This window comes from Zootoca vivipara, chromosome 2 (assembly GCF_963506605.1).
Source record: "Zootoca vivipara chromosome 2, rZooViv1.1, whole genome shotgun sequence".
Lineage (NCBI taxonomy): Eukaryota > Metazoa > Chordata > Lepidosauria > Squamata > Lacertidae > Zootoca > Zootoca vivipara.
The window spans coordinates 47,900,576-48,188,933 of NC_083277.1; the positions used below are offsets into that span (position 1 = coordinate 47,900,576).

The window sequence follows — 288,358 nt, forward strand, 5'->3', positions numbered from 1 at the left end:
CAGCAACTTGGCAGGTATGGCTTTGAGAGAGAAGGAGAACAACTTTTCTCTATCCATTTCCTCCATGCCATGCAAAATTTTAAAAACCTCAGCCAGGTTGCCTCTTACCTTTTCTCTAAACGAAAAGGTCCCAAACGCTGCAGCCTTTCTTCATGCAGAAGTTACTCCACCCCCTTGATCATTTTGGCGGCCCTTTTCTGAACCTTTTCCAACCATCCTTTCCAAGGTGAGTCAACCAGAACTGTACACAGTACTCCAGATATGGTCACATCATAGATTTGTATAACGTCATTATGATATTGGCAGTTTTACTTTCAGTTCCTTTCCTATTGATCCCTAGCATGGAATTTGCCTTTTTACTGACCGCTGCCACACAGGGCCGGCTCGCCCATTGATTCTACTGGTGCGGGGAGCCAGGGCGCCGGGCGCTCAGGGGGCGCTGAGGGGTGCCCCAGCAAGAGACTCCCTTTTCCCTCCGCCAGCCAGCTTGGGAGAGCAGGGAGCAAAGCAAGCGGAGCAGGGGCACTAGGACCCTGTTCTGCTCTGCAGCGCCCACCTTCCGGCGCTTGTCGGCAAAGGAGAGCGCCAGCCATGGCATGGCCCATATGGCTTCTTGCCAGTGCTGCTGATCTCTAGGCACTGCTGCCGCTGCCGCTGCTCCGGTACCACTCCGGCTCTGGCTTTGTCTCGGGCCGGCTGGAAGCACGTGTAGAAGGCAGCCAGGCTAGCGGCCAGCTGTGCACCCGGCCCAGCTCCGGCTCTGGCTCCTGCCGCGGCGGCGGCTCAGGCTGTGCTACTGCCCCACAAGCGAGGCCACGGGCACCGGCAAGCCGTCGGGCGCCCTAGTGCCTCACCCAGCAGCTCGGTCAGCGGTGCCGCGGCGGCAGCGCAAGGCGACGAAGACATCACCGCTGAGCCCCACGCAGCTCCCGCCACCACCGCCAGTGGGGGGGTCAACTCTGGGAAACGGGGGGGGCACCGGAGGGATCTTTGCACCAGGGCGCCGGGTATGCTTAAGACGGCCCTGCTGCCACACTGGGTCAACAAATTCATTGAGCTATCTACTATGGTCCTCAAGGTCTCACCCCTTGAAGTAACCAATGCATGAACTACTGTGTCCAAGCTTTCCTGGCCCAGGAACTGTCAAAGCTGCAGCTGGTCAGGCTGTACTTACTTTCCTAGGGGAAAGCCCTATCGACATGAGGCTGACTTCTGAGTAAACGTGCATAGGATGGAACTTAAGCCAGGGCACTGGAAACCAAAGTCCAACAGGTCCTTTTTGTATACTAGCCTCAGGGAAGGGATTGGCAAACATGCAAAGCTTTCAACATCCATTACATGAACAATAATTTTCGTGCGGCGTAATTTTATTGTTTATGAAAAATAAAATTGGTGCCTCCTTAATCATATCTCTACAGAGCTGCTGCTTGTTTTGTCTGTGCAATCACACATTTTTGCAATGTTGACCCTGGCTCTTTGGAGCCTCATTTTAGACTGCACGATGTGCCAATACAGTGTGCAATGTTGGCACAATTTTGATGAAAACTCTTGGAGATACGCTGCATTTTGCAACTCTGGTGCAGATTTATTTTTCTGGTTTGTGTATCCTGAACAGAAATAGTTCTGGGCTTTTTTCTTTTTTCTTTAGATTACATTTTGCTTGGAGTATCACAATTACAAAGGAGAGAAGAGCTTTGTTAAATACAGAAATGTTTAGTAAAATCCAAATTTCTGCAAAATCTCAAACAAGGCTTTTCTTCCTGAAAATAAGGATAGAATTTGATATTCAGTCTTCCTGCCTCAGGTCAAGTCCCCATTCCTTGTAACACTTAGACTTACCAGTTTTATGAAATGGCCACATCGAGCCATTTCATCACCCGCCCTCCACTTCATTGGCTGCTGAATGTTTAGGGAGACCTACGTGTGTGCCATTGAATGGAGAAACATGCAGAAACAACACAGGTAAGACTTCCTAAACTTTTGACAAGGGAAATGTGCATAGGAACCAGCTACCCCAATGTTGATGTGCATTACCATTCAAATGGTATGCATACACTGAGTCTTGTGATCAGTTATGTGGGACAGGGCTTACCTGCCCCCCCCCAAATATTTTATTCAAGTTGGAAATGTGGCAGTTGATTCTCTTGGACTTCTTAGGGGCTCTTGATACACTTGGCCATGGTATTCTTCTGGATAGCTTTGTAGGACTGGGGTCTGGGGCATGGTTTTTCAGTTCTTCAGTCCTGTCTCTCAGGCACTTTTCAGAAAGGGGTCCTGAGTGGTCATTTAAGGGGTCTCACAGTAATCTATTCTGCCCCCCCCAGTGCTTTTCAATGCATATATGAACCCACTTGGGGTGGTTGCCCAGAGTTTTGAAATGGATTATGATCAATATTCTGGTGATAACCCATCTGAACCAAGCATTAGTTTTGATGTTTAATGGTGCTTTGACATAATGGAAGAGATTAAGGTGAATAAATTGAAGCTCAGTCTGGAAAAGCTCACGGTGGGTAATGCTACAGTTCACTGAGGGCAATTGGGACAGTCCTTCTCTTCCAACCTGATCTACCTCACATGGCTGTTGTGAAGAAAAAAAGCCAGGAAAATAACTACCCTTGAAGGAAAGGCAGGATTGTAAAGTAACTTTTATGTAAATATATGAGTTTGACCAAACTGAGGGAGGCAGTGGAAGACAGGAGTGCCTGGCGTGCTATGGTCCATGGGGTCACGAAGAGTCGGACACGACTAAACAAACAAAACAATATTCAGTGGCAGGCCTGTGCTAGGTATCATATCTAGTTCTGACCAAAATGATGGATTGCCATTTTCTTGAGAAAAATTGGAACAATACTGCTTTCTTTCTTTTGACCAATTGCAATCTTTATCTGGTCTTGGCATTAACTTTGAAAAATTGTATGTTGTTTAGCCTGCATTTTACTGTAGTAACTGTGAGAGGGACATAAATCTAGACTTTAAATAATGGGGGAGGGGAGGGAATATGTAGGTGACATGGACAGTTCAGATGAAGGGCAGGTATACCACAGATTCATAGAATGGGTTGGAGTTCCCCCTCCCATTATTATTATTGCTATATTAGCCAGAAGCAGTGGTTTCTCTGGGGAGGGGGAGGATGAGAGAACGAGTGTGGGTGGTGCCGTGGAATTCACTTTGGTTGGCTGACGGTTCAGCTCTCAGCAAAAATATGCTGACTTGCTTCTCGATTGCTGTGTTTTAAGAAAAACAGTGATTTCTTAATCCAGTAAAGTTTGCTAGTACAAACAGTGACATTGACTTATAGATGGAACCATTGCACATATTCCAACTTCTGTGGATTCCACTGTGACCAGCAGCCTAATTCTCAAAGGTGATTTGCCCCAGGATGGACCTCCCTGAAGTGAATGGGGCATTAGAGCAGACATTGGGACATTCATAATTTCATGCAGCTTGACTGTTTGGTCTTGAGGTTTGAGACATTAGATTGCAGAGCCAGGATGTTAGGTTGCTCTAACTAGTTGCTGGGGCTTCAAAATGAGAGGTGTAGACAATCCCCATTGGCATTAGTCTTGAGAAAAGCAAACTTAGATGTGGGGTGGGGGTGGGGGTGGGGGGAAGAGATTGTTGGAGATTCATTCCCCGTGTTTGCATTCATTGGAAAGTTGTCTATCACATGACAGTGTATGTTTTCATTCCACAGAGTCGGACGTGACGAAGACAGGATGTTTGTGTTACTGTGTGCCGTGAAGTGGGACTTTGTTGTCCTTTGTTCATTCTCTTTGCTGCCTGATGCTAGATAGAAAGGGAGCTGTGTTGCAGTGCTCCGTGGGTTTTTTTTATATGTAAACATAGATTAGCCAAATGCTGAGTTGCTGGGGTCTGTTACGCAATTGCGCAAACTCTGCAGATCCGTAAGTGTGCTGATGTCAGTTGGCATCAGTCGCTGTGATGTTCGGGCTGAAGAAAGCTTTTGAAGCTCCCGAATTATCTACCAGGAGAGAGGGAACATGCCAGCCAGGCATGTGTCTCTACCAGGGTCCTACTTTTGAGTAAGAGATCCTAACAGATATGCCACTGCAGGGCAGCCCAAGAAACATACTTACAGTAGCAGCCTCTGGTGACTCACACCATAGGCTTCTTCTTTGGGAAGGAGGCAGGAGATGGGAATCTGAGCCCCACCAGGGAGAAATGTCTGAAAAACACATGTTATATCTGAGGCAAAAGAGACAGAGGATCCAGGACGAATCTACACTGCAAACTCCTCAAGGCAGTTCCCTAACTACTTTGTTTCTTGTCTGCTCCTGGGGCATTTGTCTTTCTGCAATCTCCAGCCACAGGACTCTTTCTTTTTTTGAAAAAAAAAATTTTTTTATTCAATTTGAATAATGACAAACAGGTGACAGAAAAAAAGGAACGGGAAAAAAGTTTAGGGAGGAAGGAAGGAAGGAAAAGAAAGTTGCCACAATTGCCAATAAGGAAATATAGGCTACATCTATGCAATTTATTGAGTCAATAATAAAACATACTCCGAGGGAAAGGATGCATGGTCTGTAATTACAAAGGCTTCCGTGGTCTAAATCAAAACCACTACAAAAATTTATTTCAAATAATAAGATAAAAAGTAACTTTGAACTGCATGAAATCCAAGCACTTGCCCTATCCTACAGTACCTGATGCTCCTGAGCCTCTGCGTTTGTATATAAAATAAAATTAGACCTAATGGCAAAGAAGTGATTTTGAGGGCTTTGGTCCCTGGACACTTTTATTTTGTGGGAGATTTTCTCAAGAATAGCAATTTGCCAAATCTTGGAGTAACAATAGTCCAGATTATTGAGATTTAAAGTCTTCCCAAAATGGGCAGCTATGGCCCGGGCTGCTGTCAAAATATGAAAAATCCATTCCTTGTTTTTTTGGGGATCTGATCCAAAACAAATTCTTCTGAACCAGAAGAGAGGAGGGAAGAATCGTTTGTCTTGTTATCAATGAAATAGTTTGTCTTGTTATCAATGAAATCAAGGATACTTCTTTTCTCCAGAATCCTTTTACCATGGGACAGTCCCACCACATATGCTGGTAGGTCCCAGTATCCTGGCACCCACTCTTCCCACACACTTCTTCCCACACACTTCTTCAGATACCTGTTAGGCAGATTACTGACTTTACCACATTGGCGTACTTGGTATATTTCCCAGGACTTTCTACAAAAAATAAAAATAAAATGTGACTTGCCTTTAGCCTTATTGGCCAACTGCTTCGGTAAGAAATCTTCCCCATCCTTCTGGTATGTATGATGCGGATATCCGGTTTGCCTTTCTTGCAAAGCCACATAATTGATAATAGCTACCCGTACTTGTCTTGCTGGATTTTTCAGTAAACTACCTTGGAGAATGTAACCTTTACCGGCATCAGCAGGTCAAATGATGTTGACCAATAGCTGGGAAAACAGAAGTTCTGGTAAATGCCCTTGTTTTTCATGTTTCTTCTTCTATTTATATGCTGAAAGTTTCCTGCGGTGTCTCACCTGGCCAACGGCAATGATAACATCTCTAGGGTGTGAAGATGGGGAGACTTGGTAAGCAGACAGAAGGCGAGGGAAAGTCCTAGTGCAGAGGGGTGTCACTCCAGCTAACCATAGCCCTGCTGTCCAGAGATTACACCTGTACAAATGTACGCATGGATGTGCTTGTATGCTTGTAGACTTGGTCCAAGTGTCCACTTTCACACTAAACCATGGCTTAGCAGGACAAGCACAAGCTGTAATGAACTCAAGTGAGCCTTAGGTTTGTGCACTACCCTCTCATCCTCCTAGCGAGGAAGACATGAAGAACATTTTCCCCCTTCCCCTGAATCTTGTGTTTCCCAGACCAGGGGTTGTGGTTTATGACAAACTCCCCTTGGTTTAACAAGCTTCGAACCATGGTTTGAAGTTGGCCTGTTTTGAAATGGAGTGGACTTGCCTGCTCCAATTGACACAACAAACTAAGATTTAGCACACAAAAAAGTCCACCCTGCTAAAGTCCACCTTTCACCCATGTAGGTGATGCATAACAATGGCCTATAAACACCTGTAACATCTATGCATGTAGGCTCTTTGGCTGAATGCTTGGCCACCATCATGACTAGGGGTGGCAAGTGCAAGTTTTCCCCTCCCTTGAGATGTCATCCGAAGAGCATTTGGGATTTAAGTCGCATTGAAATCGCCACCAACTTTTCATTGCTCTGCTGCTTCAAATAAGGGATCACAATGATCTTTTGGTATGCTAAATCGGTAAAACGTGTGAGTAGGTTGTAACTGTGTCTTGCCTGTGACTTTTTGGAGAAATGCAGCATAACTGACTTCCACCTCGTTCCACGTTTGCTGAGTTTTTTTGTGACATAAATGAACTCCTGGGCCCCCACACGACAAGCATTGTTTGTGCATATGTGAATGTATTTGATACATCAAGTTGCTCTTCCCTGCTTTCTAGGACCCAGGAGATTAGGGTTCAAATCCCCACACCAGTAGCGGAGGAAGGGAGGCGGGGGGTCACGGGGGGGGGTCACTGGAGCTGCAGTGGGCTGTGTGTGGCACATAGCCTGCAGGGTGCCCCAACCGCTGCCTTCCTCCTGGCCGCAGCCACCCTCTAGCTGAGGGGGAGGTAGCTGGCCCCTGCCCTGGCCCACCTCGCTCAGTGGGAGGCTTGCCCCGCCCGTATGGGCAACTAGCCTCGCTCCCAGGTGCCTGAGCTGCCCCACACAGCCATGAAGCCCACAGCGGGTGGGCTTAAGAGCCAATCTACCTCACAAGGTTGTGAGAATAAAATGTAAAAGGGGGGGGGATAGATAGTGTGTATGCCACCTAGAGCTCCCTGGAGAAAAGGCAGGATATAAATGTATTACATAAATAAATAAAGTAGAAAACACTAAGGGTTCTGCTCAACTAAATGTTACTCAGGGTAGGCCCATTGAAATTACTGAACATGACTAAACTAGGCTGATTAATTTCAATCGGTCTACACTTAGTAAAACTTATCGATTAAACATAAGGAATAGCTTTCTGACAGTAAGAGCTGTTTGACCGTGGAATGGACTCCCCCCAGAAGGTGGTGGACTCTCCTTCCTTGGAGGTTTTAAAGCAGAGATTGAATGGCTATCTGTCAGGGATGCTTTCGTTGAGATTCCTGCATTGCGGGGGGTGGACTAGATGATCCTTGGGGGTACCTTCCAACTCTACAATTCTATGAATCTATGATTACCACCCTAAGTGCTGACCATGCCCAGTGATTCAGTTCCAATTGTTTTATAATATTGATAAGCTCAGTGATTTTCTTGTTCTCTGGTGTTCTTCTGTTGACAGAAGGGAGGAAGAGAGTTTTAAAAAAAACTTGCCACCCCCTCACATCATATGAGGGATACAGGATGAGATAGCATGGCCTGGCTTTATCCTTCAGGGAGTGCTGCAAATTGCATCATTCTGCACACATGCCGGTCTAGACTGGTTATGGTGGCAGTGCCATAAAATTATATTTGATTTCCTGATGGGCAAACAGGAAAAAAAAATATTACACATTGTTACAATTAGCATGCTGGAGATTTTATACGCACATTCCCAAAGAACCTTCCCATGAGGAATTTAAATGCATTCAAAAGGGGAAGAAAATCTTGGACAACTGGAGACACAGAGAAGCAAGCAATTCTCCCAATGTCTTTCCAAATATGAACCGAACAAGGTATTGCGGTCCCTTTAAAAAGCTACTGTCATTTTTTTAAAACAACAGCGCAGACACCTACAGAATTTGGACTTGAGAGGCTTCTGGAAATATTCTTAGAGAGTTATGCTCAAGACAAAAGAAAAAGAATTACACACTACCCCCTTCTTTACTTTATACCAACCAGCAGCTTATCCTGGGCTGCATTGTTTTAAAGTGCAGAAAGAGGGATTCCTTAGTCTAACCCACCCACCTATCCAAACTCCCTGCACACAGAAGACAAGCATGTCAGCTGAATCCTTCTTCATGATGGGCTCGTTTTCTCTGTGCACTGCAGGATGTTCTGAAGAAAAGTTTTGCGGCTGAATCACATTCATTGTATAAACTGGCTCAGAGTTACTGAAGTACGTGGATTTAGAATAACCACTTCTTGCACATATTACGCCTTGCTTCTCCTAAGCCTCTTCCCTACCTTTATCTTATTCTTTTCACATTATTTCCCCTCCCAGTACAAAGTATTTTATTACTCCACACTGGGGGTTTTTTTACAGCACAGATTCAGTTTTACCAGGCATTCATCTGAGCTGGGATTCCATTAGGACATTCCTCTGAAACCTGCTCTTGGTGCTAGGATTCATCCTGCAACACACAAAGTATGAACAAGGTACTGAGAGAAGACACAGGATACTTTTCACCATCAAAAAGGAATAACCAAGCTACATATATTTGGATTTGGAGCAAGTTCTCCTACTTGAGGAGTATTAAGTTATACACAGACCTGAACAAGAATATTTTCAGAGGAAAATTAAGCAAGCACACAGCGTAATACGAGGGATTTTGAGGGACATGCTATATATGTGTGTGTGTGTGTGTGTGTGTGTGTGTGTGTGTAATCTAACTATCCATCAATCAATCAATCAATCTGTCAGGTATCACTGGAATTAAATCAAATATAGGACACCTGCAGAGAGGTATATGAGAAAACCAAGTGATTAGCCATCCTTGAATCAATTTCTTATGTCACTAGTCTTGAACTGCCATACTGCCATACAGATGTTACAGAAAGTGTTAAGATGATGATGGCAGTTTCTTTTTTAAAAAATATATTAATTTTTTATGATAACAAGATATTTAAAAAAACCAACTAACATATCATATACATTCCATGACAACAAAAATAAAAACATAAAAATACACCACTCAATCTTATATTCCGTATCTTTGTCGACTTCCCCCTTTCCCTCCCTTCTACGTTTCTATATATCACTTAGCACTTTCTAAATCTTAATAACATTCTATTTCTTAATTATCAAATCTAAATATTACTCTTAATGCCTTTTCAAACAAAAATTTCCAAAACCTCTCAGTATAATTTTAGTCTTAAGAGCATAAGAACATCTAAATCTAAACACACATTACATTAAACTAGCTTACTTCTGCAACCACCTTATACTTCCAAATCCTTTATTGAATATTACCAATCTTATAATTCTTTTCTAAGTCAACTTTAAATTTCTTCCAGTCTTCTTCCACTGATTCTTCTCCCTGGTCCCGGAGTCTCCCAGTCAGTTCAGACATTTCCAGATGACGGCAGTTTCAATGCTCATACAACACATCTGGAACTCACACATATCAGTTTGTGGGATATGTGCAAGTTCCGATACAGCGCAAGGCATAATACGGTATTACTAGGAAACACGTCACTTTTGCATTTATGGGATCCTGAGTCTTTTTCCTTTGTTTCAACTGCCTGTTTATCTCAGCCCCTGAAGTTATTGCTCTGTATTTCTGAGCCCAATGCACAGCCGGAAGCCCCAATGACCAACCCACTTTTAAAAACATAAAAAGGTAAAGGTAAAAGACCCCTGACAGTTAAGTCCAGTTGCAGACGACTCTGGGGTTGCGGCGCTCATCTCGCTTTACATAAGTTTTCCCAAGGCAAAGTATCGGATTCACTGTTGACTGCCGTGGAATTGACTTCCAGGTAAATGTGCTCAGAATGTTTAAGTCCTACACGGAATCTCCTCTAACCTCAATTTAGAAAGGGCCCCTCTTTTTCTCAACTGGAAAACTAGATACTGGGTGGTATTTAAGTAAGTTTTACTCAGAGTAGACCCATTGACATTCATGAACATGATTCACAAGGCCCATTAATTTCAATGGGTCTACTCTGAGTAAGCCTTAGTTGAACACCGCCCACTGTAAATCTTTTTAAAGGGGGGAAATCTCCCCCCCCCAGCCGTAGAGCGGTATATGTACCAACATGTAATAATATTATTCAGTATTCAGAAACTTGATTCTGCCAGTAATAACTGTTTCATAGCATGTGAGAAAGAAAGAAAGAAAGAAATGTCTTTAATCATCCTTTAACCGGAAAGCAAACGGATTGAAATAGCTTCAGAAATGCTGAATCATGCTGATGCTGTCAGCCAAGAGTTTATGCAACCCGACTGCTATCTTAGAAAGGTTTGTGGCAATCACAGACACGCCTTTAACTTCTATAGTGGGTTACTGGCACCACAACCCCGTGTGCACACTTCACTGCCTTTCAGTTACAAGTGTTTAAGAAACAATCCATTTTTAAAATATAACATGCAAATAGGCTTGTGCTTTTGTCCTTCAAGGAAAAATGCAGAAGGCATTTCCCTGTAAGCCGACTTCTTCCATGTATACTTTTACTTCTTGACTGTTTCAGTTTTTCACATGTGCGTAAAAAACAACAACAACCACCCTTATATACTTACAGAAGAAGCATAAATCTTTACTCAGAGTAGACCCACTGAAATTAATTTGCGTGACTAAGAGAGGTCCGTTAATTTCAACAGGTCTACTTTGAGTAGAAATCAGGTGAGCCTTGGTAGCTCAGTCGCTAGAGCATGAGACTCTCCATCTCAGACTTGAGCCCCATGTTGGGCAAAAGATTCCTGCATTGCAGGGGGTCGGACTAGATGACCAACTCTACAATTCTGTGATTCTAATACCTCCTATTACAACAACAGCAAGCAAACAAGCATGCAAGGGGGAACCCTTTGACCTTGACTTGGAGCCAGGGTTCCCATGAGCAGAACTCCACACTGTTGCTGAAGGTGGGTGGCTTTGGAACAGTATAGTAGGTGGACCAGTATAGTAGGGCAACTCCGCCTTTTCCTCCAGTGGAAACCTCTGCAGGAATACAGGAAGCTGTTGTACCAAGTCAGGCCAATAACTCATCTACCTCAGTAATGTCTACACTGACATGCTGTGTCTCAGACAGGTCTCTTTCCCAGCACTAGCTGGAGATGTCAGGAATTGGACATGTAAAGCAGATTCAGCCCTTCCCCGACGACTCAAGATCCAGCATGCATCAAAAATATTTTGAGCCTCCTCCTTCTATAGGACTAAAGTCTTTTTTTAAAAAAAAGAGTATAAGGAAGAGAATTTTTAGTTTAGTACAGTGTAAAAGTAGATTAAGAATTTTATAACATGAATTAAATGAAGAAGTATGTTTAAGGCAGAAATATAATATGTAAGGAAAGAGGAGTATGATGTCATATAGATGATAAATATGTAATCTATAATGAAAAGGATGATTATAGAATTTTGGTGTAAAACTTAAAAGGTATAAACATGTTTAAGATAGAAAGAAATAATGTTAAGATGATGATTATGAAATTGCCAAAGAGGGTATAAGATGAACCACAGTAAGGGGGGCTGAGGAGGCCAACTTACAATGTCAGAAAAGATGGATGGTTTTTGAACTATATATGTATGTTTCTGTTGTTGTTTTTATTATTATTATTATGTTTAGATATGTTAATGTTTTTATTTGTGTTTCTTGTTTTTTATTTTAGGTATTGGGGTTGGTGTGTGGGTGATGTATGTTTTGCTGTTATATGTCAAAAAATCAATAAAAAATATTATTATTATTATTTTAAAAGTCTTGTTTTTAAGGACTTGGCTCATTGCCCACTCCTACAAGTGCTGTTTCTAGAGAATGGATGGGGCATCTAAACCACACACACACACGATTCAACATCCAGCTTGCTCCTCAACAACCTCCTTCCTTGGTAAACACAAGGTTTAGTCTGTCTGTAATGTCACAAATGCCATTTTTGATCTGAGGACTTGAATTTCAGCTTGTCAATTTCAATGGGAAAGCAAACCTTTCGTTGCCCCAACAGAAAAATGTCTGTCTGATCTTTCAGGCAGGCTCCTTTTGTGTTTTGCTTTTCATGGTTCTCTCCGTTTGTGCTGTGCACCCACCCATCACTTTTTTAATTTTCTTTTTTTGACTAAGGTGCCTCTTGCATGTACTGAATTGTAAGCTGACAATGGCAGAGGGCCAAAGAGGAGGTTTATCATTTGCATAGAAGCTGGAGGCGGCCTTCCTAACTCCTGTTCCTTGACACGCAAGGAAGAGGAAGAGAGATAGTCTTCTCTCTGAGATGTGCTTGGGTGAGTGGGTGCCCCGAGCAGAAAGGTCCCTTCATTCATTCAGATTGTTCATGCTGCTCTGGTTTACTGAAGAGAAGGCATTTGTGCACCAAGTTAGCACAAGCTTGGCTTCAGCGAGTGAGATCCAGGAAATGCCGTGTGAACCTTGAGTTAAAATAGGTCAACCAGTTACACTTTGAAAAGTCCCTGTTTCAGTATTTACATAATGATCAGTTTGGGGAAACCTAGGTGGTAAAACCTCCATGCAAGGAACCAAATGATAACTTGGCAAATAATTTGTCAGCTCAGGGGTAAGGCTGTCAACGCTCACATAAAAGTTTTGTTTTTCCCTTGTTCCTGCTCCAGTTCAGGGAAAATCCATAAGTAAAAGCACAATGCGACCAGGAATGCTGAGTAGGGCTGGGAAGGCTCCTTTTAACTCTGGCTCAGCCTTCTTCTTTTCCCACCCAGTTTCAGCATCCTGCACTTTAAATTTAAAAGTGAACAATAAATAAATCTATGATTACATTCTATACCACCATTCCTCCAAGGAGCTGAAGATGGCATACGTGGTCTTCTCCTGGAGAACAGCCTTTACCAAAGGTTTTGCTTTTCATGGTTCTCTCCGTTTGTGCTGTGCACCCACCCATCACTTTTTTATTTTTATTTATAAAAAAAGTCTTTTAAAAAGTCTCAAAAAGGCAAAATAAATAGCAAAAACAAACTTAATCCATTCCGGAAGTCTGTTGGACTTCCGAAATGTTCAAAAAACAAGGTGCAGCTTCTGATTGGTGCAGGAACAATAGCTGACAACCGCATCAGACGTTTGGCTTCCAAAAAACATTTGAAAACTGAAACACTTACTTCCGGGTTTTTGGCATTTGAGAACCAAGGCGTTTGAGAACCAAGGTATCACTATTAGGTTGTTTGTTGGTATGCTTTTATTATGTTTTTATCATTGATATTTTGCAATGTGTTTCTAATGCTGTACACTGCTCTGCGATCTTTTGATAAAAGACACTATTATTATTATATGTCTTGAGCTGGGTATTTGCAAGATTATGCAAAATGCAGTATTCCCCTCATCCTACCCCACACAGTAGTAATAACATGGACAGTGGGCTGACTGTAGCAACAATGAACTTTCTTATCTGTTTTCCTATTCTGGCATATTGTAAGAGAACAAAGTGACATGACCATGTTTATCATGGCATAATAATAGATGTAATACTTTGGTTTGGTTGCAACATGACTAGCAAAGCACTGATAGAGACAGAAGAGGGTTCTTCTTGGAGTGTAGCTTGCATCCATCAATGGGAATGTACAATGCAATGTTTGATAGTGACCACTCCCTTGACCAAAGAGGCCACTATTTCATTGGCCTAGCACCCAATACTACTGAGAGTCTCTGCCAGTCTGCAAAAAGCCATAGCCGCTTTCTCAGTCTCTTTGACAACATTCAATGCATGTTGCTTTGCCAGCCCCCAAATACTGGAACTGTAGTACGTTAAGGGTGCTGGGAATTGTAGCTCTGTGTGTGATGAAGTGCAGTTCTCAGGATTCTTTGGGGGAAGCTACATATACAGTTGTATCCAATGCTAGTCCTTATTCAGAGTAGACCCACTGAAATTCATGTATATTAATTTCAGTGGGTCTTCTCTGAGTAACACTAGCGTTGGCTACAAACCATGGTGTGGATGCATATTAGAACTGCAAAACAAGCACGAATAAATGAGATCTTGCCACATCAGAACAGAAGTTTTATAATAGCAGAGGGATGATTCACTGATGTTGAACATGAGAACCCTGCCCCATAGTGGAAAAGGGTCAGGAGCATGGAGCGTTTCAGGATGAAGCAATATGCCCCCTTTGAACCCACAGATGGCAACTGGGTAGTCTCTGGGCATGTGATAACTTTGGTATCTGTAAGGCAACGAGACACCCTCCAAACCCCAGTGTTGATGTTTGGAGCCAACGTGCGCCAGCTTGTGTGCAATGCATATTCACATGCTGCAAAAGGGTTCAGAGTTCCATCTTGGCACTCCCCCTTTGGCGTGGGAGGATTTGTCATGCAGCCATTGCATCACTCTCTTCCTTTCTTTCCATAGAAAGAAGACAAAGACTTCAGTGAAGACGACGTTCCCACCCCTAAACCCTGAGGAAGAGGTGGGAGGGAATTTAATATTAATAAAGTGTAAAATTTTGCCCCGGGTCATGAGGGTGGGACTAGAGCTAATGTAACACAGTCTGTACTGCATGCTGTTGAAATTAGAAAGGCACCAATTATGTGCGCTGCCAAAACCTGCACAATTTATTCCATTTTTCTTGGTAGCAAGAATTGATTTGCTCCTCGGGTGTTTTTTTGTTTTGTTTTGTTTTGTTATTAGTTTAATCAGTCTTTGGAAAGTGGAGAGGCCGCAGAAAGGGCCAGTGGGGAACTCTAAGCCAGGCATCCCCAAACTTCGGCCTCGGCCCTCCAGATGTTTTGGACTACAATTCCCATCTTCCCCAGCCACTGGTCCTGTTATCTAGGGATCATGGGAGTTGTAGGCCAAAACATCTGGAGGGCCGCAGTTTGGGGGTGCCTGCTCTAAGCTAATAAAGAAGACAGAACTGGATCCGTCTAATTTCCAGTGGTCTAAATATGGTTGGTGAAAAGTGTGACCTGCAGATTCATGAATTTGGCTGCTCAACAGAACAAGGAGATTGACTGTGTTTTCTTGACTCAACTTCCCTTGTTTACATGGCATGTGGACTCACGGGATCTTTCAGCCACACATGCTTATTCAGTCTTGGGTATCTCTCCGTCACTCTTAGCTTGAGGGATTCCTGAGCTCTACCTACCTTCTGCTGAGAAGGCCAAACTGTTATTTGACAGAACTTCTCATCCCTAAAGGCCAAAAGCTTCTCATTCACTGCAGTTTCTGCATTTTCATCTCACTTCATTTGCCTTGAGGCAAATTATGGAGCTGTTGCTGCTATGAACCCACTCATCCCCTTCATTTACATTTAGTCATTTGTGTTGTGTTAAGTTATGGTAACAGACAACGGGTGATTTGTCAAACAACTCTGACCTGGACCAGACTTGAAGCTTTCTTTCTTTGTAGCAGCCAAATTTCTGATGCCTATTTCCAGCAATCTACTGTTTATGGATTGAGAGAATGAGATTACCAAGCTAGTTTTCTGAGTTTCAGGCCAATATCATACAAGTAGAGGCAGTATGAATCTAAACAGAGTAGTAGATACTTCTCTTGCCCTGCTACTAATGTGCAGGGCACATGGGGCAGGCTCATAGCTCGGGGTAGAGTCTCTGCTTTATATGCAGAAGGTCCCAGGTTCAATCCTCAGCATCTCCAAGTAGGGCTGAAACTCAAGAGAGCTGCTGCCAATCAGCGCAGACAAACTTGAGCTAGATGTACCACTGGTTTGACTCAGTTTAGAGCAGCTTCTATTTTCTTATCACTACCACAGATATGTTATATGCTGAATAGGGTAGATGTTGAATGGGGTAAGTGTGCCCCTGAAGGACCCAGTTGTGCAGCTTGAGTGTCATTTTGGACTCACAGCTGTCCTTGGAGGCGCAGGTCAATTCTGTGTCCAGGGCAGCTGTCTACCAGCTCCATCTGGTACGCACTCTAAACAATCACAGGCAACACGCGGCTAATAATGTAATAACAAAATATTAGCAACAGGTATTATTTCACAATTCTTAAACAGAAAATATATGATGGAGTCACAAATAATACAATTCAATCAATATTGCATGAACCAAATTAGAACAAGTAGTCAAACAATATCACAGAGCCAAACAAGCCTTTCAGCAGCCACAATCCTGTAACCGTGCAATAATAGAAGCTCCAAACTTAGAAATTCTTAGACAGAAAGTTCAGTGGCACCTTGGTTTACAACCATAATCCGTTCTGGAGGTCTGGTTGTAAACCAAAACAGGTTGTAACCCAAGGCACGCTTTTGCCAATGGGGCCTTCAAAAAAATGGGTTGTAATCCCCCCCCAAAAGGGTTGTAATTTTTAAAAAATGGGACACGCACTTCCAGGTTTGATGTGGTTGTAATCCAAAACGGTTGTAATCCAAAACGGTTGCAAACCAAGGTACCACTGTATGTAATAGAATCACAGAAAATGAGTCTATCACTGTTGCATGAGCAAAATTAGACAATATAGTCCATCAATATCAAAGAGGCAAACAAGCCTTTCAACAGTCACAATCCTGTAACCATGCGATAATGGATGCTCCAGAACGTAGTACAGTTTTTCAGGATGACAAACTGTTTCGATAGGAACTCTTCATCAGCAGATAAAGGGTCCTAACAGGTACATCAAGAAGCATAGTATCAGCACTCACTGAGAAGTGTAGAAAGCTGAGAGTTGTTAGAAGATCCCTTAATCCCATGATACATTGGGGAAAACCAGGGTTGTTAAAATATTATAAAAATGCTTCAGGTGTGGGGTGTGGATTTGAGTTTGGAGAAGCAAGGTGGGATTAGCATGTTCTGGGAGAAGCCAGATCAAATGACATTTGTGCTTGCTTTTCAGTTACTGTAAGAGAAGGCGGATTAAGCCTCAGTCTTAGAACTGGTTATAGGTTACAGATGGTTTATTTTGGCCAACACCCCCACCCCAAATAAAATGATTTAAATCTTGCAGAAGTACAATATATTCTTGAATTAATCTTTCTAAAAATGCAAATAGCAGCAGTGGAGGAGCTGATCATGGCCAGGAGTGTAGCAACTGCCCTGATCCAGAAGAAAAAAATTTCCCTCCCCCACCGTGTTGCTATTTCTGTTAGGAAGGAAACTCTCATTAGGGTTTGGCTTTAAAAAGAGGTTTTAGGGCAGGATACAAACCTAGAATACACCAAATTTGGGACTGGGTTGGATGTTGGATAACCAGCCTCATATAATGAACATGTTTAAGCTAAAGTAATACATGGAGGGGTTAATACAAGCTGTTCTGCCAGGCTAAGCTATGTCCACTTCCTCTCACCTTGGGAGGAACTAGGTAATTGGGGCTGGATCTAGACACATTAAAAAAAACATTTCAGGAAAACGCATTGAAACCTCATAATGGGGAATCATGTTGCTGAAAGACGGAACTCCACAGCGCCATTTGGTGTCAGTGTTATAAATGCTTTTTAAAATGCCTTTTCTTTACTAATGTAGCTGAATCCCAAGTCTTTGTTCACTTTCATTTCTACCTAATGAACTCAGCATGTGAAGAGGCTTCAACTGGTTGCTTTAGTTTAGCCAGATGCCTCTCACAAGCTATTCATGTGTTCCTATACCAGTAATTTAGGAACTTTCACTGCTTTGTGACTAAGCCAAAGTTTTACCAAAGCCAAAGTTTTACCAAAGTAAACCATTTTTACTTTACCAAATGTGTAGTGTTTTTCTATACTAGGGGAAGCAGGAAGCTTTGGAAAGAAACGTTTTATGAGGACATTTTGGAACTCACTTTAAAGGGTGCCTATTTCAACTTCTCCCTTAAGTTCTGTGTACTTTTCATGGGGAAAAGGTAACTATCTTCACCATGTCATGAGCAAAGGAGCAGTGGATGGGCAGGGGCTCAGAGGCTTTGTGGGTGCCAGGAGAAGACCTCAAGGGTGCCTTGGCTCTCACAGGCACCACAATATTATGAAACAGACCTGAGGAAAACCAATTAATTTGACCCAGTTGCCAAACTGCTCTTGATAGGTTTGCTCAACTTGTGTGTCAAAACCAATAAACTTAAGGCATAGTAAGAGGCTGCATGGCAGCCAGCCATTTCTCTTTCTCATGCCCAGTAGCTGTTTCCTTAGCCGCCTGTTAAAATATTGCAGAAGAACCTCAGTATAATAACATCTGTTATGGGATATGGTAACAACTAAGCTATGGCTGCAGCTCATAAATCAGGATTTTGTTGCAATTTTTAAATAAAATATACCTTAGGAGGCTAATAAAGCTGAAGATACTAAATGTTAGGGACTTCCAAACTAAGTGAACTTTTTTTTTATTACAGAAGCTTGTAAGTGAGGTAACTGTAGTTTTGTAAATATTATACTCTGTGGTCCTTCTTTTACAGGGGAGCCTATACAAAACATAACATAGGACTGTGAAGTGAGCATAAGGTTTTCTAAATAGGCTTCTTAATTTGAGTTAGCATGCTTTCTGAGCAGATGAGATTTCTCAAAGCTTCTCACAAATGTGATTCACTGCTTATTTGACTTGCCCTACCCCTGTATACAAAATCCACATTGACCAATATATGGCAGTTTTCTACCCTCTTGCGTCTTCATCCTATTGGTTACTGTGTTGAGGCGCAACTCTGCACCTACCTATAGATGCTGTAGTGTGATGGTAAATAAAAAAAAGACTTTGTACATTTTTGTCTTACTCTGTACAGGCATGTGTAGAGCTTGTTTGAGGCCTGGGGCAGGAGTCTTGTTAGAATAAAATTATAAACTCAAACAAATAAGAGTCTGGTCCCTGGCTGGGCTTCCCAGCCTGCTTAACCCTCTGAGGCCTGCCTCTGCACGGGCCTGATCTAGTATCCTGGGACATATGTTTATCATTCACTGAAGTTGGGTACAGCTGGCAAATTTACCATTTTTTGACTGGTTTCAAACTACTGTTTTAATCTCAGCAGGCACTACATACACATGATCTAATTCTACTTTCTGGCTTATATTTTATGAGTGAGACTAAAAAAAGATTGGTCTGTGATTCACGAAGTCACTGATTCAAACCTTCCCACCACTTGAACTCTGTATGTGGCCTTTTAGACAAGCCACAGTTCTTTCCGTTTCAGTCCTCCACAGAAACATGGGAAGTTGCCTAGAACTGAATGCATCTAAAGCCTCTCCTCCTTCATGAGGGAAGGAGTTGTGAGCGGGAGCTGGTTCCCGCGTTGGCAAGGAGGCGTATCGGCCCCTTGCCTTAGCCGTCCCAGCTGCTGTGCCACACCTACTGCAGCCAGCCAATAGGGCCGGCTCAGGGGTGGGGTTTGGCTGCGTTTAAGCAGCCGCGGCAGCCCTGAGTCCTTATTGTAATAATAACAATAACAATAACAATAACAATAACAATAACAATAACAATAATAATAATAATTTATTTATACCCCGCCCATCTGGCTGGGTTTCCCCAGCCACTCTGGGTGGCTTCCAACAGAAAAATGAAATAAAATAATTAATTAAACATTAAAAGCCTCTCTAAACAGGGCTGCCTTCAGATGTCTTCTAAAAATCTGGTAGCTGTTTTTCTCTTTGACATCTGATGGGAGGGCGTTCCACAGGGAGGGCGCCACCACCGAGAAGGCCCTCTGCCTGGTTCCCTGCAACTTGGCTTCTCGCAATGAGGGAACCGCCAGAAGGCCCTCGGTACTGGACCTCAGTGTCTGGGCAGAACGATGGGGGTGGATTTGCATCAGATCTCCTGCCCACCCTCCCTTTAGGTCATTCCTATGCTCTTGGCATTGCTATGGACTTTGGTTGGTTGCCCAAGGGGCCTGGTAGGAATTTTTATCCATTTGGCAAATTGGTTCCAGCCTCTTGGTTTTCCGCCTACCTCGTAGCAAATCGTCACAACTTTTTGGTATTGGCGGTTAGGCATTGGAAAAAGTGTGGCGTATTGGAGGGCAAAGTTCAGGCCATCGCCTACCCCCCCATCTTTTGGGTATTTCGTTAAAGGAATCCGGTGGTCGCGGATCCTGTCTGACGCCCTGCTGGTGGCTAGGGCCATGGCACGACCCCCGGTAGCATCAGGGGGAGCTTTCAGTTGTATTTGCATCAACAGGCTCCACCTTCTGGTTTTTAACCCTTGAATGACTCCACACTGAGCGGGGGGAGTCATGTATAGCTTGTTTGATCCAATGCCTAAACCAATACCACTCACATGCTGTAACCAATAAAGTTGTGGCCTTTTTTCGCCCATTAACCTAAATACATGGTGTCATTGTGTCTTTATTTTCTCAAGTGGGGGGCGGGTCCTCGACTCACAACTCTGTATTGTCTACACGCTGACTGACAGTGGCTTTTCAGGGTTTCAGGCAGGGTTCTCTCACAGCCGTACCTGGAGTCGAACAAGGATTGGACCCGGGACATTCTGCGGATGTGCCACCACCATAGCTGCCAAGTTTTCGCTTTTCTCGCGAGGAAGCCTATTCAGCATAAGGGAAAATCCCTGTAAAAAAGGGACAACTTGGCAGCTATGGCCACCACTGAGCCTACAGCTCTTCCCCAGTCTTCGTTTTCTTCACCTGCAGTACTGGAATAATATTATCTTACAGGAGTTATTGTAACGCATACCAAGACAATGTATGTGAAGAGGCACTCTGGATACCATCAAAGTTCAGTAGAAATGCTTGTTACAGTTACTTCTGCAATTGGTAAAAAGATCCTATTCCCATAACTGGTTGTAGGGACACAACAAGCCATGTTGATTAAACTGAGTGAGAGTGTGTATGAAAGCACATACACGGTGCAACCAGACCCCAGTTTTGTATGCAATTAAAGACAAGCATGGAGTGGCGAGGGAAGCTGGAATCGTACCACGTAGCTGAGCCCCTGGGCTGCAGTTTTACCCCATTGAAACACACAAAAATAAATAAATAAAATGAAACAGATTGACAAAAAGATGCCAAAGTGGATTTTTGAATCAACAAGGATTAGGTCCTTCATTCTAGGTGGAATCAGTGACCCCATTCTGCACAAGGACTCCTGTTACTGCAGTGAGGCTCCCCCCTCCCCCGCTCCCCCCATGCACCCCTGCACCTCCCCCAATCTGAACTGGAGGGTCAGGAGATCCCCATCTTCTTAGTTCTATGTTGAACTCCAGCCTCTGACTGCAAGATGTTTTCTCAAATCATTGAACATACTTTAACTATAAATGTGTTTTATGCGCCTTCCAGTTAGTTCTCAAAATCAGGATGGTTAAGGTACAATAAAATGTGGGCCTTTCATACTTTATTTGTTCAATAATGTGTTCAATGCTCTGTAAATCAATGGCTTCTGTTCCATGTTAGCTAACTGACAGTTCTGATGGTTGCCATCAGATTCAGATCACCATGGCAACCTCTGCTTAAAGTGAGGTGGGAAGTCTTTCCTGTGTCTGCAGCCATTCCCATATTGAGGGAGCCTGATTGTTGCTGCCCCAGCTATGGTCCAATAGACCCAGATTGTGTGTCATGCAGGCAGAAGCTTGTGAGAGGCAGCTTGTTCTCTTTAATCCCGTTGCTACTTCAAGCCCAGATGTGGGAGAAGATAATCACCAGATAATTTGCCTGTATTAAGTAACCTTGTATATTTCAGGCTTGCAACACAACATGATTGTTCGTAGAGAGATGTGGGATTTATTCTTCCAGGAGGCCACACCTTCTGATAGCTTCCTTGCTTCCTATTCCTGGAGATGAGAGTACCACCTGTGGTTACTCAATTGCACACTATTTTTTTTGCTTTGCTTTTGTACAGTACTTTCAACAGCAGGTGAAGGCAGAAATCAGACCTTTTCATAGATAAACAATGACGGCGGAAATGTGCACTGCTGAATTTCTGCATGCTGGAGGCTAAAGGCGACAGTCCTACACTCTGGTCTATTTCCTCCTTGATAAATTTGCTTCACTTTCATAAAGGAATTTGTGCAGGGAATTTATTCACCTCTCCTGCCTTTTAGAGGAACCTCACAAGGTGACTTTTGGCAATAACATTACAATTTAAAAACAAAACAAAACTAACTGAACCTCTCGCTCTCTTTTTGTAAAGCAGATTAAAAACATTGTGGCTCAAAAAAAAAAAAAAAGCTTGGCAGAATAGAAGTATTTGTGAGCCACATAAAGGCCACAATAGAGGGAATTAAACCAGATGGACTTCAGTGATAACCCAGAGAGCCAGGGCCGGCTCTAAGGCAAGCCTGTGGGAAAGTACCACCGCGGTGGGAAACGGGGAGGGAGGGAGCGCCGGAGCTATCTTCGCACCACGGCACCAGGGCGCCCGATATGCTTAATACGGCCCTGCAGAGAGCAGTGCCTTTGAGGCTAATCTCAAGGCCCATGTAGGTCTGTATGGGTGCAGGCGCTCCTTCAATCCCAGACCATTCAAGGATTAAAAGTTAGTACTAAGCAGTGGTGTAGTAGTGAAGCTCTCCTAGCAGTGATGGAGCTGCACTGTCTAGGCTGGCGATACAGTGAGGTGGCGGTTGTGCATCTTTGGGGTGCTGGGGTTGGAATCTCCCAGGTGTGGGATGTCAACACTACCAACCAACAGCTTTCTCCAACCTCACCCTATCCCTACCTTGGCAAATGCAATGGCGTTTTCCCTGCTGCTTTAGTCACCCTAAATGGGTAACTGATGTGAAATTGGTGTGATGTTGTCAAGCTGTCCAGCCCCCATAAGCATTCTGGCAGATGGATTTTGCACTCATTTTACTAGGGTTACTGTAGTGTTCTGTACATAGGTCTGCCTTTGAATATGATCTAGAAACTTCACTTAGTCCAGATACAGCCGCCAGCGTTTTAACTGGGACTGGGGCTATTGGACTAGGGCTGCAGCAATAAAACTGCTAGCATAGGATCCATTATGGTTTCAGATGCGCTGGATTATGGAGAAAGCTAGAGAGTTCCAGAAAAACGTCTACTTCTGCTTCATTGACTATGCAAAAGCCTTTGACTGTGTCGACCACAGCAAACTATGGCAAGTTCTTAAAGAAATGGGAGTGCCTGATCACCTCATCTGTCTCCTGAGAAATCTCTATGTGGGACAAGAAGCTACAGTTAGAACTGGATATGGAACAACTGATTGGTTCAAAATTGGGAAAGGAGTACGACAAGGTTGTATATTGTCTCCCTGCTTATTTAACTTATATGCAGAATTCATCATGCGAAAGGCTGGACTAGATGAATCCCAAGCCGGAATTAAGATTGCCGGAAGAAATATCAACAACCTCAGATATGCAGATGACACAACCTTGATGGCAGAAAGCGAGGAGGAATTAAAGAACCTTTTAATGAGGGTGAAAGAGGAGAGCGCAAAATATGGTCTGAAGCTCAACATCAAAAAAACCAAGATCATGGCCACTGGTCCCATCACCTCCTGGCAAATAGAAGGGGAAGAAATGGAGGCAGTGAGAGATTTTACTTTCTTAGGCTCCTTGATCACTGCAGATGGTGACAGCAGTCACGAAATTAAAAGACGCCTGCTTCTTGGGAGAAAAGCAATGACAAACCTAGACAGCATCTTAAAAAGCAGAGACATCACCTTGCCGACAAAGGTCCGTATAGTTAAAGCTATGGTTTTCCCAGTAGTGATGTATGGAAGTGAGAGTTGGACCATAAAGAAGGCTGATCGCCGAAGAATTGATGCTTTTGAATTATGGTGCTGGAGGAGACTCTTGAGAGTCCCATGGACTGCAAGAAGATCAAACCTATCCATTCTTAAGGAAATCAGCCCTGAGTGCTCCCTGGAAGGACAGATCGTGAAGCTGAGGCTCCAATACTTTGGCCACCTCATGAGAAGAGAAGAATCCTTGGAAAAGACCCTGATGTTGGGAAAGATTGAGGGCACTAGGAGAAGGGGACGACAGAGGACAAGATGGTTGGACAGTGTTCTCGAAGCTACGAACATGAGTTTGACCAAACTGCGGGAGGCAGTGCGAGACAGGAGTGCCTGGCGTGCTATGGTCCATGGGGTCACGAAGAGTCGGACACGACTAAACGACTAAACAACAACAACAATGGTTTCAGATTGGATAGGGGACCATGTAGAGATTCCTGCATGGAAGGGGGTAGGACTAGATGGCTCTTGAGGTCCCTTCCAACCACAGCTTTTTCCCCAGCCAGAACTTGCTGGAACTCAGTTTTGGCACCTCTCAGGTGGGCCCCAGTTGCCATTATAAGAAAACAAGGGAGGTGTTAATGGTGAGTTCTGGCACCTCTTTTTCTACAAAAATAGCCCTGTTTCCAACTCAAGGATTTCATGCCAGTGCTTTGATTTACAGGCTGTTTCCGGATCAAATTCAAAGTGCTGCTTTTAACCTTGATTTGAGAACAGGTTACCAGTACTTAAAGGATTATCTCCTCCTTCATGTTCCTAGCTGGACCTTTGGGGCGTCTTTTGAAGTGTTCCCCAGGGCTCCCTTGCTGAGTGAGATGTAGGAGGATGGTTTGGGGAGAGGGACTTTTCAGTGGAGACACCCTGGCTGTGGTTGTCCTCTCTAGAAAGCCTTACTGGCACCTACCGGTACATTGCGATATCTTTAGTGCCAGAGCTTTTATCTTCCTGCGCTTAAAAAAACTGTTTAGTAATTAAAATGCTTGAGGGGGTGTTTTTTTTAAAGTTAAATGATCCATTTAAAAAATCTTTCATCCTCTTGACAGACTTGCTGTAATGAATTTTTGCTGAATTTGCGTACTTTGTTTTCCATTTTGGCTTTGGTCTGTATTTTATTTTAAATGTTGCTATTGGGAGGTACAGTATGTAAAAGTTGTTAACGAAATAAGCAAACGGGTCAACAATTGGGTCCTTTTGGAACTTCTATGGGAGATCTAATTGCTCCTTTGTTGTCATTTATAAGTGGCCTCAGGGTGCTAGAGCAGTGGGAACCTCAGGCTAGACTGAAGTATGTGGGGATGAACTAGGCCCACATTTGATTCAATGCAGATCTGAATAGAGACGGTAGATGCTATGCAGGATCAGCACTAACGCCACCTAATTTAGGCGAGCCACAGAGCTCAGGGGAAGGGCATGACCTGATCATAGCCCCTTATCTGAGTCCTGAGTCCTGAGTTGGGAGACTTTTTGATCCCAACCCCTGCTCAGGGCCACAAAACTCCTGGTAACTGAGCAGGGCCAGCCTGCCTATGAGGTGGGCTTAGCCAGCTGCCTCAGGCAGTGGAATGTCATGAGGCGGCACTCCTGCCTGCCCCACTGGAAATCTGCAAGATCTTTCTGGAACCTGTCACACGACCCAAGTAAGGGAGGCTTCGGCCCTTTCACCTCAGGGGGCAAAATAGCATGCACTGCCTGTGACTGAGACAGGGCAGGTCCAAACGTTTTCCTTACTCAGCAGTTGAGTATGCCCCTCAGCTGCCTAAAAGTGCTCATCTGGTTATCCTACAGCCCTTCGCACACCTACCTGTTAAAATGGGACCAAATTAATCTATATGGCCACACCAATTGCTTGTGCAGCCTGGAGTACAGGCTAGGCAGAAAAACCTGCCCCTGAAAGACAGTTTGAGGGCAAGCACAAAAATGCTCCAACTCCCATCAGCCCCAGCCAGCAGGGCCAGTGGTTAGGGATGATGGGGGTTGCAGTCCAGCAACATCTGGAAAGCCACAGGTTCCCCATCCCTGGCCCAGAGGCTCAAAAACCTTTTGTTCACCAATTTCAGATGAAAGTTTCATTCTCTATTAGGCCATGTACAAACTGAAATGGGCTTCTAAAAAGAACTATTCGGCCAGGCCTTTTGAATTCGCTGCTGAAAGTTTCTGTTTTCTTGGACTTTGGTGGCAAATCTTATATCTGGAATTCAGAATTCCCCCCTCCCTTTGGCCCTTGCAACTGCTTTGTGCTATCTTCTTAGATCTAGATCGGAAAGCACAGCTGCAATGCAGCTTGCAACACTGCACAGAGCAATGCTTTTCACAAGCGTCTTATAAAAACTAAATGCTATTTATGATCCAGTTATGTAGCTGGTGTACTAAAGCTATCTCCTATTGGATTCATTAAGCAGAGAGAAATTGAGGGACTAAGCACTGCATCTTATTATCTCTGGATGCCTCCTTTAAAAAGGGGGAGGGGAGTCAAAGCAATAACTTTTCACTAGGAATAACAGAACCCCAAGTTAGACAAACAAACAATAATGTCAATGTGGCACTAGGGAACAGCTAGGGCTGGCTTAACCCTCAGGATAAAAGTATGCTACAGATTCCCTTTTCTCGTGTGAGAAGACTTCTGTGTAAATAAGCCTATCCGGCTTCCTGTGGCAGACTTACCCTCAGCCTTGGGATAGGTCAACATGGTCCTTTTCTTAGAATATTTTGCTTCATACTATTGTCCTTCAATAGTATTGTGCTTCATAGTATTGTCCTTAAACCACTGAGCCTAGGACTTGTTGATCAGAAGGTCAGCGGTTCGAATCCCCGCGACGGGGTGAGCTCTCGTTGCTCGGTCCCAGCTCCTGCCAACCTAGCAGTTCGAAAGCACGTCAAAGTGCAAGCAGCGGGAAGGTAAACGGCATTTCCGTGTGCTGCTCTGGTTCACCAGAAGCGGCTTTGTCATGCTGGCCACATGACCCAGAAGCTGTACGCTGGCTCCCTCGGCCAATAATGTGAGATGAGCGCTGCAACCCCAGAGTCGGTGACGACTGGACCTAATGGTCGGGGTCCCTTTACCTTTACCTATTGTCCTTGGATATGTACAGTACATCTATAGCATGAAACTAGATACGTTTGTAAATATAAATATATAAGCAACTGTGGATGTCATTTCTGCCACCTTTAAGATCACAGAAATACAGCCTCTGCTCCATACATCACTTTTTCCATGCAATTATGTACTCAGGGAGAGTTTGCACGGAAGGAAAAACAATTTGGTAGCTGATACCCAAGGACTCTTCCTTTTATCAGAGGCCCTCAGATCTGAGCCTATTGAGCCACATGCAGCCTGCTAGCTTTACTGTCTACTGGGTACTTGACAACTGCTCTCTCCACCCTTCAGCACACTCAGGCAAGAAGCCCCTTCTAGGCCACTGGAGATGGTTGATGGGCTGCATTTGGCTTGGTGTGGCGTACGTTTGAATAAGTCTGCTGTACCACAGAACAGGGCAGTAGCATCCATGCTCTCAAGAGCAAGCAAACTTAAAACATTTATTTCCTGCAAAGCATGGCTAGCATAAGAATCAGGCATGCTGTAATTCAGTGGGATTAGCACGAAAGGAAAGTGGTAGAGGATGTGTGAGTACAGGGCATCACGATATAGTGTGGTTCTATAATCTGGTGCTAAGTAGAGTAGAACATATTCCATGGTTCGTAGAGCAGGAAGTGCATGTGTACCGACAAGTATTCAGCAATACAACCGTATAGTCCAGAAGTGTGTGGTTTCTGTCAAGTATTGCGAAACAGAGATAGATTCTTTTTGGCTGATGAGTACGTACGGCTGAAAATGAGAAAAATAATGCTTTTGCCATCTAATTTGGGCTGTCTGTTAGGAAAATCAACACTACAGTGCAGACCAGTCCTGCAGAAGTGTGTTTACTGCCAGGCAAAGGGTTTTGCATTTATTGGAAGGTAACATGGAACTATGGAGAACATGAGGTCATGCATGGTCTTTTACAAATCAAAGGCTACCATTAACAGGTTGCAAAAAATTGTCTAACAGACATATGGGGATACAATAATAGAGACACAAAGCTCTAGAACAATGGTTCATCCCAAGGTTTGCTCCTAGCAGCATATCAGAACGATACATTCATCTGTTGGAAAGCTTGCTGGGGTAGAAAACTGCTTTAGTTACTCACAAGGTGAAGGAGATTAACAGGAAACAGCCCTGTGAAGCTGTACCCTAAAGATCTGGGGGCAAGAAAGCAGGTTTAAAGACTGTACCCTTGCAGAACAAAACACCTTAAACAAACAAACAAACAAAACAAACAAACAAACATGCAGTGAGTTGAATGCTGGAGAAAACTCACTATGTAATGGTGTGTTGCTCTAATGATTACACACAGGGGAGTCCAATGTGATGACCTAGTGCATTTCACGGTAAGGCCACATTATCACAGTTGATGAGGACTTTAAGCATTCTGCTGTATAGCTTTTCCTCTCTGGCTTTTAAAAAAAGCCGGGTATCCCCCCACCCCCAAAATTCCTGAAGTATATCTCATTATAGTCCCTTATTAAAAATAGTTTAGCATATTGCTTAATACAACACTTGAAACAGCAAAGGAGGGTCATTCACAAGGAAACTATGTCTGCAAAATTATGTTCGCGGTAGACTTTGAAATGTGTTACAGACGCACAAAACCAAACATTATATGGCTAATCAGAAAAGAGGCTGGCAAAGGATTTTCTCAAGTTTCGGATGGTTTCAGCTTTTGCTTCATCCTCGTTCACAGATGACCGAAAGAAGGATGACTCAGTGAAGTTGAAGGCGTTGGTCAGAGACTGTGATTTACTGCAAGATAAAAACAAAAACAAAACAAAATGCACATCAATGCATGTTGTCTGTTACAGCCATACCTCAGAATTCTGTTTACCATGTCATACAATGGAAGCAGGACATATAGACCTCTGCCTGCCGTATCTCCTTCTCTGGGCACCATTATTAGCTTTGTCACAGATGATCATGCGTTTTGGGCAGAGAAATGGATGCAGACTCAGACCTGACCACCATGACCAGCTGTTCAGCAATGCATATGGATTGTGCTGGACTATTTCACACAGAACGCAACACGTTGCAGGGGAAGGCTTCACGGAAATCCACATGAACCATTTTGTCCATCAGAGCACACAAAAAAAATTCTGGACCAAAAATTATCTCCATACATTCGAGGGGACATGAGTGCTTGAGTCCCATTCAAGTGAATGGAATTGTTGCTTAATCCTAACCATGTTAATTTGGAAACCTGCTCTACTCATTTCAGTGGCATTTAGTCCTCAGAGGGTTAGGAGTGCAGTCCTGAGGACTTAATTAATTTTAGTTTACATTAATTTCAGTGGGATGTGTGGGACAATCCTAAGCATGTTTCCTCAGAAGCCAGACCCATTGTTGTCATTGGGATTTACTTCCTAGTAAAGAAGGCTGATCACCGAAGAATTGATGCTTTTGAATTATGGTGCTGGAGGAGCCCCTTGAGAGTCCCATGGACTGCAAGAAGATCAAACCTATCCATTCTGAAGGAAATCAGCCCTGAGTGCTCACTGGAAGGACAGATCCTGAAGCTGAGGCTCCAATACTTTGGCCACCTCATGAGAAGAGAAGAGAGGGTCTCCCTGGAAGAGACCCTGATGTTGGGAAAGATGAAGGGCACAAGGAGAAGGGGACAACAGAGGACGAGATGGTTGGACAGTGTTCTCGAAGCCACCAACATGAGTTTGACCAAACTGCGGGAGGCAGTGGAAGACAGGAGTGCCTGGTGTGCTCTGGTCCATGGGGTCACAAAGAGTCGGACACAACTAAACGACTAAACAACAACAAAATGTGTTTAGGATTACAGCCTTAAACACACTTTACTTTTTATAGATTGCATCCAACGTAAGGATATTTCAGCTGGAAGAGCATATGACTCTTAAGCTCAGGGTCGCCCCACATTAGGCAAAAGATTCCTGGATTCCAGGGGATTGGATTAGATGACCCTCATGGTCCCTTTCCAACTCTACAGTTTTATGATTCTATTATCTAGGTCAATAGAAAATGGTTGCTAAATCACCTCGGAACAAATACATTCAGTTTAGCTCTGTATTCCTAAAGCCACTTTCCCTGGAACAATATTTCTTAATTTGATAGGACTTGACTGAATGCAGGTATGCAGAGTGTGGATAGTAGCAAAACTGTTTGGCTTTAGTTATGCTATAAAATCTAAGGCTAGTAGAAGGAAAAGGTTGTGAGGCTGCTTGCGCTTCCTGTACCATGTCTCAGCACAAGGCAACAATTCATAGCCAGTCTGCTTTCAACCCCAACTTTGTTGAAAACCAGAGCAAGTGGTGCTGCATGTGGTGTTCTGTCTCTCGTTTGCATTGTACTTGGGTTTAGTGTTCACAGAAAGCAGGCAGTGGAAAGGCAAAGCGAGGCTTCACTTGATTAGCGACTCAAAAATGAATGGCCTAATTAAATATTTGTTCATGGGCTAATAACCTGCACGCACATGTTAAGCAAGAGCATGTGGGTGAGAATGCAAGGCACATACATGCCAAATGCACAGAGTACAGTTAATCCCATTGGCAATTTGAGTTTGCGTATGTTTGTTTTTTTCATTTTGAAAATTACAATATGAATGGGAATAAGCCTGTGACTCAGGCTGTGAGCCTGTCAAGGAAAGCTCAATGGCACACCACATGCATACAGTTTTCAAGTGTTCAGGAAAGACCCTAACACGTTCCTATCAAAGGAAATAAAGGATTAGGATGGGACATGCTGATCTCAGTTAGGAGGGCAGCTTCCCAAGCTGTGGTTTATGTTGGCAATTCCAGGGGTATTACTCTGGCATGGCCCAGTTGCTTAGGACTGGGATACAAGCGAAGACTTTCAGAATCTCTTTCTCTGGATAATAGGTGTGTTTTTTTTAAAAAAAAAAAAAAAAATCTCATTTGAGAATAAAGGTAAAATGAAACGGGGAAATAAAACATTTTACTATTTCTATTAGAAAGGTTCCAGGCCTTTCTTAGAAAGGTTTCATTCAAATTTATTTTTCTAATCCTATTAGGGTCGCAGGTGGCGCTGTGGTCTAAACCACTGAGACTAGGGCTTGCCAATCAGAAGGTCGGTAGTTCGAATCCCTGCGACAGGGTGAGCTCCCGTTGTTCAGTGCCAGCTCCTGCCCGCCTAGCAGTTCGAAATAACGTCAAAGTGCAAGTAGATAAATAGGTACCGCTCTGGCGGGAAGGTAAACAGCGTTTCCGTGCGGTTCTCTGGTTCACCAGAAACGGCTTGGTCATGTTGGCCACATGACCCGGAAGCTGTCTGCGGACAAATGCCGGCTCCCTTGGCTTATGGAGCGAGATGAGCGCCGCAACCCCAGAGTCGTCCATGACTGGACCTAAAGGTTGGGACCCCTGACCGTTAGGTCTAGTCATGGACAACTCTGGGGTTGCGGCGCTCATCTAGCTCCATAAGCCGAGGGAGCCGGCATACAGCTTCCGGGTCATGTGGCCAACATGACTAAGCCGCTTCTGGCCAACCAGAGTAGCGCACGAAAATGCCGTTTACCTTCCCGCCGGAGCAGTACGTATTTATCTACTTGCACTTTGACGTGCTTTCGAACTGCTGGGTGGGCAGGAGCTGGGACTGAACAATGGGAGCTCACCCCGTCACGGGGATTCGAACTGCCGACCTTCCGATCGGCAAGCCCTAGGCTCTGTGGTTTAGACCACAGCGCCACCCACGTCCCTACCTTTACCTTTATTCTAATAAGCTGGTCTCAGAAAACAATGAAAGGAGTGTTTGCGGGTGGGGTGGGGGGGACACAATTCATGTGGATTCCATTGCTGCCTCCACACCTGCCCCTGTTTGCATTTCCATGATTCCATGATCTCTTGCATTTTTAAGTTAATAACTGTAGTTGGGGTTTTTAGATTGTGTCTGCTTCATGTTTTAAGTTCCTGTCCTGCCAGCTGCTATTTGCCCTCTAGGGAAAATATGCAGTAGTATAGAGTTTAACAATCATGAATTTAATATTTACAAGCATAACTGAAGGCATTTTAGAATTTGTATTGCATGTGCATTAAGAATACTGCATTGTATTGTTTTAATTATTTGCTATTTATTGTATTTCGTAATTTGCTTATTGTTAGTTGTTAATTCTTGTTGTAAGCTGGATAGCGTCAGGCAGGATATGCATTTTATAATAGATAAATATATATTGCGTTTGTGATCTGTCTGCACATTATTTGGCAAGGCCGTATGTGCTGTTAATACAATTGTTTCCTTGCTGCTGCTGTACATAGTGTAGGCAAAGATTCTTTGCCATTATGTAAGATTCCAATATGGCCAGAGCTGTGGGATTTATCTGCAGATTACAGTACTTTGGTTTTCTTACTCCATCAACAGCTATATATCCAGGCATTTGGTACAAACAATAGCCCATTTCAGGAGGTTGGGGCCCATCAGTCAGGGTTCTGCCAAGGAAACACCCCTACTTGAGTAGAAGAGTCTTTTTCAGACTGGCACTGAACACGTGACTGGCATTGGTTTCAATGTCCAAGGTACCAAACATCTGACTAGGGCCAATTTCCTCTCTTTCTGTGTTATTGCCTTATACAGCATCTTTCTCTTTCTGCATTTGGATCGACTGGGTACAGCCCTAACACATGGACTGTATGCCTACATATAGCTTTGGAGCTTTTGGGGAAAAATTGGATGAAAAATGTATCATGGACTTCCGGAACAGCCTTTTTAAACTGAAAATCTGTTGTTGTTTGAGTGGCTGCAAGGTTAAAAGTTTAAGTAGATAAGGCTTCCTTCTTTTCCTCAGCAGCTGACTTACAGACAGCACATTCAAAAATGAGTCAGTGCCTTTTTGGTTGGTGGGCAGAAACAGAGGATGGCCCATTATCAAATTTGGCCTCGTGGCACCAGAAATCTGCATGTATTGCAAATTACCAGAGAGCTTTTTCAACATCTATTATTGCCTTTGTTGGAAATTTCCCTGTTTCAGGTCAACCTGGTGCAAAGTTGTTACATGCTAACAACAACGACCACGCCGCCACTGCCAACAACAACAACACAGGGGGTCAGTACAGGTTGTATTCAAACCTCAATGGCAAAGGAAAGCATATGAAACAAGAGTGGAGGAAATAAATGAAAAGCCTTACTTCAGTTGCGGATGTGCTGGAGGTTTCTGTGGTGGAGCTGTGGAGGGTTTCGTCTCTGTGTCCGCAGGTGGCCCAGCGCTTGAAGGACCTGGGGCCTGAGCACGTGGTTGAATTGCAGGGCCCGGTGGACGTGGAGGCAGGGAACTCGAGGGCTTTGCTGACTGCCCCGGAGGAAACGCACGCTGTGGTTGCAATGGCTCCTGGCTTTGTGATTGCATTCCTTGGGGTTGCACTGGGCCCCCTAGGTTCAGTACAAGAAAAACTTCATAATGCATCAGTAATTTTGTACTAGCTCTTATATCTAACACTTACAAATATAAACTTGGAACCAATAAAGTTCAGCGTGTCTAGGATAGGCGAGCCACATCTTTGCTGTTGATACCATTAGCCACAATTCCGTGTAACTTGCAGAAGTGCCACACTTTCAAACCTCACTGATACCAAGGTGCCCTAAAAAGAGTATTAATTTAGCAATGGTAACTTTTCTTAAAAAGATTATATTTCTGAAATTGTTACAGGGCAATAATTCTACCCACAAAAAGCTACATTAATTGCAACATTTCTCTATTTCGTTTCTGAACTTTCATGATAAGAAATATTTCTTTATTGCTCCATTGCAATGGGAGCTATGCCTAGAAGGAAGCTGTATTTTATGGTTCTGCATATGGTAATGTAAACCAACACCACTATTTCTTGCTAAAGGGGGGGGGAGTTAGGATTTTTGTTGCTTACTTAAATGTTTTGCTGCAAATTTAAATGTTGCTTATTTAAATTCTTGCTTATTTAAATGTCATAATGAAGCACACAGACTTGCAGTGGCTACTCAGTGGGCCCTAAAGAGCCTTTCTGAAAAAGAGAAATCATGCGCCCTTACAGCAGAAGCCACTGTTTAATTATCAGAGAATATCAATCCAGTGTAGCTCCATGCTTATTAAGTATGCAGCTGAGACAGAACTGCAGGTGCTTGAAAGTACATTGAGTATATCTCACCAGGTGCCACCTGCTTCACCTTTATAAGGCTACCACTCTCCAGTTAAGCTGGACTACCTGAAGGGGAACCCATTTAGTCACAGTGAGCTTAAAGGGTCCAATGTTCTGAGGTGCATTTAAATGGGTTTATAGCTTGACTTATTACGCCAACATATGAATGCTTACGATAAAGTACTCCACTGTTGTATCACAGCATAGCATTGCACCAACACTGTCATTATGAAATTCCTTGGCCTGGAACCAAAGGATCATGAAATTAGTTCCATGAGCCCAAGGGGAACTGAGACATTTCCCGTCAAAATCAGCCGTGCCCCATGCTGGTAATGTGGCCCGGGGGGAATAAATCCAACTGGGCTAGGGAGGGATTGTGGTTTGCCGGCAGGGCATATGTGTTGTATGCCAAAGGTCCCACGCTCAGTTCCTGGCATCTTCAGGGAACAACACCTGATTTAAACACTAGACAGCCACTGTTGGCCAGTGAGACAAATACTGAGCTAAATGCACCCATGGCCTGACTTAGGATAAGTCCCATGGGCCGCTATTCTAATCAGCCATTTGTTTCCAAGGGCTTTCCCATTCACGTGCAAGCACAGAAATGACCTCTTCAGCAAAGCGATGGGGAAACTCTCTTAAGGAGGAATTCCATGTGTGCCTCAGTACACTGCAAACAGGGCAGACTTACAGGCTCAAGGAGAAAGACACTTCCACTCAACTACGCCTGTTCATAGGTAGATGAGGAGTTGAGATCATGCTTGCTGGCTCCGCCCCTCGCCCTACCAATTTCAACAGAGCTTGTGAGCAGACTTTCTATGTAAACAAGCTGTACAGTATATGCGGATTGGCTTTTCGATGCATGTAGGTCTGTTCAAAAGCCATACTGGGTATGCGCAGGACACAGCTGGAGCAAGCAGGTATGATTCCAACCCCACCACTCACACATTTCCTGAACATGCCATACAGCATGTATGGGGCTTATGTCATTTTCGGCAGTAAGTTCAAGATCAACAGGTTCTATTTTCAGGAGACTGGTGGAATTTTGAATCTGGGTGGTTTTACTAGTTCTGCACCGTAAAACAAACATTCTCGTTTAGCTTTTCTTTGCTGAGTAGAAAATACCCCCCTCCCCGCTCTCCATTTAGATATTGAGGCTTATATGCCAGAAACTATACACTGAAGACAGATGTAACTTTTTTTTATTGCACATTAAGCTGTACAAGATATTTCACAAAATATATACTGCAATCACACTTCAGCATTTGCTCACTTTCTTGCAGCTGGTTTGGTACAAAAAGGCAGCAACAATAATAAAAAAGCTTTTACAAAAAGAAAAGGAAAGGGAAAAATAAAATAAACCAAACACACACCAACCCCCTGGACATTAATCCTATACTGCAAAATATCAGTTCCCTATATCCCACAATATTGCACCTAAGCATGCTAGCATGCAGAGACATTTTGGCTTGCTTAATATCTGTGGTAGGCAGTAACCAGTGTGTGCCCTTCGAAGACCTTTTGCAATAAATGCACTGAAGTCCTGCTGGGATGCAGCTCTTTTTCTCTGAGGTCTGCAGGCACACGTGTGCACACACACACGCACACTCACGCACACACACACAGAGCTCGTAAACAATGCACAAAAGCATTTGTAAATACTCGGACTACTACATGCAAAAGAACACTCATGGCTTGATATTAAATGGCATTCAGTCAGTAGGTTCATTTCTTCACCTCCGGGCAGGAGGCTGTTTTGTTCACTTGGGTTGAGATTTGGAGGTGAGGAGGGGCGTGTGTGAACCTGAGGCTGAAGGGGATGCACTCATTCTACACAATCAAAATCATCAGTGTAGTTATGAAGAGATCACTAACCAGAAACATTTACCACAAAAGTGGAATGATACTATAATAGACTAAAAATGGGCAGGACACAGTGGCATGCCCAACAAGCACTGAAATTCCCATCAAAAGCAGCGTGAAATTTGCAGCTCACTAGCCTGAATTTAAAAACAAAACAGAACAAATAAAACCACTTGGTAACTGAGCTATAATTTTGTTGGCAGTGTTTGCAAGGAAAATAAATTCAGACCTTGGCATTGTTTCACAAGAAAACAGGCTTGTTTGTATTAACCTAGGGACTGCTATTTACCTTAGTATGGGATTCCAATTGACAAAACACAATCCTTTGCTTTGCTCACAGCTAGTATAATAGTGCACCTTTCAACGTTTACAGGCTAGATTTTACATAACAGTTTAACTGCCCTGCCTAGATATTGCTTTTAAGATTATGCACATAGCCATTGGTTATGTGACAGTCATAAGCAATTATGGCTATAAGAAAGTTTGGAAAAGTAAAACCCGCCGGGTCACTTTGATTTATTATTTACACACACTTGAGTCATAAATGTGAACTTCTAAGCCTAAACCTTTTTACTTGTTCTGAGCCATATGTTAAATATACTTTCATATATGCTGTTGCTTACGCTCAGAATGATAGATCAGATGACAGCTGCATCTTAGTTACTTGGCTATAGCCTCAGCTAATATAGAACAGCACAACCACACATTGAGTCCATGTACCACACACTTTTTAAATCCTTAAAAAAAAACATGTGGCTAGCCCAATATTTGGAAAAGGTGATGATTAATCTAGCAAGGCTTTTAATGGCCTTGTTGACTTCCTCTAACAAACAGCTGTAGCTTACCTGAATTTTGTAGATAAGGAATATCTAGTAAACACACTTGCTTTAGTTTTGTACAAGACCAGATGGCTACTTCATAACCGCTAGAGAACCTTTGTCACTGAACTTAAATACATTCAGTACCCTCACATTTGCATCAATATTGCACATAAGTGGCCCGTTTTGTATAGCACTGAGGCTAATAATTTAATGCAGATTTTAAAATAAAAAAAATCTGCATTGAAAATAAAGGATATTTATGTATTCCTGGAAATAATTCTCTCATATTTCATAGGAAATAAATGAAATAAAGCACTTGTCTTTCATGTTACCTATAAGCAATACTTTTTTGCAACAGTACAAACCAGTACAGAATTCTGTCACTTCTTTTTTGCTGCCCTTGGCAGCCGTTTTGTGCTGGTACCCACTGGACTTTTATCAAGAGAAGAATACCAGGAGTTCATTTTCTTTTACCACAAAAAGCACTGCCTATAAGTATGAACTCAAAAGTTAATGATGCCTCATTCAACATACTATTAAATGAGACTTTAAAAATATTATAATCACATTTCTACATTAATCATGCACATATTTTTTTTTAAAAAAACCCAAATATAATGCACGTACTCACAGAGTTAAGCAAAAGTATATAAATTTTAACCTGGGCTGGTTAGTCTTTTTTACCCCACAATATAGAATACTGGAAAGAAAGAAAAACCTGTCTAACCATCCATAATAAACAGTCTCACTGACTTGGTAGAGGCACAATTCTTGTACACTGTTGACAACAGCCCTGAATCACAAGTTATACAGAGAAACATAAGTAAGCGTTACAACACAAACATGAACAGATAAACAACCAGACAGTATAGTTGACACTGCATAGAAAAAACACAGTCCAGGTCAGCACTTAAACGATTGCAAAAACCGCACAAAAACTGGTATTGTTTGATTCCTCTTTTTTTGGCTTTAACCCTTGCTTTTGGTCTCAGTAATTTAAGTAGCCTGGACTTGTTTTGGTCCTACTGCAACGCCATTACAATCGAGAATGTACTGTAAACAACCTTGAGGAGGTGGTCGCTGGGGTGGGACTTTGTTTGGTTCTGACTCCTTAAGTGATCCACTCTGCAAGACAAAAGGAAAAAAAAGGGGGGGGGGGTAAGGAAAGCAAAACAGAAGAGAGGTCAAATGAGCAGGGCTACAATAAGGAATCACACCTAGGAGAAAGTTTTTGTCATTAGAGGAATTATCAAGTAAAAGTCACCTCTTAGGGCACATGCTAGTACGCTCTGGAGAAGTATTGCATCTCAATCTCCCCCAGAACGCCCTAAATAGTGTGGAGAATTAAATTAACTTGCAAAATCTAAAACAAAAATAAATTTAGATTATACACACCTTGAAAGGAATGCTGCCTGATTACTTCTTTGCTGTATTTTAAAGAACATTTCATGATGTGTCGTTTATGATAGACATTACATTCAGAATGATTAGCCAGGCAAAAAAGCATTTAATTCTGAAGGCTTGGTTCATTGAGATTTATGAAATTATTGCTTTAGCTACCATCAAGCTGAACGCGGCCCCTCTACAATGTATGATAGCCTACTAATGGCTCAAAAATTCCCCAATTTTTGGGGCTGGCCTACCTGCTAAACCAAATTTGTTTTGGTGGAACACAAGTTGTGCAGCCCTGAGTAATTCCCAAATGAACTTTGTCACAGGACCAAACTAGACACGATGCTAAACGCGGAATCAAAACCATCAGGTCTTGCCCTTCAGAGCAGGAGAAAACAAGCTTGCTCCTTCTTCCAAGTGACAGCCCTTTAGATATTTGAAGCAATTTCGTTGTTCCCGCAAGGGGACAATGACAATAAAGATTTATCGTATCTTATCTTATCTAAGATAGCTATCATATCTCCTCCCAGTTTCCTCTTTTCCAGGATAAACATACCCAGCTCCTTCAACCGTTCCTCCTAAGGTTTCCAGATCCTTGATCATCTTGGTTGCCCTCCTCTGAACATGGTCCAGTTTATCAATATTGTTCTTAAACTGTGGCGCCCAGAACTGGACACAGATTCCAGATGTACTATTACTTCCCTTGATTGGCACACTATACTTCTGTTGATGCAGCCTAGATTGATGATTTTTTTTGCTGCTGCACACAGGGACTTAAACCTATTCTGGTTCAGGGTTTGTCACAATCTCCATTACCAGATGATGTCCACTTATGTAGGTAGACTTCCTGAACACAATGTTTCCATGGAGTTGAAGAAAACGATATTGAAGCATTTGATGTTGCCAGAAAGGGAAAATGAAGGGGCTGTTTAAATTTCTCAAACGTTCCCAACTGTAATTAATATCTCAAGTTTAAAATATTTACCAAACCAACAGATTTACAATCGAAGTTTAATATAGTCCACCTAAAAGGAAATGCCTTTGTCTTAAATTAGGCTTCCCAGCATGCAAGCTCATACTTCCTGGTCACTGCATTTCCTCAAATACATGCTTTGTTTTGAAACCTTAATAGCCCTTGCACACTTTCTTACAGATGCACTTGCTGCCCGCTAATTAGTAACTCCAGTTCCCTACTTGTATCAGGCATAGAGGCCTTACTTATCAAATAGTCATCAGAAGTTTCAGACACCTTAGGCCAATCACACAGCCACAGCACACTTGCTGATGAAGGCCAAACCAAAAGAAACAAATTAGTATAACATGTGCTTTGCAGCCAGTCAGTTAGGTTGCATCAGGGGTGGCCAAAAGGCTTCCAAGTTAATGGTTCTGCAGCCAAGTGCCTGCCATTCCTGAGGGATAGTGGTTTTGGTTCATGATGATCAATTAGACCAGTGATGGGCAACCTTTTGAGCTTGGTGTGTCAAAATTCTCCAAAAAACAGAGCATAACTTCGGTGGTGTGTTACTTCAAAAAGAACCCCATAATTTCATGATATTTATAGTTTAAATAACAAAATGTATAATTGTAATATATAACTGTATTTAATAAACCAAAAACTAATTATTTAACAAAACCAAATCAAAAAACCCTTATTTATCGCAAAGTGCCCAGAGTTGTTGAGCTTTTTGGGGGCAGCTGCTGACCAAAGTTTTGGAGGTTTTTTTGGGGGGAATGCCCCAAAGCTGCTGCGCTTTTTTTGGGGGGGGGAGTGAACAGAAATAAATGACGAATAATACCTTCACTGGAACTAACACGCAGCACTGACATAGTCTGCCAAAGCGCCAAAAAACCCAGCACAGAACGGGTTAAAAAATGGACGCTGTTACACCCAATCATCGTCTGCCAAAACGCCAGAAAAAACAGCACAGAAAGGGTTAAAAAAACCAATCTCTGGCTACCAGCAGCAACAACAAAAAAGGACCCGGGTTTTAACAGCTGAGACAACGGGTTTTAACAGCGGAGACAAGCTGTAGCGTGAGGAGGAGCGGGAGAACAAATGGGGGAAAAACAAACAACAACAACAACAACAACAACAACAGCGTGAATGGGCTGATGAGGCGCGTGTCAGCAGTGAGGGCTCTGCGTGTCACGTCTGACACGCGTGTCATAGGTTCACCATCACTGAATTAGACGGATGTCATAGTCATGGAAATTCAAGCAAAAATAGTCATGGACTTAAAAAAAAATCTCGTGCTGAAAATAGCATGCTTGGTTTACAAATGAAAGTCTTCTTCTTTGGCGATCACTCGTAGCCGAGTAAGATTGTCTTCCATAAACACGGTTTTATCAATGACTCCGTAAGTGACTGTGGAGGCCAAGTCTGGATCCACACGTCCTTCTACAGTGGGGACATAGGTTTCTGGGTGGGAGTTGATCACGGTGAGGGTTTGCCAAGCGTGCCTTCCTCTTAGCATGTTTCTTCCTTGTGTCCTGAGTTTGAGTGTCTTCAAAGCCCATGACACCTTTGGTAATTGGAGCGCTTGCAGGCCAGTGTTTCCCAATTGTTGGTGTTTATACTACATCAAGATTATACCTCAACACAGGCTTCAATGAAGGAAACCAAGGTGCAAAATGAACACTCGAGCCCTTCAAGATCCCATTAAGCGGGATTGCTTAATCCCATTAAGCGGGATTCCCTGATAACATCGAGGAACACTGGAACAAGCTAAAAACACCCATAATTGCAGCCTGTGAACAAACTATTGGATATCAAACCAAGAAACACCAGGACTGGTTTGATGAGAATGACAGCAAGATTGAACGTATGATTGACAAGAAAAGGAAGGCCTTTCAGATCTGGCAAAGAGATAGAAACTGTGCCACTAAGAAAAAAACCTATGCCAACGCTAAGGCTGAGGTTCAAAGAGGAACCAGAGAACTAAAAAATGCCTGGTGGATAAAAAAAAAGCTCAAGAGATCCAGCACTTAGCCGAGATCCAACAGGAGTCCTGTATGCCCTAAAAGGGAACATGTGTAACAGGGGCAATGCAGGTTCTACATTATGCCTTCTGAAATGTATGCTTGTTCAGCACATTATGAAGAAGAAATGAGCCAAAATATATTCTAAATGCGGTGCTCGCATGCCCAGACTAACATGAGCAAGATAATCCTTTAGAAAATTTGGCTCACTGATTTGACCTCAGTGAAGTTGTTCATCATTACATTTAAATGCCATCAGCTTCTTAATTATGCATTCTGTACCTACTCTTTGCAGAAGGTCTGCCCAACCTAACCCTGGAATATCAATAGCTGCAATACTTTGTGTGAAGCCAAGCACTTTCAGAATAATTACAGTGACTGAAGCTGCCCATATTCTCTGCTGTGAGGTTTGCCTAATAGCTTGTTGCTGTTAAGACTACTAAGGCACTGTTCAAAGGATTTACGTAGTTTAAGGTACCTATGCTGGTACCGAAGTAGGAAGAGTCCACAGAACAAGCAGAATCCCATTCTGCATGGGAGTCACAGAGGCCAATGCAAGAAGCTGCCTGAACCATAAATACTAGAAAGAAGAAACAGAACAAGGTTTGCTTTGGAAAGAAATGCCAACAATCATCAGCCTTCTAGCTGAGCCTTGGATTGTGCTTCAGTTAGCATGGCATCCACTCTTACGTTCCTGAGGCTTGGAGATCATAAGGCTTAAACAGCAAATGGGACTATTTCATGCCTTCTCTTCCATTCTTAGCCTTCAACATTCCAAGGAAATTGCCAAACAGCCTGTCTAATTGATATATTGAATACCATTAAGATGCATTGCTTCTTTTCCAAACAACTGACTGTTCATCTGTATTCAGGTAGGTAGCCGTGTTGGTCTGGCGCAGTTGAAATATATATAAAAAAATTGTCCAGTAACACCTTAGAGACCAACTAAGTTTGTTCTTGGTATAAGCCTTCGAGTGAAGTGTGCATGCACACGAAAGCTTATACCAAGAGCAAACTTAGTTGGTCTCTAAGGTGCTCCTGGACAATTTTTTTTTATTTGTTCATCTGTATGTTATTTATTTATTAAACTTCTATACCATCCTTCATCCGAGGATCACAGGACAGATTACAATATTTAAAAACAGCAAAATACACACCATAGTAACAAACAGAAACAACAACTCCGCCACATTTTAAAAGGCCGGAGGTTGTTTAATTAGCCAAAGGTTTGGGAAAGAGGAATGTTTTCTTTTGGCACTTAAAAGATATGTACTGTAATGAAGGCGCCAAGCAGGCCTCCCTGGGGAGAACACTCCACAAGCGGGGAGCCACCGCAGAAAAGACCCGTTGTCATTTTGCTGTCCTCCTGAAGAGGAGGCACATGAAGAATGATTACTACTTGAATGAATTTTTTGATTTTGTTTTGACTACGGCAGAACAACATGGCTACCTACCTGCAGGGTCAGGGTTCATTCATATGGGGAAAGGCAGTCCTTGACGTATTACGGTCCTGAGCTGTTTAAGGCTTTATAGGTCAAAACTAGCAGAAACTAACTGGCAGCCTGTGCAGCTGGGCCAGAAATGGCATTAAATGCTCAAACCATCTTGCTCCAGTGAGCACCTGGCCACTTGAATACTAGTATCATGTGTACAGTGGTACCTTGGTTCTCGAACCTAATCCATTATGGGAGTCCGTTCAACTCCCGAAACCATTCAAAAACCAAGGCTTGGCTTCCGATTGGCTGCAGGAGCTTCCTGCACTCAAGCGGAAGCCGTGTCGGATGTTCGGCTTCTGAAAAACGTTCGCAAACCAAGGTACCACTGTATCTGATACCAGTATTATGTGTAATGGGAAATCATTGGTTATTATTAGCATCTTCCAGTCTTCTGTCTTTCTGCTCAGCAGTTCTCTTCGAAGCAGAAGAGCCCCGTTAGAATTTCCCTGTGCCTTTCCTATGTGTTATACCTATGACAAACTTAGTTGGTCTCTAAGGTGCTACTGGAAGGATTTTTCTTTTTCTTTCCTTGGGGTGTTTTTGGTATTGGCAACATAGAGGTTACAGAGATTATGTCTTTAAAAGGGTCTCATGGTCTGCATGCATGTTGCAGAGGATAAATGTCCATTTACAAGATTATTGTTATATGGTTTCTTTTAAACAGTAAAGAAACAGATCTCCTAGTTCTTGAGAAGTGCTTTTCATTATTCATAAAGTTCAGCTGCAAACAAGCAAAATGAAAAAGCAAAGCAAAAAAAACAGTCCCCCAGGAACTAAGCTATATATCTTGCTGTCATGTAACAACAGCTCCATCTGCTGGTGCACAGAGTCAGCAGGTGTGCTTGCAATAACCATGTCTCTAAATCTCCTGTATCCCACTGTCGGCACCTGCAGTGTGTGAGAGTGTGAGTGTGTGTGTGTGTGTGTGAGAGAGAGAGAGAGAGAGAGAGAGAGAGAGAGAGTATGCTGGATTCCCTCAGTCTAGTTGTTTTGAGACTGTCGTCATTCACTCTCCACAAGCAGGTGGCCCTAAACTAAAACAACCCAGTACCTCCTACACTGGAAATAGAAGGCATCGCCCTTGCACATCTTTCCCCAACACTATGCAAAGGGCAACTGGCATGTATGAAGTGGCACTTTACAAACCTATTCTGATGTGGAAGTATGGAGAAGCCAGGAAAAATAAAACCCAGTTTGGAAGTAATTGGTGCAATCTCTGGAACACACCATATCTTCTGTCTTTTATTGTAAACCTTTTGCAATATTTTCAATGCAGCTGTCACTATCCCTTTCCTCACTATGAAAATGGGAATGAGACTTTTGGGTCAGCCGCTGTGACTCCTTTGGGATGCCATGGAAGAGCAATGATCCTTGGACTACAAAACTCTCAAATGTAGGTGTTTGGTCAGGGGGAAATCTCACTACTAGGCTTGAAGCAGCACACAAAAAACAGAGAGGCTTCCTGCTTGCATGGAGGCATTATTATTTCTTGTTCTAGTTCCAGCATCCTAATGACAGGCTCTGAGACCTTGGCAGAGGAGCTCAGACAAATGACAAATACAAGAGCAAAATTGTTCCGTAGACAATTAGGACACGATCTATTTTCTTACAAATTCTAAGCATAGTTAATAAAACCCAGTGCATAGGTTGGCTTATGCAAATGTTTACGGTCAGGATCCCAGACAGACACAAACAGCTCAGTTTGATCAGTCACTGTTTATGATTTCATTGATTCAGCTTAGATCAGTTGAGCAGTTTAACAACACCATAGACACTGGATAATGGCCCATAAGCATTCCATCAAAGCTGGCAAAATAAGCAGAAACAAAATTTTCTTTCTGGCTCATTCAATTTGGAAATGTATTCTATAGCCCTCAATAAACTAGTTCAATGTGCTAAAACTTGCCCCTAAAAACAGAATGTAAGGACTCTTGTTCAAAACAGGATTTCCACGAGATGGCGCTAAAATCTGAAGTTTCTTAAAACAAAGGGTGTTTTCAGAAATGAAACTCAGGATAGTTTTTAGCTTGGAGGCTTCTCCTACCAGTACAAGAGGACAGGTTTTCTTCTCAGAATGGTGATGGGGCTGATACGCCACCTGCCTGAACTGCAGTTGATGACTAGGATATCAGGAAGCTACAGGGTTGTAGGCAACAGATTGCCACTAAACTGTGTTCTTGTTAGTGCTGAGAGCTGATTGATACAATGAAAAAGCTACATGGATACACAGGTTAAAAATGAAAGAGATGCTTTTGAATGAGAACTTGAGCCCCTGAGGGCTTTGGCTTTCAAATTGTGTAACCTGAAATCCCACAAAACAGAATTCATGCTTAAAGTACTAAAGAGTATGATCGTAGAATCATAGGAATGCAGAGTTGGAAGGTACCCTGGGGATCATCTAGTCCAACCCCCAGCGATGCAGGGAATCCTGCCCACAACCATTACTGGGTGGGCTTGAACCAGCAACCTTCTGGTTAACAGCCAGATGCACTGACCCAGTGTGCCAGTAGTGACAGATTGATGTACTATAGCATATTTAAGGGCTACTCCATCCTCAGTTGCATTATAAAGTACTAAAAGAATGCACCAAAATCTATTAGCTTGCATTATGCTCTTAGGAAAAATAATAGTTAACCCTCACAATCACTTAAGAGTATCTATATAATTTTAGAACCCTTAAAAGAAATTCAGAATCTGCTGTTGACCTCCATTTACTTTCATGTACTGAAAATCTGAAAATGAAATTCTTTAGATGAATATCAGCATTGTACAACAGGGCAGGAATTTGCCTCCTTAAGAATTAAAAATAGTTTTAATTCCCACCCATCCTCTTTTTTCTACTTGCAGAGGAATTATAAATGTGCTGATCTTTTTGTCTGCTGATCTTCTCTGGAAAATGATCTCATCTTCAACAACAATAATGAGTAACTATTTACATAGGATAGCATAGTTTGATCTAAATGTGAAAAATGTTTTTATAGCAGAAAGTAATTTCTCTATTTTGGTTTATGTGGCTATTCTTTTAAAGCCGCTTTACAATGAAGTTTAGTCACTGTATGTGGTTAGATGGGACTGAAATAATTTTGTGTTGTCTTTCAAGTGGCACAGTACAAAACAGAAGCATTACCACTTGGTTCTGTGGAATTGCATTCTTTTTTACTTCTTTACTCGGAGAACATGACAAAATTTTAAACAAAAACCAGTCACTATCCTCCAAGAACAGGCCGATTTGAGGTGCACCACAAACTTAGTGCTTAACTGCTGTGGGCCCCTTTTCAGAATATAGTTTTTTTGCTTGCTTGTTTATCTTTGAAACTTGCATCACAACACTTCAGTCCAATTACTGCCATTTAGCAGCTACCATAAGCACAATTTATTTTTCCATTGCTTCTTTGAACACACACTTATGTTCACAGGACTATGGTCTACAGTTGAATCACTCTGCACTAGGGTGGTATCTTCCAGGAGTTAATTCTCTTTCAAATTTATCCCCATCCTCCAGACCTGATCACCATGAGAGGTGATGACTAACATGAGGAAGTAATGAAAAGGACACTGATTGATTGATTTATGGTATGTGGTCATCAGTTGCTTGCATATTCTGAAATGTCACAGCAACAATATGGCAAAGTGATAGCTTTACCTTTTCTGGTTCAACCTAAGCTAGCCTTAGGAATCAATATGCTGTGATCCCAAATGTCCCTGTGATACCCCAAAACAGTCAATGGCTGAAATCAAAGCAAAATAAGACACAAAAACACAGACTATTGCTCATTGTCTCAAATGACGTTCTGAATCACAACCAGGAGCAAGAGTGAACAGAGTCCCTTCATATTAGATGTGCTTGGTGAAATGAAATGCATGCAAAACAGACAGATTCAGATGGACAACAGCAAAAACATCAAACCAAAGTCAGTAGCTAAACTTTTTATTTCGGTTCAGTAGTAAACTAAACCTGATGGGAGGTTCTGTCAGGACCAGTCTCCATGGCACATTTACAAAATATGAAGACCACAGGAAACAGCCTCTGCATGGTAGCCATAGAAGACTAGCTATATGGAACACTTCCATCATGTAGAGTTTCTATAGCAGTGGGCAACCATGGAATGGCTAACAATGGCATGGGAACTTTCTAGATGACAGGGGCAATCCATGCAGTGAATCACTGCATATTGAAATTCTTCCAGTAGTTTTCACATGACAAGCGTAACATGAGGAAAGGTCCTTAAAGTCTGAGCAGGAAACAAAACTCATCTATTGGGCTTCCCCCCAAGAGAAAATATTTGACTATTAGCATACTAGATTCACTTCCACAATCTAAGAACAGATCTCAGATGGAGTATGTCACAGGTGCAAAAAGAAACTGTGGACAGCTAGGAGCTCTTTCTTTTTCTTTTGACCTCAGAGTAAATGACCACTAACTATGAATACTATGCTGGTTATAAACTCATCTGATCAGACTCTGCTGCTTTTACCCTTTGCTGCAGTTTCCTTTGGCTCTAGAACAGGGGTCCCCAGACTTACCCGGCTTTGGGCCAGTGCCCGCTGCGCCAATTGCGTGGCAGGCCGGAAGGCAGGGGAGTGTGAGCGCAGTGGACCGGAGGGTGGGGGAGTGCGCGCCAGTGCGCATGCACACACATACTTACTGGCGCGGTGGCGCGCTTCCAGGTCGGAAAAAATGCCGAAAATCATTTGTGTGCATGCGTATGGGCCTCCCCCCGACCCGGAAGTGCACCGGAAATGACCTCTTCTGGGTCAGGAGAGGCCCATACGTATGCGCACAAACGATTTTTGGTGCTTTTTTCCGAACTGGAAATGCGCCGTCGTGCTGCGCGCCGTAAGAGCAGGCGGCGGCAGCGGGCGGCGGGGGTCGTCGTGGGGCGGATTGGGAGGCCAATTGGGCCGCATCTGGCCCACGGGCCATAGTTTGGGGACCCCTGCTCTAGAATTACTGAGCCTATTGCTTTCCATAAAGTTTGCAAACTACTTGAGTGGCTTCTGGAGGCTGATTTGATTGCATAGTTGTCTTGAGAATATTTTTAGTTGCTAAGTTACATTGTTGTTATATGTTTATTTACAATTTTATAGTATTTTATAGCATTTTGACAGCCTTGAGCTTGGGAAAGATAGCATATAAACATTTTAAAGAAATAAAATAAAAGTAAAACCAGCATGGCCACATAACCATGGATGCACAGAGCCCTCTGTACCAGCCTTGATGATTACTTAAAGAGCTGAATGAAAACAAAGCACATTGGAGCAAACTGCAGTCAAGACTGTTGATTCAGCTTATCCCACTGTAACACATTCAGAAACCTACCTTTAATGTCATTTATATGCCCAAAGTAATGTCATTACTTTATTGATGAGCTCTTGTTTGGATATTTTAAGTATAGTATATGATGCTTGAAATTATGTTCTAAGGAAGCACGAAAATCACACTCCATTTTTACTATCCACTTCCTTTTAATAACAACAGCTCAACGCGTCCTGAATCATCATGACATTTATCTACTGAAATCCTGCATGTGTTTATGAAGAGTGTCTGCATTCCTTACTTGTGGCTGCTGAGTGGCAGTTGGTTTCTGAGGAGATGGTATAGGTGTTTTAGACAACATTTGGTTCATTCTGCTCACAACCAGCTCAGTAATAAGCTGTTTGTCTTCAACCTGATGCTCACCAATCAAAGGCATTGCACAATCCATAACCTAGATGAAACAAAAGCTGATTAGGCAGTGAAATATCATTTTTGTAATTTGTTTATGCTACATTACATTTTGTAATATGTTTATGTTAGAGACCATTGTTGTTATCCATATTGTGCTGTGGATGATTGTAAATAAATTGAGTATTTTGATATATGCTGTGAGCCACCCAGAGTGGCTGCGGAAACCCAGCCAGATGGGCAGGGTATCATTATCATTGTTGTTGTTATTAATAATAAAAAATTAAAATTCTCTATGTCCAAATCTCAGTTTTGTTCATCAGGAAAGGTGAGGAGATTTGTGGAAGTCACTCAATTTTTCTTTTGTAACATGGGAAGGAAACTAAGCCAAAGTATAATTTTAAAAAGCATCTTGCAAGAAAAACTGGATGGGTGGTTTCAACTGGTCCTTGGCAGAATATGTGGTATGGCTCCTTGATGTGGTATGGTTGTGATATGATGTGGCATCAGACAACTTAAGTCACCCAAAACTCCCAATGACCACTTCCGGTGGCTTCATGTAGATGTTAAATAGCACTAGGGACAGCATTGTATCCTGCGACACCCTACCCCACGACACCCAGGGGCTCTGAGACAATAATCCAATGCTATCCAATGAAACCAATCCTGGAGGGAGAACTGGAGGGAGAACACAGCCCCTGTTTCACATTTCACAGAGCTGATAAAGGAAGATATCATGGTCAATGGCATTAAAAGCTGTTGAGAGATCAAGTACAGTAATAATGATATGGTCACTCTCCCCTGTCCTCTTGATCTGGGTGACCAAGGTTGATTCAGTCCCACCCATAACAAAGCCTGAACCCTGACTGTGATGGGCCTTAAGACTATGTAAACCACATCATTAAAATAAAAGCTTGGGCACTAAGAACTGCTAGCAACATTCTGCTGATGGAATATGGCTTTTCTGGCCTCTTGTTCCTGCTACAGCCCAAGCGCCTATTGAAAAAACTGGTCCTGAGAGTTGGGAGAAACTTGGGAATGGCGTGCAGCATCGGGAGGAGACCTGTGAAAATCTACTCATGTGAGTAAAGTGTCCTTCTGCTTCCACTAGACACCTTTGGACCCAAGCCAAAGTCTGCATCCTTGGGCAGATGGACTTACCAAACTTCAAAATCATCCTAGTCTGTTTGCTAAGTAATCCAAAGTGGTGTGTGCTTTGCATGAATTAAAGAACATTTGTTTATCCCACAAACTTCAGGGACAGACATTTGATTGTTCAGTAGCATACAATAGTATGTTTTATCTAATTATAATGCAGGATACTTTTTTAAAGGGGGGAGGGAGAATATTACTGTATCCTTATTTTCCCTTTTTATATAAAGATGTATTTTGGGAGAAAAGGTTACCTATAAATATTGCACTAAAGCAGTAGCGGTGTGTTCACTTAAATGGAAAGCAGAAGGATTAGGGAAATACAATACAAGTATTTTGATCCTAGCAAGCTCATGAAACAGTTGTGTTTCCCCACAAGCAGTGCTATTTACTGCAATATGCAAAAAAAGGCAAGTGGAACCTTTAGGAGCAGAGGTTTTCCTTATTATCTTACAGCAGCAGCAGCAGCAGCAGCAGCAGCAGCAGCAGCAGCAACAACAACAACAACAACAACAACAACAACAACAACAACAACAACAACAACAGTGTTGGCAGAGGAAAAGCATATACCACACCTCGAAAATATAATCCTTCCCATCCTTGCCGTGAACTGCTTTGACAGCACATATGTCCAAACCTCCAAACATCTCTGAACAGCTGTCAATCCAGAACTTGTACCTGGAATGTGAAAAGAAGCTCACTTTAGCCAAAAGCGTGATCTTGTCACAATAGTGATCTAGCTATATTAGTTTGAATTTAGATTGTAACCATGCCTTGGTGCTAATACAAATCATCATATTAGCTCTTATAGAACCTTCTCCAAATATTTCTGATGATCAAATTGATCATTAAGGGAGATTGTTGCATAAGTGAACCAGATCTGAGACACTCATCTGATATCTTGTGCTTCTGAGTTTCCCTCACCCCGGCAAGTTCACTTATCCTAATGCCCTCAGTTCATTGTCAGTCTTTCTTTTAGTGGGACTGTAACATAAAGCAATTATATTTCAAACCATAAAAGTAGAACATGTGCAAACAGCAAAACATGGTCATTTCTAACATATCAGCACATGAACCTGTAATTAGCACTGACTGAAGGTCCCTGGTGCATGTACATGTGGTCAAACAGGTGTTTGACTGCAAAACATGGTAAGCAGCCTGAAAATTGGTTGTGATGCTAAACCTGCTTGATTGGAAGTCAGACTTACCAAAATCAACCAGATGTGCCCCTAAAAAAAGAATATAAAGCTCGGATATTCCATCAAAAGACCAACTATAGCAAGAAATGCTGGACAGAATTAATTACTGCAGCAAAATCAAAAAACCAGTCCTTATTTTGGAGACTGGTCTCTCCCGGCTCGCATAGTGGCACATCCCCCCTGTCCCCTTTCATTCCACCTAATCGTTGGGTCACCCATTTCCAATCCATGTATGAGGATGTCGAGTCTCCCACTGAGGACCTTAAATTGGAAGAGCTGGACAAATGGCCTGAAGTTACCGAAATTGAAGTGAAAACATATATAAATCAATTGAAAACTGCCAAAGCACCAGGCCCCAATGGCATCCTCCCTGAAATGTTAAAATCTGGACTGGTGGGCTCCTTTCTTTGCCACCCTTTTCACACATATAGACGACACTGGCCGTATCCCAAGGGACTAGGGCACAGCCATAGTGGTGCCATTTTACAAGAGGGGTAATAGAGAGGATCCATCAAACTATAGGCCGATCAGCCTACTTAGCGTGGTCAGCAAGCTGTATGCGAAGCATTTACTCCTAAAATTCCAAGAGTGGATAGAAAATGAAAACATCTTAGCTATAGAACAGGCAGGCTTCAGATCCGGCAGATCCACAACTGATCATTGCTTAACATTACAACACCTAATAGAAAAGTACAACTCAGGGGGGCAGGCCTCACTCTACGCCGCCTTTGTGGATTTTAAAGCAGCCTTCGATACTGTCCCTAGAACAAGACTATGGGACAGACTTCGTGCCACTACTATTGACAGAAGGCTTCTATTCCTAATAATGGCAACGCACTCAAATACGGCCCTAAGAGTCAGATGCAGTCGTCTAGGGCATCTAACAGATTCCATCAGAACCTTCAGGGGTGTCAGGCAGGGGTGCCTTTTGGCCCCCTTATTATTTAATTTCTATCTAAATAATCTGGTGGACACACTCAACAGCCCTGACTTTCACCCCCCGAAGATTGCAAACCGGCACATTTCGGTTCTTCTATATGCCGATGATGCCATAATTCTCTCTAGAACCCCCATAGGGCTAAGAAGAGCCTTAAGGAAACTAGCAGCCTACTGCGATATGGAACGCCTCATAATAAACTACCAGAAGACAAAGATCTTAGCCTTCGGGAAGAAACCAAGGACCAGAAATTGGGAGCTCCAAGGTCATAAGATACAACAAGTCTCAAGTTACAAGTATTTGGGGATGGTGGTCCAATCCTCAGGATCAAACAAAATCCATATAACATCTTCAGGGAGCGCCGGAAAAAGATCTGCAAATTCAATCCTCAACTTCTACAGATCAAAAGGAGGCTTTTACGTCCCTGCGGCCTTAAAACTATACAGGGCCAAAACATTGTCCCAGCTCACCTATGGAATCTTCTTGGGCCCACCTTCCCCTTCCTTCATCTTACTTGAGAGAGTCCAATCAAAATTTCTCAGAGCCCTACTGCAGGTTCCCAGGTGTGTCCCAAATGCCTGGGTAAGACTAGAAACAGGGCAAATGAGGGTTGAGGCTCATATCAGACTGACCTCAATTTATAAATGGCTGACCCTACAATCACACCCTCGAGGTCTGGCCCCTCTGATCCTTCGAGACCAATTTCAGTCCAGCTGGCAGTTTGAGGTCCAGGCCACTCTCCAGAAACTGGGCTTCTCACCTCAAGCCCTATTGGCCATGGGCATAGACCAAGCGAAATCTGAGGTCAGACAAAGAATTGTGGACACGGAGAGACAGCTGGACAGCATGAGGTCCCCGGATTTCAATATAGTTGAAAACAAGAAATACGCCGCTGCCCCGGCAGCGTATCTCTTTTATCTTGAATCCAGAAACCCAAGAAGAGCCTTCACACTCGCCCGAAGCTCGGCATTGCCCTCGCCAGTGCTGCTAGGCTCATTCGGAAAGATCCCATATGAGCAGAGACTCTGCTCCTGCCCGTTGGGGGAAGTAGGCAGCCCTGAACATCTTTTTTTTAGATGCCCTCTGTTCGATAAGGTACGTAGAGATACCATCGCCCCCATTCTGGAGAGCCTGGCCGACCTCCCAGATAAGGCCAAACTAAAGGCCCTACTATTAGGAAAGGAGCAAAAGTTAACTCGGGTGGTAGCCAGATTCTGCACCCAGATCTGCAGGACCAGTCTTCCCCCCCAGAACAAGACAGCCATTGGAATAGTAAACGCGGGATTGGACTGTGGGAAGTAGTTCCTTCGCTCGGGCACGAAACTGAGAACTTTGAGCAGCACCAGGGGAAAGGCCAGCTGGACCCGCCTTCTGGAAACATAGCCGCTTCAAACTTATAGACTCTTATATCCACCCCGAATGACAACCCCCATAGCCCTGTAAAGCATTTTTATTTTAATAGCTGGTATACGACCGTAATAAAGCTTGATTGATTGATTGAACCAGATGTGCTTTGAACTGAATACCCTTAAAGGACAGCCAAGGAAGTGTCCTCCAGATGTTGTTCAACTATTGCTCCCATCAGCCTCAGTCAACATGGCCAATGGTCAGGGATTATGGGAACGGTTGTTCAACAACATCCGCAGAGCACCACACTGGTTATCCTGCTATCTATAGTTGTTACTGGGACGCAGGTGGCGCTGTGGGTTAAACCACAGAGCCTAGGGCTTGCCTATCAGAAGGTTGGCGGTTCGAATCCCCAGGATGGGGTGAGCTCCCATTGCTCTGTCCCAGCTCCTGCCAACCTAGCAGTTCAAAAGCACGTCAAAGTGCAAGTAGATAAATAGGTACCGCTCTGGCAGGAAGGTAAACAGCGTTTCCGTGTGCTGCTCTTGTTCGCCAGAAGCGGCTCAGTCATGCTGGCCACATCACCTGGAAGCTGTACAGCGGCTCCCTCGACCAATAAAGCGAGATGAACGCCGCAACCCCAGAGTTGGTCATGACTGGACCTAATGGTCAGGGGTCCCTTTACCTTTATAGTTGTTACTAATTGAAATCTGCTCCAGTAGAATGGTTTCTCTTTAAATAAAAAAGCTAAGTGCAGACATTTGCAAAAATGTTCTGAACAATTATTGATGAAATCCTGTGGAATGAAAGGAGTGGCTTATTTCTCGTATGACTTCATTTCTGAAGTTGCTTTTTGGATGCATGTCAAATTCAACATCTGTAGAAGTGCTGACCGTCATAACCGGCTTTATTTGTTTATAAGCCATTCTTGCTGTAAAGTGCTATAGTCTCTTGAATCTAGGAGAAGTGTTGTTTCTTTTAATGGTAAATCTGGAGAAAAACCAAACCAAACAAAGGAACCTTATTTTGAAAGGCTATTCCTATGAAACCAAAGAAACACTCAGAAGATCTTATTGAAGTCAGTTTTCATATACAATGCATAAAGCTGAAAAAATAGCCGCATATGGAAACAAATATTGAGAACGGAAGGCTTGCCTTGAACCTAAGGGCTGCTCAGTAAAAACATGTATGCATGGTGGTGTTGTTTTTAGGAGTCCGGCATGTGACAGATGCAATCTAATGCAGATCCAAAGCATACAATTTCTAACATACACCACAGGGGCCACTTCCAATTTTTTCCACTTTGGCAAAAGGGTACTTCTCCTTTGCTCTCACACTCTAGGGCCAAACTACAGTTTATAATTTTCCTGCTGGTGGTGGAAAGCAGCTGGTAGGCGGCAGAAATGAAGTTGAGAGAAGAAATGGCTGGGGAGAACGGGATTCAACAGCCTCTTCTCCTGATTTTCAGTTAAAAATATAAATTGGGAAACTGTATCTTTGTAACATCTAGTTTGACCCTCTGAAAAGGGGTAGGAATAAATTGGTCATCATTTCCCATAATAACCTTCAAGATGTGGAATTATAATCTTCTCACTTTACTGTTTTCTGGAAGCTATGTCTTATTGCCTCTTTCCACCTTTCAGGATATGATGTGCATCTCACTTATCTTTGTCATCTCAACAATTGAATTGACTGGGTTATAGTTTACAAGCTCAGATATGAAATTTTAAAGTTTACTTTAATAAAGTCATGCATGAAAACTCTCTTGTTTTTGGCCTCGGAGCATAGAACACCTACTGTTATAAGCTGTTAACATGAACTAGCTGTTCTAAATGTTCGGGTTTCTTTTGTCAGAGCTAATAATCTAGTATCTTGAAGTCCTGAAACATTGTGACCTGAATAGGATTCCCTCCCCCCCCACCCCGAGCTTAACAATGGGGTGCGTGGGCAGCAGAATTTTCAACCTTTTCTGCAGAAGATCTCAAAAGGCACACTTATGTGCACATAGCTTATACACATGAATGTCAGGAAGGCCAGCAGGACACATGAAGTTGAGACTCGTTCCATTACCCTCTTTCTCCAGTCATACATTTTATGTGTACAGAATGACTGAAGAGGGCCAAGGTGCATGGAGTAGGGGGGAAATATTAACATTATTGGTATCAAGTTGATGTTGATTTTAAACAGTTAATCAATGTTTTAAAAAGAATTTTTCAATGTTTTCCATGCAAGTAAGAATATAAATGGCAATGGAAAGCAAAAGCTGAAAGAGAAGGATAGAAACTCTTGGATAATGAATTTTCAGAGCATCTATTAAAGGGCTAGTTTCTCCTTTAAATGTCTGCTCTCCATCCACTCAAACTTTGAGCAGATGCAATGTTAGCAAAAGTTTGCTGGTGCTGCACATGACAACAACCACAACACTCCTAATAATTTCAGCTGTTTTCCTTCTTATTTATTATTATTATTATTATTATTATTATTATTATTATTATTATTATTATTTCAATTAGGCACATCCATGATTTCTTATTGCATCAAGACTCATCTACCTATCTGACATGGCAATTTGTTCCAACATTGCAGATCCAGTGTTTGTCTTCCAGTTTCCAGATATTGAAGTCCTCCTGTGGAGAAATATAAATATTTTAGCAAGCAGCACACCAACCTCTTTGTTCTTATCATTAGCTTATTAGTTGGTAACTTTTGGATTTTTTAAAAAAAGAAAAAGCATGCCAAGGAACTTACAAAAAGATTAAAATGAAACAAACATTATATTCAACTACTTCCCCAAATAAATGCATTTAAATTTGATGTGTACAGGAAAGAAGACACTCATGAAAATAAATGTTATTTGTGTACTGAACCAACCCATAGCTATCTTTCCTGACTCAGATAAGTTATATTTTTTAAAAAAGAATAAAATTATGAATTTGAACTTAGCGCAGCTGAGCTAAAAGTGAGAACTTCTCTGCTGTATGCAGAATAGTAACATGGGCTTGACCCATAATTTGTGTTCTGTAACAACAATAATGTGACTTTATGCAGAGGTTTACTATTCATCATCACACTGTGAGGTCTGAATCTATAGAACAGATTATAATTTAGAACAGTGTGTTTTTCCGTATTAATACAGTACATAAATTTATGCCTTTAGTATATTGGCTTTGGAGAAAGACAAGGTAATATGAGAAAATCCAACATGAGTGCAATTTTGTTCCTACTGTGTTTGTTTCCTTTTCACCCCATGGTGTTTCCTTGAAACAGCAATGCATTTATATTCATATCCATATGTAGGAATCTCTAAACATTTGCAGGAGTTGTGGTATTTGGATTGACCCCTACTATATCCTAGTTATCTGATAATTGGCATATAATAAGTCACCTATAATGTGAGTTCTCTACCCACTACAACATAACACCACAGAAGATTACAACAGTAGATATTTTGATAGTAGAGTTAAAACTCTAAAATAGCTTATATTTCCTGTGGCGGCTCTTCAATATTCTGTGCTTGTGTTAAAACCACACTCACAAACGAAAACCAGCTGTGGAATATCAAGCTATTGACTAAATATATCTGAACATGTGAAGCGTAATAAAAGTTTCATGTTGATTTTGAGCCAATGGACCACGTTCATTTTCTACTCTGATTAAACTGTGAAAGTCAAAGCAAATTGTCTCTAAGGGCTCATCCTCACTGCTGCTGGCCCCATGCTTAAAAAGCACGTGTCCAAGAGGTTTTCCACATGTCTCATGCTTCCTAGGCATTTCTGATTCAGCATTAAAGATTGGGTTTCCCTGGGATGAAGTGGAAGCGTGGACAAACCCTCAGTTTGTAACATTCTGCTAGACAACCCCCTTCCCTTGATAAATTATAACTGAAGATAATGTACAAGTATGAAATGGAAATACTAACTACACAACAACTTCTTACAAAAATATGTTTAAATCTACCATTGTATTGGAGGCCACGGTTTGTAGAACTTGGACAATTGCTGTAGAACTTGGACAATTTTAACAGTGGGTATATTGTTTAGAAGAAAACATTATATGGTCCTAAGAACCATCAGTTTTGAATCACTACAGTATATGGTATTGTAATGGCATGTGGTGGCTACGACGCCAGGCTTCCAACTGTCTTTAAACAGTTTATTAAGTGCAAACTATGTACAGTGCTGAGCTACCAAAAACATGTCCATGTTAGTCACTCGCAGAATCCAGGAGTGCCCCTCTCTTGCTCCTCCCCCAGCATAGGAACTTGGAGACCCCCAAGCACCTCCTCCCCTCTTTGTGCTTGACCCCGCAACGTGGCTGGGGGAGAGAAAGTAATGTCTCCCTCTTGGAGCTCTCCTGGCTAAATTGGTGCCGGGGCTCCTGTCCAGCATCCCTGACCCCTCTCTCTTCTGAGCTGACCATTTCCTCTTCCTCCTCATTAGACGTCTCGCTGCTTCCTCGGCTGGAAGAGGTGGTGGAGGAAAGGAGGGGCTGGGGATCCCTGTAACCTGATCTGCCTTCCCTCTCCTCCGGTGGACCCCCTGGGAGTTCCCTGACAGGTATTATTGGCTCTTGATCCATTTCTGAGCACAACTGAAAGTGTTGGTATTAACCTTAAAAATCCCACACAGCTTAGACATTGGCAGCTAAAGGGCAACCCACGTGAGTTCTTCTGATCTTTTGAGAGCATCTTCAGAGGTCCTTCTATACGTACCCTTGCGTTTTGAGGAGAGGTCAGTTGCACCCAATCCCTGGAACGTTTCCAAGAAAATGGCAATGACTGTTACGTCTTTTATTGCTATTCTTGTTATTAACCTGGACTGAATCTCCCTACTTCACTTGCAACTCACACAAGATCCCAAAGCTACATTTACACAAGCCATACTGGCCTGTTTTGTGTATCATGATAAACCAAATGATTGCCGTATGCCATAAGCCCAGGCTCTGTGCAAGCGAATCACAGCCACTTTGCTCCTTTGTGTACTGAGGTAAGCCAGGTTTTGGCTTAAGTGTGTCATCCGAGACCAGGCTTATGGTTTAACTCTCCAGAGTAACCTTGAGCTCTACAAAAGTTTGTGCTCTTGTTTACGTATTGTAGTTTGTTCAGGAGATCTAAACCATGGCTCCAGGTTCAGATGGCATGCTAAGTCAAAGCATGTCTATGCAGTGCAGCAGCAGACTGACCAGAGAGGGACAAAGTAGCCATGCTCTCCTTTACAGGAGCTTGCATGTCCACAGCAAGCCATGGTCTGGCTTACTGTGGCATGAGAACTGGACAACTGTGTTCCACATTTGCTGCATAATTTTAAAAGGATAAGGCATGGAGGTCGATATAATTAAAATTTAGCAGCAGGGCTGTAGATTTCCAGGGCACTTATTAGTGGCGGAGAAATTCTTATCAACGTTCTTAATGCTTTTGTACCCAGCTACTCTTACAAGGATCCATAGCTAGGAAATTCTTCTCTTCCCACGGCTTCCTGCTTGCTCATCTTTGTGTTTGGACAGGACGAGTGAGCTCCTTCCTCCCTATTTCAACCAAACATTCTAAAACATGTTGCAAAAATAACAGAAAATAACATGGATGTCTAAAATGATCACTATGAATGGGAGTGGTATCGAAAAGTGAGACGAACAGCTTTTACAGATGTGCATCAAAGCTGCGCAACAGAAGGATGAGGGGAGTCAAATGCAGCTGGGCTAACAGACATGACATAAACATTCAACACACTTAGGAACTTGCTGAAATGAAAACAAGGAATAAAACAGAAATGGGAAACAAACTGAATTATGTACTCATTGCAGCTAAGACAATGAATGCAATAAAAACGTTGAGAACTGAATTGACTGCCTGCGCTAAACAGACCGTGGAAATAGAGCATGTGATTTATTCCACAACGTGTTACTATAATAATAGAAAGAGACTGCAAAGCGTGGAATGGAATGAAATGGTACGGTCCAAATGGAATGACAGTAATGGGTACACACTCCAGATCGTTTAATGTAGATTAGTTACTCCTTCAGTATCCTTTAACAACTCTCTCAAGGTCTATATACAATAAAGACCTTGTTCCAAAGTTCACAGGAAACATAATCTTTATGATGCTGCTTCATTTTCAATTATACTGCTACAGGAAGCAGGCACATCTAAACATACACATTAGCCTTGTAGCCCCTGCCTTGCCATATAACTTCTCGGGGGCAGCAGGGAGGTTCCAATTTATCATGCAGTTCACTGCATCTACAGGAGTTTTGCAGACAAGGAAATTACCCTAATCCCAGTCACCGGCAGGGAGGAGAACCTGCTGGATCCCAGCATAAGATTTCCTGGGCAGAAAAGCCAATTTGGGCAAAATTCAGCAACAAACCTAAATGAGACATCTTCCGGGTTTGACCCAACTATGGCAGTGACTGTGGCCCCTCCGGATGTTGTTGGACTTAAAACTCCATTAGCCTCAGTTCCATGGTCAATGGTCAATGATGTGGGGAGCTGTAGTCCAGAAACATCTCAAGAACCACAGGTTTCTCATGGATCAATTTTTGTATCTATATTCTCTCACAATAAGAAGATTTCTGAAGGAAGGTTTTCTGAAAATCTGAGTTTTTACAAGAAAAGCATGGTGTTTAGTAAATGAATCTGTCAATCTGTTTTGCGAAAAATTCGTCTTGCGAATCGCGGTTTCCCATAGGAATGCATTGAAATTTCTTTTTTTGCCCATAGGAACGCATTAATTAAATTTCAATGCATTCCTATGGGAAACCACGATTTGCAAGATGATTTTTTCGCAAAACGAATTCGTCTTGCGAGTCACCATCAGATCGCAAGACGCATTCGTCTTGCGAAAAATTCGTCTTGCAGGGCATTCGTCTTGCGAGGTACCACTGTACTGGAATATCTGCATCCATTCTTGGCTACAAGATGGCCTGCCCCACTCCCTTGTCTCAGAAGATCTCCTCAATGGGAGCTTCTGTTGGCAACTGGCAACAGCCAGCTAGGGAAGATTCGCCTTTCTCGAGAGCTGAGCAAGATCCTGTTAACTGGCATCATTCTTGCCTTGTTGGTCCTGAGTGGGCTCTGCCCTCTGTTAGGCAGTGGTCAAAGTGTGACACCATGGAAGACACCAAGATGAGAGTAGGAATGCTGCCTGAATAAACTGGCACTATATCAACGTCAGGTTATTTCTGTTCCTGAAACTATTCCTGAATGTACCGTATATAGTATTGTGAGACTCTTTTGCAAGCCATTCTGACAGCTTCTTGGGGCTGGGAAAAGGGACATAATATTCTAAATAATTCAGCAGCTACCTAAATTTAACTAAAGCTTAAAGGTTAAATAAAGGTGTTTTTCCCTCCCTGATTGGCCCTGGCTTCTTCCTGAAGAGGACCTAACCTTTTGCTGCCTGCTCTACTCTTATGCAGACCCTGGCCAACAAATGTACAGCATCCCCCCACTTACATACGGGCAACATTCCAGAACCTCCACACATAAGTGAAATTGTGTCTGGCCTGTCCCGAGCTTCCCTGCTTCCCTGAAGGGAGCCAGTGCATCTGATGGTAGCAGCTGGCCATGGAGGGTGAGGGTTGAGAAGCGCGCCCAGCGGAACCAGTGCCAGATGGGGTGTGTGGATGCACAGTGGAGGTGGGGGAAGGCACCTCCCGCCCGGCTGGTTAGCTGAAAGCCGCCGTTCCTCATGAGGGAAGCATCCCCGAGCGAGGGAAGACCAGTCCATTTATTTATTTATTTCACGATGACCTGTGTAAACGTGGTTGCACAAAAATGGGATGTTCATAAGTGGGGGTGGGGTACCTATATTGTGACACCTAAAAGACTAATGAGGGGCTCATCTTCCAGCGTCATAACTTTTATATGCCTCTTGTCTTTGTCCATGGAGTTTTCTTGGCAAAATACTGGAGTGGTTTGCCAAACAACAACAAAAAGACTAATGATATTTGTCACGGCGTTGTCACATAACATGCAACCCTTACATTACCCTTTTTAAACATGCATATATATGACAACTGAGAATCACATATCATGCCTCTGATGAAATGGGCTTTCATCATGCCCTAATAAAATCTGTTAGCCTTTAAAGTGCCACTAGAGCCCCTGTTTCCTTTCACCCTGAGCATTATTTTTTATGATTATTTAATAATGCATATACCATCTAGTGCCCAAATAGGTTTCCAAACATTCTACAAGTATATAAACCAGTTACGTGAGCATTAAAATACAAGCAACCATAATTAAAATACCCAATAAAACAATCCCATTAAAACACACAGTAATGAAAGCTGGAGACTTGGGTCGAGAGATCAAGGGAATGCCTGTGTAAACAGGTGTGCCATCAAAAGCCAGAAGAATGCCAATGAGGACAGCCCTTCTCCTATTACAGCAGGGAGTGCATTCCATAACATCAGTGCCATCAGTGGAAAAACCCACCTTTGTGTCATCACAAGCCAACAACAACCAGGCACTTATTGGTAGGTATTCAGTGCTTCGAAATTGCTTCTATACTGGCTAAAGACAAAAATAAGAACTATGGACTGAATTTATGAGTTATGTTTCCTAAATCACTTGGCAGTGGGTCATTTTGTAATAAATATATTATGTAACATCACCTTACACAAAGTAGAGAATTAGACACATTGCCTTTGGATTAACAAGGAGTTCTGCATAGTCTTGCAGAGTTTTTCATCAACGGCCTGGTTGTCAATCTAACTTCTTACATATTTGGTTTTTCTTCAAAGGCCTTATGGCAAGCAGTTTGAAAAGTGTGCATTTTAATTTTCAGAACAGATAACTGTTCTGGGTAACCTTTCAATGTGATTCATAGATAATAATTTGCTTGTCTGTTAAGGAAAAAAATATTGAAAAGAGAGTTGTTTTTCCCCCACCCACCTTTAGGATTTTGTGGTTATTTTGAAATATGGAAAATGACTCTAGGGCAATTTCCAGTGGATGTTTCTTCAAGCGATCCCTGTCTTTTTAAATTGCAGAATCTGTCTGTTTTGTTTTTTATGTTCAGGAATTATATAAAGTTTTGATTGCATTCTACTGCACGTCACTTTAAAAGATGAATTATTCTAATCTGTTCACTGAATTTCTTAATATCCTTTTTTTAAAAAATCCCCATTATTTTACTCACTGATTCACAGTATTACTGATGCACTGTAGATTCCACATTAGGATAATGGTGAACTTTCATGCAAGGCCATAAAGTCTGGTTGTTACCTGCTTTGCAGCTGATGGAACTGAAAATGACAAACAAACAAACAAACAAACAAACAAACCAGAATGTTTGCTCACATGTATGCTTTGTAGTTGTTGCCTATCTTTTGGATCCTGATGTCATATTTGGAGTCTATGTAGGGTTCAGTGGTGGCATAGGTCTGAGTGAGTGCTACGACACTGGCTATATCCTGAAAATCATAGTGGTTGTCTACCTTGACCTGTTATTAGCCATAGATTTATAGCACAGGGAGACAAAAAAGAATAAGATTAGAACTGTTAGGTTTACTTATAAATGAAATTCTACTTCTTGAACTTACTTAACAAGTTTATACTGTATTATTTTTTTGCTAAACATTTCCCCTTATACTTAGCGAAATCTAACATGCAAATGTACAAAACATATCCAAATTCAGTCCCCACCCCCCATATTTATTCCCAGGACAGGAAATGATGTTTGGAAAATGCCCAGATTTCAGTGGATTCCTTGAAATCAGTTCTGTATATTGCTGTTCATTGTCACCCACTCAACTCCAACCTTAAATTGGTGTCCCTGCAAAGCAAGCATCTTTATATGAGGGGCAACCGCACTTCTATACAACAAGGAAATAAGTTGAGACAGAGAATGACATCATTGAACACCCCTACTTATTATGGATTTATTCATCTATATAAATATCTACAACACATTTCCCCTCTAATATGTCTTTATGCAGACAATTAATTTCTAGCAATGCTTTATTGTAAAACTGACCCAGCAGTATCAATGAAGGGTATAGAAGCACATGTTTACAGACAATCTGAAAATACAATAAAGAATTGGGACCTCTCTGTAAGGAAACAAGTGGTGGTATTTAGGACAGATAGCAATGTTTCAAATTCAAGAATAAATAAAATATTTTAAAAAACAGAGGAATGGTATAAAAGTAGATTTATAGAATTATATTATCTTTTTACATATATATTTTACATATAAAATTTTGCATATAAAATATTGACTTCTCCAGCTTACTTTCCCTTCAACAATAGAATACAATGAAGTCTTTCACTATGCACTTTAGTGGATCTCAGCATAGGGGAAGATGAGATTTCAAATTCTTTTGTGGAAGATGTTTGGATATAGACTTAAAAACGGAACAAAAGCAAATGTAAAATGCTTGTTCTCTAAATGTTAAAAGGTTAGGTTTAGAAGGATGTTTAATCAGTATAGTACGCTATTAGTTCATCAGAGTATATTCTAATCCAATTAAGTGAGAGAGCTTGGATTTCACTAAATCATTTAGCTTCTCTTCAAAAGGTTCAATAGACTAGTGCCAAGATCTTTTGTCACTTGTGATGCTACCTCCCATAGTAAATACTTCACTCTGAAGGATGTGTACATATTTGATTGAAGAAGTTGGCCTTTAGAATGGAAAATGCTGAGTAGATAGTGAATGCCAGATGTAAAAATATGATACTGAAAAGACAGGCTCTGTGGGAGTAGGCATCTAATAAAATGAAGAGAGTAGTTCATGTACTAGTTTTAGGGCTTATAATACTAAAATGATAGATTTTTACAAAATCAGAAACTTCTCCATCTTTGATTAAAACCTGAGCCAAAGAAGAATTCTTGTCCAAGTCCTTTATCACCCACCCACTTCAATCCCAAATACCCACCTTTCTTTTCCTTTAAACCACCTGAAGAGTATGTCTAGCAGCAGCAAACAGCTGGGGGGGGGGGAGAAAGTTAGAAAATCTGTCCCTCCCTCCTGTCTTTGGCATCTGCTATGTTGCTTCAGTGGCCTCATCCCCTGGGAATTTAGTTTTTCAAAGGCTACTACAATATCTGTAGGCTGTGTGGGAGTGGGTAACTAATAAAATGAAGAGAGTAGCTCATGTACTAGTTTTAGGGCATATCTAGGGACCTATCTAGGGACCTTGTGTCCTCTTACCAGAGAAGGGATGCAGCACGTCCCCCTTTTCCTCTTCCTGAATCTGTTTGGTGCTGCAAGACTTCCAGCCAGGTAAGTGGGGTTTAAATGGAAGGACACAGGAGGTGAAGGACTAGGGAAACGGGATGGAAGATGTAGTGATTGAATGGATGGGAGGGTGTAAGTCCAGTTCATTATAGAACTATTAAAAGGTTAAATAATATAAAACAGAGGACAAATATCACGGGTGCACAGTATTTCTGGCAGAGGTAATTTGTCAATTTTTAGTTAAGAACAGTTCTAACTCTTTGAAGCATCTTTCAATTTGAAAAGCACCGACTTTTACAAGAGGATTATATGCTCAGGGGATTTATGCATATGCATAAAATTAAGCAAATACATACGGATGGACTTCTAAGCATGTGCCTCAAAATGGATTTGCATAATTACTGCCCTGAAGTTTTAGCTGCTTCCATTATAGACTTTGGTGCCTGCAGTGTTTACCTAGCAATTTTTTTTAAAAAAAAAAGTAGTTCCACCATTTCCCCTCAAGATAGATAAATAGCACCTGCACCTTTCCCATGCCCGAATGAGCGTGTCCAATCTTCACAACAACAGGAAATGTTGGCAATGTTAGCTGAGGGCAAGAAAGAAAGAAACACAAGTTTAGAAACGGTTGCGTAAGCAATGAACATTTCATTATCAAGATCATATTTCTCTGTTAGAAATGATTCATTAGAAAGTTTGGCAGATGGGATTCAGCTTGTCTTGAATGTCTGTATGTGGCAAATTGGTACAGGCAAGCTGTCTTCATTACTATGGCGCAGAGCTCCCACACTTGCCTTTTGTTTTATATAATGCAAGGAATATGTCTTCCAGGCCATAATTTCTCTCTCTTTAACATAAAAGCACTGAGTTCAGATATTTCCTACTTTTGCTCAGACAATGGGTTTTTTTTGTTTTTTTTTACAGATCCTTGCTGCAGAATAATAATTTATCCATAAGATGTACGGTACATTTTCACAACATGTACATGGCGTTCTCTAGCAGAAAGTGCAAGAAGGGCCAAGCCATTCCCTGATAATAAAAGGGATGGCATATTTTTTTACTGAATACAGTACATGTTTAACTTTCTTCAATTTGTAAATTCTCAAGTGGGTAGCAATAATAAAATAAAGCCATCAATCAATTCCCACTTGCAGCAGCCTCCTGAGACCCTGAGAGAAGGCAGAAGACTGGAGCTCCTTGCTTCCATTGTGATGATGGTAGTTCACGGCAGCATTTTCTAGTGCCTGTGGTTAGCTGGGAGTTCTTGGATTGGTGGCCCCTGGCCAGTTCCCAATATTGTTGCTTGCTGTCACACAGCCTGTGTGCTATTTCTTACCGGTACTTGTTTATATTTTTAATCAACAATTTAATTGCATTCAGGTATGGACAGCATACTTATGCACAAGCAGGAGATACAATTAAACAATTCTATTTATTAGGTTCCACAAAATGCAATCAAAATGGCTGCCATAGCATAGCACAACATGGCTGCTATGGAAGACATGGCAAAACAAAAAATTAGCAACAGCACAGGCACCCCCGATTGTGTGTGTCGGTGGAGCACACATAAACCCATAAGAAATTCCAATTATTAAACTTGTGAAGCAGTCTGATTTCCAACTCCATTTGGGCTAATCATTCTTGAACAATACAAAATGAATTAAACAATACAGAATGAATTAAACAAATTCACTAACTGTGTTTTGGCTAAATTTGTTCATTTCAATAGGAGTCAGTCATGAAATATATCCATGCAGCCAACAATATCTACTGCATGATCTACCACAACCTGGCACTTAGATCCATATTTCAAACTCTTCACAAAGCAAGCAATGTTATCTCCTACTTGCAAAGAAAGTAACTTGCTTAAAATTGCCAAGCAGCAATTGAAAACAACCTTTTCTGATACTTCATTCTGTCAAGTGTTTGATTTGTTGGACTGCTTCACCTTTAAATATTGTAGTTAGCACTAAAAAAGTTTGTTTCTTCAAATTATATTTTTATAAATAAACAGATATCCTCAGCAGATTTATGTCTCATGTGTACTATAACACTTCTGAATGTCCTTATTTTTGACTTAATTGCGTTTTCATCATTTTAATGGTTGTAAACTCTCATTTTATGCCTCTCTAGATAAAGTGCGCTTCCCAACCTATAATTCACATTACAAGGTTATCATCATTAATACGTACAGAGTTAGTGTAAATTACTTTTGTCCTTTATCTGTGAGGTTCACATAGCTGAACAAAGCTGGGAAATATAAAATAATAGTGAATTTACATGCATAGGCATGTCTTTATGGAAATCGCCCCCCACCCCCATCCCGGTCACAACGAAATAAATTGAGGAACTGCAACCTCCCACAGAAGACTCAATAGAGCATGGATTTTCTCCCTCTTCCCACACATGGCCAAAACATGTGCAATGTATCATGCCATTAGAAGTATTGGGAGATCTATACACAAATGCCAGGTTCTAGGACATGAACAGCTTTTACAGAGGTGAGAGGGATATGTAGACAGAGATATGAGAGGCGCACACAGCCTCAGTTCCTTCCAATGTCTCAATGGGTGGCATTGACTTATGCGTAGTGGGTGGGTTGGTTCTAACAGGGTTCTATTGAGACTATGGGAATTCACTGCATATGGGAAGAGCACCTGTGGTAGACTGGGTTGTATCCTCTGTAAATATTCCCATATTGCAGCTTTTAATTCTACCATTATTGAAAAACTGCAGCTGCAAATTTTGCAAATTTCTTCCCACCCAGCCCCTTGTCCAAATTGTAAATTTGTTCCTGGGACTCTCATTACTCACCAAGAGGATCACATTAGCATTAACATTAGGTGGAAAATGTATCACTATGGAATAATAACCGAGGAGCATCCACATGACATTCAGTGGCTAGTCTAACAAAGTAACTCAATGAAGACTTCTCAGTAAGTTTAGCCGTCATGCAATAAGAGGCGAGATGCTCTTGTAGACCAGGAACTGGTTAAGCAACAAGAAGCAGAGAGTAGGAATAAATGGACAGAGTGCAATGAAGTTAGAATTTTGCACTGACGTCTGTGGCTCATGGTTGCTGTGATCTTGGAGATGTGGTGGGTGAAAGATATTGTATCAATGTATTACACCCTGCAAAATGAAGGGTGGTTGTTAACATGAAGAACACCTAAAGATTCCTAAATACCAGACTGAAAAGTGTTTTGTCTGAAATCTGGATTTCTTACAAATGAAAGGCTTTATTGATTATTGTTAAGCACTACTGTCAAGAAGTAAATTACGATGTGCTACACCTTAGGGCACTTTCACAGTGGGAGTTTGCTCATGTTTGGCATGGAATTAAATGAGCATAATACCTTCTAAAAATACTTTGGCAGACTGTTTACCTATCCCACGTATTCAAAGTCTAACAAGTTTTCTTCAGTGTGCAGCTATAATTTTCAAGGGCAAAGCATTTGAAGGACTTAAGCTGAGATGCAACTCACACTTACTTGGGAGTATGTCCCAGTGAACTCAGTGGGGCTTACTTCCAAACAGAGATGTATGGGATCAGGTTGTTTATCTTGAAATTGCTAAACTCTGCAATGCAAATATTGCAGCATACATAACAGTGGTAAACTATGACTGATATCCTGTTAGAAAGCGCCTCTGGCTTTTAAATTTTTTTTTAATGTATTAGGCTGTGTCCAGACAGTGGCATTATCTTGTAAACAGGTCAATTATATCCAATTTTTCTCTGTGTGTGATTGGCACACTAGTTTCCTCAGTCATATTCATTGCTATTCTACTGCTTACTGTCCACACCAATGAGAAGAGCTTGGCAGAAAATATATCAGGTGCTGGAGTTTGTTTGTTTTTTGTCCCTACCAATAATTACTCTTCCTTTCTCCCCTAATCAGCTTTTAGAATTAAAATGCAGTTTACTTGTACTTTTAATTAGTGTAAAAAAGTAAGAACAGAAAGGGATATGTTTTTTTTGCGGGGGGGACGGGACATATGATGATGCAAAGGCAAATGGTTATTAGTCTTCATGGCTTTACTTCAAAAATCAACATGATCCTTTTCATTAAAATAGTCTTCCCAGTGGGAACTATTTCCCATCGCTGTCTAAAGCAACTAAAGAATACAAATATTTCCACACTACTCTCAATGGCTTTTATATCTCATAATCTGCTCTTGAAGACTTAACATCTGTGTGATTTTTAAAATCAGGTAAGACTTTGGTTAAGTGAGCTTTACTTGCTAGTCTGAAAAGAAAGACATGTGAACATAATCAAGATATATCTGGGTCCCTCGTACATCAACTCTAATATCCTCTGCTTGATATACCCATCTAAGGAAGTCACAGACCAGCTCTTATGTTTCAAAGCAAAAACTATCATTCCTTAATCTTTAGATATATTACTGAACAGCATATAAAGGGAAAAGGTCATTGCAAAGGCAATCTTGATGTTAAATCGGGTCCTCCCTACAAGAGAAGGCAAGCGTTGCAGTAGGACCTGGCAATCAGACCTAGGTGTTGGGGCGGGGCATTGGAGCAGCCACAACACCCTATTGGTGGGCCCTCTGACGGGGAGCAATTGGGCTATGGGCATGCCAGTCAAATAGTCAGAGGGACCATTACTTAACTGTTGCACATGACTCTCGAGATCCTCTTCTTGGGTCGCAGTGCATCGGAACACCCGCCCACCTCTCCCTAATATTAAGGCTTGTGCTTGACCTTGCTATGCCGTTGTGTGTTGCCTGTTTTGAAGCAGGGGCATGGTAGGAATTTCCCCCACTTGGCTGATTGGCTGTTGCCACTTGGGTTTCGCCTGTCACGTAGCAAATTGTCACAACTTGTAAGGTTGCTGGATAGGCTCTGGTTCATGCTGATAGGGGTGGCAGGATTCCTAGCCATCCCTGTCCACGGGTATTCCTGTAAAAGGAATCCTAGGACTCATGGTTGGTCTTCCCCGAGTGGGGTTGTGCCCTGATCCAGAGTTCAGGGCACATCTGGGGGAACTCGGGCTAGGCGCTAGTCAGGCTCCCGTCCCAGGTGTTCACCTGGCTGACCCATGGTGCCGCCTAGAGTCAGCGCTACCCTAGGTGGCCTTTGGAACCACTCACTTGATTTGTAATCAAAAAGTTGTGGCTTAAATTCTGCCAAAAACCAAACCAAAAATTGAGTCCTGTCTGAATTTATTTCTAGGCCAGGTTAAAGGGTCTCCACATGCAAAAGCTTTAGATCAGAAGGCTTGTGTACATGTGAAGCAGTTGCTAAGGGATGCCCCTACTGCAGGAGTAGTCAGACTTACGGCTTGTGTTTTACTATGATCCCAGGATCTATGTGCAAAAGACATAGTTAGAACTGAAGAACATGGAACAGAATGCCTAGGAAATTTCCAAGACTAGGAAATTATTTTCAGTCCCAGAACTGAAGGAAGATCACAGTCTTTTCACAAATGTCCACTCCGGGTTAGTTATTTTCATTCTAATAGCGTAATTTAGATAGAAAAGTCATTTTGTAGCTTTTACTGTGAAATAACGGTAATTCAGAGTCAAAAACTCTTGCAGATCTATTGCAAATCACCCAGAGATATACCAATAGATTTCATTCTATCTAGATTTCATTCTATCTTCTGTCTACTCTTGTTATGGTGGCTTTAGTCTTCTTGCTCAAATAATAGATTAAAATATACAGACAACTGGATATTTTACATCTCTATCAGCTTCCTCACTTTGACATTAGCATTCCATGACATTTCAGAGGCCGAACTTTTCAATTGCACACAGAATTCTCACTATTAGGGGTTTATGATTGCATGTGGGTACAGTTTATATTAGGGGTTTATGATTGCATGTGATTTATGATTGCATGTGGGTACAGTTCCGAAAACTCTAGACACACAGATTTTGTAATCCTGCTTTGATAACTATGGAAGCCAACTATTTATATGGGCTATTCAAACTTACTTACTTGGGATCAAGCCCCACTGAATTCAATGTACTGTATATACTTTTGAACAAACAATGTTTAAGATTGCACTGTCTCCACTGAATAATTTTGTATACTAGCTTCTTGCCAACAAGTTAAAACGCATTCTCACCTAACTTTGGTTCACCTTTCTGCATCAAGATACACAACTAATCATCCCCTACTTAGTAGGTGCATTTTCATATACGCTTCATCTGTGTCTTCTTAATATTGGTATTTCATGTATTAGTTAATGAAGCAGTCTGTTTCCTTATATGCTGGCCTCAAATAGGACTCTCCCTACCTGTTCCTGAGAATCACAAAAATAAACAGTAACCCAAACTGAATTAGAAATTTATCAGAAAAGTAAATATCTAAGACATGTCTACTGCGTCATCTAAATTTTATACATTGATATTTTTCACTTTAGAATTTCCTGGTTTCAGCATCGTTTTTATTATCCAGGTCTTAACAATAGACAGTTCCATAAGTCAATGCTACCGTGTTTCCCCTTTTTTAATACATAGTCAAAAAGTAAGCCAGGGCAGGGTTTTTAAGCATTTGAGACATATAAGACATACCCTGAAAATAAGCCATACTTCAGTGCCGCGCGGCGCAAGACCACCAAGTGCCCCAGCCAGCTAGTGGGACCCAGCACGCCGGCCACTACAGGAGGGGGAAGCCTGCCGGGTTGGGACAGTGCCCGGAAGCGGCTGCGCAGCAGCCGATAAAGCGTGCAGCAGCCGCACGGAGCACCGAGGGCACAAGCCAGCAGGATCCAGCTCCTGCAATGCCGGCTGCGGCAGGAGGAGGAAGCCTGCCGGGTCGGGTCGGCGCCCGGAAGCGGCGGCGACTGCATCGCTAACAAAGCGCGAAGCGGCGCCGCACGGAGCACCAAGGGCACGAGCGGCAGGAGGAAAGAGAGAGAGGCTCGTTACTTGCGGCACTTTAAGAGAAACGATCTCCACATTCCGAGCCTCCCTTTTGCGTGTGCGGGCGTGTTAAAGCCCCAGTCGGTTCACTCCCCGCTTCCTCATCGCCATCCCTCCCTTTCAAACGTTGCCTCGGCCCCGCAGACCCCTCCCTGGCCATCTTCCCCTAAGTGCGGTGCTGCTTCGTGCTTTGACAACGCTGCAGCAACCGCCACTTCCGACAAAGCGCAAAGCAGCACCGCACTCTCTCTCTGTGTGTGCGCGCGCGTCCGTCTCTGTGTGTGCGCGCGCGTCTCTCTCTCCCCGTGCTGGTCTGTCTCTGTCTCTCTCTGTGTGTGTGCACGTCTCTCTCCCCCCCCCCCGTGTGCACGTCTGTCTCTCTGTGTTTGCGCGCGCGTCTCTCTCCCCCCCCCTGTGCACATCTCTCTCTGTGTGCATGCGTCTCTCTCCCCCCCCACTCCACAATTCCCTGTTCAGGAGCTGAGTGAATGCGCGTCTCTCTCTCCCCGTGCGTGTCTGTCTCTGTCTCTCTCTGTGTGTGTGCGCGTCTGTCTTCCCCCCCGTGTGCACGTCTGTCTCTCTGTGTTTGCACGCGCGTCTCTCTCCCCCCCCCCGTGTGCACATCTCTCTCTGTGTGCATGCGTCTCTCTCTCTCTTCCCCCCCCTCCACAATTCCCTGTTCAAGAGCTGAGTGAATTCACAGTTGAATCTTGCTTCAACACTGATGTTTACAATATACCATAGTATCCTGCACTGCAGCTGAGGGCTAGAGTAGACAGGGCAGGTGGTGTGACATACACAACATGAAACTTCCAATAAAGTAGTAAAGGAACTGACAGTTCAAATGTGAAGATTGTAGAGGCAGACTTGGCAAACTCTTCTGTGAACTGTCATGGCATGTAATCTGATGCTTTTGGAAGCATAAAGTGGCTCCAGTCGGGTGTACATTTGCCCAATGGGGAAGGTAATGGTATCTTCCTGGGCAATGCTGCTTACAGATGTTCTATGGCCATAGGGTGGTTCAGAATGGCTTCACCTTCTGGCTTTTTAAAAAACTGACATCCCCTCCCCGTCTAGTTTTGCCAAGAGACCCACTGCAAATCTGGAGGAGGAGTGGCTTTGGCGGGCTCTGAATAATCTCTCTCTCCCTTTCTCCTGGAGGAGGATCTGGTGTGTAGGACTTACAAACCTTCAGAGACCCAGCTCTTTGGGGGGGGGGCTTTTGGACACCACGCTTTGCCTCCCCTCCGATTGGGAACATTCTGGCATCACAGGAGGTGGCCAAGCGGGTGGTGTCACTTCCGCACCGCCCCCCGCAAGACTTGGCAATAAGATATAGTGATAGGCGCAGTTCTGGAGGGCACCAAGGAAGAGGCGAGGCTGGACACTGCGCCTCCGAGCAACAGCTCCAGCCCCGCCGGCAGCACCCTTAAGACAGCCCTGGATAAATGTACTGTAGATTGCTTTACCATACCGGTACTTATGTGGTAATAAAAAAATAAGACACCACCTGAAAATAAGCCACCATGTGTTTTTTTGAGGAAAAAAAGTTATAAGACGGTGTCTTAAAAAAGGGGAAACACGGTAGTGTTACTTTTGCAGGTGCCCAACTCATGTGTCTAACTATGAGTTAGTGCCCCAGAAGTTATGACTTATGAGAGTGGTTTAGATCAAGCAGCTGTCATGCTTCTGGGCCTATTTTTACAACAACAAGGGTTATGAAACTTTACTCCTCCAGTTTTTAAAATGAAATACATTTTTTCTCTGGAGGATTTTTGGCTTGAAGGGAAAGTTTTAAATACTGAGATAATGATATAATCAGTCTTTTTTGAAGGTCAGAAACATTATGGTTATCTGAATGCAACACAAAGTTCATATGCACTATTCTTCTGTTGTAGCTTCCTTATTTGGTTTTTCCATTCAAAGGAAACTAAACAATAGTGAGGACAGCTGTTAAAATGATTGGAAAACAATTTCACACCAGTTTCACATTGTGTCATACACATGGATTATAGTTAGGGTTTATATCCATGGTTAAAATGGATATTCAATTCAATTTACAGCATATCATGAGAAAATCTAGCTGTGAATTTTAAATACATGGATTATTATTATTATTATTATTATTATTATTATTATTTATTAGTCACTGTAGTCACAAAAGTGATCCAAAGTGATCTACAACACAATATAAACAGTAAAACCAATGTCAACAAGCCAACTAATAAAAACCTAAAAATATATATCTCTACAAATATCAGTTTCACTTATTTATTAATTAAGCAAGGCTTTAAGCAAGGCTTCAAATGATTTTCCATCAGAAACACATGCTTAGAGTTGTGCATCTTTATGTATTTTGCAGTCTTGAGGTTGCATAAACAGTTTATAAGCACTAAAAAGATAGCAATAGATGGTCTGGTTCTCAGCCATCTGTATTTTGCTTGTGACAAGGAAGATGGCTTAGCAGAAAATGTTTTGTTTTGCTTTGTTTTCAAAATCATGAACATTTAGATGATGGGACATCAGAAACCACAAACTGGAGAATGCATATATTTCAAGAATTGAGATGACAATCAATGAACCACTAAGGCCTTGACAAATTTTAAATTAACAAGCAGCCACATCATGCTGGAATCCACTGGGTCTTACCTAAAATGGCAATACACTCCACCTGCACACTCACAACTTTTGTGCCAACTTTTAAATGTCTGCTGAAAACCTTTTTTTATTCTGCCAGGCCTATGCAAGCAATGAGGTAGGTTAGGCTGATAGATAGTGAAAAGCTCAAGGGCTACCAGTGAGCCTCATGGCTTAGTAGGAATTTGACCCTGGGTTTCCTCACTCCTGGACATGAGAACATGCCACATGGTACTTTGTAGTCCATTTTGTTTTTATGAAATAAGAAAACAAACATATACTTTGGTTCAATCTGGCAATAATTATACAATAATATTTTTGTTTAGTTTATAAGGTTTCTTTTTCACCTTTTGTTATATACTGCTGAATTATTGGTTTAACTTAATGTTTATTTAAGTTTGCTGGAGGAGACTCTTGAGAGTCCCATGGACTGCAAGAAGATCAAACCTCTCCATTCTGAAGGAAATCAGCCCTGAGCGCTCACTGGAAGGACAGATCGTGAAGCTAAGGCTCCAATACTTTGGCCATCTCATGAGAAGAGAAGACTCCCTGGAAAAGACCCTGATGTTGGGAAAGATTGAGGGCACAAGGAGACAGAGGACGAGATGGTTGGACAGTGTTCTTGAAGCTACGAACATGAGTTTGACCAAACAGCGGGAGGCAGTGCAAGACAGGAGTGCCTGGCGTGCTACGGTCCATGGGGTCACGAAGAGTCAGACACGACTAAACGACTAAACAACAACAAAGTTTAAACTTTGCTGTTGTGGGAAATTCTTATTATGGAGTTATTTTATTGCTCTTTTCATAGCAGGTTACTGTCAGTTAGTTAATAGTTAATTGGATTTTTGTAACAAAACATACTGCATTAACATTTGCATAGTACATTTTTATTGTACTGTGGAATGAGGTACTGAACATGTTGTGACACCAGTTTATTGTGGCATGTCGACTTCCATGGGCATGATGTTATATTTTACAGAAACTGCAATGTCATGGGGAAACTGTACTTATTCATGAGAAAGGGCTTCCCTCATCAGTATTACGGAATGCCCTTTGTTTTCGGATGAAATGGAAACTAGGAAATGACCCAACAATATCATGAACAGGCAAATTTCTTCTGAAACACTTCTATGTTATTCCTGGAAGTTCAATATCCACACCACAGCCTTCTTATATAGACTGGCTCAGGATTTAATTGGTTCCATGACAACCATGGAGATGTCTCAACGTATCAGTGCCTTATACTTGTGGCAGATCATACCCTAGATCTGGTCATTACTATATACCGTAATAGATTAGGGTTAATCTGGTAGTGGGAGGAGTTACAATTACTCCTTTGCCATGGATGGCTTGTTACAAGGTTGGCTGTGGACTGGTGGTGGGAGTTGCCCTCTGCAGAAACAGGCGACTTTGCAAGATAGTCTGCCCCCTGAAACTGATAGATGATGAGGGATTCCTGAATGCTCTGAGGGCATTAATAGCTGATCTCACTGATGCTCCTGTTGACTTCCTTGCCTCACTATGGAATGGTAAGATGGGTATTGGCCATCAACACAATCAGACCCTCCAAGTGTCCCTATTTTCCAGGGATGTCACTGATTTAGAGAAGCCATCCCAGTTTCTTATTTGATCCTGGAATGTCCCACTTTTCCTTAGGATGCCCCTATTTTCACTGGAGAAATGTTGGAGGGTATGGAGTTATCCAACCCCCAAGCCGTCTAAAGGCAATCCAGGATAGGGAAGTTTTTCTTCTTCTAATATTTAATGTTTTATTATGTTTTCATGTATGTTGGAAGCTGCCCAGAGTGGCTGGGGCAACCCAATAAGATGTGTGTGGGATATAAATAGCAAAATTATCATTATGGAACAGGACGTCCCTATTTTCGATGGATAAATGTTGCACAATCCCTCTCAAATGTGATATCCAGCATTGTGGTTCAGCTCCCTGGCTTTCCAGACAGCTGTGGGTGATGGAACTGGTTGACTGACTACCTGAGCACCAAACGCGAGTATGACTGAGCACAGGAAGGGGAGACAAAGAAAGGGGAGATGACAAAACAGAAAATTCAGCTGTGTTACAAAAATGAGAGGAATCTTATTTCTTTCATGGTAAAAAATATATATACTGTATAATATAACCTTCCCTCCTGGCTAGACATTTCCTTAATTTCCCTTTGCAAGCCTATTACTCTAAGCCCAGCAGCTCTGATATTGTGGGAACAGGGCAGTCATGGCATCTTATATACACTCCTGCCACATGAAAGGGCATGATATATGTAGCGTACTAGAGGGGCACTTTCTCATACTGTTGACATTGTGGCTCAGTTTGACAGCCTGACCACTGCTTATACTGTTAAATAACAATGTAACCCCTCTGTTCTACTTAGAAGTATGTTTTCCACCAAGATTTGCAGCTTGTCAGGCAGCTGTTTGGCAGTAACTGGTTCCCTTGTGTGTGTGTGTTTTAAATTAATTTTTTAAATATATTTTTATTAAAGATTTCCTTGATTTACAAAAGTATGTGCAATGTCAGTAGTAAAATCAGCAGCAACTAGGCCCCTGACAACCTTCGAAAACCTCCTCCTAATAACAAAGGGACACGGTAAAGGGATGGTACCTGCAATATACAAAATACTACTCCAAAATCCCATGAACCCCCCTAGACGCAATCAAAAAACAATGGGAGGATGACATAGGCTATGAGATTAACCCCACTCAATGGACCAGAATGTGGTCTAAACCCCTCTTTAAATCCATATAAACAAAAAGTAAAGAACTCACTCTGAAACTCACCTACAGGTGGTACCTAACACCAAGAAAACTAGCGCTAATACGCCCAGGAACCTCACCAAAATGCTGGAGAGGGTGCACCTCCACAGGCACATACCTCCACATGTGGTGGGTGTGCCCCAAAATCCAACTATTCTGGACAACAACCATACAAGAAATTTTTAAAATGACCAAGCAAGTATTAGAAATGACCCCAGTTTTGGCCCTACTAAACATCTTCTAAGACAATAATGCCCACTTACACCACAAAGAACTTATAACCCACCTACTTTCAGCAGCCAGAAGCATCATAACCAGACACTGGAGAGACCTGTCAGGAGAAAGCATGGACCAATGGTACCAAATAGTATGGGAAACAGCCTTACTAGAAAAATTAACCAATAAGCTGAAACTGACATGGGGACAAATAGAAGAAGACGCCTTCACCCCAGTATGGCTCCCCTTTATCACATACACAGCCCAACAAGACAATGACAAAAACCCACCAATAGCATACACATCAATATGGCAAACCTGATCCAAAACACCCACTCACACATGAAAACAAAGATCACCACAGCCAATCACAAGTGAACAACCACACCCTAGGCCAACCCCAACCTCTCTCACCACCAAAGGAACACAAGTGAATAGCAGAGAACCTGCACAAGCAATGCTGACACAAAACCCCACATATATTAATTAAATACTGTAGAAACATCGCCACCCAACCCCACTCATCTTCCCCCCTCCACCTCTTTCCACCTTTTCTTCCTAATGTCTCGAAAAATGAAACCGATTTGTAAAAAATGTTACATGGAAAAACTGATTCGCTTGTTAATCCACAGGTAACTACTGTAATGCCAATTGCTACAGGGTAAACTTTACACAGTAAAGAAAGGTAACTGTTAATTACTCAGGAGTAATTACCCTTCTATGTAACAGTTGTAGACTGCATGCAGTGCTCTATCCAGTCAATCTCGCCTAAGATCACTGTGATCTTTGGTAAACTGCCCAGTAGCCACAGCGGCAGGTGGACATATAATTCTGCTGAGTTCAGTTGAAGGATACAATCATGCCTTTAGTCAAGTCAGTTACTAGTTACATTTATCCCAGAACATATCTCAAACATATACTGGTTGGTTCTTTCAAGTCCTTGACCCTCCAGATGTTTTGGCCTACAACTCCCATGATCCCTAGCTAACAGGACCAGTGGTCAGGGATGATGGGAATTGTAGTCCAAAACTTCTGGAGGGCCAAAGTTTGGGGATGTCTGCCCTTGGCTCTATAAGAAACCAAAAAACCCCAAAACTCTGTTTCCCTAGTTTATTCCCTAACCAACACAAAGGGGGGAGATGGGATGGGACGGGACGGGACGGGACGGGGACATTTCTAAGAAACAGCCTGCTTTGCCATATTGCAGCAGCAGAGAACTTAAAACTTCTTTGTGCTTCTTCAGCAAACTGGCCCTTTAACTCTGGTGCTCTACTGCTGAAGTTGAAGCCCACGGCAAGGTTCATGCTGTTTTAGGAAATTAGTTATCTATCCTTCCTACTGTCTTGAGAATTCATTGCTTTCAACCTGCTGATTATTATATATTTTTTTAATTTTCCCAAGCTGCTTGAGCTGTGTAAATTAATATTCCAGTTTCTTAATGTTATGTAGGAAAAAGAATTTCTATAGAACAACCAAAGCAGTGATAATACATCTATATCTCATATGACTCACCAGTTAGTGGTTCTTATGGAGTTCATGCAGTATGCTAAACGCTTTCTCACCCCAATATGTCAACCTGTTCTGTAGCTTTTTTTTTAAAAAAAAGCCCAAACCCTGGCCCTCTCACCCATACAACTAAGAGGGAGCACACTTAGCAGGGGCAGAAAATATTTGCAAACTGCATGCCCCTGTTTCAGGTCACTGCTAATATGGTGTTAAATTAGAAGCTCATCTTACAAATTCAGACTTAGGGCACTTTTTCAAAAAAAAGTTAATCAATACTTCAAACAAATCCATTACCAGATAGTAGCTAAACTGCTCTACTGCAATCCTGTCCTGGTATCGCTTGCATGTTCCAACTGTGTACGCCTTTCAGGCAATGCTTGTAACATTTCCTCTTCATGAATGATCATCTGTGCAACCAGCATAGAGGCACTATTCCAAGAAAATGTTGAAAGGGACAGGGAGAGATTAGGGGATGAAACTAAAGCTGAGCCTTAAAGCGAAAGGAAGCAATGGCTTTGACATACATTTTTACTTTGACAACGAGAGAAACAGACAATGACATACCATATTGCAGGCTAATTTATATCTTCATCTTTTTAAAAAAATCTTCTAAATGGCCTAAAATCAAGAAGAATGTGTTTTCTGGAAGGCCTCCGTGATTATTGCTGACAATGACTCACAACGACAACACTGTGATGCAATCCAAAAAGGTAACCTTTCCTTTGGTACAACAAACCTGTCATACAATATTTTCACCAATGATGTGCTTTTTCCTTAAAGGAAGGCGGGGTTACAACTAAGTATCAGGGCAATAAAAAAAGGGGGTCTTATGTCAGGGACATTAGAAGTCAGTTAACAAAAGTATATGTTCAGGCTGAGCTGAGAGGGCTCTCTCCCCCCCCCCCAAAGCATTTTAAGTCTGCTGAAATTGAACTGCTGGTTGCACAAAGAAGAAAGCAGACAGTCATTAGGAAGTTTAGATATAAACTCAAGAGCGAAAGAACATTTTCTTCAAGCTGGCCAGCAAGCCGTGTTTCAAGCAGCATGAATCCTCTACTCAGTACCTTGTTATTTTCACTGCTACTTCTTCTAACCCTCAGAATTCAGGAGCTTATAGAGGCTTGCAGCTGTGCCCCTGCACATCCACAGCAGCAAATCTGCGATTCGGCTTTAGGTGAGTCATAAACACTATACACTTTTTATGCTGCCTGTAAGAAATCAACAGACGCTAGATTAACTGTGGGAATACTTCTCTGCAAACCCTTTAGGGGCTCCTATCCAATAATGGTTGTTTGGGACTCTGAAGAAGTGGTTACACACAAAAATGATTTCAAGAATAATATTACAAAAGCATCTGGAAGCAGTTGCTCCCATTTATTTTTGCTTTTCACTTTTCTCTGCAATGATTTGTTGTAACTGGTGGCTTAAATTCTTTATGGGTTTTTTTCATGACGACAGTTTCTGAGCATTAGATTCTGACATTTAATATGTAGAATAATAAGGATGTGGATTAGATGTGTTCTGTGGAGGGCTTGTAGGCATTCTGTTTGTTACACTGTTTTCTAAATAGATATTAACATTCACTTATTTTTTAAAATAATCTGCTTTTTATAATTTTAAATCAAGAATGGATCATGCTCATTGCAGGCTATTTAAAATTGTGTATGGATGAAGATTTCTGCAAAATACTCTATATAGAGTCTAAGTATAAAATGCCTAATTTTATTACTAAGTATTCGATCTATATATTTTAAAAAACTAAAGTTTTATGATTAGAGAATAGGATAGGAAAATGTGACTTTTGTAGTCTTTTCATTTCCAGCTCAAGCTGTGGCTAGTTAGCTTCCATCCAGAGTGAACAGTAAATGTAGAACATGAGTTTCTAAAATGTCACTAAATTAGCATCTCTATGGGACAGGCAATACCTTCTGCATACTGATTAATTGCTTTCATGTGCTGACAGAAAATCTTTGTAGCCATGACAAACTCTGTTTAAAACCATCAATTAAATTGTTTCTTAATCTGGCTGTGTTAAGTAATGTTTTCATTAAATTACGTACACCAGACATGACAACCTAGAATAATGGGAAGTATAGGGAAAAGTACCAGCTAGTGTTACTTCAGTTAAACAGCTGTTAAATGCGTAAAAGAAAGCAGTACTCAAAATGCATCTGATACAATTCTGGTGCATGACACTTCTCTGAAATGTGAAATATATTCACACAGATATTGTGCTGATGATCAGTTTGAAACTAGGAAAGAAGACTCTTGACACCCGACAGTGTTTAGCAGTACCTTAAGTGTCAATATAAAAAGAGGGAGAGAGGGGGAGGATCCCTCTACACAATTATTCAAATACTTTTTTCTAGGGTTTGAAAACCAAGCCTGAAAAAAATGCTAACTTGATCCAAGTGCATGCATTACTTAAAAGTAAACAAATTCCTCAGTTGCTACAATGGAGCAAAATGGAATGTTTAGTTTCTTAACAGATTTAATTCTCGAAGTGCTTTATATGAGCAACTAAAAACATAACTGGGTGCATATTTAATCTGGAGTGCTGAACCTTTGCTTACAGAGGTCTTTGGAGTGTTAATGTGACAGGTGGTTGGGGGAAGCAAAGACCATCCAGTTTTTCTATACAGCATATATAACTACTGACTAATGTGGACTATAGAGAAAGATCTTATGCTTGCTATTATACCTACTAATAATAAACTCAGCTGGTGACTACTGGCAGGATTCTAGCCAAAATGGGGCCACTAAGAAACAAGAGGGATGTATCAACATTCTCGAAAGCTCAGAAGCTCAAAAAATATTTAGCAAAAAGAATTGAAGGGGGCCAAAGCACACCCACTCAGAACAGACCAGTGAGAATTGAGCATGCTCAGTAGTCACATAATGCTGACTGAGGTAGTAGTAGGAAAATGGGGAGGAGGGGATGGAACAGAAGCACTATGCGCTGCAGCATTTTGTTGTAGGTCCTTGTAAACCCATATTTCCGTATTCTGAAGTACACTTTGCAGCCATTGTCATTTATATCGTACTTAAGGCCAGGAAGCATATGGAAGAATGCCACCTATTAATTAGGTGCTTGCTTTTGAAGTATGATCACAGAATTGTGAATGTTTCCTATGAAACGAATGAAGCTTCAGCTTCAGGGTCCCTAATCCCAGAGCGAGCAACTTTATTCATGCATGTTATTATTTATTCACACCAGTGATTTGTGGGATAATCCAGTATAGCAATTTTAATCAAAATCTGAGATATAGTATTTTTTTTTATGTGGTGATCTATCATGGAACAACCCCATTGAAGAAAATAACAGTGGTTACCCACACCTCGCTGCTAGTTGCAAAGGGGTCCCCATAACAGCTCCAAGCTTCAGGGCCCCCCAAATGTAGTTCTACCACTGCCTATACCTGTTGCCCCCTTTTCCAAATCAAACATGAGAAGGAAGCATGATAGATGTTGATATTTGTAGAATTCTCTTAAGACATTATAACTACTGAAGGAGCACTGGTTGATATACTATGAGGCATGGAAGTGATTGTATGACTTCTCTTGTGTAGCTCTACTTTGCAAGAGTTGTGGGTTGTAGAAATTCAGAAATATCACTTCCATAGTCTGAACATCCTTTTATAAAACTTTTACCTTGCCGTTCCAATGCTTACGTCAGCCATCTCAGAGGTCAGAAACATATATATATATTTGTATACATTACCTACTGTATATATACAGACCACTGAAGAATGGTCAAAATGTGTTAGGCTTAGTTATATGCAGTTTGATTTCATCTTTTCAAATGAGTATTCATTGGTTATGTCAGTTTAATTGGTTTATAATTATAATATAAAGCTGCTTTATATACTAGTTTATACTACTCTGTTATGTGGTATTTTAATGTTCAGTTTGCAGTTTCTTTATCCGTTGGGATGTTCAGGGAATCTCACAGCACAAAGTAAATCAATATTAAAAAAAGAAAAGAAAAGATTGTTATACTGAAGGAGGTACCGTATATGAAAATTGTGTTAATGCTTCAGCTGTTCCTATCTTTTTTGCTGTTCAATTTTTGTTCCTTTGCATTAATTTTGCTCCTTTAAAAATTATATCTGAATGAAGGAGGGTATCCCAGGCACTGGTTAAATCAACAGACCGTACATGGGTGACCTTTGGCTAATTCAGAACCCTTACCATTCCCAAGATGAAACAATAAGCACTTTCATTGTAGCATTTGTCTGTGTGATTAGTGGTTTTGCTGCTTTTGTTGCTTTGAGCTATGCCTAGTTTTGAAACATTCATAGCTATTAAGTAGGCCCAAGTAACTTGGAAGAAATAAATTGGTGTGCTGGAATTGAGAAATATCATGTGGGATGGTGGCAGAAAACAAGTGCATGATTCTTAAACGTATGTTTGTATCAGTATATGGCAGCAAAAATTCTATATTGGGCACACAGTAGACAATTATGTTATCTACTACAAACTGTTTATATACCTTTATATGTGACCTTACAAAATAACTTGACAAACTAGCTTCAAAGTTATAATTACTTTTCAGAACATAAGCAATATTTTTTACCTCCTTACCTCACACTTGATTCTACTAGGAAGTAAATTAGACTTTTAAGAATTATTGAAAGAAATGGAGTCTACCTATTGAAAATTACAAATACTGAGCATTGTATTTGTGGCAAGAACCATCTTTGCTCAAAGTATATTTTAGGAGAGATTCCAGAATTCAGGTAAATGTGTCAAAGAAATCAGTAAGCACAAAAAATAAGGAACCCACTGTGTGAGAACCTACACAAATAGAAAAAAAACAGGTTCAGGTCAACATACAAAGCTACAATATATAGCAAACAAAGTACCACAAATGTGTTCATCACAGTGTACCCGCTATTACAAAGCATAGTGCATACAAGCGGTACTTCAGACTTATCACAACAAATACAATATAACAATTAGTAATATATATTCATATCGCCGGCACAAGGGAATTCTTGAAAGCGGTGGAGCAGCTGTAGCAACAGACAGGACTGGAACCCGGTGATCCCAGTTTCGAAGAGAAACTCCTTCTTCAGTTGGCAATATAAGAGAAAACAGTAGCAGCCCCAGCCAAACCATATAATATAAACTCTTCCCGACCATGCGAAGCAGCCATACAGATAGGAACTGCCCTACCTCCTCCACCACACTATCAAGGCCTAACTGGATTCTTTTAAATGGACAGTAAGGAGAGAAAAGTTATATGCATCTTCCAAGTATCCATTTATATAAAATACTTAATATTTCTGGAAACAGAATGTACGTCTTAGTTAGTGATGATGGATACTTTCTACCTGCTGGAGATATTCCTCACAGGCTCTCATAGAATTTCATGTTTTATCAGGCCCTCTTCCAGGCTGATGAATTAAATTTAGCATAAAAATAATATAAAGTCTCTCAAAAGCTCAGTCCTTTGCATGCTTACTTCACTGTTCAGTTATGCTTACTCACATGTAAGTGTGAATAGAATTGCAACATTGATGCTCTTTGTGTACATGATGTTGGTTCTCCTGATGTTCTTTTGATCAAGAGGGCAAACTACCTAGAGGATTTCTAGACTAAAAAATGAGGTGGTGGTGGTGGTGGTGGTGGTGATGATGATGATAATAATAAATAAGTGGGGATAATAAGTAGCTGACACTTGTGGAATAATCAATATTTTCAAGACATTTTTGCTCAGCCTGTGAGGAACTGGGAGTTCTGAGCTGTTGTTTAGAACAGGAGCAGCTTGACCCCATATTGGAGAAGCAAGTTCCTTTGCAGCAGCAACCTTTGCCATGAGCTTGAATAGCTGGCTACACAACTGAATTCAAAGCCCTTAAAGAATTTCACAAGTGGCAGAATAGCTCTCCCTTCTATATAATTCATGGCCACCGAGTAGCTGGGAGTTAATACTCCCCTCCAAAAAACATTTATTAGGCACTACAGATACAAACCGTCTTAAAACATCCATATACAGTGGTACCTCTGGCTAAGAACTTAATTCGTTCTGGAGGTCCGTTCTTAACCTGAAACTGTTCTTAACCTGAAGCACTGTTGTATCTGAACAACAGAACTCGGGATTCTAAACTGCAAAGCTGCTGCGAAGGTGACGAAAACTTCCAGAAACGTGGAATTGGTTTGAAAGTAAAAAAAAATACTTTATTGCAAGCATGCAATGATTGGTTTCTCAAATGACATAATTTGATTGGTTGTACTGTGTTGCAATGTATGATCTAAGGTATAAAATGGATTGACGATCTATGTTCTGGGCCAGCATTTTGGGAAACCTATGCTGAGTCACTTTCTTGCATGCTTGCAATAAAGTATTTTTTACTTTCAAACCAATTCCACATTTCTGGAAGTTTTCTTCACCTTCGCAGTTTAGAATCCTGCGTTCTGTTGTTTGGATACAACAGTACCACTTTAGCTAATAAGACCTCCCGCTGCCGCCGCGCCGCCAGAGCACGATTTCTGTTCTCATCCTGAAGCAAAGTTCTTAACCTGAGGTACTATTTCTGGGTTAACGGAGTTTGTAACCTGACGCGTTTGTAACCCGAGATACCACTGTACAAAATTTTAACAAATATATACGAAGCAGCCATTTCAGATATATACTAACAGAAATGTATTAATACATAAATTCTGCCTCCTGGACTTAAGACACTGGCCATTCCTGCTTTAGGTCATGCAGGGCTAGCCCAAGACAGTTTGCCGCCTGAGAGAGAGAGCAAGTGGCAGAGGTCGTTTGCCTGGTCATGCCAATTTGTATAATACTCAATACTGCCAGCAAAGGTTTGTTAGTTTGTTTGTTTTTGCAGCTGAAGCAGAATATCCCACAACAGTCTACCATACACTCTGGCAATATAAATACAGCAATAATACATTTAACAATATGCTGCCCTTTCAAAAATCTCCTGCCTGAGACTGGTCACCTCACTCTCCCTTATGGTAGGGCTAGCCTTGAGGCTCCTTCCTACGGGACATCTACATCATTGTTAAGTGCAGTGATTTATAAACCTTTTCTGCTGCATAATGCTAACTAACAGGCTTTTGCAAATGTCCTCATTTGCCACACAGCAAATTGTATTTTGTTTGCTCAAAGGAAGTGTGGTTTGGGGGTTGTGGAAGCATGCTGGAAACATTTTTAAATTTCTTTTATAGACAAACTCATGAACCTCAATGAATAAGATCCCAGCGTCCTTGCCAGCAATTTTGTTATGAGTTCTGAAGCTCTGGAACTCATTAAAAAAACCACCCTACTGATGTATTAATCAGCAAACCTGGGTGATCCAGTATTTTACCACTGAAAGAATACGAAGTAGCTAATTTGTGTAATTATCACAGTTGATATTTCCAAATTGGCTACCATTCATCACACTAATGATGGCTGACACCAGCTGAAATAAGAGAACAGCATACAGCTGAACACAAATGGGAAGAGACAACTCATACCGATACACATGAGAGCAACTTCATCATTACAATTTCGGTTAACCAAATCTTTAGGGGTCTGTATTTTGTTCATGACTGCAAGACAGAAATATCTAGAGTGGGCTTTTTGCAATACTGCAGGACACAAAACAACATTTTTTCTTATACAGTGGTACCTCGCGTTACACACACCTCAGGTTACAAATGCTTCAAGTTACAAACTCCGCTAACCTGGAAGAGTTACCTTGAGTTGAGAACTTTGCCCCAGGATGAGAACAGAAAGCGTGTGTCGGCGGCGCAGAAGCAGCAAGAGGCCCCATTAGTGAAAGCACGCCTCTAGTTAAGAACAGTTTCAGGTTAAGAACGGACCTCTGGAACAAATTAAGTTCGTAACTATAGGTACCACTTTAAAGCTGTCAAAATAAAATTTAAAATACTGTGGCCCGTAGATGGGATTTTCTCATCCAGTATGGTTTCTTTGAAAATCCATCACCCATCAGTAAAACTGCAGCTATGCACATATTTCAGTTATATAAAATTATCCTCAGAGAAAGGGGGTGGGAACCAGGAAGAATTGACATGGTCCACCTCTCCTTTGTTGAGTTTGGCAGAGTAGAGGGAGGAGCAAAATAGTTTTCAGACTGTTGGCTCAGGGCCCAGGGAACGGATGTCTGGCAGGCAGGAATAGCTACAGAATTCCCTCATTTATCTATCTCTTTTTGGTGATGTCGACATCGAACAGTAGATGGTCAACCATCTACCTGAGGCTTGAGACTTGAGACTTAGGTAGGAATGAGCTGTGAATATTTTCTTATCAGTAGCCCAAAATTTCTTTCAAGAGGCCTTAGTATCCAATTCATTGGGCACAAAAATTGTTGGACATGATGGCACCTATGCTATCATCACGTCAGAGGTAGATGAAAAATAAGAGAAACTGCAGAAAAAATTAGCGAGTGAGAAAGAGATCTTAATCTTCTACCTGTTACTCCCCCTAATGTTAAATACATCACATAACTACAGTTTTCCTTCGCTCCTTTGCTGTATGCAAGAGATGTTCGAGGGAGGATTAAGGTGTTAAGACCTTGCATGGGAAGGAAAGATTGAATTATGGTATCTCTCCCTAGCAAAGAGCTCCAGCAACTTGTATGGGCAAAGAGGATAAGATGTCTATGAAGAAGAGCAACCATATACGAACATCCTTCAGAGCACCAGCACTGCTATGCCATTTGAAGGCTGCTATACGCAAAATATGGTCTGAAGCTCAACATCAATAAAACCAAGATCATGGCCACTGGTTCCATCACCTCCTGGCAAATAGAAGGGGAAGAAATGGAGGCAGTGAAAGATTTTACTTTTTGGGTTCCATGATCACTGCAGATGGTGAAAGCAGTCACGAAATTAAAAGACGCCTGCTTCTTGGGAGAAAAGCAATGACAAACCTAGACAGCATCTTAAAAAGCAGAGACATCACCTTGCAGACAAAGGTTCGTATAGTTAAAGCTATGGTTTTCCCAGTAGTGATGTATGGAAGTGAGAGCTGTACCATAAAGAAGGCTGGTTGTCGAAGAATTGATGCTTTTGAATTATGGTGCTGGAGAAGAGTCTTGAGAGTCCCATGGACTGCAAGAAGATCAAACCTATCCATTCTTAAGGAAATCAGCCCTGAGTGCTCACTGGAAGGACAGATCCTAAAGCTGAGGCTTCAATACTTTGGCCACCTCCATGAGAAGAGAAGACTCCCTGGAAAAGACCCTGATGCTGGGAAAGATGGAGGGCACAAGGAGGAAGGGACGACAGAGGACGAGATGGTTGGACAGTGTTATTGAAGCTACCAACATAAGTTTGACCAAACTGCGGGAGGCAGTGGAAGGCAGGAGTGCCTGGCGTGCTCTGGGCCATGGGGTCACGAAGAGTCGGACACGACTAAACGACTAAACAACAACATATGTGGGTGGCGCTGTGGGTTAAACCACAGAGCCTAGGGCTTGCTGATCAGAAGGTCGGCGGTTCGAATCCTCGCGACAGGGTGAGCTCCTGTTGCTTGGTCCCTGCTTCTGCCAACCTAGCAGTTCGAAAGCACGTCAAAGTGCAAGTAGATAAATAGGCAGGAAGGTAAACAGCATTTCTGTGTGCTGCTCTGGTTCAGAAGTGGCCTAGTCATGCTGGCTGCCTCGGCCAATAACGCAAGATGAGTACCACAACCTGAGAGTCGTCCGCGACTGGACCTAGTGGTCAGGGGTCCCTTTACCTTTATACTGTACATTGTTTACCTTGGGAACAGTTTATTTGCCTAATAGTAGTGGGGTGGGGCAAGGAGATCCATTTTCATCTCCTTTGGTCACTGGTGGAAGGCAACACACAGAAGCTTGGACTGCTCATAGCATAGCAGTAGTTTACTGACAGTGTGCAAATATGAGGGTACTTGGAGAGAAGTTTGCTTATTGCTACCAACTCATATTGAACTAATGCAAGATCAAACCTGGGTTACAGATTGTGGTTAGTGAATAGAGAGCTTAACCATGAGAACTCCCAGTTTGAACTACATGCTATACCAAACATTGGCTCATCTTGGGACAGCAGTACAAAGGACTGATGTAAGCACTTACTATGTGAAATTATTACCATAGGAGAACTCTAGTCTTAATCACATTCATCTTCATATTAGCTTGTGGGGGGGGGGAGGAGGAGAAGAAATAGACTGTACTAAATATAACAGCAGCTGTGATTTATAGTACAAATAATATGTCACACTACAGAAAGAACAGGTGAATAAATTCTAAAATGTCTGTTTTGCTTTAATTTACTTGCAGTGATTCGAGCAAAAATTTCCAGTGAAAAAGTGATCGCATCAACTGAAGACCCTCTTCATACTCACAAAATGATTCGATATGAAATCAAACAAATAAAGGTACAAGAAAAAAACTAGTTTATCATGATACTTAAATACCATTGACTACTACTACTACTACTACTCCTAGTCAGTTTTATACTCAATTTCCAATGTATACATAAGGGTGCAATACATAATGCATATCTGGGCATAAATTCTGTTGAACTTCTGATCAGACATATATAAGATTGTGCTGTAACATAATTTTATAGCTTCTGAAGTAAACATGTCTGATCCATGTTTAGGAGAAATATTTTTTTGTAGTGGAAGTTGTATTAGAAAACAACTAATGCAAAATCATAATTATAAGTACTTGTCTTAGAAACAAGATTCAGGACAGATTCAAACACTTTGATTTGCAGATTCTTGGAAACTAACTGGTAGCCAGTGCAGCTATGCCAGAATTGGGGTTATATGTCCCATCCTGCCCCAGTCAACAAGCTGGCTTCCAAATTCTGCACAATCTGCTTTTTGAACAGTCTTCAAAGGCAGGTCAACATACAACACATTACAAGAGTCCTGCCAAGATGTTACCAGAACATCAACAACAGTAGTTATATATATAGATTTATGGTATCAGATTCATTTTATACCACCATTGGTGGGTGCTTGAGAAAGCCTAGGATGAGATATTCCCCAATTATTTGGTTTAGGAACCTGAGGGTTACAATGGTTGATTCAGACTTTATGGGATTATACATTAAGAGTGGACACTGCATGGGTTTAGATGGTTCTTATGCATACTCTTGGCAGACAAAGCCTAAATGGACTCGGTCCTGTATACCTGAAGGAGCGTCTCCACCCCCACCGGTCAGCCTGGACATTGAGATCCACCGCCGAGGGCCTTCTGGCAGTTCCCTCATTGTGAGAAGTGAGGTTACAGGGAACCAGGCAGAGGGCCTTTTCGGTAGTGGCGCCCACCCTGTGGAATGCCCTCCCATCAGATGTCAATGAAATAAGCAGATATCCTATTTTTAAAAGACATCTGAAGGCAGCCCTGTTTAGGGAAGTTTTTAATATTTAATGCTATACTGTTTTTAACACTCGATTGGGAGCCACCCAGAGTGGCTGGGGAAACTCAGCCAGATGGGCGGGGTATAAATAATAAGATTATTATTATGAAAAAGAAAATATGTATGATGGAAAGAGAATCTGTCTAATCTACATTTGCCTCTAATGTCAATGTCAGCAATAAGTGTAAAGGTGTCATTTGATTTTGATAATGAGTAGTCTGTAGAGCCAATATTCTGGTTCACCTGAAAGGTCAGGGTTGCAAGCCTGATGATGCTCTTAGATCCAGCATTGTTCCTTGATACTCAGGTTGGGTCCACATCCAGAGGAACCTGTCATCAGCTTCAGCAGGTTCTCCAGCTGCATCCTTTCTTTCTCTTTTGCAAGTGGTAGGAAGAAAACTTGGGGGGGGGGATCCCATTGAACACAGAATAGAACATATTTCATGGTAAGCCGGCAGTAGAGAAGCCTTTTCCACCTGCATTGCATCTGGGGAATTCCATTTAGGGCAGTTATGAGGCTGGAGGAGCCTTGTGGTTATGATATTTGCAAGACCAATTCCTCCCGTATCTGCGCTGACTTCAACACGTGCTTAGTGACAGTTTGTACTGGCAAACACTTAAGCACCCACCTATCACATTTGCTTGGATGAGTTCAGCAGAGAGCACTGCTACTGATGAACACATTTTATTAGAAAAAAAATCAAGATACATAAACTTTTGAGTGGAAGATCAAAATTTGTGCTTTGACTTAAATGGTACTGTAAAGACACAGCTGTCTGTATTTATAGACCTGAGACATTCCTTTATAGTTTCCATCCCTTGTAAGTGGTAATAAAATATAAATGTGTGAAGATAAGACTAGATAATTTTTTTAAAAAGTAAACTTCGTTTGGGTAGATAAAATTCACTTGTGCTATGTTGCAATGGTTGGCCTAAATGTAGATCTGTTGCTATGTTTTTTAAAGAAACCTTTCTGTTCAGCATGTTAAACTTTAGCCACATACTTTTCAGCAATATTTTGAATTTATAGCTGTTTACAGTTGTCAACACTTAACACAATATAATAATGGGAATTCATTTACAGTTGCATTTCATTAATAGTAAATGATGGAAATCATTTAGAAGGTGCATTTCATGATTTTCTTTCAAAAATAATATACATGGGCTTTTTGTGTGCATTGTTTAAGTCTTTAAGAAAGAATTATGTCATTCAGGGGTTGGCAACATGGTGCCTTCCACATGTCTTTGGACTATAATTTGATCATCCCCAGCTGGTAGGCTCAATTGTTGAAAAAGATGGAATTTGCAGTTCTAGTAACTTGCCTGAATACTTTTCATGTGAGCATTGGACAACAGGAAACTAAAATAATACTATCAAGAACAGAGGCCCAGCATATAAGAAGGTCAAAACTGAATGTGTCACTTTTCTGAAAGTCATACTAAAAACAGGGCTTAATACAACACTAGAACTTGGCCTTACACAACTGTCAGGCTAATCAAGCAAATATTTGTGTGAAAATAATTTATGTTAGACATTGTTGTGGTTTATTCATGGTTCTGTTGCTATGCAAAGTAGAATTTCTAAACTGTATGACTAAACATTTAACTGCAGCCTTGGCTAATGGCTTGATTAGCCTCCAATTTATAACTGAGGAGCAAGCTAGAGGGGAGAAGTTCCTACTCTGCTCTCTTCTGTAAGCCCTGCCCTAGCCCTCCCAGAGTGGGAGTGCCAACATGAATAAAATATTGTGGGGGCCCCAGGTAAGCCCTTCTCCAGATAAGTGATTACATGATGTGGCACACACACACAATTTGAATGGGAATACCCATGAACTTTACGGAGGCATAGTCCCCTCAAATATTCCCACAGCCCCTAGGAGTTGGCTCCTATGTCCCAGAGGACTACCCTGTGGACAGGAGGTTGTACATACTGGCTAGTCAAGCCACTAAGCTGGACAATCTTACCTAGCTGTACTGGCACCCACCATACCAGCAAGGTATCAATTTTAACCTCACAAAAAAAAATCTTAGGCACAACACTTTTTCCTTCCTTTTTCCTAATGCAGATGTTCAAAGGATTTGAAAAGTTGAAAGATGTTCAATATGTCTTCACACCTTTTGATTCCTCTCTCTGTGGGGTGAAATTAGAAGCTAACAACAAGAAGCAATATCTCCTTACAGGTACAGTACATAGAAGCCAAGGCAGTACACAAAATATATATTACAGTACCATGGGAATCAAGAGCTTATTGTGCTATTTAACAGTATAAATACTGGAGCCCATATAAAGCCAAAGTTCGGGTTGTGCTGCTGTGGATAACTGCTTGCTTAAGTAACATGATACCAAAGGGAGGAATTAAAACATTGCGCTATTGTGGTTGTTCCATCAGTGCAAGCATTTCTGCTTGGCAGACAGCATGAACCCTCTTCCCTTCTACCTGCTTTTATGGGAATTCTCCTGACTCTCCAGAGTGGATCTGGGGAAGCCATAGTGGGATGAGAGGGTAGGAAAAGCCCCCTTGCGCTGGCTTCCAATAGCATGCAGAATTAGTTGAATCTGGGCCAATAGGTCCCTGCACCACCACCCAACCAGCAGATTGGGCTAATTGGGGCAATAGAATAGGTAGCAGTGGGCTTAGGATGGGAAGTTCTGTTGCACTTGTCTGCACATGCAGTGATTTAGTTGGATACAACCTAGAGACATTTCTGTTACAATTGTACCCCTTGTTTTAATTCAAAAAAGTTGTCCTTTTAGCCATTTCAGATATGGAGACAAATTTGTAAACTACAGTACTAAATGAAATTTTAAAACTCAAAAAAGTCTGAACTGTTCCATTACCTCCAATAGTGGCTATCCCCATGTCCGGGCCTGTGCAAGAGGGAGGCAGCCAGGTACACTTGCCCCATGCCTTGGAGGACTAACCCAGCAGAATTGGCTTGGTTCAGCCCCAAACAAATTGTGCTGTATTGCTTTTATTGTAATGTATTCAGTACTTAGTTGTTTGATGCCCCTGGGCATCTAAGAGAGGATAGAAATTTAAATAAACAACAACAATAAAAAACAATATCTTGGAGGGGACTCAGGATGGGTCAGTGTTATTCCATTTAATGGTGGGGTTACACAGCAACATTTCATTGCAGGCTCCATTTATTTATTCATTACTAGCTGGCCCGGCCATGCGTTGCTGTGGGTTTTTGTGTTAAATGGACCTTCAGAGTCTCCATTTAGAGTCCCCTCACCTGCCCTGTCCCAATCCTGACTCCCCTACTGTAAGTTTCAAAAATAAGACTCCCCCCCATGCGTGTTCCTGAAAATGTCCCCACCCCCCACTGCTTTGGCTGTCTCAGGGTCCTACCTCCCCACCATGGCTATGTGTTTCCCCCCTCCCTTTGTTGTGCCGCATCCCTGTGAGCCCCCCCCCTGTTGTGCCTCATCCCTGTGATTCCCCCACCCTGTGAAAGGCCCTATTCTGTTTGTTTTTGCCTGTGGCCTACTGAATGGTGCGGCCTACTCAGTTTTCCCTGCTTGGCAATGCTGCGGCCTATTGAAAAAGCTGGGCCTTATTGCTGCAAAAGGACTGTTTTCAGTTGGTTGCTGTGGAATTTTGTGATGTCATCTGGTGGCGCAGCTTTGGAGGCGGCAGCGTGCAATCTGCCTTTCTATTGGATGCTGCTGGAGTCTTCAGAGCTTCTGGTGGTGACGTCGAATTTGGATGCCACTTTTTGTGTTTAGGTGTGAAAGGTGTGGGTTTTTTTGGGGGGGAATTATGCCAGATCCCTCCCTGATGGGCATGGAACGTTGTGGCAAAATTTGTTACATTACGGTTCAGCAGTTATGGAGAAAGGCTGTGACCGCCGCACGCGCAATGCCTACATTTATATATAGAGAGATGGGGGAAAAAATTGCTTCAGCAAATCTCAGGGTGACATTCACAAGTAACTGAAGTTAAAAAGTAAACCTTTCATTGATGTGGATTGTATCTTTAGTGTTTCGGAATGCAATTCTGAATCCTGTGTTTTGATGTTTACCCCAATGCAGGACAGATTTTAGATGATGGTAAAGTTCTTATCCATTTGTGCAATTACATTGAACCATGGGATGACCTTACCTTCTCTCAAAAGAAAAGTCTAAATCAGAAATATCAAATGGGCTGTGGTTGCAAAGTAAGTATACCTCATCCATTGAAGAATCATTGCTCTATAGCACAAGAAAGGTTGAGCAAGGCAATCTCTTTCATTTGAGTATTTGTTTGAACTCATAAACCCAGGCAGCAAACAAGGCGCCCGCCAGCTGCTGTTGGGACTACAATTCCCATCAGCCCCAACCAGCTTGGCCCATAGCTGTCAACTTTCCCCCTTTTTAAAAGGGAAATTCCCTTATTCCGAATAGGATTCCTCACGAGAAAAGGGAAAAGTTGACAGCTATGGCTTGGTCAGTGATCAGGAGGTATGGAGGATGTCATCAAACAACATGTGAGAAACCTATGTTGGCTACCCTGGAATTAGCCTTCTTTGGCCTGCCTTTTCTCATTAAAACTAATATGGGATGCAATCTAACTTGAAGGAAAGTATACACACTTGTGTGTTACACTTTCCCACATCAAGCTGCCTTGGCTTGGGTGATTCATAAAAATGGTGCATGCACTCAAGGCTGGTTCCTGTATTTCATGTGCATAATGTAGAAATTTGTCCTTAAGATACATGTGCAACATCAATACAAACTTTATGACTCTAAGGGTCAGACTACATGTTAAGCTTAAGGTGAAATGTGCAGCTAAATTTCTTGTTTTTTACAATCTTAGGGGGCTTCGCTGCAACACACTGGGAGGTTTAGCCCTTCCCTCCCCATTTACAACTCACCCCATCCCACCTCCTGTGTGACTAGTAAAGGGTTAGCTGCTGTTATTGTTTTTAAGTACCTGTTGTCACTAATGGGACCTTTTGTGTAGCCACACATCAATTTTGGGAGGGTGTCTGTGGCTAGGAAAGAAGGGAAAGCAAGAGACATAGGGCTTATTCACATTTACTTTTCCTTCACTCTTTCCAGGCACTGCCCACACTTTAAAGGTCTATGTCTGAGCACCCGATTTTCCCCCTGTGGAGCTTTCCCTGAAAAAATCCACTCTTTAAAGCTCAACTGGAGCAAATGGCAATTTGCAGGACATCTGAATTGATGTTTGCTCTGATTGAGTGCTAAAGAGTGGGTTTTTCACAGGGAAAGCTCCAAGTAAAAAACAAACAAACCCCCACACACTCGGACAAGGAGCTTTTAAGTGCAGCCTTAACCTGGAAAGAGCTGAGCAATAGGTAAGTGTGGATAAGGTCATAGCAGCATATCATTAACAGAACATAATCTGTAGTTTGACCATAAGAACAACTTGCAGAAATATTGTTTTTATGATGTTTTGAAAAGTTTTTAATTTACAGTATTTCACTTCAGTGTAATAATTTGGGTACCAGTTCCTTTGCAGATATGGGTAGAATTGTACGCACTGGCAAAGTATTTGTAAAAATGGGATATTAATGTACTTTTCCATGTTTAGATTTCTGCCTGCTACATGGTACCCTGCTCCATCTCTACGCCAAATGAATGTTTGTGGACAGATTGGCTGATAGAGAGGAAGCTGTATGGTCATCAAGCAAAGCATTACGCCTGTATCAAACGCAGTGATGGAACATGCAGTTGGTATCGTGGTGGCCCTCCTCCAGAAAAAGACTTTGTTGACATCAGTGAACCATGAATCATGTAATTTCTTTCAAAGCCCCAGGGGGTTAAATCCATCCAACGCTGTGCGCTCACTGCTGCTTTGAACTTCCAACAACTGTCTCTTGCTTAGAAACAAAAGCAAATTGTGCTGTGCAAATAAAGTACAGAGGTTGTAGAATTGGCATCCAGTCAAGAAGAGAAATGAATCTCCTGGAGGTAGCACTCCTTGGTAAAACTTTAGAGAGCAACTATGTGGAAGCACTTCTTTGTTCTTTAATAATAATAATAGCAATAGTAATAACAACAATAATTCTGTTTTTGAAATCAAAATGAATGTAACCATATAAAACAAGATTCATCAAAATTTGGACTCCTGATAATAGGATGAGTTTACCCTGTTTTATTCCAAAATAGTACTTCTGGGGAAAAATGGAGTAGCATGATGAGACATAAGAGCTTGGACAGTATGTATATTATTATAGTCTGCTGTAAAAAGTCTGATGAAAGATTATTTTTCCCTTTTTAGATTATTCAAGTTAAATGTTTTGTGAGTGCCATTTAAAATGTTCTACTTCACTCTTCTGTATGCTACTTACTATGTCTCATCTAGCCTTATCTCTGTCTTGAAGGATTTGTTCATAACTATAACACATATTTGATAATCAAAACAGATCCAGTGTAGCAGTCCAATCAATTGGAATATACTCTAAAACAGAAACTAAGGCTGATTATTGTATTACACAAGTATTATTACATTCACATCCCATGAATGAACACCATGACATTATCAGGCCAAGTAAACCCAACTTCATACATCTTAGAAAAAGACATTTTTTTCCCTTCTAGTGGTTTGAGATGTATGCAGTTCTCAAGTCTTGCTAACTTATGCACAAACAAGCAAAATGAAGGGAGCAAAACTTGGACAAAAGAGAAAGATGCACGAATTGATCCCAAGGGCATGGAATGCAAGTACCTCTTGAAGTATTGTAGGGCATTTCCAGAGGAGGCTTGATAGAGTTTGAGAACCTTGAGCTTACTGTAGACTGAAACACAAAGCTAGGATGATATGCTGTGGGCTCACACATGGGGTGAAAGTATCAAGATCATCACTACTTCAGTAATTATAGATGTCCAGATGCAGTGCTTGGAACTTAAGTATTTTGAAATATGGTGGGACAAATCAAGGACAGCTCAGGTATAACCATAGCTGCCAAGTTTTCCCTTTTCTCGTGAGGAAGCCTATTCAGCATAAGGGAAAATCCCTTTAAAAAAGGGATAACTTGGCAGCTATGGGTATAACGGCCTCTACTCAGTATGCAATTTCCTGGTTTCTTCATGCAAAATAGTTCTACATTCATAGAATCTTAGAACTGTAAGGAATCCCGAGAGTCATCTAGTCCAGCCCCTTCCAATGCAGTAATCTCAATTAAAGCATCCATGACAGGTGGCCATACAACCTCTGCTTAAAACCTCCAATGAAAGAGTATCCACAGCCTCCTGAGGTAGTCTGTTTCACTGTAGAACAGCTCTTACCATCAGAAAGTTCTTCCTGGTGTTTAGCCAGAATCTCTTTTCTTGTAACTTGAAGCAACTGGTTTGGGTCCTAACTTCTGGAGCAGGAGATTAAAGAGGTGCTAACCTTCCAATGATATCCCTTGATGGTGATATGGCCACTGACCTGCTTGTAGTTCCTAATTATTGATAACTATTTTCTCACCGTTTTACAGCAGAATTTGCACAGGCTGCAGCTCAGTAATACAACATCTGCCTTGCATGCAAAAGGCCCCAGGTTCAATCCCCAGCATCCAGAGGCAGCTAAGCAAAGGCTCCTGCATGATACGGTGCAGAGATGTTACCAGCCAGAGTACACAACGCTGAGCTAGATGGACCAATGGTCTGATTCAGTATAAAACAACTTCCTATGATTTATGAATTCACCCCAGCTCATAAATTTGCTTATATCGATACACCATAAAAGAGGAAGCAGGAACAGTGTTCTTCCTTGACCATGAGCATCTCTGACTATTTCATAATCCAGTGCAGATGCCACTGTTCTCCACCTGTTTTGCAAACTGCATTATGAGGCAGTGGGACAGGTCCATATGTTGCAGCCCCAGGCACCTTTTAGGATACAATAGGACTTGCTACTCAGTAAACATGCTTAGGATCATATAGAAACATGCTATGAAGAATATCTACTTCCTGAAACAATGTTTAAACAGCTGAATATGCTATAGTTTTTGCAGAATGTAGAAGTCAACTTTTTTGTTGTTGTACCGCAACAATTCCCAGAATGTGACTCCATAAAAATGATTATATATATATATATATATATATATATATATATATATATATATATATATTGTAGCACAAGTTTTTTATTCTAAGTCCTTTGACATTGAAACATTGGCTTCAATAAGCGTATAAATCACATTATTAGTTCTGGAAAAAATATCTTTCATTTTCCAAAATGGATTTTTGATCAACATTTATATATGGCTTTTTGTGTGAAACAAGTTATTCAGTGTAGGACTAAATATAGCAAGCATATTCTACTACTGTATCATGCATGTGACTTTTTAATCCCATAAATTACATAGTAGATAGCAGGTACAGTACTTCAAAGCAAGTACCTACAAAGCAAGTGCCTACCTAATGTAATTTCCTTGAAAAATAAATCCCAGCGTTCCCTCATCTATTATTTCAATCTGCAGCATGGGTCAATTTGTAACTGCTGGTTTTCTTAGGTAAATGTGAAAATACATCAAGGAAATTGCTAAGCTTTCATCCAAGCAGCAATAAGCATTTAAAACTAAAACATGCTAATTTTTAAAAGCCATCTACTGAAGCAGATAAGAAGAGTGCTATTTTTGTGCAGTTGCAGTTTACTGCTTTTTAGAAGGAAAACAGAACCCAAGAGTTTTCTAAAGGAATACAAGTATATCCGATTGACCAGCTTCAAACTTAGAGCATCAGAATACTCTGGTATAAAATTCTGAACAGCAAGTTGTTGAGGGGAAGGGAACTGTGAGAAACTCTTGAAACATCACCAAAAAAAATCTGCCTAGACAACGTCTCTAAGTACTGTGGTTTGGCTCCAACACTACTAGTGACAATCCTCTCTCCCTCTCTTTGGATCATCTCACAACAGCAGCTAAGCTTTTCACAGAAACTGCAAAATCTATCTGTCATTCTGCATCAGCTGTTTTCCAAGTCACTGCCTTTACAAAGTCTCCCTCAGAGAAAAAGAATCACAACAGGAAGAATCTCCAAATTTGCAGTCATCACTGCTTATGTGAAATGTCCATAATAAAAGAATACATGTGCAGATGAAGAACCATGGCCATGTTTATATTCATATATCATACATAATATTAATCAGACATTTTATCAGCCAGCAAAATAATTTTATTGAGATATCATGACTTTGTGGTATTGGTATAGAAAAGAGGACACACATTCTTTTACTATGTTGTAGGTGAATATTTCAAACTCAGGAATGTCAGGTAAACATCAGAAAACCAAATTCAACTAGCATTGCAATCCTGAACACATAATGCAATCCTACGTATGTCTATGCAGAAGTAAGCCACACTATGCTCAGAGGGACTTAAAGGTAAAGGTAAAGGGACCCCTGACCATTAGGTCCACTCAAAGACGACTCTGGGGTTGCGGCGTTCATCTCGCAGCGTACAGCTTCCAGGTCATGTGGCCAGCATGAGCTTCTGGCCAACCAGAGCAGCGCACGGAAACGTCGTTTACCTTCCCGCCAGAGTGGTACCTATTTATCTACCTGCACTTTGACGTGTTTTCGAACTGCTAGGTTGGCAGGAGCTGAGACCGAGCAATAGGAACTCACTCCATTGCGGGGATTCGAACCGCCAACCTTCTGATCGGCAAGCCCTAAGCTCTGTGGTTTAGACCACAGCGCCACCCGCGTCCCATCAGAGGGGCTTACTCATAGGTAAATATGGATTAGAATGCATTTTTACTGGGAAGTTGCACTGAATTTAAGGAGCCATACTTCCAAGTAAACATATCTAGGACTGTGCTACAAATCACTTTTTATGGTGTAGAATTTTTTTAAGGCCCTCGTCGTTTAGTAATAAAATATTTTGAATCAATAGAAAAGGCTAGGCATATTCTGTCATGTACTTTTTTTAGCAGAGTTCTAATTTAGAAATTAATTCATTCAAATGCAAGTTTCTAGCCCATATGCTGTTGGGAAACACCCAGGTATGTAATCTACAGTGTAATACTATCCAGAAGTCCTATTAAATTCAATGGGCCTTACTCCTAAGTAAGTGAGATTAGGCTTGCAGCCTTAGGAGCTTCAAGAATACAGTACTTGTATTACCTATTGTTAACTAGAAATTTCTGGCTTTAGCAGAAGATTTTCCAAAGCTTGCCTCATTTGCTCGTAAGACAAGTGAGAGACATGCTAAGAATACAAATTAGAGAAGCTAGCAATCTTTCCAACACAGCCCAAATTCCAAGGAGATTCCGATTAAATATATGGCATATAAAGGGCAAGACTTGTGTTCCTAAACATTCAGGATTATGTATTTGTCATTTATATTTCGGAGCAAACACCACAGTAACAGAGTGTATCTGTAAAGTGCTCCTCATTCTGCTTCTCTTGTACTCTTTGAAAAAAAATACCATCACTGAATCTGCCAGAGCTGGAGGAGGGAAAAAAACCCAAGCACTTGAGGTATGAAATGGTGTTTCAACCACCGACACAGCAAAATTTGTATTTTCTAGTTTGTGATTCCTGTACTGTACATTTAACAATTTAACATTTAACAATGCTACTCTTCCGGTGCATAGCAACTATTCTATAGCAGGGTTTTCAGAATAGTACCACCTGATGCCAACACAGACTGTTCTCTATCCTAAAGTCAACAATTACTTCCTCAAACTACAATTCAGCTCAGTAGTCCTACTGTGGTTAGTGTACCACAGCTCTCTGGCAGGCATGATGAACCATAGACTTCCTTCCATCAATGGAACTGGGCAAGGATCATCCTCACAGTTGTGTTGCAATTCAGAGGTCCACAGACTTCTTTGGATGATCCCCATGCTTGTCTCCAGCTTCTAGGTTGGGCGGAAAGTTGGGACTTGCTTACAGAAGTACAGTGCCAAACAAGCCCCAGCTTTCCACTCCAGAACTGAAAAAGGACAGTGGGTGTTTGTTGTTGTTTTTGCTGGTGCACTTGACAGCTCAACAAAACAAGTTCAGAGCTGGGGTGGCGGTGGCAGCAATTGTCCCTGCAATTGCACAAGGTTCCCAAGGCTTCCTAGCTGTGCAGGATCACCCCACCCCTCTTCAATCTGGGGAACGGGGCTTGGGCTTCCTCTGCAGCACAATCAGGAACAAATTTCCAATCAGGAACAAATTTCCTCTTCCCAGCTCCAAACTTGGAGGTATGGAAGAGAGTGGATGATTTTCCTGGTGTTGCACTGAGTTTCAGATGCAAGTCTAAACACTCTCCTGGTGGCTACTAATTTTTGGTTGCTTAGGTCCACCCAATTTTTTGTTTTTTTCCTGCCCAGCAGTGGTTTTCTTTCGTTATCTCAACTAAGACGGGATGGGGAAAGATTTCTCCCAGAATAAGACTCTCATCCTAAAATATCCTTCCTACTCACATTAAACCACTACATACATTGGTCTAGAGAAATAAGAGGATGTGGGAAGCCACTCCAGGCTTACTTTCCGGTAGTCCATTATTTTATCACGTACTAGATGGCATATTTGAAAGTGAGAGGAGAAATGCTTGTTAGTATAAAGCTGAACATGTGTATAATCACAAAAACCAATTGTTAACAGCAATCCATGAATCAAATGCACTCAAAAACCACAACAGCCTTTGAGGATGAGTCAGTGACAGCTACGTTGAATTCTTCTCCGGAAAGTACATCTTTCATTTCAGTGTTTGTAATGGTTTATTTTTAAAGTCTGTTAAATAATGTTTCCCCCATTTTCAGAACTTTAGATATTTCAGCTGGGTAGTTAACCAAGTTAAGGTCTGTTGGATGAAACGAACTTTTAAGTAGCATTTGATATCAAGTAACAGCTGGTGGGCAGAGCTATAATGTGAGTCATGCTTTATTATAGCTCCTTTCCCTACTACATAGAATCAACTGGTATTTATGTTTGTTATTCACACCTACCATTTCCTTGTGATTGGGATAAAAGGTTTGCTCAATTAAAGGGAACTTCTCTGGTCCCAAGGTTCTGTAGATGGACACCAACTGAGCAAACTGCAAAAGAAAATAAACAGAATTCTAAGCTCAAAGTGCAGGCTGTACCAAAATTACTTCAGCACTGTTATTCAGCACCATAATTACTATCTATCAAAAATTCAAGAGTCTGTTAAAAGATTCCTTCTAGTTTACCATATTCTTTATTACCCACCTACAGAAAAAGAATGCATAAAAAGTAAAACGTGCAAGTGCAAATGATGGAGAAAATAGTAATTTCATAAACCTGTATTGTTTTGGCGATTCCACTTTCTTTTGAGCCTATGGCCTAGCTAAACTGAAAAAGCCTGTGCCTACTTTTTACAGTACAGAACAAGCTTCTTTTAGGTATTGTATTTAGCGGATGTTTGTTTTGGAACACTGAAAAGAATAAACTGATAGACTCCATGGTGACCGCTATATGCATGAAAAGAGAATCAGCTAGGCATGGCAATTATGCTTAATTTTGAATTGGGTATTTGGGGTCACGAAGAGTCTGACACGACTAAACGGCTAAACAACAACAATTTGGCATTGCTCATCTGACACACTTCTGCACAGATTTTATACAGTGCAGCTCATCTACATTGGCTCCCAGTACGTTTCCGAGCACAATTCGAAGTGTCGGTGCTGACCTTTAAAGCCCTAAATGGCCTCGGTCCAGTATACCTGAAGGAGCGTCTCCACCCCCATTGTTCTGCCCAGACACTGAGGTCCAGTACTGAGGGCCTTCTGGCGGTTCCCTCCCTGCGAGAAGCCAAGTTGCAGGGAACCAGGCAGAGGGCCTTCTCGGTGGTGGAGCCCACCCTGTGGAACGCCCTCCCATCAGATGTCAAAGAGAAAAACAGCTACCAGATTTTTAGAAGACATCTGAAGGCAGCCCTGTTTAGGGAGGCTTTTAATGTTTAATCGATTATTTTATTTTATTTTTCTGTTGGAAGCCGCCCAGAGTGGCTGGGAAACCCAGCCAGATGGGCGGGGTATAAATAAGAAATTATTATTATTATTATTATTATCATCATCATCATCATCCTAACGGGGCTCCCTGTCAGACAGTGCTGCTTACCATGGAACAATTGGAAGCTCACTTTAACTTCCCAATGTTCAGGTGTGGGGCAGCTGGGCATGCTTGGGTGGGAATGGCATCATAGGCCAAACCAGGACCCATGCTGCACCTAATTTCTCACCCCAGTGCAGAATTTAGAATCAGGGTTCCAAATAGGAGAATTTCAGTGCATTTTCCCTATGGGATCCTATATAATAATGTCCAAGTTGTCCCTGCGTCCAAGCTGTCCCGTGTGTCCCTGGGGTACTGCGCATGTGCCCCAGGGATAGAGGGATTGGACAGCAGAGACTGCGCGCGCGCACTCTTCCCCCCCTCTGCCTCCTCCAACCGCCGCTCCCGCCGGACACCGCCTCACTGCAGGGCACGTCAGGGAAGCGAGGGTGGAGGCCGGCGAAGGCCTCCTCACAACCCTCCCTGGCCCGTGAGAGGAGCGGCGGTTGGAGGAGGCAGGGGGGGGAGAGTGCACGCGTCCTTCCTGTCGGCGGCTGGGGGAGAGGAAGGAAGGAGGAGAAAGCGCTCCTCCGTTCCTGTCCCCCTGCCGCCGACAGCAAGGACGGGTCCCAGGGTTCGGAGAAGCGCTGCACAAGCGCTTCTCCGAACCATGGGGTGTCTGCTACCTGTCGGCGGCTGCGGGAGAGGAACGGAGGAGGAGAAAGCAGCGCTTTCTCCTCCTTCGTTCCTGTCCCCCTGCCGCCGATAGCAAGGACAGGTCCCAGGGTTCAGAGAAGCACTGTGCAAGCGCTTCTCCGAACTCTGGGATGTCTGCTTCCTGTCGGTGGCTGCAGGAGAGGAACGGAGGAGGAGAAAGCAGCGCTTTCTCCTCCTTCGTTCCTGTCCCCCTGCCGCCGACAGCAAGGACAGGTCCCAGGGTTCGAAGAAGCGCTGCGCAAGCGCTTCTCCGAACCCTGGGAGTTCTGCTTCCTGTCGGCGGCTGCGGGAGAGGAACGGAGGAGGAGAAAGCAGCGCTTTCTCCTCCTCCGTTCCTGTCCCCCTGCCGCCGACAACAATGACAGGTCCCAGGGTTCGGAGAAGCGCTGTGCAAGCGCTTCTCCGAACCCTGGGAGGTGTCCTTGCTGTCGGCGGCTGCGGGAGAGGAACGGAGGAGGAGAAAGCAGCGCTTTCTCCTCCTCCGTTCCTGTCCCCTTGCCGCTGACAGCAATGACAGGTCCCAGGGTTCGGAGAAGCGCTGCGCAAGCGCTTCTCCAAACCCCAGGATGTTCTAGAGCCCGTTATTGAACGGGCTGAAATACACTAGTTATTTTATAAGATTGCAAAACCACCAGCCATTCAACAGGTTTTTAAGGCAATTCTCATACACGTCACACCTAAGAAGGAGAACTTAATTCCATATGCCCTCAGTCTTCAAACTATGACATCTCAGTTGCAACAACAACTTCTCTCAGCAGAATCAACAGCCCTTCAGAGCCACAGCAACATTGGAGCTGAGTATCATGCTGTGCTCAAATCACACACTTAATTCTCCATTAACAAAAATGTTGAGCCTTCAACAGACAATTTTCTGTTGCCGCCACTCCACATAGTTCAGCTGGATGCACAATGACACAAAACATGAATGATAAGCATAAGTTAAAGATTTGTAACTTCAACAAATTAGCAGGAAGAAACAGCACAAGCAATTTAGGACTCTGAATCAATTTTAAATATGGCATAGTCCACGAAATGGTGGGAAACTAGAATGAGAAGATCTCCTCAAGCTACTAACTAGTGTTTCAAGTCCCCTCTGGAGCTATTTTCATTTCAACTGTATGTATGGTAATAAAGAAAAAACAACACATATCAATTGGGAGAATGTTATGGTAATTGTGTTTTACCTGGTAACTAAACATATGACGTTTATAAGAAATAACAATAAAGAACATATACCAGTAACATCTATGCTTATACTTTAGAAAATTTCTAGCACAAGACATTTTAAAACATCTGTTCTTTGATCAAAAAAGAAAATGAGTGTGATTCATTTGAATATTATTCAGTTCGAGTGATGTTATCTATGTGATTTGTTTCTAAGTGTAAAAATAACAGGGAAGAAAAATGGGGCAGTGGGGAGGGGAAATTAAACATCTTTGGTTCTGTTTGCAGCCATCTATCTACTTTTTCTTTGGGGAAATGGATCACTGTCTGTGATTCTATGATGTGCAAGGATGACTGTGCTTGATAGTTCAATGCCTTCATAGATTTTACTGCGAGAATTCTTGTTCTTAGTGCATTTTCTTTGTATTGCTAGCACTTTGTATTCTTACCTTTCTCATATAAAAGCTGTCTTTTCATCTATTAAAGAGCTTTTCTCGATTGAGGGGAAGGGATTGTCAGCTGAAATCTTTATGTGTACCACCAATGCTTTGTACAGATAATAGTAAGCACTTGGCAAGAGAGCTCTTTCATTTTATAATAAAAGAATGTGCAAGATGTATTTTGTTATCCTAAGAGTGGAACATTGTAGCTTTGAGTGAAATCCCTAGGTATAGGGTACACTGAATGCTAATGCTGTAATTAGAGACTTAGATAATAACAGTTTTACTATTTTAGTTTTATTCACATGTATTCAAATGTAAGCATGTGCCATGAAACAGAATAGGACATTTCTCTCTCTAATGTACAGCATTTAAAATAATTACACCTAAATGGGAAATGGGCTCATGTCTTGCTTCCACACAAAAAATGAGCACAGAACTTTCCAAGGGCGTCTCTCTCAGACTGCTGCAGGAGGAGGGAGGAAGAGAGAGCAAATAGCAGAACTGCAGTTGCAGCTTCAATCTGAGTGGGAAGCTGTACTAAGAGGAGCTCTTCCCCTCTTCACTCCTTTCAAGTACAAAAAGAGAGTGCAGACTGAACTTGGGAATCCCTTATGGGAGGACTGCCTCTGGTCCTGGAAGCAGCAGACAGCAATCATATAATTCCTCTCTATCCACCTTCTCCGTACCATGAATAATATCATTACATGTTTATCATGTTCCTCCTTAGTTGCTTCCCCCTGGCTCCCAACAAAACAGTTGCCAACATTTTAACCTTTTCCTGTAGAGGTGTTGCTCCAGCTCCCTGATCATTTTGGCTACTCTTTTTAGGTTATATGTGAACCCCTTCTCAATCATTATCTTGGTGAGATACCCAGCGAGCACTTAGGGCTTTTGAATAAAATGAGCTTACTGCTCATTTTATTTCTTTTTCTTTTTGGGCATTCCGTAAGTTTTGTGTTGACTGAAGTTCTGTTGATATGAAAGGTGCTGCTTTCCTAATTTTTTTTTTAGATTGTATGGAGATTACTGGAATTATTGTACAGTATATGCTCTCTAAGTTCTGTTAATGCGGCTTGGTATGTTCTATTCCTTATCCCAGGGTCTGGTGAGAGGGGTATCCATGGATTAAGAATATGCATTATTTATTATCTAGGGCCAGGGTAGGAACATGTGGCCCTTCAGATATTGGACTCCATCTCCCATAGGCCTCAACAGGCATAGCCAATGTTCAGGGGTGATGGAAGTTAGACCATAGCATCTGTAGGACCACATATTCCCCATAATTGCTCTAGGGTATTTTGGAGTTGACAGATCACTTGTCATTTTCACAGTCGATGTTGCTCTGGGCACCAGAAAATATCCATTTCACAGAAGAAAAATGGTTGATGCTTGGACACCCCCCCCCCAAATAAAAAACCAGACAGAAAGCAAAGATCCCTACCAAAAAAGAGACCCGGGTTGAAATCTTCACTCGTGTATGAAGCTTATAATGGGCTAATCACTATCTCTAAGCTTAAAGGTAAAGGTAAAGGACCTGTGACATGAACGACTCTGGGGTTGCAGCGCTCATCTTGCTTAACTGGCCAAGGGAGCTGATGTTTGTCGCGACAGTTTTTCTGGGTCATGTGGCCAGCATGACTAAGCCGCTTCTGGCAAAACCAGAGCAGCACACGGAAACGCTGTTTACCTTCCCGCCAGAGCGAAACCTATTTATCTACTTGCACTTTGACGTGCTTTCGAACTGCTAGGTTGGCAGGAGCAGGGACCAAGCAACAGGATCTCACCCCATCACAGGCATTTGAACCACCAACCTTCTGATCGGCAAGCCCTAGGCTCAGTGCTTTAGACCACAGCGCCACCGGCGTCCCAGTGATCTCTAAGCTTAACAGACCTCAAAGGGTTATTGCAAGGATAGGATGGTGGTTGGGGGTGGAGACCACTTGGAGCTCCTGTGAGAAAAGGTGGGGTATAAATAAATAAATGCATTTTAAAGAGCCAAAATCTTTTGCTAAAACATAACAAAAAAACATTAGAACTCCCGCATGCCATATCTCTAAAAAGGATCTACCCAGCCATTCAGTAAAATATGATTTCATAAAATGTGATAAATGATAAATTTATTCATAAGTGACAAGCTGGTAGTAAATTTTTATACTGTAAACCCTTCCCACCTGCTCAACACTCAGCCATTTATGGTTTCATTCAGACTGGCATGTTCCAGCTCTTCAATTTTATGTTGTAAATCTATAAAGCCAGTTTCTTATGCAAAGGGCTGGGTGAAGAAAGATAAAAAACATCCTGGTTTTAAATGATAAGGGCTTGCATGGCTAGTCACAAATGTTAGCAACCTTTTGAAACAATAGCAGGAATGTCAAGACTGAGAAGCCTAAGGAAGAAAGAGGCTGGATTCAAGTATAACTGGTTTTGTCCTTAATGCCAGCAGGTGCCTCATTTTTAAAGAGCTTGCTCTAAGGCAAAGGCATCCTAAAAAGCTTATCACCTCACCTTAACTTTCTGATTGCAGGAGTGATTCTATGGGCACTACAGCATGCACACACAGAGACCTCAAGGAAGAGCAACAGGAAGATGTAACAAAATTGAGAAAGATGAGTGCTCTAAGCACAGCAGGTGCAATTTGTGTCGATAATATCTACCAGTGGGATCTGCACACATGTAGTGTGGAATGTTCCCATTCAGGGTTTCAGACAGCCATGTCCCATTCCAAATGCTCAGTTCTATTCAATTCTATTCTCCTTCTTTCCCGTTTACTGTTCTCCCACTCCCTACCTCCAGTCACATCATCCACTGAGCATTATGTGGCCACTGAGCATGTGTAGCCCTTAACGGGATGGCTTTTTATGGGGGGTGGAGGAGGAGGATCCCCTTTAAGCTTTTGTACCTCCTTAAAATTTCTGCAAACCTTGGGGTGCCCCCAAAACCTTCTGATCTCTCTCTCTTCTGTACTGATGGTGCTATTGGCTGTACTGATGGCTACAAACGAACTGCCACTTGGAGCAAATGTGGTGTAGTCATTTGAGTGTTGGACTCAGACTAGACAGACACAAGTTCAAACCTCTACTCATCCAACCCACCTCAATTTCTTTTTGTAAAGATAAAATTAGCCAGGGGGCAAGGAGATGTGAACATGTATACCACCTTGAGCTCTTTAGAGTAAAGACAAGAAAAACGTAAAAAAGTAACAAAACAGCATAGAGTAAAAATGTTTTGTATTTTCACATGAGAAATTAAAATCATAGCTGTTGGGACAGTTAATAAGCCTACCATTGGACTAATATAGCGTTAACTAATGTTTACAAAATTCTAGATGGTCAGATTTGTCATGCATCACACAAAATGATTCCTTCCTTTTCCCCAACCTTCCAATTCAAAGCGATGGTTGTCTTCGAACTCGGGAATTTCTGTCAGATAACTTACCACCCAGGGCTTGTCACAGAAGTTGAAGATTGACTCTAGGGAGTTAACACTTGGGATGCCAGCATAATGCATCCCAATGATTAAGTTACGGAAGTCTTCATTTTCTGCCATTCCGAACGAGTGTTGTCGAACAAGAACGAAGTCGGGCCTGAATGATCTAAGGAGAATAAGAGAATTTAAACATTTCTTCCATAAGCTATTTTTCTTATAAATGAAAGTAATACAAACATAAGATACTAGGTAAGAGAACAAAGGTTACTATATTTTTTCATATGAAACGTTTTGCACTGAAAGCCAGGGCCCGCACGCCCCCATAAACCCAATGTTCTTCTTTCAGTGATTTGTGTTATTAAAGCTGTGGTCCTATTCATGCTCACTTTGAAGTAAGCCCACTGAAATCAATGGGAGTTTCTTCTGTCTAAGTATGCTTAAGACTAGGGTGCACATCCAAGAGAAGAAGCTCCAGATTCCCCAGCTATACCTGGTCTACCCAAGTGACATCTCTTATAATCTATAGTGATGCAGCTCTGATCTAGCAACTGCATGCTCACTGAAAACCGTATCTTTGATATTTGTTCCTAATATACTATACTACTTAGATAACTAAAGGGAAAAGCCAACATCTGTATGAAAAGAAAAGAACAATCAGAATAATTTTTATTGCCTGGGACACTGGGGCAATCACCTGTAGGGCAGCATTTAGTAAAGCGTTCTGTACCTATAAACTACAATTAATAAGAAAGAAGAAGAAAATATATTGGGATTGTTGGAAATAAGTGCCAGGACTGAGGTGATAAGGTATGAGAATTAGGAGCACAAAATATAGGATGTTAGGAGGCAACAAACAGATAAAAGGAGGTTGAATGATAGAGCAAGGAGATAGAGATACAAGAAGGTAGGCTATGCTATAATATGGTAGCTTGCTGCCCCCTAGAAACAGATAATGCCAGAAAATGGCAGTTAACCGCATCCTCTATGACCACTATTTGTTTCCTAATTTCAGACATTGAAATTCTGGTATGGGAAACCAGGGCAGTCTCAAGCAGGTCGCGCGCCCTGGCGCTGAGGGGCGGAGATCGCTCTGGCGCCCCCACCCTCGCAGGGCGCAGCATGGTTTCTGCGCGGCGCCCTGCCTACCGGGCTGGCGCCCTGGTGCACCACGCCACCAGGGGTCTACCTAGAGCCGGCCCTGTGGGAAACCAATCACATGGAAGCATTAGCTATACCACAGAAGTACATATGAATAAATTCTGAAGCAGAAATCCTTGGGAGTGCAACTGAATTTCAAATAAGCTTCTTTTAAAATAAAAAATAAAACCTTTTTCACCCATCATTTTTTAGATATGTTCTGCAATATCTTTATAAATCAATACATTGTTCCTCCCTGATTATATTTACAGCTCATGCACAGTTTGGTAATTTAATATAACATTTAATCAGCAGAAATATTTGCTAGCCTTTTGAATGACTACGGGCTTGGTCTAGCTGTATTGCAGGCATAAATAACCCTGATGCAAGGAAAGATTCACACAGGTCATGCCAGAGCCCTAGCTTCCCCATGTCCCATTGCAGCAAAAATGAAAGCACTATTCAGAGCATTGTTCACAGAGGCTCAGATGTCACAGAATTGTACAGCTGGAAGGGACCCTGAGGACCATCTCCCTGTAATGCAGGAATGTGCAGCTAGTCCACATGAGAATTGAACCCACAACCTTGGCATTATCAGCCCCACGCTTTAACCAGCTGAACTAACTGCCTTCCAATAATACCTTGGCATCATGATATGTATGCTCCAAGCGGGAAAGGGAAGAATAATGGGAAGAATAAGATTCTGGTATGGGGATCCCTCCAGGAGCAGGGAATCATAGAATCATAAAACTGTAGGGTTGGAAGGGATTTTGAGGGTCTTCTAGTCCAACTCCCTGCAATGAGCCCTTTGTAAGTATTAATCACTGGTGCATCACAGCACCATTTGTTATTTGTGGGGTTCCTTCCCTCTTCTATTTATTTCAAAGGAACAGGGACAACACCTAATAAACCTTCCTTAGTATAGTAGATGACTTTATTATAATGACTCATTAGTTCTGCAAAGACAGGAAGTTTTGAACAGTATTGGAGGTAAGCTTCCACAAATACTAAATCACCTTTAAAGAAACAAGCAACGTGAGTCAAATACCCTAACCAAAGGAATAAACGGTTTCAGAAAATATTTTTATAATTTGAAAAATAAATTTGCCTAAAGCTAATTTCATTGCTATGTCTCATTGCTATTAAGAGTTGTTCTTTTGCTTTACAAGTTACAAAGTGATCAAAACAGAGTTCGCTAAATCAGAGTCATAGCTACTGGGTGGACGGGGGCGCTAAGCTGTTTTATTTATTTTATTTTATTTGCCCTGGGTGAAGCCTCCAGATACCATTGCCCTGGTACCATTGAGGCTGCCAGCCTGTGTGTGTGTTTGTGTGTTTGTGTGTGTGTGTGTGTGTGTAAGCAAATGCATATGGGAGGAGGGTGCCAAACAGGGTCTGAAGGCAGCCCTGTTCAGGGAAGTTTTTGATGTGTGACATTTTAATGTATTTTAAATTTTTGTTGGAAGCCGCCCAGAGTGGCTGGGGAAAACCCAGCCAGGGCGGGGTACAAATAAATAAATAAATAAATAAATAAATAAATAAATAAATAAATAATACCGTAATAATAATAATAATAATAATAATAATAATAATAATAATAATATCTTTGACCCAGGTGGAATAAAGCCTAGTTTCGCCCCTAGCTAAATGCTGATCTAATTTAATAATTCAAAAGAACACTGTTGGTTTTAGCAATATGGTAGTTTTCTACTGCTTTAAGTTAATTTCTGTTTTTATGAGGAGAGAAAAAACAACAACTTACCTAACAACTTTAGTGCCATTTCGGAATGCCTGCATGTCTATAGCATAATTGCCATCAGCATGAGCTATCAAATTGACCTCTGAAAACTGTGCCTGTAAGAAAAGAAAAAAAGAACCTCCATAATCAATTGTGTCAGATTAGATTCTTCTTCACGTATTTAATTAAGCTGTTACTCTACTAAGTGTTAATGTTCCTAGCTCTATCTTTGTCATCTGAAGGAAGGAAGAGTTTGGACATGTGAAACTTCTCCCTTCGTTGAGGAGGGTGCCAGAAGAAGTTGCTAGATGTTGCTACAGGAGTTCTTTTCTGAAGGCACGAGTTAGCAATCCTGTTTAGAATCCTATCCCACTCCTGAAAATATTTTTCAGATGAAAGCCAGAAACAGTATGCGTCTAGAAAAAAACACTACTGTATCTTCAAATCTATACAGTTGATCAAATCATTCTGTCTCCAGGGTATCCTGTCATTCTGCCAAACAATAAGAAGAATTCTTACCACATATCAAGTACAAATGTGTGGTTTAAAAATAAGGTGAAATGGTTATCATGCACTTGGGGGTGTGTGAACTCCATACAAACAATTCTGGATGAATAGGAGATCAGGGCTCCTCTTGAGCACCTTTTATAATATGTTGGTATAAGAACCAACTTTTAGGCTGATGCTAGTCACTGTACAACTTCAGAAGAAAGTCATGGATCTACCAGCTGTGCAGAGTTTCTGTAGCCTGCATTTATACTGGTTTTATATAAAAGTATATATGTAATTTCTTTTTTAAAAAAATCAATTTTATTAGATTTTCGCTTACAAATCAATCATATCAAACCAATTATTCCAAATTATACAAATATATATATCTATTAAACCAAATATTATGCCAAAAATTTACTTCCCCATGCTTCAAATTCTGAGGGTTCTGAATATCGATAATTGCTGCCATTCTAATCAAAGTTCCAAGTTCTTTCCAATCCTTTTAATCCAACATAGTCCAGATCTTTTCCAACAGCCTCTGAAATGTTTTCAGGCGAGATTTACCACAAAGCCTATGTTACTGTGAGGATTTTCCTGTCAAGTATATATGTAATTTCACTATAGTCCTGACAGATTTCCAAGTGATATCCATGTGCTCTTTCTTCAACAAACTGAGTACTGTATTTTAACAATACATGGCACAAGTTGTTATTCAGGAAACCACTGGGAGCAATCATCAGGCATTTTGCAGTAAGCTCTGTCTCCCTGTTCCATTGGTACCAAGAGAGGCAGTTAGAGTGGAAATAGCAATCGGCTGACCAGGAGTCAAAACTGAAGCTGAATCCAGACAAGATGTAGGTGTCATGGGTGGGCAGGAGCTGTGTCTGGGAGTTAGTAGAATTTCCTGCTCTCTCCTTGAAGGAGCAGGTGCATACTGTAATTTGGGAACCATCATTGTCACTTGAGGCCAGCCAGGTGACCTTGGTGCCTAGGAGGATCTACCCCTGGCTCGGTGAGCATACTACGGTCCCATCTAAATAGGTATAACCTGGCCATAGTTATTTATGGTCTGACAACCTCCAAACTGGACTACTGTTTGCAGCTGTCCCTGAAGGCAGCAACAAAATTGCAACTAGTGCAAAAAGCTGCAGCAAGTATAGTGGTGGGAGCAGCAGGCTGTGAGCATATTACTGTTAGCATAATCGCAGAAGACCTGTGGTTACTCCCATATTAAAGCAGTGAAAATGATTGCCACTTGTTTTCTGGGCCTAACTCAAGGTGCTTACTTTGACATTTATCATTTAAAGCTCTTAATGGTCCAGCACCCAAACCTCCACAAGCCCAACTTCCAACTTCTTCCATGTTAGCATGCTCATGCTCTAAGATTAGTAGATGAGGCCCTCTTGATGGTCCCGTCGCAGAATGATGTACATGGTGTGGTGGCCCAGAAAAGGGCCTTTTTAGTGGAGGCTCTTCACATGTGGAATTCCCTACGGAGATGATCAGCCTCAACACTTTGCAGTTTAGGCAGTTGGTTAGAAGTGCCTTGTTCAGCAGGTGTTTGAATGAGAGACCTGATCATATGAATGGATTAGTTGCTGCTGTTGCTATTAGTAAACTGCTATCTAGTGAACTGTAATGAATGGAGTTGTATATTTTAAGGATTGTGCGATTTTATGGATTTTTAAAAATTCTTATTTGATTTTGTGAACCACACTGTGATCATGCTAAGGGTGCTATACAAATCATGTAAATATATAAATAAAAATAGATAAATAAATAGATAGATAGATATCAAATAAACAGAAATATGGGGAAATGAAATGAAATTCTTAAATTGATACCTGTTCAACTTTAATGTCATATTCCCCATGGACCTTTTTCCCACGAAAAGATTTGGTCCTGAAAAAGAAAATAACTAGAATAAATCTGGTGTAAATATAATGGTATCGGTAGAGTTAAGGCATTACTCTTTGGCAAGCTGGGCAATACACTTTTAACATTATTAAAGTTATTGGATGGATGGATTTTAACATCTCATTTAAACTTACCTTATTGGAAAGATTATATTTATAGCTGACATTTAAAAAATAAAATTTGGTGTATATTTCATATATGCACACAGTGAAAGACTGACACTTAAAAACAATTCGAATCTACTTTATATATTGGCATATGGACTGTATTCCAATTAGGGTGAAATACTCCCCCTCAGATTCACCTTTTCTTTGTAAACATCCGCTCGATGAGGCAATTATTAAACAACTGATCTCTGGCATGATTCATGTTTCAACAAATGACTTCAGTTTTGAAAATAAACACCAATACCGAACACTAAATTATGCCATCTGGAGTCTAACAAAATGTTAAACAAAACGAGACCACGAATACTTCCAGTGATTTAATTCCACATAAGCATTAAAAGTAGAAGTAGAAAAGCATTAAAACATTTCTGAATGTTTTATTTTTAAAATATGTTTTCTCCTCCCTCCAGCATAACTTTATATTCTTGGAATCGCTGATTCAGAGGACTAAACTCTGACTAACTTTTGAAGTGTTCCTTCACTGAGAACTTGGGCCCATTCCAAAGTTAAGTGGCGCCTTCAGTGCTTAGAAAAAACATCAACAAGCCTTAATTATTCCCAGCATACTAACTTGGGAGATTTGCAGCAATATTGAAATAGGGTCATTTAATGTCTAAATTACATCCATTCATGAAAAAAGGGAATATTAAACATTTGGAAGCTCCTATAAAAACTTGTTTGGTAATGACTGTGATCCCCTGCTTAGTTTACAGCTACTATGCAAGGTAAATCAGTAGTGGCCAAGCTATGCACTTTTAAAAGAGAGCAGCTGCTTGCCAGTTTGAGAAAGGCTAACAAAACAAAGTACTCCTGATGCAAGTAAATATAGTTTTATAAATAAAAACGGGTGCTTTTTCTCTCTTTATGTAGAATTCACTTTCCTACCAGAATGCAATGTACATTAATATCTATAAATAACTTGTGCATGCATTTTAGGAAGGAAGGCTCTGGCCTAGGTCTGCAATTTAGAGATCAAGGTATACAATTTTCTTTGACGCTGACAAAGTTAAGAAGGAAATGTCAGCATCGGCTTGTCGTTGAGCAAATGCAACCTGATTTTGAATTAAAAATCCTTGGGAAAATTTCAACTTTCCAAATCAAATGTTGCTTGTGAAATGATACATGTGAGAGAGGAATGGTAGATGTTCAGGTGGTGCTACTCCCCCCCCCCATGATATGCCTTTCAAATGTTCTTGCTTCGGCAGGAGGGGGAGGATACACAAGTCAATACCATAAGCCACCACTGGACCAAGAGATGCAGAGAGTTATGTCATATACTTTCTTCACAATATACTTTCTCCACAATATCCAACTCACCACAGTCCATGCAAGTTAGAAAGCAGGACAGGCATCATTATGTCTATTAAAAATATAAAATACGTTTCGCAGGTCACCAGCATGGTGCTCTTGATCAACATGGTACCATAGCTGCCAAGTTATCCCTTTTTTTAAGGGATTTTCCATTATGCTGAATAGGCTTCCTCGCGAGAAAAGGGAAAACTTGGCAACTATGCATGGTACTCTTGAGGACTTCCTTGAATGCTGCAAAGTTATTGTAGCCTCAGCATACTCAGTGCCCCCTTCATCATAAGATGAAAAGAGGGGTGCTCTCATACACATCAGATCCAGTAAACCAGATGCTCTTGAAATTGCACATTTTTGCCACTGGTCCCCCACTCCCAACCATCATATCACAGGGCACATCTTACTCCATTGACTAAACCAGGCATCCCCAAACTTTGGCCCTCCAGATGTTTTGGACTACAATTCCCATCACCCCTGACCACTGGTCCTGTTAGCTAGGAATCATGGGAGTTTTAGGCCAAAACATCTGGAGGGCCGCAGTTTGGGGATGCCTGGACTAAACCATAAAAACCATGGATCTAGAGGTTTCCAGCAAAAATAGTGCAAAAATATGGGTCAGAGACAAAAATTCATATAGATCATCATGGTTTTTACACAGAAGACAGATGGGAACAACTGGATTGCCAGTCGTACATGTGAAAAGGATCTAGGGGTGTTAGTAGACCACAATATTAAAATGAGTCAACAGTGTGATACAGCAGCAAAAAAAAAGAAAAAAAAAAAGCTAATCTAGGCTGTATTCAACAGAAGTATAGTGTCTCAGCCAAGGGAAATAATAGTACCACACCTGGAGTACTGTGTCCAGTTCTGGGCACCACAGTTTAAGGATACTGACAAGCTGGAACATGTGCAGAGGAGGGCAACCAAGATAAAAAGGGGTCTGGAAACCAAGCCTTATGAGGAATCGTTGAGGAAACTGGAAAAGAGGAGACTGAAAGAAGATATCATAGCCATCTTCAAATATCCGAATGGCTGTCCCATGGAAGAAGGAGCAAGCTTGTTTCTCCTGCTCCAGAGGCTAAGACCCGAACCAATGGATTCAAGTTACAAGAAAGGAAATTTCAACAAACTTTCTGACAGTGAGAGCTGTTTGACAGTGGAACTGACTCGCACGAGAGGTGGTGGACTCTCCTTCCTTGGAGGTTTTAAAGCAGAAGTTCGATAACCATCTGTCATGGATGCTGTAACTGAGATTCCTGCATTGCAGGGGGTTGGACTCGATGACCCTTGGGGTTCCTTCCAACTCCACAATTCTATGAAGCTTTTACAATCAAGCAGTATACACATTTTGTGGTGATGGCGATTTTTAAGTCACTGCTGACTGAGGAGGTACAAAAATGTGAGGAAGTGTAACTAAGTGAGGAAAAGGCAAAGTTTATAGGTAAAAGTAGTTAAAGTATCAAAGGATTTATTACACAGAGCAAGTTTGAGGAATCTGTGGTCCTGTAGGTGATGCTGGACTAAAACTCCCACCATTCCTGCTGACTGCAGCTGATGGGAGTTGGGAATACAACAATATCTGAAGGACCACAGATTCCCCATCTCTGATATATATATAAAAGTGGAGTTGCTATATGCTGAACTATTTTCCTAATTATAAACTTAAGTAAACCACTCTAGATGTCACTTCTGAACAATTAAAGGTGAATATTGATAAAATGTGGAAAGTTATTCATTTTTGAATGAAAATAAATGTGCCACATTCTGCTATTCTTTTCAGTTTTTTTCTTTTTTATCCCCCCCCCCCAAATGTTTTTTTTTTTCCAGTTTGCAAAGCAGGACCATCCTAGTACTCTTTCTGTAGCTACTGGAAACACCTTATGTCATCAGTTCTCTACCAGGAAACACAATTGTTTTAGGAGGCCCAGTAGTGAAGTGTTCAGCCAAGGCAAATTAGTTGCACAGTATAAAAACAGCTCACTTAAGGGAAGACATGTCACCACTGAAAACATTGAGGCTAGTCTTCCAAATGATTCAACTTTGTGGTTTGATTCATCATGGAACCCCACAGTAAAACCTCAGGGTAACACCACATTATTTTGTTTGTTCCCTTAACCAATATTTCCTCATTCTGACTTGAAAGTCAGTCATTCTTTCACAGGGTAGTTAACTTCAACTTACCCCCACATTTTCAGATTACTTTCAGCACCTATTTTGAACTACAGAAATGCTTCCCCCAACTGATGAGGGGACACATGCAGAAATGTGGTCATGAAAATGGGCTCTGGGTGAGTGTGTGGCAACTACCACATCCCTACCTCCACCACCAGCTTATTTTGCCCAAACCTTTCTGTTGCCCTTTGCCACCTGCACCCAGGCCCTTCCTTTCCGTCTCATTTAACTCTAGCGTACCTGTGACCAGTTAGCAAGATGCCCGCTGAAATGTAGGAATACACATGGAAACATGATATTGGGACGGGTGAATCTTTCCACTAAGAGTAAATGCTTTACTTTGCCCCAAACCTTGGATTGATGGAGGAGACTGAAAATAGTGAGCTTGTGTCTTTTTGATTGAAGCTGGTTGCTTACCTGATAATAATTCTCGACTACTTCTAGGAATGTAGGTCAAGGGCATGGTAGCTGTTTCACCAGCATAGAAGCATAGCTGCCAAGTATCCCGTTTTCCCCGGGAAACCCCTGTTTTTACTTGCCTTTTCCCGGCGGTCCCCTGTATCACTTCATCTCTTTTTCTCCGTTATTTGCTCCTGCCGGCGGCCATTTTTTTCCTGATTTGCCCTTCTATGGGCACCAAAAATGGCCGCCACCGGCTTCGAAAGTCGTGTCTACGCATGTCCGGAAGTGCATAGACACGACTTCCGGTGTTGGCGGTGGCCATTTTGAGTGCCCATAGATGGGCAGAGCGACACCGGAAGTTGCGTCTACGCACTTCTGGACATGCGTAGACGTGACTTTTGAAGCTGGCGGCGGCCATTTTTGGTGCCCATAGAAGGGCAAAGTGACACCGGAAGTTGCGTCAACGCAACTTCCGGTGTCACGCAGCTGCCGGTCCCGGATTCTGCAGTCCAGGACTTGGAAGGTAAGCATAGAAGTGATGTATCTCTATCCTTTGGCTGGAGTTAAATAGGATTGCTCTTTCATCCTGAAATCCTGCACTCACTTTACCTGGAAGTAAATTCCACTTAACTAAACAGGACTTACTGCTGAGTAGAAGAGCACAGGACTGCATTTTTGCAGTTGACAAAAATATATAGGAGGGCCTAATAGCAGCAGCATCAACATTATTTGATTATTGATTATTTTATTTATATACAGTGGTACCTCGGTTTATGAACACAATTGGTTCCAGAAGTCTGTTCATAAACTGAAGCGTTCATAAACTGAAGTGAACTTTCCCATTGAAAATAATGGAAAGTGGATTAATCTGTTCCAGACGGTCCGCGGAGTACTTAAACTGAAGCGTTCATAAACTGAAGCGAACTTTCCCATTGAAAGTAATGGAAAGTGGATTAATCCATTCCAGACGGGTCTGCGGAGTACTCAACCTGAAGCGTACTTAACCCGAAGCATGGGTGTAATTGGTTCCGGAGGTCTGTTCCTAAACTGAAGCATTCATAAACTGAAGCGAACTTTCCCATTGAAAGTAATAGAAAGTGAATTAATCTGTTCCAGATGGGTCCGTGGCGTTTGTAAACCGAAAATTTGTAAACCAAGGTGTTCATAAACCAAGGTTCCACTGTACTGCTTAATATATTAAAAATATATGTAAGTGGTGTACAGAAAACTGAAAAACAAAATATTACAAAAATACAATTACAAATAAAAATGTACTATTAATATAAAGGTACTAATATATAAAAATCAATATCAATTCATTTTCCTTCAGGCACACCTTTCTCTCAGCCTCTGAGTTCTCACTCAGGGCCCAAACAAACTCTCAGCTCACCCACAAAAGTCTCACAAAGAAAAGAGCTCCTGGAAACAGCGGACATCACATTTGCCTCTCACTCTAGACATGCTTTTATGGGCAGGGCCAAGGTGGATGGTACTTCCTCAGGCTGCCCACAGCGGTGTCCCATTCAGCTGCACTCTCCACACCCAGTCCAGGGTGTATTTCGCTTCAAAATACCTTTATTTGCTAGCAAATGCAAAGTAGAGAGAGGACCAATTTAGTGCCTCTTTTAGATGAGTCTGGCTGCAGAAACTATTTCGGAATTATAACCTATAATTTGTAAAAGTACAAATGGTACTTTTTCTGACTCTGAGCCACTTGCTTTTTGGTATACGGGATAGTGTGTGTGTCACAATATTTCCCCCAAGGATATTTTAGTTCACTGAAGAAAGTGCTATTTTTGCAATGTAACATAGGGTACGTTCTAGTTAGTCACATTGGGATATATTTAAGCATGTACTTAATAATCTTGTTGAAATAAATGAGGCTAAGTGTGTTTTTAAATTTAAATTTAAAAAGAAATTAACATTTCCTGCTAATGTCTCAAATCCGTTCTTCTCAATTATATTTACTACCAGCACATTAATACTGTACACTGCTTATAGTTACACTTTCCCTAAACAAGGCGTAGAACAAATCTTCTATGGCACAGATGCAGTATGTTACACAGTTAAAGTGCTAAGATCAGGCTACATTCAGATGTACCTAAAAGTCCCATGAAAGGTATGTCCAGATGTAAACTCATTAACATTACTGTATTTATTCCTTGGTACAAACTAACCAGAGCTGAAACTCATACTAGCAGCTCATTTAAGTAGTGTTCATGCTTGTGGGTGGAGAAAAGGCAGAGGTAGCCACAGTGGAATCAAAAGATTACAGGAATGTATTTAACTGCATCTACAGCTATTTTCCAACACATTTGGCTTTGTGAATACCACTGCTGCAATGATATCCCTTAATGGCTTAAAAAAAATCGCCACCACAATTAATGTAAATCTATGTCAGCAATAAATAATTTGGGGGACACAGCATAACAAAGTCTTCAGGCACAGTAAAGTTATACATGTTAAGGCATTATATTGTACTTTTATGGAATAGGATTAATTTATTGCTATTTCTTTGTGGCCAGACCCACAAAGCATTGAACCAGATCTAAGTGCTTATTAGACTGATTCTTGAAAATAAATTAAACCAAATGGCGAGGCTGATTCTAATGAGATCTAGAGGATCATTTACAACACGCTAGTGAGTTGTAGCACCCAACCAATTGTAATGATTAGTGGCTACTGGCTGTTGACCCTAGACAGATTTGTTGGGTCTCTCTTGTAAGAGAAAATACAGGATACAAACTCTATAAACAAATACTTCTTTTTAAAAATGGCAATTGACAAAGCACAGCTCCAATGCCCACATCATTTCCATGGAATTAACACAAATCAAATTATCTATGAGAACATTCCATTCTTCTGCTCACAGAATAAGATGTTACCGTAATATTTCTGAGTTTTCTAAGTACCATAACTGGAAATAATTCATATTTCCCAGCTCAGTGTATTTAATGACATGGATCACATGTTAAATATTTTCAAGAAGTGGATACATTTCAAATTTCTTATTGCCTCCTGCAGGATATTCAAGATTTTAGTGCAATGCACTAAAACTTTTCGTATAGATTCTAACTTTTTAAAATTGATACTTAGCCTGTGTTTCACATTGTAACTTCTTCTTTTTAAAAAAGGAGCACTATGCTCTTCTCAGCTCTCGGTATTTCACTACTGCCTTCAAAATTGTTCTCTGTAGTTAATTTTCCAAAAACACATAAATTAGAAGCAGCAGGCTACCCATTTCTACTGCCCTCTTGTGTAGAAAAAGTGGAATCCAAAATATTCTGATACTACTGGTGAAATAAACAATTTATGGTGGACAGTAATAATCATTTAGCAATGTTATGTTCACTGGAGTTCAAAAAACCCAAACTATTGTTAAAGATTCCAGCACAGCTTCACAAGTGCAATCCTATACAGGTCTACTCATAACCGTGGTTGTTATTATATATATATAGCTCGTCCTCCACTAGAAGATCCCAGGGTGGGTTACAACTTTCACCAACTTATAGTTCAGTATTAAAAACAGCTAAATCAAATTAGTCACAGAAATAGGGTGGGTCAAGATACCCTGCAACCCTGGAGACATTACAGAATAGATCAAATGTAAAGTTAAATGCTTTTTTCCAGTAAAACTTAAGTAAGGACTTAGCTGCATTTACCTTTTGTCCTGCTCTTTGCAGGCACAAGTATGCACTTGAACACTCCATATCCAAGCATTGTAGGTTTTTGTTTGCCTGTTTGTTTTTTTGCCCTGAGCTTTTCTGGAGAAAACCCGCTCTTAAAAGCTGAATCAGAACAAACGTCAATTTGGGTTTTCCACAGCTGTTAACAGTAATTTACATCAGTGGTGTCAGAATATTTTGGGATGAAACATCCATGTAAATGTTATATATGTTACTTAATGTTTGTTTTGTTTTTTTAAAAAATCTTGAATATTATTAAATAGTTTTTCCTAAGTAACAAATGTTCTACAGACTTTGTCTCTAGCTTCACAGTGTCTGGTCAGCAAAGCATTCGGGAGCAAGCCCTGATCTTTCAAGAGGCACTAATTACTACTACTACTACTATTACGGTATTATTATTTTATTTATACCCCACCCATCTGGCTGGGTTTCCCCAGTCACTCTGCATGCCTTACAGCATATATAAAGCATAGCAAAATATCAAACATTAAAACTTCCCAATCCAGGGCTGCCTTTAGGAACGGAACTCGTTTAGGAATGGAATCCTGGTTCAGCTTTCCCAAGACCCATTTATTAGGCCAATCCAATCCAGCCCATTTTGCTCCTAGGCACTGGTTTGAAACTTCTGCTGCATTATCTGCATCAGAAGAAGAGGAGAGATAAGCCCTATAGGGGCATTCTTTTTACTCACATGAAAGCAAAACAAGTGGAGCTTATGGGTCTTTGTGAGGTCAAAGGAAGAATCCTCCATTAAGAGCAGTGTCTACTTGTGGGGGCTTCCAGTGCAATTTACAACCCTGATTGTGCAGGGTTCTTAATCATAGGGGAAGGGGAGTCTTCATAAGTAGAGGAGGCTTTCTGCTTCAGAACTTTGCCCTCAAACTGGGGGAGTTGTAGACTGGGTAAAACTTATGTACTGGGGGGGGGGGAGAGAGAGAGAAATAGAGAGAGAGCGTGCTTTGGTGAAAGAATAGAATCCTGAGGGAGGGGGTCAAAGAAGAACAATTCAGCAAATTCAGCATCACCTTCTGGAATGTGTTAGTCAGATAGGACTAGAACCATTGCAAGGCAATGCCTCTAATCTCCATCCCAGAGAGATGCCCCATTTCAGACCCTCCAAGCATCCCTATTTTCCAGGGACAGTCCCGGATTTACAGACACTGTCCTGGTTTCTAATCTGATCCTGTAATGTCCCGCTTTTCCTTAGAACATCCCTATTTTCATCAGAGAAATGTTGGAGTGTATGGAGTGATATGACCCCACGAGCCAAGGATATAAGTAACTATGCAACCTTTAAAAGACATCTGAAGGCAGCCCTGTATGGGGAGGTGTTTTTTTTAAAAAAAAGTTTAATGTTTTTATTATGATTTTATATATGTTGCAAGCCACCCAATAATAAAATTATTATTGTTATGGAATAGGACGTCCCTATTTTCATCGGAGAAATGTTGGAGGAATGACATTTTATCAATGGGATAAAAATGAGCCAAGAAGTCGAGCAGAACCTTGCAACTCATACTGCATTGCTTTGAAGACAGCTTCTGATACTAAAATGCACAATTCAGTGCACATCTACACAATTTATTGTAAAAGCATTAAAATAATGATAATGTCCCTATGCCTCCCAATCCAACTTTTCAGTGACAAAAATCTTTTAATATGTGTGTGCATTCCGCCATTTATGTCTATACAATAATTATTTGGAAAGTGCTGCTAATCCCCACCCACAAGTAGCCCATGCTAAGGTAACAATTCAGATAATCCACTGACCTAATATAAAATTCAAAAGCAACAACAGTCTTATTGAAGTCTGTAATAGTAAAGTTAAAATACAGCAGATTGTGATTAACCACTGCCACCTGCTGGTTATTTATTTTTTACAAGTACTGTACAGTACTGTAGTCTTCATTGCAACAGAACATTCCTTCCTTCTCAAAATCATCACCAAATACCTCAGAGAAAACAATTGATACATGTTGATTGATACATGTTGATTAACACATGTGCTGCCACTCTGCACTTTTATTAATCCCCCTTAAATAGTAAAGAATTATCAGAAGAGTCCTGATTTATTCTACTACCTCTAGTATAATTCCCTCTGATCCTGAATACATTTTGTGTAAAAACAGTCCCATTTGCATGGGAAGGAGAGCGGAAGGCCGGGGAGACTGCTTACACCTTTCATTGCACAACTCCCTTGCGAAGTAGGCCAGTCACGTTCCAGACTATCCAGTAATCACTACCACCCCCCTCCTCTTCTTACTACTACATCCCAAGGCAGGATAAAATTCTGGGGCTCTCAAGCAAATAGTCACAGTCCCTGTTTGACTCTGAGCTTCACCCTCCCCAGGGTCAAAGGAACTTAATTTTTCCCCCACTCAATTTACAAGGGGAGCAGAGCCACACAGAGCTCCTTGTCTCTCCCAGAGCAGCCTGCTTTTTTCCTATACAGTACTTCTGTAGTATGAACCAAGCAGCTTAGGTTCATTTAAAAAAACACATCTAGAACAGAATTTCAGGGGATGGGGGAATTGGCAAAAGTCAACTCATACCCCACCCTTACCATCAGTTTCAAAATGGGGTTGCAGTGGGCACATGGAATGAATTGTGTGCTAGCCTACTTTAGATTCTGGACAGTATTTCACAGTTTGGAGAGGCATAATAATTGTAAGTTAAGAAAGAAGCCTAATAGGATAAAACACTAAAATGGAAATGATCTTATTTAGGCTGAAGCTTGTTTCATGTGTTTGTGAATGTGTGCCGGTATGGTCTTCAGATATAATCAATGCTTCAAGCACATTTAGGAGTATCGACATAGATATTAACAGCCTTAACTTTGCAAGAATGGGGCGGGGGATTGAATTCATGTAGTAGAGCAGCGAAGGAAGTTATGGAGAGGATTACCAAAGAGCTGGAGGAATTTTTGCTATTTCTTTAGAAACCCAGGCATATAATATCATGTTCAGCTTTTTAGCTTTTGTATTTTCTAAAACTGGGGGTCATGTCTGATGATAAGATTTTAGAAATATTGTAAAAACACACATTGCAATTTCAGGAACTGAAGCTCATTCAATATAAAAAGCTGAAGCCAATGATTTGTATGACTCAGTTCAAATCTCACAATACTGAGAGACCCTACCTTCCAACCCATGTTCTGAACTATTTAGGGCTTTGAAAACAGCCACTGAATTTTCTTGTCACCATAGTGAAAATGACCTTTATGCAATTTAATGGTTCTATCTTTCATTCAATAGCAACCAAGTTCTTAATCAGAAAGAACTCATGATAGGAGGCCATCTAGGAACCCACAGTGTGACTTTTTCCTTTAAAAATATATATAACAGGCTGAACATCAAGGACAGTATTATGAAAGGTGAGCGAAATTTAAATGGAAGCAGATAAAAAGGATTTAAAATACTGCCAATTAAGTTCAACAGATAAGACATAAAAGAGATGCTCTGTCTGAAAGCCACACTAAACACACTTCATAAATGATATCTATCCTATTTCTCAGTATTCTTACTGTCTGGGTCTCTGTCTAGCTTTCACATTCCACTGAATAAAGGGCAAATTATTTAAGAGACAAGCTGGCATACAGTGGCAGAAACAAGAACATTTTATCCAGCATATACTTCCCCAAATGAAATGCAGAAAATGTTTTACAATAAAATTGTAACTATGCCTACACATAAGCAAGTCCTATTTAATTCAATAGGCCTGACTCCCATGTACGCAGGTACTGTAGCTAGGATTGCAGTCCTGATATCTAAATCTTAGAAGGTGGGCTAGTTTAACATGCTCTCAAGCAATCATACTGTTGCTTAGTGAAAAAACAGGCATTATTAATAAGGGTTTCAGTCTTTATGAAATGAATGGCTAGAGAAGTAATAATCAGGGAGCTTTATTTGTATCTGTCTAATATAGTAGATTTCATAAGCACATTGTTGCAGAAAAATATTTCTAAACTGATATAGATACATCAGCTAAACAAATAACGTACAAAGACAGCCTACTGTGATTTCCGAGTCTTCTTTTGAAAGAGGCTATTTTCAAATCTTACTAAAGATGTCAAACTTTTTCTTAAACTGCTTCTTTAAAAAACATATTTAGACCTGGCCAATATGGCCAACTATTGCCCAGTCTCAAATCTTCCATTCTTGGGCAAGGTGATTGAGAGGGTGGTTGCTGAACAACTCCAAGCACGCCTGGAGGATGCGGACCATTTGGATCCCTTCCAGTTGGGATTCAGGCCTCATCAGGGGACTGGAACTGCCATGGTCGCGCTGGTCAATGATCTCCGGTGGGCTAGGGACAAAGGTGAAAACTGTTTCCTAGTTCTGCTGGATCTCTCAGCAGCCTTTAATACCATCAACCATAACATCTTTCTGGATCGTCTATAGGGGCTGGGAGCTGGGGGCACTGTTATACAGTGATTCCGCTCCTTCCTCCTGGGCCGTATTCAGAAAGTGGTGGTGGGGGATGAGTGTTCAGACCCCTGGGCTCTCACTTGTGGGGTGCCTCAGGGTTCCGTCCTCTCCCCCATGCTTTCTAACATCTACATGAAGCAGCTGGGAGAGATCATCAGGGGGTTTGGGCTGGGTGTTCATCAATATGCAGGTGATACCCAGCTCTACCTCTTTCAAATCAGAACCAGTGAAGGCAGTGAATGTCCTGTGTGAGTGCCTGGAGGTGGTTGGAGGATGGACGGCAGCTAATGGATTGAGGTTGAATCCTGAGAAGACAGAAGTACTGTTTTCGGGGGACAGGGGGCAGGCAGGTGTGGAGGACTCCCTGGTCCTGAATGGGGTAACTGTGCCCCTGAAGGACCAGGTGCACAGCCTGGGAGTCATTTTGGACTCATAGCTGTCCATGGAGGTGCAGGTCAATTCTGTGTCCAGGGCAGCTGTCTACCAGCTCCATCTGGTACGCAGCCTGAGACCCTACCTGCCTGCAGACTGTCTCGCCAGAGTGGTTCATGCTCTAATTATCTCCTTCTTGGACTACTGCAATGCATACGTGGGGCTACCTTTGAAGGTGACCCGGAAACTACAACTAATCTACACCAGCTAGACTGGTGACTGGGTGTGGCCGCTGAGACCACATAACACCGGTCCTGAGAGATCTACATTGGCTCCCAGTACGTTTCCGAGCACAATTCAAAGTTGACCTTTAAAGCCCTAAACGGCCTCGGCCCCCATTGTTCAACCTGGAAACTGAGGTCCCGTGCAGAGGTCGCCTCACTGCGAGAAGCGAAGTTGCAGGGAACCAGGCAGAGAGCCTTTGTGGCAGTGGCGCCCGCTATGTGGAATGCCCTCCCATCAAATGTTAAATAAATAAATAACTATCTGACGTTTCTAAGACATCTGAAGGCAGCCCTATTTAGGGAAGTTTTTAATGACTGATGTTTTAATGTATTTTTAATCTTTTGTTGGAAGCTGCCCAGGGTATAAATAGTATTTATTTATTTATTTATTTATTTATTTATTTATTTATTTATTAATTACAACTTGCACAGTTCAAACCCACCTGGGATGTTTGCCTCATGCCTTCAAAAATGTATTTGATGATCCAACCATTTTAACTGAGGCTGCAGAAGCTCTGTTTGGCTCTCTTGTTCCTTAATCATACAACACTGCACAGTAATAACCCTCAAGAGCCAGAATATTTTTCAAGAATATTGTTAACGGAACTCAACCATGAAGGGGGGAAAATCAATTACAGAAGCAATGACTTCCCAGCAATGATTACGGTGTGTCTGTTCACAAAAGGCACATACTGTACAAGCTCACTGATATCCTTCCAGGGGGGTCTGTAGACAGTCAAGGGAGTAACAAAAAACACAATCAGGAAAAGTTAAGAGAGAGGTTAGACACGAAAAATATTTATTTCCAGCAATGTAAATATCAGCATTCCAAAGGTGCTGAAGTAGTATGAAAACAGCAACATTCACTTCTGGTTTTGATGTTTATACGATCAATAATTCTGTCAAAGTACCAAACAAAGGGCAATAATTTATGCTCATAAAGACATAAACATACTAGCCTGCAATATTTATATCACTCATGCTGCTATTCTTTTTTTAAAAAATATATATTTTTATTGAACAAAAAAGAATTTTTAAACAATACAAATTACATAACCAATTACAATTTCCCCCTTTTCCCCTCCCACCCCTACCCTGACTTCCCTCAGCTCCCCTCTCTAATTTGTTTATACATATTGTTTTCTGCATGTTGATAAATTGTACATATCATTACATTATCCATAAAATGTTCTACTAATAAATTGTGGATGTTTATTCAAAACCTGCCAAGGAGTCCAAATCATTTTGTTGTCTTTTTAAATAGTTTGTAAAAAGTTCCCATTCTTCCTTAAAGTCACGATTGTCCTTCTCACGTAGTTTATGTTAATTTTGCCAGTTCTACATAGCTAATCAATTTTTCTTGTCATTGTTCTTTTGTTGGGACTTCCTCATTCTTCCATCCTTGCTGCTATTCTTAGGTGATAAAACTTTTATTGACCAGAATCCAGGATGAAATTGAGATATTGAGTGCCTCAAGAAACAGAACTGAGACAAAGCAACAGGACAGATCATGAACTGGGTGATTACAGGGAGCCTAGTATCAATCACAATTATTCAGGTTTTGTTTTTAAACTTAGCTTAGTTATATTTTTATTTTTTAACTCAACTTTATCAGTATAGGTTCAAACTGTAAAAACTGTAAAATAAAAAAAAACTGTAAAAAAACCACAACTTAGAAATTGTTTCCAGACCAATCCAGCCCAGCATAAACCCTAACCAAACCAAGACTATGTCAAATTCTTTTATGAGAAGACAAGATACAAAGTGCTGCAAAGGTCAAGCTCTAACTCCTCTGCTGGAGCATAAATATAACAGCGTTTTCAGGAAACACCCCAGTGCTAGCCTGAGCCATACAACTCTCTGTGTCATATTTAAGCTAAGCTGCTTTGATGGTCATGACCTTTCTACAATACACATTCAGTAGGTTCCTTAGGAAGTTTTTGAAAGAATAAAAATAAAAGACTACATTTTGATTTAAGAAATAAAAATACAACCCTCAAGGATTCACTGCTAATACGACTAACATGGAAAAAAGTACTTGGAATAACTTGTCTTTTTAGTCCACCATTTGTCTGTTCAGTTCAGTCTGTTCAGGAGAGCCAGCGTGATATAGTGGTTAAGAGCGGTGGACTCGTAATCTGGTGAACTGGGTTCACTTTCCCGCTCCTCCACATGCAGCTGCTGGGTGACCTTGGGCTAGTCACACTTCTTTGAAGTTTCTCACCCACACTCATAGAGTGTTTGTTGTGGGGGAGGAAGGGAAAGGAGAATGTTAGCGGCTTTGAGACTCCTTCAGGTAGTGATAAAGTGGGATATCAAATCCAACTCTTCTTCTCTTTCTTCTTCATAACTAAGAAGGTCCCTCTACCCCCACCGAAGGCTCTACTGCTTTATCATATTTACAGCACTGTTGAGTGTTAATTAATTAGTAGTGCCTCCCCACCTTTTTGTTAGCTGTAACACATTGCCCAGTTTATTAGAAGAATTATTCACAGAGCCGTATTTTAATTGCATATTACGAATCTTTGTATTTTAATGTTTCATTTGCTTTATCAAATATTTTTATTATAGATGCTGAAATTTTAATGCTACTGTAATTGGTTTTTATACTTAACACATATTTTTGCATTAAGCGGTATAATATTATTATTATTATTAATAATGATAATAATAGCAAAATTCTCTTTCACATGTCCATGTCACACTAACTCTAAAATGGTATTATTAGCGCTGTCATTTCCTTCTCTCTTCCAGAATTCAATGAGAGAGAATCACTGCCTTACACTAATGCTGGCAAACTAAAGAGAAGTGGTGGCCAGAAGTGGTGGCCAGAACAAGCTTTATTTTACCATAAATATGGATCATATAAAATGCACCACCAGAGAAGGGAGGAAAGGAACACACAAACTCTAAAGCAGCATGTTATGTCTTCCCAACAGGAGGCTGGGAAGTCAGTGTTCTGAGTCACAGAAAATTGTTGTTCATTGCCAGCAAATGACAGGTCACGTGTAAATCACAAAGCATCTGTAGTCTTATTGATTAATGCCTTTCCTCTGTGTCTAATGTCTATGTTTAAAGGAGAAATGGGTTGCAGCAATCTATGAGGGTAATTTCCTTTTAAAAAAGCATATGTTGGGTCAGATGCGCTGGTGTCAACTGAGTGTTCTTTAAGTTTTCAGACAATTACAAACCTCTATTTTAGGTTTTTTGTGAAAACTGTTTTTGAAGATGAACTCCTAAAGAAATATATAAAAATCCACTTCGTTCATGGATAGTCTGAAGTTAAAAACTCAAAAACCACTTAACGTATCTTCCTCATTATCAATGTATTGGCGTTTTATTTTTTCTAACAATGGATTTGGAACAAACATGAATGCTTTTGAAGTTCTAAGGTCTGTAATACAGCTATCACATTTTCCAAAAACTGGTATGCACACAACTATTTTGTAAACCTGTTTAAGAAATAAAAATCACATCCCTTTCCCAGTTATGCTGAAGAAGTGTGAGAACAATTGCATTAATGATTAAAACCATTACATCACTTAATGTGGTGTTGTACCATTCTGGTCAACCCAAAATAATCTATTTGGGGATAGCAATTCAGCAGCTCAAAGAAATGAATATTTAAATAGATTCATGGGGAATTAATACAGGAACGTCAAGTTTGGAATAAATAATCTCACTGGAATAAGTCTTTCCTCTGATAAACTGAGTACACAACCTTCTGGAAATAGGTTTCATGTTTGGGAGAGGATAGTAAACAGGTAGGCTGTCTACAACGCAGTTAAGGTCAAATACCATGGGTAGGAACTATTAGCACTTTTTTATTGAATATTTTATCTGAAGAAGTGTGCATGCACACGAAAGCTCATACCAATGACTAACTTACGGTAGTTGGTCTCTAAGGTGCTACTGGAAGGAATTTTTTTATTTTGTTTCGACTACGCCAGACCAACACGGCTACCTACCTGTTATTGAATAGTGTTACTGCAGCATTTACTGCACAAAATGATAATCAATTTAAAATTGAAGCATGTGATTTATAATCAATTTAAAGTAATCTTTAGATTTTGAGATATCACTAAAAAAATCACTGATGCATGGTTCTATGACTAAGAGAGTGAGAGAAATTCTAAATCTCAGGATTGGCTTTGTCCTGATATAAACAGCTGTTCTGGAAAGAAGTGGCTAGTCTCCTGTCCTCATACTCTCTGGCTTCTTCTAGCACCAAACATCAAATTGAATACACAGCTGCCTCCTTCATGGCTCCTCTGGTGTTATTCTCTTTGAAAATGTTGTTGCTTATGTTGGAAAGGGGGTTAAGGCTAAAGATCCTGAGCAGAGATGTCTTATTCATTTAAATGTGGGATCCAATATTGTTCTGGATAAGCAGCAGAGAGAGATATAGAGAGAATTATATCTGTAAGGATTTCAGCTATTTGTGGGGCATAGGAATTCGTTCATTTTTTCCCTTCTAAATATAGTCCGGCCCTCTGTTGAAAAAGTTTGCTGACCCCTGGTTTAAATTTAAAGTTTTCTCTCCCATCACCCCTCTCTTTCATTCTTTTTTTACCCCTATGTATGCTCCTCACCTCAGATATCACAACTCAACATATGGTGCTAACAGCAGTCAGCACAGCAGGTCCTATTGACTGCAGCATAAAATGCACCGGTTTAAGCCACCTGCTGAGTTATGCTTAACAGGCAATATTCATGAAAATGGGAGAAACCAAGAGCTTGAGAGGTACCAATTCTAGCAGCCCAAATTTGATGAGGCAGCAGGAATATATAACTTTCAGAACGATCCAACAGTGCTAAATATTACTTTTGTTGTTGTATGAGTCTTAATTTGAGGTCCAAGGACACCCTCGTTATAGAACTTAACACAGTCTTTACATTGGTATAAGAGTCACTGAGTTAGGTTTTCTCTTGATGCAAGGGCTATTGAATTGTCATGTTGCCGGTAGTTACTGTATAGCAGATAAGAGACACTGTGGAGAAACAGTTTTGTGTTCATTTGGCATCTTTTGTTTTTAGTGAGGGGTTTCTGGTGGGGAATTTGTGCAGTTGGAAAATCTGTGGGTTTTTTAAAGTCCTGCTTTAGCTGTTTCAGTATCACCTAGGAACTTTGGAGTCCTCTAGCTCTCTTCTCTCCTAGGGCTGCTGCTCATCTCTCCCTTGCTGACAGTGAAGGGGAAAGTTCTTCTGTGAGCTCCATGGAGACAGCACCAAAGCTTTCTCTCAGAACAGCAAGCCATTATCACTATGAATTCCTGGTGGCTAGGGACAAAATTAAGGGCTTCTTACTCTATCTGCCCATTAATCACCTCTGATTTCCCCCATCAACCAACGTACTGTATTCCACTATGCCCAAGGGAAGGCAGCCCCACCACTTAGCATAACAAAAAGCAATTACAGTACAATCAAATCCCATATTACATTCATTTATACTATTTACATTCATTTATACTATTTAGCTCTTTATATGACAGCTGCAAAAGCAAAGAAAATTCTACACTTGCAATACTAACAAATACACGTATAGATAGGAATAGATTTAAATTGATTTGCGGCAAAATCTTACGAGCTACTGCACCAGCAAACAAGCATTTCGCCTGCAAAGCGGCTTCAGCAGCTCAGCTTCATAACCTTCAGGATTGATCTGCAACAGTGTTTTAGCAGAATAGTTGAGCTGTTTTACAACAGCAACAAATCTCCTTTTACTTCCCTGTGACTAGGGAGACAGTTGCAGCGTGGCATGACACACCACCGTCGTCTGGCTTCCACGTATCCTTGCTCCCACGGCCATTGGGAGACATAGCTGCCTCTCCCATCAGCTGGGAAATTTCAAATTGGTCCGTCTCAAATAATCCAATCACAGGCAGGCCTGTAGGTGGTGCTTCAGGAGGGGGCAGAGCTGACTGGGAGTCAGATGGAGTTTTCGCTCAGGTCTGCTCCCCAGCCATGCAGCAAAAAAACCTCCAGATAAAAACCTGGCAAACCAAAGGCTTATATCACCTAATAGACTTCTATAAAAATAACAAACCTTTGTCAACACAAGAAATACAGGACTAACTAGAAGACACCCAAATGCCCTGGTTAGCACAACACCAATTACATGCCCTCTTAAATAATCCAGCAGGAAAATCAGTAGCAACTAGGCTCCTGACAACCTTCAAAAACCTCCTCCTAACAACAAAGGGACACGGTAAAGGGATGGTATCCGCAATATACAAAATTCTACTCCAAAATCCCACGAATCCCCTAGACGCAATCAAAAAACAATGGGAGGATGACATAGGCTATGAGATTGACCCCACTCAATGGACCAGAATGTGGTCTAAACCCCCCTTTAAATCCATATAAACAAAAAGAAAAGAACTCACTCTGAAACTCACCTACAGGTGGTACCTAACACCAAGAAAATGTTGGAGATTCATTCCTTGTGTGCAGTCATGGGTTTGTTGTCTTATCACATGACAGTATGAGTTTACTTTCCACAGGAATGGGAAGTGACGTAGACAGGATGTTTGTCTTGTGGGACTATTGTCCTTTGTTCTTTCGCTTTGCTGTCTGATGCTAGAGAGAGAGGAAGCCATGTTGCAGTGTTCCGTGTGTGTTTATATGTAAATAAAGTAGATTAGCCAAATGCTGTTCTACTGAGCTTTTATCTTTTTACATTAAAATGTAGTTATCAGCTAATGTGTGGCTTAATTGGCCTTATCTGGACACAGTATTAGTAAAGTGCTTTTCCTTCATATGGAAGCGTTAAAAAGACGGAAGAGAGAAAGAATACACACTTCAAAGTAAAGTACTTTCCTTTTTATAATCCAAACCTCTTTAAATTTAAATGACAGCTTCTGTCCTTTCACTAGGGGGAGTTCACTCCCAGTAATATTCCACCCAGAGGCTGTGTATACAGAAGCAGAAGGAAGCACGTTGAAAAACAATTACCTAATTTATAATTTATTAAAGTAAATCTGTCCTTGGTTTCCCTCCTATGCAAGAAGCAACATTGTCATTGGAACGAGCAATACATTTGCCAGTCTCAGCAGCATAAATTCTAGCTTTGTTCAGCAGCACACAATCAGCTGAATTTTCCTGAATAGAAACCAAGCCTCAGGAGATATGCCAGCCTATCAAGGGGTCTGATAAAGTATCCTACCATGTGCTTTATCAAACAGCCAATTTAGTCCTGCTTCTAGACATTTATTGCAGCACTTTGCTGCTCTGCCGTAATGGCTTCAAAAAGTCCCTTTTTGTCTCTTTAAGAATACTGTAATAATTCATGGTACTAACAAATGTATATATGTGAGTTCCTGTATAGCACTCTTCGCATGGCAGTTATCACTTGGCAATCTCAGCATGCCTGTATCCAAAGAGAGTGAATCACCAAAATCAAGAGTTATATTTCAGGGAAGCAATGAGATCGAAATGGAACCCAAGCTGTGAGGGGTAAAAGACCATTATTCGGGTTTTCCTTTTGCAAGATTTCAGAGGATTTTCCTGGATTTTTACAAACCATGTTGGGGTCAAAGGTCCACAGCCAAGAACACATTAGAACTATCCCAATAGGAACCGATGGAAATTGGCAACACGTTCTGCAAACACTCGCCAACTAACAATTTCCTGAGAAAACATAGCAAGACCTGTGTGTATTGAAAGTAGTAGAGTAAATATGCTGATGTTTGTGAAAAACGTCATGAATGCATTCTGTTGGATTGGAGAAAGTATTGGAGAAAGGCCTGAGAGAACTGTTTAAATGTTGGCTCATCTCAAGACTCATGGCTGGCCTTGAAAAAGCTGTTATGATCGTTTACTGTGGTTCTGCCCAACAGGAAGGACAGTCAAATCAATACAAATCTATACTGTTCCTAAATCATGAATGAGCACACAGCAGGGCAGAAGACACTACTTCAACACATGTTCCCAGAGTAGCTAACTAGTAAGATACAACTTAAGTACAATAAAAAATAATAGTAAAGTAAACAAGAAAAGTAACACCACAAAATGAAACAGCAAAGGACTATTCAAAAAGACAATAAAAATTAAATGCTGCTTTAGGTAAAGGTAAAGGGACCCCTGACCATTAGGTCCAGTCGTGACCGACTCTGGGGTTGCGCGCTCATCTCGCATTATTGGCCGAGGGAGCCAGCATATAGCTTCCAGGTCATGTGGCCAGCATGACAAAGCCGCTTCTGGCAAACCAGAGCAGCACATGGAAACGCCGTTTACCTTCCCGCTGTAGCGGTTCCTATTTATCTACTTGTATTTTGACGTGCTTTCGAACTGCTAGGTTGGCAGGAGCTGGGACCAAGCAACGGGAGCTCACCCCGTCACAGGGATTCGAACCGTCAACCTTCTGATCAGCAAGCCCTAGGCTCAGTGGTTTAACCACAGCGCCACCTGGGTCCCTAAATGCTGCTTTAAGAGTACTCAAACAGGCAGTTCTTAAAAGCAGGAGAAAACAGAAATAATTTTGCCTTGTACCTAAGTTATACTAACAATGATGGACCTTCCTGATGAGAGCATTCCAAAAGTGTGGAGCCACTACTGAAAGTCTCTTTCTATAGGTGCTTTGAATTTAGGTTAGGAAGCCCATGGAGTTGTTTCATAAAAATATAAGAAGAGCCCAAAGGATCAGACCAATGGACCATCTAGTCTAGCATCCTGTTCTCACAGTGGCCAACCAGATGCTTGTGGGAAACCCACCAGTAGGACCTGAGTGGGCACTTTCTCTCCTCCTGAGTTTTACAGCAGTTAGTATTCAGAAGGATGCTGCCTCCAACCAAGGAGAGTGAGCATAGCCATCATGGCAAATAACCCAATAGCCTCATCCTTTGTATGTATGTCTAAGTGTTGTTAAAAACAAAACTGTTTTTATCCTCAAACCTGTCCCTAATTTGATGTGAACTGTCTAACCACCATTTTGTTACAAGCAAGGTTACCTTTTGAATTAACTACCCCAACTGTGTCAATCATCATTAGCAATAATGAAGAAGTAACCCTGGGTAGTTATAGCTGAAACAGCATGCTGACATGTCTGTAGAGGAATGGCATGGCTTTGGGTTATGGTTCTTTTTCATGCATAGCTGGATAGACAGATACAAATTTCACATTTCTTAGCACTGAGAATGTGTAAATGTTGGCAGATAAAATTACCTCAGAAGGGCTGAGTCAGACTAGATTACCAGCTCCCATGAACCCAAATATGAAGGGGACATTTAAGGTTGTATCCAACTCAGTCCTATTGAGATAGACCCATTGAAATTAATGAACCTAAGTTAGTAATGCCCATTAACTTCAGTGGGCCCATTCTGAGTAGGACTAGCATTGAATACCACTCATAGACTTACAGACTGATTAGCTGATGTAAATGTATCAAACCAATCAAGCTCAGCAAATAAAACTTACATATGCTAACAAATGTATATACAAATGTGTACAGTGTAGATCAGACATCCCCAAACTTCGGCCCTCCAGATGTTTTGGACTACAATTCCCATCATCCCTGATCACTGGTCCTCTTAGCTAGGGATCATGGGAGTTGTAGGTCAAAACATCTGGAGGGCCGCAGTTTGGGGATGCCTGGTGTAGATGGATCTCCAGATACTTGGGCAGGAGTAGAGTATTAATAATATACTTGCATGTTTTAAATAGCTAACTGCTGTTATGGAAAGTGAGAAGACTTAATACAAATCTATCTGCAAATATTTTGTTGGCTGCCGGATGCTAGGTCACCCATATCCATAAAACTGTGCAAAGAACAAGTGGCACACAGAAGGATTCTCACTCTAGTTGGCTGCTTGGCTGCTGTGCCTGCCTTCTTTGCTTTAGTCTGCCTATTTTAATAGAGTGATCACTGGTCTTTCTATAACATTAGCTCACTGCTAAAAAGTGAGCATTGTTAGTCTCTATTTGCATCACATGAATTTGTGCTAGTAAATGCAAGAGACTGTCACAATCTCTGTCACAATCGACTAGGGCCCTGCGGGACTTGACATCTTTCCACAGGGCCTGCAAGACGGAGCTGTTCCGCCAGGCCTTTGGCCAAGGCACAGTCTGACCCCCTCTCTCCTTCTGTAATCCTCATAGAACTCTAACCCAATGGTTGCCATTAATTTGATTCTGAATTGATTTTAGAATGCATTTTAATTAATTGACTGTGTGATTTTATGTACACTGTGCTATTTTTACTTGTTGTTAGCCGCTCTGAGCCTGGCTTTGGCCGGGGAGGGCGGGATACAAATAAATAATTATTATTATTAAGACTTGCAAACTATTTTTGTAAGTCCAGCCCTACAACAGACATAATGGACCAATGAAGCAGCCATAAAGAATTGGGCCCATGTCACTTGGGGGGGGGGGAATCTACTCAGGCTGCAGATAGATTTAAAATGCTTGTGTCATCTTTCTTGCCGGTACAGCAGCCAACTGATTTCTACTGTAGGTTAAAATTTCAAACAGCATTTGTATTTAGATGTCAAACAGCCCTTTGGTGCTATTATCTACAGCAAAAATCAAGCTATTAACTAAGGAAACATGCAATCATCTAAAGGGAAACTATTTCATGAAACCTAGCATTTGCTAAATCTTTGATTAATTGTTGTGCAATTTACTCTACTAGTATTGGCAAGTATAGATTGGCCATAACCAGGAGCATAGTGCTGCCCTGCTGCCACCCCCCTCCGCAAACACTATCACTGCTGCTTTCTGGAGTGGGACAGGGCAGGGGAGCAGTTAAGTTACAGCTGCAAAAATGAACTGGCATTTCAATTAGACCCTTCAACTCAGTGGATCAGCACATATGGAAGGTCTTGTGTTTAATCCTCAGCACCTTGTTAACAGACTGCAGGTATCTGGGCTGAGGGACTTTGGAAATCTTCTAATCACAGTAGACAGGTACCTGACAAGACTGATCAATGTCCTGAATAAGTTTAAGGCACCTTCATCTGTTTAGAAGTAACTCTTTAAAAAAAAAACATGCAGGACTTAGGCTAGAAGAATGTGTCAGAACTGATTATTATTATAATTTATTGCCTCCCCTTCACCCTACGGTCCCAGGACAGGTTACAATTAAAACACAATGCTAGCTTCAGAAGCAAACAGGATTCTGCTAGATAAAACTTTCAGCACTCAAAATTACAAAATCTCAGACCAATTATAATTTTGCTAATCAATGTTGGTGCTTGTTAGCTGTTATTTTCCCTAACAGCACTTACAAATTAGATATAATTACTTGAGTGTCCCTTTTAAATGTTTCTCAGCATAAAATCAGAGTAAATTTTACTGTAAAAGAACTATTGGCTTGGCTTGCTTGTAATGTTCAATAAACAGCTCAGCCTTGCCTTGACATCAATTAGAGTCAGGATGATAAAAAGCCTGGAGCAGTGCTCTGATGTTATTGATAGCCTCCCATTTATCAAGCGATGCTTCTAAGTACCTTGCATTGTTTTCTTCATCCATTGCCTCTCGGTAAATTTTCAGGCTTGAGCAGTCCCAGCATCACTACCAATGCATACATTACTTAAGAGCTTAGGAACAAAAGGGCTTTAACCAAACAAGCTAGAAACTGGAATGGTGTTTAAATCCATTGCCTCTTTGGCAGGCGAGTACAGGTAGAGGGGAGTACAGGAGTCTCCCCAATTACATGGGGACCACGTTCCAGGCCCCTGCGCACATAAGTGAAAATCATGTAAGTGGGGAGCAGCACCCTCTAAAACGTCTCTAAGCACTCTTTCTCTCCTACTGTCCAGCTCTCTCCCCCACTCTCTCTCTCCACACAACTCTTTCTTCAACTAGAGTTGAAGTTCTGGGGCTGGCTGGAGGCTACTCAGACAAGCGCCAGGTGCTGCTGCACTACCACACGCTTCAGCTACTTGGCAGGGAGGCTGAGCAGCTTAAACAAAGCCCTGCTGTGCCTTCAGTCTCTGGGGCTTCCTCTGCCCTCACTGAAGTCCTCTTCGGGCTCCGGGGAAAGTCCCCTTGTGAGCTATAAGGAATCTCCAGCTCTCTCCCGCCATTTCCTGGTATTTATTTATCTGCCTAACCATCTATATTTCTGTACTGTACATATATGTGGTTGTGTGCAAGTCAATCACACGTAAAAGGGGGGGGGCGGGGCGGGACGCCTATACTGAAAGGTTTTGTGTGAACTACGCCTAAGAACAAGTCAAACCAGCATCATGTTGGACTGCTACAGAAGGGTGCACAGAACTATTTAACTATGAGGCTGCCTCATCAAAGCAAGGATCTGAAAGAATATCTGTCTGGTTTGTAAGATCAGCCAGTGAGACCCTCTTGGGGGTCCTGAAAACAACAACAACAAACAACAACAACAACAACAACAACAACAACAACAACAACAACAACAACAACAACAGTGCAGGGCCCTGTAGCACTATGTTTTCACTAGCAGCTCCCAAATTTTAGATCAACCTCACCACTAAGGTGCATCTTGCCTCAGTGTTACCATCTTTTAGCAGAAAAGTGGAAATTGACATCTTTTGTCAGGATTTTGTAGGAAATGGTGGATAGTTTGTCTGGGGTTAGTCCATATTTAGTTAGTTTGTATACCACCCTTCATCTCACAGAGGTTCATAGCATAAAAATGCAAGATAAAAACAAAATACCATCCCTTCCATTTTATGTAACTTTTGCTATTTTAGTTTATACTATGTTTATTTTGTAGTGATGTTTTGATTAGTTTTGTTGTGTTTTAATATATTGTACACCAACCTGTAACCATATGGTGAAGGGTAAAATAGAAATACCTATATAAATAGGTAAATTTATTTAAGGACAATTCTTACCATGGATAGAGTGACAAGCTGCATGCAACACTGAATGGCATGAAGAACAGTTATAGAACCTTCAGTGCTAGAGACAATATATGCTTCTGAATACCACTTACCACTGAATCACACGGAAGAGCGCTATTGCACTCAGCTCTTGCTTGCAGACTTTCTATAGGCATCTGGCTGGCCGCTATCAGAGGAGGATGTTGGACTACATGGGCTTTTGGTTTTATCCAGTCCTTAACAGTCAGAAACAACAAATTTGGATTTCAGGATCCCATCCCTCTGGAAACATGTACTGATCATAGGCTGCAAACCTCAAAGAGGTGAGTGGATCCCACTTAGAAAGTACAACTTCCTTTCCACTTTCAACTTGCTTAAAGAACTATTACCTAGCTGGAATCTGCAATCTTCAAACCTCTTTCGTAGAGCTCCCTAATAAACTACATGGTTAATTGAGGGATGCTTCTCAGTTCTAAAAGAGTATAAAGGCTTAATATGGACAAATTTATGTTGTCCATAGGATCAATAATATTGGGATTGAGGTATTATTTGGGGGGTATTATATAGAAGAGCCATAACACCAGTGGTAGCTCTTCAGTGTTCAATCCAAAAGATACTGTCAGAAAAAGTTTGAATATAAGAAACATAGCAAGGTAGTGAGATTCCAACCCATGACCCGCAGTAGCATGTGTGGGTGAAGTGTCTCTACTGCATGCCATATTCTGCACACACATTCCTTACTATGTATGTGTAAACAAAAACACAGTCTGGTTGCTTCCATTCTTCAACAAGCTGTCAGCAACTGCAGCCCAAGCAGTCTCTTGTGTTAGCCCAAACCCAATTTGATATGATAATGTGTGAAACAACTAAGAAGAATGGAATTTCAGCTCATGGTTTTCCTTTCAATTCTTGTTTTTATAACAGGAACCTCGGAGTTTTAACATGTGGGGGAGGGATGAAGTATTTTTCCCAAGTGCAATTAAAAAAATAAATCAGAAATGGCTCAGCAGCAAAACAAACCAACCAGCAAAAAACCAGAATAACATGCTTCAAATACAGTGGTACCTCAACTTACGAAGCCGATCCATTCCGCGGCGCTCTTCGTAAGTCAAAACTTTCGGATGTCAAAGCATCCATTTTGCGCATGCGCGAAGCGTGATTTTGCGCTTTGTGCATGCGCAGACCACGCGTGCAGCAAAAATACTTCCGGGTTTGCCGACTTCGTAAGTCAAAACCTTCGGAAGTTGAGGCATTCGATTGTCGAGGTACCGCTGTATTGTGCTCCTTACAGCAACCTGGCTACAGTTTTGATCAACTGAAATAACAGAAGTACAGTTCTCTTATACATATATTTAAACAACTATTGCTAACTGACTAATACTTAAGAGGCAGCCACATGATTCATTCAAATAAAGCGTGTTGTGGTGGGGGTTTTGTTTTTGTAAAATTGCTTACATTTTAAATTTTGTAGCAAAAAATAATTTCACAATTCTTTTTATTTCCATTAAAATGTTTAAATTACATTCTTATATATAGGCAGCACCAAATACATTATAAAAGAAACAAAGTTAGTAGCAAAAGCTTTGTGACTGAACAAAATAGTCTTTCAACAACTTAATAAAGGACTGTTAAAGAAACCATAAAGTTCACAAAGCTTTCTGGGTCAATCTGGCAGATGTCCTACTTAGAAGAAAATTCAAGTTATTATTATAACAAAGAGTGACCTTATAAAAAAAATGTTCTAGGAATTCAAAAGATCTTTCTTCTTGAAACTATAGTCTCAGGGATAATGCAGGTATGGAACAAAATCTGAAGGCCTGGATTCTAAATAGTCCAGGCAAGAATCAGAAGGTTTTATTCCAACATGTGACAATCCGTAAAGCGATAATAGGCTTTAATATTTGTTTGTAGGTCTGAGTATTTAATAATAAAGTCTTATAAATGAACTTAGAACACAACTTTTAATTTGTTTATATAGTAACACAAATGACTTAAAAGCTACAGTATATCCTAAATCCATGTTTCATTGTTAACATGATTCAGATAATACAGGAATTTAGCCTTGCCATTCTGACTGGCCGCTCCTCAAGTTGGAGGTGTGACATGGGTCAGAGCCACAGGAACATTTGATGTGAGCAATTTAGCTTAATAAAATGAACATTCAGTCTTCCTTATTTTTACAATATTAGTAAGTTCTATCATACTTAGAACATCCCAAATTTTCCATTAATGAATTCTTGGTGACTTCCTATTTTTCCAACTGTAACCAGTACAAATTCTAGCCGATTCTCAGCTGTATAGATTGGTCCATCCATTTCCTTCAGTATGGTCAGTCTCCCCTCTCTAGAAATCCACATTACGATGTTAACCTTCCTTCTTCCAAATAGGATTGTATTTATATCCCCCACCCCATATTGTAGCTGGGGATAATTGCAATTGCAAGTGCAATGAAGGGAGAGGGAGGAATTAACTATTTCCTCCCACACACAATGAGATATCTTCCCAAAGAAAATCTCTGTCCCAACTTTTGGGACTAGAAAATGGGACTACTTGTTTTCAGACTGTTAGAATTCCAGAAGCAAAATTGGTATTCCACTTCCATCTTAAAGCAGAACAGCAGTGATTGGGTGCTGCTAAATTGTCCACATCTGGAAGCGGCCATAGTCCAAAATGGTAGTCTGCATCTACAAAGTATAAAACCTCTGTTGAAAGTATAACCTCTGCTACCATACATATTTTATAACATGAATCAAGAAAATTATTGTGAGAATTAAACATGCACATACTAGCTACTTTTAAGCACCAGTCAAAAACATTTTTCAGCCAGCCTTTTGACCTTTAACTTTTAGATATGGTGGCCTCTTTAAGTGGGTGGGATGTATTAGACTCTTTAAGCTGTATCAATGTCATTAGCATTTATTTTGTTATAGCTTTGTATGAGTTTTTGTATCATATTGTAAGTTGCTTTGAGTTGACTTTTCATTAAACCCAACATCTTATAAGTCCAATAAATAATGATGAAGATGATGATCCTCCACAGCAAACGTTTTCCTTTCATTTTCAAAAAATCAAGTCCCCGTTCAGAATTATATGTAGCTTTTGCACCAATGCACTGTTCAAACTGATGTACACATTGCTTCAGTAAATTCTCAACTATTTTTATTTGCCTATGAAAATCTAACACTTGCAATCATAACTCCCCTCAGTTTACAACTTTTACCTTCTTTGCGTACTAGCCTTTGAACCACTCCACTTTCTCTTTTCAACATTGTTTAAATATGCTTTGCAGAGGGATTTGTTACATCTCAAACATAAATCATTCATGCAATATTTATTTTGTTGGCTTCTTGTCAGTGTATGGCATAAAAACCCCTCATTTATTTCAGCATTCCTTCTGTTTTACAAAGCCACACCAGTCAGAAAGCATTATACAATTTCTGTAAAATAACTCCTAGTGATGGGAGAAGCTTGATGAATGTATTGGGCAGTGATGACAGAATGACCACTGAGCTAATTTATGGCAGATAAACTAGAAGGTTATTGAGGAAGTAATGAAGATGGTTCCAAGGCCCCTTAGGCCATTTCATGCATTTTAAGTGTACATTCCTATCCATTCTGAAGGAAATCAACCCTGAGTGTTCACTGGAAGGACAGATCCTGAAGCTAAGGCTCCAATACTTTGGCCACCTCATGAGAAGAGAAGACTCCCTGGAAAAGACCCTGATGTTGGGAATGATTGAGGGCACAAAGAGAAGGGGACGACAGAGGATGAGATGGTTGGACAGTGTTCTCAAAGCTACCAACATGAGTCTGACCAAACTGCGGGAGGCAGTAGAAGACAGGAGTGCCTGGCGTGCTCTGGTCCATGGGGTCACGAAGAGTCAGACACAACTAAACGACTAAACAACAACAACAAAAGTGTACATTTCTTTAAAAAGTAAAATATGAATTCACAAAAGTGTTTTCAAATAGGATCATGCAGAAACACACATTAATTTTTTTGTGGTTTGAATATACAGTTGGTAACAACAAAACTTGTTTTGTTACAGTGTGATCTGTGAAACAGCCCTAGAGGCAGCATCCAGCATATGTATAGTGGAGGTTGCCATGAGACATGGCCTGCTTGCGACTACTAAATATCTATCCTAAGTAGTAACTGGCAAATCACATATGGTTGGAGCAGGGAGTTACATTACATAAAGTTCTGTGGCAACTTTAATGCAATTCCTGGCTCTCCTGTGTTGTTCCACTTCAAGTATTTAGCAACTTCATTGTCTAAAAACGTGCCAGTTCAAAAAGGACTACAAGTCTCTTTCCTCAGGGAGAGGAAAATCAAGGCCCTAATGCACTCCGTGTTCATGTTATAGCTTGCTGACACTCATCCACAGCACCTGGGTACTCTACGCGTTAGCACAGCTTGCCTTCGTGAGCAGCATCTTGCTAGAGACATGTACTTAGCTGACTCATGCACTATATTTAGATCTACACTGAATACCATAGCACAGTACGCAGTTTTCAAAATCTTCACTGTGAATTTTTTAAGTGGCATGATTCTAGTGACTGATGCAATTAAAACAAATCTTATCTACATTTCTGCAAGCTTTCACACTTCATCCCATGACTATATAGTCCATTGATATGAATGCAATCATAAGGAACAAGTATTATACTCACACTTTACTCATATCGAGAAATCATAGATATAATAATACCTTTATTGTCATTGTGCAACCTGTGTACAATGAAATTAAATGAGCCTCCCTCCCCCCAAACACTCAGTGTCGTTGCACTCTGTGTACTTATAGAACAACACACCACCTCGCAAGTCAATTTCGGTATGTTATTTTCCGTTCAACAGCCTAACAGTCCACGGATAGAAGCTATTTTTAGCCTTAGAATTAGAAACAAGACATTAATTTCTTTGGATTTTATGATCAAAATAGAATATGCCATGAATACTAATATGCAACCAGTTTATATGCATTTTTGTATCTGGGTCCAATTAGAGTTTTAAACCCTAACTATTCAGGCCCCAAATGTCTGAAATACCGCTTCCTTCCCTACAGACCCGCTTGGTTCAAGCTGTGACACAAGGGGAGAAGGTGCTTAATTGCATGGACCTTTTTTCCTGACAGAACTGCAGCCACCATACCACCCAGCTGTTTTCACAATCACAGAGGAAAAGATAGGCAGACCTGGTACGTAGCTGGAGAAAAGCAAGAAACTAGAGAAACACCTCAACATATCTGGTTAATTCTGAAATGAGGAGCAAGGTGTTGATTGAGTGTGAAAAGCTCAGATAAGGAACAGTTGAATTACTCTAGCATGTGACCAAATAAATATTCCATTATTATCTATCTAACAGGCTAGTTATCAGAGAGACAGCAAAACTTAATAAAGGTCCAACAAACCTTTCAGATCCTCTCACCAGTTGCATTTTTCTTCAAAGACACAGTTTTGTTACAGAAGCTTTTAACAGAACCTTTTTCTTAGCATCTGCCACTGATAAGGCGACAGAGGGTTGCCTTTTATGTTTCTGAGAGCTATTCTGAGACAGAATCTAACAAATTATCTGAAGCATCAGGCATGATAGCAGGGGAATCTGACAAGAAGTTCTAAAAGAACTAATATACACAAAGAGACATACTATCTGCAGATCAAGCTGGATTTATGGACAAAATCATTTCAGTGTCAGTTGCCGATTTCAAAGTATGCGTGGCTAAGTCATAGGAAAGGATCATCTTAATCTGGAAGGTTGAGGCGTGGTGGAGGCCATCTATCAACACATAGATGTCCAAGCCAATTTTGGGATAGCATCCTTAAAGGATTCCAAGAAGAACTGGATTCTGTCTCAATGCATTTATTTTTCCCCCAAATAATATTTATTGATTTTAAAACAACAATACAAAATACAAAAAAGCAAAAAATAAAAACAAAAAGAACAAGAAAAAACAAAAACAAAATAATCTCAAATTTCATAGGCACAGGCAGAGTTGTAACGCAGGAAATGGCGCAGTTTATCTCTCCTATCTTCAGAAACAAAAATTGTGTCCAATCTGGATGCAATTTAGCATTTTAAATTCTTGTTCATGCATTTTACTTTCATATGCATTTATGAAGAGAGCATTTAGCATCCACAGTTATATATTTTGTGAACTCTTCACTTCTAACAGCTCACAACCTCAAAGTCAAAGAGATAAACACATTCCTTCCTTTTGTGACGTCATAATGGCGGCTCGCTGATCCCTCCAGGGTCCCGATTCCAGCATACAGCATACACTGTAGTCTTTTACAATGATTTTTCTTCAGATCAGCCCTTCTCCCCTTTACCCTGCCTCCGGGGGAGAATTTTTTTTTTATAATTATTTATTAAATTTTCCAAAATAAACACATTTAAAACATTATACAAGACAAACAAACACATAAACAAACATTCAAAAATACAAACATCCCAAAAAAACATGCTCCACCGAGCCTGACTTCCCTCCCTCCCCTCAAAAGGTTTTCTAATCAGTTCTTATCTCGCAGTTCCTTTGTATCTAATCTTTAGGGTCAATTCGTAGGATTTATTTCACGCCTGCAAGTGTCTTTAAACCTTTACAGTTCATTTCCATATAGTCCACAAATTTACTCCAATCCCTTAGAAACCTTGTCTCCCTCTGGTTTCGAATCCTGCTAGTCAGTCTCGCTAATTCTGCATATTCAATCATCTTTGTCTGCCAGTCTCCAATTGTCGGTAAGTCCTGGGTTTTCCATTTTTGGGCTAATAATGTCCTCGCCGCGGTTGTCGCATATAAGAAGAGGGTACTATCCTCCCTTGTTATCTCTTGGCCTATCAGTCCTAACAGAAAGGCCTCTGGTCTTTTGGGGAAAGTATATTTAAATATCTTTTTCAGTTCGTTATATATCATTTCCCAATATCCTTTAACCTTTTCACATTTCCACCACATATGATAAAAGTCCCCTTCCTTTTCATTACATTTCCAGCACATTCTGTTACTCATTCTATACATTTTCGCTAATTTCACTGGAGTTAAGTGCCATCTATACATCATCTTCCAAACATTCTCTTTCAAAGCAGTACATGCTGTAAATTTTATTGTTTGGTTCCATAATTTCAACCACGCATCATATTCAATATTATGCCCAAAATCCTTATCCCATTTTATCATTACCTCTTTCGTCAACTCATCTTTAGTATACCACTCTACCAGCAAGTTATACATTTTGGACAACAATTTCACTCTGCCCCCTAGCAACTCTGTTTGAAATTTGGACCTTCTCTCCTCAAAACCAATTTTTTTATCTTGCACAAATACATCATTAATTTGATGATATTGCAACCAACTCGTCAAATATACTTTCACCTCTTCATACGGTTTCAGTTTCCAACCTTGTTCCGATTGTCTTAGAAAATTTTCATATGTTGGTCTCTCACCTTCCATATTCACTTTTTTCACTATAATCACTTCCATTGGTGAGATCCACCATGGCGTCTTGGTCTCTAACAAGGCTTTATTTCTTTCCCATACTTCAAATAACGATCTTCTTATAACATGGTTCGTAAATCCTTTATGGGTTTTTTTCTTATCATACCATAGATATGAATGCCAACCTGCTCTGTTGTCAAATCCCTCCAAGTCCAACAAGTCCGTATTTTCCAATGTTATCCATTCTTTTATCCAACAGAGACATGACGCTTCAAAGTATAATTTCAAGTCTGGCATGGAGAATCCGCCTCTTTCGGTCTTGTCTACCAATATTTTATATTTTATTCTTGGTTTCTTCCCCTGCCAGACAAATCTTTGTAAATCTTTTTGCCATTCCTTGAATTGTCTTGTCCCCTTTATAATAGGGGGAGAATTTGGGTGCAATCTTTGGGAATTTGAAACTTCCTTTCAGTCTTCCCAGCTTCGGGTAAAGTAACTGCTTCTCACTTCACACAGTGGGGGAGATCGACTTCCATTTTTAAATCCCCTCCCGTGGCCAATTCTTTGAAATTAAAATTTTTAAAGGCCCTTTATTTTTTACTCACGGTATCCAATGTCTTCAAGGCTTTTAAATTTGGAAGAATACACCGCTCCACAGGCTGCCGGCTCGGAGCTTCACACTGCGAGGGTAGCAAAACGGCTCACAAAGGAACCCACGTCTCCACTCCGCTTGCTCTTGGGTCCCTTAATAGGGCTTACCGGGGAGCAGAGGAGATGTGCCTGGGTGCAGCTGAGTCCCCATGTCCCCAGAAAGCTCAATCTGGGCCTCTTTGGAGGGTCTGTGGTGCTTTTGCGGCTTCCCCCTCCCTCACAGCGCCAGGGAATCTCGGAACTCAAGATTCTCTCGCCGAACAGCAATGGTGGTAGACCAGAAGCTTCTGTCTCAATGCATTTATTGAGCTACCATGGGTATTCATACAGTGGCAAATATCTCTATTATTTATAAAATCGCCTATATATATTTTATTTATTTTATATACTTATGCAACATTTTTGTACAGCTTTTAGGACAACTTTTTACAAGGCTTATACATTATCTTAGAATCAACTTGTTAGTTCTTCTCCTTGGGTATTTTATTTAGAAATTAGTACTTATTTGCTTGTTTGAAAAAAATCTCGAAGTGATTCAAATTTGTTGTTGTTTAGTCATTTAGTCGTGTCCGACTCTTCATGACCCCATGGACCAGAGCACGCCAGACACTCCTGTCTTCCACTGCCTCCCACAGTTTGGTCAGACTCATGTTGGTAGCTTCGAGAACACTCTGTTATCCCCTTCTCCTTGTGCCCTCAATCTTTCCCAAGATCAGGGTCTTTTCAAAATCCAGCTTGCACTTCTGGGAGTTCTCAGTCCACATACTGCTTAAGCCTGCCTTGTAGAATTTTAAGCATAACCTTGCTAGCGTGCAAAATGAGCGCAATTGTGAGGTAGTTGGAGCATTCTTTGGCACTGCCCTTCTTTGGAATTGGGATGTAGACTGATGTAGACCGATCTTCTCCAATCCTCTGGCTACTGCTGAGTTTTCCAAACTTTCTGGCATATTGAGTGTAGCATGTTAACAGCATCATCTTTTAAAATTTTAAGTAGTTCAGCTGGAATATCATCACTTCCACTGGCCTTGTTATTTGCAGTGCTTTCTAAGGCCCATTTGACTTCACTCTCCAGGATGTCTGGCTCAAGGTCAGCAACCACACTACCTGGGGTATATGAGACCTCCATATCTTTCTGGTATAATTACTCTGTGTATTCTTGCCACCTCTTCTTGATGTCTTCTGCTTCTGTTAGGTCCTTTCCACTTTTGTCCTTTATTATGGTAATCTTTGTACAAAATCTTCCTTTCATATTTCCAATTTTCTTGAACAGATCTCTGGTTTTTCCCATTTTGTTGTTTTCCTCTATTTATTTGCATTGTTCGTTTAAAAAGACCCTCTTGTCTCTCCTTGCTATTTTTTGGAAATCTGTATTCACTTTCCTGTATCTTTCACTATCTCTCACATTTTGCTTGCCTTCTCTCCTCCGCTATTTGTAAGGCCTCATTGGACAGCCACTTTGCTTTCTTGCATTTCCTTTTCATTAGGATGGTTTTCGTTGCTGCCTCCTGTATAATGTTATGCGCCTCCATCCATAGCTCTTCAGGCACTGTCCACCAAATCTAAATCCAAATACAGAGGGACAAAAAATGTGACATTTAGATTTTGCAAGAATTCATGTATTTGCAAGGAATGCTTACAAAACCTAGATGGTTTATGAGGCAAGCTGGGGTTGTTAATGGGAAGGGATGGGGAACCTCAGGCCCAGGGGCCAAATGCAGGACTCCAGGACTCTCCATCTGATCTTTGGAACTCATGCCATACCTCTCATCGGGCCACATCCCTTACCAGTCCTTCTTTGCACCAGAGTGTTCTTGCTTAGATGGAATGTGTTACTGAGCCCTGATAAAGCTTTATGCTTGCCTGAGTGGAGTATATAGGGGGTGTGGAAGTGCATGTAGAAATCAGTCAACTGTACAAAGGGTTACTGTTCACATTTGTTGCTCTGCTCACTCTTGCCTCTTGGGTTGGGAGAACCTCCAGCCATGAAGTTGTTATGAAGAGGGCTTTCTGGTTATATGAAGCTTTTCATGCAAGATATATAACTTGATATTAAAGCCAGCTGGTTGTAGATCCAAGAATTTCAAATTAAGAGAGTGTTTGGCACTGCAATTGTTTCAAAGTTACATGCAATCTGACAATATCTCAAACTAGGTAAAGGTAAAGGGACCTCTGACCATTTGGTCCAGTTGCGGACGACTCTGGGGTTGCGGCGCTCATCTCGCATTATTGGCCGGTGTACAGCTTCCAGGTCATGTGGCCAGCATGACTAAGCCACTTATAGCCAACCAGAGCAGCGCATGGAAACGCCATTTACCTTCCCACTTGGAGCGGTACCTATTTATCTGCTTGCACTTTGAGGTGCTTTCGAACTGCTAGGTTGGCAGGAGCTGGGACCGAACAACGAGAGCTCACCCCATTGCAGGGATTCGAACCGCCGACCTTCTGATCGGCAAGCCCTAGGCTCTGTGGTTTAACCCACAGCACCACCTGCGTCCTACACATTCAAAAATACTGTCAACATCTAAAATATATAAGTGATAGTGAGTGTCCTCCTCAGCATAGCCAAATACTGTAACAAAACAAATTCATCAGAAACACTGGCATGCTCTAAAAGCAAAGACTTTAATGAGGTAGGTGTTTCGGAACAAGCCAGATGGGGTGGGTAGATGGAATGGAATGGAAAGTGCACTGGGGGGGGGGGGTTCCCTGGGAAGGACCAAGACAGCACAGCCTCCTGGCTTTCTCCAGGATATCACTTCCATGAGGCCCTTGTAGAAGCTTCTGCTAGAGTCAGAAACATCTAATTAGGGTTCCAAAATATCCTTACAGCAAATTTTTCTTATCCAGAATTGTATAAAATGACATAACCATAAATGTGTTTGTCAAGAGGTAATATAGAGATAATAACATTTTTAATGTTCTTATTTAAGTGCTTATAAAATGAAGAAATATATGATGATGTGTTATGTTCAACACCATCATTCCGCGGACACAAGCTTGCCACTAAATATTTTTAATAGGGAAAGATTTTGCAAGTAATTATTAGTGACAAGTGGATTATGAAGAAGTTGCTCAGCATGACTTTAGCATACTGCTGCTATATCGTGTCTGTTTCATTATTCTGGTTTAGCAAAAGCCTTTTTTGCCCTTGAAAGTCAAGCCATACGCTGATTGGAAACCCATGCTGGGCACAGGTGTGTGTCAGCTAGAGGCAGCAAGACCAACTGGCCTAAATAATACCTTTCCCATGCTAGCATTCCTGCTGTTGATTGGGCATAGCAAAGCTGCTTGAACATTCCCTTGAGCACAAACTCCTTGAAAACTAGGAATGAAATAATTAAACGCTCCAATTTGATGAAAAGAAATAGTGGTTTAGGGGATTAATGGGTATTAACAGAATAAATATTGCTTCAAACGGTGATTCAAACCCAAAGAAATCAGTGCAATTGAAACACATTGCAACTGAAACACACATTTCCCATAGCAAGTTGTAACTGACACATGTCCATGAAACTTAGAGGGGCAAACTACATGTTACACACAAATTTGGGACATGAAACTCCAGCAGTTTGTTGGGTTGCATTGCTTCTTTTTCTTCTTTTAAAAAGAAATGAAAAGTTGCAATGGGAGTTTGACTCCCCCCCAAAAAAAACCACCTCTTCCTCTGCCTCTCCTCCAGTTGAAATCACATCCCTTCAAATGCTGTTTTTTTGTTATTAAAAAAACAAACTGATGTTTGGATTACATACATTTGCAGGTAGCATATAGTTTGCCTTTCATAGATTTAGATGATTTATAACAATTATAATGTCTCTAAAATGAATCTTTTTGTCACCCTGCACTTGCTGTGTTTTTCTTTTAACAATGAAAGACAAGCCTTCAAAACATTTCTGAAGGCTATGTCAAAAATTATGTTTTAAAAAAATTCATGGTTTGTACTGGAAACTTTAGATAGAAAAGGGAAATAAGGACATACAAGGAGCTGAATAAGACCAGTATATGTTCAGAAGCAACATATTTATCCCTAGCATAGATGTTTATCATTAGCATAGCCAGAGGTTTACTGCTTCTGGACATGGATGTTCTATTTAGCTACTGTTGCCTATAGCCATTCATAGACCTTTTCTCCATGTAATGTTTAATCCCCCTTTGAAGCTATATAAACCAGTGCCCCTCATCCTCTGACAATGATATCCACAGATTAATTACGCATTGTGACACTGACACACACACACACACACACACACACACACACACACTGTTCTGCAAGTACTATCAATCAATTTCAATGTATGAATCCTAGCATCGAGAGGCGAGGGTTCTATATCCACTTCTCCACACCGCTCATAATTTTATAAACATATTTCTCACGTCCCTCCACAATGACCTTTTCCTCTGAACTACAGCATTAAATGCTGTAAGGAAGAGGATATAGTCACTAAAATGTTTTTACTTCCCTTTTCTGCCCCTTCTCCAGATATTTTGAGATGGTGCATCCAAAACTTGGTACAGTATTCCAAATGAATATATCCACACCATAGATGTATATAAAGGTTTTAAGACTAGGGATGGGTAAATCAATTTCAGTTTCTCCCCTACCAATCCTCATCCGAGTAGCTCTCCTCAGCCTGGTCTCTGACACCTACTCCTTCGGGGGGGGGGGGGTCCAGAGGGAGTGAAACTCACTCACAGTGCCTCCATCTTGCCAGGATTCAGACTCAATGTATATATGTAGTAGGAGTTTCTTACAATTCATTTGCCATTTCGTTGCTCATTATAGTACTTTCAAATAACCCCCAATACTCCAAATTTGCCTTTCAACTTAACCTTCTTTTTGGAAGTTTCCTCTTTTTAAATCAAATGCAATAATTTTGGAGCTTCTGGGCAACATACATGTTAAAAGTGTTGTCACTGCACCCAGCAGTTCAACAATATTAGGTACCTGTCTATTTTCAGCTGGTAATTAATTCCAGACAGGTGGAGGTGCAACACTAAATGCTTGGTTAAGACCTCAGAACCTACTTCAGGTGGAGAAAGGTATTTGCATTTTGTAGGCATTAAGGAACCCCTGGATCTACCAGCCTTGGTATACCTTATTGGCCTGAATATAAGCCACACTTTCCCCCGAAATTCCGACCATGAAAAGTTAAAGTGCAGCTTATATTTGCAACCTTACAGTATGTAGCCAGGAGTGCGGGGCAACCAGCACCAGGAGTGTGGCGAAGCAGCGCCTGCCCTGGGAGTAATCGCCTGCCCTCTCCCCCAAGGCCGGGAAGGGAGAAAGTGAGGAAGGGGAAAGGTCGCCAGCCACACAGGGCAGCAAGTGTATGCAGCCAGGAGCAGCGAGGAAGGGAGCGACTTCTATTCGGGTATTTTTTCTTTCCTCTCTTCCAATTTTAAAGGTGCTGCTTATATTTGGGCCAATACGGTAAATCCCAGGAGCCTGGATTTCTGCCTTAGTTTATTGCACTCTGAGGTTCAATTGGGTGGAGATCTAGGACTTTAATTAGGTTTGGCTACCCATGGCCCAACTTAAATCTTATGCGGCCCTCAATAGTTTTTGATGTGCTATCATCACCACCACCACCGGATGGTTTCAGATGATGAAATACGTAGAATGTGCATAACCTACAGTCCTAAATATACCTTTTTCTGTTTTCAAATGAAACAGTATTCAAAAACATATTCCAACCTGCAATGAAAAGTACTCTAAAAAGTACCAACAACTCTACCCCATTAAACTAAACATGTAGCTCATTTCCTTTGGGATGTGCCAATTGTTGGAGGTGTAAAAACATTTTCTCATTTATATTGTCTACAACATCAACAAAACTAATAAAATACCTGGATGGCAATGTATTTATTATATTTTATGATAAACCGGGGAAAATTTATTAACAGTGATACAAATTAATCTTGAAAATAACACACAAACTTGTACAAAATACATTAATGTCACTTTGACTGATGGCCAAGGGCTTCCTAGTTACAATACTGTAGATAAATTAAATTCAGTATATATAAATTCAGTATAATGAATCAGAGTAGAAAATTAATGCAATTTTAATGTTATATTTTATGCTAATGGGTCCCCAATTGTTATTATGCAAGCATTTGGAAGCCAGTGGCTTTGCTTGGACTCAAAAATATGCCGGAGTTGGAAGAAGTTTGTGAAATATTTCCCACTACAATTTTGAGGAACTGTATTTCCCCTTTCATAACCAATTCAGAAGGAGGCTTGTAGGACATATTTTAATAACACCTTTATGACAAATTTTCACTCAAATCTTAAGTACGTTATGGGGGGGGAGGAAACTTGGAGAAATTGTGTTCACAGTACAGACACAGGAAATATGATGTAGGTGAAAACACACATGTAATCATATATTGTGCATAAAATTAGTTATTTATAGGAGGGCGTTTTGTCTTTTTTAATTGTATTTAACTGCTGCATGTTAGTTTTTGTTCATGTGCACTTACCTAGAATCTCTTGAAGGACCAGTTAACAAAATGGTTTCTAATGAAGAGCATTTCTCCTTTAGGAAACATACTTCATATTCTCTAAAGTGGAGTAATCCTTCATTGGAGGACACTGCCCCTTTAGGCATGTACAACAGGATGCACCTATATTAGCCAATCTTGAAGAAACACAAAAGTAGTATTTTGCAGTATATATTCAGCTGCCACCAGCAAGGAAAAGGGAAGCGCACAAGTATTAAACACCAGGAAACTCTAAAGTTGTTTTAGAATAATGGTTTGGAGGGAGATGTGACTGCCATTTTTTGTGGCAGACCTCATGCATACCATAAAATTTTGTTCCAGTCTTATTCACACACTATAAGTTCAGATCCATCTAAAATTGGCTTAGGCAGCATGGCAGTTTCTAATCTGCTTGCTTTTTATCTGCTTGTGGGATGGGGAAATCTGTATAGACCATCCTACTTCGTTTTGCTACAGCAGAACTGTTACTTGCTCACTCATTATTCCATTTTAGCTAATTATGGGAGTGACTGCATGGTGCCCCTGTCTACAATTAAGCCCTTTCTCAAAGGCAAGCACCATATTTTAAATCATGAGTGATGTTCTCTGTCAGTGACAAATGAAAGACAGATCTACCAAACTAAACTCACTTTGCAGGGGAGAGAGAGAGAGAGAGATGTTAGCTAGCTCCATCTAGTATAAGGAGTAACTGCGGGGTAAGGAAACTATGAACACTATATTACTTTTACATTATATAAGGCAGAGTCTTGTATACAAACACACAAACACACCACACACAGAGAAAAGATGGTATACAGTTGTGTCCCTCCACTCACAGAAGGCAGTCCACTGCAAAATTTGACAGAGAATTAGCAGGTGCTTTGGAACAGCACAGGAGGTACTCTACTTGGGCTACAGGGAAAAGGGTGAATTTGCAAAAATCACCTTCCTCCCCCTTCCATTCACAGCTTCTCCTACAGCAAAGAGTCTGTTGGCAATATAGCACATTCTTTTCCTCCCCTCTTGTATCTGGTGGAGAGAATAAAAGTATGCTTTGCTTTACATTAAACAAGGAAGGGGCTCACATCGAACAAACGGCACAGCAGTACACATGAGAAGGATTTGGAAATTAATCCTTTTTAACAGTCTGTCTTACAATTACATCCTATTCGAAAGGGTCTACACTGGACTGGCAGAATGGACAAGGGAAAAGATGAGACATCATACACCAGCCTCAGTCGTGAGATGCAGGGCAATGTGTGCCTAGAGGATCCGATCGTAGGAGAACCGCAGACATCCAAATGTTAAGCACCTTTTCTTTCCCTTCTCTCTTGCATGCCATAAGCATAAGGAACATGATTCAGGATTAGACTTTCCTCTTCAACGCCGAGCAGAAGTGGTGGAAGCAGATCCAATCACTGGCTTTCTAGGGAGCTCATTCCTGAAGCCATGTTTGTTGCCCAGGAGAATGCTGCCTCACTGGCAGTTTGCTTGGGGCACACAAGGCAATCTCTAGTCCAGGCACAGTATAGGTGGGCAGGGAGAGCTCAAAAAGAGTTCCAAAATCCACACAGAGACACCATTTGAATGCCACTGCCATGCAAATCCACCAGTGGTTCCATAAACTCCCAAAGGTGTGGAAGCTACTAAAGTTGTGTAGTAATTCTCATTCATCTCAGACTAGGAATCACTTTGAAATTATAGCGCTGTGTATATTAAACACAGATGTCCAACATTGATGGGATTAAATGCAAAATTCATTTTTTTATAATAATTTTTATTGATTTTATACAAACAAAACAAACATACAATATAAAACTGTCCCTTCGTTTTCCCTCCACCCACCGGTCCACCTCTGCCACCAGTGATACCCGTGAGCTTTAAGAATCAAAGGGGTCCTTTGTAAGTTGGGTTTGGCCTCCCCCCTCCCTCCTCCCCCCACATCCCCCCCCTGCCACTGAAAGGACAGGAATGGAGGAGCTCTGAGGATTGGTTTCCCCCAGCTCTTTCATAAACATGCATAAACAAATATAAACATAACAACAATAGGGAAGAGTTTTAACTCCCCAATTCTTATTATCTTAACATTGTAATTGTGACTTCCTCGATACTCTTCCTCCTGGTTTTCCTAACAAACTCTAATTGCTTATGGCGGGTTTTCTATTCCAAATTAAAATCCTTTTCTTATAATATTAACTCAATCCTCCTCCTTTTCCATGCTGCCCTCCCACAGGCCCCCTCCTGCCACAAGAGGAACCTGTAGGGCACAGCATTTCCAAGGTTCCATTAAATCCCCTCCTCACCCCTCTGAGTACCCCCTGCCACTGAGTGTCTCAGAGTAAGGAGAGGAGAGTAGGCAGCTTTCTGCCTAAACACCTATCTTAACTTACAAAAATTTGCATCAACCTAAAAATTCTTTCCTAGGCCATTCTTATAACTCCCTCAAGAAAACACAGCTTTTTTTCTTTCTTTTTTACACTCCATCTCCTCTCCCTAAGTCTTTTCCCCCAATTGGATCAGCATTTCCGTTAACAAGCCAAGATTTCGAAAACCGTCTTTCAAAAGCCAAGACAAAAACCTTTTAACTAAAATTTTCACCCCACACCCATTCTTTCCCAAATCCATCTCCAGGCCTTTGCCCCCCCCCTGTCCCTGTCCTTCCCATCCCTCAAAAACACCACCCCACATTTTAACCCCTCCAGGATCTTCAATTCCATTGATCTTTAAATTCCTTTGCTTCTCAATTTCTTGCTCTGCTTGTTTTTCTTCCTTTTGAAATCCATGCTTTGCTTCATCCCAAACATATTTGTTATAGTCCAAGTCCTCTTTAATACTTTCATCAAATTGTTTCTCCTCACACACAGTCTCAGACTCAGCAGTCTCCAAATCCAAATTATCCTCTAAGTCCTGAACTTGGACTTCAACCTCAACTGATGGTAAATTGGGATGTTGCCGTTCCTTGTAAATGTCCTCCCATGTTTGTAGATAGTTCAGCACAGCCTCCTGGAAGGCTCGAGAGTACTTTGTTTTCATACTTCTCTTAACCGCAGACAAACAGGAGGTAGGGAACAAAGGGTGCTGGAAAATTCCTTCCTCAGACGATCGACTCCATTTTGGCTGTTCTTTTCCTTTGTTCTTTAACTCAATCACAAATCCATTCTTAATTCCAATTTAAATAGTTCTACCACATTTTCAATCAATTTTTACTGTTCACAGCAATGCAATAAATCCACCCGGTCTTTTAACAGTTTGACAGCTTTTGACAGCTGTCAAAGCGCTCTTCCCCTTAATAATGCTGTACCTCAAGGGGTACCGGACTCGGGAGCTGAGATGGTTCGAAAAGATCTTTTTTCCTCTCGGGTCCACAGTCCCAAATACTTTTTCGTCGTTCGGCTTAGGTTTATTTAAAGCGCCTCCCAGTTTTCCATTAGGAAGAGACCGACTTCCGTTTCTTTAAAGTCTCTCCTATTTTTCCAATTAATAAATTTAAAGTCCAAATCAAAATTCCACTTACTTCATGGAAACCTTTAATTTTATTCGGAAGAATCCGCCGCTTGCCGGGTCAGGACTCGGAGCTTCGCTTCTCGGAAGTAAGATATAGCCCAAAATGGCTCCCGCGGTTCCACCCCGCCGGCTCTCGATCGCTCTACTGAGCTCTCGGGCAGCGGGGGATCCGCAAAACGGAGCAGCCGCTGGGCGCGTGAGTCACCGGGTCTCTCTACCCGGTGCTTTTACGGGGAGTCCGCTCGCTCTGCGGACTTCCCCCCCCCCTCCGCGAGGCCAGGGACTTCGGCACGCGAAGTCCCTGCGTCCTTCTCTCCGCCGCGACAGACCGGAAGTCCTAAATGCAAAATTCAAAACACTGCATTTTAGGGATATTGGGTTTTTTGCTGGATTTATCTGTATGGTTATTGAATATGAATAAAGTTTGACTTACTGTTTTTATTCCTTTAATATTCTTCAACTTTTAAAATGCATTCCAGTTTGTTCAGTGAAGAGATGATAAATGTGAAGGACAAATATTCATTACCAAAAAATATTCATTATATTAAAATGAAGCTGCACATTAATTATTACCACCCACCTTCAATCTTTGATAATTAGGTAAATTACAGGAAGATGACTAAGGATTCTATTAAGCCACAAACTATGCTATAATACAAAGCGGGTACTTTATAACTTGGGAGCATATTGAATATTAGTATGAAACTTTTGAGAGTCATGGTTTTTATCAGAGCAATCGGTAATTAGAAATAATTATAGATTAAAACATCAAAGCTTGAAAGTTTGATAAAATGATTTTTAACCCAACCAGAAGTTTAGCATAGTACCATATAAAGTTCTATCGTGTTAATGAGTCCAGCTACTCTAACTGCCTATCAACATAATCTTCCTCTGTTTCTGCCAAATTTATATTTCTTCATAGGGAATTATTGTCCCCTCATTTGAGGCTGAAACTCCGCATTATGTCTGAGCATAATTGATGTGCACTATCTAGTTCTTAGGTTTGTACAGTACAATTGCCATAATCTCTAGCCATGGGCCATGCTTACTGGGCTTGATGGTAGCTGTAGTTCAGCAACATTAGGAGAGCCAAAGTTTTCCCACACCTGATCTAAAGCATTATATTTGTTACATCATTTCCTCATCCTCAGTAGACACAGATATGAGGCTTTAGTAAATAATTTACAGCAAACTGTGGGTATGAATCTAAACATCTGCCAACTCTGGGCCTATAATGACATCATTTTTTTCATTAGTGAAGTAGTGCCTTCTTTTTGTAATTACTTGAGGGCAAAAATAAATGGTGCAATTACGTGCAATCAAATTTCACCTTAGCAATAATTAACTTGGCAGTTTTGGAAACATGTGCATCCGTATAATCCAAGAAACTCTCTCTGAACATCACTGGCAATTATCGGCCATACTATCAAACTACACTCCAACCTAATTAGGGGAATGGATAGAGACAAAGACAAGAACTGCCTTCTGGCATCTGTACCAAGTTTATCTGTCACACCAAGTGTTTTCTAAAGAGGATAATTAACGTAATTTCAACCTTACCACTGGAAAAACTAGAGCATAGAAGGGAAAAATAATCCCTGAGAATATGTTTCTATTATTGTCTTTTCATACCAATTTCTATAGCTCCATAAAATTTATTATGGAATAGGTTACGTATATAACAAGGGAAGATAGCTCACTGGGAAATGAAAAAAAAGCCTCCTGTCAACAGAAAGACAGGAATTGGATAGAACCTCAACTATTTTATCTAAACCCAAGAACAATTGCCAAATTAGTCCCAAAGACCAACAGACCGGCAAGAAACAAAATGGTTCAGACAATGCTACTAATTCAAATTTTAGTTTTCCACACAGAATTAATAGTATTGTCTGAATGAATTTGTTTCAGACAATACTATTAATTCAGTTTGTAAAACTGGTACCCTATGAACACAGTTAGCCCCAAAAGCTACTGATCAAGCATGAGGAACTTTTAGTCCAACAACATATGAAAGGCCACAACTCCCATCATCCCTGACCATTTTTGTGTTATCAGGGGCTGATGGGAGTTGGACTCCAACAATATTTGGAGGTCCAGAGGTTCCCCACCCATGATCTAGGTCAGGCATCCCCAAACTGCGGCCCTCCAGATGTTTTGGCCTACAACTTCCATGATCCATAGCTAACAGGACCAGTGGTCAGGGATGATGGGAATTGTAGTCCAAAACATCTGGAGGGCCGAAGTTTGGGGATGCCTGATCTAGGTAATTTTAGATTTCTATTCCTCACATTTATTATTATTTAATTATGCTGTAATGAATACACAAGCCACCATTAGGGGAAAACCTTTCCTCCCCTAGGAATAGCAAGCGCTATGGTGGGAAGGTCGGAGAGGGAAGGTCCAAGATTGCAGTCTTGGAGGGAGGGTTAAAACCCCCAACCTAAGCCACAGTCCCATTCCGCCTTGGGCCTCTCATACCAGCAATGCAAGCCTGAACCACATGTCAAATGTTACATTCCTAGAATGGCATCAAAACTGAGCATTTCTCAAAACAAGGCAGTACTGCAAAAACAATGGAAGAGGCTTGAAAAAGAGGCTGAAGATAGGAAACGAACTTGGGGCTGGGGCTGGGGGAGTAGCCAGAATCTATTAGCTGTTTTAAATCTTCTGGGACAAGGGGGACAACATAACCTATTCTGCCTTGTTTCATCCCAACTGAGAATACGCTAGCAGACAACTTAACCCCCAAGCACCCATACTTTGCCTTGATCTTTCAGGTCCAAATCCAGATGGGGAGGATAAAGTGTCTGGACTGCAAAAGATGGCGAATGCTGCCCTGCTCCTCTTTTGAAGCATATGAGCATTTGTGCATTACTAGAGCAATCACCCTGTGAACTGACCCATGCCAGTCTGTTGCTTGTATCAGTAGCAGGTAGGATAGGTTCAAGTGTTTGGGGTGGAGGGGTGCTGCTGGTAATTCATGTAGCTGTGCTTCCAAGCACCATTGTGACTGATGATGGTGCCAATCGTGCAAACTGTCAAAGCATGTTTTAAGATGTACCAAGGAAAACTGCAGCTACTGGTTAAGGCATCAGTCCAGCTTCCAATTTTCCTGTCTTTGTGGAGTATGAGATAGCCTTGAGGGTTGGTGGCTTTCAAGTTGCCTGAATAGATGAAGAGTCATACACATATTGCAAAGGTCAGTCTTCAATGCTTTCTTATTCTAGGCAATGTCTTTGGGAGCATGAGCTCCCCACAGAAGTGAAACGGGCAAAAATATCCGAAGGAATAGATTATTATCAAAGTCAGAAACAAAAGTATGTCAGAACACACATTACAAACAGCAGACAAAGCAGAGAAGAGTACAGTCCCTAAGTAGATCTTCCTCTGGCATCCCTTGACATTTGTATTTTTGCAAGCAGACAAAGCACTGCTTCAGACACTATTAAGTAGGCTGCTGTTCTGTGTGTTTCAAACTATGTCACACTCAGGATTTCATATGAAGAGATAAATGCTTCCTAGGAAATGATGGCTCCTTCTGCACTGTAAATTCATATTATTTAAATTGCAAGAGATATGTAAAGCCGGCGTTTGTCCGCAGACAGCTTCCGGGTCATGTGGCCAGCATGACTAAGCCGCTTCTGGCGAAACCAGAGCAGCGCACGGAAACGCCATTTACCTTCCCGCCAGAGTGGTACCTATTTATCTACTTGCACTTTGACGTGCTTTCGAACTATTAGGTTGGCAGGAGCTGGGACCGAGCAACGGGAGCTCACTCTTCCTGCTGCTCTTACCCTGGCTACTAAATTCATTAACTACTCATTTAAACTACTACTTACTCATATGACAAGAAATAGAATATCAGCCTACTACCAGAACCAACCCATGCAAAAAGACAGAATGCACATATAGGTGAAAATGAAACATCCATGCAACAGTTTGCAGCCCATGCACTGACTGGCAAACAAATTAAACAGATTAAAACATAGTTAAGCATCTACAAAGGGACCTTCTATGTAAACAGAATTACTAAGAGAATTTTTTTAATATAGTGGGAAGGGGTGGAGGTTATTGACTTTAACAGAAGCTTGCAGACTAGCAGATTTTTTTTATAAAAAAATCCCTTTCACACTCCAAGCAATCCCTTATTTATAAGCTTAGCAATACTGAATACAACGCCCAGGGTTACATCAAACTTCATAATTTGTGACTGCCACACATGAGAGTCTGATATTTCTATTTCCCACATGAAATACTCAAACCCTTACCGTCAAATAATGTTTTTAAGTACCGAAGTGTGAAAAACCTGGTAATCTATACATGCACTTAAATGTCAGAGAAGGAATTTAAAATTCCAAGTTTTTGGTAACACAGAGGAATGTTCTCTGAAAGTGTAATACTGCTGCTATGCTTAATTGCTGGGATATGGGTACATACAAATACGGTAATAATTTTATTCTTTAATACAGTGCAATTGCAACTTACGAGAGGGTTGTGTTCTTGAGGACTGTGCATAAAGGGACAATCATGCAAAGTCAGAACAACCCCCAGAACCAGCCCCACTACGCAAGATTTCACAAGACCAGGGCTGCCCAGGATCTCACAGGAGTCTCCCAGAGTCCAGTAATCAAACAGAAGAGCTTAAAAGTGCTGGAAAGAGCTTTTGTGCCCCTTGTCTGGCTTACTGGGCTCTCAGATGGTCGCATGAGGGCTCTGGAGCTCCCACAAGATTTTGCAGGGCTGTCCAAGATCCAGTGTGATTTTTTGTGATCTGCATTAAGCTGTAATGCAGCATTAAGCTGCATTAAGTTGCAATCCTATTCCTAATAGAATATTCTAATATTCAGTCCTAATATTCTAGAAAAGGAAAATAACTTCCGCACAGTGAGACACCATATGACTATATGACCCTTGACTGCAGAGGTGCATTCCTTAGACGAGGATATTACATTAGGTTAGTTAACATTTCAATGCATTCAAGCACATATCCTACTCCTTTGTCATGACAAAGATTAAGGAAACTAAAAGTACACTTTTGAGGAAATCAAAGAATAACGCTGTTAATCTAGCTGTCTGTTATATATAGTCCATATAAAATATACTTTCCTTTATATAAAATAGATGAACTGAAGTTGAGAATAAGTGGATTTTATGCACCCAATAAAGACAAGGCATAAGGGAAATTAATGAAGCAGACATTTGTGTTACCATAGGGGCAAATACAAAAGACTTGAACAAGCATAAGGAAGTCAGTGGAATTACTACAAATGTTAAAGAGTCACTGAATAACCATCTATGTCAACATCTTAGTTCATGATGAGCCTAGACATAGATTATCCTAGCTAAAAATCAATGGATTTTTAAAAAAATCTATTTAGAATTTTAATACTGTAGTCAGAATTCTAAGTCATAAGTTCTGATGCATAGGATTTAGTGCTCAGAAAATGAAGAATTGTATGGCAGTTAAAATGCATCTCAGCTCCCTGAGAAGCCCTCTTCTGGGCTGAATCCAGCAGAATAAATCTCCTACTGCTCATTCCTGATAAAATGTGCGTGGGTGGTTATACTACAGCAGTGTCTCTAGCCCTCCCTTCTGGTAAATGCTTCCAGTCATTTTTCTTACACCCACACATGCTCTCTAGCTTCTCACACAGAAAATTAATGACGCCTTTTTGACATTAGAGGTATAGTAGAAATGGGACCTCTTTTTCTGTGTATGTGCTGTCTAAAACGCTTCTGCCTCTGAAGTCCTTAAAAAGTGCAGTGTAAGAACATTAATCTCCTATAGTCTTCCTAAATGCCAAGCCAAAACTTTGTCTGCTGCTGCACATATCAAGGATTTATAATGCTCTAAATCAAGGCTATTAACCTGTGCTGGCCAAAAGTGAAGATTTGGTTTTTTAAAATGTCTCTCAGTAGACAAGAGGGAATTCTTAATTTTCCCCACCATAAAATATTTAATACTGTATGCTTTTCAATTGCAGTGGTGAACCAGCAGCCCATAGACTTCATCCCTCTCCCTTTCATTATTTGGCCCACCTGGCATCCCTCAAATTTTCCAGAAGCTTCAGCAGTGGCAGTGGTACCTGAAATAAATCCAGGAGCCACATCTATCATTTAGGGAAAGTAGGCAAAGCAGTGGGTACCACTGCCATACTAGACTCAACAGAGAAGAAACTGTCTGCCCTGTGTAGCATTGTGACGGGGAAGCAAAACATTCTTCTCACTCTACACCAGTGTGGTGTAGTGGTTAAGAGCAGTAGACTCATAATCTGGTGAACCGGGTTCGCGTCTCCGCTCCTCCACATGCAGCTGCTGGGTGACCTTGGGCTAGACACACTTCTTTGAAGTCTCTCAGCCCCACTCACCTCACAGAGTGTTTGTTGTGGGGGAGGAAGGGAAAGGAGAATGTAAGCCGCTTTGAGACTCCTTCGGGTAGTGATAAAGCAGGATATCAAATCTAAACTACTCCTCCTCCTCCTCCTCTTCTTCTTCCTGCCCCCCTCGGGTCAAACATGCCTGTGTGGAAAGGAGGGCAAATATTTGCTTTGAAGGGATTTCTGCTTCCTCCCTCCTTCTGCACTTCTTCTTTTGGCCAACTGTTCTGGAAACAGGAAAACATGTTCCAATCAACTACCCAGCAATAAACAGAGCAGATTGGAACACTCCTCCTTGTTCTGTGCCACCAAGTAACTTACCAAGCACATAGCCAGTTCCCAAGCCTGGGGCAGTTCCATAGCTCTTGCAGAACCAGGGAGAAAAAAGAAAATCCCGGAGTGAGGCAGCATCCCCTCTCCAAGCAATCTCTCCTTCCCCCTGAAACGGTGCAGCAGATCGGGTTTCATGCATATGCACACTTTTCATGCACTCAGTTGCCTATTTGCGCTCTGGTCATTTCCACTTCAGCTAGTCACCACAGGCGTGTGCTCCGCCACCCCACCTCACAAGAAATAAAGTTGCTTTCTGCTTGTGGGGCAGTGAGGGAGAGGGCGGCGGCAATCGGAGGGTGTAGAAACTCTCAGATCCTGCCCAAGGAATAAAACTAATGTGAGCAAGCGAGGGACGGGCAGGTGGTGATGAGCACTCCCCATGTGACGGTTCTGCTGGCCCAGAAGAAGAAAGCCAAAGAGGGTGAGTGGGGGTGGCGAGACAATTGGGGCGACCATGCAGTGCCTGGCCTCCTCGTGACAGTGGCAGCAAGCCGGCACACAGAAGCAGTTTCCAGCATTCTTGCATAATTGAAGGTAATAAGTAAACAATACTGTTTTTGTACAATGTCAGATTGCTTTTGAATGGGAAGCAAAAATATTGCCACAATGCTAGTTTTGTTATAAGGTAAAGGACCCCTGACCATTAGGTCCATCCAGTCGTGACCAACTCTGGGGTTGCGCGCTCATCTCGCATTATTGGCCGAGGGAGCCGGCGTATAGCTTCCAGGTCATGTGGCCAGCATGACAAAGCCGCTTCTGGCAAACCAGAGCAGCACATGGAAACACCGTTTACCTTCCCACTGTAGTGGTTCCTATTTATCTACTTGCATTTTGATGTGCTTTCAAACTGCTAGGTTGGCAGGAGCTGGGACCAAGCAACGGGAGCTCACCCCGTCACAGGGATTCAAACCGCCGACCTTCTGATCAGCAAGCCCTAGGCTCAGTGGTTTAACCACAGCGCCTCCTGGGTCCCAGTTTTGTTATAGACATGAGCATTTCCTACCCTGAATGTACTTCTGTTAGAAAAACCAAAGTGCAATAATTGAAATGGCAACCTCTTTCTTTTTACAATTTTCACCAGCTTAGAAAGTTCATGCTGACATATTGGATTGTGTCAGCCTTCAGCTTCCATTACATTTGACAGGCTTATTTCTGTGTATTATGTTTGCAGAAAAGATGATAGATGACCTTATAAAATCAGAAATGTGGATAGAGAGCATTGGGTTTGCTTTTATTATACATGGGAAGACCGGTCGCACAGGACCATTATGTCCAACACACCGTTAGAGCAACACAAGATGGGACAGATCAATTGTAAAACTACTTGCTGGCCTCAAAATGCCCATCTGTTTCTTAACTGTTAAACTTTAAATGTATTGCTTTTAATACCGACTGGGACAAATAATGTTAAGTGGGTACTTGTGCCATGTATGTGTATCCTTTCCCAACACTGCAATTTTTATTCCACTTATTTTGTCCAAAGATTAGGTACATTATATAATCACATCAAGGCTGCTATATAAATTAGGCTGAAATTTAATAACATGGATCCAAACGTATCTAATAAAAGCAACAATATTTTATGTTGGTTAATGAGAGCCAATGTGGTATCGTGGGTAGAATGTTGGACTTGTACTAGGGATAGCTGGATTCCCATTCCAATTGCTTTCTTCCCTATCGTTCTGCTTTAACTTAAGAAAAATCAGACATTCCTCTACAGGTGAAGTGACTGTATCATGTAAGCATCACACAACTCCTTCCTAATGAAGCCATTTTTCTGCTCTATCAATGCTCTATCAGGGTTATTACAAATGTTTTGAAGGCAAATGCTTCAAGCGCCTGGTATTAGATAATAGTCAAGAAAAGGTGCTAGAAGGAGCCAAATCATGACTATGAGTAATACTTCCCACAATGTCACACTCCACTCAGACTACCTTCAATTTATTGTTTTCCTTGTCAATGATTCAAATGAAGCCATTAAACATTCAACTTTTAGAAGTTGTAGGTTAGCACTTCAATATACAGTACTATTAACAGTTTTAGAGATCCTGAGGACACAAGGCCCTGTTTATTTTTCTGTCTGGGTAGTACCTCAAGAGATTTACTGCAAGCAGCTCTCAAAAATGATAAAGTCGTTTTCTAAAACTCAGCTTTCTGTGGATGATTGATTTCTTGAATGCGGCAGGAGTGAAGAAGACAGAGACAAGTAAGATCCATAACAAATCTCTCTCTTTTGACAAAGTCAAAAGGTAGAGGCGACATCATTAAAACTTCCACAGGAAAGCTCCACAACTTGAATTGTTTTGCCAAGGATCAACTTTCAAACTTCACAAGAGGCAAAAATGAACTTCCAATACCTTCATGATGAAGGGAAGCTTAACAAATCTTAATATCACATTATGTCCAACAACTAATAGCTATAGGAAGCTAAGCCATGGTTTGGCTTAGCATTATGTCCAAATCCTGGCTTACGGTTTGCGTTCCCCCAAACAAATCACAAGCTGTAAGCTTAAAGAGGCAGTGGTTAGAGTGTTGGACTACCACATTGGAAACCAAATACAGTGGTACCTCGGTTTAAGTACACAATTGGTTCCAGAAGTCTGTACTTAACCTGAAGCGTACTTAACCTGAAGCAAACTTTCCCATGGAAAGTAATGGAAAGTGGATTAATCCGTTCCAGACAGGTCCACGGAGTACTTAAACTGAAAGTACTCAAACCGAAGCGTACTTAAACCGAGGTATGACTGTACCTGCTCAGCCATGAAGCTTACTGGGTGACCTTGGGCTAGCCACCATATCTCATAGCCTAAATTTTGTGAGAGTAAAATGAAGAGGGAGAGAACCATGGGTGGCACTTTGAGCTCCTTGGAGGAAAGGTAGGATAAAGATGTAACAATAAACAAACAAAGGAAAACCTTGTTTACAGCTTGTTTCGAGGGAGACAAACCATGAGCTCACACTAGCATAAGAACCTGCTTGATCTGCACAATGGTCCATCTAGTTCAGCATCCTGTTCCCACAGTGGCCAACCAGATCCTTACAGGAAGCCCACAAGCAGGACCCAAGTGCATGCAAGAGCACTCTCCTCCCCACAGTTTCCAGCAATCATTCAGAAACATACAGCCTCCAACCATGGGTGCAGAGCACAGCCATCATGGGCAGTAATCACTGATAGCCTTTAAGTCCATGAATCTATACGATCCTATTTTAAAGCCATCCAACTTGGTGGCCATCACTGTCTCCTGTAACAGCTAGTTCCATAGTTTAATTATGCACTGATGAAGAAGTGCTGTCTGTCCCGAATCCACCAACATTCAGCTTCATTGCCTTACCATATGCTCTAGTGTTATGCAAGAGAGAGAGAAATTCCTATCCACTTTCTCCATACCATGCATAATTTTATATACTTCTATCATGTCACCTCTTTCTTGTCTTTTCTCTAAACTAAATAACCATGAATATTCCCATCAGGGCTGGCTCTAAGGCAAGGCTGGGTGGCGCAGGGCGCCAGGGGGGCGCCGCGTGTCTGTGCCCGCCCGCCAGCCATGGTGGGAAACGGGGCGAGGGGGGGCGCCGGAGCGATCTTTGCACCACGACGCCAGATATGCTTAAGACGGCCCTGATTCCCATCTTTCTTCTTAGGAAAGTTGTTCCATCCCCTTTATTATTTTGGTTGCCCTTTTTGAACATTGTCCATATCCATAATATCCTTTCTGAGGTAAGGGGGCGAGAAGTGTACACAGTGCTCCAAATGGGGTCACACCATGTATTATGATAGTGGCGGTATTATTTTCACTGCCTTTCCTAATGATCCCTAGCAAGAAATTCACCTTTTTCATAGCTGTCACACACTGGGTCCACAACCCCAAGGTCTTCTTCCTGGTCAGTCACTGCCGCTTCAGAACCCATGACCACGTATGTGATTCCCCCCCCCATCGCCCTTACATGTATCACTTTATCTGAATTAAATAATACATTATTTCACCACAACAGTACTTGCATAATAAGAATACAGTGGTACCTCTACTTACGAATTTAATGCGTTCCGAATGCACATTTGTAAGTCGAAAAAAATTGTAAGTCAAATCCCATAGGAATGCATTGGGAGAAAAAAATCATAACCCTATCTAAAAATTCATAAGTAGAAAAAATCCCATCTAAACTGCATCCAAGATGGCGGACGGAGCTCCATTCGTAAGTAGAAACTTTCGTAAGTAGAGTTAATCGTAAGTAGAGGTACCACTGTATCAGTTCCACCATGGTTGGTAGGAGTCAGTAGGAGTACAGATACAGACATGAATCCACTACTCTGGGCCTTCCCAGCTGTTTGTTAGGGTTGCTCTCAAAGACATCACATGAGGGTTGCATATGTAATACAGTGGGCATGCATTTGCCATGAAAAATGTTGTGAGTGTACATGACAGCATGGAGATAACGCATTATCACCAATTAGTGTCTACAGAACAGGCTGCTGTTAAATTGCACAAAAGCGGGGGCCAGTACCAAGAACTAGGAACCCTTATTAGGCAAGACAGTTGGTTTGGTTTGAATATTTTTATGCTGTTTTCCAACAACCAAGGTGAGCTCAAAGCAGCTCACAACAACAATAAAGCATTAACAAATACAGAGAGCACTTCCTAATTGAGGGCGGAAATATACAATAAGTACAATAAATGAATCAAAACAATAAAATTACAATAAATGAACCAAAAGAGTACAAATCACAAAATATGAGCCCATCAATCCTCTTCACTTGAATGACTGTTTGCTATCGCATCTAAGACACCTGTCATCAAGTGCATCACCTGTTGGGTAACAGCTACTCTAGGCAAGCTAAATTGAAGAGGTCACCCCTGCTACAGCAAACCTGGACAGGTAAAAGAAACACCCACAGCATTCTATAGTACAATCAGAACTATCATACCCTCCAACATTCCTCATATGAAAATAGGAGCCATTTCTCACTCCCCCCCCTAATTGACCCTCAACCCCCCATTTTTTGTGTCCCTGCCTCCAAAGCATTTCCTATCAGAAGAAGAGCAAGTGGCTCCACCAATACATCAATGGGAACACAGCACACACACTATCCACCGTACTGAGAAAAACCTTTATTCCTTGTTTTGTTTTATTCTTTGATAGTTACAAAAAGAAACACATACCCCAATAAATAAATTTTAGAAAGGTGCAAGGTTAGATGTCAATACACCTTGTGCTCCATTCCCTCCTTCTTCCCGCCCTGCGTGGCCCTGCCATCTGCCCCTCGGAGCTGGTGTATCACACAGGGCTGGGCCCCGGCAGCTGCTATGAGCTGCCCAATGGGGAAGAGGCCACAGGATGCTCCCTCACAACAGCCACCCTCACCACCACTTGGGGAAAGTGCTGGCTCATCCCCATCCCCTGTTTGGTGGCAGCAACACTGGTGTGGGAAATAGGGACATTCTGGGATCAAATCAGAAGCCGCAATGGCTTTCATAATTCTGGGACTGCCACTGGAAAATCAGGACACTTGGAGGATATGAACTATTCACTTAATTTGAAATTTTATCTGAAAACAGCATGCACCGATTTATTTAGTCACCTCCATTTTCCAGTTTGAATCGAAGCACTAACGTTTTACAATTATTTTTAGACTGTCAGAAATCAACCTTGTGCTTTAGAGAAAATACTATTAATCAAGTATTTAAACAGGAAACAATAAAATAATTAAAGAAATTCACTCTCTATATCACTAGTTTCAATGCAAGACTGTCCACAAAGTAATTCCCTTTTCCCAAGACAAGGTCAGAGAGTCTAGACTGTTGTGAGCCATAAGATGATGGTGAGTACACAACCCCAAAATAGCTTGCAGGGGTAATAATTTAAAATGAAACCACTTAATAATAATAAATTAATAAATTTTATTTATACCCTGCCCTTCCCAGCCAAGACCAAGCTCAGGGCAGCTAACACCAAAAATAACACTTAGAAGAGTACGCACACATTTTGCTTCAGAAATTTCTAGTTGGTCTGGAGGGCAAAGAAACAATTAAGGAGAAAGGGCCGAGTCATCAAAGGAAGCAAAGACCTTCAGGTGGCTGAATGTGGTAAAAGTGAAGGAGTGATATATAAAGGTGTGCAAAGGTATACATGGATATAGCTATTGTTTATGACTAGCCATATTCTGATAAACCGGGGGGGGGGGGTATTATCAAGGCCTTTTAAAAAGAAGCAAAAACTCAATAGTACTCAAATGCTTGACTGAAGTACTCTGTATTTCTGGAGATTCTCAATGAAGCTTGATGGATCTTGTTCAAAATCAATATTCATTTATAATGACATCATACTGGCTCTCTTTAACCACTGCAAATTGGATTTGCCCAGGCTGTTCTGTTGCAGTTGGGAATTTAACTGACTGTACAATGTTGTTTCTCTATGCGCTAATATTGGGCTGTAATATTTTACCTATTAAAATATTAAAAGTTTATTGTAATGAAATCATTTTATAATTTCCATAGCGAATGAAGTGAGAGCAAGTGTACATGCCCCTTGAAAATAGATAGCAAAGATTAAAGCAAGTTGCTCTGCCTCAGATCCATTAAGGTACTTACATAGAGAGCATTTAACAACAGGAAAATGAGTATGGTCAATACAGGACCTCAATCAACGAGTAAAACAAGGTATGGTTTCTAAAATACATTTTACTTGCTCTCATAATCAGCAAAATTATGCCTGGCATGCTCTGGTCCATAGGGTCACGAAGAGTCGGACACAACTAAACGGCTAAACAACAACACAGGGACGTAGCCAGGATCAAAATTAGGGGGGGCAAGGGGCGGGGCCAAGGCACAGGGTGAGGGGCCACAGTGGGGCAAGGAAAGCCATGGTCGTTCAGGGCCAAGGGGGCGCCAGGATCAGCCCGAAATCGGGCTGCTCCAACCCCTCCTCCCCCTCCGCAATCGGCAGGGGCAAGGGGGCGTCAGGATCAGCCCAAAAATGGGCTGCTCCGACCCCCTCCTCCCCCTCCGCAATCGGCAGGGGCGAGGGGGCGCCAGGATCAGCCCGAAATCGGGCTGCTCCGACCCCCTCCTCCCCCTCCGCAATCGGCAGGGGGCACCAGGATCAGCCCGAAATTGGGCTGCTCCAACCCCCTCCTCCCCCTCCGCGATCAGCAGGGGGCGCCAGGATCCCCTCAAAATTGGGCTGTTCCGATCCCCTCCTCCCCCTCCGCGATCACCGGGGCGGGTGGAGGGAAAGCTGGCTTTCCCTCCACCCACCCCACAGCCAGCCAGGGAGAAGGGAGACAGCACCGGGCGGCGGCGGACAGCGAGGCAGGCTGGCCACCAGAGGCCCTGCTTCTAGGGGGGCAACTGCCCCTTCCTGCCCCCCTGCCTACGCCCATGCAACAACAATCAGCAATATGCAGTTTCCCAGTCAGAGCTACTTCTTTTCTTCTTCCCACAGCCAGCTGCCTCAATTATTCTGCCAGTTCTTTACCCCTTTCCATGATTTAAACTATTCTATCAGGACTAAGAGACAGTTGTCTTTGGCATGCCCTTCCGGGACACTTGGGCCATGGCATCTGCCTAAGTGTGCTGCATGGTTGACAGTAGGCCTGATCATGGTGACAGCAACCTGCAGCCTTCAATCATGTGGATAATCCCAGTGTTAACGCCCCACCACAGGTCTAGGCTTAATCACACCATCAGAGGCTACAGACTCCTGCTTCTACCTCACCATGCTTAGTTTTATGTTACAAAAATAACCTTTAATATGTGCATGCATGGGGGCATGCGCGCACACACTGTCATTTACATTAAACAAAAATCAATGTCAAATGCATTTGTCATTGTTTCTTAACTGTTGCTTTGTTGAGGTCTATATGACCCCAATACATTTAAATATATATTTAAATTAAATTACTACTGCATTTGCAAACACAGGAGTCAAGCTGAACTGCAGTCCTTTTAAGACCCTAATCTAAGGATATTTGCCAGAATTTATTTAACTTTAGGAAGCAATTGCCTGCAGTATTACAGGAATGTTACACGTCGTAATGCTACTGCAGTCAGTCAAAATCACAATGCCCAGATTTTAAACACCTTGCAGATATTAACAATAATCACTTAAATCACATATACACTAGTGGAGGGGGGCAGGGAACCCATCATTGTAGAGGTCTGTACTGTATTTATTTTCTTCCAAGAGGTGAGGTGTTCTAGAAGAAAGCATTGGAAATTTATGGTACTTGCTTTAACTACAAATATACAAACCAAATGGAAGATGGCAGGATCCCCAAGAACATACTCTACGGGGAGCTGGCTTCAGGCACTAGGCCTGTTTCCAGACTAACTCTGTGTTCCAAGCAGGTGCTGTAACTCTCCAATGGCTTAACTTTACCCCCAACTTTACTTCCATTGTCTCCTGAGACAGAGGGATACCAACGAGAAGCATAGCATAAGTGGAGGTATAGAAATATCAGACAGCTGAACCCCAGGGTCATCCGCGACTGGACCTAATGGTCAGGGGTACCTTTACCTTTACCTTACTTCCTGCTAGAGAACGTAGGTACAATTCAGTAGGAGCCCAATAGACAGCCAGGGACATGGCTTCCATGCATTTCTGCTGTGCACACTATAAGGAGCTCTATCACACTGGGCTTGCAATATCTGTGCAAGCTCACAGGAAGCTGCGTGTGCCAGAAGGCCAGAATGACAATGACGTTACTATACAACACATGTCTTCTAGAGTGCTTGATTTTACAACGCTTCAAAACTGCAGCCAGCAATTAAACCAAATCTCTCTGCAGAAATTTGAAAGGACCAAATGTGAAGAATTCAGATTATTTCAAGCCAATGACAGCGGCTATCTACACTGCATCAATTCTGCAATGTTTTCTACACAACCATTATGTAAAGTAGCAGCTTACTTCTAGCATAAAATCCTGTCAATCATAATGCTCTGTGAAATTACATATATGCACATCCATCAAAAGTTTGATGGATTCATGCCTCCAAGGGATTAAATGTTAAAGAAGTGATTTAATAATCTGAAAAGGTATGTTTAAATTATAAAGCAATTATCCATTTGCACCTAATCCATCTTGCCGCTTCCAGAAATAATATTCATGTTCTACAACCTCAATCTACTAAAGCACCAACAAAAAATTAGGAAGTTTTCACTATACACCAGAATTACTATCTTGCACCCAAAAAGCAAAACTGCTTATAAGATATAATATAATCAAGCTCTATATACAGGATTCTCATTCAAATTTATTTTTTAAAAAATTCCTTCAGTAGCACCTTAAAGACCAACTAAGTTTTTATTTTGGTATGAGCTTTCGTGTGAAAGCTCATACCAAAATAAAAACTTAGTTGGTCTTTAAGGTGCTACTGAAGGAATTTTTTTATTTTACTTCGACCCAGACCAACACCTGTAATTTGGTTACCTACCTGTAACCAAATTTATTTTTGTTATTTATTTTTCTGTTTATTTGCTCTGCTCACAATACTTCAGAAAATAATTGTTTTACATGTGCTTTATTTGATATTTAAACCTTGGAAGGAAATGCAACCTTTGTTATAGAATGTCTTGTCTTTAAAAAAATGCAGCATAATTTCTTTTTTTATTAAGCTCCTACAACCGTAATGTTAATGTTGTTTTCCAAATAATGTTGCACAGTGGTTGGAAGCCTGAATGTATTTTAATACAATATAATATAAATAAAATCATGTTTTATGCAGCAAAATGAGAGTGCTAATAATGCCATTAGAATGTTAATAATAACAACAGAAAGTTTTCTGTAACCTTTTTTGTTGCTAAATAAGAAAATGGCTATATTGATCTTTAAAAAACAACAACTGGCTTGACAGTAGTATATAAATTAAATAAGTAACATTTTGACTAAACAAGCAAACTACACTAGAAGCTGAAGCCTGAACCTTTCAACCCAACGGTCACATTAGTTACCTGGTTTGTCCTCTAACCTTTTCAGACCCAGAACCCACTTTTAACCAAAACAAGCATTTGGGCACCCATTTCTTAAGTCTTTTTGAACATACCTGCATGGCAGTAGTGCTCCTGTTGCAATCTTCCTTGGATTTGGCTGCAACCCATTAGTGCAGGGCTCCCAAACTAAGGCCCGAGGGCCAGATGCGGCCCAATCGCCTTCTAAATCCGGCCAGCGGACAGTCCGGGAATCAGCATGTTTTTACATGAGTAGAATGTGTCCTTTTATTTAAAATGCATCTCTGGATTATTTGTGGGGCATAGGAATTTGTTCTTTTTTTTTCAAAATATAGTCCGCCGCCCCGCCCCGCCCCCAATGTCTGAGCGACAGTGGACACCGGCCCCCTGCTGAAAAAGTTTGCTGACCCCTGCATTTGTGGGTCCAGTCAAGACTTAAGTGTTCTAGCTTACTATGTAGCCTAATTGGATTCATCTGCTGCTATTGCAATTCCTTATTACTCAACATTTTCATCACCTCATTTACCATTATAACATTGGGCCTTCAGTTGCCCACTACTGCTATTATGGAGAAACACATAGACTAGAAGTACTGAAAAGGAAAAGTCACCCAGGCAACTATCTGCAAGTTTTGCCTACTAATAGTAAGGCCTACCCTGCAGATGGGCCAGTGTGCTGCAGCTTCTGGAACACAAACGAGGAAACCCCAGGGGTAGGGGTTTGCCCAGACTGGCTATACCTAGTTCTAGGTGCTAGGAAGAGCTTTGCTCTGGCTCATCCTAGAATAAAGATTTGCAGGGGTAGGAGTTTAGCTTCAAGACAACAAACCTCTCAACTGTACTGCCCAAATTTAGGCCTATAAAACTTGAGAAAATTAGTTAAACCCAATTCCAAAGTTGATGCTAAACATTTTCTTTTTTCCCCCTTTGCTTTCGCTTCTGAATATGAATCTTAAAAAGAAAGCTGTGTGGTTGAATCTCAATGTACAATCCATCTAGTACATTAGCTATAGCTCAGTCAGTAGAGCATGAGACTCTTAATCTCAGGATTGTGGGCCTGCACTGGTCAAAAGATTCCTGCAATGCAGGGGGTTGGACCAGATGACCCTCGTAGTACCTTCCAACTCTACAGTTATGATTGTATGATTCTATCTATGTATATATAATTAAGCAAGACATTAATGTTTGTAGAAATACCGGTATCAATATGGGCATGATGCATTGATTGGAAAGACAATTTTGATTAATAATAATCATGGTGCCGTGCCAGTATGCTGAAATCTATTCTAAATTAGTTTATTAGAAACACACATTTATATACAACAGTGACCATTCAAGATAAAAAACAGTCCAATTTTTACTTCCTTAAGCTCTCATCCCGTTACTGCATCCTTTTGGTGACCATTGACATCATTACTTTAGAATACCCACAACCAATTTTCACATGGTAGCAAGAATGAAGCAAATTTCCATTTGCACAGTTTAAATAATTCTGGTGACCACATACCATAATTATCCTGTTTCTTCCTGCACCTATAATCAGATTGATAAAGTATGAGCAGCAAAATTCATACTTTTATAACATAGCAAGTACTACTCCCAGCTATTTGTCAACATAAAGTATGTGTATAGTTAGGCACTTACTTCTTTTAAAAAAAGGAAAAGGAAACTTGTTCCAAAATACTGACTAGAATAAAGTAGGATGGAAATGGAGAAAAACCAAACTGCATTACCAAACTGTTCTTTCCAGACTCTTCATGGGAGGAAGCAGAAACACAAGGTGTGAAGAAGCACAAACCTCTGTCAGTTGTGGTACACTGACTAGAATTATGTAATAAGCTGAGGTAGAATTGGGATATGGGCTGCTGATATCACAAATACTCTCAAAGCAAATGAACAGTAAATCCTCTGTAGTTCTTAGGAACAGCAGATCTAGGGGTAGAAGTATTTTCTGAAGGGAACCAGCCTCAGGTGGAGTAGAAAAGCTCTTGATACCCACACACACACCTGCCTCTTTACCTATGGAATATTATGCTGACAGACTTGCTCCAGAGCAAGTAGTCAAACCTAGTGCTTGAGTGATACCACCCCTGTAGATGTACCCCACACTACTTGTACTGGCAGATAAGCCATACCTGGTGTGGATTCTCTCTTTTATGCAACACTTATAAGAACAGAAATCATCTAAGGGTTTTTACCCGGTAAATCTAGATGTAAGTGCTTTAGAAGTAGCAGACCTCTTATCGCATCAATGGGATAAGAATACTGTAGTAGATTCACAGACCAGGATACCCAAGTCTAAGAAACAAATTTTGAATGCAAGATAAAATATGGTAGTTCTGACCTTGTAACATAAATGTTCCTACTGCTTTATCTAGATATGCACACAAAGAGGCTTCACCAGGAGCTAATGTTGTTAAACAAACCACTTGTAGCTGCTGTCTTATTCTAACCCAAAGAGAAAAGATTGTAGTAAATTAAAATATAGTTTCTTCTTATTTGATCCATATGGTCAAACAAACTGATCCTCATTTACGTTTACAGTACTATGAAAATATATTTCCTAATGAGACATATGCATTCCATGCAATATGCAATTTCATTTCTCTGTTACAAATCTAGCAAATCTTCATCAGTTTTTCTGCAAACAGAACCTCTGCCTTTAAAAAAGCCTTCCAAATAAAGAGCTTAAAATAGAATAACTCAGAAACATAAAACAGACATATTTAACAGAGGGACACCACAGCTGACATTTCCTAAACCACAATTATCATCTAGATCTGGAACAGAGTGTTCCTTTAACCAAATGTTGGTGAACTATAATACTATGATTGCCGTAAAATGAAAATCCAGTGTACCTTGGAATCTATTGTAATAGAGAGATGAATTTTAAGAGATTTTGAAAATGGAAAAACATGAATAGCAGGAGGCAATACTCAAAGGTACATAAGCATCACTAGTCTGGTGGGGAAATGCACATACTTTTTTTGCTGCACAGAAACCAAAGGAATATGCCACCTTGGGAAATGTCTGACAGTTGCTGTCACTGAATACCCGGGATTTGGTTTACGAGTTAGTCTATCTGACCAAGGCCCCTCTAAGCCTAGCATTTCATTTTCAACAGGCAGCCATTCAAACATCTTTGGAACATCTTAAGGAAGGCACGAAGGATCTCCTTTTATTTGTCCCTAGCATTTAGTACTCCAAATGCTACTGGCATGAAAGCTCCATTTAACTATCATGGCTAATAGCCATAAATAGTCCTGGTTTTTAATTTATTCATGCTTATAAACCGGTTGCTATCACCACATCTTGTGGTAGCACATTTTCCTTTAAATTCACACTATCATTTTGAATTAAAAAGTAAGATTTCTTGCTGTGAGCTGTATTAGTTCTATCATTTGCACATAATACCAGACAGGGGAAACCAAGACAAGATAATCTAAATCAAATACTGTACTGTACTAAACCATTAACTGTTTTTGCTTTAATTTCCACAATAACCATATTACACAGTGCAGGTAGATAGATAACGAAAGATGGGAACAGTTGTATGTTCAGTGCTTATCACTGGTTTAAAACCTCTTAATTTTCATGCACACCACAAGCATCCAAAGTAGCAGGAATGTTAGTGTATTGCAGCAAAACAGCGCTGTGATCCTATGCATGTTTAATCCGATGTATACCCCACTGAATTTAAAGAGCACAAAGGCATAATCCTAACCATCTACTCAGAAGTAAGTCCTATTGAATTCAATGGAGCATACTCCCAGGTAAGTAGGATTAGAATTGCAGCCTTACTACCAGGTAATTGTGTATAATCCTATTCACGCTTACTAGGAAACAAAGACCACCATGCACAGTGGACATTATTTCCAAGTGGACATGCATATGCATAGCACTGGATTATCATGGTACTGTAAAGACTAAGACATTTATTGAAACATATGCTTTTGTGGTCTAGAGTGGACACATAAACATGGCTGTCAGGTACACAGTAAAGGCATGATATTTAAAATGTTGTACAAAGCAACCCTTTGTGTTATAACACGCATCCCCAAACTGCGGCCCTCGAGATGTTTTGGCCTACAACTCCCATGCTCCCTAGCTAACAGGACCAGTGGTCAGGGATGATGGGAATTGTAGTCCAAAACATCTGGAGGGCCGAAGTTTGGGGATGCCTGTGTTATAATCTGCAGCACATTTTACCTCATAGCCAACACTGTAGAAACATTCTTTCCTTTAAAAAAAATACTTATTACAAATCCTTATATTCCACTGAGCTCCCAATCATCTCTCATTTAGATAACTGATCAGATCCACACCTGTCAGCTTCAGTAATGGTGCAGCCATCAGGTACTCACAGATCATTCCCCAAGTTCACTATGTAAATATTTTCCAGAGCCTCAAGGAAAACAGTCAAGCACCAAAATCAGATAACTGAAAACTTCTTGATACTTTACATCCAAGTTGGTTATTTTTTGCTGTTATAAGACCTCACCTTTTCACATCCCTTTTGTAAACTGAGGTTTAATATCTTGTCAAAACAATGAAATTGCTTTCACACAGGATACATGCCAGTGATCTAGCAGTCACTGCGGTATTCATATTTGGTGGAAACAACTATGATAAATAGGACGAAAATCCAAACACTCCAGATCTGTTGAACTTACCCTCATCTATTTGGAATAAATCTGATAAAAGCTGATTAAACAGCTTGTCTCCATTCAAATACAGAGCACGTTCACAATATTTAGGCAAATTGTGCATAGTGGTTTTAAAACTTATATTTGGGAACACACCAGTCTCACACACCTTGTCTCATGGGTTCCATCTCTGGTGTGACTAAACACCACAGATACATTTGCAGGGTTTAATGAACACTTCCTGGCTTCAGCCCCTGCGAAAACCTTGCATGGAATCTGTACACAAAGGCCGCCATGGGTGATGGTACTGGTGTAAATTCACCGAGGTGTGTTGCGTGCTGGGAAGCTGCAGTCAGCTGGAACCTCCCAGCACATGTACTCCCAGCCAAATATGCACATGCATAATAGCGGCACGTGACAATCTACAGGCAGGTCCGTTGGCTTCCCCCCCCCCACCCTGAAGGTTGGGTTTTGTTTTTTGTTTCTTTTGCATACGGAGTAAAGCTGGAAGGTGACCCTTTCTCTGCCATTTCAGCACACAGGCAGCCCACCTTTTCTATGCCCTGTTGCTGCCATTCCACCTCAACACAGCGGCATTAGGGTCGTCGTCCCCCCCCCCCGTCTTCCCTGCAGCCCAGTGGGCGCCCATGCAGCTTGACAAGCGCTCCTTCAAAGCCTACGGGCTTTTCTCCAGTGCACTAAGGCATGGCGGTAGCGCATACTAGGGCTTGCCATTTTTTCCCGCCTTCTGCTACTCCGAACCGGGTGGGGTGAGGAGAGGCACCAATCCGGACACTTTGCAGCTGGGGGTGGCGGGGTGGGGTAGCGGGGTTGTTGAGGGAAGGAAAGAGCACCTTACCAGTCCGTGTGAGGCTCATCGATGACCAGGAGCAGCTTGAACTTTTTGGCTGCCGCCGGGGAGGACGAGCCCGCGTCCACCAAGCCAGCCGAGGCTGCCGTCTGCTTCACAGCATTGGAGAGCGAGCTGAAGAAGCTGCTGCCCACCGACTGCTGCTGCTGGGGCGGCGGCTGCTGCTGCTGCTGGGGCGCCGCCGCCGCCGCTGCCGCCGGCTGAGGCTGCCTGCGCTCCGAGGCCGGGGAAGCCGAGGCCGAGGACGACGAGGAACCAGGCGCCGGCGCCGCCGCCGCCGCTGCTGCTGGCGGGGGAGGTTGCTGTGGCTCCGGCCGCTGCAGGTCGGTCATGTAGCCATTGGGCAGGTTGGCGATGAAGCTGCTGTCCGAAAGCCTGCGCCGCAGAAAGTTCATCATTTGGCCGCCACGAAGGAGAAGAGGATACTGGCAGTAGGGACGGCGAGGCAGGAGGCGCTGGGAGGAACAAAGCCTGGCAGGCTGCTGGGCGCTCGGCACGCCGCCGCCGCCTCGCTGGGTCGCTCAGAGGAGGGAAAGGGCTGCCTGCCTCTCGCTTGCACAGCGCTGGAGCCGTCGGCTGCTACTGCTACTGCTGCTGCTTCTGCGCTCGTCCCGCCCTCCGGTCTCTAGGTGGCAGCCGCCCAAGCCCGCTGCTTCTGCTGTGAATGTGAGCAGGCAGAGCAGCGGAGGACGCCCAGCCCTAGCCGCTTCACTGGCGAGATGAAAGGGGGACCCTCCGACAAGGCGGCGGCGCTCGTGGGCTCAGCGCCGACTAGCGCTCATTTCGGCGGGAAAGCCCTTCGCAGTCCCGGTCTCCCCCGCCCCGCCTCGCCTCGCCTCCCCTCCGGACACGGGAAAATCCTCTTCAAAACAACCCCTCCCATCACCTGTGCTTTACCTCAGGGAGAGATGGTTTCCTACGGAAAGCTTCCTTTGCAACGGGGGGGGGGACCTCCCCGCAAGAAAAACTACGGGGGGTTTCTCATCAGACTGCTTCGACCTCCCTCCAGCCATTTGGTAAGGAAAGTCCTTCACACCAGTCAAGCTTCACTGCAGAGCATTTACTGCCATGAGAAGTGGACGTTCTCGGGTACATTTTTTTGACATGTGGCACCATAAGCATGAGGCAGGGCCGGCCCACCCACAAGGCAAAGTGCTGCGACCACCTCAGGCGGTAGGATCCACAGGTGCAGCATATCCCACTAAAGATCTTTATTGCCTACTTGTTCCTAGTGTACATCTTCACTCACTCCTTCTTCCATGGTAGGGAGGGGGGCACCATTTTGCGGTTTGCCTCAGGCGCTAAAACGTCTTTGGCTGGCCCTGTTCTGTCATGTAACTCTACTTTCGTAACAGTGCCCTTTCATGAAGAAGAAGAGACTCCAATGTTATTTAATGGTGTCATTTTTAAATACGGTAGTACAGCTAGCGCAGAGGTGGCCCAGCGAAACAGGAAGGTGATACCTCACCTGGTTGCTGCCACTCCACAAAAGAACCTCCCAAATCTGGGGTTGCATGGCTTCCCTCTTTTGCGCCGGTTCCAGTGGTGGCCCGCCACAACCACAGGAGAAGCAAGGATGACGCTTATCGGCCCACCTCATTGCCAGAAAACTGAGAAGTGGCAGCAGCATGTTCTCACAAGAGCTCACCAGGTCACCGCTGCCACTAGTTTTCCAGCAGCCAGTGGGGCGCCCATGGGGATTACCACCCCAATGGGGTTTTGCTGCCTGAGGCAGCTGCCTGCTTCAGTGTGTCTCATGGGTGAGACTTGAAATAGTGCTTTTCTGTACAGTATGTGTATGTGCATGGGCAATCACTTTTAAATGATAGGCTGCTGCTCACTAAGGAAAAAGAATGAGAGAACAGGAGGACATGGAAGGGGCAAAGTGCATTTTCCTCAAGTTGATGGCTAATTCAACAACTTATCTCCATAATTGAAGGGTTGGTCATGTTGCCATAGCAGCAGCCAAGTGTTGGTGCTCTCCAACAGGGGGTGGGCATTTCCCCCACTTATTCACCTGACTAGATACAACATCATTTTGTAAGCAGAACAATAGGTTTGTGTGAGAGACTGAGTGGCAATGGGAGCTGACAAGACACAGGCTTTTCTTGCTTTGTGATGAATTCAAAACTGGTTTTGTAGCCCCCCCCCCACACACACACACCAGAAGCCTAATAAGGAGACAAGGTCTGTTGGAGTGTTAATGCTGTGCCCCCTTTCCCCTGCTTAGGGGAGATAGATAGATCTGTAAATTAAATTGTATATCCTAAAGACACCTTTGACCTTCATTCCAATGAAACTGGTTAAATGCTGGAACCCCTGGAGTCTTTTGCCACTCAGAAATTGGGATGCAAACAACAATATGATAAATCATCAAGTTTTGTTTGCTAAAAATTAGTAGCCATTGCTAATGTGGGGATAAAACAGTTCATACACAGTTAAGGTGACCGAGTATAGCATAAAAATGGACATAGCAAAATTGCCTGCCACAATTTGAAAGATAATTTTATGCCAGAGTAATATGTGAGCCATTAAAGCAAACATAGCAACCATTTATTATTTAGGCTGCACAATAACACAGTTCTTTGTATGAAATATTTAGCTCCACCAGATGCCAAATGAATGGTTTTTTTGTTTGTTTTCACTCAAGAATTACATTTCAAATGTTCAGATATCTGTAAGGAAAGAATATAAATAGCAATATGACACAGGTTTAAATAGTGAAAACTGTAAATCCCAACTATCACTATGTTCCTATTGTTAGATTCCTAGCTGAGGGTACCAGAATCCCATTCTTAACTATATATTCCTGGTCAAAATTGAGAACTTGGCAAAGGAATGACTGTGAGACTGCAGTGTGAAGGCATCTGCAGCCAAGTACTGTGCTGGGGGAGTTGGGGGATTGCTGGTTATATATGACATAGTGAATGGACATTGCAACACAGCGAGCCAAGATGACCAAGCACTTTGCTACTGCAAGGACACAATATCAAATCCAAGGAGACAAACCTATTTAAAAAGGCTGGATAAACAGAAAATGTGGGGTTACTTGATGCATTTTAAGCCATAATTTATAATTACGTTTTCACAGTTTTCCAGTCCACTATTCTTATTTTTCCTTCTTGAAAACCTTGCTTACCTGATCCATAAGGGTAGCCATATAATAACTGGGAGCAGGTCTTCCAGGACTGGCAGCCAAGATAGATACACCTGGATATCAAGAAAATGTTCAAGAGAAGAAGCAGCAGCAAAAACTATGGTTATACACAATGAAAATAACTTTTTGGCGCAAAAATACTTTACAGGCCACATAACGTTCACTGGACATTTGTTGATGCTACACAGTGTGAAGTAAATATGCTTTTCCTAAAACAGCATGTCAGCTATCAATGTCTATAGACCCATTTGATCATGATGCAGTACCAGCCAGACTACAAACAACTAGCTCTGCATGTAATTAAAATGACTACAGGAAGAATTTTAACGCAATTACCATATGGTGAGTCGGACACGACTAATCGACTAAACAACAACAAATGTGAATCCACCCAGAGAGCCAATCAGAATCAATCAGTCTAGGATTCTGTATGGAGGTGTATATTCCTTGCAATTCACTTTCAGGTTGATCAGTCACCATCAACAACTCTATTAGTAGTTCTGAGGGTAGAGAACTGGTCTCCAGCTGACATTTTACTCCAGCGATCACTGACAGTCTAACTACTCCTACACACTGACTCAATATATTTTCTCAACCTGAGTATTGCGGTATTTAGGTATACATCCCCATATATGGGAAGGGCTGAATACATTCTGTGCATGTAACAGCAAAAACCAGGTTCAACCCCAGTATCTCCAGGTAGAAAAGAGCAGTACTATCGTTTACAGCCTGGGGAGCCACTGCAAATCAGTGTAGGTAGGGCAATGCTGAGCTAGATGGACCAGTAGTATGACTCCATATAAGGCAGGTTTTCTAAGGCCAGAAACAATATTACCAAACATTAATTCCAGCTATGGAGGACAACAGTTTGGATTATTGTTGCTGTTAGTTCTGAAGAAGGGCTTTCTAAATAGGTAAATGCTAGCCTACTTCAAAGAACAAGCATTTCCTTCACAATAAGAGCACTGGAAATACTTTGCAGGATTATTCCAATGTGTACATAATAAGCCGTTAAGAAGGCCATATATATTTGGATATACATTGATATACATTAATTAAATGGATGTGACTGAAGCTCACTAATTTCAATGGCTCTACTCTGTATAGACCTGAATTGCACACAATCAACATTTTCTAGTAATTTGTTTTCTGATTTTTAATTTAATATAGGAGTAATAGAAAATATAATGATATTATTAATAAATATCCTATTTTAAATTATTATTTAAATATTTTTACCTTTTTATATTGTTTTATTTTTTATTTTTTTATTTTTTGTTTTGCTGTTTTGTCATTTGCCACCCTGGACTCTTTCGGGAGAAAGGGCAGGATAGAAATTTAATAAATAAATCATATTAATATTTATTCTATTTTAGAAGATAATAGGCACAACTAAAGAAATAGAAACATATCTTTTTATGTAATTGGGTGCTGTCCATGGTGCTACACAGTGGAACATAATGTTTCTTTTTCATTTGTTCTGAAGCTACAGTGCTGATGTTGGCTTAATACAGGCATAGGCAAACTCGGCCCTCCAGATGTTTTGGGGCTACAATTCCCATCATCTCTGACCACTGGTCCTGTTAGCTAGGGATGATGGGAGTTGTAGTCCCAAAACATCTGGAGGGCCAAGTTTGCCTATGCCTGGCTTAATAGTATAAAAGTCAACACTGTGGTGTTTTATGATGCTTTTAACCACATCCTGAAAGCTAATAAGGCCACTAGTTGCAGTGTTGTACCCTTTATGCTGGCCAAACTAAGACAGTTATACTCCCCATGTATCTTTCTTTAAAAATGTATTGTCTTTCCTAGTCAAAGTAGCTTGTATTGTAATTTTTCATGTGTATGTAACATCACATTTAGGGATCTCTCTTTCACTTGGTAAATCCTATTTTGATGAGTTTCTTAAGTTTTAATCAAGCATCTCCAAATGGTAGTAAATAAGATTGCAATGTAAATACTCCTTTTGGGCTACATTAAAAAAATGTTCAGTGATAGCACACCACAAGTGTATGGAAAATGTACAACTGATTACATTTTCTGTTAAAGTAAATTATTCCAGCAATTTCTTAAGTTTGGGGTTGTCAAACTTACATAGCCAAATTAGTACCTTTACTCAATTAGCACCATCCACACAAGGGTAGTACAAGGTATGGAAGATCCAAAGGATTACAGATGTACAATAAAAAAAAATTAGGGGGGAATCCTGAGAAGAGGGGAAGAGCCCAAAGAATATTAAGCATTTTGTCAGATACAATGAAAAGGCGCACTCTACACTGCAACATTTTGTGATAGATTCATTGTATGATAATCCCCAAAGGTTTGGATTTCAATTGCACATAGCAAGAGGTAACTCTCTGCTCACATAAAACTGCAGAGTACATAGCAATGTACCAAATGAGAGCTAATCACATGGTTTAAAACTCATTCAAGCTTGTTTTGTGCATTAATTTGTTATCTGAATTAATGGATTCATCATAATGATTTGACAACAAAATTAGGTGCACACAAGTTCTAATTAATTGTTGTTTTAGTTTGCACAAAATAATAATGGACTGTAAAATTTAGATAAGTCACAATATGGTTGCAAGTAAACAAAGAATTTGAAAGGACCATCTTATCAGATACCAGCCCAGCCAAGCAGTTTTTTTTTCCATCTGAGGATCTCCTTTGAGTACTTTCACCACTGGAAATAAAATAGGTGGCAGCTGTAAAAAGAGCTTTTCTGATGGTGATGCCATGCAAGTAGAAGTTCTAACGGAGGCTTAACGGTACCTACTTTATTGTCATTCCCAGTGCAAAATAAATAGGTTCACATTTTCCTAGTCTTTTAACATAACTTTAATGTTGTTAAGCCCTTTTATGCTGTTGTCAACTTCTGTTTTTACTGGCAGATTTGCTGTATTTTGGTTTCTCTACTATTATTGTTGTTGTTATATGGATGTTTTGTAGCATTTTTTATTTTGTTTGTAAACCAAATGCCAATTGACATTGAAGGTGTGGGTTATACATTTTAGAAATAAATTACAGGTGTATCCTAACCAATGCTCTCAGAAATAAGTCCTCTTTAATTCATTGGTAAGTTGCCTTAGTGAGTTAAGTGGACCGCTTGCATTGGCACAGAATGTTTGTGCCTCTATGGGTGCACTTCTGTTATCAATATAGTTGATAATACCAAAATCAACTACTTTCCTTCCCAACAAACAGGGAGAAAAAATTAGGGGCCTGCATTTAATCCACGCACCCATACACAGTTGGGAGCATTGTCAAAGCAGGCTCAGACAACCATTCAGCACTACAAATACAAATCCAGGATTGGAATCTCTGTGTGTGTGTGTGTGTGTGTGTGTGAGAGAGAGAGAGAGAGAGAGAGAGAGAAATCCTGTGTTTTGCACCTTTTATACTTTGCTTTATAATCTGGCAATGGTCCACAGAGCTCTGTTTCTGCCTCATAGATTACACCAAAATATACTATTGCAGAGCTCTCCAAACTTTTCTTGTTGGTGCCACACTCTTTAGACATACAGCATTTCACAACACAGTAATTCAGTTTTGCATCATTTCATGACAGAGTAATTCAGTTTTACTATTAAACGAGAGGTTAAATTAACCCCTTTCCAGCCCTGGGAGGAGTGTGGGAAGCACTTGCACGACATAACTACACACTGCAGTCGACACACTTAAGAGTCACAACACACAGTTTGGAAAGTTCTGTTCTATTGGTTCACAAATGTTTTACATACAATGGATATGTATTAGTTTCCCAAACGCTGAACTTTCCACAGTGCCAGATGATATATCAGCCAAGGGCTTCCTGTTTCCGGCGGTGAGAAACGGCTGACTCCCATACTATTGGACCTCAGCCGTGCCGATAATTCAGGGCTGATATGGGAGTAATTAGCCCTGGTAGACTCCCCAGGGTGGGGGAGGACTGTCTTGTAGACCTGCAGATTGTCCAAGATTGTCAGCTTGCATCGAGGTGCAAGCGGCAGGACACTGGGTCCCATAGCACGACATGGCTGGCACTCTCTGAGGCCACTCTCATAGCCAGAAATATATGTTAAAATAATTAGATTTGGACAATAAACAGACATAGTCTGGACCGAAGAAGACTGAAAAAAAAACCCTACAGAATTGCACAGTCCCTGGTGTTTAAGCTCAGACTTCAAAGAGATTCTCATCATGGTATTTGGATTACGGAGGTGATTGGTACGTTCTTCTTTTCTTTTCAACACCTACAATTGTTTTTCTACGCCAAGCCTCATTAAGAAACCTAATGTTTTTTGAAAAGTACAGATGGACTTCTTTTTATAATCAAGTATTCAATTGCGCAGCTTTACGCAGACTTGAAAGACGATAAAGATAAAAGAAGAAACAAAATGGCACTTGTTAATATGACGCAGCACAGAAAAATGAGAGTTCCTCCCTTTTCCGAGGGAAGTGGGAGATGCTTGTTGGCTGGCTTTGTAGTCACTTGAGGCAATAATTTGGGATAACAGTGCATCTGTTTGCAGAATTTCTTCATTATGAGCAAGGGAGAAGGCTAAATGAATGTCTAGCAGCCCCCCTTCTAGGGCCCAGAAGGGGGGATTGTGTGGTCTCCAAAAGCTGATTGATTGCCAAATGACTTACATCTGTGGAATACAGTTCATTTACATTACAATATTGCAAACAGTATGCTTAACAATCTTCAAGCTTCAGGCTTGGACAACAGCCCGGATTGAAATAACTTAACAACATGAGAGTTGCTGTTTCATTAAACTCTAAATGATAGACTTGGACAACAGCTCGGATTGGAAGATTGGAATGAAGTTAGGAAAAGCTGCACTGGCAAATAGACAGTTGGAAAAATACATATTTACAAATAAAGCTGTATTCCAATGGATGAAAGGATATATGATTTCTGACATGATTGAGAATCGCATAGCCAGGGACAGAGAACTTTAAAGCGATAAGATCGGAATGTAGAAAATATGAGAACAACAGAAGAAGGCAGGAACGAAGATATTGGAGATATACTTCAAGAGGTCCAGACTATGGGAAGCCCATAAAAATTAATAATTAATAATTTGGACTGTAATTTGAGTTTCTTTAGTTTATTGTTTTTAATTGGATTATGATTATGGATATGTTAATTGGCAGTTTTTATTGTAAAATTAATAAAAGTGATTTAAAAATGATTTTAAAAAAGATGATGGATCAGCCAAAAGCCATGAAATGGTAAGCTAGATATTGGCAATACAAAGAGGTCCTTTTGCTCTTTGGGGTTGCTAACAAATCTCACTTGTTGCATATATTAATATCACTGATGATAATGATGGGATTTGTGAGTTTTATTTATTCCTATGGTTCTAGAAGCTGAACTAATGCCATTTTAAACAGGAAAAAAATTTATTTCCATATAAATGTTAGCAGATGCACTGTTCTTTTAAAAATTATGGAGATTATTTTAGGAGGAAAGAAAACCCTTAAGGCAGCCACATCTCTCAAAGTCTCAAAAATATTTAAGATTCAAGAAGATGAATATATTCCCTATGTATTTTTCTTCTCTGTCGCATTAGAGGCTTGGAAAATTGAATAGCTGAACGAGGATGCTGCTTATAAGACTGAATGCAAAGAGATATTACAATGATTAGTTTCTCAAATGCAAAACAGCGAGGAATTAAGAGCTCATCAATACCCATTGTTGATTGCTTCCCAACAGAGGCCTGGCTGAGTTTCAATTATAACAACATAGTTTAAGTTCAAACTGCAAGAGATACAATGCATTCTCCTTTTGTGCTCGGAGAAATGGGGAGATAATACTCTTCCTATTATTTGCCATTTCTTTTTCCAGTTCACCCATAAGAATTTTCCCACTTCTGTAATTTCTTCTTCATAGAAAACTAAACATTTATATTTTATTTCCCAACCACCAAATTCCTTACTTACATCATGTGTCTTTTCAACTACTGTAATCTCCCAGGCAAGAGCTAGTCTAGTGTGATGTGCTTTTCTGTGTGCCCCAGGAAAACTAAAAGAATTATCTCAATAGGTCATCTCATTCATTAGTAGTAGGTCTTGAAGGATTCAGAGTGAGATTCATTTGGCATCCTGTATTTAAACCTATCCATTCTGAAGGAAATCAGCCCTGAGTGCTCCCTGGAAGGACAGATCGTGAAGCTGAGGCTCCAATACTTTGGCCACCTCATGAGAAGAGAAGAATCCTTGGAAAAGACCCTGATGTTGGGAAAGATTGAGGGCACTAGGAGAAGGGGACGTCAGAGGACAAGATGGTTGGACAGTGTTCTCGAAGCTACGAACATGAGTTTGACCAAACTGCGGGAGGCAGTGCAAGACAGGAGTGCCTGGCGTGCTATGGTCCATGGGGTCACGAAGAGTCGGACACGACTAAACGACTAAACAACAACAACAACAAATTTAAACCTCAACTGGTCTTAGATCACATATAAGTCTAAAGACAGGAGGTCCTCTAGTGTCTCAATGCAAGGAAATCTGCGACACCATGGTAAGACAGTTGTTACAGCACCAAGGACAGGTCCTGCTCTAGCAATGGCTGAAAGTGAACTGAGGTCTTTTTAGCCTCTGCCTCCAATCCAACCCAACTCTCCTATCCTTTGCTTCCATGTGGAGAACTAGAGCCTCTTAAAAGGTTCATAGTGTGAATGGAGATGTGTCTTCACATCTGTCTTGTCACGCAGATGGAAGATAAGGCTATCAACAGCTACAAGCCATGAAGGCTGTGTTCTCCTTCCACTGTAAGAGGCATTGTGCCTTTGAATACCAGTTGCTGGAAATCAAAGGTGGACAGTGCTATTTTGCTCATGTTTGGCTTGCAGGTTTTCCATTGGCGTCTGGTCAGCCACTCTAAGAATAGGATGCTGGACCAGATGGGCCACTGGCCTGACCCAAAGGGCTCATCTTATATTCTTAAAACCCCAACAATTATCTGGGCAACTGTATGAGGTTATTCTCCATATGTGAGCAACACTGTGCTACAGCACCTGCCTCTGAATCAATGTCCTTAAATGTTAAGATAAAATTTTCAATTCATTATAGTCTGTTTTAAATTTCATACATTATTTTTTCACCACAATTTCCCCCTCATGCATTATACTCCACAAAAACTCTAAAGTGAATAGAAGCACATTGAGTTTATTCAAATGCCAGATTACTTTTTTCAATAAGCCTTTTATTTTCTCCTGGGTCATTTCCTCTGATGCTTTGCTTCTGCATTACTTAATAATTTTCTTTCAATTTTAAAAAGTAATTTGACTTGCTTGTGGGTCTTTCTGCAAAGAAAATGTATTTTTTCTGAACAATAAATATGAAGAATATTATCAGACCTTTATTTTAAACAATATTACTTATCAAAGCAAAAAAATAAAGGCAAAGTGTATCGGGAACTGTATTTAAATGCTGTTTCCTATTAGGTAGCTACCTATTATGTAATTTCCATTGGCTAAGTACCAATTACATTCTTAACTACTTAATTCACCCAATTTTAGGCATGGCTATATATGCTTATTATATTTCCAGAAGAAGACAGCAGGTGTTAAGGGTCTAATTTCTGAACTGTACAGTTTTTACCAGTGGAAGTTTAAATGCATACAATACATACATACATACATACATACATACATACATACATACATACAGTGGTACCTTGGTTCTCGAATGGCTTAGTTGTCGAACAAATTGGCTCCTGAATGCCACAAACCCGGAAGCGAGTGTTCTGGTTTGTTAACGTTTTTTTTGGAAGCTGAACGTCTGACGCAGCTTCTGTTTGAGTGCAGAAAGCTCCTGCAGCCGTGCCTTGGTTTTCGAACGGTTTCGAGGGTTGAACGGATTAAGTTCAAGAACCAAGGTACCACTGTACATACATACCGGTACATAATTTTATTTGTATGCTGCCTTTCTATAGTTCAAACCATGCTCAAGATGGCTTACAATATGAAAAATGCATAACTACAACAAAAGTAGCCATAAACAATAAATGAAATGTAAAAAAATGTGCGAACATATAGTAAAGGTTTGTTGTCTATGCAAGCATTTGAATGATCTTGGAGAATGGACCAACAGAATTTTTGCTTTAACCGAGATGCGCCAAGAGAAAATAATGTATTAGATGTTGAATATAGAAAATCTTATTGAGTTATGTACATTTGAGTTAAAACATAGATTATATATCAGGTACTGACAGGAAGTCCAATGGGGGATAGGGGTAGGAGGGAGGGGAAAAGAAGCAGGGATGAAAAGGGAGAAGGGTTTTCTTTTGATTCGGCTTTTTTTTAATTTGGCTTTTTTTTAAAATGAAGATTATTGTTGTTATGGAATACTATGTAAGTTTTTCTTTGCGTTATATTGTGTTTTGAAATAAATAAAATGCTTTAAAAAAAGATTCTAGGCCTTGGGTCAATTTCTGCAGGTACTTTTTCTCCCAGTTACCATGTTTTCAATTCCACAAATGCTATGTAAAGATGGAACTAGATGGTGGCAACAGCTTCTGATGACTTGGAATGTTATGTTTGTCCAAAAGTACACAATTGGTGTAAGATATAGTTGCCTGACAAAATATTCTTCTTAACAAATGCTTCTGTTTATGACTTTTAACATATGGGCAGATAGGCTCTTTATCACTTATTTCAGAATTAATGCTAATATTATTGTGTTGTTTTGTTTCTTGTACTAATTTGAACAAGGAGAATGTGTAATGAACATATCCTAATTATTTTTTAAAATCCGCTTATTCAGAAGCCTTCTTCCAAAGTTCTGATATAAAATTAACCTACATTAAAAAGAGTCTGGAATACTATTGTCATCCAGGTGCAAATCATTAAGACAGACTTCAGAATGCTTTGGGTTTTTCCTGGAATGATTACAGTAGTTAAGGCTATGCACAACCATGCTAATCAGGGGTCTGATAAAATGGACTAAATCCAGCTCTTTTCTTTCCATCCTGACAGACCGATTGATGCTACCACTAATTTTCTGGAATATTATTGCACAGCCCCAGCTACTGGATTGGGTGAGTGGGAAATAAGTTAACTTTGTCTACAGCACACAGGTTTCCTCATCCAGCTTTAGTACATGCATGTTCTCTAGCTAGATTGGGTTAATGATTTGTACTTGGACAATGTAAGTGTGACATCACATTTCAATCAATGCACCTTACAACTTTGCTACCTTCAACTTTCCTTTTGATTTGTGACATATGTTATTAACAGCTGAACAAAGAACTGTAGTCATACAGTATTAAGTACATGTGAAAGAACCTTTCACAATTATACCTTCACCATTTTGCATGACTATCTTTCTGGATTTGCCATGGAGCCACTCTGGCTGTAGCAATAATTTCTTTTGGAAAAGGAACAGAGAAATTTACTGCTGCTCTAGTTCCTAGAACGCATGAAGGAGTTGAAACTGAATAGCTAAACAGAATTGCACATGATTAACTTCAAGGATACTTAGTTATGTCATTGTAAGCAAAAAATGAATGTTTAAAAGGCATAATGAGGAGTTGATTAACAGATGGCCAAGGGTATATCTGCATTCATAAAAATAGATCACCACAACCATTACTCATGGTATACTTGTTTCAGTGACTACTATAACTGCAGATTATATTAACCCTTGTGTTCCAGACAACCATGAAAGAAGAGAGTAATATTTATAAAAGGGAAAATAATAATCCCATTTCTTGAACATTAGATGAATTTTTAGATAACATAAATAGCTTCCAATCAGAAATATTAAAGGTCACCTAGAGAAAATGAGTAAAATTCAGCTTAGAGTTTACAAATAATAAACACTCTAAATACTGCTGCTAAGGTCTGGCACTGTCAATTATGCATTAGCTCAATGCAAGTGATTATTGATTCCTGTAACTATATGTACTAGAAAGACTGCAACATCTTAAGAAGAATATTTTGCCAAACCATATTATACCATTTCTATGGCCACTGTAGGAGGCAATTCTAGACTCCACTATTGGAGACATAATTCTAAACTAAATGTGCCCCTTCTCTAATCCAGCAAGGCAGTTCCTCTTAATTTCCTCTAGCAAGGACTCTGGAGTAGTAACACTGAAGTCAATTAAGACATACTGGAACATTACTGCAAATATAGCCAGACAGATCTGACACAGGCAAATGCCTTACACTCTTACAATATCTCAAGGGGGAATCAACACAGATGATTCCTACACTTCAAATGTACACTCTGGTTGCAAATCTTAACATCTGTAGCTTGAATAGGAAGACTAGGCATATAACGTTACCGTAATATTTATTATTTTCAAAACCGTAATACTTATTCTTAATATTTTTATGGCATATGTTATTTCAGTGATCCTTACAACACATTTGGACACCTCTCAAAATATTGTTGCCAAACTCAGTACAAGTGTTCCTGATGTATGGGTGGGGTCTACACTGATGTTTGGGTGCCAGGCACCATGTTGAATCAAGATGGACCAAAATATCACTTGGGTGTGACTTGGCCCATTTTTTTTTACATAGATTCAGCCACCTTTCAAAATACCATCACCAAACCTGGGACAAGGGTTTTCGGGGGCAGCAGCAGTCTTTGCTGATGTTTGGACATTGGAAATCATTTTGAATCAAGATGCTAGACCGAAAAGTGACTTTAGGTTGACTTTATATTTGATGTGGTGGGTGTAAATTTACAAACTGAACTATCCATTTAAAAAAATCACACTATTTTTTGGTTTCTAAAACTACCCAGGCAGCGCTGGGCACTCCTTGCTGGTTGTTTATAAATGCAACACACAATTATCCCAGTTCAGATCATTTTAGTCACATCTAAGTCCTGTTGAAATCAATGGGCCTTCATTACAAAGGACTAACAAAAATCCCTTTGATTTCAGCAGCACTGATATATAATTAATTTTGTCTGGATTGATCACTGAGCATCTAGTTCTGAAGACTGTACATTTCCTTTTCTAAATAAGAAAACCATCTGACAACTCAATCCTAGCACACCAATAAACACCTGGCATACAGTACTGTTCACTAAAAGAATATTGCACATCCAAAAACCTTGGAGTATGAAAATTTCTTGATTTGGCATAATAGTAATGCTTCCTGATAGGCTGCTCTGAGAAGGCTATTATATAGTTTAAAGTCTGCTTTGATGGTCAAACTATATGCCACATGTACAGGCCATTCATGAGAAATCAAGCATTAAAGCATGCAATCTTTTTTAATATATACATTAAATCAATTGTAAAGGTAAAGGGACCCCTGACCATTAGGTCCAGTCGTGACCGACTCTGGGGTTGCGCGCTCATCTCGCATTATTGACCGAGGGAGCCGGCGTATAGCTTCCAGGTCATGTGGCCAGCATGACAAAGCCGCTTCTGGCAAACCAGAGCAGCACATGGAAACGCCATTTACCTTCCCGCTGTAGCGGTTCCTATTTATCTACTTGCATTTTGACGTGCTTTCGAACTGCTAGGTTGGCAGGAGCTGGGACCAAGCAACGGGAGCTCACCCCGTCACAGGGATTCGAACCGCCGACCTTCTCATCAGCAAGCCCTTGGCTCAGTGGTTTAACCACAGCGCCACCTGGGTCCCTAAATCAATTGTAGGGGACTACAAATCAATTGTAGGGGACTACAAATTTCATCAAAGCAGAGGTGCGTATGGAGGGGAGGTTAACCATTTCCCTCTGTACTGTTTCCCGATCTTTAACAACCCACAAATCTTTTAATCCCAATAACTAGTATACCATGAGCTGATGGTTTCCATCTTCCCAGGCTGGCCTTAAAGAAAAGGATGGGGAAAACCATTCACACTCTGGGTGAAGACCAGATTTAGAGCTTTAGAAGCTATAACCAGTAAATATAATCCATGCAAGAAGTATAATCTGCTTTTGAATTACACATCATTCTTAAGCCACATTGAGGTTTTAAATGTCAGTTTCAATACACAGGAAGTAAAGTGAATTGTAGCTTGCATTATATAAGATATGTGCTTCCTAAGTCACTTTCTGTTACAGCATGAACACAATAAATTCACAAAAGCATGTTCTGACAGATGGTTCCCTGTTTCCACAACTTCAGGCAATTTAAATCCTGTAAATAGAAGCATGGCTATAAGAAGCAGCATCGTGTGTGCTCTGAATATTTGGATTGCAAAATCTGTCACATTCTTCACAAGAGCCTATGCATAATATGTACCACATCAGGATTTCCTCAGCTGTCAAGTGTCATTCTACTGTACAAACCTATTAAAAATAATGCAAAGTATGTAGTGCCGCCCTCTGAATGCTCATAAAGGGCAACAGCTTCACCTATGGGTACACCACACTTAGTATTACTAAACATTCAAACATTTCTAAGTGTTATAATACTAAAGAACTATATTAATATTTATTGCTTATTTTAGTTCTAACCATCAGGTATATGCTACACATGTCATAAAAGCCATAGGCCTTGAAAGCTATTTTTGAAGATAGGTACAGATATGTTGAGTGAGGAAAGGCTAAAGCAATAATTTCCTTATTGAATAATAAATATTTCTGTCTGGGTCTTTGGGATACAAAGGGTGGCAGCTTACATGATTAAGGTGAGCAGGGCCCCACTCTCCTCAATCCAACTCGTGTTTCAACACGTGGTTCTTGATTTTGCAAGCACCCTTGATTGAATGCTGGCAACATCTCTAGCCCAGCATAGGCTCATAGTTGAACATGTAAAAATCTAGATCTGGAGGATTTGCTCTCTAGCCCTGAGCCTTTGAAGCCAATACTGGGGTGGAATGGTAAGTGTAGCAGGCAGAAGGCCAGGCTCCCAGTAATTATGACAGTTGTAGCCAATCCAAAGGTATCCTAGCATCATGTTAAGAATGTAAGAAGAACCCCAATGGGTCAGGCCAATGAGCCATCTAGCCCAGCATCCTGTTCACACAGAGGCCAACTAGTTGAGATGCCCACAAGAAGGCTTGGGGGGGCACTCTCCTCCACTTGTGAGTCCCAGCAACTGGCATTCAGAGATATTCTGCCTCTAACAGTAAGGACCCCTGACCATTAGGTCCAGTCATGACCGACTCTGGGGTTGCGCGCTCATCTCGCATTGTTGGCCGAGGGAGCCGGCGTATAGCTTCCAGGTCATGTGGCCAGCATGACAAAGCCGCTTCTGGCAAACCAGAGCAGCACATGGAAACGCCGTTTACGTTCCCGCTGTAGCGGTTCCTATTTATCTACTTGCATTTTGACGTGCTTTCGAACTGCTAGGTTGGCAGGAGCTGGGACCAAGCAACGGGAGCTCACCCCGTCACAGGGATTCGAACCACCGACCTTCTGATCAGCAAGCCCTAGGCTCAGTGGTTTAACCACAGCGCCACCTGAGTAGAGGTAGGACATAGCCATCATAGCTAGTCCATACTGTCTGCCACCATTTTCTCTCTACACCAGGACTGGCCCAAAACATTTTGCTGCATGAAACAGAGTGATCAATGTTGCATACCCTTCCTTAATCAAAATATCAGGCTAGGTATTTTGCTATGTGAGACAGAATATCCCACAAGCACCTCTTCACCTCTCTGGAAGTAACAACAACAACAACAACAACAGTAATAAATGAAACAACTTTCACAACACCCAAAATTAGTTGCCCAGCCCAAAGCAGTGAGTCACCTCACTCTACCTAATGGGAGACTGGCCCTGCTCTGCACCTGAAGATAACTCGCTGGGTCAAGCCTATACAATGTAGAGTCACTAGGCTATGCCTCAGCTGAACCATTATATGAGTCTGTATCATCCATCAAACCATGGTTAAATGCATTTCCTTTATTAATTTGAATCTCTTGGAACTTAAGAGAAATTTGTTTCCAGTGTCAGCATCACAGCTATGCAGTGTTTTGTTTTCATCAAAGAGACTTCTAAACCAACATCCCTTTATAGCTTTCAGGACTAAGTCAAGCCCCTCCACCCACTTCTACAAATGTTGAGTTTAGGATGCATCTGGTATACAATTTGGCCTGTTTTGGTTTATTGCAACAATGATTTTGTTACAGCTTCAGTTTCTTTAAAAATGTATCAGATCTTGAGCACTCAGGTAAAAAGCAGTCAAGAAGTTCCCTGAAGCAGCTTAGTTTTCAAGCCTGAGTTGCCAAGGAAGACAACAGGTCTTTCAGGTCTTTTCTCATTTGGTGAGGAAAAAAACACACTGGAAAGGCACTTCTTCCCAGTGCTTATTAAAACTTGTTGACATGGTGTATGTACAATAGATTATGACAGCTTGCAAAGAAACCTGATATGCTGTTGAGGATTTAAAGCTGCCGCACCTAGAAGTCAAATCCAGTAGGCAGGTATCTGCATGCATAATGAGCTGTCTACTGGGACAAGATATACTTCATTAATTAAATATTTTGCCAGGCATATAGCATTGTAAGACAAGTGTTTCCAAAGTATTCTTCACTGTTCTACTTTTGAAAAATCCCAAAAGCAGTCTCCAGATGTGCTTAAAATAAACATTACAGGACATAAGAATTAAACTATAGAGAATATAGACACATTTTTGCTGAGTTTGCAGAGGGCCTGGAGCAACAAATCTAAACTATTACTTGCCTTCCTCTTCTCACTGTGTACATGATGTGATGACAGTGAATTAAAATATTTGTCAGAAAATATGTAGGAAGAGAAAGAAAATGTAATGGCAGTCTATAAGCACATTAATTGCTTTTTCAGCAGGCCACAATAGGATTGAAGTGGCAGACTGAGAACATAATGTTGTTATAAAACTGAAAGTATTATAACAGCTTACCCAATGCATTTGTTGCAGCACAGCACTGCCAAACAGGAGATTCAGGAGTACTGCTATGCAAAGAACAGGAATACAAAATAAGAAAAGAAAAAAAGGTTATCGTCATGTTGAAAGGTTTAGTTGAGAGATATCCTCCAAGAGTTAATTATTTGATTTTATAGCATTTTGCACAGAAGGTCACCCTTGGGCCTCTCTTAGCTGTACAGTAACAAATGCCAGTACAGCAATACAACTATGCCCTATGAGGAATTATACTGTTACTAAATTAACAGCTAATTTAGAAACCAAAACATGAATACTGCAATGAAAATTCACCAACAGATCCTACATGAAAGGGCAACGTCATACATGTATCATACAGAGCTAGAACTGTGGTGATTCAGTAGTGGTAGTAGTAATTTTATTACCGGTATTTATATGTGAAAACAAGAGATATATTATTAGTCCACAGTGACTGCAAAGCTTCCATCTGCAATACTGCATAACTCACATATGATAGCATTAATGAACTCCAGTGTCTCTCAAGAGATAACAGTGCAGTAGGGCTTCCACACTATCCCAAAGCGAAACCTACATCCAACATGTCAGGAGTACAGAATTGCCTCCTCAGTAGCCTTGGCCTAGACAGATTATTGAGCATTAGAACGTACCATTATGGAAGAAAGAAGAAGAATTACTTTCTGTGCTCCATCAGGGCAGTTGAAAAGGTTTAGAAAATATACAAGTGTTGCTTGTCTGTTAAGGAACTAAGATCCTGGCAACCCTTCAGTCTTTCTGAGTTTATGTACTGTAATTGAATGGCATGACTTGGGAAAACCTGCCAAAAATACCTCAAACCTATTGAATGTAAAGCATGAATAAATAAAAATGCCAAAAAGTACATTTTCGGTTTCAGTCATGAAGAGGACATCCTACTTTTGCTGTTTTGGTGTATTCTGGATTGGGTCATTGTTCTTTACTCCTCACTTTGTTGTCAGGCTATTTGCCACATCACTGCATATTTAAATCAACTTTAAATGCAGAAGAATCTTAGATTCAGGTAGCATATATTTGTTGTTCCTGGCTGATTGAGTTTTAAAACCTAGACTTTTGAAGCCAGAAGAGGATGAAGATGAGGGTGTTTTAGATCCTGAAAAGAAAATGTGTAAACTGGGGAAAGGAAGGAAACTGAGCTATTATGGATATACAACACCACTACTATTATGGAAGACATATTCTGGATTGCGGTTCATATCCGTTTTTGAAATGTGTTACTATTTCCCCCCTCACTGATCAATATCCAGTTTGATCTTCCTGAATAATCTCTTCAATATGCTTTTTCATTCCCCACTGTTGAGTTTGAAAATATTTCTGTCAGGAAATATATTTTTACAGCTAGTTTTTAAGGTATTACTATCAGCTCACTTTTCTCGCACTGTACAACAGACATAGATGCAATGCCATCATCAAATTGTGAGTTCAAAATAGAGTTCAAATTGTCTTGTATTCTACTGCCATGTGTGCAAAATTGGTTGCTACTGTGCATTCACTCACACCATACTCAGTCCTGGACTTACAGTCATTCCTTCCGATTGGCTCTCATATATTTACTTTTTTTAAACTTTCCTATAAAACATTAGGGACCCAGGTGGCGCTGTGGTTAAACCACTGAGCCTAGGGCTTGCTGATCAGAAGGTCGGCGGTTCGAATCCCTGTGACGGGGTGAGCTCCCGTTGCTTGGTCCCAGCTCCTGCCAACCTAGCAGTTCGAAAGCACGTCAAAATGCAAGTAGATAAATAGGAACCGCTACAGCGGGAAGGTAAACGACGTTTCCATGTGCTGCTCTGGTTTGCCAGAAGCGGCTTTGTCATGCTGGCCACATGACCTGGAAGCTATACGCCGGCTCCCTCAGCCAATAATGCGAGATGAGGGCGCAACCCCAGAGTCGGTCACGACTGGACCTAATGGTCAGGGGTCCCTTTACCTTTACCTATAAAACATTACTCTCTAGCTGCATATGTACCTTTCATTTAAAGCACATGACTCTCCCCTAAACAATCCTCAGAACTTTGGTTTACTACTCATAGAGCTACATTTCCCAGCACCATTAACAAACTATAGTTTCCAAGATTATTCAGGGCAGGAAGCAATGTTTTTAAATACCGTACATGGTGTGCATGTGGCTTCTCTTTCGATTTTCATTTGTACCAACTTTTTGCTGTGCAGGAGAATTGAGTATACTAACAAAGCTTTAGGAAGATCACTTTTAACAAGAGTCTCCCTACAAAAAAACCAGTCCGGGGAACCTGTTTGATTGCAAGACTAGAATTGTTCTGTATTGTAATTATTAAAATTCACAGCATATGGCTATTTATTTACTTAACCAATGAATAAAAAATACTCTCGCGACTGTCTTTTCCATTGCTATTATAGATGCTGGAATAAATGCCCATAAATGGACTTACAAATTTATGTTAATACATTTAAGCATCATTTTAGTATTTCAAGTTCACAGTAAACGTACTGGTAAATATAATTCCATTCTATAATTCAGCAGCTTGCTCAGTGTTACTGTGCTCTAAAAAGAAAGCAGGTTATGGCAACACACTTTAACCATGATTGCAGTTATCTGATGACTTCTATCTTTCTACAGTAAGCGCCTTACAAAAATCTACTTATTGCCAGTTGAACTGTTACCCTGGCAAGCCCTTTCTTATCTTTTGACTTGCTTAATAGCTATGTGATAACTGCTTGATGTGTCTTTTAGCTTCCACAGTTAGCAACAAAAGAATTATTATGACACAGAATTTTAGTAAGCACCTTTTGCATGTAGGATAAAGGAAAACCAGGACATTTCGGGATCAAATCAGAAACTGGGACAGCTTCTGTAATTCCAGGACTGTCCATGGAAAATCGGGACACTTGGAGGGTATAGAAATATCAAACTGAAGTTGAGAGCCTTTGCATTCCAAGCATATGCTCTGCCTCTGAGCTATGGCTTTTTCACCTGAACATCCTCTTTGGCCCTCCCACAGCTTGATCTCATGCAGAATCTCCGCTCCCATAACTATGCCCTGTCCCTCTACACACAGTAATTTATTAGGTTCCTTTTGTTTTCCTAAAATAATATAATGCTGTTGATCAATTTCCAGGTGGAGCAATGACCTGTTTGACTTGCACAGCAAGCTGCTGGTACCAGACGGGTGGCATAGTTAAGACTTTTTGTAGATTGCTGCTCATGCAGACATTTAAACCTAAACAAATACTGGAATTTTAACTTCAGTCACTAAGTAGCACATCAGAAACTTACAATGGAACACAATGAAATGGCAAACTTGTTAATTAAAGATATTCATTAAGATTAACTGTTGTGTAAATGTATGTGAATAAAAATTAGGGAATAATGTAGCACAATTAGCACTTGCTTTTTCAATCTGAAAGCATGACCGTGTTCTAGCAGCTAATCACTCTTGCGATCGCAAGGGCAGCACTAATCTTTGGTTGCTGAGTTGTGTGAAATATCCTCAGAGTCTTCAGTGATATCTTTCAGAGACCTTTAATATAACTGTCACATATATAGCACTTCTTGGTTTTGTTAATATATTTTGACACTCGGATCTCTCTGTTTTTCAATTAGAGCAATAGCCAGATTGGAAAGTTCAACAACTTGCCCAGTGTCACAGAAAAACACAGAAAATTCTGTCACGGTTCTCTATTACAGAGGCACAATGTGAAAATCCAAGAAACATCAAACAATGTGTGTGTGTGTGTGTGTGTGTGTGTGTGTGTGTGTGTGTGTGTGTGTGTACGGCGCACTTATGCATGACTCACATACCTTGGATACATACCTATTTGATTATTCATATGTTAGGAACAGATGAAGAGCCTTGTTGGATAAGACCCATCAAGCCCAGCATTCTGCTCCCATTGTGGCCAACTATGTAGATGCCCTTAAGAAGCCCTCAAGCAGGACATGGACACAACACTCCCTACTCACATTTCCCAGTAACTGGTATTCAAAGCCATATTACCTCCGATACTGATAGCCTTATCTTCCATGAATATTGTCTAATCCTCTTTTTAAAGCAATCCAGATTGGTGTTCATTATTAAATCTTGGGATAGTGAATTCCAGTTTGGCAATGTACATGAATAAGTACTTCCTTTTCACTGTTCTGAATTTTCCAGGGGGAGACTTTTCTCTCCCTCTACTTTATTCACTTTATTCACATTATGCTTAATTTTATTCACCTCTATCATGTCTACTTTCCTTTCCTTTTTGCATAATGGTTAGTGTTGGACTATGGCCTGGGAGACGGTTCAAATCTCCACTCACCCATGAAGCTCACTGGGTGACCTTGGGCCACTCTCTTTTAGCTTACCCTACCTCACAGAGTTGTTGTGAGGATGAAATGGGGAGGAGGAGAGCTATGTGCACTACCTTGAGCTCCTTGGAAGATAAAGGTGGTATATAAATGTAATAAATAAAATTGTTGTTGGTATCTATCTGTCTTGAGGGACAATGGAGTGCACCCCTGGGGGTGAGCTTTAGCAGTGCATTGCAACAAATGGCAAGCTAGTTTTCCACAGATTAAAGCTTGTTCCGATCTATTGTTAAAGAGCTGGTTTTCTTGGCCAATTTGAGATGCAGCAGCCAGCGGGAACTCGAGCCAGCTGCCCTGGTGGCATGGGGAAATTCCCCTACCAGCTGCCCCACCATGTGCACTCTGTTCTCACTGCCCGGGGATAGTGGCTGAGCTTGAGAGGTCGCAACAGGCATCTATTGTTTAACCATTGTTTCAAACCTGAACACATTTGCTCAGCAGCACTCAAGAATATGTGTGTTAGGATTTGGACCCATGTTAGCAATGATGTTGCTTTCTTCAAAGATGTCTCTCTGTATGCTATATATATAAACACATCTTTATATTGTGAGTCTGCTGGCAGATAGAAGCATCTCCTGCCCCAGCCCCAGAATCTACCTCCTTCATATGCTAAGGCAAGAGCCTAAACTTATCACAAGGAAGTCCCATTGATTTCAATCTAATTGACCCCTAAGTTAGGAAGTTTAAAACTGCAGCTTCTTTCTTCTTCTTTTTTTAAGCTGTTGTTTTCCTACATATGTCCTATTTAGCTGAAGGGCTGATGTGCATAAATAAGTCATTAGTTCATGAGCATGTATCTCCTTTACACCTAGAATAATATATGTGATATATATATATATAATGGAAGTACATGGGAGGTTAAGGCTTACAGAGGATATTCCTGATCACAAACAGCATAGCTCCTCTTCAATATTTTAGTACTGAAATACTAAAATATTTTCTTATACATTGGAGAGCAACAACCTTCATGCCTGGTGGGGATGATATAATGACAGTTTTTTGCATGTAAAAATAATTGGTTCAGTTCAGCTGTTGGCCCATTGCCTGCGGTCAATTTTTCATTTGTGAGGAAATGCAATTAAGTGGCATGTTTAACAAAACAAACAATATCCGGAGCTTCAGGATCTTGGAGGGGGGGAAATAGGAAATACTGATGTACTGAAGAAGAACAGATTTGCTTTGAATATTAGGAGCAGAAATCTTAGTTAAAAGAGAAATATAGCAATGGAATGTGCTGCCTAGAAGCCAAAAGAGTTAGTTGGGAATCTTTCTGGGGATTTAGGCTTCATGACAGGCCAGGGGTACTTGAAGCTACTAGCTACAATGGCTATGTTCTACCTCCATCATTGGAGGCGGTATGCCTGTGAATACCAACTGTTGGGAATTGAGACCTGCTTTTGGACTTCCCAAATAAATCTGGCTGGCTACTGTGAGAACAGGGCACTGGACTAGAGATGGGCATTTGGCCTAATCCAGCAGGGCTTTTGTGATGTTTCCTCTGTTTCCTCTTAATTTTATGATTCTCTAACAGTGCAATCCTATGCAAGCCCCATTCAGTCCAATGTGGAAACACTATGAAATGTGCTATGCTCAGCTTGGGTTTAAGAGTACAGTAATGCTGCAGAGACAGACCTGCTGCATGCTTACTGCTCAACCTACCCATTTATAAATAAGATTATTACAACTTCCTGACACAGCCCCGCTTGCTTGCTCAGAGGTATTTCCATGTTGTTACAGATTGTGGTTTTATGGTGTTACTGAGCTTTTAATTGTTGTAATGTATGTGCATAGAGCTAGTTCCTGGGTCAAGAAAAAGTACCTGAAATGGCAGAGTATGCCTTAGAGCCTGAAGCCATCCAGTTAAAGTTCAACATAGACAAAAGAAAATACTTCTTCATACAGCACACAGTTAAACTAGAAAATTCACCCCCACTAAACGTAGTGATAGCTGCAAACTGGGATGGCTTCAAAAGGGGATCAGATAGAATAATAGAAGATAAAGCTATCAATGATGACTAGCCATGATGGTTCTGGTCTGCATTCACTATTGGAGACAGTATGCCTCTGAATACCAGTTGCTGTGGGAATGGAATGCTGGACTAGATGGATCTTTGGCTTGATCCAGCGGGGCTCTGTCTTGTCTTTAGGGCAGATATGTTTTTATAAATATGTTGTGATGGCTTTGCTAAAAAAGAAAAGAAAAGAAAGTGGCCATCTTCTTTCACATGAGTATAAAATCACAGAACTGTCGAGTTGGAAAGGACCCCAAGGGTCATCATGTCCAACCCCCTGAAGTGCAGGAATCACAACTGAAGATTGGTGGAAACAATTACTTATGCAACCTAAGTTTGCTTGTTTAAGTGAAAATTTAATTGAATCCAGTTGGATTTCAAAGTAAGCATATCTGTAGTTTTTTTTAATGAGTCAGCAGCCATAGAAAGCAGAACTTGGTTACAGAAAGGAGATCTAACTTCATACTGTAATACAATATATTCTGGTTGCATTTCTCTCCTGGAATGCATTTCTCCTGTGATATATATTTCAGGGGCTATTATTGAAGGCTGTGGTTCAAAATCAGTTATACCACTTGGCGCCTTTTAAACACAGGTAAAACCTATCCCTGGAGCAAGCCATACTCTTAAGTCACCATGAAATAAATGTCCTTAATATTCTGGATCACCACAAGATAAATTTCCATAACAGCCCAATTTTCTGCTAATGGTTTTTTCTCCCTAGTGAACTGACTTTTGTTGCTGTAAATTCTTAATCAATGCTCTTTAGGGCATTCTTCCTGTAAGATTTGTTCCAGTTAATGATGCAGTGTATAAGGCAGGAGTCCCCAAACTAAGGCCCAGGGGCCAGATGCAGCCCAATCGCCTTCGAAATCCGGCCCGTGGACGGTCCTGGAATCAGCATTTTTTACATGAGTAGAATGTGTCCTTTTATTTAAAATGCATCTCTGGGTTATTTGTGGGACATAGGAATTCGTTCAAATTTTTCTTCAAAATATAGTCTGGCCCCCCACAAGGTCTGAGGGACAGTGGACCGGCCCCCTGCTGTATAAGGAGTCTTCACCTTTGTATGTGATGGTGTCGTATTCACAAAAGTTTTCTTGAACCAGCAGGGGCTTTCATGAACAGAAGAGGGTCCAAGAACAGATTTTCCCCTTTTTTCTACAACTGCCTTGTTGGGGGAATTGTTGGAATAAGCAACAGTATTTAGTTAACACCCACTGTACTGAGAAGCACAAACCATTAAGGAATTAACAAATTTATCAGAACAGGGCAGGGGCTTTCCAGAGTTTAGTTTCAGTTTTCTCTTTCCTTGCATACTTTTGTTTGTAACATGTAATGGCTGATCACAGGAATGAGTGAGGATTGCCTCCCTCCCCTTCCATTCATGGAAACCTCCAGTGGTTTTGACTGACATTTTGTGAGAATGTTACATGGTAGGTCTGCATAGGTAGCTTCCACAATACTGCCCAATTAAACACCAGGTAGCTCTGTGGAGGTTGTACACACAGCTCATCATCACTCCCAAGCTGGGCACCTAGTTGAGATTTGAACCCAGAATAACCAGACCTATAGGTCAGATTATCCTACAGTACTGAAGACAGTGTGGATGAGATCTTGTTTTTAGTATTACAAATTCCCATTTTTTTACACACTGGGATTTTTGCAAGCATGATAGATTGCCCACTGTTGAGGTATTGAAATAAGGGCTCGCCTCCCCTTTTGCAAAGGTGGGTGCCATTTATGGCCCCAGCCTCAGCACCTCCAATCCTCTGTGAGACTTCTCGGATGAGGCCTGCCTTCCTGGCACCGTGGAGCATTGGGAGTTCCCGCCAAACCCCTTGTTCAAAATGTGCCTATCTGTGGCGCCGTTGGGGGCAGGGTGGCACCAGGAGGGCGGACCGCAGGTGAGCAGGCTTCAGTCCAGTCCACCCCAGGGGCTTAAATTTGGGGCAGAGCCTGCACTGAGCATGCATACAATTGGAACCAGCTTCTCTGACTTGGGTTGTCCTGGGCTCAGTTTTTTATCATAGAATCATAGAATCATAGAGTTGGAAGAGACCACAAGGGCCATCCAGTCCAACCCCCTGCCAAGCAGGAAACACCATCAAAGCATTCCTGACAGATGGCTGTCAAGCCTCTGCTTAAAGACCTCCAAAGAAGGAGACTCCACCACACTCCTTGGCAGCAAATTCCACTGCCGAACAGCTCTTACTGTCAGGAAGTTCTTTCTAATGTTTAGGTGGAATTTTCTTTCTTGTAGTTTGAATCCGTTGCTCCGTGTCCGCTTCTCTGGAGCAGCAGAAAACAATCTTTCTCCCTCCTTTATATGACATCCTTTTATATATTTGAACATGGTTATCATATCACCCCTTAACCTTCTCTTCTCCAGGCTAAACATACCCAGCTCCCTAAGCCGTTCCTCATAAGGCATCGTTTCCAGGCCTTTGACCATTTTGGTTGCCCTCTTCTGGACACGTTCCAGCTTATCAGTATCCTTCTTGAACTGTGGTGCCCAGAACTGGACACAATACTCCAGGTGAGGTCTGACCAGAGCAGAATACAGTGGTACTATTACCTCCCTTGATCTAGATGCTATACTCCTATTGATGCAGCCCAGAATTGCATTGGCTTTTTTAGCTGCTGCATCACACTGCTGACTCATGTCAAGTTTGTGGTCAACCAAAACTCCTAGATCCTTTTCACATGTACTGCTCTCAAGCCAGGTGTCTCCCATCCTGTATCTGTGCCTTTCATTTTTTTTGCCCAAGTGTAGTACTTTACATTTCTCCTTGTTAAAATTCATCTTGTTTGCTTTGGCCCAGTTGTCTAATCTGTTAAGGTCATTCTGAAGTGTGATCCTGTCCTCTGGGGTGTTAGCCACCCCTCCCAACTTGGTGTCATCTGCAAACTTGCTCAGGATTCCCTCAAGCCCATCATCCAAGTCATTGATAAAGATGTTGAACAAGACTGGGCCCAAGACAGAACCCTGTGGCACCCCACTAGTCACCACTCTCCAGGATGAGGAGGAGCCATTGATGAGCACCCTTTGGGTTCGGTCAGTAAGCCAGCTACAAATCCACTGAATGGTAGCATTGTCTAGCCCACATTTTACCAGCTTCTTTACAAGAATATCATGGGGCACCTTGTCAAAGGCCTTGCTGAAATCAAGATAGGCTACATCCACAGCGTTCCCTTCATCTACCAGGCTTGTAATTCTGTCAAAAAATGAGATCAGATTAGTCTGACATGACTTATTTTTCAGGAACCCATGCTGACTTTTAGTGATCACAGAGTTTCTTTCTAGGTGCTCACAGACTGTTTGCTTAATGATCTGCTCTAGAATCTTTCCTGGTATTGATGTCAGGCTGACTGGGCGGTAATTGTTTGGGTCCTCTCTTTTCCCCTTTTTGAAAATAGGGACAACATTTGCCCTCCTCCAGTCTGCTGGAACTTCGCCTGTTCTCCAGGAATTTTCAAAGATTATTGCCAGTGGTTCTGAAATCACCTCTGCCAGTTCTTTTAATACTCTTGGATGTAGTTCATCTGGCCCTGGAGACTTGAATACATCTAAACTAGCCAAGTATTCTTGTACTACCTCCTTACTTATTCTGGGCTGTGTTTCCCCTGCTGAATCATCTGCTCCATATTCTTCAGGTCGGGCGTTGTTTTCTTTCTTGGAGAAGACTGAGGCAAAGAAGGTATTGAGGAGTTCTGCCCTTTCTCTGTCCCCTGTTTGCATTTCACCATCTTCTCCTCTGAGTGACCCCACTGTTTCCTTGTTTTTCCTTTTGTTACGGACATACCCATAAAAGCCCTTTTTGTTGCTTTTAACCTCTCTGGCGAGCCTGAGTTCATTCTGTGCTTTAGCTTTTCTGACTTTGTCTCTACACGTGCTGGCTATATGTTTGAATTCCTCTCTGGAGATTTCCCCCCTTTTCCATTTTTTGTACATATCCCTTTTAAATCTTAACTCAGTCAAAAGTTCTTTAGATAGCCAGCCTGGCTTCTTTAGGCACCTTCCATGTTTCCGTCTCATTGGTATTGCCTGAAGTTGTGCTTTTAATATCTCCCTTTTAACAAACTCCCAACCATCATGAACTCCCTTCCCTTTTAGTATTACTGTCCATGGGATTTCACCCAGCGTTTCCCTAAGTTTTCTGAAGTCGGCTTTCTTAAAGTCTAGAATTTGGACCTTAGTATGCTTGGTTGCTCCTTTCCGCTGGATAATAAACTCCAGAAGAGCATGGTCACTCCCACCTAATGATCCTGCCACTTCTACCCCACTAACCAAGTCATCACTATTGGTTAGGACCAGATCTAAAATGGCTGATCCTCTTGTTGCCTCTCCCACTTTCTGGACAATGAAGTTGTCTGCAAGGCCAGTGAGGAATCTGTTCGACCTTATGCTCTTGGCTGAGTTTGACATCCAACAAATATCAGGATAGTTGAAATCCCCCATTACTACTATCTCACTTCCTTTGGAATGCTTGGCCATCTGTTCCAGGAAGGCATCATCTGTGTCCTCAGTTTGGCTTGGGGATCTATAGTAAACTCCCACAATGAGGTCACTGTTGTTTTTCTCTCCCTTAATTTTGACCCAGATACTCTCAATTTGGCTTTGAAGTTTTAAATCCTGGATCTCTTCACAGGTATACATATCCCGAACATATAAAGCTACTCCTCCTCCTTTCCTGTTTGGTCTATTTCTCTTAAATAGATTGTATCCCTCTATTACTACATTCCAGTCATGAGACTCATCCCACCAGGTTTCAGTGATGCCTATTATGTCATATTTAGTTTGCTGTACCAAGAGCTCAAGTTCATCTTGTTTATTTCCCATGCTCTGTGCATTAGTATACAGACATTGAAGACCGTTGATCATTCCCCCATGTCTCTTATTTAAGGATATTTTCGTCCCACCACTAGGTCTGCATGCTGCTTGCTCCATTTGGTCCTTGACATTTGGATGATCATCTTCAGCATTTGATAGACTCCTACCTTCAGGACCACTGTCTCCCTCCCCCACATAAGTCAGTTTAAAGCCCTCCTGATGAGGTTTTTGAGTTTTGTGGCAAAAACATTCCTCCCAACTTTTGTGAGGTGCAGTCCATCACTTGCCAGAAGTCCATCTTCAAGAAACTGCAGACCGTGATCTAGGAATCCAAACCGTTCCTGTTTGCACCATTTGCGAAGCCAGTTGTTCACTTCCCCTATTTTTCCCTCTCTCCCTGGGCCATGTCGTTCAACTGGGAGGACAGAAGAGATGACAATTTGTGCATCTAATTGCTTCAACTTCCTGCCCAGAGCCTCATAATCATTTTTGATCTTCTGTAAGCTATGGCTTGCAGTGTCATTGGTTCCCACATGCACCAAAAGGAAGGGGTATTTGTCGGTGGGTTTTATGATTCCTTGCAGCCGTTCTGTTACATCTTTGATCTTGGCCCCAGGTAGACAGCACACCTCTCGAGACATCTTGTCAGGCCCACAGATCACTGCTTCTGTACCCCTCAGTAGGGAATCCCCAATCACCACTACACGCCTCTTCATAGGCTTGGTTGGGATTCTTCTATGTGCTGTCCCTTCCAAGGTTACCTGCATATTTCCAGAGGACTGACTTGGTTGCTCGTCTTCATATTCCTCATCAACTGTGATGAGGGAGAGATCCTCAGGTGGAGTCTGTTCCTCGTCTTCCATGAGCACTTCAAAACGGTTGTGTAATTCTAAGCACTCAGAGCGATCCCTGGGCCTTCTACTTCTATGAGTCACGTTCCTCCATACATCTGGCTGCTGTGTTGGGGAACTGACCTCCTCCTCAGGGAGATCCCCTGTCTCCTCCTTGGTGCAGGCAGTGTGCTCTGCTGCATCCAAGAAAAGCTCCAGCTCTTTAATTCTCTGGAGCGTAGATACACGCCCCTGAAGCTGCTGCACCTTCTCTTCCAGAAGGGCAACCTTGTTTTCTAGTAGGGCAACCAACTTGCAATTGTTGCAGGTGTAGCTACCCACATCCTTTGGCAAGAAAACAAACATTGCACACGAATTGCAGGTGACAATGGTTGTTCCCTCCACCTCCATCTTGAAAACCTTGAGGTCAAGGGGGAAAGAGGAAGAGGCCTAGGTCCCCCCTAACAAACGTATGAGACTTGATGCCCTAGGTCAAAAAGATGGGTCAAACTGCGCGCGCCGCTAGGCGCGCGCCGCTGCACTCCAAGCTCTGACTAGCTCCGCCCACAGCTAATCACCTGAACTTCCTGACTCACACTTCTAGGTGAAAGGTCACAGCCAGAAACAAACAAGGTCACAGCCAGAAACAAACACCCACACAAGCCTGGACAGTCACCCAAATCCAAGAGGCAGCAGCCCTTCTGCTCCTTCCTCAGTCGCTGCACTCCAAGCTCTGACTAGCTCCGCCCACAGCTAATCACCTGAACTTCCTGACTCACACTTCTAGGTGAAAGGTCACAGCCAGAAACAAACAAGGTCACAGCCAGAAACAAACACCCACACAAGCCTGGACAGTCACCCAAATCCAAGAGGCAGCAGCCCTTCTGCTCCTTCCTCAGTCGCTGCACTCCAAGCTCTGACTAGCTCCGCCCACAGCTAATCACCTGAACTTCCTGACTCACACTTCTAGGTGAAAGGTCACAGCCAGAAACAAACAAGGTCACAGCCAGAAACAAACACCCACACAAGCCTGGACAGTCACCCAAATCCAAGAGGCAGCAGCCCTAGAAAACCAGCACAAGCACACAAACAAGTAAGAAAACAAATAAGCACACAAACCTACTCACACACAGCCCCAAAAGACAAAACCACAAAACCTACAGAGTGTCTCCCAAGCTCAGCTCACCTTCTGCTCCTTCCTCAGTCGCTGCACTCCAAGCTCTGACTAGCTCCGCCCACAGCTAATCACCTGAACTTCCTGACTCACACTTCTAGGTGAAAGGTCACAGCCAGAAACAAACAAGGTCACAGCCAGAAACAAACACCCACACAAGCCTGGACAGTCACCCAAATCCAAGAGGCAGCAGCCCTTCTGCTCAAACAACACAAGTTGAAAGAGACACCTTGGGCTACCCTGGGGTAGTTAAGTGCATGGTCTCTAGCTTTTATAGGGAGGTCTTAAAATCAGTAATAGGCTCTAAAGAATTCTTAAGAGAGTTATGGGGAAGGGAATTGGATATAACTGGAACTTGCTATGGTGCCAGTTGATAGCATTTGGAGTTTATACGCTTCAGCAGAAGCTGCAACTGTGCACTGAAATCCCTGCTATGAGGAGCTCGCTTTACCCTTAATACAATCACACCAAGACTTTGAGTACAGAAAATAAAAAAGCTAACTTTATTATAGGACATACCCATGAGATAGAAAAGATCCTAGTTCTAGCTAACTCAGTGGAGATGCAAAGAACCTTGTTTGCTCTTTCATCACAGCAAGAAAAGGGGGGAAAGGAAAGATGGAGCAGCAATAAACCTGCTAGCACAAACCAGCATGGTTGCAAATTGGGTGGGGGACCACATGTTGAGATTGCTTTATTGCAGGGGGTTGGACTAGATGGCTCTCAGGGTCCCTTCAAACTCTATAATTTTATGATACTGTCTCTCTTTCCAAAGGTGACATAAAGAGCCCTCATACCTCCTTCCCAGAGGCTGTAAGGAGGGTGTCACCATGCTTACTGGGTATCCAAGGTGCCAGGCTTTCAGACAGAGGCACAAGGGCCCCGGAAGCAGCCCAGAGCGCTCGTGCTGTCTTCCCAAAGCCAGGTAAGTGAGATAGACAAAAAACAAACAAACAAACAAACAAATAAACAGAGAACAGTGGGTTTCATTGGCTTGGCATTTGTTTTATTTATTTTCCCTCCCACCATCACCTGTGTAAGGTTGCAATCACGATTGCATAAGCAAAATGAGTGCAAGTTGTGGGCTTACTGTATCTACTAAATTGAAAGAGCAATTCCTAATATTGATACATAAATGATGTACCTTACTCTGAGGGAAATGTCCCCAATGTGTGCTAGAATGTCTACTTCAGGTTGGCAGGGATGCCAATCAATTTGGACATATGTAGTGATGTGGGGGACATGCCCCCAAGTATGGGCTTGTTGAATGCAGGTGTTTCAGAAAGTCACCTTCATCATGGGTCCTAGGACCACCACTCTTCACAGCCAGCACTTTTTAATTGATATATAGGCCTTCATTTAGATTTGAAGCATAGTGAGCCATTAAGACATCTAACCGCAGCAGCAAAGTCAGTGATAGCATGTAACTTGAAAAACTTTCAGAAAGTGAATTTTGATCACTGGTACCAAAGGGAATGGCAGATGACTTTGGAACACTTAAGAGTTGCCCATGGGCAGAAATAGAAAGATCCTTTTGAATTGGTCTGGTCCATCTTTATTAACTTCATTAGCATAGCAGAACATGGGATGATCTGGGTGTAGTTTGGTGTGGTTTTGATGTGCTTTTTTGCTTTGTGAGCCATCTAGGACCAGCTATATACCAAGGTATTTCCAAAATGTGGGGGGGGGGGAGTAGGAGGCAATAGGAGCTGTGGTTTACTAGGGGCCATAAAATAGTGTCTGTCCCTGATAAACAGAACAGTTGAAGCATATGAGATGAAGCACTTAAACAAAAAACCCAAGATGGTTTTGATCAGTGCTATAAAAGAAGATTCTGGTACAAAATGAGAAACAATTGCTTTTTCATTCTCTCAGTCCTGGCCCTTGACTCAGTCATACGGAATTCAAAGCAGTGTGGATGCTTATTAAGTAAACCATAGGTTATAGTTCTGAGCATGTAGCAAAACAATCAAGTTCTCCTTATGACATGAACATTTTTTTGCCTGAGATACTGCCTGCTGTGTGTGTGTGTGTGTGTGTGTGTGTGTGTGTGTGTGTGTGAGAGAGAGAGAGAGAGAGAGAGAGAGAGAGAGAGAGAGAGAGAGAGAGAGAGAGAGAGATTGAGAGATTGCCAAAGTGGGAACTGGGCAGACCTAAAAGATAAAGCCAGGGGAGAAGAAAAGCCTGCTGAGATGAAATAGGCTTGGGAAGCTGTGAATGAAGAAGAATGAAAATAGCATTTTGAATGTGTTTACAAAACCACTGTGAATGTTTTGGCAAACTGAATCACAACAGAAGGACTGAAAAATGAATGCAGTTAATGCTGCTGTAGAAAACTTACCCTCTGAACTTGGGGCTGGCCCAACCTTTAGGTGAGGCAGCTGGTTCAGGGGGCAGGTGCTGAGGACCAAGGAGCAGCATCTGGGTGGGACTGGAGGTCACTGGTGTTGTGTATCATGTTGCCAATCCTCATACTTCACCTGCTGTCTTCTGGTGCAGACAGGACCCATATATATATATATATATATATATATATATATATATATATATATATATATAATTTTGAAATGAGGTTCCGCTGCAAGTGTTGAGAATTCCATTCCTCCCATGCTGCAGATGTGCATGGGATTGTTACATGTCACATGTCTGTTTACATTCCAGTACTGATTATTGGAGTCTTGTGAGAGGAAATTTCCGCTCTGTATTGCTATTGTTTTTGCAGTTCTCTCTCTCTCCGAGGAAGAAAGACAGAGAGAGAAGCCATTGTTCTGTTATTTTGATTTAATTTGCAATAAATTAGGCTTAGATGTTACTCCTCAAGGCTAAGCTTCTGTTTGAACTCTGCTTGTCGTGTGCTCATGTCCTTGGATATGGGCCACATCAATGTGAAGGGAGACCAGAATGATGAATCCCAGGCGACGCTGCATTGGGGGGGAGGCATCAGCCTCGGCGTTATCACCCAACAGCAAGCCCACTCAGCTTTTGTACATGGAATGGGGAATGGGGCCATGTTGTCCTTGGCTTCCAGTGGAAAAACCTCTTTCGCTAACCCTGTTAGGACTCTATACATGGGTTACATTTTGATCTTGCATTTGGAGCAGTAATATTTGTACTCAGTATGGGCCAGCACCATTTTCAACATTTGTGCAGACCTTCCCAAACTTAAAAATTTAACATATTGCCTATAATATATAGTTTATGTTCATAGTCTACTTTAACCCCACACATCACAATGAATCAACCATTCACAATGAAATAGCCTTTCTTATTGCTCAAGGACTCACTACATATCATATCCCTGTACATTAAAGAGGTTCCTTGCCAGAACAGACTAATATTTGGCCATGCAGTTAGTTTGATTTCTGATTAAAATGCAAGTGATGCCATTTCTGGCTATACAGTAATTACCTCCCCCATCCCCACCCCCCCAAAAATAACATTTTTGTGTATTAATTGCAAGTGTAACCGCCCAACAATCTTATGAAGTGGATTAGACCTAGATACAGTAATCTACAAACCAGCAGACTTCCAGTTAATTATTTTCCAGTAGTGCCAAAATCATCTCCCACTGCTGCCAAAAGTTAATGCAAGTGAGAAATACCATGAGATCCTATCAAGAATTTTATAATGTAGGCAAATATATTTATTTTTTGTTAAGAAGTGCTTCTGCAATCAATCAGATCCAACATATTCCAGTATCTTCCATTTCACTAATCATAGTCTCAGTACCACTCCTTTCCCAACCCTCATCCTTTCCTTGTCTGTCCTCTTTTAACTTCACGTGGATAAGAACTGCCTTTTCAATGTCCAATATTCCTTTCAGCTCCAGTAATTTGTCACTCAACTGATAAGGATCTTTCCAGTAAATTCAGTAATATAGTTCTATGTTGTACAGATCCATTTAAATAGACTACAAATAATCATCCAAAGAAAATGGAGATAATGAAGATCTATTTTACCTGCCTTTCCTGGCAGAACCCATCTACTGGAATTTGAATTTCTTACTAATCTCTTTAAAATTGTGTTCACAGAACTAGTAAAAGATTTTCATTCACTTTTCCTTCTCAATATATTTCATAAATTCCTTTTGAAATCCAATGGCCCATCACAGAATCATAACAACTCAAGAATGTATGAATTAATGATAATGATAATGATGATGCTGGTAATTAATATGAAATTTGACAAGGAAAATCTTACAATAGATTTGTACAGCAAAGCTGTATTAAAGTTGTTAACCATTTGTCATTCTTATTTCAAAATCTGCCTTAACTATGGAATCTTTGGCAACTTCTCTATAAAAATGTATCCAAAGATCAATCTGATAAACTGCATATTCCATATTGCTAAGGAATTAAGAAGCACTGGTACAATCTTAAATAATCTTTAATAATTCAGAGCAGTAAGGAGATGCAATAACAGTAAAACCCATATTTGGAATCTAAAGCTGGAAAGGATTTAAGAAGCTGAAGTTTATAATAATCTAAATGGACGATAAGCTCCCTTAAGAGGTCCTATAAAGAGAGGTGGTGGGCAAGCAGCCATTCCAAATAATGAGTCATCCTTTTCAAGGAGACACAATTAGCAAATACATTGCTTGCAAGAATTTTTTTTAACCTGACTATAAGTAACATTCCATTGAGACATTAAATAATGTTTGCTTAGAATTAAGAGGCACAAGTTGTTTGTTTTTGTAAAAAAAAACATGAATCCAAGAAAATCCCTTTAGGAATAAACACCTAAAATGGAAATGTGGAAGGTATGGTACAAGGAGAGAGAGGCATTCAACAGGTTAACTCCACAATGCTTTTGCAGGATCTGTATCAAAGCCTGGACCTGCTTAGTTAATATCAATCCTTCTTGCTTGTGACTTCTAATGAGTTCGTGGTGTTTAGGAGTGTGTTATGTCATGAGGAGGGGCTGTGGGCTTCTGATAAGATTGCAGTGTGAGAAAGTATATTGATAAGGGTGGTGGACGCCTCTTACAGGCCATTAAGATAAGGCATGGGACAGATGCAACACCCCAGGATAGACACTGTATCTCCCTTGTCCTCTAACCAGTCCTCTGAAGTCACCAGTTAGGGGAGTAGAAAAGTTTGATGACATCGCCATACAATATTAAAAATAGTATCCAGTTCAAACTGGCGACTTGCAAGTGCTGCTTTTGGTCCTAAAAAAAGAACTGCAGAGAAAAATGGCATAGAATCATAGAATAGAATCATAGAATCATAGTTGGAAGAGACCACAAGGGCCATCCAGTCCAACCCCCTGCCAAGCAGGAAACACCATCAAAGCATTCCTGACAGATGGCTGCCAAGCCTCTGCTTAAATACCTCCAAAGAAGGAGACTCCACCACGCTCCTTGGCAGCAAATTCCACTGTCGAACAGCTCTTACTGTCAGGAAGTACTTCCTAATGTTTAGGTGGAATCTTCTTTCTTGTAGTTTGAATCCATTGCTCCGTGTCCGCTTCTCTGGAGCAGCAGAAAACAACCTTTCTCCCTCCTCTATATGGCATCCTTTAATATATTTGAACATGGCTATCATATCACCCCTTATCCTTCTCTTCTCCAGGCTAAACATGCCCAGCTCCAGGATATGTTGGGTTTGACCCTAATACTGGCAGGCTGTTACAATATGAAACAATATAAAGTATGTTGAGCACTTAGGAGAAATGCCATATAAATAAATCTGAAGTATTATTATATAATAAACACAACAAAGTACCCTATCTTGTGTAAAGTAATATGCTGTTTTTTTAATAATCCCAGTTCACACACACAATTAAATATTTAAAGACATACAGGATGTGGTTTGGTGTGGAGGGACAGTGGATTCTAAAACACTAGCGTTTGAAAAATAATCAAACCAATTCTCAGTTTCTCAGAACATTCTCAGCATTGTCAAATAACACATCCCTCTGACTTTTCACAACACTCTTCACAATATATCCATTTACATTGCTCTGATTTGCCTTCACTCTCAGTTGACTTTACTGGGCACCTGCTGAGGTCCACACCCCTGTAGGCACTCCCAGCTCCTCCTTGCTATCCTGCGCCTTTTCTGAAAAATAGTGCCTTAAAATGTGTAGCCCTCTGACCTGGTCCCTGGGGCTCTTATCATTTCTCCCTGATCTCTCATTGCCTGTATTTATCTTTATTGTTCTTCTGTCATGCAGAAAAACTGAAAATATCCACTGCAGTCTTACTAAAAAGCTGCTTTCCATAAGCTTTGCTTTTTGCAGATTACCTTTTAATTTATCTCAACTTAATACCTATAGCACTTCGCTCGGCTCATTTTTGCTCGAAAGTTCTCACCTTCATTTCTGTCAGCAGAAGCTGGCTCACAATAAAAAAAAAAAGTACTCTAAACCCCGATCTGGTTTAGCCCAAAGACTTTGTGAAAGGATCCCAGTGGTGTTATTTAGAAAAAAGCATCATTCTGTTTTATTTCTCTGGAATAATGCATTCCATTTGAATGTGAATACAAAAGGTGGGCTGAAAAGGATTTATCTTTTTTCATGGAGGGGGAATTAGAAAAAGAAATGCATAATTTATAGCAGCTGCTGTTCAGTGAATATTGATAGGAGCACCGTGTTGTGCAATGAATGTGTGCATACATATTGAACCACCTTTTACTGATGCAGTGCAATCTTTTGATCATAAAGGAGTCTTTGCTGCAGTTATGTTGCCTCCTGGATCATAATGCAGATATACTGAGGTCTTTGATAGCATGGTGGTAAATTGGCCTCACCAAGTAAGCCTATTACATAAATAATAATAATAATAATAATAATAATAATAATAATAATAATAATAATTGACAGAAGTAGAATCTAGTAACCAAGGACCAACTTAACATGTAAAATGGCGGTCGCCATATGAGAACTATAACAGGGAATAATTAGAAAGCAAAAAGCGCAAAAAAAGAGGGTTGGGGAGTCAGGGTATGTCCAGTAGAATGAGGAAGAAAGGTAGTAAAGGAAACATGCCACTGAGAACTGAAGATTTACATATAGGCTTACAGGAATATTTTGAAAGATCGAAGGAGAAAATTAACAATTTAAAGCGAATAATGCAAGTTGTAGAGCAAAAAAATAAATTTGTTGCACAAACGAGCTTACAAGACATTGCTTGTGCAACAAGTAGGGGACATGAAAGATCAAGTGAAAGAATCTGAATATGATATTGGAGTCCTTGGCATTCTTGGGAGTGGACCATGCAGCTGTGCTCCTCACTGACACCAGGGATCCCTTTATATTTTTACTGGTATCCAGAAGTCTGCCTCAGCTCCTTGCATTGCCAGGATGAAGCTCCATTGGGAATATTGTGGGAAATTAAAATGGTGCCACCATCATCTGTTTAAGGCACTATTGGTGTTGCTGCCTAATCTTGTCACTGCCAGCGTCCACCAAAGGAAGAGTGGTCCTGCCAGAGGGCAGCTTGCCTTGCTAAGGGTTTCCTCAAACCTGCACCTGGACCTACTTGGAATCATCATACACTTGCCTTTGTTAGGAAGCTATCTTCCAGTGTGCTCAAGATGCAAGGAGCATGTTGCTTATCTGAACTTCAGTCAGAAACATTTCATTTATTCAATGAGCCAGAATTTGTACATTAGTGGCTTAGTCTGATTCTATATGCATTCAGTAGTTCAATATTTGGTCAAATTGATCTCTTTTCACCTGTAAATAAATCTACTCAGAATTCTCTAACATGCTTAGAAATGTATAACCTTTTTTGAACAGCAAATTTTTATTCAGATCTGACATTTACGTGCATATTACAATCTAGGAAGTCAATAGTAAGGTCCATGAATAAACAAAGCACACATTAGACAGCTATCTCACTGCATCTGCCTTTGAATATGTATATTCCATTAGCCCAGCTCTTCTTCTTTCTTTTTTTAAAGAACAATAATTTAATATTTCCAGACTCTACCTTTTCTGTGTGATAATAATATGCAGTGAAATCTGTTAAATGCAATTTACTCTGACTAACTAGTATTATTGAAAGCCTTATGAAATTACCAGTAGGTGTTGATGCCAAATACGCAACTACAGGCTGCTGCACAAAAGGACACAGCATGCTGAGAGAACAGAATTAATTTCCTTTCTGGTTTCTAGAACACATGGAAATCTATGACACAAACAGCACGCTTACATATCTCATCCACAAAACAAGCAACAAGAGAAACAAAATGATTGCTATTGAGTACCACATAGCAAGAATCTGATTGTGCATATGAAACAGACAGCTGTTTCTGGGTTTTGCAGATAAGCTTGAACAAAAGATTTTGCTTGTTATAGAAGGAGGGAGGCAATGAAACCAGTTCATCTTGTTGTTGTTTAATCGTTTAGTCGTGTCCGACTCTTCGCAACCCCATGGACCAGAGCACGCCAGGCACTCCTGTCTTCCACTGCCCCCTCAGTTGTTGGTAGCTTCGAGAACACTGTCCATCTTGTCCTCTGTCGTCCCCTTCTCCTTGTGCCCTCAATCTTTCCCAGCATCAGGGTCTTTTCCAGGGAGTCTTCGCTTCTCATGAGGTTGCCAAAGTATTGGAGCCTCAGCTTCAGGATCTGTCCTTCCAGTGAGCACTCAGGGCTCATTTCTTTAAGGTTTGATCTTCTTGCAGTCCGTGGGACTCTCAAGTGTCTCTTCCAGCACCATAATTCAAAAGCATCAATCCTTCGGCGATCAGCCTTCTTTATGGTCCAGCTCTCACAGTTCATCTTATCTCTTCTCAAAAAGGATGTGGCCCTCACAATTAGCTGTTTGTGTGGTGCCCTTGGTTTAAAATGTGGGATGCTTCAGAGAAAATAGTGTAAAGTAGTATAGTTAAAGAATATTCAGTCTTTGTTTGAAGTATGAGAAGTGAAAACAACCCTTTATGTACAGCACACAGTGCATTTAAGCTTCCATAGCATGGTCTGAAGGAATATGATCCAGCCACCTTGTTGAAGGTTAGCAGAGCTGGTACCTGTATGGGGATAGGGGAACCTGGCAGGAATCCTGTGGAAGAAAAGTGGAGTATAAAGAAATACATAAAGGAATGCATTGTTTTTGCTGTTGCGCTGATCTCAGAGAGATTGGGGATCATGACAGCTCACATCCCAAACCAGTCCTGCTGGCTTTAGTGAGGTTGCTATGGAGTAAATGGGATGGGGACTGAATACAATGTAGGAAAGATGTTTTGAAATACCTGTCAGAAACATCATATTGCATTGTTACTGTCATCTAATGAGTTCGCCCACGCTGCTATTTGCCTCAGACTCATGTTCCTCTCACAAGAGAACTCTCTTGAGGGGGAAACTATTGTTTAACTGCTCTGGGATGAATTTGAAATCTGTGAATAGCCAAAGAATAGGGGAAAGGGGTACATGCTCACTTGTTCAATAGAAGGAGGCAGGTGGGAGCAGCAAATGGCATGCTTTATTAGAACAGTGTTTCTCAACCTTTTTTGGGCCACGGCACACTTTTCTATGAAAAAAAATCCCGCGGCACACCAACTCTGTGCCGCCCTATATTTAGTTTAGTTTGGAGGGGAGACGTACCAGTAAAGCATGCCGCTGAAGAACTGCTGCGCGGTAGCCAGGCGGACCCACCAGGCGCAGAGCCTGCGGAGCGAGCGGGGACAGACCCCAGGCGGGCAGACACGAGCGCGCAGCTGCCGCCGCCTCCCTCCCAGCCGCCCCAGGCAGCCGCCGCCGCTCTGGCCCGGCGAAGGGAAGCCCTGCGCAGCCTTCCCCGCCTGCCTCCTCCTCCCCAGGAGGGCGATTTGCATTGTCACGTGCCTGGCGGCCGCCAATAATCAACACTAACCCGCCGGAAAGGAAGCCAGCCGGGTCACGATGCGGGCGCTTGCCTCGCGTCGTGACCCGGCCGGCTTCCTTTCCGGCGGGTCAGCAACGTGACAGTGCAAATCGCCCTTCTTGTCGCGGCACACCGGTTGAGAAACACTGTATTAGAACACTTCTGCAAAGGAAGTTAGAGAACAGTCTTTTGATTTCAGTGTTGTATTTGTGGAAAGCCATTGGACCAGATAGTTGTAGAAGAAGTCAACGAGAATGGCCACAGAACTGTCACAAATGAAATGTTTATACTTTTATATAAGAACTTAAATATTGCATGGCGGGACAGACCAAGGGACCATTAGCCTAGCATTCTAAGGCTAGCACAGCCCTAGAGAAATTCACAAGCTAAGGATGATGGGGATACATCCTGTTCTTAGTGCCCAGTATCTGGTAGCGGAGAGATATGCTGCTTTAGAATAGATGTTTCTTGCACTTTTGTGTATCACAGATAACAGACAGTGATGATCTTAGCAGTATAATCCTTAAGCAGCACCAAGTCTAAACTGCTACCGTCTTGACACACTTGATTTGCTTGTTTAGAACTGCAAGAGTCATATCAAAGGCAAGGAGCTTAATGCACAAGGAAGTAGGGGACTGTAAAATAGATATGCAGATCACCTTCCTTTTTTTAAAAAAAAATGATGAGGTCTGTTACCTTAATCAAAAACACTCGTTTTCTATTAAACACATACATGAGGAGAATGTACACAGCATTAACTGCTTCAGGTTGTAACACCAACAAAACACTTTTGCTTCTCTGTATTCCTAAGAGATCTTATGCTTTCAGAAATGATATGTAATAAATAACATGTAGCCTCTCACATGGAAGCTCTTTGCACAGCTGGACAGGATCCTGTGGTTTGGCTCTGATGTGGTTAAAATTTTCCCACAGCTACCCCCATGCGCCCTCATCTGGCACAACCAAACTGATGGCTGCCATTCACGTGAGTAAAGCAGGTAAAAATCTGACTTAGTAGCTACTAGCAGTGTCCATGGATTGGCTGACCCAATTCATTGTTCATGCAAAGAGGTTCATCTGGTATCTTTAGGATCTTTAGGATCTGCTAAAGTGTCCTGGGTTGAGGAGAATCAAACCTTTTTTGGGGGGGTAGTTTCTTTTCTCCCAATGAGCTGTCAATTTATCTCAAATCCAACATTCTTAACATCGATTTACAGTCCTAACACACGATCCAGGCTGCTGGAGGGGACTAGGACTGAGTGGATGTCTCTGCCCACCAGGCCAGCCTGTTTGCTGGCGGAGAGGCCCCTGGTGCAGCAGTGGAAAGACTGGCAGAACATTAGCAGTGTTCCTACCAGCAGGAACCAAGATAAGGCGCCCGAAGCATGAAATTACGGGGCAGAGTGGGTGCAAAACTGAGCTGGCCATAGATTTGCTGGATCCTAAACCTATGAGGGTACCTGATGAGAGTCTTAATCTGGGTCCTCTGCCTGCAACAAGCTCATCATATAGTCTTAGGGTTGCTCTGTCCACCTGCTACTTAACAAAACTGTATGCAGGGCCCATAAGCTTGTTGAGGCAGTTGACTTAGGTAGCAGGCTGGGGACAGGTGGGAGAGGTGGCAGATCTGAAGAGGAAGGCCTGAGGCATTCCTTGCATGCCTTTGCTGCTGCTCCTTCAGCTGAGAATTGGAGCTTCCACTACCACCACTATTCCAGTCTCCCCTTGAGGAGGAAGGTCCCTCCACTGCTGCAGCCCTGGAACCAGAGCTTGGTACCACTCTGAAGGTCCTCAAGGAGTGTTCTGCTTGTCACCACCTGCTCCTCTCAGGCCTCCTCCCCCCCCCCTTTGCCTTCAGAGGTCCAGGGCTTTTCCAGGCTGCCTCCCGTTGCCTCAGGTGGAGGAAGAGGCTGTGGTGACAGATGCCATTTTCTGTTTTGCCTCAAGCAGCAAAATGTTTTGAACTGGCCCTGACTGTATATTAAGAGGCCTGTTTAAAAATCGTTGATATGTTGGTGTGGGTGGGTGTTCTTAAAGCTTTGCAATAGTATATTAGGGTCACTCTTTTCACACACTCTTTTCAATGAACCCTGACAAGTAGGGAATTTCCATCTCTTTATTTTTCTAAAGTACCAAGATTCCATTGTGGCAAAAAAGGCCCCTGGGAGCCATGTTCTTACAGTCAATAAATGATACCTGTAACTAAACTCATTTTACAGGATTGGATTAATTGTAACAGAGCTGTCACGCTTGCTTGCCCTCTGGAGATAAGCAAAAGTATTTCATTACATCTGGGAAAAGTCTGCAGGGAGAAATGTCATTATTTACCTTCCTTAACAGATACAAATCTTTCAATCTTTCAAGTGTTCTGAACTTGCTTGCCGTTTTTTTTAAGAAGCAGGTGAAATAAGAAGTAAATACTTAGGGCCATTTTCAGTGTAATATCTATGGATTTAGTTCAAATTTTTGGTAAGTCACAGCAAGGGTTTCACAAGTGCATAAGATTATAGGCGTGAAATCCTTGTAATGCAAATCCTTGAAAAACCAACTGGAGATTCATCAGCTAAAGTTATTCAGGGTGAAATCAAAAGTGGCTGTGTAGCTGTCACATGTGGTTGGGCACACTTAGCCTTTACTTTAGGACACCATGGCTGCAGAAACCATTTTTGATGCAAAGGAAGCAATTTTGCCACCATTCTCCTCTGGGTTTTCACTGTGTGACTGTGTGGGGGTGTCCAGCTCCAGTTAAGGTATGTTTCTATAAAAGAGGATTAAACCAAGTAGCTAGTCTGATGGGGAACAAATGTAGCATTGCTGAGCTTGCTGTCATAGAATTTTGATAAGGCTGTCCTGTTTGAAGCGAGCAAAACAGCACCATAATCCTTTAATGACTTAGTAGAGTTTCACTGAAAATTAAGAGTGACACTAATTTTAAGCTGCCGGGCGCTGCATGTATGAAGAGTTGCTTATGCAATAGTGTGAGTAAAATTTTAATGATGTGCTTATTCTGTACCAAATCCGGAAAGTGCTTAGGAATCACTTGAGAACAAATAAATGGTTAATTTCTAAACAGATGAGGCAGTTTTGAGGACTGAAAGTCCCTACCTTCCCACAGCTCTCTAAGTCTCCTCCTCCTCAGTTCCTTCCCCAGCAATCTGAGACTCCATCGATGCATCTGTCTGTTCCACCCTCTTCATGCCTGTTCTAGTCCTGGGAGACCAGGGGGAGAGGGGAGCTGATTGTAGCAGGAAGGGGAGACAACCTGGCTTCTTTGGCAGCCTGCCTGATCTCTGTCTCTTGATCTCACTCCTCTCCAGCCTCTGAATCAGAATTGCTTTCTGCCACAGCCTCTTCCTGCTCACTAAACCCTGTTGCTTCTTCAGCTTCCGACACCTGCTCCTCCCAGTCTGCTGCTGCTTCTCCCTCTGGACACTCATCGTCAACCCACCACCAGTCCCCTGGCTCTGAGCCTTCTTCCCCTGGGGGCTGCCCAGCTTGTGCCTCCCACCACTCCTTGGTATTGAGCCAGTCCATGACACTGGCTAAAACCAACCCTGTGTCATGGAAACACAAAGTCACCTCTCTAGAGTGTAAGCCTGTGTATGGAGACAGTGTGGTATCCAGACTCGTGATGTGCAAATACAGCACAAATCGGGCACTTAACTGGATTCTAAACTATTTGCACTGGTACATCTACATGTTTTGCCATCATTACAGGTATCTCATGTTTTGAATACTTGCTGTGATGCAACCCAAACTAAATGATTATTTGCTGGTAGAGGTAAATCTTGTAACCAACCAATTCTTTAATTTTATTCTGTTTTCTCAACCTCCCTCTGTGTCCTAAATATCGCAGAAAGAAATATTACAAAGAGATCATTTTTTTCATTTTTTTTTAGCTCCCTTGAGCAAGCAAATTTGCTTTATTGATCTCTGGCAAGAAAAGCACTATAGAAATAACCTAGAAATAAGTTGCTGCCGGGTTTCCCTTTTTATTTTGTTATTTTATTTTAAATTTCTGTTTCAATAATATTGTAGGTTTTCTGGTCTTTGCATAGTTGTGTGTATTTGTGCAGCATTCCTGAGATGTTTTGGCAGCCTATAAATTAAATAGCAAATAACAATAAATTGGTTCTCCAGATTGGCTTTCTTCTAAGAGCTTTACGGTGGATTAAAATCCCACTGAATTCAAGTGGGTTGATGCAAACAAGAATATGTCCCAATGCCTTTAACAGGTACAAGAGGGATCCACTTCAACCTTTGCATGTCAAACATGCGTAGGAGCCTCCTTGTCAATCCTGATTGGCTTCTGCTGAATGCCATCAGAATCCCCTTTCAGATTTTTGTATTCAAAACGCAAAAGGTCAAAATGTTGTGGGCAGGGTCTGTGTGTGTGCACCCCACCACCCACTTTATCCCCACATGCATTAACGCTTTCTCTGAATCATTTCCCAAATCTGTTTTTAAAGCTAAGATTGACGGAAGATGCTTTCTCCAGGCTGGCTTCCCAAGCACATTTCCTACAGAAACCTGTTCCAGTGGGGACAGGGAAAGGTGGAGCATCCTCCATGGACTGTTTGTTGGAACAATTCCAAGCCATGTTTGGACAGCATTCAGGACCCGTGTGGATTTTCCAGTGCATATAAATGAGCGTGCATCTTAAGGAAATGATCTTAGTCTTCTCCTGGGAAAATAAACCCCACACTCTAATATGCTGTTTTCTATATTAGTTCCCTCAGAGACTCATTCCAAAATCACTGCCTCCATTTTCCAAGTAAGCATGTCTAAAAATGGTGCCAGTCTGCCTTTGATTGTATCATTCTAAAACTTCAAATGTCTCTTTGTAAAACCACACATAATTGTATTTGTCTCCCAGCATGCTCTCTTTTTGCTAATGCTTTTTTACTCCAGAGTTTCCTGCAGGAAATTAATCAAATTAGGTGCTACCAGACCTCCCTGGCTTATTAAAAGTCAGGGCAGCAGAGTACATTTCAGTGCTATAATCCATTTAACAACCATCCATGCAAACCCTGCATCCTTGAAAACGCTCCAGTTAACTTGGTTTAATACATGGACAAACAGAATAGCTTTAAAATTTAATAAAGTCCAGCTTCAGCTATCATTGAGACATTATCGAGGTTTGCTTTTAAATGACCTTCAACAGGCTATTTTTAGGATGGTGTTCACTTTATAATGAAAACCCTTGAAAATGGTGTAAATCAATAAAAATAAAACCCTAGCATACCCCCAGGAGATGAGAATGTATGTCAAGCCAAAGTATTTTGATTTATGTCCACTTTGGCTACAATCTTACACAAACTTATTTGGAAATGAGTTCAGTCAAAATACTAATTTTCAGCGGAGAGCAAGCACACCTCAAGGCACTGAGCCCAGGAATAACAAAGTGCACCGTGAGGCCGAAAAGGGGGGATTTCTGCTGACTTTGCAGATGTGCTCTACCAGTGCCAGCCTGCAATATAAGCTTCTAGTTGCAGCACCAACTGAATGAGCAAAGAAATCTGACTGTCCCCACTTTCCCAGTCTGATGGCACCAGAAAGCTCAGGTCCAACCGGATCCAGGACCCAGTGAAGGTAACAAGTTATCTCCAGAATGCCAGGATTATGTGTAAAGAATTTACATTCATACTATAAATTTACCTTTGTGCATTTCATAAAATCATAGAATCACAGAACTGTAGAGTTGGAAGAGACTCTAAGCGTCATCTAGTTCAACCCCCAATCTCAACTGAAACATCCATGACAGATGGAATCCAACCTCTGCTTAAAAACCTCCATTCTGCACATGTGATGTTCAGTATATGACCACTGAAACCCCTACATATGGAGCAGAATCACTCCAATGTGGCCAATACACTTCCCCATTTAACACAATGGTGTATGGTGTGTATATGGTGTTAGGGGAGGGGCAGTACCTCTGGTGGAGTATACATTTGCTCTTTCTGGTGCTCTTTGTCACCTTTGGCTGGGGACCCAGCATTCAGCTCTCACCTGTGGCTCCTAGAAGCTGTCAGCATGCGACAGCGGCCACACCCTGAAAATGGCTTGAACTGGCCAGCTAAACATGGTGTGGGTAGCCAATGAGTTTCAAACTCTTGGTGAGTTAGGAGCTTCCGCTGCATGTGAGGACAGGCTCTGGCGGATTGAGTGGGTGAGACCAATAGTGAGTTCAACAGTCAAGAAGGCACTTTCTGCACCTGATGTAGTGGAAAGTGAGGGGCAGATGGGGCTCATCAACCTAGGAATTTACCTCATCTAGGAGAAGGAAACTCTGATCCTAAGCCTCTGCTGCCTTGCGGTTATATTCATTCATTAGAAAGGCTTCAGGAGTAAACTCTGATGAAAAATCCATACCCACTGCCTTGTGGGACACCTTCAGGAGAAGAAAAGGTTAGGGAAAAACACTACAAAAATCTGGGGTTGAGTTCTTAAGGTTGGATGACATCTTGTACACCTCCTTCCAACAACTCCTGCAGCCAGACTGGTGCCAAATGTATTGCTCTGCTTTCCTTTGGAGCACACCAGCCAAGCCAAGAGGGGGGTCATGTAATCTGGGCAGCCCAGGACCTCCATACGGACTGCCCAGGGTTGCTCCCTAGAGAAGTTACTTCAGTGTTCCTAATGCAGCAAAAACAACATGGGAGGCAGCAGTTATGAGTTAGTGGTCTCTGCAGCCACAGCTGCAGGGTTGACTTCACCCCTGGATGCCCACTCCATTGTCTCTTGAGATAGACAGATGCCAACAACAACAATAGTATGCGAAGATTAACCCTACAGACTTAACCCTACAGGAAATAATCTGTAAGAGATTGCAAAGGGGAAGTAAAGCAGGATGTGCCAAGAATAAATATGAAATGTAAAGCTAGCCTACATAAAATTTCTGCGTACCATATAAGTGCCATCTTACAATCTCCATGGAAATTGGAATATTAGCTTCCTAATTTGTAAGTGGCATTAAAACAAAACAAAACAAAAAACACCGGTATATCTCAAGGCATAATAGAAGGGAGCTGATGTTTCGATGCAATAAAATCAAACTGGTAAACAAAACAAAGCTCTGGATTCTTTCTCTTTTTTAAATTCTCTCATACAATTTAAACGTCTAGTACTCGAAAAACCCATTATGCTTTTTGATACATAAAAGATGCTGATTAATGCACCATTAAGACTCCCAATAGGAAATCTGAAGGAAATATGAATTTAAGAAGAGCCTATAGCAGCATAAACTGCTACAACTCAGTAATGCTTTCTCTTTTTTAAAGATACTAATTAAAGATTAGTTTATGAAACATTAGACCCAAGAAAGAGAAGTGTGGGGAGATACTCCTTTTAAACTCCCCCCCCTTTCAAGTCCAGGAAATAATTTCAATTTGTCATTAATATTTATTGCAGGAGTGAACCAGAAAGAGCCTGACAAGGTTAGTGGTAACAGGACATATGTGTCAAGAGTCATCATGACTAACAGCACTAACAGAAAGTAAAGCAGTCCTTTTTGTTACTGTGTTGGCTGAGAGTCCTTGATCTCAGTGCTAAAATACAACCTCTAAAGTATAGCCTGGAATAAATAGACTAATATTAGTATTCAGCCCAACTATAGTTCCCCACCCCTTGTAAGTGATTCATAGTTACCATAGTGGCCATGTTGCTACAGTCCTCCATATGCAGGGCTGTCAGAAGATAGTTCCCCATTTAAAGTAGTCTTCTGTCTGAAGGGTTGCCTGACTCAGCTCCAGGTTAAAAATAAAGAGCCCTAGGAAGAGAAGAAATGAGCCTTCAATTTGCCCACCACCACTGCACCTGGAATGTGCAGGCCCTTATTGAGGTAGGGGAGAGTGCTCTTCCTCAGGTTCTGCTTGTGGGTTTCCCCCAGGGATCTAGTTGGCCACAAGGAAAACAGGATGCTGGACTAGATTGGCCATTGGCCTGATCCAACAAGGTCGTTTTATGTTTCTATGAACCAGGCTCCATACAACCCAAGGGGTGGATTTGTAAGTGGGTTCTGCTATTATTCTATTCTATTTTTAGCACCTATAAATTTCACTGTAGAGGGACAATGCATTATTAGTATGGGGGCTATTATTTTTCTGTTTCCTAGTGTGTACTGTCTGTGTGTACTGTCTGTCTGTCTGTCTATCTATCTATCTATCTATCTATCTATCTATCTGTCTATCTATTCCTAAATACATTAAAATGATTGTTTATTTGCTATATTTGTTTTGTGGTGGCCTATGGCTTTTAACAATTCATCCACTCACTATAGAGTACAGGAAACCAGCTGCTGTTTACAGAAACACTATGGCCCCAAGAACTGTACTTAGAACAGATGAAGCCTAGAAAAAAACACATCTGTAAAAAGCATAACTTAGTTTCTATAAACTTCTTATTAAAAACAATTTCACAAAAAGAGAAATAAGATATAAATGAACACAGCTACATGGGAAAATGAAATGATGTGAGCTAGGCAACAACAGATGTCTCTTAAGACATTTGCAATGCTCACAGCAACATTGCACACCTGTAGATTTTGTGGCTCAGTCACACTGACTCCTGCATGATTCTCCTGCAGTTTCCTTTCCAAATGATTGTAAGCTTGTAAGTGTTATTATTCCAGTCACTGATCAAATGTAGCAGAGGAATCAAACAAATCTTTGGGTTATAATTCTGCCATTTCTGTCTTTAATAACAAATATTTCCAGGAAAAAAAGAAATTACTTGCCAATTTCTCAAACGTTTTAAATAAAGAGCCACTTTATGAAAACAAAGGAAATATTATATTACCCTAGCACTTAAAATCTGTACATGCTGAAGGCTATATTTGTTAATATCAAAAGTCCAAGAAGAAAAGAACAAGTCTTTTTCTTGATTGGCCAAATACAGACAACCTACTCACCAAGTGTGGTAAGAGACTGTCACAGGTTTGGTTTTTCTCCTGCATTAAAGAAAACAGGGTTGCTTCCTAGTAAATGTGTTAGTATTTCAGCTTTTTCTAACTAAATGCTTCAATATTCAAGACCATTTTAAAACTGCTCATCTTTCCTTCTAGCCCTCTTTGCTTATTTTTGTTCTCTAAGGATCTACCAATTCAAATAAGCATTTTTATATCATTTTACTTGCTGGGATTGTCTGCATCTTTCCTGCAGGCACTTGTGAAAATATAATGAAGCAGCAGCTTCTCCCAAGAGCCACAGCTCTAGATAGAGGAGAGTAGGAGGCAAATAGATTACATGACTTGCCTGAGATATTGCCAAACTAAAATTCACAGAGACCAGATAACTGAATGCTGAGCATATCCTGAATCATCTTTTGCTTCAATATACTCATTCATCCTTAATTTCACATTCAATTTTTGTTGCTTTAAAATTGCATTAGAACATTATATTTGAATGAATAGGCTGCTGGTGTGCATGCTGGAGGGGAGCAAATTAAAGTCTTGGCGTTAATAATACAACTTTTCAGAAATCCACCTGCTAACAGTCTAGTACGTATAGTGAACCACTGTACTTGCCACTGAATGGTGAAGTTGAGAGGGTGCTTATGGATAGCCTGAAAATAACAATATCCCTTCTAGCTCAGACATAACATATGCACAAATCCCCACTGCGGCACATTGCTGAAATATGTTGGTGACCGCCACTAGGGGAGTTCAGCTCAGAAATAAAATCTGCTACTGGAAATTCACTGTTATCTCCTTGAGGTGATTAAAAGGTTAATAAGAAAGTACTGATACACAATTCTTTGCACAGATATAAAGGCTTCCTCTCTTACTGTGCTCCAAAGCATATTAAAGCATTTACATTCAATTCTTCATGCAGTGAAAGGTGATATGGAGACCTACAATTATTACTATATATTTCCATCTACAGAACAGTTGTATTGTTATTGGCTGCAGAATTAGATTTTTCACGAGGAGGCAGATAAATGGGTTTTCTTTCCATTGTTACTCACCTTCTTAAGTTGAAATCATATCAAAATAGGAGGAATTTAGGTAAGGAACATAGTAAGGAGCCATGGAGACTAGCTACCGGTAGTAGTCAAGACGGAAGGATTAGTCAGGAGGACCAAAGGACAAACAAAGAGGCAAGAGCAAGCCAGAATGAAGAATGACCAAGCATGCATGAAGACACCATTGCTCAAGATGTTTTCGATGCTCAACCAGAAACCCTTTTATATTCCATACTGCCCAGGAGGATCCAATGGGCAGTCTCAGTGGGATGACTCAGTCCAGGGCCTAAAGGCATTTCAATGGGAAGCTCCTGCACAGGATAGCTGTATATGGGTCCAGTAATTATTAACACTGGAATCAGTCCTGCCCCCATTATTCCCATCATCAAAATCCTCCCCTCCCACCCAGTCAACTTGCTATTAATCCCATGGGGGGGGGAGATGACTGTCTTTCTTAATGAAATATTAAGAATGCTCTCATAGAAGGGGATGACCGAGGACAAGATGGTTGGACAGTTCTCGAAGCTACTAACATGAGTTTGACTAAATTGTGGGAGGCAGTGGAAGACAGGAGTGCCTGGCGTGCTCTGGTCCATGGGGTCATGAAGAGTCGAACATGACTAAATGACTAAACAACAACAAATTTGTGGTTAAAATTGCTGAGCTGTGGTTTTGAAGCAAGATTACTATAATTATCCCTTCATTTTCCTGTTGGTTTCCTTTTTTGATTGCCCACTGTACTGTTATTGGCTTATTATTGTTAGCAGTAATGATAGAGGTCTACAAACTTGTGTTGATTTTATGATGTTCCTTGTGCCCATCAAAGGATTATCTATCTATCTATCTATCTATCTATCTAATCTATCTATCTATCTATCTATCTATCTATTATCCTTTGATGAGCACAAGGAACATTGTGTGTGATTGTGTGTGTGTGTGTGTGAAATCTCTCAATCTGTTCTACCTCCCCCACCCCAAATTCTAGCTTTATATAATGGTAGGAATAAAAAAATAAACACTCCCACAACCAGTATATCACTTTTCCTCAGTACAACTGCAGCCTTCAGAAAGTGTTGTCAGCTGATCAGAATGTGCTGTTTACAGCTAATATAGGTGATCAGATAGAAAGGGGACACACAGTGTGCATACATTTTTTAAAAAATTAACATATTGTTATCTCTTGCATTACTTGGCCTTTGAGCCTCTGAATATGAAGTTCACCTTAACTAGCTCAGTGTTTCACACTAACTGTTAGCAGCTCTTCAGAGTGATTTGCCACTAAGCAATGCTCACTGTTTATATAACTCCCATATATCTCCTCACCAACAAGTAGTTTTTAATGTATTATATGTGTAAAAATTACACCTATATACTGTCATAATCTTATTATTTGCTAGAGCCCACTTTGTCAAATACAGGAGCTAAACTTATAAGGCTGCAAGTCTAACAACATATACTGTACTCAGAAGTAAGTCCAGCTTAATTCAAGGAGGCTTACAGTCAGATAAGTGGAGTTAGAATTGCAATCTACATTGGTGTTCATTGTTATGAGTTTTTTGTGGGGGAGGTGAAAGAAGTATGTGGAAAGACTACTACCTGTGGAAAGGCTGTCTGGTAGCAGTTCATTATGGGGTGAAAATGGTCTGGATCATCACCCACCATCCCTCTTCCAAGCAACTCTAATTATTGTTTAGGAGAGGCCTTTTTTACATGCGCCATTTCTTTCAAGCTGCACCTGCAAAATGCCATTTTCTATCCAATTAGAAAATGCACAGGAACCAATGGGAGCTTTCTTTCTAAGACTCATCACTATGCAGAGGTAGCAATCTTCCATGGGTCATAACTGGGGAAGAAAGGTCTAAGCCTCCCATTCCCGTGCACTCTGGGCCCCACTGACAATTGCCCCTCTCCTGTAATGGCTGCTTGCCAAAAATCTAGTTTGGCCCTGGTTTCCAAGACCTGTAGAGAGTTAAATTCCCTACTTTTAGAAAGAGTTGTAAGGGACTAAGGATTAGTAGTGCACAGTGTTAAAGGACCAAGAATCTGAGTCAAATGATTTGAATTTAAATTAGCCAACTAGACAGTTCACTTATTTATTCCCAATTTCACCTCAGTCATCTCTGCATCTTGCACCAGAGCTTCTATGAGAAATATCCTTTAGAGCAGACATTTTTCTGTGTACAAAAGCAAGGTTCCCTTTCATTTCAGTCAACACTGTACCACAACAAATTAGAAAGCATTGGCTAACATGCCTTCTAGGATCAGCCCTTCACACTGACAGCACTGTTTTTATTACAGTATTAGCAATGTTTCTTCACCTGTGCTTGGTTCACAAAACCATAAATTGGTTGCACCTTCCCAGTTTTTGTTTTCTAAAAATCTCTGATCACCAACAGACAACAACCGAGTTCTTCTTCCTGTCAGGAGCAATGCTAGGAGAAATATCTGGGAGGTTTTCCTTTCGATATTGAACTTATTCAGGTTATTAAGATTGAGAAAAGCTGTGTTTACTAACATAGGCTCAGAGAAACCCAGTCTCCTATTTCAGCTACGGTACTTCTAGAAATACCTTAGGGGTGGCGCTGTGGTCTAAACCACAGAGCCTAGGGCTTGCCGATCAGAAGGTCGGTGATTCGAATCCCCGTGACAGGGTGAGCTCCCATTGCTCGGTCCCAGCTCCTGCTAACCTAGCACTTCTAAAGCACGTCAAAGTGCACGTAGATAAATAGGTACCGCTCTGGCTGGAAGGTAAACGGTGTTTCCGTGCGCTGTTCTGGTTTGCCAGAAGCGGCTTAGTCACGCTGGCCACATGACCCGGAAGCTGTACGCTGGCTCCCTCATCCAATAATGCGAGATGAGCGCCGCAAACCCAGAGTGGTCCACGACTGGACCTAATGGTCAGGGGTTCCTTTACCTTTACCTTTTAGAAATACCTTTGCTAAAATGCGGTATATAATATCATGATAGTGTTTAGTTTTACTGACATTCATTTTTCATTGTTGGTGTCCTAACAAGAGATAATGGGGAAAGAACACTATAATTTAATGTAGCAGTTGAGAATATGCCCAATTATAAATAATGCATTGACCATCAACTGATGGGTCAAGCACTGAAATGTAAACCCAACTTCTACTGCAATATTAAACCTGTTTATACATTTCTACTGATTTCAATATTGGGACGTGGGTGGCGCTGTGGGTAAACCACAGAGCCTAGGGCTTGCCAATCAGAAGGTCAATGATTTGAATCCCTGCAACGGGGTGAGCTCCCGTTGCTCGGTCCCAGCTCCTGCCAACCTAGCAGTTCGAAAGCACATCAAAGTGCTTTCCCGCTCCGGCGGGAAGGTAAATGGCGTTTCCGTGTGCTGCTCTGCTTTGCCAGAAGTGGCTTTGTCATGCTGGCCACATGACCTGGAAGCTGTACACTGGCTCCCTCGGCCAATAACGTGAGATGAGTGCCGCAACCCCAGAGTCGGTCACGACTGGACCTAATGGTCAGGGGTCCCTTTACCTTTACCTTTACTGATTTCAATGTGGCTTCCTTCTAGGGAAGCATAGATAGGATTGGCAACATATTCAGCATATTCCTGAAAGCGAAATCCTTGACACGTGTGCATAATTTCTTTAAGGGAGATACCAGGTATCTGAAGAAGTGTGCATGCACACGAAAGCTCATACCTATGACAAACTTAGTTGGTCTCTAAGGTGCTACTGGAAGGAATTTTTTTATTTTTTATATTATTTATGGTTAGCTGCTGCAAGAGTCGAAATAGCTCTATAGAAAAGTGCTTTGTGTAGAGACATCTGCTGTCTTCTAGAGCATGTTATATATTATTAACTCGGTTTTCAAATTCAGGAGCTTAGTGTTTCATGAGGGGCTACAGTAGGCCACAGAAAAAGCCACATTTCTCACATTTCTCAGTTTTACTACCTACAGGCATCTTTGTCACTCTGAGGTGGCAGAAGATTCCCTGAATAAATCCACATTGTTCTCAGCAACTCTGACAACAACCAGTGCAACAGGTTTTGAGATTTCTGACTCGGTTAATGTGGGCAGAATTAATACACTCTAGGAAGAAAGTTGAAATGCACTCTTATCCATGTTTCATCAATTTTCCACCTGCTGCATCCTTCTAGCAGATTCCTCCAAAGCTATTAAGTGGCAGATGGGAAACTCACTGGCAGAGCAGCTCTATGGTGTGGGAATTATTGGGAGGGGGCAGAATATGTGGCAGAGTAATTGCCACAGCCAGTGCCCTCTGCCAAGGCAGAAAGTAGGGTGGTGAGTTTATTCTCTTGCCTTTTAACCTTTCCTCCTCAATGGAACAGAATTTACAATGTTATCTTCAACCCTAGGGTAGCTCCAGGTAATTTTTCTGGGTCCACTGCCAAACAGGGGAACTGTGGTAGCAGCAGAGCTTCGTGCCACCATATCAAGAGGCCTCCAGCAGTGGGAGAGAGAGACCCACAAAACCCTATTGCCTCCCAGCCTCCCAGAGAGCAGAGGCTTGTTCTCTTAATAACTTCACTAATGGAAAAATATATCCTGCTCAGAAGCATGTGGACATAGATTCTCCTGTATCAGTATGTCTATCACTTGTTCCCAGCTACAACATGCAGTGAGAAAATCCATTCTAAGATTAGACTGCCAGCATGAAAAGAGAAAACTGAGCATCTGGGGCTGGGGGCACACACCATATAAATAAATGATAATTCTGATCCTATTTTGCAGCTTAGATACCAAAGATTCAAATACTACTTCCTGAAGCAAGAAAATATTCCAGGGGGGTGGTGAAAGGGAAGGTTTTGCTCATACAGAATACTTCTTTGAGGGGTTTGCAAAGGGAGGGGGGAGAGAAAAGCCAATTTAGCTAATTCTAGTGTTCAAAGGCTTTCTTAGGTTATAACTGAAGTATTTTTCTCTTCTATTGTAAATGAAGAATCCTCTGAATCTGAGAGCTCTGGATGTGAGGGACATAGAAATATGGCTCAGGAATGGATCCAACCATTACTGAGTCCAACTCTTTCCCTTAAAGCCAACACTCTCAAGCGATTATGTATCCAAGTCAGATTAGAGACTGAGAGTGCAGGGAAATGATATTCAACACACTAGAGATGCCTGTAGGACAAGGAATATATTTAGCAAAGCTCAGCCAGATGGCTAACACACACGAGTGCATTATATGGCTGGCCCAAGGATTCTTGCTCCCTTAGCAAAAATGAAACGTTGCCCCCACAACTCTCTTGTGTCTTATCATAGGCTCTAGCCCAACAGTTGCATATTAAACAATGAAATGAATTAAGCATTCATTTCTCATTCTCATTTTCAGTGTGTGTCACTTCTTTACTTTTCTCCTTTTACCACAGCATCTGTGCTTCCTGAAGATATTTCCTGAGTTGTGGCTGCTATTGCATGCTGACAGCTTCTAGGAGCAACAGATGGGAGCTGAGTGCAGGGTGGGGATCAAGGTGGACAAAGTACCCCAGAAAGAGCACAATGTATATTTCACCAGAGGTACTACCCCTCCCCTAAGCACCCTATATACACCACTGTGTTAAACAGAGAAGTGCATAGGCATGATGAGTAATACTCATGAGGTATTACTCCTCTCCCAACATAAACCCTGAGAAATGGCTTCAACTAGCCAGCTAAACCAGGGGAGGTTAGCCAATGAATGAGCGTCTCCACCCCCATCATTCTGCCCAGACACTGAGGTCCAGCGCCGAGGGACTTCTGGCGGTTCCCTCACCACGAGAAGCCAAGTTACAGGGAACCAGGCAGAGGGCCTTCTCGGTAGTGGCACCCACCCTGTGGAATGCCCTCCCACCAGAGGTCAAAGAGAACAACAATGACCAGACCTTTAGAAGGCATCTCAAGGCAGCCCTGTTTAGGGAAGCTTTTAATGTTTGATGGATTTCTGTATTTTAATATTTTGTTGGAAGCTGCCCAGAGTGGCTGGGGGAACCCGGCCAGATGGGTGCAGGGTATAAATAAATTATAATTTATTATTATTATTATTATTATTATTATTATTATTATTGGTCTCAAACTTTTGGTGAGTTAGGGACTTTCCCAGCATGCAAAGGCAGGCACTGGCGGATTGAGGGGGCGAGACCAATAGTGGGTCCAAAAGTCAAGAAGGTGGTTTCTACACATGCTGTAGAGGGAAGTGAGGGGCAGAAGGGGCTTATGAACCTGGGAAGGTAGTCCATCCAGGAAAAGGAATACAGTGCTACCTCGGTTTATGAACACAATTGGTTCTGGAAGTCTGTTCATAAACTGAAGCGAACTTTCCCATTGAAAGTAATGGAAAGTGGATTAATCCGTTCAAGACGGGTCCGCGGAGTACTCAACCTGAAGCGTACTTAACCCGAAGCATGGGTGTAATTGGTTCCAGAAGTCTGTTCATAAACTGAAGCGAACTTTCCCATTGAAAGTAATAGAAAGTGAATTAATCTGTTCCAGATGGGTCCGCAGTGTTTGTAAACTGAAAATTTGTAAACCGAGGTGTTCATAAACCAAGGTTCCACTGTACTCTGGTCCTAAACCTCCACTGCCTTGTAGGATATCTTCAGAAGAAAATGCTAAGGAGTAAACCCTACATAAATCCAGAATGGAGTCCTTAAGGTGGTTGGATGGTGGCTTGTATGCCTCCTTGTTGCAATTCCTGCAGCCAAGCTGGTGCCATACATATTGCCCTGCTTTCCTTCAGCTGAGAGGGGAGTCCTGTTGTCTGGGCAGCCCATGACCTCCATATGAACTGCCCAGGTTTGCGCCCCAGGGACGTCATTTTGGTGCTGCTAATGCAGCAGTTTGACTTTGGGCCCCCTTTGATCTTTCCCATAGTTATATAGGGGATACATCAACCAATGGATAAGTTGCTAAGCTACTTCTCTGTGTGCCCTCTCCAAAAGTGCCGTGAGTGGATCGGTCTCCCATTGACAAAGTTGCTTGAGGCAGCTTCCTGATTGTTTAATTTACCTCTAGCTATGGGCTACAGAAGTGTGGGGAATGTTTGTTCCTCCAAATGCTGCTGAATGACAGCCTCTACACTGTTAAGTGATTGCTGAGTCATGGCTATTTAAAGTACCTATAGGGACAGCTCAACTGCTGATGAAGAATCAATTTTGAAACAGTTCATTATCCGGGGGGGGGGGGGGAACTGTTCTACATTCGGAGCACCTATCACCGCACATCTACAGGACTGTTGAAAGGCAATTTGCCTTCATTTCAGCGTTCTCTGATACTGACTGACTACGCTCTCTAATTCCATTCATATAATATTTACTCGACTCCTATTATTTGTGACGATGCAAGAAGTACATAGTTTCTGCTTATGATTTGTAAAATATCATCTATGATGGGAGTTGTAATTCAGCAACGTCTGGAGGGTCAAAGGTTCACCACACCTGGAGCACAGCACACTACAGATTGTTTTAATTTGTTTAATTGTAAGCCAAACTAAAGAGCAGGATTTTAACATTTTCCTGTAAATAAATATTGACACTACCATGTAAGAAAGGTAATACTCCCCTCAAACAAAGTGACGAGAACCTGCATCAACCATTTTGCCCTCCTTTAAAGTTTGGTTTTTGAAATCAACAAAAGAGGTGTGAGCAACATATGGTCTTAAGAATGCAAGGAGCATATTTTTGTATGGTTGACACAGTTCTATTCAATTCATGAACAGCTTGATCTATAATTTAAATATGATTAAAGGTGTAATCAACATCTCTGCAGGTGAAGTCAATCTCACAACTCCAACTGGGTTTTAACTGATGGGGATTGCATCCTTCCTTGACCTCACAGCATAGCTGCCAAGTTTTCCCTTTTCTCGCGAGGAAGCCTATTCAGCATAATGGAAAATCCCTTTAAAAAAGGGATAACTTGGCAGCTATGCCTCACAGCTGCTGAGTAAAATATGAAAATATGATGAAAGACTCAGAAAGAAACAGTCTCCTAACAATTCAGATTTTGGGAGTTCTGCACCCACCTCATGAGTTTAAGAATCTGTTTGTCACCACAATAGAATAAAGTGCAAGTGCACAGTTCCGTTTCATTTTGTATTGTAAATAAAATTGCATTAAGCAGTTTTCAAAAGGGATTTAGTGGGCACGTCATGAAATTATTTCAAACAAAATTGTAAAATATATACACCTGACCCTTGTCATCTGAAACTTGAAATCAGTTGTTTAAAATGTACAAAAATCCACAGATCCTCTTTATTTACCACCACCACCCATTCCACCAATGATTATTTTAATGCAATTTAATGCATTAATTTGGTAATAAAACTATTTCCCAATTAGAACCATTGATATTATTTTAGTCTGTGTATCAAAAGAAAACTGCCCAAAGGTGAGTTACTAATGCTTACTTTTATTTTAGTTTGTTTAAATAAACTAATATAGACTTTTAAATCTAAATATTAGAGCAAAATGATCAGGGCAGTGCTTTGTGAAGCTGCTAGTTTCCTGCAGGACCAGTTTCCTCTTCTTTCATCTGCTGGCAGTACCATCTGTGTTGCAGAGAGAGGGAACCTAGTTTGTTCCTTCTACCTGTCATCAAAGCCCTTCCAATTCATTATTGCCCAAAACAGAAGACTATTTTTTTAAAAGGATATGACATACTCAATATTTAGCTCATCCCAGTTGTGCTCATCTACCCAAACCCATCAGATATACAGTAGAAGTTCAAAATGATGCAGGAACTAACTTCAAATTAGGCAGCCAAAATAAAAATGGCTAATTCAAATGGCCTACTTTACATGCTTTTTAGACAGAGTACAGGATTTCTGGTTGCAGAATTCCATATACCATGCTTATGGGAGACTTCAATATTACTGTCAGATTTTATCACTGTTTTTAGCATTGTTGCCTTAAATGTGAGCCCATAAGTATTACTGCTTTTCTGCTATAAATAGGACTTGGCATAAAAAAGCCTAAGGCCAGTATCTGAGCTGGTCGAGAGCACCGTAGAATATAATGCTTTTGTACCATAAATTCCAGTGTAATGAGTAAAAAACAGACTACAAACACCAAGGAACAGCTGGCTTCCTTCCGCTACTACTGTAGCAATTGTCTTCTCCACTGTCACATTATTTAATTGAGCAGAAACAAGTGCTCAAAATTGCTGGGTATTTGTGGAAGATGCATTTGCAGTTCTTATTCTAAGATCTGTTAATTACTCTTTGAAAATAAAAATAAAACCCTGTCCCTCCCAAGTTCGTTGGCCAGTCATTTCTGGTATCTCATCATTGTCAATTCCTCTTTACTGAAATTGCTTTGATATTCTCTGGGCAGAATCCAGCCCAAGTTTGTTCACTGCTTAAGTCTTCAATTTCATACAAATGCTTGAACTTAAACCGGGCTTGCTTCTGAGCAGATATATATGGGTTTGCACTATTAATGTCCCATTCATGCAGAACTCTCCCATTAAAATCTATGGGTTGTATTCAACTAAGTTTGATTCAGACCAAACTGCAATTAATTAACATGACTAAGCTAAGGTCATTATTTTCAATGGGTCCACTAGTTGACTAAGAAATAGTAGATTGTGCCCCATATATGTCATTTATGGCTGCTGTATCAGTGTTTTGCTGAGGATATCAGAAATGCCCATTGGTAGGCCCAGGGCTTTTTTCCCCGCCAGAAGTCACCAGAAATCAGTTCTTGCACCTCTTAGGTGGACGCCATTGCTATTATAAGAGAACAAGGGAAGTGTTTGTGGTGAGTTCCAGCACCTCTTTTTCTAGAAAAATAGCACTGCATAAAACATTGCTAGTTCCAGGGGGCAATTATATCAGGAATTTCTGCTTTATTTCATCTACATTTCAAAAAGATGATTTAGAAGTTGATAAATCTGGTAACACACACTTCTCCTTTTGTTTGGGCTTCTTAACAGATGGATAATACTAAAAAAGAAAGGGTAATATATCTGTAGTGCTCATCATTCCTGCTTTACCATATGTGCCAAGCCTAAATGAAGGATGGTGGAAGGCACATATCTCTGCATACTAATTAGATAAGGCTGCAAACTTTTGCACACTTCCTTGGAGTAAATTCCACTGAATTCAGTGAGGTACATTCTTGTGATTGAGTGAACTTGCCTTCTAGAAGCACTGTATTCCTTTGGATCCAAAGTATATGTTATTGAAGGGAATGTGGATAGGAAATTCAATTTCTGAATGAATCTTATGGTGTAGGTACTTTCCAAAGCAAAATTTTGCACTGTATAATAGAAAGTCCCACCAGCTGCTAGGATATTCAAAACCATGAGATTTAGCCATTATGCATTAAACCACTGAGCAACTTAAAGTGGACTTAAATGCATTCAGAGATAAGTAAGCAGATTAATGAAAATTTAGAGAGGATTTGTACTCTTAAACCTGCATTGGTGTAAATGTGTAGCTTATCTCCAAGCTTCACAGTGTTACATAGAACAAGAATTTTACTTTGTCCAGTGAATCTCTTGTTACTAAAAAGAGAGAGAGAAATCACATGAGCTGCAGGTGCCCCTTCTAAATTATACATAACCAAAGATGGCATTGCAGAACTATGGATTTTAAATCCAAACTGGAACCAGCTATTTCATATAGAATACATTTTTAAATTGCAGTGTCGTAATCTTTTGATTCAGTGGGGGGGGGGGGGAGTCCAGGAAAATGAAAGAATCAATGAATAAAAGCCAATACTTTTTGAATAGGATAAAAGCTACACTAATAAAGCCAGGCCTTGACTTCTTTATCCTAAAGGGTTTAGGCTTCAGAAGATTTTTTCAAAGGTTCCATTTCTTTTATAATCTAAAGATCTAAATTACATCAAATTGGGGACATGCCTGGGATATTCATTTCCAATGCAGACCAGTAGGATACATCTTCTTGTAAAATGAGGGAAGTAAATAACTTGGAATTTTATTTAAAACAATTAAATACACATAGCTCACACAAATCTTCATATAAGCAATATATGCAACCTAGTCTAACTTTAAATATGAATTGCAGGAGCATTTACCAGTGATATGTTATCATAACATGCACAAGCACAGCTGTTCTATTTTCAACACTTCTCATGACCTTGTTGGATCACATTCCCTGAGCAATGGTTTACATGGCTTGTGGCATTCCCTCCATTGAGGTGGTCAGCTTAATCCTTTAGAAACCTTTTTCATGGTGCTCCCTGCTTTTCTTGCAACCTTCATAGGCTTGACATCATTGGTGTTTTGTTGAGATATGATATAGATGTCTTGTTCTCCCTTTGTCCATAGCTTTTTCTTTTAAGTCTACAAGTCTATGGTTCCTCTGCAGCAGTTGGAAGGAAATTAAACCGTTGCCTATTTTCTTTTACTTTTTACTTCTGATGTCTTTTTTCACTTATGATCCCGGACTAGAAATAAACTGTAATTTTAAAGAGTAGTACATTCTCTTAAGTGGTTAATATAAAAACATTGATCTTTCTGCAGTGTTGTCTTTATATGGAAGGTCATTGAAAGAACAGTACCAGGGAAAGAAGTGGTGCTAAAGTGAATATATTTCCTGTCTCTTTCAATTCTACCTAGCTCGAGAAACAAGGAGAGGAACTGAAAGTGGGAGGGCAGGTTTCACTGAAACAAGCAGGATCAATATTATATCAAGCTCAGAATGGGTTGCATTTGTATAAATGATTCTCTCTCTCTTTCCTTCCTTCCTTTCCATGAAACAGCCAGAAGCTATTTAACAGTAAAAACTTAAATATATATAAATAATTCAAATTCAATTACAAATATAGACTGGGATTTTTTTTAAAAAAAATCTCCATTTAAAAGGCTTGTTGGAGAAGGAAGGTCTTCAACACACACTGGAAAGACAATAGAGACACCATGCAGACAGCTCCCCAAAGGGGCAAAACAGGGACTGAATTATGAGAAATAATGAACAGGCAGGCAACTGACCTGTACCGAAGTGGCTAAATGTCAGAAAGAGCACAGATTTTCTTTTTAGTAGTGATGTCAAAATCCCTTTGAAATTCAGTTTTTATCTTGTAATTAAGTCCTAAGTTGTCCTCCCTTTCAAAACTTCCCTACCTTCCGGCATCAGCAGTGGATAGAAGTGATGCAAGACCTTCATTTGTTCTTCAGACATTCATTTGGCCTATCTTGTGAATTTTCCAGTAGAAAGATGCCTGGGAGTTATAATCAGCCAAGCTTCTAGGTCCTTAGAATTCACTCCCTCCTCCCCCACCCCCAGCCCATGGTTGCTGCATCTTGAAAGTTAAGTTTTGAAGATGGGGTCGTGGGAACTCACAAAGAGAGAAAGTGGCTTCAGTGAATTCTCAGAACCTGATCTTTCCCCCCAAATTAACTGAAAAACACCTGAAAAGAACAAGTCCATTCTAAATAGTGAAGAAAGGAAAGCGTTGCCCATCTCATCTGTTCATTCACCTAGTTCTCCACTACCCAGAATGTAGTGAGCCTTTGAACAGGGTGCTTGCAAAAGCAAGAGCCACTGATGGAATGCTCATATGGTGCTGCTCACCTCAAGCCTGCCAATGCCTTCCACTTTCCTTTTCCAAAGGGACTAGAAACTTACCTTGCAACAGAGGAAGGAGGCAGAAAGCAGTGGGAAACGGTATTGGTCCTGCTGGGGATTTTGAAATTGGTACATCCAGTCTTCTTCTTGAATGGCATACCCAGAAAGCAAACAAACTCTTTGGGATAGGCTCTCCACTGCCCAAGGTAAGCAACTGGGTCTCTGGGGAAGGGAAAATGGGATGTGGCAAAGGAAAGGGGCAGTTCTGAATTTTTTGCAAGCGCCTGACATGAATGCTTGCAACGAAGCAATCTAAATGCTCACAGAGGTACAACCCCTCTTCAGCTGAATAGGATGTTACTCTGTCGCTACCCATCACACAGTGGTGTTTTGTCATATTAATACTGAATGTTCTAAATAAACCAGATCACACTGTTTAGAGTTTCATGAAGTAAATGGCAAGATTTGGAAGTAGCATTCTAAACTCTGATGGGGACATTTCTCAAAATACTTTCCATGAGAAATGTCAACACAGCTGGAAACAATTCCAGAGGGCTTCTTCTCCTGAGCCTGTGTCCGAAGTTTTATACACTCCCATCTATGCCTCACATTTGATGGTCATGTCATCCAGATAAAAAGGCTTCAAATAACACAAACGCCAAAAAGAGAGGAGACAACACAGCAAGGCTGGAGCTTTGCAGCTTCAAGATTTTCTTCAAAATGCCAACATCTCATGCCATGCTGACTTCTCTCTGTCCACTACATAGGGAAATTGTTTCCAGTACGAAACACGTTGGGGCATACTTGACTGTCTGTACTTTATGAAAATATTTCTGTTATCTGTCCTTGAATAGTTGTTGTTATTTTGTTGTTTTGCCCAATTTCTCCTTCAGTGGCATTGTCAGGTGAGCAAATCAAGGTCCTTTGAAATGCAACCTTGCAATATAAGTGATTCATTAATCATCTTATAGTGCCATCTTAAGTAATGGTGTGTAGTGGCTGTATATCTTCTTAGCATTTACATGGAATCATTAAACTGCATAATAAAATAATGTGATCTTTCATAAGCCAAATTGCTTAGCGGTGAGCTGGCTGGTGAGACCACTGTAGAACTCATTATTTATTCCAACCAAAGGTTTTGTGTGTGTGTGTGTGTGTGTGTGTGTGTGTTTGAGTGGGGTGTTCTTTCTTATAGCAACCTATGCCTCATCCATTTGGGGTTGGTCACCAGTCCACTTCAGCGTTTCGTTGAGTGCCTAGGAGCAAGTCTCATGCCCACACGAAGCCAGATCACACATAAAGGTGATGTAAAGGACTGCTGGATGGTTAAGTCTAGTCAAAGGTGACTATGGGGCGCAGTGCTCATCTTGCTTCAGGCCAAGGGAACTGGTGTTTGTCAACCGAAAGATTTCTGGGTTATGTGGCCAGCATTACTAAACCGTGATAGAAGCTAGAGTGCGTGGAAACCCTGTTTACCTTCCTGCCCCAGCAGTACCTATTTATCTACTTGCACTGGTGTGCTTTCAAACTGCTAGGTTGGCAGAAGCTGGGACAGAACAATGGGAGGTCACCCCTGCTCACGGATTCGAACAGCTGACCTTCTGATCAGCAAGTCCAAGAGGCTCAGTGGTTTAGACCACAGCACCACCCGCTCCTGCCTTCTCATGCTGTGCCCAGATTGTAGAAGCAGGCTGGCATTGGTGCCTAATTGCATTCGCTCCAGGTCAAACATTTTGGGTGGTTGCAGATCCTGGGAGAGCTTTGTCCTCTCTTCCACTTCCTGTCACTATCACCACAAAATTCCTCCTTCTGGGCCAAGCATGGAGGAGAGATCTTGGGAGAAAAGGCACAGCAGCTACCACTGTCCACTGCCTTCCTACTTCTCCCTTCTCTCAAGCTCAATATCTTGCTTTTCAAAACTGATTCATACCATCCTGTCTGCAAAAGAGAAGGTAGTACATGTTGGTGCGGGAGAATAGACGAACAGATGATTAAAGCCCAGGGTAGCCATCCCAGCTTTGTATCAGTATGTAACTTGAGGTTGGGGAGGAGGAAAATTCACTACAGGTATGTTGTCCAGAGTCCATAAAAACCTGGAGTTGGGCCCATAACTTGTAGCATTGTCAGGGCCGGCCCACCCATGAGGCAAGCTGAGGCAACTGCCTCAGGTGGCAGGATCCACTGAGGCAGCAAGATCCATCCTCCAAGAAATGCTTTGCTTGCTGTCACCACCTCTGCCAAACACTCCTTGGAGGCCAGATCTGCTGCCTCTTTGGCAGCCCCCAGAATTCAGCCTCTATAGTGGCCTCTCGGTGAAGAGGTTATGTTGGTCTCCTCCCACCCCTAGGAAGGAAATGGCATGGGCTGCCCTCTGGGCTCTGCACCTACCTGGCATGATTCAGTGTGGGTCCCTTTTCCCACCTGCAATAGCCTTCCCCCCCCCCTCTTGTTCATGATGTAGAACTTCATTCACTCCTTCTTCCCGGGATAGGGTGGGGTGGGGATGCCAAAATGTCTTGGGTCAGCCCTGAGCATTTTCATATATATTTCTGTGATTATATCAATAGCTGTTTTCTATAAACTGTTACAGCTGGGCCTCAAGCATTCTTTACAGGTTTCTGGCATTCTAAGTGAGGACTTGCCAGTACCAAACATTTACCGTAATGCATCATAGAATTGCAGTTGCTTTCCCTATGGCATGGTAATTTTGTCTGAATCTCAAACCCATGAATCACTGTTCTGAGTTCCAAAAGGCATGCCTTCCCACTCCTACCATTGTATTTTATCACATTTCTCTTACACTAGTCCACTGCATATACAGTTAATGCTGTATAATTCTGCTATTACTATTGATGCCAATAAAGGGAATGGAGTTTTAGATCCTCTGCACCTGGTGCCATCCACAAACTTCATCGGTGGCTGTCACAGCTTTATATCTATTGATTGTTTTCTTTCCTACCTTTCCAAGACATGTATAAACTTTGCACATAATGTTGTGTCAAATATTTTGCTGAAATCTTAATAGCAGGGAGGTTTGACTGGCGCCTTCATTATACCCCTTTAGGTTTCAGACAAAAACGTTCCTCTTCAACCAGGCCTTTAGCTGCTTAACATCTGATACCCTTTTACTGTATATGTGTTGTGGGAGGGGGAATTATTGGTTTTGTTCTGTTCTTGTTTTTGTTATATATTTTGTGTTTCTTTCTATATTGTATTTTTATGTTGTGAACTGCCCTGAGATCTACGAATGAAGGGTGCTATACAAACTTAATAATAAAATAAATAAATAAATTTGTGCAGAAAGCCATTTCCTGTAGGGATTGTCACTTTTGTCCTGAAAGCCTTGTAAGCATGGGGAATCTGTGGCCTTTCCAGGTGTTATTCAAGACCAGCTCCCTTCAGCCCAGCCGGAATTGCTAATAGTTAGAGACAATGGGAGCTGTAGTCCAACAACGTCTGCTTTGCTATTAAATTTGTCATGATCTGCTGTTTACATTATACCCACCACATTCACCATTTTACCCTTCACTATTAATTACTCTTATTTTAATGTTTATTCAAAAGTATTTGCATACTACTGAAAACAAATGAGCACATTTGTCACTTTTATTTGCTCTCTTAAATATTTGTATGAACATATTCTTCTACGAAGAGTCGGACATGACTAAACGACTAAACAACAACAACATTCTCCTACAATTTATAAAACATATTCTTAAACTAATACCCTTTTGTGATGGAGAATGCAATGATGTGTTGCTTCAGATGTACATATGAGACAGTTAAGCTGATGAATATGTTTTAACAGATGCTTGCATTTGGATCGTTTATTTAGACAGATATGGAACAAGTCCAATACTTGACTTGCAAATATCTGTAAAGCTCTTGGTATGCACAGCTCCCAAACATCTGAAAGTATTTAGAAGGTCACTGTAAATAACAGTTGAATGGAGTTTGTATTTCGGTCATGTGGGCGACTAATTGTGCCTATGGGACTTGGCTGGGACAACAGGAAAATGGAGCAAATCTGCTCTGGAAGTGCATTGCCTAAATATCACATTCTCCTAGCTTGCATGAGGGTTGTTCTAGGCAGGGAATATGAGAGGGAAGCTACATGCTTTTCCTGGTTCTTCCTTGCACAGAAAAAGACTCACCTCACCTGTGAAGAGATGATAATAGGATTGGTAAGCAAGATGTCAGTCAATTGCCCCATCACTGTACTTGTTCTGCAAATATTCTTCAGACTGAGAGTCAGAAGCAATTTACAAGGAAAAGTTCATTACAAAAACCTACAATAAATCAGTCACTCTCATTGTCACACACTCTTACCACACAGCCTTCCCCATCCTGATAGCTTCCAGATGTTTTGGGGTACAACTCCCATCAGTCCTGGTCACGCTAGCTGGAGCTGTAGTCTAAAACATCTGGAGAACATCATCTTGGGTAGGCATCCCCAAACTGCGGCCCTTCAGATGTTTTGGCCTACAACTCCCATGATCCCTAGCTAACAGGACCAGTGGTCAGGGAAGATGGGAATTGTAGTCCAAAACATCTGGAGGGCCGAAGTTTGGGGATGCTTGATCTTGGGGAAGGTTGATGCTATATTTGTATAAAGATGCTTGAAACTGACTGAATCACTGTGCTTTCAGATTTGCTGTTCTTTGCAGGCTAGAAACATGAAGTTTGATACATGTGTAGCTCAAGATGCCCTTGACCTAGAAAAATTCCCTTGAACTATAAAAACAAAACAACTAGGACACTTCTAGGTCTCTCCCTTGAGAATGGGAACATGATGCCTGTCCCAGAATGGTTGAAGTGTGCTTTCCACTCGCATTTGTTTTCTGGACTTCAGAACTCAGAAATGAGTCCTAGTGCTGCCCACACAGTGTCCCTACGGACACCTTCAGTAGTCTCGCATAGCAAAATGCAAGTGGACCTGTAAGAGAGAATTGCTTTCAGGAACACTCGCCACCCACTCTTACATATGAGTTTCAGCCAAGGGAATAGAGTAGTAATAGCATCCCATAACTCTTTTCACACAAATAAATTGGTTTTTTAAAAATAATCTTTCTGCACAGAATCGCCTCTTCTCTTCCAGAGTTAGGCAGGATAATGATTGAGAGGTGAGGATGCATTATTCATGTTACTTAACGTCTGCTTAAGCTGCCGTGTGTGTCAGATGGTGTGCATTTATTCCCAGCTTTTTTAAAATGAAGACCCTGCATGTTTTAGAGCCTTTCCACTGCACCTGAGAAATTAGTTTACTTTCCACTTAACTTCATTCAGAAAATAAAGGTTTGACTTGGAATTGGAAACCAGCCTTTGTGCAAACCTGGCTCATCCTCCTTCCTTCACATCCCTTCTTTGTGTGTTCTCAAGAATATATAAAACTCTTCACCCCCAGGGCCTTGCCAGTCATTCAGACTCAAGTTCTCAGTAGGGCCTCTTCAAATCTAATATATATACGAAAGTGGCCATATTAAAACTTTCCCATTTCCTGAAATGCCCTTAACCAAAATCATTAAAGTATGTCTCAAGCTTGCCATGCAGTGCAATCTAGTTTCACTATAATCCTCCATCTAGTGCAATGACTACTGAAAGTAACAATAACTCCTAATAGTACCTACCTTCATTAGATGGACATTTGCTTTTGTTTAATGAGTGAACCTTCTCTTTTTGTGATTGTTCAGCCTCTATTTAGATTCAACAGACAATATTCAATAAAGATTCTGCAGTGGCCTGGCTGAACAAAGGATATTGTGACTCACTTTCTGCCTTCTCCATTTCCAGCATCATGTATAATAGGAAAAGTAAGAAAGGACAATGTAAGGCCTAAATTACAGCAAAAGAGAGATCCAATTAGAAGCCCTATCAACCCTAAGAATGTTAATACAGACTCGCCCTCGGGTCAGTCCAGTCCTCATTCTGAAAACTACAAGAAACCCGCTGGGAAATTCTGCATTTGCTAGGCAATCAGCGCTTGTTAACCAGTTGGCTGGCTGAATAGTTATTTTCAGATAAAACAACTTTCGATAAGGCGCAATCCCATTTTAACTGCTGTCTGTTCTTTAACAGAAACTGGTATCCTTTTATTGAAGCTCCAAGTTCCCTGGGAACCATTTTGGAGAAGCAAGTGGGATACTAATTAGTGGATGCTGATGAAGAAGAGCACAACAAGGATGCAGAATAGGGCTATGGAGGCATCTACAGCAGCCCTGCCCCCTTAAATCCCACATGTGTTTACCATGCCCACTCCATCCTAGCCTTTCTGGGTTGCTAATGTCCATGACAGCTACATACCTGCCAAGTCCTGGATGGAAAGATCCGGGATCGGCAGCCTGCGACACTGGAAGTTACGTAGACGCAACTTCCGGTGGCGCTTTGCCCTTCTATGGGCACTAGAAAATGGCGGCGCCAGTGCCGGAAGTCGCTTCCACGCATGACCGGAAACACGTAAAAGCGACTTCCGGCACCGGCGTCGCCATTTTCTGATGCCCATAGAAGGGCAAAGCGGCACCAGAAAAATGGCCGCCGGCAGAAGCAGTTTTAAGGGACAATATCGGGATAAAAAGCTAAACGGGAGACCGCCGGGAAACGGTAGGAAAAAGGGGGTTTTCCCGGCGGAAACGGGATACTTGGCAGCTATGGACAGCTAGCATGTGAAGATTCAGAGTCCTCTCAGTTTTCACTAGAAAACTCCCTGAATTATTCCCACACACACACACACACACAAATTTTCTATTTAGACTTGGAATTTATTCAGGCCAGGGTTTATTTATTTATTTTGTATAGAGAATCTTGTTAGAAGTGGTACAGTTTACTATAGTCTGGTTCTCAATTAATATCTGTTTGTCATATCCATATAAGATGTGGCCTCAATTATTGGATGACCCAAGTCTTTAGCTTGTCAGAAAGGCTGACAGGTTTGCTATGGCATGTTTCATTAAAGTTTACACTAGCAGGGAATGTTGCTTGCAGACAAGAGACCGTTTTTCAAACGTTGTTGGTATCAAGGAGCCGAAATACTCTCCTTAAGACACACAACAATTCTTTCTGGAAAGACAATGTAAAAGGGGACTATTCCCCTAAAACTATTGTTTCAGTTTTAGAGTCGAAGATTATTCCATTGCAAAGGTGATTTCATTGCAACCTCAGTCTTGGTCTAAGAAGATTGGGGGGGGGGCAAGGTTGCATCATTGGGAGGAGGCCAGGTGCAGAACCCAGTGTGCCTTGACTTCCTCTCTTACGCTCAGAAGCAGCCAGCCACTGAAACACACCATGCTCAGCCCTGCACTCGGCCTCCTCTGCCCCCTCAACATTGAGCGGGCCCGGCCCCCTGCCAGCCAATACTGAGGGGGCTGAAGACACCTCCACCCCTAGGAGTTGGCATGCCTGCATCCTAGTTTGGGTCTAGGATAGGTTGAGAGTGCAAACGGCAGCATTGGATGTGCATCCTTGTAAACCTAATCTCCAGTTTTATAGTCATGGGTTTATAGCTGTAATCATCTGCAACAAATAACAGAGTGGAAACAGATGGAGCACAAAGCTGCCACTCTCTGAATGATATTTCCCCTCTTTTGACTTGCATGGTTGGCTGAAATTAATTAATGTATGCTTCCAAGAAGAGTCAATCGGAGTCCATTGTATGCTGCAGAAGTAAATAAATTATTAAATCTTTTCCCATTTAAAAAACAACACCTGAACCTCTGTTTTCTGAGATCATCTTCACAAGGAGGAATAGATAGATAGATAGATAGATAGATAGATAGATAGATAGATAGATAGATAGATAGATATGCAAGTACTTCCTTTCGGTGGAATAAGCATATGAACTAGGTGGGTGTTGCTTTTTAATGAGTAAATAAAGGGATGAACATTCTGGAGGTGGCAGTTTTCATCCCATATGGCACAGAACACAAAGTGCAAAAAGAAAAGAAAACGTGTTTTTCAAATATTCTTAAATTTAAAGTATGCCAGTGAAGTACAGAAAATACGTGTTTAATGAGATCAGATTATTTTGAGTGATTTCTTCTGTCAAAATACTTATATTAGAAATGATGTGTGTCTTAACGTCTTGTCGGAGTGCTCTTGCTGTACCCATCTCAGTTTATTAAATTATTCATTTTTCATAATTTTAACCCCCGCCCCTTATCTTTCTTTAGGGTGCAATTGTCTGGGGATCCTATTAGCATCCTGTATGACTCACAGGCTCTTAGATGTATTTATGTCTCTGTTTCCCCAAGTACACATTGCATAATCATTTATTCTAGGGCAAATCTTAGCATATTCAGAAGCCCGCTATGCCATGATTCACCCTTCCTCTTACACTGCATAGCTGGAGATAGACAAGTCTTCCATGTTTTCCTGGGTTCTTAGACTTCTGAACAGAAACAATGCAGCATTTGCTGTAAAAGTGTGGCAAAACTGCAGAGAAATAATTATGAGAAGCTACATAACTTTCTGTTTGGCTGCAAGTAGAGACAGCCGTAACACGGGTAGAAATTAGCTCACGTGTCAACTAGAGTTCTTCGTTGCAGAAGGATCACCCAAGAGAACAGGTGACTTTCCCACTTTCCAGTCTTCCTGCATGCTAGAAATGTGGCCACTAACCAAGTTAAATGTGGGTGTTATTACATGGTTGGTTTTTGTTCCAAATCAGAATCAGTCCTCAAATATTTAAAAGTAGACTTGCAAGATGCACTTTCATCATCCTTAAATTGTCTTGTCCCAAAATTCCATGTACAAAGAGCAGAAACACACACACACACACACACACACACACACATATATATATATACACATATTATTTACAAAAAACAATGCATGCAACCTACAAAATGCCCTCCTTAGTACTGACATCTAGTACTGACATGTTTGCCACCCTAGGTTCCTTTGAAGGAAGATGCAGGATATAAATTTAGAATGGAATAGAATAGAATATGCAATTATGCCCAGTATATTATATTATATTATATTATATTATATTATATTATATTATTAATCTATTTCCTCAAAAGATCCAATGTTTTATCTATTGTGGCCACATATAATTATTATTACAAGTTGTGGTGGAGCAGGTTGACTTTATGCTTGAGCACCCTTTAATTCCTTTAATTCCTGGATCCAGCAAAGACTCAATTCCTGGAATAGCCATGGTAACTTCCTAGTGATGTTTATGGTAAAGGTTATCTCATAGTATGCATAAATTTAGGGGTGAGATGACACCCCTTCCTTATAGGCGGTCTTATGTAGCCAGTGGTTGGAATTTTTAATTTTTATTAACAAATATTTTCAAAACAATACATCTTATTCTGCTCAATCTCCTAAGGTTCAAGTTTAGGGCATAACATACACAACAGCACATACAAAGGATTGTGCAGAGTAAATGCTACTGTACTTTGTTTTAAAAGAATTCAGTACCTTCTGTAGACCCCAAACTCAGGGCTTTCATGTTCTACTCTTTGTTCAAACCTTTAGGACTACAGTTCATCGTCAGCTAATTAAGTGGCATAAAATAGTATCTGGAGGCCTCCAAGCTGTTCCTTTATAAATAAGTTGTTTATCAGCTGCGTAAGACTGCTTCTTATGAGATTGCTTTGTCTCAGAAAACAAAATATAGGCCTTGTATTTCAAATATGAAGTGTGTGTTTGTTGCTGCTGCTGCTGCTCATTTCTACCAGCCTATTAGAAACATTTGGGTAAACTAGACCTGATGATTGCTGCAAAACCACAAATTGCAGGACTTTCCTGGGAATGGATTAACATTCTGTGGATAAATAGCAGTAGAAGTAAAAATAATATAGCTGTATGGAAATAAAAACAGTGGCTCGATAAGAAAGAGATGCAAGCACCTAATAATGTCATATCTGCTTTCATAGGCAAATGAAAAATGGTTTGTAATATAACTTTCAAACCTGGGAAAGTGGGCAAGCTATCCTTCATGAAATATGTGATTACTTCATTTTCCCCAGGAGTTCATTAGCATTTCCAACAATAAAATATTTTATAGGGCAAGAGAGAAGGCACTTTTACATGCCCAGTGGAATGAACTACAAATCCCTAAGAGTATAATTTTTGCAGTTCAGCTATTCATAGCAGACACAAGTGGCTGTTTCTGCACACCTTGAAACTAGGTAGGCGAAACACCATGGACCAAGACCTTGATTTCAAATCAAACTACAGAGTAAAATATATAGTCAGGCATTATTGGTTAATGAGTTTGCACTGGTGACATTTTATTACATAGAGCTTTACGTATTCCCACCCCTCGTTTTTGCCTTCTTAAAATCTGGAATTTAACAACACAAGGGGAGGAATTAAAAATAGTGCTAAGCAGATCACTCCTGCAGCTCAAACATTTCTGCCCTCTCCTCCCTGATGCTTATGGGAAGCTAAGTATATGAGCCCAATAGCACTTGCTCACTCCTTCATGTTCTCCAGTAACTCAGATTAAGAGCCCAGATTGCCTCCAATACTGGAGATAGCAATTTGTTCATAATGACTAGTAGCCATTGATACTTACCCTCCCTTAATTTGTCCAATACACTTCTGAAGCCATCTAAGGGCTCATCCAGACTTCCTTTTGTACCACACTTTTTCTGTCCCTGCACTTTCCCTGCAAAAACACACTTATACTCTTCACTGCTGAATCGGAGCAAACAGCAATATGTGGGAAACCCTAATTGCCATTTGTTCTGATTCAGCTTTGTTTAGTGGGTTTTCGCTGAGAAAGTGCTGGGGCAAAAAAGAGGGAGGGGCTCAGACATGGTGCTTTAAATTGCGGACCAGTGCCTACAAATTGTGGGGCAAAAGGTAAATGTGGGTGAGCCCTAGATTGGTGTCCATTGCTGCATCTTATGGGAGTGAATTCCATAGTTTACCTATGTAGTATATGAAGAAGTGCTCTTTTTTCCTGTCTGTCCTGAATGTTCCCATATTCAGCTTCTTTAGGTGGTGTGTTTAGGATTATAATTCATTCTATGTTTCAGTTTTCTTTATTTAACTAATCACTGTTATGAGATCCAGACAAGATTGCTCTCATCCAGGAGAACAACTTGGAAACAAAAGCAGTGCAATTTGTTTTTCTAGTCACATTGATGCTGGAGGAGACCATAGCTGCCAAGTTATCCCTTTTTTAAAGGGATTTTCCCTTATGCTGAATAGGCTTCCTCGCGAGAAAAGGGAAAACTTGGCAGCTATGGAGGAGACTCTTGAGAGTCCCTTGGACTGCAAGAAGATCAAACCTATCCATTCTGAAGGAAATCAGCCCTGAGTGCTCACTGGAAGGACAGATCATGAAGCTGAGGCTCCAATACTTTGGCCACCTCATGAGAAGAGAAGACTCCCTGGAAAAGAACCTGATGTTGGGAAAGATTAAGGGCACTAGGAGAAAGGGACGACAGAGGACGAGATGGTTGGACAGTGTTCTCGAAGCTACGAACATGAGTTTGACCAAACTGCGGGAGGCAGTGGAAGACAGGAGTGCCTGGCGTGCTATGGTCCATGGGGTCACGAAGAGTTGGACATGACTAAACGACTAAACAACAACAAGTCACATTGAGAAAGCTACATATTATCTTCCCAAACCCATTTGCACAAGTAAAATATGTAACTGTGCATGTATCTTCTTACTTTGCGTAAGTAAGATTTCCAAGATACACAGCTCAGTTGTGTGTATGTTTACTCTGAAGTATGACCCCACTGACTTCAGGGGCTCCAAAATTAAGAATGTGTGTCTGGTGAGCATAGGTAGGGTTGCAGGCAGGTTAGTCTTTCAAAGCAAAGCAAGTAAAGAAAAATCACAGACAATGTAATTCCAAAGTAAGAAATCCATGAATTTAAGACTTTCCAGGTTATCATCAAACCCACCTAGAAAATGAGCCCTGACAACAGCTTTGCTTGTATGAAAGTGCAATACAGGTGCATACGAAGCTGCATTAGATTGAGCCAGGCCACTGACCCATCTAGTTCAGTGCTTCCTGTGCTGATTGGCACTGGATCTTTAGCAGGGTCTAGTTACAGGTAGGTAGCCGTGTTGGTCTGATGTAGTCAAAACAAAATAAAAAAATTCCTTCCAGTAGCACCTTAGAGACCAACTAAGTTTGTCATTGGTGTGAGCTTTCGTGTGCATCTGAAGTGTATCTGTGTATCAGTGTACTGTATTTGTGTATCAGTGTATCTGAACAAGTGTGCATGCACACGAAAACTCATACCAATGACAAACTTAGTTGGTCTCTAAGGTGCTACAGGAAGGAATTTTTTTATTTTGTTTTGGCAGGGTCGTTCATCATAGCCCTACCTGGAGATGCCAGGTGATAAATCTGGGACCTTCTGCGTGCAAAGCAGGGCTACTGAGCTATGGCCTTTCCTCAAGGCTTCACAATTTGCAGCAACTTTCAGGAATAATATGGGTCACTCCTCTCTATACCCTAACATGGCATAAAAAGGAAAACCTTTCCAAGTAATCATTCAAGCCAGTCAGCATATATTTGTCTCCCTGGATGGGATGGTGTTGGCTTGGATTGCATCTCCCACCCTTTTCTAGTAAATTGGGAGGCCATGATAGAGAGCAGGTAGCAGGTTATACAAATGTTCATCTTCTTCCATTTTCTCAGAAACTCCATTTAACTGTCATTCCTATTTCTTTGCAAATGTTTCCCCGTTCATGTACTGAAAGGTTCAGATGCTCATTCAGAATTTAAAATCTTCAAGTGCTTAGTTACAGAATTCATTATTTCTCCTGAACAGCAGCTCTGTCATTAACTTTATAGCTTATGAAACTGAATTTCTGAGAAGAAATATTTGTAGTCTGGTTGTTGGCATCAGTCTGTTTCAAGAGACAATGGAGTGTTACTCCAGGAGTGAAGTCAAACCACTGTGTTAGCAGCACCGAAGTGACTTCCTTGGAGGGCAAGCCTGGGCAGTGTGTATGAAGGTCCTGGGCTGCCCTGACAAGACCGCCCCCTCTCCACCTCACTAATGTGGTCCAAAGGAAAGCAGAGCAATACATTTGACACCAGCTTGGCTGCAGGAGTTGCTGGAAGAAGGTGTACAAGGTGCCATCCTACCGTCTTAGGGAGTTCACTCCGGATTTGTGTTGGGTTTACTCCTTAGCCTTTTCTTTCCCCTAAGATATCCTGCAAGACAGCCGAGGTTTAGGATCAGAGTTTTCCTTCTCCTAGATGGGCTACCTTCCCCGGTTGATGTGCTCCATCTGCCCCTCACATCCCTCTACAGTATGTACAGAAACCACCTTCTTGACCGTCGGACCCACTATTGGTTTCATCTGCTTAATCTGCCAGTTGCTGTCTTCACATGCAGGGAGGAGTTCCTAATTCACTCAGGGTTTGAGACCTACTGGCTACCCTCAACCTGGTTTAGCTAGCCAGTCAAAACTATTCCTGGGGTGTGGCTGCTGTAGCATGCTGACAGCTTCTAGGGGCCACAGATGAGAGCTGAGTGCACAGGGTGGGGATAAAAGCTGGACAAACTACCCCAGAAGGAACACAGTGTGTCATCCATCAAAAGTACTACTCTCCCTAAACACCCCATTTATAGTCTAGGCTTATGAAATATATACAGAAATATTATTGCATATCTCTATTCCCTATCTGCTTTAGTTAGTCACTTTGTGCACTGAACAGTGGCAATAAAAGCCCCAATAATGTCACTTCTATATAAAAGTGTACATGTGATGGTACATTTTGTATCTCATTCTATTTACTGAAAAGTCCCTAAATGATTCTAAGTGTCCATTTTCCCTATTTACTTTGCCCCAGAGCATTCTCCAGCTGCGGTATTCTCAAGAAAACAATATCCAAAGTAAAACTGATTACTCTGGGAATGCATTGTGAAAATCACTTTTTAGTGCAGCAGACATCAAGTAGGAACATTTAAATCCCCATTGAGTATCAACCGAAGAAGGCACATAAAGATCAAAACAGGAAAGTGTGCACATGGCACACTGAAATGATTTATGAGTATACATTTTCAATACATGGGCACAAAAGCATTGTGAATCGTGGAGATTAGGATCCATCAAACACCCTCTAAGCATAAGCATATTCACATCAAATTAAATCAGGTTTTCCCCCCTGCTGCAATAATAATAATAATCCTATTTTCTTGAATCAATTTTTATTGAAGAAATATTTTAAATATAATTTAAACTCCAAAATGTTATTAAAATCCCAGGTCTCCAGTGCATGTTCAAAAGAAATCAAATTGTTTTATTTTTTCCAGGCTTCTTGCCTAGTGGCAATGCGGCTGCTGCCTTGCTTTGAAATATTGATATCAGCACAGGTTTGCTGGCTTTAAATATTGAAGAGAGCTATTAAGGCCATGGAAGAACAAGTGCAAGACCTAATCAGTGGGAAGAAGTTCTGAAGAGCTGCCAGCAGCTAGAACCAAGAGGGGAAACCTCTTCATCACTATGATGAAGTAAGTAGGAGTATTCATATTCAAGAACAACAAAAGCATGGCTATGACATCCTAGTATGTATTTTACCCTGCCACCTGTCTGATACATGCTGGATTGTAAGCAAAACACATCAAACCAACCCCAGGCATGTTGGTTAAGCTACAATGCTACAATTAGGAGCTGAAAGAATGTGGGGGAAAAATGGATTGCTTTTGTACAATTTTCCAGCATATTCCTTTGTGCCCTCTCTCTTTCTCTTTGTTTTACAAGTATGTTTGCAAAACAGTGGTACCTTGGTATAAGAACAGCTTAGTTTATGAACAACTTGGATTAAGAACACTGCAAACCCAGAAGTAGGTGTTTTGGTTTGTGAACTTTGCCTTGGGAGCAGAACACGTCTCGCTTCCTATTGAGTGTGTTCCATTTGTAAATTGAGTCCCCTGCTGCTATGGGAAAGCACGCCTTGGTTTAAGAACGGTTTGGTTTAAGAACGGACTTCCAGAACGGGTTAAGTTCCTAAAGCAAGGTACCGCTGTACTTGCTTCTGCATCTCTCTCCACCACCCTCTTTCCCCTTTTAATATGTGTAACTAATTCGTATACTCCAACTGCTGCTATTTATCAACTATTACGGTATTTGGTATCTATCCCTGGTCATAGTCAGTTCTGTGTTTTGCTCTTTAGCAAACTATGAAGGATATTCTTATAAGCATAAGAATTATTGGTTTTCTTTCTTACTATTGGGTTGTTATTGGGAGGTTTTAATTTTTATTATGTATTTTGTGATTTTATATTGTGTTTTTATATTGTAATTGCCCTGGGACCTGCAGATCTAGAACAGTATACAAACAAACAAACAAATAAATGTGATTCTTGTACACATATCTTCTAATTTCAGCCTCCTTCCCTGGGTCTCTAAAAATTACATTTTTGATCAAGTGTGTGTATATATGCTTCTTGACTCGGGGGCAGTAGATTTCCTATCCCTACCCTAACTTCTTATGGGGATTAATGTCACTGCAAGTCCAAGGGGAGAGGCCTTATTACCACCATCATGTACTGTACTGACTATAATGCTACAACTTTTCAATGACAACGAATCATATCTTGTAAGAACTTCCACAAAATTGTCAACAGTAGACCCCAAAGGTTTTTGTTCCAAAGTGAGCTCCCAAAGATAAATTGTTGGTGTCTCTGTAAATCAGGTTGCAGAGGAGAGTTCTTCTTTTCATTGTTGCATCCAGTACGACATGATCAATTGTTTTTCTTAATCAGACTTTAAAAGGTGGAGTCAACACTTCCAACATTGAATAAATTACTCTGCAGAGGATAGCCCCCTGTCAAAATCCTAAACACACCAAATTGTTTCACCTGTCTCTGCTGAAGATCCCAAAGTCTTGCACAGTTGGACACAGAGATATGTTCCCTCACCATCTTCACTATTCACTTAGAAGCTTCCACTTAACTCAACACATTTACTTTCAGCATGGATCAAGGCAATGCAACCTTACAAAACTGGACCCCAAAACACATCAGTTGTAGTTCCAAATTAAAGACCCATATCTCATTTACCAAATAATGCTTCCATCCCACACCTTTACTCTTCCCTATCTTTTTCTCAGCATGTTTGAGTGTGTGATCCTGTGTATTCATTTGGGAGTAAGCGGTGCTGGATCCAATGGAACTTGTAACGAATATACATTTAGGATTGCACTGCATATTGCAGTTTTTCTATAGATACAGTCCTTGTGAGATTAAAATCTTCAGTTACACAACCTGCTTAAACTCTCTCTTTTTTAAGAACACTCTTTATGATCCATTTAGTGCTGTAACAGCTTCTAGCTTCTGATGCTTTGGGCTGCTGGATATGGTTTTTTATTGTAATACTGCTGTTTTGCTTTGCTTTTATGTATTTTTATTGCTTTTTGTTGCTTTATTGTATATTGCTTTACTGTTGTATTTTTTTAATTTAATTTCCTTGCAAGGTGCCTTCAGGGTTCTTCCAGACCAAAAGTATAAGATATAAATACAGTAAGTAGGTAAATAACAAGAGTAAGCAAATAAATGCATCAGAAGTCAGTGCAACACAAGCTATTAAAGAGTGTTCAAATGCTCCATACAGAGATAGAAGTTACTTTTGCAATGCATAACAAGCAGGAGGGGACTAGGGTAGTAATATCTCAGGGGACTGCTGCAGGAGACTGTGCTGGAACCACCAACGAAAAAAACTGTCTTAAGCTTTAGAGCACATAGGCAGGACTTCCGGTCTGTCACCATTTGCCGATCGGCGGGGGAATCCTCGGTGTCTGAGGCCCCTAGCGACCCGGGGGGGGGGGGAGAGTCACGAGGGCACCATGACCCCCGGAGAACCCCCAGATTGAGCATTCCGGGGATGTGGGAACCCAGCTGAGCCCCGCAGAGTCCCGTTCGCTGCACCTTTTGAGGAGCGCCGAGAACAGGCTGAGCGGGATGGAGCCTTGGGTAGACTGCTACCTCTGGGACGTAAAGCTCCGTGCCGATGACAGTTGAGCATCAGATACCTCCAAATAAAGATTGGACTTGTAAGTAAATTCTTTTTGGATTAACAATTGGAGAAGATTTGATCCTGGGAGGGGAATTTAAAAAGGAAACGGAGGTCGTTCCCCCCCCCCCCACTGAGATAAATAAGCAGTTACAAAACCTGCAGCTAAAATGCTGAAACGGGACTTTAAAATCCGCTAAAAAATTATGTTGGACTCCTTCCCTGTGGGGCAGAGCCAAGGGAAGGAGATTGGATTCTGTGGATCTCTGCAAAAAATTTGAACTTGGAACGAGCCCTTCGGTAACCTGGGGGCAAGAGCCTGGAAACAAAGACCAGCCGCCATTGTGATGTCACCAGCTAGGAAGTTATCTATCAAGAAGAACTCTTGAACTTTTAAATTAGGTGTAGAAATAACGGGATCCGTCTTTGGAAATAACAGCATATGCCTTCCAATGTAACTTGAGAACACAAAGGAACTGGACAGACAAAACAATGAGTCCCCAACTGGACAAAGATGGTATGCAACATCTGTTAGAATTAGTCCAAGATTTGGGGGAGGATGTGCAGGAATATAGAAGACAGACACAAAGTTTTAAAGAAGTGATACAATTGTTTCCCCTAAAGGATACTTTGGAATTACAAGATGAGATTCAAGATAAGCCGAAAAAAGTGGAACCCGAGCAATTTGTGAGAGAAGCTGCAAAGGACATTGATTTTATTCAGAAGGCTCCAGTCCAAGAAAAGACTCAGGATGCTGGTCTCTCAGTGGGAGAGGGAGTCCAGATTCTGGTCAAGGTCAATCAGACAATGACAGTAGATCAGAACAAGATTTGGCTTTGGGGGGACAAGAAGAAGAAAGCTGGGAAAGGGAAACGGGGACAGAGATTGGAACAACAGAAGGAGAAGTGGAGAGAGGGAGAGTGGGTAAGAGACAGAGTGGGGTGAAAAATATAAGGAACTCTAAACAGGGGATGGACTAAATGGTACGAAAATGGATTGTTATAAGGAGCTGGCCAAGGTTTACAGGGAATTGCCACTCAGGGGAAGGAGGGAGGCGTTAAAAAATATGGGTAATAAATTTATAGTGAGGTCATTAGATAAATAATTGGGAATATTTTTTAGGGAAATTATAGGCTAAGGGGTTTTTATAGATTGAATATTTTTAAGGGAATGTTATAGGATGTGAAATTAATTAATTATGTAATAATTTAGATTGTGGTATAAGAGGAATTTGTTAAATGGGGGAAATTGCTGAAGTTGGGATTAAAATGGACTCAGGAAGGGAGGGACGGGGAAGTCGAAGTTATGTTAAGGAATATTAGATAAGATTGATTTTTTTTCTCTGCCTTTTCCCCCCAATGTTTTTTTCTTTATTTCTTTTTTCTTTTTCTTTTTTGTGCCTTTTTCTTCTTTTCTTTTTTGTTTTTCTAGGTTAATTGTCTATGTTATGATGATATGATAAATATTTAAGCTGAAAATCCTCAATAAAAATTATTTTTTTAAAAAAAACTGTCTTAAGCTTTAGTTAGCTTGAATTTTTTTTGAGCTTGATTTTTTTTGTACTTGAATTTTGTATCTGTATGTTATTTTTTATAAGCTGCTTTGGAGGCCAAAAGATGTAAATATAAAAAAAAACAGGAGCAATCACTATAAGAGGTGAATTCCTTTTGATCTTTATCTCTTTCAGAGACATTTATTCTTTGAAGAAGTAAGATGAGGTTTTTTTAAAAGCATTTTGAGTATGTCCTTAAATATAAAATTAGATATAGCACTATTAGCAAAACATATTTTATGGTTTGTCTTTATGGTAGATCTTTTCTGTCAGGAGCAATTCTAATTGTCAAATAGCATAAGTAATGGAACATGGAGAAGAGAAACAACATGAACATTTCTAGTTGTCAAAATGATGTTGAAATTGAACCATGATTTTTTTTTCCAAAATAAAGAAATAAGCACATGGAGCAGCCAAGTTGAGTTGCCAGTATATGCTTGAGCACCATGCCCCGTAAAAATGAAGAATTGTCCAATGCTTATATACTTTAAAGAAAATTTAAAAATTCCTTCCAGTAGCACCTTAGAGACCAACTAAGTTTGTCATTGGTATGAGCTTTCATGTGCATGCACACTTCTTCAGATACTTTAAAGATCCATTCTCAAGTCCATGACTCAAATTTGCATACTCACACATACATACAGTACAGCACTGGACAAAGTTAGGTGATGATTTGCAAAGTCTTGGGGTGTGATTAATCACATGTTTTCTTCTCCTGTTGCTGCAGCCATCCCCTTCCCCCCATAAATCCAGGAAGCTAATTGGACTCTTGAAAAGCTCTGAGGAATGCTTGCGTGCCAGCTTCCTGGGCCATTTCCCAATTCCAGAGGGAAGTCAGACAGGAATTCAACAGAACCATTAGCCATGATAATCCCCATAGAGCCATCAGGAATCCATCCTAATAGGCCCCAAATGAGCAACTCTTTGCTTCTAGATTGTCCCAAGAGGACATGATAACGCAGCACGTAGAAGAACTTCAGTGACCTTTTGTTCCAAGCCTTAGACAGGACAATGCTGTGACGTTTTGTGATAGCTAAACTAACTCTCTGCTTAAGTCTTAGGCTACTACACTTGCTCTTTATGTACTGCAGGTTTCTCTTTCAAAAAAAGAAGAAGCTAAGTCTACCCCCCACCCTCGTTGCCTTGAATTAATAGTTTCAATTTAGATCTACTTACTGTAGACATTTCCTGAAATTTTAAGAGTTGCTATAGGAACAGGAGTATCACGTAAACAGCCAAGTTGAGTAAGCTGTTAAAAAAAAGCCCCGAATAGCATTATTGAACAGATGTCTATGCTTCAATCTCACTCTGAGGATAGTGGGTTTAAGACCAATACTGTATGCCCATATAGCGTTTGACAGCTCTGTGGCTACGTCTGCTCAAGCATCTCTCCACTGCCTGAAGGAATGGGAAACAGAACCAGCATATGAATAGCACTTCTATATATAAAATTCAGTTGGGAAAAGAAGTGCAGATGGATGAAATGGGGCCTTTTGAAATCAATAAAGCCACAACTGCAAACACACTGATGCAAATCTTTTAAAGGATCCAAATTAAGGCAGCCATAGCCCGTTCTGAAATATAGTATTGACATTTTCAAAATGGATGGAGCTCTCTTGAAGATTGGGGTTGCATATAAACAGCCATCTTTTCCCCCCCTGTAGTACAAAAGAAGAATCTGAATGTTTCCGTTTACAGTGAGCTGTGTTTCAGATTTGCATCTGAAATGGTGTGCTGGTGGACATTTAGTTTTATATTTGCTGGACCTTATAGAAACATCATTTTAAGCAAGAGAGTACAGTTCAGCTACCACACCTGTTTTGTATTCTGCTCTACATCCAAGTTTTATCACAAGCATTTTGGATTGCAGACGACCTCACTTTCCTCCAGCTCATCTTATTCCTCCAGCCCAGAGGAAAAAACTCAACATAATTACATACTACAAAGCTAGAAAATAATTTATGCTAGATAATTTATTTTTTAAATGAAAGACTCACCCTAAATACATAAATTAGACATTACCTGACAACTGAGCTTTGTTCTTCAGCACATAGAGAGTGCTGTGGTAAATTTCCATTTGTTATTGCCCAGATTATTGTTTGGATTTTCTTTCTAATAACTTGGCTATTGTTAGTCCTTTATTTTCAGGAAACTGGTAAACAATTAAGAAGCCCCCCATCTCTGGATCCGTAGGCACAATCCACACACTGGAGGTTTAGATATGATTCTGGGTGCAATCCTGTTCACATTTACATGGGAGCAAGTGCTGTTGTGCATTCTGGGACTTCCTTCTGAAGTTCTGACTAAAACAGGTTTAGGACTGTGCTGTCAAAATATTACAAGGATGAGGTAAAGTCACAGAACAATGATAGAGGTAAATCATGAAGGGAACAAACATTGCCACAGGCATTGTGGGATGCTCTGGGTTGTTGTTTTTTTATCAATTTCTGGACATAAATCGTTCTGTTGGTTTTGTGTTGAAAAAAAATATTGGGTACAAAATACTGTGACAGAGTTGTGGTCATTACAAAACAAACAAACAAAAACAACAAAAACAACCCAAGCCTGTTATTGTAATTAGAGAGCACATATTAAAAGCCAATATAATGTCTGGTGCTGTTCACCATGATTTCCTTCTCCCATAAAAGCTTAATTGGCATCATTTGGGAGCAAGACAAAAGTCTCTACTGTGTGTTTTCATAGTGTGCCTATTTATTTGTCCTCTTTGTAATAGCTGACACCTTTTTTTTTTAGTATTTTCAAATTAAATGTTCAAATCTTATTAATTTAGACTGTTGCAGGGAGGAAGTTAATTAGGAGTGAACAAATCAAAGCGAAGCCTTTTTATCTCTCACCAAAGCAGTGACATAATACAGCAAGTGTTTAGACTGTAAAATGTAAGAAACTAAGGCAGTGACACAGTCATCATTGCAGAAGGAACACACCCTAATTTTTTAGCCCCACCACTGTCTCTGCTCAAACAGGTTTTGTGGGTTTTTAAAGAATGATGAAATCCTAAGAACTCTGATCAGAGCAAAGATGGTGGGATAAATCAATGAATATATGCACCATGAGCAACAATGGTTTGTCACATCACTTTCAGTTGTAAATAGAAATATAACCTGCCTTACAAACATCTGATCTAAGTAAATCACATTTTATTTTTACAAGGCCTCACTGCCTTCAAACAGAGAGGAAAGCAAAGCTGTTAAACTGTTGTTGTTGTTTAGTCGTTTAGTCGTGTCCGACTCTTCGTGACCCCATGGACCATAGCACGCCAGGCACTCCTGTCTTGCACTGCCTCCCGCAGTTTGGTCAAACTCATGTTTGTAGCTTCGAGAACACTGTCCAACCATCTTGTCCTCTGTCTTCCCCTTCTCCTAGTGCCCTCAGTCTTTCCCAACATCAGGGTCTTTTCCAAGGATTCTTCTCTTCTCATGAGGTGGCCAAAGTATTGGAGCCTCAGCTTCATGATCTGTCCTTCCAGTGAGCACTCAGGGCTGATTTCCTTCAGAATGGATAGGTTTGATCGTCTTGCAGTCCATGGGACTCTCAAGAGTCTCCTCCAGCACCATAATTCAAAAGCATCAATTCTTCGGCGATCAGCCTTCTTTATGGTCCAGCTCTCACTTCCATACATCACTACTGGGAAAACCATAGCTTTAACTATACGGACCTTTGTAGGCAAGGTGATGTCTCTGCTTTTTAAGATGCTGTCTAGGTTTGTCATTGCTTTTCTCCCAAGAAGCAGGCATCTTTTAATTTCGTGACTGCTGTCACCATCTGCAGTGATCAAGGAGCCCAAGAAAGTAAAATCTCTCACTGCCTCCATTTCTTCCCCTTCTATTTGCCAGGAGGTGATGGGACCAGTGGCCATGATCTTGGTTTTTTTGATGTTGAGCTTCAGACCATATTTTGCACTCTCCTCTTTCACCCTCATTAAAAGGTTCTTTAATTCCTCCTCACTTTCTGCCATTAAGGTTGTGTCATCTGCATATATGAGGTTGTTGATATTTCTTCCGGCTGTTAAACTAGACACTGACATTATATAACAATGGTATGTTTGTTTATTTACAGGAATGTCCATTTGAATCAATGGAAGTTACATTTGAGTAAACATGAATAACATTGCGCTATGAATTTGTAAAACCCAGTGTTATGTATTAGTGCATATAGTTTTCCCTCAGGTCCTTGACAGCTGTTTTAGGAGGGAACTTTAGGAGGGAACTTTGAATTATGTTTGATACATTGTTTGAGCCAGCCTCTATAAAAGCAGGCCAGCTCGGCAATGCAGTTCTGTTCTGTTCTGGCTTCCAAATAAAGAGCTTCTTGAAGAATCGCTGTGTTGTCTACCCACTATTTAATACTGGCGACGAAGATGGGATGGATGGACATCAGAGCACAGCCAGATTCGGACGCTCACTGAGCGGAATCACTGAGCAGAACTAATTCAGAGCTGACCGTTCTGGCTAGAGCACTGTGTTCCATCCATCGCCCTCCACATCGGCATCGGAATCATGGCTTCATTCATGCCTCTACCGCTGTTTGCACCAAATCGCTGGGCCACGCTAATGCTCTTAGTCGGTGCCCTCTTCCAACGCTTGTGGAAGACCCAGCTCCAGCATCATCGATCCTCTTGATTGAAGACCTTCCAGCAGCTCCAGTGTCGGCTACTGATGTGGCCTCCGCATCTGCCCAGGACCGGACTATCAGCCGTGTGCTCAACTGGGTGTGGAGGGGATGGCCACAAGGTCCCTTCACCTCAGATCTCCAGCCGTTTGCGACCAGACAACACGAGCTCCCGGCTCATCGTGGCTGCCTATTGTGGGGGGACCGAGTTGTGATTCCTCAAAAGCTCCGCCAACACGTCCTCGAGGCTCTGCACGTCAGACACCCGGGAATCGTCAAAATGAAGGCATTGGCTCGGTGTTACGTCTGGTGGCCGAACATGGACGATGCCATCACTGCGTGGGTTGCCGCCTGTCAAAAGTGCCAAGAGTCGAGACCTGCACCGCCGGCAGCTAAAGGACACACTTGGGAGACACCCAAGGCACCCTGGTCAAGGGTACATATCGATCTCGCTGGCCCTTTCCATGGACGGACCTTTATGGTGGTGGTTGACGCCTACTCCAAGTGGCTGGAGGTGGCCCTGATGACATCCACCAGTTCTGAGGCCATCATCCGGGTGTTGCAGGGCCTGTTTGCAACCCATGGGTGTCCTGATGTTCTCGTCTCCAACAACGGACCACAGTTCACCTCAGGTACATTTGAACGGTACCTCCTGGGACTGGGCATCCGACACGCGCTGTCAGCACCATTTCACCCCGCCAGCAATGGACAGGCAGAAAGAATGGTGAGATTGGCAAAAGAGGCGCTTGCGCGCCTGAACCAGGGGGATTGGCACGAGCAGGTCACCGAGTACTTGCTCGTGCAGCACATCACCCTTCATGTGGCCACAGGGCGGAGTCCGGCCGAACTGCTGATGGGCCGCCGCCTTCAATCTCCACTCGATCGACTACACCCGGACTTTGGTGTGGCCAAACCCCCGGGCTGTGTCAGCGCACCACGGTCTTTCATTCCAGGAGATCGGGTTTTTGTGCGGAACTTTGTGGGAGACATTCCTTGGGTGCCGGCCGCGGTAGTGGGAGTCAATGGACCCCGCTCATACCAGGTGGCACTTGAAGACGGACGCTTATGGCGCCGACACATTGACCAGCTGAGGCGCAGGGTTGGGAATTTGGACACTGCCACAGTGCCTCCAACTGCACCCCCAGCTCCAGAGCAAGCTTTAACAGACGGCGAGGCTCAATCTACACTTCCCTCACAAGCTGCGGACGTGGATCCTAGCCAAGCCACGTTAGAGGTTCAGCATGGCCCTCCAGAGTCTAGGGCCACTGCTGTGCTTGACCATCCGCCGAGTCCGCACATGGCGGTTCCTTCAGCAGTCACAGAGACAGGAAACTTGGACTCACCCACCAACATCGGTGGCGCCACAGTCTCAGCAGGAATCGGCCAACCCCCTGGACACTGGTACTGGCCCTTGGCGTTCCACCAGGGTCACCAAGCGGCCATCCTACTTACGGGACTATGTTAGTAATTACATTTGAAACGTTGCCTTGTAAATAGAAGCTATGTACCTTGAAACCGTTATGCTCTTGTACCTAATTGAAGCCATTACGAATGTAACTAATGCCTTTTCTCGGTGGGGAGGGGTGTTATGTATTAGTGTATATAGTTTTCCCTCAGGTCCTTGACAGTTGTTTTAGGAGGGAACTTTAGGAGGGAACTTTGAATTATGTTTGATACATTGTTTGAGCCAGTTCTGTTCTGGCTTCCGAATAAAGAGCTTCTTGAAGAATCGCTGTGTCGTCTACCCACTATTTAATACCCAGGTTATGCCAGAGAAAGAATAACGGTTGCATGACCTGCTTGTCAGAAGTAGTTAATGCAAAATAAACATGGGTCTTGAATATGTATTCCTATCCGAGCTTTCAACTGTATGTGCAATGTCAAGGGCAAAAAACACAGGACTCAGCAGCTGTTTAAAAGATACACTGCCTAGGATTGGTTAAGCTTGCCAAGGCCATGGGCAGTGTCAAAGATGACTGACTCTGGAAAGGAGTCCGTGCAAGGTGGAACTGGAGCCAATTCAATTGGTCTGAATCCTTTTCCAACTTATTCTATGGCGAGTGACATATTCATTCTATAAAATAGTGAAAAGGAAACTGAAGACCTTTTGTATTTCATTCTAATGTGACATCTTAATGCAACTGAGAACAGATGCTTCTGAAAAGGAACCGAATGTGCACAGTGCAGCCCGGGCTTCTTCACAGTGTTCTGCCAAAGTGCTGCAACAGTGACTTGGAGAAACTTCCTCCAGGGAAATTAAGGAGTAGCTTGTTCTCATCCTCAATCATTTGTTCTACTGAGATTCCAGAGGTGTAGTAGAATGGAAATAGGGAAATAGGGAGGAGTGCAGCTCTGGGAGGTTTTCTCAGAGCAGAAGTGGTGAAGCCATCTGCCACTGATGCAGCAACTAATGATGGACTTTCCTTACTCTGGAAAATGAATGAGGTGATAATGGTGCTTTTAATTTTTGCTATTTGTTGTGAAATATTAGCATATTTGTACACTAAGGTCAGATTCACACCATGCATTTAAAGCACATGGCTTTCTCCAAAGTATCATGGGAAGGTTACACAAATAGATTGTTAAAATCAGCTATATATTCTCTAAGCAGTCAAAATTACAACAGGAGGAGCTTTGGTCTCAAAGGAAGGTGGTACCAAGTAGATGGACTGGGTTGTGGGGGAATTTGGCTTGAGTGGAGGTTTATTGAATTTGGCCTGAAGTATAAGCCTCTTATACTTCAGGGATGCGGGTGGTGCTGTGGGTTAAACAACTGAGCCTAGGGCTTGCCAGTCAGAAGGTTGGTGGTTCAAATCTCCGCAACGGGGTGAGCTCCCGTTGCTCGGTCCCAGCTCCTGCCAACCTAGCAGTTCGAAAGCACGTCAAAGTGCAAGTAGATAAATAGGTACCGCTACAGCGGGAAGGTAAACGCCGTTTCCGTGCGCTGCTCTGGTTCGCCAGAAGCGGCTTAGTCATGCTGGCCACATGACCTGGAAGCTGTACGCTGACTCCCTCGACCAGTAAAGCGAGATGAGTGCCGCAACCCCAGAGTCGCCATGACTGGACCCAATGGTCAGGGGTCCTTTTACCTTTACCTTTACCTTTACCTTTACAAGCCTCTTAGAAGACAAGACCTTAGAAAATGCTATCAAGCATGTCTAAGATCCTAATAGGGACACAGGTGGCGCTGCGGTCTAAACCACTGAGCCTCTTGGGCTTGCTGATCAAAAGGTCGGCGGTTCGGATCCCTGTGACAGGGTGAGCTCCCGTTGCTCGGTCCCAGCTCCTGCCAACCTAGCAGTTCAAAAGCACGCCAAAAGTGCAAATAGATCAATAGGTACTACCACTGCTCTGGTTTCAGTGTTTTGTTGCGCCAGAAGTGGCTTAGTCATGCTGGCCACATGACCCGGAAAAACTATCTGCAGACAAAGGCCGGTTCCCTCGGCCTGTAAAGCGAGATGAACGCCGCAACCCCAAAGTCGTCTGCAACTGGACTTAACTGTCAGGTGTCCTTTACCTTTACCTTTTTAAAGATCTTAATATGAATATCAGTACTCTCTTAATGTATAAAATATTCCTATAATAAACAACCTTAGTTAATAATCCATTATGCTCACTGTCAGTGCCCATCTAGTGCCTGTCATACCAAGCTTCTAGGAAGTTTCTAAAACATTGTTTTAGAAATTGGCAGCAGCAGGAAGAAACATGAAGAAACTCTTGAGTTACTCTGGCTGGTAATTCTAGGTATAGAAATTAATGAAGTTCAAAGATCTAAACTCGTGTTTATAAGAACTGGGGCTAAGAAATCATTTCCCTATACAGTACCACCTTAGCCTATGATTATATTTTCTTACTGAATATTCAAGGCAGGGATGAAACTAGGCTTTATTTCACCCGGGTCAAAGACCCAGTTTGGCACACATCCCATGCACAATTGCGTGCGCACACACACACATACACACTGGGAGCCTCAATGATGCCGCTCTGGAAGCTTCACCTGGGGCAAAAAACACCTGGCTAACCCCCCCCCCTCCACCATAGCAGTGGACAAGAGGAACACCAACAGCACAATCATTACTAGCAGATGGAAAACCTGGGGGAGAACTTTCAAAAAGCACACCAACATTTTCTAAATGTTTTCTGAGAAAACTCATAAACAGTGATTGAACTCATTATTTCTGAAGCAAGCTAAGGAGAATTCACCGGCCACTGAAATAATCCCACTCTATCTGAGATCTAGTAATCTAGAGTTCACAAGTGGCCTATTACTCCTATCTAGCTCAAACTTGAGATAATTTGTTTTTCACACTAATTGTGGTAACGGATTGACAATAAAACCAAAGGCCATAAGCCAGTCACTGTGGTGCTAGTTTATTTTATGTTCCTTTCTGTCACAAAGGATAAAATAAGTTTTGCCAGGAAATAAAAGATCTTGGATACCCGTAAGAACAACAAAAAGGGGTGGGTGGGGGGAATCAGTCACATGACCTCAGCTCCATCTAATGGAATTTTATTGTGAGGCTTGTTAAACTTTTCCAAGCAGAAATGCTGACAAAATAAAAGCTTCTACACCCACCTACACAAATCTCTTTGCTTTTGAAAAAGAACACTTCTTCAGTCATCTTTGCTCAAGAAAAAAAATTCTTACAAGTTCTCAAGCCAAACATGATCCAGATCTTCTGCAATTGCATAGAATTCATTTGCAAGCTGAATTCACTTAAATAATTTTTGGGGGGGGGGGTTGATGTGAACTATAGGTAGGTAACACAACCTTGATGGCAGAAAGTGAGGAGGAATTAAAAACCTTTTAATGATCACTGCAGATGGTGACAGCAGTCATGAAATTAAAAGATGCCTGCTTCTTGGGAGAAAAGCAATGACAAACCTAGACAGCATCTTAAAAAGTAGAGACATCACCTTGCCGACAAAGGTCCGTATAGTTAAAGCTATGCTTTTCCCAGTATTGATGTATGGAAGTGAGAGCTGGACCATAAAGAAGGCTGATCGCCGAAGCATTGATGCTTTTGAATTATGGTGCTGGAGGAGACTCTTGAGAGTCCCATGGACTGCAAGAAGATCAAACCTATCCATTCTGAAGGAAATCAGCCCTGAGTGCTCACTGGAAGGACAGATCCTGAAGCTGAGGCTACAATACTTTGGCCACCTCATGAGAAGCGAAGACTCCCTGGAAAAGACCCTGATGCTGGGAAAGATTGAGGACACAAGGAGAAGGGGACGACAGAGGACAAGATGGTTGGACAGTGTTCTTGAAGCTACGAACATGAGTTTGACCAAGCTGCGGGAGGCGGTGGAAGACAGGAGTGCCTGGCGTGCTCTGGTCCATGGGGTCACGAAGAGTCGGACACGACTAAACGACTAAACAACAACAACATAGGTAGGTAAAGCATGAATAGACAGAGACACCTGCACTTTTCATGCTGCTTTTACTTTTAAAATCCCCCCACCACTCTGTTTTCTAAGCGACTGGGAGTTCCATGCTTAAACAATGGATGTGTTGCCATCACTGTTTAGTTTTGCTCTCCGAGCCAGAACTAGAATTGACAACAAGTTTGATCAATGTATCAATATTCATGGTTCATCAAAGCACTCTTATAGTGGATGAAAGTAGTTTTATTTTTGCTGGTGAGAGTCTGCTCTGGTATAAAACTGGACCCCTCTCAGGTGAGAGTATAGTGGTACCTCGGTTTACAAACACAATTGGTTCCGGAAGTCTGTACTTAACCTGAAGCGTACTTAACCTGAAACAAACTTTCCCATTGAAAGTCATGGAAAGTGGATTAATCCATTCCAGACGGTCCGCGGCGTACTTAACCTGAAGCGTACTTAACCTGAAGCGAACTTTCCCATTGAAAGTAATGGAAAGTGGATTAATCCGTTCCAGACAGGTACCGTATGACTGTAGTATTATTAGACAGGGGTCAGCAAACATTTTCAGCAGGGGTCCAGTCCACTGTCCCTCAGGCCTTGTGGGGGGCCGGACTGTATATTTGGGGGGGGTGATAAATGAATTCTTATGCCCCACAAATAACCCAGAGATGCATTTTAAATAAAAACACACATTCTACTCATGTAAAAACATGCTGATTCCTGGACCGTCCGCAGGCCAGATTGAGAAGGCGATTGGGCCGCATCCAGACCCTGGGCCTTAGTTTGCCTACCCATGGTCTAGTGGGTGTGAGACATGAGCCCAATAGTGCTTCAGAGACTGGGATAGTATTTTTATACATGTAGGCACTCACTGAACCTATTTCTGAGTAGATGTTGGTAGGATTGCACTGGAAATTATTTAGCCATTTGGGAATGTGAGGTTATATAATCGTATTTGTACTACGATGTCATGTTTACTGGATTTATCTTCCTCATTCTGTACAAGATGATGGAAACTACTGGCCCTGTAACCTGAGCTGCATTTGGAATTAATGGAGTTTTAAATCATGGGCAAAGCAGAGTGAAAAAGATAAGCAGAATGAAGAGTCAGTCCTGCTAAAGCCACAGGTACTGCAATTGCTCACACAAATCTCTCATTGACATTGCCTCTCCAACTTCTAGTGAGTTCATAAATTGTTTATAATTGTAGCAAGGTCAGAAAAACAACTCTTACCAGTGACTTGACTCTACAGGTGTCTGGTAATGGAGTCACTCTGTTAAGGGATGTTTCGCTGAAACATACTCGGAGTCAAGAGTGAATTTCATGCTCTTTATTCAGCTTGTAGTAGCAAAAGAAGAATGGCTCTTTCCCCAAAACGTCTGCTATATATACATTATTTACACAATGGGCCTTGCGTGATTAGGCCAATCAGGTTGCTGACTCGCTTCATCCAGGAGCCTTACTGGCTGCTCCTGCAGGCCAATCAGGCTGCTGATTCACTTCCACCTGAAGCTGGATTGGGTGGCTCCTGCGGACCAATCAGACTGCTGCATTCTGGATCCTATTGTTCTAGGATTCAGCTCAGTACTGTAAATAACATTCACTGAAATGATGGACAAAATGTCTTGAAAGGTTAGAACTCCTATGCTTAGTTTTCAAATACATAACTGGGAAAGAACTCCAAACTTAATCTCAAAAAAGTGAGATGATGCACTGTTAACGCTGAGCATTATCAGCCCAAATAAGTAAGCCAGCTAAAGCAGAGCTCTTGGATTTGAGGCAGTGAGCCGTCCCATCTGCTCCTGTACCTGCATGTTTCAGGTATTTTTCTGTGAAATTCTAGCCCTGCTGCCTCTTCCTTTTCATAGAATCATAGAGTTGGAAGAGACCACAAGGGCCATCCAGTCCAACCCCCTGCCAAGCAGGAAACACCATCAAAGCATTCTTGACATATGCCTGTCAAGCCTCTGCTTAAAGACCTCCAAGGAAGGAGACTCCACCACACTCCTGGGTAGCAAATTCCACTGCCGAACAGCTCTGTCAGGAAGTTCTTCCAAATGTTTAGGTGGAATCTTCTTTCTTGTAGTTTGAATCCATTGCTCCGTGTCCTCTTCTCTGGAGCAGCAGAAAACAACCTTTCTCCCTCCTCTATATGACATCCTTTGATATATTTGAACATGGCTATCATATCACCCCTTAACCTTCTCTTCTCCAGGCTAAACATACCCAGCGCCCTAAGCCGTTCCTCATAAGGCATCGTTTCCAGGCCTTTGACCATTTTGGTTGCCCTCTTCTGGACACGTTCCAGCTTGTCAGTATTCTTCTTGAACTGTGGAGCCCAGAACTGGACACAGTACTCCAGGTGAGGTCTGACCAGAGCAGAATACAGTGGTACTATTACTTCCCTTGATCTAGATGCTATACTCCTATTGATGCAGCCCAGACTTGCATTGGCTTTTTTAGCTGCTGCATCACACTGTTGACTCATGTCAATTTTGTGGTCTACCAAGACTCCTAGATCCTTTTCACATGTACTGCTCTCAAGCCAGGTGTTTCCCATCCTGTATTCGTGCCTTTCAATTTTTTTGCCCAAGTGTAGTACTTTACAGTTCTCCTTGTTAAAATTCATCTTGTTTGCTTTGGCCCAGTTGTCTAATCTGTCCTCTGGGGTATTAGCCACCCCTCCCAATTTGGTGTCGTCTGCAAACTTGCTCAGGATGCCCTCAAGCCCATCATCCAAGTCATTGATAAAGATGTTGAATAAGACTGGGCCCAAGACAGAACCCTGTGGCACCCCACTAGTCACTACTCTCCAGGATGAGAAGGAGCCATTGATGAGCACCCTTTGGGTTCGGTCAGTCAGCCAGTTACAAATCCACTGAATGGTAGCATTGTCTAGCCCGCATTTTACCAGCTTCTTTACAAGAATATCATGGGGCACCTTGTCAAATTTAAACGTAATTATTGTTGCTGAAAGACATGAGTTACGATCATGATCTTTGGACTGGTGGTAGACAAGAATATTGTTAATATTGCGGCAGGTAGTCCTCAAGCTGATGGTCTTGTGACGTTACATTACTGCTTTTGTGCTGCAAATCAGACTTAACTTTCCAGTGGGTTTATTGCTATTCTAAATATAGGGACAAAGGGTTGTAGCCAACAAGTCATCCCATTAGCACAAGGACTTCTACTTGCCCTATGCATTCCCCCAATGTGGTCTGGAGGGTTGAAGAATGCCCAGAACAAATTGTGGGAGAGGAGCACATGGAGAAAGGAGTGGAGGCAGAAGTCTCATTGCACAGATAGAAGTCATTGCACAAACAGGATGACTTCACTGGATACAGCCCAAGTAGTCTAAGATGTCATTTCCCCCCCTACAAAATTTGCTTTCCAATCTCTGTATTTATTTTCCTTGTCCTAGATCCAAAGCACTGTGTGTCCATGTGCCCAAGAGTGATATGAAATTAAAGCAGCATGACAGATCTCTTTTGAAACCGAGGGAGTTTCATAACCAGTTTTGTAATATAGCATGGGGGTCTGCTATTCAAAGACCAAGATAAAATTAACTGAGCATTATCTGGTTACTGGCAGGACACTGCCTAACACCATTCTTTAGATCTTATTCCTTTAAATAGTCTAAATTTTCTGTAAAATTGTCATCCATTTTCTATAAATCAATTAGCCCTACATTACTGAACAATATGTAACCCAATCCTAAACTATGTGAAGCTCAGAATATGAGATGAGAAGGATCCTAGCGGTAACAGGAAGAAACTAACCCAATCTGAGTTTTCCATAAAATAGGTGTCAAATAGAAGGACTGCAAGAAGATCAAACCTATCCATTCTTAAGGAAATCAGCCCTGAGTGCTCACTGGAAGGACAGATCATGAAGCTGAGGCTCCAATACTTTGGCCACCTCATGAGAAGAGAAGAATCCTTGGAAAAGACCCTGATGTTGGGAAAGATTGAGGGCACTAGGAGAAGGGGACGACAGAGGACGAGATGGTTGGACAGTGTTCTCGAAGCTACGAACATGAGTTTGACCAAACTGCGGGAGGCAGTGCAAGACAGGAGTGCCTGGCGTGCTATGGTCCATGGGTTCATGAAGAGTCGGACAGGACTAAACGACTAAACAACAACAACAACAGAAGGAGATTCAGCTTTAATTCCTCCTTTGGTTCCTAAGATGCAGCCAATTAACCCAGTGAATAGTAAACAAATCAAAGTTTGAAATGAGTTTAGAGGCTGTTGTACATATAAAGAGCCGCAGGGGAATGTTTAAAACTGGCTAGAAAATTATGCTTCTAATCCAAGTATTCAATATTGCAAATAAAATAATGCCTGCTAAAAACAACAGTAGTTCAAGATCACTGCAGCACCAGATGGCACTGCCAGATCACTACATGTTCATTTGGGAGGCAATCATAGTTAACTGGAAAAACAAAACAAAGCACAAATAAAGCTTCCATGGCCATAGAGATCAGAAGCAAATGGCATGATGGGGAGATGCTCACTTGGTTGAATTTTAGAGTTGGAAGGGACCACAAGAGCCATCTAGTCAAATCCCATGCAATGCAAGAATCTTTTGCCCAACATGGGGCTCGAACCCATAACCCTGAGATTAAGAGTTGCTGCTGCTTAGTGGCAAGGAGTGGGGGAGGCAATAGGGAGGTTGGTGTGATGAAAATGTACTAGCGAAGCTAATCCAGTGCCCCTCTCAGTTTCTTTCCTGGGAAGCAGCAGTGACTCAGCTTTCAGAAGGTGAGTACCACCAAGCTATCCACTTCTGGTTACATTTTCATATCTCATTGTGTTGGGAGGGTTGTGTGCCCACATTTATTCTAAGGCAGTGATTCCCAAATGCCTCCCCCCCCCCCGCTACCACCCGGAAATTGCCAAGGGCCTTGGGAATCACTCCATCATTTTTATTGTACTGTGCTGTGCTAGATACTCTGTGATTTATAAATGTTGTTATTGTTCCTGCTTTTATTTCTTACATATTGTATTCTATTGCATTACAAATGGCATTCCATAGAAATTCAAATATATTGAATATATAGCAGTAACAAGTAAGAAAGGGAAGCCTGAAGTCCATGTGTCCTAATAATTGACCACCAACAAGCTGTTCCTTCAGAAGTCTCAGACACCTCCATTTTCTTACTCTCCTGACCTAGGTTCACCGTGCAGTATCAAATCAACAGGAAGGCTTGCCATAAAAATGCAAAACGAGCTCATTAGCTGGTTTTCAGCTGCAGTTTTTCACTCTTAACTAGATGCTAGAAAGACAGTTATCCATTACAGTCTTGAAAGATGCTCAAGTTGGCTGATATATTTATCATGCACTTCAATACTGAAGCTTCCTAACGTTAAAGACTATTAGGGTCTTCCTTGAAAGGTTACATAATAAGGCTCTCAAAAGCAAAACAACAACCTATGATATGCCAGGGGTCAGCAAACTTTTTTAGCAGGGGCCCAGCAGGGGCCCAGACCTTGTGGGGGGGTCAGACTATATTTGGGGGGGGGGATGAACGGCAGTGGAGGGACGATGAACAGCGTGTGAAAGGGCTCCGGAGAGGGCCTGCTCTAGGCAGGGAGGGGAGAAGCCAGGAGGAGGGAAGGAGGAGGGAGAGGGAAAGTATGCACGCGCTGGCAATCCACGTGGCGAATCCCGGAGCACCTGCGGGCCGGATCCAGAAGGCAATTGGGCCTTAGTTTGCCTACCCATGTGATATGCTGTTGAAATCATTTGGTCTGTATCTTCTTTTTAAAGAGGGATTTAAGAGTCTTTGTTGGCACTAAATGCTGTGTTAAAAGAACAAATATGCTGCCTACCAGAATAGACCTACCACAGTGATGAGTGGAAGGCCTGTGCAATTATGCAAATTCCCTACACTACTCAGAGCTTTAGGCTAATGTAATTATCATCTTTCAAACAAAAACAAAACAAAACAAAATTCCCATCAAGACTTAAATACATTTTTGTCTTGCCAAAGTTATAGTGATTGTACATATCATTTTCTATATGTACTCTATATGTGGCATTGCTCCCAAGAAACTTGGTACAGAATTGCAGCCTAAGCCTGTGAGCCACATGAATATTGAAAGTATGCAACTGCAGAAACTACGACTGCCTTCCAGCATCTGAAATCCATGAGGTCAAAAGATGACATCTCCGTATGCTTGAGATCTCTTGATCACATGGGATGCATCCTTGAACTGTAGTTTACCCCTCATGGAGTTACAGTTACAGTAAAATTTCAGGTTATCAGGAAACTAGAAGACTGGGTAGAAAAGGCTGTGGGCAGCTTTAAAATAAAGACAGTGAGCTTGTGCTAGACATCAATGAGATGGTGAGCCAGTTTTGGGATCTGAATTATGAAGCAGGTTAATAATTTTCATAGTGGAATTTTGGATAAAGAAGAGTAGACTGAGCAAAGCACTGTCAGAGAGGATAATATTATTGAGGTTATGGAGGGAGAAAGGCAGAGCATGAACTAGAATTTTAGGGATGGGACAGAAGTGATTGGGCAGGATTTTACCATTTTGTGCAGAGAGAATCAATTTGAAGCAGGCGTAGATAAGCTGCTTAAAAAAGAATAGGGAGCTTTTCATGGGGAACAACAGTAATAAAAAAGTATAAGCACTGGAGAGAGAGAGAGACAAAGGGAAATTAATCTGTGAAGAAGCAGTGGGAGTAAGAAGTTAAGGCTGTAGGGGCAGCACAATGCTTCATTTACAACAACAAAACTGAGAAAATGTCCTGAAATAAGGTTTCCAGAGCATGGTGCCATATTTTATCGTGGAAAGGTTTTGTCTGATTTTTTGGGCTATATGTTGGCCACATGAGTTGCCCTCCAAGCTGTTCTTGCACATTTGGAGCAGTGGGGGAGCTATGCCAGACTGCTTTTTGTAGATTTCAGCTCGGCATTCAATACCATTCTACCGCGATGTCTGATAACTAAATTGGGAAATCTGGGGCTCCCGCTATCACTCTGTGGGTGGATAGTGGACTTTCTTTCAGATTGCTCCCAGAGGGTCCGGTTGGGCCCTTATATGTCTAACATGCTTAGGACTAACACAGGAACACCACAAGGATGTGTGCTTAGTCCGCTCCTTTATACTCTTTATACATATGATTGTGTCGCTGCCCACCCTAGAAATAGGGTTGTCAAATTTGCAGATGACACAACCGTGATCGGGCTCAACTCTGATAAGGAGGGTGAAACGGGCTATAGAGATGAGGTGGAGCGGCTGACAGAGTGGTGCAGAGTTAGTAACTTGCTCATAAATACAAAGAAAACAAAGGAGCTTGTGGTGGACTTTAGGAGACAGAAGAACGAGGTCCAGCCACTTTTGATTGACGGAATTTGTGTGGAGAAGGTAACAATGTTTAGATTTCTAGGCATTGAGTTACAGGAGGATCTGTCCTGGAGTGTTAATACAAGGGGGCTTGTGAAGAAGGCGCAGCAGAGACTGTATTTTTTGAGAATTTTAAGGAAAAACCATCTTCCACAAAAGCTGCTGCTTGCCTTCTATCACTGTGCCATACAGAGCGTGCTCACGTACAGTTTATGTGTGTGGTACGGAAGCTGTACTTCTCAGGATAGAGCAGGGCTGTGTAGAATTATTAAAACAGCAGAGAGCATTATTGGCTGCTCACTCACCACCTTAGAACAAATTTACACCACCAGGTGCCATAGAAAAGCACTAGACATATCAAGAGATCCAATGCACCCTGGCCACCATTTCTTTCAGCTCCTGCCATCGGGACGGAGATATAGAACAATGCAGGCAAGAGCGAGCCGTCTCAGGAACAGTTTCTTCTCTAGAGCGATTTTGGGCTTAAATGGAGAGCCTGGACTTTGAAGTCATCTTATTTTATTTGTTATTTGTATTATATTTACTGTTTTTAATTATGTTTTGTAATTTTGGATTACGCGGAATGCTTTATCTGAGTGGATGTAGCAACCGAGTAATTTTGTTGTTCCCGCAAGGGGACAATGACAATAAAGATATCTTATCTTAAATATTGTATATAATTAACTTTTAATTGTCTTATAATATATAACAAATATCCTCCTAGTCACAATTCTTAAAAAGTGGCCAAGAGACAACCATCTTTTGCACACCTTGAAGTAAGGATTGTATGTTCACTCTCATTAAAAAAAAAAAACCCTTACTATCAGTAGAGAGTGAGGTAATTGGAATCAGTAATACCAATGCTATGTGGCCTGTCAGATAGTATCAGTTAGAAATGCCAAAGGATCCAACTTTGTGTCCAGTTTTGATTACAAATGATACCAAAGGCAGCAAGCATAGGGAGAGGAATGAGCTGACTTACAGTAGTTGTAGGGACAGGAAACTTAGGTGAGTCATAAAGGTAAAGGGGCCCCTGACCATTAGGTCCAGTCGTGACCGATTCTGGGGTTGCGGCGCTCATCTCGCGTTATTGGCCAAGGGAGCCAGCATACAGCTTACAGGTCATGTGGCCAGCATGACTAAGCCACTTCTAGCGAACCAGAGCAGCACACGGAAATGCCGTTTAGCTTCCCGCCGTAGCGGTACCTATTTATCTACTTGCACTTTGACGTGCTTTCGAACTGCTAGGTGGGCAGGAGCCGGGACCAAGCAACGGGAGCTCACCCCGTCGCAGGGATTCGAACCACCGACCTTCTGATCAGGAAGCCCTAGGTTCTGTGGTTTAACCCACAGTGCCACCCGCGTACCGTATCTTCTTTTAGTCAGCTGTTCTGGGCACTTGTCTTCTTTCATCTCTAACTGCATCATAGTGAGAGATAAATAGGTCACAGACCGTAATCAAATCCATTTGATGAGTTTTGTGGCATCAGAATAATTTTTACTTACCATTTTAAATGGTTCTTCTTTAAACATTTTTTTCTGGAGTCATGACATTATAAAAAATGTAATCAATCTTCAACTACCTTGCAAGAGAAATCGAGGAAGCGGATGCATTACTGCTGTAGCCAAGCTATAAATTGGGTTGTTATGCTCATTTCACACGCTAGCAAGGTTATGCTTAAAATTCTACAAGGCAGGCTTAGGCAGTATGTGGATCGAGAACTCCCAGAAGTGCAAGCTGGATTTTGAAAGGGCAGAGGAACCAGAGACCAAATAGCAAACATGCGCTGGATTATGGAGAAAGCTAGAGAGTTCCAGAAAAACGTCTACTTCTGCTTCATTGACTATGCAAAAGCCTTTGACTGTGTCGACCACAGCAAACTATGGCAAGTTCTTAAAGAAATGGGAGTGCCTGATCACCTCATCTGTCTCCTGAGAAATCTCTATGTGGGACAAGAAGCTACAGTTAGAACTGGATATGGAACAACTGAGTGGTTCAAAATTGGGAAAGGAGTACGACAAGGTTGTATATTGTCTCCCTGCTTATTTAACTTATATGCAGAATTCATCATGCGAAAGGCTGGACTAGATGAATCCCTAGCCGGAATTAAGATTGCCGGAAGAAATATCAACAACCTCAGATATGCAGATGACACAACCTTGATGGCAGAAAGCGAGGAGGAATTAAAGAACCTTTTAATGAGGGTGAAAGATGAGAGCGCAAAATATGGTCTGAAGCTCAACATCAAAAAAACCAAGATCATGGCCACTGGTCCCATCACCTCCTGGCAAATAGAAGGGGAAGAAATGAAGGCAGTGAGAGATTTCACCTTCTTGGGCTCCTTGATCACTGCAGATGGTGACAGCAGTCACGAAATTAAAAGACGCCTGCTTCTTGGGAGAAAAGCAATGACAAACCTAGACAGCATCTTAAAAAGCAGAGACATCACCTTGCCGACAAAGGTCCGTATAGTTAAAGCTATGGTTTTCCCAGTAGTGATGTATGGAAGTGAGAGCTGGACCATAAAGAAGGCTGATCGCCGAAGAACTGATGCTTTTGAATTGTGGTGCTGGAGGAGACTCTTGAGAGTCCCATGGACTGCAAGAAGATCAAACCTATCCATTCTTAAGGAAATCAGCCCTGAGTGCTCCCTGGAAGGACAGATCGTGAAGCTGAGGCTCCAATACTTTGGCCACCTCATGAGAAGAGAAGAATCCTTGGAAAAGACCCTGATGTTGGGAAAGATTGAGGGCACTAGGAGAAGGGGACGTCAGAGGACAAGATGGTTGGACAGTGTTCTCGAAGCTACGAACATGAGTTTGTCCAAACTGCGGGAGGCAGTGCAAGACAGGAGTGCCTGGCGTGCTATGGTCCATGGGGTCACGAAGAGTCGGACACGACTAAACGACTAAACAACAACAACAACAACAACATGCTCCATGACTTTCTGTAGTTCGCTTAGGTACATTGGTCTGAAGTGCAGAATTTCAAAATATTCCACAAATGTATTTTTCCTTTCCCCCTCACTTTGCAATGATGGACTTTATATTGTGTTCCTCCTTCTGTGTTAATTTCTGGTTTAGCTATGCACAACAGTGATTTGGAAATTTGGAGCACCAGGCTCTTAAATAAGGTATGCATTATGTTTGCTCTTGATTTGATAAATGAATTAAAGCAGCAACTCAACAACAACTTCAAGTGCATTTCTCAGATTTGTATAGCGTTAGTAACGCAATGAGTTTCTGACAGCTCTGCTTCATTAAAATGAGATACAAAAAGTGTAGCATGTACTTATAGTCAAAATTTCAATGGATTAATAGCTCAACAAGTGTTGTGAGACAAAACAAAATCTTCTATCGGAGAGACAGTTTAATTCGGGTTAGAAGAAAAAATAATTAGGAGCAATGTCTCCTAGGCTTCTTTTCATTAAAATGTTAGACATTGCTCTTTGTCATGTTCCAGATTTACAAAGCATGGTTATTTTCAGGGTCTGTGCACACATACGCCAGAGCTCCCCCCCTTGCCTAAAGCAGAAACAAAACAATGTAGAACTTGAAAATTCATTTTCTTTTACTTTCCAACAGATACATTGATTCAGTAAAGGGTATATAGTAATTAACCCTAGCTTTTGTTTTGTAGGATCGTGAAAGCAATAACATCCAAATCTAATAACATCCAAAGATTGGCAAACCTTGTTGGATAGTGGATTTTCAATATTAGTCTGTGCATTAAAAGAAACTGCAAAACTAAAGTGATAGGATTGCGAATTCATTTATTTATACATACATACATACATACGTACGTACATACATACATACATACATACATACCCACCCCACCCATCTGGCTAGGTTTCCCCAGCCACATTATCATTAGGCAGGGTGGGGTAACTGTCTCAAGTGGCAAATGGTGGAGGACGGGGCAGTCAGGGTAGCCCCCCCCCCAGTTGTTTGCCAATACTGAAATAAGATATAATTTGTCACTCTAGGTATGTGGAAAGGGTGTGTGTGTGTCATACCGCTCTTCACCCCAAGGAACAAACTACCTTGGTCCAGCTGTGAGTGTAAAAAGCTTTTAAATGTACCATAAACTAGTGGTTTTGCATGAAAAGATATCCAGAAATGTCTGCAAGTACCTCCATGAATCAAGGCAAGACAGCTGGGAGACGGCATCGAGGTCGTAGATTTGCTACAGGCTATTGTGTTGTTGTTTAGGCCAAAGCAAGTGGCAGCCTGAGGACATTTAATAGGAATTATGCACAGTAGTGAGCCAATCAAGAAAAAAAGAGCTCACTGTAAATATGTCATCCGAATAAGACATCTGCCACGGGGTTGTGGCAGGGAAATGTGCCCTTATTTCCTGCTCTCTCTGTGACTAAGAGAGCAGAGCCACTGACAATTTCTGATCTTATTCTTTCTTTTTAAGGTTCACACTAAAATATTTCAGTCCCAGTAGATATTTATAACCCAAAGAATCCATAAATGAAGCAGCCATCATCTAAAATGAACATCCAGTTTAAATTATAGTCCTTCTGATGTTACACGCCAGAACAGATGCTTTATTTTGACAGGGTTCAGATTTCCTGAAGGATTTTGTGTTTGGCTAACTGGCTTCCATTACTAAAAGTAAATCATAGTATACAGTCCTAGGAATAGTGTTTGCATAGGTGACATGGTGAAGGGACATTTACTCTCCCCACCCCTTGAGCAGCCTCTATGAAGTCTGAGAGCAAGGCATAATATATCTACTGAGGTGGCCATACCTTTGCTATGGTCATTTGGAGGCACCTCAAAATGTACTCAACCATTCAAAGTGCAAGGGTAATTCTTCCCAGACCAAGCGACAGTACAGCTCCATTTGCTCAACACACATTAATTCCCAGACTCCTGCTTTAATAAAAGTAGTAAGGCTTCAGGCAATGCTTCTCTTAGAAATAAAAGCAATTGCCAAATGCAGGTGAAGAACAGTCTTTCTGCAGGCGTGTTTCAAATTTAATGGCTACTTAAATGGAATCTCCAGTTTAGCAGAATCAACTATATTGCAAACAAGGAATCACCTTACTACCGGTAGCTGCAAAGACACCTGAAGGTCATATGTTCTAATCTAAACAGCTTTACTGTTGCAGCATACACCATATGTCACATTCTTAGGCCCAGTTTCTTGCTGTGCAAGTAGGGTTGCCAGACTCAATAGAGGACAGGACTCAGGGCTAGCCCTACAGCCAGGCTGGGTGGCACAGGGAGCCACGGTGCCGGCCCGCCAGGGGGCGCCGCTAAGCTGTGCCCGCCCGCCGGGTGGCCGCTCCATTGCACAGCATCGGTAGCAGCGCTGCGCCCACCCGCCACCCGTCGCACAGCAGCGCCCGCCCGTCCGTCGTGCTGGGAAACGGGGTGGGGGCGGGGTGCCAGAGGGATCAGTCACACCATGGTGCCAGGGTGGCAGAGGTGCTTAAGACGGCCCTGACAGGACTTCTGTGCCTTTAATTGCCCTGCTCTCTTTTGAGACTGGAAACCTTAAAGAGAAACCAGCAGACCCTTTGTTTAATTTCCAAGCAAAGGGTCTGCTGGTTTCTCTTTAAGGTTTCCAAACTCAAAAGAGAACAGGGCAATTAAAGGCACAGAAGTCCTGTCCTCTATTGAGTCTGGTAACCCTAGTGTTATATGTGCTCTAAAATGAACCCCATCCAGCAATTCTGTCTGCTGCATTTTGGAGCAATTGAAGCTGAAGCATTTGCTGATGATCATGCTCCTCTGAAAGGTCTTCTCCAGGCATAGGCAAACTCAGCCCTCCAGATGTTTTGGAACTACAATTCCCACCATCCCTGACCACTGGTCCTGTTAGCTAGGGATGATGGGAGTTTTAGGCCAAAAACATCTGGAGAGCCGAGTTTGCCTATGCCTGGTCTTCTCTTTGTTAATAAGTTCCACCCCTGGGCTCACTTACTTGGGAGGAAGCCTCATTGAAGTCATGCTGACCTACATTTTATCCTCTTCTCATTAAATCTATAACCCACCTGTAACCAGTCCAGTAGGTCCCAGGCCTAAAAAGTGCATGCAAGCCGATAGTGCCACCTGGCCTCGTCTATTTACTCATAAGTAGATGCATAAAAGTTTGTGCTGTTAGATGCTTTTTGTACAACTATCTCTCTCTGTTTCTTACAGCCCCCTGGAGGGCAGGAGGAATTTGGGCAAGATAATTGCTTCCTCCCCCAGCTTTTCCCACCATAGCAATTTCTTGAGAAAGCATTAGCATGAACGCTACAAAATGAAAAGTGCTTTCTTCCACTGTGCTGGAGCCTTAAATGTGAATAGATCGTGCATTGGGGTGTTGGAAGTGGAACAAGACTGGGAATGGGGGTTTTCTTTGGTGGAAAAGAATTGTGGGCCTACCTGTGATAATGAAAACGTGTCTTTTGTAACAGAGCCTCTCCTATGTATTGCCTTAAAGGTAAAGGGACCCCTGACCATTAGGTCCAGTCGTGACCGACTCTGGGGTTGCGGCCTCGGTCCAGTATACCTGAAGGAGCGTCTCCACCTCCATTGTTCTGCCCGGACACTGAGGTCCAGCACCGAGGGCCTTCTGGCGGTTCCTTCATTGCGAGAAGCCAAGTTGCAGGGAACTAGACAGAGGGCCTTCTCGGTAGTGGCACCCGCCCTGTGGAACGCCCTCCCATCAGATGTCAAAGAGAAAAACAACTACCAGACTTTTAGAAGACATCTGAAGGCAGCCCTGTTTAGGGAGGCTTTTAATGTTTAATAGATCACTGCGTTTTATTTTTCTGTTGGAAGCCGCCCAGAGTGGCTGGGGAAACCCAGCCAGATGGGCGGGGTATAAATTATTATTATTATTATTATTATTATTATTATTATTATTATTATCTCACGTTATTGGCTGAGAGAGCCAGCATACAGCTTCCAGGTTATGTGGCCTGCATGACAAAGCCGCTTCTGGTGAATCAGAGCAGCAAACAGAAATGCCGTTTACCTTCCCGCTGTTTATCTACTTGCACTTTGACATGCTTTCGAACTGCTAGGTTGGCAGGAGCTGGGACCGAGCAACGGGAGCTCACCCCGTTGTGGGGATTTGAACCGCCAACCTTCTGATCGGTAAAATATGGGGCAAAATATCACTTGTTCAGTGGTGAAAGGAAAGCATATACAGTAAGCCCTCAAATTACGTAGGGGTAATATTTCAGGGTTCATGTCTAAAGCCAAAATTGCATATACTGTACTCAGAACCCATTGGGTGCAGTGGTGGGTGGGATTACCAAAGTCTTTTTTGCCTGGTTGCCTGCCCATTTTCTGCCCCCTTATATATGTATGTGTATACTTTTGCTAAGAGCTCAAAACTGAATGAGCACGAGTCAAATGTGTGTAAGTTGCAGGCTAGCTGTACTCTGAGAAATTATTTTATTACCCAGCTCTTATTCTTGTGCTGTAGATTTACTCACTGATCTTGGGCTGGCCATGTATTTCTAGCCTCAGTATTCATTGGTTGTAAAGTGGGACTAATGTACTCTAAATGGTGTATATACAGTACAGTGCATATATGTTATAACAAAAACTAGCAACACCAATCCAGCACAAAAAGGGTGTTTTCAATGGAATCAGTTAAAAGCAAAGCAGGGTTTTGAAAAATTTATAATGATAGTTTTGAGAAAAGAGGACATCAAGTGGTGGTTGTTTGTAATTGCAGCTGGATGCATATAGCAAAGTATTTATTATTGGAATAGTTCCCTACCTCTGTGTATTTAGCCCAACTCTGTTATTTTACACACTTACACACACACACACACACAAAATTTTTGTTCTCTATACTAAGGAGTGGGAAATTGGTGGTATTATATCAGAAAAGTATTCTTGCCAGTTTTGAGATTCACATTTGGTCATATATGCTTTATATTGAGGTAGTAGTGCAGGAGATTAATATAGAACTCTGCATTACGTTGTTTTAAACTACATGCTATGTGGCCCTCAGAACAATTCACCATCACAGTCTGCATGTGAGCGAATAGAAATCACATTATAGAATGTGCTATTGGAAAGCCTCTGATTTCAGAAACCACAGACTTGATCCACATAGCTTTGAATTTTATGTGCCGGTCATAATACTTGAATCTTGATTCACACAAGCCTGCATTCTATATGCTGTTCAGCTAAATAATGTCCATGATGCATGTTTAACTTCAGCATGCACCATTTACAGATACAAGTGCTGCTGCTTATCTTTAAGGCCTCACACAGCTTGAGATCCAAGAACTAGCTAAACCTATGGTCCCCAGAGTGATACCAGTGGTTGCAATGGCATTCTTGGGAACTTCCTCTTAAGTCCACGAAGTCTCCAACCCCCTTGTTGCATCCTGTTACGTTTTGCCTAATGCACTTTGCTTCAGATTTCCAAGTAGAACCTGGATGCTGCCCAGGGACGTAGCCAGGGGGGGGCAGCTCCCCCCATCAAGTAAAAGAACAGATACTTAATTGACTGATCACATTGGTTCTGCCCCCCCCCAACAAAAGTCCTGCTCCTCAACCAAATTCTGCTCCCCCCTAACAAAAATCCTGGCTATTCCTATAGTCCTGCCCTAAAGTTTTTTTAATCAACTAAATTTATGATTAATTAGTACCACACTGTGCCTTAATAACAGAATGAAAACACAGGCCACAAAGGTAGAAAAGCTACAAACTCATTTCTTAATTAATATAAACTTGACCAACCTGATTACGGGCCATGAATTACCAGTTTGAGATGATATGCTGGGGAATTAAATATCTGCCTGAAATAGCTACTGAATACTCTGGGTCTGGGAAGCCAACGGCTTTGAATCCTTGAAGGGTTTTGCTCATTTAAATGTTTCAAAAATCTGAGATGAAAACAGAAATTATATATTCATAATTGCAAAGCCCTCATGTGAGGGCTTTGGGCTACTGTTACATAATTACAAGAGCCGGTGTGATGTAACAACTATGAAAACAGCAGATAATGACAATTACAGGGTAATGAAAGCAAACAAGATGGTCGTGAAGAAAAGAATTAATGTGTTGCTATAGACACAGAAAGCACAAAGGATTCACCCCAATGGTGTTAACTGCTGATTGAATAAAGAGGAAGGTGGTCCAGCAGCTAAAGTAACATTGCTAGTTCGCTGGAAACTCATTCATATTCACACAGATGGACCAAAAATTGAAAGGCCATATTTTTTTTTCAGACATGACTGACTGAATGAAAAGAACTATATATCCCAGAATCCTCTGCAACATCATGGAGGTTCCAGACACATTATTGGTTTATGTGGGGCTGCCAAAACCTCACCTAGAGATGCATAAAACTCTGAGCTGTTTGCACTTGTTCCTCCACCTGAACAAAGAGGGCCAACAGGGATGGCTTCACCCTTTCCTTCAAAGCACTGCTGTTGTTCAGCAGCAGCTTGGATGAAGGAACATGATGATTATCTCTAAAACCCCACAAGGCTCGGGACCCAGGTATCCATTAGACCAAGGGTAGCCAACATGGCACCCTTCAGATGTTGCTGGACTACAGTTCCCATCATCCCTGACCATTGGTCATGCTAAATGCTGCTTGGAGTTGGAGGGCACACCATTAGCTTACCCCTTTGTTAGACCACTGCCAACCATACCATTCTGTCTGTTCAAAGATATAATTATCAGAGGGTCTCTTACAGTTTTTGAATGGCATCTACTGAGAGAGCATCTTCTCTTAAGTTGCTGTCCTGTCTGGACTCTTTGGTGCATGTTTCTGTAGAATCATAGGTACTCCCACTCTCCATCACTCTTGGACATAGAAGAAATACCTGTAAATGAAAACTAGTGCATTGGGGAGAAAGTTTATAGCTTAATCTGTTTCACATGGTGCTAGTTTGCTACTCTGATGAAGTTGTTGTTTTTAATGGTGCCTCACCTGTAGTTTCAGGATTCTGCCTCTAGCCTACAGTGGCCAGGCAGACACCTCTGGGAAGCCCACAAGCTTCTGCATGCTGGCAGCTAGTAATCAGTGTCATAATGTCTCTGATCCAACCATGACAGCCACTGCTGGATCCTTTCTCAAAGAATTTGACTACATTTCCTCAGAAGGCATAGCAGGTCCTTTGGCTCTCTAGATGAAAAGAGCAGCTGCCCCTTTAAGCTTTGCTGTACGCTTTTAATAACTTCCATATCACACTTTGCCAACAGCAGCATACAGTACCTGGTTGAGTAATTATCAGCTCCCTGCATTCCCCGAG

General features: G+C 41.6%; 3 protein-coding genes across 3 annotated transcripts; 1 reads left to right on the plus strand and 2 right to left on the minus strand.

Moving 5' to 3' along the window:
• Positions 1-27,357: 27,357 nt before the first annotated feature.
• On the minus strand, positions 27,358-179,524 carry SYN2 (synapsin II). Its single transcript, XM_035106223.2, has 13 exons — positions 178,811-179,524; positions 112,899-112,956; positions 110,587-110,678; positions 107,697-107,853; positions 100,872-100,961; positions 64,143-64,205; positions 61,737-61,879; positions 54,988-55,062; positions 49,528-49,630; positions 47,694-47,843; positions 37,333-37,393; positions 32,604-32,844; positions 27,358-28,248 (listed from the first exon to the last, which is right to left on the minus strand). Exons 1-13 carry the CDS (start codon positions 179,218-179,220, stop codon positions 28,113-28,115), a joined length of 1,779 nt encoding a protein of 592 aa, XP_034962114.1. The 5' UTR covers positions 179,221-179,524; the 3' UTR covers positions 27,358-28,112.
• On the plus strand, positions 78,520-95,415 carry TIMP4 (TIMP metallopeptidase inhibitor 4). Its single transcript, XM_035106224.2, has 5 exons — positions 78,520-78,806; positions 87,898-87,995; positions 91,057-91,171; positions 93,030-93,154; positions 94,534-95,415. The coding sequence occupies exons 1-5, from the start codon at positions 78,677-78,679 to the stop codon at positions 94,729-94,731; spliced, it is 666 nt and encodes a 221-aa protein (XP_034962115.1). The 5' UTR covers positions 78,520-78,676; the 3' UTR covers positions 94,732-95,415.
• A 28,649-nt stretch (positions 179,525-208,173) lies between the features above and the next one.
• LOC132591710 (uncharacterized) lies at positions 208,174-210,162 on the minus strand. The gene is made up of 2 exons (XM_060271470.1): positions 209,990-210,162; positions 208,174-209,867 (listed from the first exon to the last, which is right to left on the minus strand). The coding sequence occupies exon 2, from the start codon at positions 209,212-209,214 to the stop codon at positions 208,174-208,176; it is 1,041 nt and encodes a 346-aa protein (XP_060127453.1). The 5' UTR covers positions 209,215-209,867; positions 209,990-210,162.
• Positions 210,163-288,358: the final 78,196 nt, after the last annotated feature.

What these genes read in the sequence shown, in the direction of transcription:
- TIMP4 (XM_035106224.2), top strand. Translation starts at nt 78,677, where the DNA reads ATGAATCCTCTACTCAGTACCTTGTTATTTTCACTGCTACTTCTTCTA. An exon ending in AATCTGCGATTCGGCTTTAG is followed by an intron (nt 78,807 to 87,897) that starts GTGAGTCATAAA and finishes ATTTACTTGCAG; the next exon opens with TGATTCGAGCAAAAATTTCC. An exon ending in AAATGGGCTGTGGTTGCAAA is followed by an intron (nt 93,155 to 94,533) that starts GTAAGTATACCT and finishes TTCCATGTTTAG; the next exon opens with ATTTCTGCCTGCTACATGGT.
- SYN2 (XM_035106223.2), bottom strand. Translation starts at nt 179,220, where the DNA reads ATGATGAACTTTCTGCGGCGCAGGCTTTCGGACAGCAGCTTCATCGCC. An exon ending in CTCATTCGGGCATGGGAAAG is followed by an intron (nt 61,880 to 64,142) that starts GTGCAGGTGCTA and finishes GGCTAATAACAG; the next exon opens with GTCAAGGTAGACAACCACTA. An exon ending in CTGCCACTCAGCAGCCACAA is followed by an intron (nt 37,394 to 47,693) that starts GTAAGGAATGCA and finishes TTTGTCTTGCAG; the next exon opens with AGTGGATCACTTAAGGAGTC.
- LOC132591710 (XM_060271470.1), bottom strand. Translation starts at nt 209,214, where the DNA reads ATGGAGGTGGAGGGAACAACCATTGTCACCTGCAATTCGTGTGCAATG.